This window comes from Haliotis cracherodii, unplaced genomic scaffold, assembly GCF_022045235.1.
Source record: "Haliotis cracherodii isolate W230 unplaced genomic scaffold, xgHalCrac1.p SCAF_17, whole genome shotgun sequence".
Classification (NCBI taxonomy): domain Eukaryota; kingdom Metazoa; phylum Mollusca; class Gastropoda; order Lepetellida; family Haliotidae; genus Haliotis; species Haliotis cracherodii.
This window is the reverse complement of record NW_027266272.1, coordinates 11,661,005-11,949,362: the sequence shown is the minus strand read 5'-3', so window position 1 is coordinate 11,949,362 and position 288,358 is coordinate 11,661,005. Positions and strand designations below refer to the sequence as shown.

General features: G+C 41.2%; 5 protein-coding genes across 5 annotated transcripts; 3 read left to right on the top strand and 2 right to left on the bottom strand.

Annotated features, from left to right (window-relative positions):
* Nucleotides 1–29,176: 29,176 nt before the first annotated feature.
* LOC139464382 (sodium- and chloride-dependent glycine transporter 1-like) lies at nt 29,177–40,337 on the top strand. The gene is made up of 13 exons (XM_071245910.1): nt 29,177–29,291; nt 29,811–29,942; nt 30,880–31,165; nt 33,296–33,428; nt 33,994–34,128; nt 35,683–35,786; nt 36,450–36,574; nt 37,032–37,144; nt 37,569–37,697; nt 37,992–38,091; nt 38,438–38,538; nt 39,714–39,884; nt 40,230–40,337. The coding sequence occupies exons 1-13, from the start codon at nt 29,177–29,179 to the stop codon at nt 40,335–40,337; spliced, it is 1,752 nt and encodes a 583-aa protein (XP_071102011.1).
* An 11,491-nt stretch (nt 40,338–51,828) lies between these two features.
* On the bottom strand, nt 51,829–65,036 carry LOC139465176 (sodium- and chloride-dependent glycine transporter 1-like). Its single transcript, XM_071246864.1, has 13 exons — nt 64,922–65,036; nt 64,247–64,378; nt 62,159–62,444; nt 59,501–59,633; nt 58,790–58,924; nt 56,221–56,324; nt 55,453–55,577; nt 54,885–54,997; nt 54,332–54,460; nt 53,926–54,025; nt 53,465–53,565; nt 52,282–52,452; nt 51,829–51,936 (listed from the first exon to the last, which is right to left on the bottom strand). The coding sequence occupies exons 1-13, from the start codon at nt 65,034–65,036 to the stop codon at nt 51,829–51,831; spliced, it is 1,752 nt and encodes a 583-aa protein (XP_071102965.1).
* A 19,189-nt stretch (nt 65,037–84,225) lies between these two features.
* LOC139465175 (homeobox-like protein HDP1) lies at nt 84,226–119,245 on the top strand. Its single transcript, XM_071246863.1, has 3 exons — nt 84,226–84,322; nt 86,582–86,644; nt 115,593–119,245. The coding sequence occupies exons 1-3, from the start codon at nt 84,226–84,228 to the stop codon at nt 119,243–119,245; spliced, it is 3,813 nt and encodes a 1,270-aa protein (XP_071102964.1).
* A 684-nt stretch (nt 119,246–119,929) lies between these two features.
* Nucleotides 119,930–252,758, bottom strand: LOC139464894 (5-hydroxytryptamine receptor-like). The gene is made up of 3 exons (XM_071246473.1): nt 252,553–252,758; nt 159,764–159,810; nt 119,930–123,210 (listed from the first exon to the last, which is right to left on the bottom strand). Exon 3 carries the CDS (start codon nt 122,887–122,889, stop codon nt 121,651–121,653), a length of 1,239 nt encoding a protein of 412 aa, XP_071102574.1. The 5' UTR covers nt 122,890–123,210; nt 159,764–159,810; nt 252,553–252,758; the 3' UTR covers nt 119,930–121,650.
* On the top strand, nt 180,812–182,150 carry LOC139465174 (uncharacterized). Its single transcript, XM_071246862.1, has 3 exons — nt 180,812–181,026; nt 181,213–181,698; nt 181,838–182,150. The coding sequence occupies exons 1-3, from the start codon at nt 180,812–180,814 to the stop codon at nt 182,148–182,150; spliced, it is 1,014 nt and encodes a 337-aa protein (XP_071102963.1).
* Nucleotides 252,759–288,358: the final 35,600 nt, after the last annotated feature.

Below are 288,358 nucleotides of genomic sequence, written 5' to 3'. Positions count from 1 at the left end.
GGCAAATAACTAAGGCACAGCGACATTGTCCTGAAGTTGGAGGAATCAAACGTAATATCAACTGTCAACTATAATATTCAGAGTTAAACGCATGGCAAATTTAAACGATCGTGTCATTGATGCAAAGTATCATTTATTTGACTGGAGGTGATTAATTCATGCTGCAGTGTAATATGATCTGGACAACAAAGCAGTAGAATAATGTGCATTTATCATTTCATGATATTTTCTAAATCAATAAATCAATACTATGACAATTGTATACGGTTGAAATGTGAAGACATGAAGTAAGGAGTCTTGACACTATCTTTGTCAAAACAAACATTTCCCTTTACGGTTACTTATTGAAACTTTATTGTTTGGCCACTGCACATCAACGCACACATTTACGATATTATTTATTCATTTATTCAATATATACTCAACAACAAAAGTTCCTGTGACACCACTATTTTGGTGTATTTTTCAAACAAGTATAGTTTGGTTTTCAATATTGTAGTACATGTATGGAATCAAGTCACAAAAACGCAACTGCTACAGGAAAGCATGCATTCCATGCAAACGTTGACTTTTATGCAAGCAACATGCATTTCACTACCCAAGAATGGGTGTAAAAACATGTGCGTTAACGGGATTCCATATGCATGCTGACAACCACTCAGAAAAACAACAAAATTACGCAATTATTCAACATTACGAAATGCCATGCCTGTCCGCAAATGAGCATCTGCGAGCCATCGTTATGATAGCAGGATCGAGTCAACGTGATGGTAAAATTCCATTTACCTAAGACCGAACATCAATATGGTAATCTTCCATTTACCTTAGACCGAACATCAATATGGTAATCTTCCATTTACCTTAGACCGAATATCAATATGGTAATCTTCCATTTACCTTAGACCGAACATCAATACGGTAATCTTCCATTTACCTGAGACTGAACATCAATATGGTAATCTTCCATTTACCTGAGACCGAACATCAATATGGTAATCTTCCATTTACCTTAGACCGAACATCAATATGGTAATCTTCCATTTACCTGAGACTGAACATCAATATGGTAATCTTCCATTTACCTTAGACCGAACATCAATATGGTAATCTTCCATTTACCTGAGACCGAACATCAATATGGTAATCTCCCATTTACCTAAGACCGAAAATCTAGGAGCGTATGGAACATAGGATTAATCTAAACCTTGTCATACATTATCTCAAGGGTAATGACATCTGTGTCTCATATGAACATCATCTACGCTTATTGCATACGTTAGAAAATACCTGAAATCGATGATCATATCTAGCCACCTCGGTCACATGTGTTCATACTGACCTGATTGTTCTTTTAGTTTCATGAGCTGCGTAGTATATGCAAATTTGGCGGACAAATGACGTACATTTCAAACGTTGATCCATGGATCTCGTAAGACACGTTCATTTCCTAGCATGCATACCTTTTGGGAATACCGTCCCTTCGGGTCGTGATAGATATTATGTGTACGTGTGAACCGGTGTGTTTTAACTGGTTGCGAAAATGAAGTTTCCCAAAAGGTAGTTATATGATAATAATTGCCATTTCTTATATGTAATGAAGTTTTTCTTGACTCCACAAGATGGACGATGAATGTGTCAGTTACCGCCACTGGACATGAGATCAATCATCAACGTCACGGAGGCTAAATAAACACGAACGCCGTCACATATGTATTGAAGTAAACAATCGATCAGAAATGGTGAACATGCAAAAACACTTTTCGGTGAAAAGAAACAATGAATTATCCTTGGGCACGCTGAGAGCAATACTATTTAGATTGCATATTAATTTCTTGTAGATATTCCCCTGAGAATGTTGTGACGTTGGATATGTTTGAGGTATTGACAAGAAATGGATATATGTGACTTCGTGTATGAATATTACAAGCTTAATCGTAGAATCAATCGTGCACCTCATTTTATATGAGTTGTGGAGGTCGTTGAAAGTGTGTGTATGTAGATTTATATGAGTACAATATAGTAACCATGAGGTTGCCATGGGTAAAGAGCTCGGGACATTCCAGGGCTATGGAGTTTAACCTAATTTGATTTAGTTTCAACACATTTTTATACCAATTAAAATGTTATCATGATTAAATCGCCTGCACTCATTTATTTACATTTATATCTATTTACAAGTAATATATTGAATGACAGAAATGAAATGAAATTATAGATAAACGTAATAAAACCCTATGTACATTAACGTTGCTCATTTTTGTTAAAAATGTATGCACATTCCCAGCTGTTTTTGTTGACAGAATTGGCAAAGCTGCAGTGACAACTAGCATCACATCAATATGATTATCCCAAGTCGCCTTCACAATTAACAATAGTTAGTGTATCGATTCATTTCTAGCTAATTATAAAAAATATCATTTTTCACAGGGGCTGCCATATAGGCCGTTTCGATCTACCCTTTCCAAATATATAACATGTTTGACCCTATCAACATGTCTTAATTTAGTTTGTATAATGTTAATTGTATAATAATATGAGAACTATGGTGGAACCGTAGATCTATATTATACTGGAATTAAACCTAAATTGGTCAGTGAGTGAGTGAATATTGTTGTCCTCCACTGTAAGCAATATTCCAACTTTTTCACGTCGGCCTGGAAATAATCGAGTCTGGTTTAGGCAGAGCAGGTGTCAGATGGATTGATAACCATCCATAACGGTGGATAGGAGGGCATACATTGTAAAGGCCCCTTCACACTGGGCTGCAACCTTTGTGCCACCTTTGAGCGATCAAAAACTGGCCTGGACGCTCAATGGTCGCCTAAATCCAGATAATCATGTTTCTGCAGTTGTTCAGCAGTAACTGCTCGAGTTGTTCAGCGTCTGCAACCACAATGAAACACTGCAGGTGCACGCCCTCTATTTACAGACAGGCTGGGGAGGAACAACAGGTAGCTCAAAGGAGGCAGAAACGAGGCAGAAGCATTGCCATAGTGGCTCAAGAGTCGCCGAATGGAGGCAAGGTGGTCGCTACGGTTATCGATCAATACGTGCTCGTGGTCGCCCAAAGGTGGCAAAAGGAAGGCAGAAGCATCGCCCAGATTAACGGAAAAGTATTTCAGCAGAACGCATCTATTACCTGGCGACCATTGGGCGACCACTATACCTTCATTCTGCAACAACCGCATTGTTTGTGCCCCCCATTCTGCCTCCTTTGAGCAACCAACCTCCTCGGCAACCTTTGTGCGACTGCTTTGAACATGTTCAAAATTTCACGGCGACCATGGCGTCCATGGCGATGTCTGAACCTCCTGTGTACCACCTTGGAACCACCTAGGCCTCCTTTGAGCCTCCAACGACGACCTGGCAAATGTTATAGTCGTACACGGGAGGCACAAAGGTCGCCATCCTGTGTCAAGGCCCCATTACTACCCTGTCTTTATCAGTCGTTTCCTACAAGCATTGAATACATTGAGCCCGTTCTGTCCCTGAATTCCCACGTGTTATGGGACCTACTCTTGTGGGCATGTATGTTGTCTTAGTAAGTCCAAAATCGTTTATCTTCTGAATCACATTGAAATATCACGGTCGTATCCAAAGATGTCCTTGTATCATATATTCCCGTTTTTCAGGTGAACCATTGACTTGCCTTGGCATGTTGTTTGGTAGGTTGGTTTGTTGTTTAACGCCGCACTCAGCAATATTCCAGCTACATGACGGCGGTCTGTAAATAATCGAGTCAGGACCAGAAAATCCAGTAATTAATATCATGAGCATCGATCCACGCAATTGGGACCGATGACATGCATCAACCAAGTCAGCGAGCCTGACCACCCGATCCCGATAGTCGCCTTTTACGACAAGCATAATCACCTTTTACAGCAAGCATGGGTTGCTGAAGACCTATTCTACCCCGGATCTTCAGGGGTCGCAGGCAATTGGGATTGAAGACATGCATCAGCCAAGTCAGCGAGCCTGACCACCCGATCCCGAAAGTCGCCTTTTACGACAAGCATAGTCACCTTTTACAGCAAGCATGGGTTGCTGAAGACCTATTCTACCCCGGATCTTCAGGGGTCGCCTTGGCATGTGTTTGTGGAGGGTGGCACAAGTGGGTCAAGATATGCTCACCTCTTGGCGAACATCTGACGTTGAGACTATTTGATAGTGATTCATAAACACATGATCATGATAAAGTCGGAAGGGTACAATGGAGAATCGTTGTTTAAGACAAAGGTCGCCATCCTGTGTCAAGGCCCCATTACTACCCTGTCTTTATCAGTCGTTTCCTACAAGCATTGAATACATTGAGCCCGTTCTGTCCCTGAATTCCCACGTGTTATGGGACCTACTCTTGTGGGCATGTATGTTGTCTTAGTAAGTCCAAAATCGTTTATCTTCTGAATCACATTGAAATATCACGGTCGTATCCAAAGATGTCCTTGTATCATATATTCCCGTTTTTCAGGTGAACAATTGACTTGCCTTGGCATGTTGGTTGGTTGGTTGGTTTGTTGTTTAACGCCGCACTCAGCAATATTCCAGCTATACGACGGCGGTCTGTAAATAATCGAGTCTGGACCAGAAAATCCAGTAATTAATATCATGAGCATCGATCCACGCGATTGGGACCGATGACATGCATCAACCAAGTCAGCGAGCCTGACCACCCGATCCCGATAGTCGCCTTTTACGACAAGCATAGTCACCTTTTACAGCAAGCATGGGTTGCTGAAGACCTATTCTACCCCGGATCTTCAGGGGTCGCCTTGGCATGTGTTCGAGGAGGGTGGCACAAGTGGGTCAAGATCTGCTCACCTCTTGGCGAACATCTGACGTTGAGACTATTTGATAGTGATTCATAAACACATGATCATGATAAAGTCGGAAGGGTACAATGGAGAATCGTTGTTTAAGAATTCCCCCACAAAATGCCTATATAGGAAACAACAGTTTCTTCTCTCGGCGTAATTGTAACACATGTTAAACAAGGTTCCTTGACACTGACAAGAATTAAAGTATCCAACTGGATAATTTGGAACCCCAGAAGGGAATTTTTCGCATTGTCACCTTCACGCGAAGAAGCAGAAGTGTCAAAATTACCAAAGCACATTTTGAGCATTGGTTGCGTTGTCGCACTTGACAATTATCTTAACATCATTATATTGATATGAATATAAATCAATAGCAGGCGGCCATAGTTGATTAACAATATAACATGAAAAGTAGGTTCACACGATTGTATGAAAAAACACATCTTCAACGAAAATGCTTCTTGTGCATCCTCCAAGGAAACGTCAACGTCACTTTGATCTAAAACAAAGAGGGATGCTGAAAGTACAATCAGTCCACATCATTATTTAACCATGAGGATCCCTCGGGTGTTTACATACACAACCAATCAATACATTTCTCGGTACGTTAGGCATATTCGTTTAAACATAAATGGTTAGAAGACCTGTATAGTACACGGTAACAGTGAGTGAGTGAGTGAGTTGGGTTTAACGCCGCTTTCAACAGTATTTCAGTTATATCGCGGCGTGTCAGCTTAATGTGGGAGGAAAGCCCGAAGTGATGCAGGTCTCAGACGTTTACCACTTCGGTGAAACCCACGAGCACGGGTATGGTGCTGACAAACCTAGAAACATAATCGGGGCGAACCGGGATTCGAACCCACAATCATAGGTACCCAAGGGACGCAACTCTGCACAGCGAATCGCGGCGCCTTAGACGATTGGGCCACCCGTGCCCCTGTACACGGTAACGGATCTCGAGGCTGACACACTGTGCAAGAACGGACCAAACCTGTACACACATACACTTACATTAAAATGCAAGTGTTTCAACGGCACAAACACACGCAAGGGCAAGTTAATTGTCCACCTTGGTAACACGGGAATATATGGTACAATAATAGGGAATTTCATCGGACATCATTTTATCTCAGATGCGCCCATTTTGTTAATGCCCTATTCATGTCTACCGCAAAAGTTTTTGAAAGCTTTGCCACAAAAGGAGCTGAGGGGTAGCCCTGTGGTAAAAACTTGGCACAATTCCACACATGGCTACAATCTGTGAAGCCCATTCCTGGTATACGCCTCCGTAATATTGCTGAAGTATTGCTAAAAGCGAAGTATGACCATATTCACTCCCTATATCAATATAGCCACAAACAAAATATGAAGTCCATATTGTCTCTGGAGACACAATTTGCCAATGAAAGGTTTACGACAGATTTGCATTTCAGACCAGGTCCCAAAGCTATATACATAAAACATAAAGAAAATATGCAATAGTATTGTACAGAGGTTGGGCTTTATCTCAATGTTAATAGGGTAGAGTCGTACAATGTATTCACGATCGAACAAATTTATTGACCAACTATTGAATTTCTGCAGCCAAACTTTTTCTCCCAAAAATCAAAGAGCCAGCATACTGCATCAGTCACGGTGATAAAGAAGAGTCGTTAAATGCTTTTACGTCTAGACCTTTGGAGCCAAGTTGAAAAACTGTTCGTGTGTGTTGTCTTCTTAGGCAAGCAAAGGAAATGCCTTTCATGAATCCTATTGATTTTAGAGTTCGTCGGTTGTATTTAATAATAATAAAATTATTGATGGCGATGAAAGGATTGACGGAACTGTGTTCCGTGAACTGGTGAGTCCTTAGAAGGCCAAGGTATACATCGAAGAATATTTTGAAATCTGTATAATTGATCCAGATGCAATTTGAATCCTATGTCCACCATCATATTGGTAATGGTTTGGGTTAATATAATAATAATAATAATAATAATAATAATAATAATAATGATAATAATAATGATAATAATAATAATAATAATAATAATAATATTCTTATGACAGATAATTCATGAATTACAACTTTATTCTTTCATAATGACGCATACCGCATTTGTGGTCATGTTGATAAAGCGTCTGCCCAGAGACGCGAACGTCGCCGGTTCTATCGTTTGGCCGTGCCCTACAAACAGACGTTAATGGTACGTGAACTTTTTCTCTGATTTCGGCTCTGCATTAAGGAAATAAAACATGTATTGTTTTTTTCGGCGTTTAATGTGTGTTTGTTTGATTGTTGTTTATATTATGCACTTATACTGTTTTGAGTGGATCCATTTAATCAAGTGGGTCAAGATACGTATGCTCACCTCTTGGCGAACAACTGACGTTGTCACTGTTTGAGAGTGATTCATAAACACATGACCATGATAAAGTCGGAACTTATTTATGAATTTGTATTATTTATAATATTTGTAGTGTTTAATTTGTTACTTTGATGGTTGGTGTCTGTATCCTCAAAAACGGTTGAAGTGGAGTAAAAGTAGAGGATATGTAAGACCACATCATTCAAAATACGTTTATTCATACCAGAGTTCCTGCCTGGGAACCGTGCAGGAATCGTAAGTCACTACGGTCCCTGGTATGGTGACATGTTTATTACATGTTTACCGTCAGTTGTCAGTTGCTGTTTTGCTTGTTCCAAATGTGCTGTAACCATTGACGTCGGAGCGGGAGTGGACCAAGGTTTCCTCAGATCGCAAAGACTGAACATTCCAGCTCTGGCTGAACCCTGTCAATCTATGACAACTGTGACAGCTGTGACAGCTGTTTTACGGTCATTAAGTACTCAATGCCAGGTCAGTATTGATTTACCTATGAATAAATGTAGGTGAAGAATAAATTGGCAACCTAAATCTTGTAATCGAATCCATATCGTATGGAAATTACTGCGAAATTATACCATAAGGGTGTGTCTGTCAAATAAATAGTGATGATACAGGTGTTCGCCAAACCGTTAATTTGCCCAACCGGTGGCACTCGCCACGAACAAATGCAAAGGCAAGAAAACTGTGTACTTGAAAATATACGCCAACATATGGTACAAGTCAAAAATAGGGAATTGCATCGGACATCATATTGTCACAGATTCGTCAAATATGGAAGTGTCCTCCACATCTCGACCAAAAAACGTTTCGAAAGTTTTACTGAAATCTTGATTACTTTTGAGAAAGAATCGTATGACAAAACTTCAAGTCCTTGACAACATCGTTTGCACAGCTGCATGCATTATTTTTTGTAAAAAAAATTTAAAAGGTATAAATTGTGAACGCCTCTGGGCAAAACGTCGTGTATATATATATATGTACAGCTATCACGTGCGATCTTAAACATGTTACGCTACGTACATTAAACACAATGTCAATCATATCATATATGTCTTCACAGGACGCAGCTGAACGCAACAACATCGGTGTAGCACTACATTCACGGTTCGCAGTAAGTTTTCAATACAAGAATGAAAGTTTTTGTGTGAAAATAACTACTATACATGTCAACTGCTTATGACATATCTGTTCATTACGAAGCCGTGTGAGGTACACAAATCTTAAAATAGACTGCGCTAGAAATTTCAAAGCAACATCAATTTCTAGGCAATTATGGCTGCTGTTTCCGATTGTGCATGATGACATGCTGACCTTTTCCGCGAACACCTGTTGTCATCAATGATTTAAAGTGATCCATTCATTTATTGACACCTCTATTTTGCCTTTTACGACATACGGAATCTTTTTCGGGGGATAATTCAAGATCGTTTGACATTGACATCTTATAATTGTAGAATGTGTAGACTGAGCCGGGCACATGGAGTTTGATAGCAACAGCAGGCTAACAGTCAGAACATGGTGACTCACAGTCAGTCATTAGTCGGTTCTTACGACAATCGTGCCTCTTGTGTTCTGATAAGCCATTTGTCAGAGATAATGTCCAACAGAAAACTAGTAACCTCAGGTGACAGACAAGTGATAGTGACATTGGATTAGTTGGTATTCGCACTGGATAGTTTGCAAACTATAATTGTTACTATGACAGGTATGCCAAGTGAAAAATGGCGTCATCACCTGGATTATGTTGTCACCCTTCTTGGGTTTGGAATCGGCTCGGGGTCATTTGTGAAATGCCCCTACCTGTGCATAACGAATGGAGGAGGTAATATTCTTACGTACATTCTGTAACTGATCATGAGATCAAATGAAAATTCGCATCATGAAAGATACCACTATTAGGATAATAGTAATTAAGTAATATCAATATTTTTGAGTATTTCACATTTGTATGTTAACGTCATTTCCCGGTGAAAATGTCGTTTAATAACTGAATCTAAAGTCCGTATATTACCGTTTAACCAAAATTTCAGTTTGTGGTCAGTGTAAATGAGTCATAAATACCACGATTTAAATAGTAATCACCATGCGGTAGCGCCTGGTGAGTAATATTTTCATGGTTATAGGGTCATTCTTAATACCCATCGTCCTATTTGTCAACTGTGCATGTTGTGTTTCTGGAGATGGTGATTGGACAATTTTCTGAAAGGGGGCCAGTCGAAGTTTGGAATTTGTGCCCAGCATTTAAAGGTAGGAAGACAACCTGCGACACAAGCAACTTCTCAAGGTAAGTCATCTGAGGTATGTTGCATAGTTGCTTCAGGAAAATTGCACTAACATTATATTTTCACGCTTTTTATTTAAATGATAAGAAACAATATTGAATACATATTTGATAAAATTGCCTTTCGTTTGTTTTCTGAGATCAAATCTAAGAATTCTTTTTATTATGTTTGGTTGATAACTGTATATCTTATTTGGTTTCACTAATATGTGCTCATTACAATATCATACAGTCCAAAAATGACAGATTTAATTTGATCAACAAGTTCTTCTGATAACTATATTATTCGTGCTTTTCACATGTTCCTTATATTAGTATTATTTGTATATTAAACAAAAAAGGTAGGAACCATGAATCTTTGGTGTCACTATATGAAACTGTGTGCTCAGTCTTCACTACTAACGATCCCTAACTTTTTGTGAAGTATATATTTCCATTCAGTGTGATATGTTGTCAAAAAGTTTCCCCAGCAATATGACGTCTTGTATTTGAGAAATCAGCTTTGGCAATGAATATTTAGTGCGAATCACTAATTATTACACTCGATAATGTCGTTAATGTTCATTGCAGTGCATTTGAATATTGGAGTGGAACGGATATCGTCGTATGCTGATGCTTGCTTGTGCTCTATATTAAAGTACTTCAGGTCTTCTGCAAAATTCAATATGCCTGTGTTTTTTTCCTTTCAAAATATTACCATAATTCAAAATATATTGTGATGGCGTCTCTCACTTGAGCCCATGCTAGTCTAGATACACACGAATCATTAACAATGTACTTGGTGCTTGCGAGCAGCTGTGTTCCGTACTTCCGGTTTGGATTATTAAGGATTCGGAAAACAGATGCTGACTAAATTTGAACCTCAAAGGAGAAAGTGTAAGACTGTAGCTTTCCTTGCAACTTTACTTGTTACTTGCACTTTGAATCATGTCGCTTCCTCTGTTGACCAAAAAAACTTCTTGACACTTGAAAGTCGAAAACTATAACATCAGCTCAATTTATAGTAATCCTTATGATTCTGGATTCAAGTATATCACTTTTTGGTTGGTTGTTTAACGCCGCACTCAGCAATATTCAAGCTATATGACAGCGGTCTGTAAATAAACGAGTCTTGACCAGACAATCCAGTGATTAATATCATGAGCATCAATCCACGAATTTGGGATTGATGACTTGCATCAACCAAGTCAGCGAGCCTGACCACTCGATCCCGTTAGTCGCCTTTTACGACAAGCACAGTCGCCTTTTACAGCAAGCATGGGTTGCTGAAGACCTATTCTACCCCGGAATCTTCACGGGTGAACCTCAAATCGAAAGAACTCATCCCTCATACACAGTCACCACGATAGTAAATGCTGTGGCTCTAGGTGAATAAGGCACAAGGTACATTGTAAATCCCGTTATGTGGATGAAATTGGCACTCCCTCTTTAACAACGAAAACGTCAACAAAAATGGACTGATATATGGAAACATTTTGCACTAGATCCTCCATTGATTTAAAGGCAGTTAAAGGAAGCATTTCCTGCATTATATTGACGTTTCATCTTTGCGTCAATAAAATGTGCTAAAAGACACCGTTCACTGCCTTTAGATCGACGGTGGAAATTGTGTCAAGTAAAAAAAAAAAACTCCATTGCGTTTTATTTAAAAATTAATGACCGTAGCATTACAGATGAAATTGATCAGCGTCTAATAACGATGTCACATCTTGAAGCTGTTGGGTCAATAGCCTTTGAGACACATGATGTTTTCATGCCGTTTTATTATAAATTCAAACATTAAGGCACACGTTCAGCGTCTATTCATGATGCGTCGTTCCTGTTTGCAATGCTCTCTATAGAGAACCGACCCGTGAAGATCCGGGGGAGAATAGGTCTTCAGCAACCCATGCTTGCCGTAAAAGGCGACTATGCTTGTCGTAAAAGGCGACTAACGGGATCGGGTGGTCAGGCTCGCTGACTTGGTTGATGCATGTCATCGATCCCATTTGTGTGGATCGATGCACATGATATTAATGAATGGATTGTCTGGTCCAGACATGATTATTTACAGACCGCCGTCATATAGCTGGAATATAGCTGAGTGCGGCGTAAAACCACAAACCAACCAACTATAGAGAACCAGGGCAGGTACGTCTTTCGCAAAATATTCTGATTTGAAACTACTGTAATCCAATGTGGCGCATTTTGACATGAACTTAAGAACGAAAGATGTCTATCATAAAATGTTTCTACATACTGCCAATATGCAATAGGTTCTCTGCATGACTAATAAAGACACAATTTGTCAAAGCACACTTTGTGAGAATCCTTCGATCAGAAGTAAAATCCAAGATGGCGGCTACCAATCGATATATCTATACGCGTTTAGAGACTTTTCATGCAGGAAGTACATGCATGGATACAATCTCTGAAAAGGTCCAGAGGTCTGAATATGTCGAATCATCACGTTACATTATATATACGATCAAGAACAGCAGCCAAAATACATATAAAAAGCAACTTCACCATCTACTTTACGTGGTATCTTTCCATGCCAGAAAAATCATAAAAAAATCCAAAGTGTTTTATGACAACTTTGGCCCAGAAGTAGGACTCAATATGCCGGCCATTGAAGAAATATGATCGGGGCAGACATGTACTGAGTAAAATGGTAAAAGGCATGGCCAAAATCTCCAATCCAATACGACTGCCAAATGGATGGGCATCTGATGCCGCTGCCGCATGCCAAACTTGGGAACCATCAGACTATTGGTTTCTGAGAAAGTTGCTGGAATAGTTCCTTTCGGAAAAGGAATTTAGAATGACCCGCTCTTGGTCATTGAGCCTAGAACCTTAGGATTTTTGTTTCACATTGTTCCAGATGCTGATAGTTTCTTTTGGAGGGATTCTGGTCACAGGTTGACGAGTTATCGCTGGTGCAAAAAAACGGCGTAATAATATATAATAATATATAACAAACAGAGCGTCATTTGATGTGTTAATGAATCACAATCAAACGTGTATCAAATGTTTTCTTTTTAATATGGTGAAATGTTGAATTAATGATATTCAAAACACTGGTTTCCAACGTGTGATCTGGAGAAAGAACTTATGGCTTGAAATATTGCCGATGTGACGTTAAACACTCACTCACTCGCACAGGTGTAGGTGTGGGCACCGTCGTAGGGACGTGGATTAAAAAAACCAACTACCAGGTCATCTTTACATGGTTCGTGTACTACTTCTACGTGTCTTTCTCCAATTCCCTACCTTTGGCTCACTGCGAAAATGACTGGAACACTCCCACCTGTATCTCCCAGTATGTTGATGTCAACACAACGACAGGGCTCGAACGTGACGGACAACGATACCAGCTACACTGTGGGCAACCACTCTGCAGACATCAATGGCACAGTGGCTGGAATAACAGCGGAGGAAGAGTTCTGCAGATATGCGTTCTCCCTTAGTCGGCTGTAACTTCACTGTCTACAACTGAGTCAAACTGACCCATGTTGAGTATGTGTATGTCTAGCTTACAGGTAACACAGAGGGGGAAAAGCGATCAACGATTGCTCTCAATTTTTCAGTCAAATGTCTATATATTTACTATCATTTATTACCTTTACCATGCAATACTCTTAAATATTCTGGAAACCCAAGACACACCTCGGGCTTCTGCAAATAATAACGCCTTGAAAGATAGCTGTACCGTTATTATTGCTAAAATTGATAGAATTTGTAACTACTCCCAAAATGAACAACATAATAAACGGCAGCATCAGTTTAGTGGTTGTATTAAAATCTCACAACTGAGGTACTTCATTTACAAATAGCAATGACATGGAACAATAATGGATGACGTCAAAAACAAATGTCACCCTATTCGACCTTGATCCTTGTACTCGGGGCGCAGCGGTCATTTATTCTTTAATGTCAGTTGTAAGGAGCAGATTATTTTATTACAATGTAGGTGATATAACAGTTATTTATAGTGGCGCCTGCAAGGTCAGGCCTGGGCGGGAAAACGGTGTTGACTGCTGGACGCGTGGGGCCTCAAAAACATCACCGAAACCAATATGGCATACCAACATGTTGCTCAAGTTCCAAATGACATTAGACTAGAGAAGCGTTTCATGGAACCGCTATTACAATCACTAGTTGGACGAGGTTTCTTCTGTGCAATGACATCATGCAGAGCTTCGTTCAAGACTATTTTGTATGCACTCCTGGATCCAGAAATGGAATGCTTCAAGGATTCTTCAGATTTGTGTTTTGTGATATTGCGGATCTGCTTGCTGTCGACTCTGGCGGGTGTGTGATAGTTGAAGCTTCGAGCGGCAGGTGTACATATGGGGTATACCTGCTTTTCTGGATATTCTCTGCATGGTAGTGACGTGAGTGTTCATAACCATTAGTGTGTTGTTTCACAAAATACTGGTCTTCTCAAGAATTTGGGTGGTAATTGTAAGACGAAATCGAAATCCGGGTGAAGCATGGACAGGTAAAATTGATCAGACGCTACGGGAACACTGCTGGATTCATTTTCTTATATTCTGAAATCCGAATAATACCGGTCAGACCCACTCCTGCCGCCTTGCTAATTCTTTGTTGTTGTCAGCAGCCGCAAAGGTAAGATATCTCTTGTTGTCATATCACCTTTATTCAAACGTTGATTTTGTGAAGCTCCTTGCGATCTCGCTTCCAAGAACAATAACATTGAATAAACCAAATCATTTCAGGCATACATGTTGGGTCTATATTTTCCCAGTCACCACAATAGTTCGACAGTTTATCAATGTCTGCCTTCTCGATACATGGTTTGTATTTCAGAGATTTCCTATCTGGAAATCGCAGACATTACACTGAGATGTAGTCATAATATTGCTGCTGGTACATTCTTTGTCAGACATGTTTCTGATGTGAGAATGAGAGGGGTCTTTCAGTTCTCGATGAAGAGCAGTTTTTAGGGATCTCATTGTATGGTTGTTATGATTTTCTTTTCCTATATACAGGATAAAACTTGTGAAGCCAGGTCACTCTCTGCGATTTTGTCAAAATCAACATCAATTGATTGTCGATGACATCAATCCAAAACAAGTTAAACGTGGTGAACTTTCTTAAGTGTCCTCAGTTTCAAGTCATCGATGAATGCCCTAATTGTATATGGCAATGTATTGACTGGTTGTTCTTTATCAACAGCCTGTAAAGTACTTTTTTATATCTATATCTATGTATGAAGATTCAGAGGGAAATAAAACCTTACCATAACAATCTGTGACAAGGACAATTACTGCAACGTTTCTATAGTCACCTTTCCCTTTATGTCGCGCAATATTCCAGCAGTTCTAGTCCTTGGTATCTACATTAGGAACATTTCAAAGAGCTTTATACAAATTTTGCTCAGACGTTGTTTGATCACGGTTACAACAATAAAGGCCTCAGTAAAGCTTTCAAAACGTTTTAAGGAAGACATGTAGAGAACATTTCCAATTATATCGCTTCTGTGATAAACATAATGCACGATGCAAATCCCTATTTTGGCTAATTCCCGTGTTTTGTCAAGAGAACAATTGCCTTTGCTTTACATGTGTTTGTGACTGGTGCCTCTGACAGGGCAGACTGCACTCACCTTTAAACTTGGTATCATCACTAAGTGATAGTGTTTCATAAACAAAGGCACGTGATATAAAAGGAATCGTACGATTGAATTCTTTTGAATCTGGAAAGGGTTTTGTCGATTTTATAGTTCCAATTCGTTAAATAAAATTGACTTTCTCAACCCACAAAATGCCAGTAGGTTCGTGAAGCGCTCGGTGAATCACTCGAACCGTCTCGTCAACACCGATAAGACGCCATCTTTGTGTCAACGTGCAAATTAACAAATAGCACGCGCTTATTATGATGGAATTTAATGCGGAAATGTGGGCTGCCATCAAGTAACAGTAGTCCACAGATTTCCTATGAAAACGGCATTTTCATGACAATTCTATCAATTTTAGTTATAAAAACTATAACAGCATCATACATTCTATCAATTGGAGGGAAAGGTCGACATTGCAGTAGAAAGAGATGAGAAGGGTGTGAAAATAGTATTGAATGTTGGGTAGATACAATTTTTTTTCCTAAGATATAATTCCTCAAAAATGTTTTATTATACAGTTGTTGTAAACACGAAACAAAGTTAATTATAATAATTATGATAAGGATCTTTGTCACTGCTTATTACCTAGCTGGCTTCCATTTGCCCATTGCCATTTCCATTCTTTCACCTGTCGGTGCTAATTACCCCCGGCCTCCCGTTTGCCAATTGCCTATTACTTATCTATGATAACTGAAGTACTAGCTTCCATGCTGTCAGCGCTAATTACTTCAAACTGATACCTTCCATTGTCTATTGCTAATTCCAAACCCTGTCATAGCCAGTCATCCGTTGACTGCCCTTGTTAGTGTTGTGAAAACGAAGTCTCGGTTTCACAAACCTTGTTTTATACTCACGTACAAGGGCTGTTAGTTTGCCAAGTCAGTACATGAGTCAATACTCAATTGAGCTGGGTACTCGACCTGGTTTACTTACAACGATGGCTGACAACACACTTCGATTCTGGGGGTCTCCCGCGGTCATCCACGGGACTACCAACATGAACCGAAGGCCGATCACTACATCCCTCCCTGTTTACTAAGACCGCCCCACCCCCCCTAAGCCTGAAGGGGTTTCCTCTCACCTTAGACATATCTCGACAGATCCATTGCCGGGAATACGCCATTTTCCAATGGGTCTTCCGGGGTCTCCCCCATCTGGGAGGGCAACCAACTGCACGTCAGTTACGCCCGGGAGCTGAACTGCTGGGAGCCACGATGGTCAAGGGTTTTGGAGCTGTTCTCCGGCCTGCCTCAACACCCATACAGCTTTTGGGCATTGTCCAGACTGCTGCAACAGCTTGTGGTACCTGACTCCAACCAGGTCTGCGACATGGGCTGCTACTCCCGCAATCATTGCAGGAGAGTTGACTGGTCCGCGCTCCGGATGCATGTACGGGGAGTCTGTGTCCAACAATAATCGCTCCCTGGGGACTGCTAGGAGCCCTTGCACCTGCCGTTGGTCGAATTCTCCAGCTTTGGCTGTAAACCCGAAGAATGCGTTGGGTTAGTGTTGGAGCCCTGTGTTGGAACTCCCGAGTTCCGGTAAAACAGTGGACATGTAGGGATGGCACGTGTTCCTTTGATATGGCGATTATTCGGGAATGAACGTCAACCGCATACTTGGCCCCGGTCACCCCTCGCATGTGGAGCACTATTACCTTGTCTCTGGGTGTAATGGCAACAACCTCCCTCAAGACCTCCTCTTGTTTACTCCATCTGGCCGGACTTGTTGATCTATCCAGCCCAGTTTCCGCAACTGCTACTCCAGTCTGGCTGCACAAGTGGGCTAATTGCCGGAATCTCGCATCAGTCAACTGGTTCAGCTTCTTGAGGTAGACCCCCACTGCCACCTTCCACTTCCCAAGCCTGCCCACTTCCGGATACGTCTCAGGGTCAAAATACACTTCCACTGCCCCAACAACCCTGACTCTGTGCTGAGGAACCGGCTGTGGACCCTCCGCTAACAACTGTTCGGTGCTGGCCCTGGACAGACTACCCAACAGTTGGCTCCTGGTGCGATCGTGGTGAAAGTGGCTGTCCACCGCGGCTGGCAGTGATAGTTCTGTCGATATTTCCGCAAGACTTGCTGGGGTCATATGGCTGGTTTGAATGATAAAGGGCGACACCGCGGTCTCTGCCATGCCTGCTCCCCTGCTGGTGTGCCAAGGAGACACAGCACACCGTACGGTGCCCTCCTCTTCAAATGATGTCCAGGAGTTCCACGTGGATATCTGACCAGAAGACACGACTTGCCGCGCCATGCCCTCTTCTGTGGGTGGCGTGCTGGACTCACATCCTGAAGTATTGTCGGAAGGCACGATTGGCTGTACCGTACCCTCACCTGTCCCTTTCCATTCTGGGGCCTCCAGATCCATGGTAATCCACACCTCTTCACCTGTACTGAAACGCTCGTGGTCCCAATTTTGCGAGGACTCGGCCGTTTCGGGGGTTTTTGGAATTGCTCTGGATGCCACTGTCTGTAGGAAGGTCCTGAACTCGCTAACCTGGGAAGTGGTGAGTATATTCATGAGCAATGCCAGCACCCTCCAATACATCAGACAGGCCGATGAATTTATGGGGTGAAGGCAGAAGCGATGAGGATGTGACCACCCTTCCCTTCTGATTAACCCCTCCCTTCCCAAGTTATTCTTCTCTTCCCTGCCGGGATGAATGGGACTTCCATGCCTTCCCACTCTATTTCCTCTCCCCAGGATATTTTCCTTCTTGGCGGTCTGTCTGGGATTTCCATGCCTTCCCACTGGTTTTTACTCTTTGTGCTCTTCGAGGCTTCTTCTCTGCCTGCTGGATGGTCTCTGAAGAAGTCCCGAGCCCTGCTTTTGAGAAGGTCCTGAGCCCTGCCCCCGAGACTGGTCTTGGCTGGGACAACCACGGTGAATTGAGTCTTCCTACTGGGGAGGGCTTCAGTCACCCTTTCTTGCTGATCATCAGCTGTGGGCGCCTCGTACGTAAAAGGGGCTTGTTCACCTGCCTGCCTGACGAGTGACCCCAGCAGATATCCTCTCCACATCTTCTCTTGTTCCGGAGGGCCTACCTCTCGTATGATGTCAGGGAGCATATGACCATCCACTGGCTGGGTCCAGGACGGTACAGTGAGGGGTCTAATGCCTATCTCGGGTGAGCGGTATAGTCCTGTGGCTTGGCCACTCACTGAGGAAGGTCCACTGCCTTTCTTTAGTGCATCCCCAATCCGCCTGCACGACGGAATGTGATGCTTCCGGCTGGCTTTCAGGGTGTATCTGTGTCCATGTCCCGGTGTTGACCTGGACTGTTACCCATTGCGGTTCCTTCTGTCTTCACTCAAACTCGACCACGATGGTCCGTGCTGGCTCCTCCAAGGACTGGGGCTGCTATGACCGGCTGTACTGCGACTTGGGGAGCTCCTATGGCTCTTACGGCTGCTGAGTCGATCCAGGTCTATGCTGGGACTCCTGTGTCTTGAGTGTCTCACCCCACGACGATTGGGGGTGCACGGGGCTGGGGCCCATATAACAGTGAGATGGCCCTTCTATGCTCCATCTTCGATAAGGCCTTTTCTCTTCCCAGCTTTGCCCCTGTGTGACCATGTCGTACTGTCCAAGTTCCTCCAGCCACCAGGCAATCTGTCCTGGAGATCTGAAGTTGAGGTGCCAACAAAGACTGTTGTGGTCCAAAGCTTATCTCCTGATCTGGTCCCCAGTTGAAGGGCTTCTTCCCGGTGATTGAATACAGTTGGGCCGCTACCTTGGCATAATCATTGATAAAGTTTCTGTGGTAGTTCGCGAATCCCAGGAAGCTCTCTGTTTCCTTTGTCGCCTTAGGGGCTGGCCATTCCACGACCACTCCCAGACTAGCGCTGTTCACCTCTACTCAATCACGACTTACGGTTCTCCCTAGAAACTCTATTTTGTACTGGAAGAGTTCACACTTCTTTGGCTTCAGTTTCAGGCGGTATTCTCGGAATCGTCTCAAAACAGTTTGTAGATTTTCGAAGTGCTGAGGGATGGTGATGCCATTTACCACTGTGTCATCTAAGAATGCTAGAAATATGTCCCAACTCAACCATCCAAGTATAAGTGACATCACCCGGGCATAAGTGGCTGGAGCGTTGCACAATCCTAAACCCATCCTTACATGCTCATAGAGGCCGTATTTCGTGACAAAAGTCTTTGTCTTTAATCCTCACTTGCCAGTAGGCAGAATTGGCATCTAATTTCGAAAACCAAATGCTGTTTGCTAATGTGTCGAGGCACTCGTCGATCAAGGACAGAGGGAAGACATCTTTCCGAGTACGGGCATTAAGCGCACGAAAATCAATGCACCAGCGCACTCCGCCACATTTCTTGCGGATTAACACTGGCGGCGAGGCCCACTCTGAACTTGAAGGTTGGATGATGCCTCCCTTCAGCATCTTCTTGAGATGTCCCTCCTCCTCTTCTGCGAAACCGAGAGGTGTGCATCTCAACAACTGTTTCAACGATTTTGCATCCCCAGTGTCTTATGGAATGTTTGATGGATGAGAAGTCACCCAGGTCAAGTTCATCCCGGGCGAACACGTCATGGAATTCAATCAGAAGTACGGCCAACTGGCGCTTGTCGTCATCCTCCAAATGAATCTCGGAACGTTCAAATAAGTCAAATGAGGTGGGACCACAGGCATCCCCTCCTCTTCCACTGGATCCGCTATCCCTGTGACTAATACGGACTCTTAGCCATTCCACACTCTGTGATTGCAGTCTCATATTCCGGCACAATAACCTCAGCTTCAGTCGCTACACCTCCTTGTTTGACCCTGAAAGAATTAAACGTGTCTATCAGAGGTGTTGATGAGGCACACGACTGGCTCTGCTCCCCCTGGTGTATGTTCCGTGGCATCAGGGCGTGTCCCAGTACTCCCATGTATTGTTCTATTTTTTTATCCAATTGTCCTGTCACGCGTGTGACAGTCTGGAGCTTCAGTGAAACAGCTGAGGTAAGAAAGACATGGCACATATTGCCCTCTCGCGGTGTGATGATCATTGGGACATGATCCGATTGGGGCTACCAAGACTTCTTGCCTATACGTCCTGCCGTGACTTCACAGCCTGGCAGGCTCTGTTACCAATCCTCTCATCCTCAGGTCTCTCCCTGCATTGTTTACCATTACCTACTGCACTAGGACTGGTTTGTCCGATAGCCCATCGTAGAAAGTATCTGAAATAAGGGTTACATCAGCCGCACTGTCCACTATTCCCACTGTGTTCACCCCTTGAAAATCCACCTTGATCATGTAGGAGGCACCTTAGTTAAGGGCATGGATTGTAATCATTGGAAGCCCTGTCTCTATGTCAATCTCTCTGCCTTCAATTGTACCGTCTCACTGTTTGAGCCTTGAATAGTTCTTGCCGGCTTGTTCTCTTGTTTGGTGCACCAGAGACACCGGCTTGTTTGCTGTTGGTGGCGACCATGGAAGTGGTCTTTCTCTGTCAAATGTCCTATGAGGCAGTGTTGAGACTGTGTTGTTTCCCATCAGTATGTCATGAACCAGCGGCACCGACTCTATTGCTATGGAGGTGGTCCTTACCTGTCTGCTAAACTGTGAGGCAGTGTAGAGAAGCTGCTGGTTCCCACCGGCATAAGTTCCCCATCCAGTAAGTCATGAACCAGCAGTGCCAGCTCTATTGTTGTGTCTGGTGGCCATGGAGGTGGTCCTTTCCTGTCTGCTTAACTGTGAGGCATTGTAGAGAAGCTGCTGGTTCCCACCGCGTTAAGGTCACCATCCGGTCTGCATGAACCAGCAGCGCCGGCTCTATTGTTGTGTCTGGTGGCCATGGAGGTGGTCCCTTTGTGTCTGGTCGCCCGGCGTGAGATGTAGGGAGGGATTCTGGCCTGTCCGCCCTCCCCCTACATGTTTAAAGTCTACAAAGGACACATTTCCCTCCTCGCTGGGGCTCTTGCGGGGACAATGTGCCTTGAAATGACCCTTAACTTCACATCCCTTAGTGCGTCGACTAGGGCTCAGAGACCTTTGCCGCCCTCTACTATTCACATATGGTCTTGATGTCCTCCATTGAGGTCCTGGTCTCTTTTATAGAGGTCCTGGTCTCTTTTATAGAGGTCCTGGTCTCTTTTAAAGAGGTCCTGGTCTCCTTCATAAAGGTCCTGGTTTCCTTCATAAAGGTCCTGGTTTCCTCTGCAAACGTGGTGAGGATACTGACTTTCTGTTCCAAAGCTTCCGGTCTCCCTGTTCTCTCCGTGCCAGAATCACCAGAACTACCCGATGACCTCGGACTCGAGGCTTCAACCACCTTCACCCGTGTTTCTGCTGGTGGTGATGTGTCCGTGGACACCTGTCGTATCTCCCGACGGGCCCTTCCATACACTGCCTGTGAGTTATGCTGGTATTGGCGAAAGGATGCAATGGCGACCTCCAGGGTCTCTGGTTTTATATTAGCGACAAACTGTCCAGCCTCCTTGTTTTTGCATCCTTGGCAGACACGCGATGAACTGGTCTGGACAATCCCTGAAAGCTACCACAGCCGATGCCATTTTCTACAACAGTGTGTGTTCTACTACGCCCTGTATTCCTACCGACCTCCCAATTATGGAGACTATGACTACCCCCCATGGACCACAGGAATCGTATGGATGGTGTCTCTGGCTTCAATTCTGCCCTTTCCAGCTGTCTTTGTCTGGAGAGTATGGCGAGCACATGGAAATACCGTCAAAGAGGTTGATCCTTATCTGTATCTGTTCATTTTTACGTTTAAGAAAATACACCTTCTTGTGTGATCATTTCAAGATTCATTTAATTTTACTGATACATGAACCAGTGAGAACACGGTAATGCATATACACTGAAAGATAATAAATACTGTTTTTTTCTCTCTCTCTTTATTTCAAAAACAGCAGGAACAGTTAAGAAATGTTGATACAGCTGTGTTCTAATCACATGTTTCAGAAATGCCTGACATCGTTTGAACCAAACAAGAGCTGGCGTCAAGCATCTCATGGGGGACAGACTTCAGGACATGATTCAGAATAATGTGGATGAGCATGCACAAGCACTCTCAGATAACTTTGGGATAGTGTTCTGCGACATGCAAAATTATATGGCGTGTACTACCACCAACGGGACAAAATAATGATGCATTTGTTTTCTGTCTACGTATTCTACTATTGCGTTTATCTTTCGACCAAGATATTAAGGAAGGTCATGCAACTCTTTCTCATGAGTTGTTTGATCAAGGTTACAACGTAAAGGCATCAGGCAAACATTCCGTAAGTTTTATGGCAGACATGTGGAGAGAATTTCCAGGTGAACAATTTCATGTGTTTGTGACAGGTACAACCGATGGGGCAGGATTCACTTACTTCTTCGCGGCCACTATTTGATAGTGATTCATAAACACATGCTCATGATATCGTCGGAATCGTGCAATAGATATTGTATGAATATGGAAAGTGTTTTATCGTATTATAATTTTTATTATTATACAGATTAAATAAATACATGCGGTAGAGCAGGTTCGGTTGATCTTAGGACAGCCAAGCTGATTGTCAAAAGGGTTGTGTTCCTGGCAGCAAACCTGGATACTCTCCCAAAGTAAGTCAACATATTGGGAGGTACCAAACCTGAGTGGTCTGACAACATGGCAGTTTTCGTAAGCGAGGCTCGCATATTTGCCATGTTTTCCCCGAATCTTGTCAATCACATTAGTGTCAAAAGGGACGTTTTATTGTTGATATTATTATGTACAGATTAAAATAAAAAATGCAGCAAAGAGGGTTTGGGTGATCCTGGCACAGTCAGGCTGGTTAGGCTCATCATCAGCTCAGGGCCCTTGCCATCTCTACACGCAGCCCAGACAGCGAATGGGACTTCTCCCAGGAAGCTCTGCCTAGTCAAACCCACCCAGAACTTTTCGGAGAATGTGAAGACTCCCCAACACCGCAGCCTTCTGCATTACCCAGATTGTCAGAAGGGCTGCATTCCTAGTAGCAAGTAGCAAACCCGGGTACTCGCCCAATGTCTGTCAACAGACTGGGAGGTACCAAACGTAAGGCACCAACAACAATGGGGAGTCGGACAACTTGGTACTTGTCTTGTACAGTCTAGTGTACTGAAAGACATATCAATATACAAGATGCAGACGTTATTTATCATCAGTTAATCAAGTAAGACATTTGAGCAATTAAGAGGTATTATTCCCGACGGATTAATAGATTAAAAACAAAGCAACGCAAATGGTAACTAGTGCGCTAATACTGAACAAATGATAACAGAAAATAAACAGGAAATCACAGAGGAAAACATACATATTAGAGCTTAATTGTCAAGTATCTAGTGACAAAACTGACAACGCACATGGCATATTTTAAATATGTGGATTACGACCCTTCCTTTAATCTGATTGCACAGATGATGATGCCTTGGGTAATCTTATAATTGCCTGTATAGAGTCATTAATTTAACAAATCCATTGTCATGCGTAATATTCCCTATTTCTCCTACACCATGTCTCTTTTTTATAGGGGCGGTCGGGTAGCCTAGTGTTTAAAGTGTTCGCTCGTCACGCCAAAGACCCGGGTTCGATTCCCAATGCGTGAAGCCCATTTCTGGTGTCCCCCGCCGTGATATTGCTGGAATATTGCTAAAAGCGATGTAAAACCATACTCACTCACTCACTTTTTTATATTTATATAAGTCATTTGATTGATATACGTCCAATTTCAGAAAAGTCCATATATTGTTCGCATTTCGAAGATATACATGTACATAAAGGTAAGACACACCTATCACTGTGTTCATATAATTGTATTGGTGACTGAACCCGTCGTACTGATGAATACATGGAATATAATTGATCTGTGTACATAAGAAAACTACTTGTCTTCTTTGTCTTGGAGGGAAATGCATTTGAAGATCATCAAGAAAACATTTGCTTTAATAATGTAATAAGAAATCTGATAGTGAAAGTACCACTCATTGTTTTATGTAATTGGCTAAAAGTCGGGCCAGCGAGTAATACTATAACTGGATTGCAGAATGAAACGAAACGTACATTTCTGGACAGATCTCAAATGTACACAAACGTATAATTTTGCTCAAGTAATTGAGTTTGAATCAAAATGTGTATTCAGTAACTTAATAAAGTGATAATTACGACTCCCCGTAAGTCCTCGTAGAAAAGCCAATGTCTTGACTGTGTGTTTCTTTGATGAGATTTCTCACCGACCTTTGCATGTAGGGGGGTGATGTCGTGGGTAGGACATGACAGTGTTTTGACTACTTTTCTATCAATAATCAACGTGTCGGGCCTCCCATTCATGTTTATCCCACACAGGATGTTTTTTTTCTGGGAGTGGATATTAGCGAGTGTCTAAGGGCTGACACGACACATGTTAAGAACTGTTAAAGCACTTCTAAAGTTACTAAAAATACTTTACATCTATAGATTAGTATTATATCTACCTACATACCACGTTGTAGTGCCTTTGAGCCGCCTCCACAGAATGTAATGCAAAGCCTAAATTCGGGCCACAGGTGCAGCCACAGGCACTTCACTAGAAGCACTACATGTAGAAATAGGAGAACCCCCACTGAAACTAAGAAGTTATCAGTCAAAATTATCAGTAAAAAAAGCAGACACACTTGGCGAAGCTATCTCTAGACAAAGCGGGGATACAGCCTATTCCCTTTAGGAAACTAGTGATAAAAATCAAAATCAAAGCTTCCATAGCCCAAAGATGGCAAGCCCGGTGGGACGCAAGTAAGATCGGCGAAGGCTATACAAATACATCTTTTATACATCTCGTAAAGCCAAGAGATGCAATAGCGAAGGCCAAACATATTTCTATTTCTGAGAGATGGACACCTACTCGAATGTATATAAACAGAGCAGCCAAAGATAAAAATGAAACAATATACGAAAATAGAAATCATAGCAATACAAAAACAGAAATTATGTGAATATCAAACTCACAAGAGATGTGTGTACTCTACTCACATACATGAGTCCAAAAGAAGCACAGGTCAGCCGAAACTGCTGAAGTAGAAGGTGACCTCTCAAGCACTTAAAGCAAAGACAACAACACACAATAATAGTGTCTCATATCGCGGTAGCTGAAGAAAACACGGTGATCAAAATGAAATCATTTTCCCTTCACATTCTCAACATAGTCTCTATCAGAAGGGTTGGGCTTGTGTTCAGTCCGACTTGGCCTGGGACTCTTAGCTTGTCGAGACTCACAAATAAACATGTCAGACTGTCCTCGTCCATTAGGCTGGCACACTGTGATATAACTGGAAGGGTTGCTCAAGGATAACCCAAAGATTAACGCGTTCGTACTTCATGCTGAAAACCCGAATTCGATTCCCAACATGAGTACAATGTTTGAAGTCCTATTTCTGGTGTTTCCAACCTTCATATTGCTGAAATATTGTTAAAAGCTGCGTAAAACCTATTCACTCATACACTATAACTGGAATCCTGTTAAAGGCGGCGTTGAACGAAAATCACACAGCCACACACTTATAACCAAATTATCCATGATGACCCTTAATAGCTGGCAATGACCTTTTCGACAAATGCGCATATCCAATATCATTGCCAAGCTCTTTGTTGCCCATCATCAAGTTATTGGTTTTAAAATTTTACATATCCAGTTCCCCATCCTAAGTTTTAGACATGAGTTAAAAATTTCCAGCCAACATTATTTGTAGGCGAGCGAGTACAATATTCACAACGTCACCCTCAAATAAATTCATCACAGCGACTGTAATACAGGCTATTTGCATGTATGCGGCGCGGCAAACACATGTTGTCAAGCTGTAATGTTATAGTGAGTGTCTCACTCCCTTTTCAAACAGGTTTGGACGAGCGTCCGGTAATGTGTTGCTGTTGCCTTATATTGTGACACCAGGAACATTTTCATTCGACGTACAGGTTTCTGTAAGGTAAATATTCATCTTCAGCACATCTTCAGCACTGTTCAGCACTGTTTCAGTAGCAAAGAACAAGGCGTATACCATGCTCATTATGTGATTTGCAACGTCTTGCATGATGTCTCTTCTATGATATTTAACATCTAGTCCACAGCAGGGTGGTGACAATGAGGCATTTGGGGACATCTTGCGAAGAACTACAATTCTACAAACGACTTTTCCCTATTGTTTCCTTTTTAACTCTTCCGTGAAAATTTGATGTAGTGATAGAAGAGTCAAAACAGCCTTGCTTCACATAATCCAGAATTAAACGCGATGTTCAAACAACATTTCGAGAAACTTGCTTGCCAATTGCCCTCTGCAAACATGTTAGCTGTTACTGATCAGCTCTCAGGGTAACCAAATGAGGTCACGTTAGGTCATCTTCCTTGGAAGGGCGAAATTGTGCGCCTAATTCATGTTTCTTCAGACAAAAGTTGATCTATAAAACCACTAGCATTTTTTTGGTTGATTATACTGCATTTGTACTCACACCGATTTTAGAGGTCAGATTAATCAAATGAATATGATGCACAGCACCTGCAACCTTTCAAAAAAATCCATGTCAAATGGCTTTTGTTAAGGTAGAAGTCATTTTAAGTTTCACTTGTACAATAACAGAAAATGTGATTGATTTCTTGTATATCATCCTCGAGTGTTTGGCTATTGAATGGTAAAAAATAACAGTTCTGTGTTTCGTTCTTTTGCGATTGAAATATTTGGAGGATGAATAATCAATCGGCCTCGTTGACGTATTACACGCGGATGGACACTTGTGATATCTGAAGGGTCGTCTCCCTCCAAGTTGACGAAAACTGACATGATTTGTAAGAGATGAGACAGTAAGTTAAATTTTAAGTCACATCAGCAACAAGGGTTATACATAATAAATACGACCCGTGAAGATTCCAGGGTAGAATAGGGCTTCAGCAGCCCATGCTTGCCGTAACTATGCTTGTCGTAAAAGATCGATGGTCATGATGTCAATCACTGAATTGTCTGGTCCAGACTCGATAATTGTACAGAGTATATAGCTGGTATATTGCTGAGTGCGGCGTAAAGCAGCAGACGAACGAGTCATATTTTTACTACGACAAGATATATTAAAATCATCTCCAAAAAGTGATCCATCTACCGAATCAGTTAACACTTTTAACAAACTGTTAATTTTTATACTGAATATAGTGACAAACAAAATACTACCTTGTGGGACACCCTGATACTGATTGTAATGATCAGACAGGATAGGACCCACTCGGACTTGATGGGCACGCCAGGAACCTATGATTGTGGGTTCGGATCCCGGTTCGCCCCAGTTATGTTTCTAGGTTTGTCAGAACCATACCCGTGCTCGTGGGTTTCACTGAAGTGGTAAACGTCTGAGACCTGCATCACGTCGGGCTTTCCTCCCACATTAAGCTGTTACGCCGTGATATTACTGGAATACTGTTAAAAGCTCACACACTTGGCGGTGCCAAGTCAGACTATGCTTGTCGTAAGAGGCGATTAACGGGATCGGCTGGTCAGGCTCGGTTGATGCTGAGTGCGTCGTTAAACAACAAACAAACAAACAAACAAATCATAACTGTAATGGTATATAAAATATTCGAAAACATACATGTACGTCAAAAAAAATTTATCTACTGTTTCAAACTACTGAGATTATTATCAAACAACAAACAAACGAACAAACAAAACATATATACCGCTTGTAAATAATCGAGTCTGGGGCAAACAATCTAGTGACTTGTAGCATCAGAGAATCTCTTCAGGTGAACAAACATGGCCAATGAAAATGTGAACAAAATTATTTACAAAGAAACAAACAAGCAAATCATTCACTTGTATCGAATACGTACTGCGAACCGTGAGTTCAGTGCTGCGTTGATGATGTTAGAGCTATATCCTGTGAAGACAAATATGATTGACTGAACAATATTGTGTATAATGTACGCCGCTTAATGAGTGAGTGCGTGTCAGCTTCAAATGACAGGGATTCGAACTCAATCAATATCAATCAAAGATCAATAATGACAAACAAACGCAATAATGTCTTTTTATTAACAGGGCCTTTAACCCTTCATAATGAAAATCCTGTATATATATATTGTATCTTACAGTGAGTCATCATGTTCTATATATATATATATATATATATATATATATATATATATATATATATATATATATATATATATCTTCCAGCGCATGATGTTAAAATATTAAACGATCTAATCTAAAAGCTGTACTGTCACTAACCTTCCCTGTGAAACACGTGGACATATAACATACATGTATGCTACAATTCAATACAGCGAATTGCATCGGACATATTTTCTTTAATGATGTATCAAATTGGATGTGTCTACCATAAAACGTTTTGATATTTTTACTAAGATGTCTTATGCTGATCAAAAACGCTTTTGAGCTTATGAGTCACAAGACACAAGGGAATTTGAATATTGGTAAATTAATTTTATCCCTCTTGTCAAACAGTCGTGGGGATAGGTTTTGTGACTCTAATCTAAATATAAAGCAAAGGAGTCGATTTCACTCAGTAGCTGTACACATTAACTGGTCTACACATATCATCCATACTAACTGTCTGTTACATTTCAACAACCATATTGTTTTTTCATAAAGGGATTGACGTGCATTAAGTGGTTGGTTGTTTGTTGTTTAACGCAGCACTCAGCAATATTCCAGCTATATGACGGCGGTCTGTAACTAATAGAGTCTGGACAAGACAATCCATTGATTGACATCATGAGCATCGATCCGCGCTATTGGGATACGATGGCATGTATGAACCAAGTCAGCGAGCCTGACCACCCGATCCCGTTAGTCACCTCTTACGACAACCATAGTCACCACAGTTTTGACAGGGTTGCTTGTAAATAACCCAGACTGGACTTGGCAGATTTGGAAACACTAGCAGTCGAACAGTCAGAACATGATGACTGTCATATACAATTAGTCTGTTCTTACAACAAGCATGGGGCCTCCCAAAATCACGCCTCTTGTCTTCTTTATCCATGTGTTAGAAACAATGTCAACCAGTTGACATTAAGTTAATTTGTATTGAAATTTGAACAGTTTGCAAACCATAATTGTTACTATGACAGATATGTTACGTGAAAAATGGCGCCATCACCTGGATTATGTCGTCACGCTTCTTGGATTTGGAATCGGCTCCGGGTCATTCGTGAAATTCCCCTACCTGTGCATGAGAAATGGAGGAGGTACTATTCTTACGTACATTCTTTTACTAAGATGAAGTTAACATTCGCATCATAGCAGTTTGGGTTGTGTACTCCCCAGGGAGCTGAGAATGATTCTTGAGTGGACACTGATCCAGTGACCGGGGTAATTATGGTGCTTTGAACCCCTATATGGTGTGGAAATATGCGCAATATAAATGACGTAGTAAGTAGTGTTTGTAATTACTATTTTGTACTTTTCGTCAATACTCACAGTTAAGCCACACTAACAGTTTGTTATTTGCCTAAATGAGTCACGAATTACATAGAAATCACCATGAATTGTTTGATAGGGATTACTTAGAAGTTGACGGATGACAAAGTAGAGACAATTGATGGAAAACTATTATGGATAACACAATTTATGGATAACAGCTTGACAGCGGTGTGGGGAACTATACCGAAACGTCGCCGTTACAGTATTAAAGAAGTTGTTATCCATTAATTATGTCTACTTTAGAATCACCATGATTTATCATCTGATTATTTTCTTGATTCAAGGGTCATTCTTGATACCGTTTGTCCTCTTTACCTTTATGGGTACTGTGCCTGTTGTGTTTCTGGAGATGGTGATTGGACAATTTTCTGAAAGGGGGCCAGTTGAAGTTTGGAATTTGTGCCCAGCATTTAAAGGTAGGAAGCCACTCTGGGGCAAAAGGAACATTCCAAGGTCAGTAAGCTAATGCTTATTGGATAGTTGCGTCAGGAAGGTTGCATCAAAATTATGTTTTCACACTTCTTTTGTTAAGTTATATGAGCCATTATTGTAAATATATATAATAAATGAAAGTGCATTTCGTTTGTTTTCAGAGTTCAAATCTAAGAAGTTGTGTTATTTAAAATTCTCAGATTGATACTTATGAATATACATGGCCAATACGTGTTATATAATATATATATATATATACATTCAAAATTATATAATCTTCTCCTTGGTACTTAAGGTAATTGGTTTCATATCTTAAATATGTGTTATGACAACATTTAACACTCCGAGAATAATAGATGTGATCTGCAGTATGTTCGACATGTAAGAATGATTTGTATATCCCCAAACGACGTTTTGTTTGAAATGTGAGATAAGACAGGCACGTGCCCACTCCACTTATGTAGTCTATCTAGGTTCCAACATCTTCTACACAGTGCTTGACCAGTCCAGTGTCACTAGAACATCACAAAATATTCCACAGGGTTTCTATAACGCTGGTCATCCTTCCACGCCTTTCCAGAGGTTTACAGACAATTCGAGCTTCTAAATATAATGACCTCTTCACCACTGCTTACATTAAATAGTACCACATTCCTGACATCTAATCATCGCCCAAATATATTGCGACGAACTTCTACTAAATCTCAACAGGAACAATGTAACACAGTTACAATCCTTGTTTAACAATACAATACACTGTCATATAGCAGTAAACACTAGCATATACGTCGTAAAACATTTTCTCTCATGACAAAAGACACCTAAGGGCGCTGTCATGATTCAAGTCATGTATAATTTATTCTCATCGCATATGCTTGAAATGTTACCGAGTTGGCGTTTTACAATAATTCACTTACACAGGCGTAGGCATGGGCACAGTCATTGGGACGTGGATTCACACAACATACTTCACTGTCATCTTTAGTTGGTTCGTGTACTACTTCTACGCGTCATTCTCCAACCCCCTACCTTGGGCCCACTGTGGCAATGAATGGAACACTCCCTCCTGTATCTCCCAGCATGCTGATGTCAACACAACGACAGGACTCAACATGACGGAAGAGGTTACCATCTTCACCGTGGCCAACAACACTGCAGACTTCAATGGTACAGTGGCTGGAATGACAGCGGCAGAGGAGTTCTGGAGGTATGCGTTAGTTGCAACTGTAGCGTCAACGAGTACGACTGTGTCAAATTGTGTGAGAGTGAGAGTGTGTGATAGAGAATCCGTATCCAAGACAGATGCCATATTAGGTATAAAATTAATATTAGTATGCTATTTCTACAGTATTCATAAATCTTAATGCATCTCTACATCGACGTATCTAAACAATATGTATTTGTTTAAATATCCACAAATCCAATATGTATACCTTGCTAATTATGGTTAAGGGCGTAACTTGTTTGCCTTTTGACAGCTTGTTGCAATAAGTTCTATATTGTTTTCTTTGTCCTGCTGAAAGAGAGGTTCTGGATTTCAGGAAAGGGGTAAACATCAGACATACATCGCTTCGGGCATTTCTCAAACATCACACACAAAAACATCCGATATAAATGAAAAACTGTTTTCCAAAGGAGTGTTGAACCAAAACGTATTCATAATATTTACGTGAAGTTTGATGGTGGATAAAAAACATCAGCCTCAAAGATTTTGTGAATTTAGAGAAAATGTTGAAAGTGCAATAGCACCTAGTCTAGATAAAGTGAAGCGCGTATGAGTCAGAGTGACGTTTAAAAAAGGTGTGGTTAATTTTGTAGCTATGACTAAAAAATATTTGATATCTTATAATTTATTAAGCTAACAATTTCTTCATCACAACGTTTCTTTTATAGAGTATAGAAATAGTGTGTCCAAAAAACAGAAATGAACTAATATAAATGGAATAATTAGTGGAAATAAAAGCTCACAAATAAAAAAACCACATTCATACGAAATCTCAACTTGAACGTAGAGACCATTGTATGATTCCGACTATGCCATAAGCTTGCATGTCTTAATCAATATTGATGATGCCACGTGTCCGCGAAAGGTGGGCGTGACCGGCCCAACAGATGGGATCCGTCACAAAGACGGACACAACGCACGTCAATTGTTCACCTGAACATTTGTAAATGTCTCCACATCTCTCCCATAGAACGTAAATGTCTCCACATCTCTCCCATAGAACGTTCCTCGACCGAGGACTTGAATTTTATAACCCTGATCAAACGACTTTTGAGCCAGAGTCCTATGACGCTCTTTGAAATCTTTGTAGAAAGAGCCACATTGTAACAAGACACCGACTGTCCTTGTCCTGAAATGATGAAAAGGACTGTAGTTGCTAAAAGTTTCAAAGTAGTCAAATCAGTCTGAGTATCATGAAATTAAAGACAGGAACAAAGCGTTGTTCATGTCTGACACAAACAGATAAATAGATGACGATTGCCCGCCATCTTGACATTTGGACACCATCTTGGATTGTCAAGTTGTTAAAGCTTTGTCTGAGTTTACACACCCTAAGTATCACTGATGCACAATTTTGAACGACGCATTTGAACAGTTAGAGGTGGTATATATGTAAGGATCGAATGGTTTCTTCAAGAGTTGCCTCACTGTGTGGCCAGCAGTTCGAAATTGACCATACAGAAGGGATCGACCTACATAACCAAACTTCACATCATTTGAAAGCTCTGTACGAGATAAATTGATCTGATTATGACCATTTACGAACAAATGGGCTTCAAATATTTCTTGAGAAACATCTGGTGGATTAAATTTGTTTCACAAATATCACTTTGTTTGTATTATTTACATGCTTGTGCATGTGTTTGTGATGGTGAGGCAGAGTATGCTCACCATTTGCATTTACGACCGTGACATAGATTAGTTGTTTGACTTCCCACCGTCTGTTATCCGTACAAGGAAAATGCTGGTTGTAACGTCAGTGAACAAAAAAGAAAATTCCTCCCCAGAAATGATATCATTTGACTTTAATGTCATTACCAAGAAAAATTCCTCAGCGGAAGGCTATGTACATTAATCTGGACTAGAATGAGAGAAGTGGAACCCTTTCCCTAAAACCTTCTTGAGCAGACTTCATTGCACGAATATGACTGTATCATAGGGCATGCATTTCACCAAACTGAAAGTATTGGAAATATGTGGAGTAATGAAATGGTTTCTAGGAATTTCTACAAATAGCGGAAGCGGCTGCTTCTGAATTTGCATGTGTTTGCATTCACGTTTGTAGTTTATTATCAACCTCTTTCCACATTCAGTAATAAATTTTATTTTTAGATTTCAGGTTCTGCAAATAACAGATGGCTTAGAAACCATTGGGACTATAAGACTGCCTCTACTTATTTGTTTGGCTTTCACCTGCTCATTGATATTCCTTTGTGTATTTCGAGGAATTAAAGTAACTGAGAAGGTAGGGCTGGGGGTTTCTTATTGATGTGGAGTACTGTGGGTGGCAATGTAGCCATGTACCATAAAGCGCGGGCTTTTAGTTATTGCACAGAAATTTTGAGTACGATTTCCATCATAACCAAAACGAGTGAAGCCCATTTCCTGTGTTTCCAGGCTAGACATTACTGGGATGTTGCTAATGTGGCGTAAACGTTTACAAATACACGCACACGCACACGCACACGCACACGCACACACACTCTGCTCTGGAGCACTGAACTTCACTCGTCATTGTGTAAACCTAGAAAAAATGTTAAGTCCCACCTGCTCAGGACGCAAATATATGACATGGAAACCAGAGTAATTTTGTCTCGATAAGCATGAACAACAATCATGACAGATGAGAAAGTGATTTTCATAATATTGGTGGACATTTCATTTCATGTGTATTAATGAGACATAAATATGTTGCTAAAATGACCGTTATAGCTCCATGTCTTCCTTTGAGGAGATTCACAATAGTGTATACGCCACATGTCCAGGTGACTGACTAAACCCTACCCCTCATGTCTGTGTTTGTTTCACAGCTAGTTTACGTGACGGTGGCAATACCTTGCATTCTTGTGACCATCTTCCTCATCCGGGGATGTCTGCTGCCGGGATCAGCAGATGGAATATATTTCTTTATCGTTCCAAACTTTGAAATCCTGTCAAGACCTCAGGTAAGAAACAACATCAAATACATGCACTTGCCGATGCCACTGGACCTAACGGAGTGTCAGGAGTATTCATGAGTCTGTAAGGAGTATTAATACTTTTGTCTCTGTCAGGGGTATTCTAGTTCAGTAAGTGACATGTTATCATGTTGCATATAAGTCGGAAATTATGAATCGAAGGCAAGGAAAGAAAGAGTCGGTTTCTGAGGAGAAAACACTTCAGTTGAGGAACCTAGTCCTACCCAGAAATAACCTTTGAACTTGCATGCTGTAAATTTGATCCGCCATCTATAGTAGTAACCTGCTTTAAGACCAAACATCATGAGGTGTGGAGAACAATTGGTGATCTTATGGTCACTGGTTCTGTATTCCATGAGAATGTATTAATGATAATCACCCCAATCAAAAGGCTCTTGGTAGATGAAGATGGATATTATTTGTATCAGGGCATCAAAAAAGGGTGATTGAATCGTTCCACCTAGTCAATGAATTGATGACGATGTAGCTATAGGTTTCTTCTGCTCTTATCTGTATCTAACAAACTATCCATGTCCTTAAAAAAATTGGATTCAAACTCTCGTCCATGACTGTATGGACATACCGTGGACAGCCAATGTGACAAAACAAGAAGCGACTAAGGGGATCGGGTGGTCAGCCTCGGTGGTTTGGTTGATACATGCCATCATATTCCAATTGCGTGGATTGATGCTCATGATGTCAATCATTGATTGTCTGGTTCAGACTTGATAATTTACAGACCGCTGTCATATTGCTAGAATATTGCTGTGAGTGAGTGAGGTGTTAAACAACAAACAATGTGACAAAATCCCCTGGAAAGCAATGTGTCTACCACGGTAAGGGCAACATGGTCTGGTAGAGCAAAATATAAGACACGTATGCCTGTGATATCGGGTCAGTGGAATGCGAAGAAACGTTGTCACTGTCTGAGAAGAAAAGTTTACGCTACTGGTGTTCCGCGGGTCCTTTCTAACTGTGGTAACATCAGTGAAAAAATGTCTTCCAGCTGCGTGGTGGAACGTTTTCGACCACCTGCATCTCGCTCGGTACCTGAATCAAACGTCTTGTTTCGATCATATTTTGGCTGACATCAAAGATGTTTGAACGTAACGTTGTAGGCCCAGTTTCACGCACGCCCATGCATCTTCGGTCGTCAAACGACGTCACTGACGTTGAGGGGTTATACGTGCATTCAGTTATTGCAATCCTTTGTAGCAAATGTTGTGCTCTCTGATAAATTGTCTTGCGTTTCTGTAGGATATTCATACTTCCAGCTGTGTCAGGAATGGTCCTACATGGATCTCTATCAGGGCTTTCCCATACTTGCATTTGTCAGGCATATTCATACTCGTATCACTTTCATGTGAAGACGACACCGTACGCCTTTTAACTATCAAATGTCCCTCTCCTTTTGTGTAGTAATCCCGAGGAGTGCAGAGTCATTTTAGAATATTTCATCTACCTCCCAACTATCATTTTGTATTTCAATTGAAAAAAGATGTGATATTATTATAATGAATACACACGTTCTGTTACCCGTAGGTGTGGATTGAAGGATGTAATTTCGCTCTTTATTCTCTTGGTCTCGGCATGGGGTCCATCGTGACTTTGTCCAGCCACAGTAAATTTCGAAACAACTGTTTCAGGTAAGGCGAGAGGAATGACCATTAATATGTATGTCATGTGTGACTATCTGGTTTAAGACTGAAAACATCTAACTAATGTTTAATTTCAACTGAAAACTTACTGTCAACTATATTTGATTTATTAACACGTCTGTATCATCTTTAAATCGTCTCTACCATCAACTGCAGATTGCAAAAAGAATATGTGAAAATCAGCGCTAAAGAGACAACGGTTTTAGAAGTATTAATGTTAGATTAGAGAGCTAATATTGTTAGACATTTGCATGTGTACATTTTTGTGATGGTAATAAGTGATAATATGTTAAGAGCTGTAGATGTATTGTTGAAAGAAAATACTATTATTAGACGGCTGTGTTTGTGGTGGTGGCATTTAATACACGTTTCTCGATTTAGATTACTCCAGATAATTAATAGGTAAAGAAAAGTCTCTTATAACTTGAGGGGCGATTGGGTGGCCTTGTGGTTAAAGCGTTCGCATCATACTGAAGACCAAGGTTCGATTCCCGATATGGAACCATTTCTGGTATCACCCGCTGTGATATTGATGGAATATTGCTAAAACGGCATAAAACCATTTTCACGCACTTACTGTAATAACATTGTTGCTAGCAACAACGATTGTCTGTTGATAATATTTGTTACTTCATTTTTCTTCGACTCTAGAGATTCCATAATTGTCTGCATTGGAGACATGCTAGTTACACTTCTCATTGGATTTGCCTTCTTTGCCATCATCGGTCATGTTGCCTACCAGAGAGGGGTAACCGTTGAAGCATTTGAATCTTCAGGTAGATATCCAGTCAGTGCTTTCGGGTGTTCCTATGATGAGTGAGTTGGGTTTAACGCCGCTTTCAACAGTATTCCAGTTCTATCAAGGTGGGTCAGCTTAATGTGGGAGGAAAGCCCGAAGTGATGCAGGTTTCGGACGTTTACCACTTCGGTGAAACCCACGAGCACAGGTATGGTATGGTGCTGACAAACCTAGAAAAATAATCGGGTCGAACCGGGATTCGAACCCTTTATCATAGGTTTCTGGCGTGCCCAAGGGACGCGACTCTGCATAGCGAATCGTGGCGCCTTAGACGACTGGGCCCCACGTGCCCCTCTATGTTATGATGCCATCTGAAAGGTAGTGGTATATTAAGGGGATCTACAATATAGCTTTTAAACATAATCGGGTGTTAATGTTCCTGTTAAAAAATGTAATTCACAATAAGGACCAGAATCAAGTGTTCTTCATTTCAGGATTCAATCTTGCCTTTATCGTCTTTCCGCAAGTTTTGAACTACCTCCCCTTGCCGCAGTTGTGGTCTGCCTTGACGTTTCTGACGCTGATCACCCTTGAACTTGATACTCTGGTAAATGCAGATTTAATAGTTTGTGTGACTGACGTCATTGGATAATTAACATATAGCCAGAGCAGAGTTAACCCTGCTCCAAACAATCAGAGGAGATTTAAGAGGTCTTTCTAAACCACATGCTTCTCATAACATGACCGATTACACTTGCGGAGATATTGATGTTTTCCGTACAGTGAGTGACCATGCTGAAAGTATTTTGCCACACTTTGTATGTATCAATGTTTCTACATACATTTAAAACAATTATAGTTAATTTTGCATGTTTTCGTATTGCTGGAATTTTGTTAGATCTGCACATGATTTTTCATTGCGCTGTACAAAAATATTGTTTGAAGAAAGAAATACATACCTGAAAGTTGACCTGAAAAGTATCAGTCAGTTTCATAAGTCTTCTAGGACTTAATGTATAAATGTGTTCCAGGTTCCGCCGATTGAGAACGTAGTAGCAGCTTTAAGAGACCGGTTTCCACAGTTATCACGACGGCGCTGGCTTGTCATCGCTGTATTACTTTCAACCAACTTCATCTTTGGTCTCAACTACATTACACAGGTGACCGTCGTTTTGCAACATAGACTCAGCTTGTATTTCTTAATCGTGGCTTATATAATTAGGCTGGCGAACTAGCATGTCCACGTTTCTTGTCAACTTCATGAAAACGTGAATGCCATTAGAATGCATCAAGGCAGGGGCGCATTGGTTGACATTAAAGATGACAACATTCTATCACTGTCCTCAGTGTCTAAAGGCGACAACTTTCGTGTGATAAAAGTACAACAAATATTAAAAAACACGCCCATTGAGAGTGTTTTCAGTTTGCCAACCATCTCATATTATGACTTCTAGGGCGGGATGTACGTGTTGACCCTCGTGGACTGGTTCGCCTTCTTCCCGTCGAATGTCCTCTTCTCTACACTTGAATGCATCGTGGTTGGATGGTGCTATGGTAAACATTTGATACTACAGATGCATCACTTATACAATGCACTGTCAGCCATTTGCTTCGTTTGCCAGTGAAACACACAGCATGTCCAAATATGTGCTATGCAATTGTTTCACCCAGAACATATAGCATCATTGTTTAGAGCCATTAATGCACGAATGAAAAATGAAGATATATCACTTACATTGTCAAATTGTTTCTTTTTTCTGTGAAGATTCAGTAACGATATTTCGCAGAAAGTACTTCTGGCATGGATGTGTTTCAGTCAGTATGTTTGTACATTGCTGTAACTTGACTTCATTGTGATATTCTGCATATCAATAAATCACTGCAAACCATTCCATTTGAGGTACGGACAGACTACAACGCGACATCAAGGCGATGTGGGGGAAGGCTATCCCGCGGATTATGATGATAGCCATCAAATGTGTGTGTCCGATGTTGTTGTTGGTACGTGATTAACCATATTTGTATAAGTATAGAACCTACGTTCTTATGATTTACCTGTTCCACACATAAACCAGAGTAGCTGACATGTTTCATTCATCTTTAGGATATATTATCATGACCGACAAGGCGCAGGAAACTTAGCACAGTGTGTATGAATTAGTGGCAGGCACAAATATGGCTAAACACTCAAACATGAAAGGTATTTCAGTTGGAAGTCGTATTATGGCATGGCTGTGTAGTGTGGGACTAAAAGCCTAATTTGTGTAGACGTTCACCATGAGACAGGGCATCGCATGGTGCTGATAAATCTGGAATCATATTCCAATAAGATGCAGCGGAACTACAGCAAGACAAATATAAACACTACGAAATGGAGGACATGTTTCTTCAAACATCGACTTGAGTTGGGAACCCACTGAGCCAAACCTGAAAAATATGTTTGTCTCAACTTTAGCTGATGTATTTGGCCAAGTAAAAATGTTTGGCTTTTTGAGAATGTAAGCTACATTGGAAATGACATATGGCCGAAAGATGGACTAGCAACTGTTTATTTTTATCTAACTTACATGTACTATATAATGCCCAGCGTCTATAAGGAAAAGCTATCACAGAGGCCCTCTTCCATGAAAACACGTCAACATTCTGGCAATTGTTTGAGTTTGTGGTATTTACTTCAAAACGTGACTCGTGGCGAAGACAGAAGTAACTCTGTTCAATGTTTTGGAAAATACGGTTTAAATTTTAAGTACTGTTTTACGGCGTGTACGCATGTGAGCGAGTGTTGTTTTACGCCGCTTTTAGCAATATTCCAGCAATATCACGGCGGGTGATACCAGAAGTGGGCTTCGCTCATTGTACCCACGTCGGGAATCGAACCCAGGTCTTCGGCGTGACGAGCGAACGCTTTAACCACTAGGCTACCCCACCGCCCTGTGTGTCAAATAGTTGTTATAACTTTCAGCATAAAAACGTAATTCATAAATAAACGAAACAGCTACAAGGTCACAGTCTTACTTAATATTTATGATTTCTATTGTTTCATCTTCATCACAACCATTGGGACTCAGAGAATATAGCTGGAATATTGCTGAGTGCGGCGTTAAACCACAAACAAACAAAAAATCTCATAGATTCAGTTCTTCATTTTTATCCTACCATGCTATTCTCTACAACAGTGTGTGTTCTGCTACTCCATGTATTCCTACCGACCTCCCAAGTATGGAGACTATGACTACCCTCCATGGGCCACAGGAATCGGATGGATGGTGTCTCTGGCTTCAATCCTGCCCTTTCCGGCTGTCTTTGTGTGGAGAGTATGGCGGTCACATGGAAATACCGTTAAAGAGGTTGCTGCTCATCTAAATCTCTTTATCATTTAAGAACGTCTTTTAGTTTCGCATCAGCGTTCTCTTTATGTCGAGCAATATTTCAGAGTTCCAGCTTTTGGTGTCTGAATTTCACAATTTTTGAGGTACAATTGGACCTGCTCTTTCTAAGAAGATTACAAAGAAGGTCATACGACTCTTCCTCAAACCTTGCTTGCTCAGAGTTAATTCAAGGCCTCAGTAAATGATTTTAAAATGTTTTATAGTGGACATTCATGTAAATGACATTTCCAGGTATGACGCATCAGATCCAAATGTATAAGTGTTCAAAGTGTTACTCAATGGCGCCCTGAATATATGTTTCAGAAATTCCTGACATCGATGGAACCAAACAAGAAATGGCGTGAAGCATCTGGTCGTGGCACACAGGAGGACATTGCTTATCCCATGACTAATGTGGAGGAGCTAGCCTAAGAGGATTCAGTGTTAGATAACTTGGGTCAGAGCACGCGTTTTTTTATTGAAAGGTATTTAATCACAAACAAAAGGATTAGGCACAAGTTTTCACAACACAGGTCGCCCTCTCCTAAAATATACTGAACAACTAAAGTTCCTGTGACATTGAATAAGATTGAATGCAAAGTTATGTTTTTTACCAAATCTGAAACAATTTCGGTTTGCAACAGATAAAAGACTTCTGTAAGTGTTCAAATCGTTTAATTTGCCATACTGACTTAAGAAAATGCGTGATTTCATAAAAAAACAAACCCATGAACATGCCAAAATGTCAATTTACAAATCAATAGCGTGCTTGTCCACCTCTGGTTGCGATGCAAGCAACCCATCTTCGTCTCATGGAATGGAAAAGGCGTCGCACAAAGTCCTGTGGGATATCTGCCGATATCTGCTGGAGCATGTTTCGAAGTTCCTGGAGTATCTGTGGAACACGTGGTTGACGTCGAAGGCGCCGATCAATCTCATCCCACATGTGCTCGATTGGTGAGAGATCAGGGTGAGCGAGCCAGCTAGGGGATGGCATTCACGTTGTTTTCACGTCGAGCAATATGAGGTCGGGCGTTGTCATGTTGAAAGGTAATGCCTGGGCCATGACGACGCAAAAACGGTAGAAGAACAGGGCCGATGATCTCGTCGATGTCCAATGAGATTTACCTCTACCACTATTAAACGGGTCCTCTGTCTTGCTGTAATCCCACCCCTTACCATAATGCTGCCGCCCCCGAACCGACCTTCTTCCATGACACAATGATTGTCGTAACGTTCACCTCGACGTCGGTACACTAGAATTCGTCCATCGCTGTGGCTGAGGTGAAAACGAGACTCGTCAGTGAATAGAACTTGTCCCCACTGCATGGCCTTCCAGCGTATTCGCTGTCTGCACCACTGTAGACGTGCTTGACGCTGGTTCCCTGTCAAAATGGGACATCTGGCGGGTCTTCTGGTGACAATCGATATCCCTGCACATCGTACGTACGGTTTGTGAAGATATTCGTCGAAGGACAGGGATTCTTCTTGCAGTCACAGTTGCTGGCTGGATTTCGTAGGTGTGTTGTTTGAATCCAGTTGTCTTGTCGATTATTGGTTACGCGTGGCCTGCCACTCCGAAGATGGTCTCTGACTGCATTCATATGTTGCCAACGTTACCATAAACACCAAATGGTGTTTCTGTGGACGTTAAATTGTCTTGCAACATCAAGTTTACTCGATCCTGCTTCAAGCGTACCAATGGCTTGCAGACGCTCATTTTTGGACAGGCGTGGCATTTCGTAATGTTGAATAATTGCGTAATTTTGTTGTTTTTCTGAGTGGTTGTCAGCACGATGCTAAACAATGCATATGGAATCCCATTAACGCACATGTTTTTATACCCATTCTTGGGTAGTGAAATGCATGGGGCTTGCATAAAAGTCAACTTTTGCATGGAATGCATGCTTTTCTGTAGCAGTTGCGTTTTTGTGACTTGATTCCATACATGTACTACAATATTGAAAACCAAACTTGTTTCCAAAATACACTAAAATAGTGGTGTCACAGGAACTTTTGTTTTTGAGTATATTTACATGATTCACGGGTCACGTATTCTCATAAAAAAAATGGTGTACAGCTTACGCCACGTGCGTTGTTTCAAAGTACTCCAATTAATGCATGGCATTTAAATATAAGTATTAGTTCTGTTGAAAACGATATTGACGCCATACTTACATGTAGGCAGACAAGAAGTTGACGGAAAAATAAAGATTTGATGGTAATTATAGGAATAGGTATTTTTTACCTGTCATGTTATTTTCGTTTTACCATACTGTGCGAGCTATTGAGATGTTAAATTCTCAATAAATATATTGCAATGAACCAATCGCTATTTCACAAATAAGACAATAGTAGTGTTGTTGTAAAATATAGTTTGTAAATTGTTTTAATATTAAAACATAAAGTTACAAAGATATTGTAAATAGTGTTGTCACGACTGATGAAGACAGCTGTCTTTAAGAATACAATTTTCAGTAATCTATGTTAGGATGATTACAGATGTTTGATATTTGGAGTTAACACACCTGTGAATAGGCGGAAAATGATTGTTTGGTGAAATTCTCAGTGTTTACAATTATTTTGTTTTTCATTTTAATCTCTGTATGAATCAACATTATTATTAATCTAATATTCAGGCTAGGTCTTGTAACATTTTGTCTGATTTTTAAATAACGAAATACTTTGGTTCCAGTGTTTTGTTTTGTCATTTGCAAGATGAAAAAAAATAATTGCCCTCAAGGTGATCTTGATATGGAATAGTCATCTATCATAACGAGCAGGTGAAGAGAATGAAATCTGCACAGGTGAACTTCGAAATTATATTTACAATTATATAATTTCCTCAAAATATTTGATCAACACAGGCACATTTAGAATAATATGAACAATATTTGTTTCAAGTTAATTCTTGATTTACATCTTCAACCATGTTTTTGACTACAGTGCGATTACCTCCCTTACTTAATGAGTTTGATGAACAATGTCTTTCCACAGTAAAGGTAAACAGTAGGTCAAGCCGCATTTCACTTGTGCTGATCCGACATGTGGGCACTCTTTCCCTCTCATTATTGCTGGGTGGTGGGGTAACCTAGTGGTTAAAGCATTCGCTCTTTACGCCGAAGACCTGGGTTCGATTCCCCACGAGAGTACAATGTGTGAAGCCCATTTCTGGTGTCCCCCGCCGTGATATTGTTCGAATAATGTTGAAAGCAGCGTAAAACCATACTCACTATCTTAATTGCGGAAAACATTTTCAGGAATGTCACGCGTTTCTGGATTAAAGTGAAACTATAACAGAACATCTAACAAATTTTAAGAACTGCTAGACCAATAAGGGATATGTTACAAACAATTGTTTTAATAAATTAGAAATGCGTGTATGACCCACCAGTGGCTAAAGTGATGACGTAAATCCAGCTGGGGTATAATGCAGGAAGCAGAGGTACTGTAAGACCCCATGATCCCCAGCGAGGTAGCCTAGCTTTGGTTACTGGTGGCCTGTAGCCCGTGTTTTAAAACTGTATATATACTGAACCGCGAAAGAAACATCACCCCAAGTAACATTGCATGAAAAGTTGTCATTTAAATATCTGGGTAATTGTTGTCAAAGTTTCTAAATTTAACATTACCCTGTCCGGAAAAAAAGAAATTTGATGATTAAAAACAAAGCATATGACAATAAAACCGATCGCCCAAACATATCACGGCAACGGCCATGGTAACCCGATGCACGTGAGTTCCGTGCAAATTGAAATGCACATGCGTTCTCCCATTTCTTGCTCTATAAACTTCCACCCAGATCGAATAATATTCATTCGTTATTGAAATGCTTCCACATGCCAAGATTGACAAGAAATCAGCGACACCAAGCCCTTGTATGATTGCAAGCTGGACAAACCGCCCGGCATGTAGCCAATGCATTTCAAGTCCACGTAAGGACCATATACAGGCTCCAGCACCGGCACCAGACCACCAACGCTACAAATGACCGACCATGCTTTTAAAAGCCACATCACTTGTTGCTGCAGACGTAAAGGGTACTGACGCAAGAAATGCCAAGATTAACAGCAGAGGAACGTGAACGTGCCTTGGGGGGTGAGGTTGGGGGAGGTGGGGTGGGTGGGGGGTGGGGGGGGTGGGGTGGAGGGGGTCATAACCATCGAACAGAGCTCCAAGTTTGTCGTGGAAGAGTTAATGCCCTTTACTACAGGAACAACATATTGGCAAATCACGTCATCCCATTCTTTCATCAGCACCAGGATATGCACACCTTCCAGCAAAACAATGCAAGAGCGCACACAGCACGTGTTTCAAAACAGTACCTAGCAAACAATAATGTGCCTCTGCTTTCATGGCCAGCCCTGTCACCCGATCTATCGCTAATTGAACATCTATGGGTTTACCTAGGTCAACGCCTCTCACGTCGTCCACAAGTACAGAACCTGAGCGAACTGGCAGATACACTACGTCAAGAGTGGAATGCCCCAGAACATTATTCGCAGACTTATTCGACCAATGGGAAGACGTTGCATGGCCTGTGTTGCTGTCAATGGCGGACACACCAGATATTGACTTTTCATTTTAACCCTATGTGTCTTCCTTACACTGATGACGTAAATGTAATTGCTGTGTGGTATTTCTGTTTCCTTTGTCGTCTTTCTTAGTGAGAGAGTGAGTTCAAATTTAACGTCACATTGGCAGTATCTCAGCCATATCCCTCATTCTTAATAATCCGTCTGTGTCTGTTCTAATTAAAATCGGTCATTGCTCAAGTTGTTTTTGTAATATTTCAAAAATATTGGTGGTGCGTTTTCAATGCTGTTCAGTATATATAGTGGTAAGTTAGTCACATTTGTTGCATAATTAATCCTTTCAAAGAAATAGCTACAATGTTGTAATGTTATTTGACAAAGAGGTAGATCTGCACATGAAGACATTTAGATTGTTAAAATTGAAACCCATAACGTTGTTAGTGCCTTTGTTATTTTTAACCACGAACCATACTTCTTTATGAGATTTATCTCCCTGAAGTGCAAAAATCTCGCAACGTGGATACTGGATCAACGTTTCCCATATAGCAATATGCTGTAGGCCTGTCTCCGTCTCTCTCGACAGACAGCACCGCCTCACCGCAGGGAAATGCTGTTGGGAAAATAGGCCGAATAGAGCTAGACTAGTATCCTGCCCTTCGCCTCCTAACGGCTTCAGGCGAAGAGCACTCTAGTGCTGGTAAACCAGTCGAGGACAGGATGTGGCTCCCTGTTATGATTATTGCTGAATAATATCAACAGGTTTAGAGTAATAATTTAGTTAGAAATGTTCTAAAAATATTTTCGTAATTATTTATGCATTTCGTATGTGCGCATATAATTAAACACATGTAAGACAAAGATAAAACAAATTTAAAAGTGTGGTTACAACTTTCCAACGATTACTCATCCCCATGGTCTATGGCCAGATATAATTTTCTCAAACCCATAAAAAATAATCAATAAACTGTATGATAGTGGCGTCTTTGTGAATTCACTGAGAGTGAACATGTACATACGTCTTGGATGTTCAGCAGCTCGACCGAGAAAAGCAGTACATATATTCTCATTCAACAAGTACCAGGAACACTTTGTACATGCAAGTCATCATAATCTTCATAACAATTTTGGACGCTATGATCACACCTTTTCTGGAAGAGGTGGGTAACCACTTACTGAAATATCATGGAGCGTGTGCAAACTAGGCTTTGAAAATCATTGTGGACATCTACGATTTTACCACACCATTAATTTCTCTTTAAAGGCATCCTTGGCACTCCATAAACATCTTCTCTCGTATTTTGTTTTATAAATTGGATTTTATCAACAACTGCTTTTCAGAAAGCATACATCAACGAAACAATAATTACATTAATGATAAGAACAATAAATTACATCATGTGATATGTTATAAGTCACATCGGCAATATTTCAGCCATATAGTGACTATAACAAATAACACAATACATTCATTTAGAATGCAAACCCATCGACAAAGGACAGTAAAAGAACTATATTATCACAGATGTAGGTTTAAATCTAGTAAATGGCCATAAAACTTGACAATTCATACAATACAATACAATGTAAAATTGTGCTATATAGCACCAGCAACTTAAATGTAGGCCACCATACTGGGTACCATGGGGACTTACAGTACCTTTGCTACCTGCACGGACCCTGGCAGAATTTACACCATCCCTTAAGTTACAGGTGATTATGAAGAAGTTAAGCCAAAATTAAAACAAACAAATATTCTACGATTAAAAACCTGGTATAAATAAAATACTTTGAATGAAGTGGGTTTACGCACCCTCTCTGGGGGACAATAATTTTACGCTACTTCAACCCCCATCAAGGGTACAACAACTAACAATCTAAGTTCTTAAATATATACTACCAATTTATAAAATATAACTTTCCACACCAACATTTATCAATCAATTCACTTTCTTATAAAAATCCAAGAATTAAATGAGAGTTTATGTTTAAAAGATCCTTGAGTGATGAAACGTTGAAATATTGATCCCTTGTGATGGCAAAATCAATACAGTCAAGCAGGACATGCTTAACCGTGATTCCCTCATCACAAGGGATACAAAAGGAAGGAGCCTGAAAGAAATGAAAGGACTCAAGCTGATTGAGCTGGATGGGGTCTTCAAACAGTATGAGCCCACAATATGGACTATGGATTACAGTTCTTGATATTACATTGTAATGTTTTGCCAAATCAGAAATCCACTAAATTGGACAAAGACACATTTACATGTGAGAAATGAGACTTTAATATTAAGTAACATTCTCAGGCATTAACCATTTTATTCTCAATGTCCCACAATGTTTCGAATTTCAAGAACCAACAACAGTTTCTTTCTCCCGTACGAACACCTTCAAACCAAGTTGTTTAATACTAATAATGCACAACCTGGGCTTGACAGGTTTTTTGGGTAAATTCCACTACTTTATGGAAGGACCATCATACTGCTACCAACCTAATGGTCATAGAACCACAGGTGACTACCGGTAGAGCAAGACATGATTACCCTCTTTGGCAAACACCTGGTGTCATAACTGATTGTCAGTGATCCATTCACATACATTTCACCACTAATTTTGCCCAATTGAATCTTTTTCGGCATATAATCGAGATTGATGATTCTGTGGCGTTGACGTGTTATATATATATTCACTATTGCTGACAATAACACCTTTGTCAGTCATGACACAAACTATAGTTTGCAGTCTGCTACCAATTAAATTCATCATGGATTCTGTCAAAGCATATGCCAAAAAATGGGCCAACAGAGAATTTTAACCTTTTGAATGTCTTCCAAAGTAAGTATGTCCTGTTGAATGTAATAATTGAAAAAGAAACAAAAACAGAATTGGAGTAAGCCTATATTGTCCCAGCCAGCTGCAATCCAACGTTTGGCTGCCCTCCATGATTGGTTGGTTTATTGTTAACGCCGCACTCAGCAATAATCCAGCTATATGACGGCGGTCTGTAAATAATCGAGTTTGGACCAGACAATCCAGTGATTAATATCATAAGCATCAACCCACGCAAATGGGATCGATGACATGCATCAACCAAGTCAGCGAGCCTGACCACCCGATCCCGATAGTCGCCTTTTACGACAAGCATAGTCACCTTTTACGGCAAGCATGGGTTGCTGAAGACCTATTCTACCCCGGAATTTTAACGGGTCTGCCCTCCATGAACAATGTGTATTGGACAATGCCTAAATAATGAAATTGGATGAAGTCATACATCAAATAATGCCACGTATCTCTGTAAGGCCAGTATGTTAACTGAGGAAGCAATCTGTAGAAAAGAACACGCATCAGTTCTGTAACGTTACAATCTGAAGATTTGTCCATTCCCCTTCCGTACTGGATTCCTAAACTCCACAAATCCGTGTAAAGGGAGATAAGATAAACTGCTGGGCCAAGCAAAGAAATCCATGTATCAATGATTAGCCATTATCCTTAATACAAACAATGAGGGTATTTCTATATATTCACAGAAAATATTTGAGACAAGAGGAATAAATACCATATGGGTTCTCCAAAAAACCTCAGATGACTTGCTTGAATGTGTGCAATCTCAAAAGAACCCAGTCCAAATATGTCAACATATCTTATTGTTCAACTTTGTACATGACTTGCTTGAATGTGTGCAATCTCAAAAGAACCCAGTCCAAATATGTCAACATATCTTATTGTTCAACTTTGTACACCACTGCTACACACTTAATGGAAACGTCACTTCTTGATCTATGGGACAAGTGTTACTGAACATGATGACCACAGACAGTTACATCTCTAACTTCAAAGGTCAAGGACAATTTGTCAAAAAGGAAAGCAAATGTCATCTGAAGTTCACTGAGAAAACAGTTTGTGGAATTCTGGACCCCCTCAATGTTAACACATGAGTGAAATGTAGTGATAGGGATGGGCAAGAAGTAGGCTGATCTGTTACATTATAGATATGAATCAGGATTTCTGTTCGGACTGGCAAAATCAAAACATTAGAATTTGGCCACGTCTCTACTTACATTTCAGGTTTATCGATGACTTAAAACTGGTCTATAAAGGTCAAATAGACAGTTCTCTTCTGGTTTATCCACCTGAACTAGAAATAAAAGCGACCAGTGAAACAACCTCATAAGTTTCATATTTGGAACTATACATAATAATATAGAGGTACAAAAACAACCCACGGTACTGTATGACAAATTGGATGACTTCAACTTTTCTTTCATGTCGAACAATATTCCAGGAGGTCCAGCCTTAAGTGTCTAGATTTATAACTCTGAGGTACAAACGGCTCTTGCTGAAGTTCCGTGAAGATTCGGGTTAGAATTGATATTCGGCAATCCAGATGAAGCTTGTCAGAATAAGGCGACATTTTAGTTCGGGTAAAGACTAGATCGATGCTCATGATGTGATTCGCTGGGTTGGACCATTCTTACGCTGAACACACTTGAACTTGATATTCTGGTAAGTTTAACGAACACATGCCAATGCATGTCAACAAACTACGGTAATTTACCTGACAGCTGAAGGGTTAATCACGATCACAAGAATACGGCAACTATTTTCATCTTAAAGGCGTACGTCAACATTGAAAGCTTCTAATAACATGTCAAGGTACATTTCCGTGGATATGTTTCTACACCATATCTATGAGTGAAATGGCCAATATCTTTCGCCAATCACTGTGTGCTTAAACAGTTCTAGATACATGTAAAAAATAGGTAATTATGTTTTCATGTTTTCTGATTGCACAAATTATTAAGTCAGTAAGTATTAAGTTCTGACAGATCATGTTTGAGGTTTAGTTTTAACAAGATGGCGGACGGGTGAAGGCAGGTGTTTGAAGTCTCTCAAAGCGGTTTGTGTTAATTCAGTATTATACATTATACTGACTGCAGAAATGGGAATATCTGTTGAGCAATTCCGTGAATGTGTTGGAATGTTTGCACCTGTTGTTATACAGATTCTGACGAAATTCGATCAGACGGCGTGCTGCTGCGTCTCGCCGGCCAAGAAGGTTAGTAATGGCGGGCCTAACTACCCGTTTAACTGTACTGAATCTGATAACTAGGCTGCTACTACGAGCCGCGGTAGAACAGAATCCAGGTCCTGGGCCACGTACAGGGATCAGAGATGACCACGGACCCATTACCCATGGTAATCCTCGCCAGTTACGTTTGACAACAGAGGGTGAGTCTGGAAATCTTGATTCAGTCATGGACGCCTTGAGCAAGCTGACAGATAAGGTTGACGATGTCATGAAATCGAGTTTGGGTTCAGTTGTAAACTCGGTAAGATTGGCTCAACTCTTGTGTTTGTTACTACTCATCTCGCCGAGGTGAAATCAAAATGAGAGAAATTGGAATCGGAAAATGAGAAACTAAGAACACATGTGAAACTAAGAAAGATAAGGTTGATCACCTCGAGAATCAGAGTAGACGATCCAATATTTTCCACGGGGTATCCTGGGTGGCGGAGCGCGAAACGTGGGATGACTGTGAGAATGTGGTGCGTGAGATCATTGAGGATAAAATGGACCTTGATGAATCGCATATTGTTATCTACAGAGCTCACAGAATCATCAATGACAAAGAGATCATAGCAAAGATACCGGACGATCATGGGAGGAAACGGATGTTAGAAGCTGCAAAGAAACTTCAGAGTTTCAATATGTGAATCACTGATGATTTCTGAAATTGGTCAGAGAAAAACTGGAAAAACTTAGACCTATGATGACGAAAGCCAGGGAAGAAAATCGTAGAGTTGTTCTGTGTTTTGATAACTGATTATTGAAGATCAAGGTTTCATATGTGATGTCAACAAAGATAATGTGATCCAGTTAGAACGGCGACGGGGTGACAACAACTGTATCTGTGAATGATGACGCGAGTGACTGTCAATTTATTAGACATTTTGGTTTAAGGAGTAAGTTGGATAATGCTGAACTAATTGATTTTTGTGTTCTCCGGTTACTGTGTTTATGTAAATTACAGTGACTACAATCCGAGACTACAAACAGGCGAGGTGGCTGTATGTGTTCGGTATGAATATTAGCGCTGTGTCAAGTATGTTTGTTTTGATTTCACAGATAGGTATTGGTAGTTTTTGAGAAACGTTTGCTTAGTAAATTGTATGATTACATCATTGTATTTACATATATACATCTTACTGGCTCCTCTCTGGTAACAGATGTTAGACCACTGCAAAGTAAAGAGTTTCTGGAGCGAAGCTGTTTTATATATTACTAATCGTTTTTCAAATGGTAAGTTAATATATATATATTGTTGGGGATCTTAACGCCAGGTGTGGAAATCAGTCCAGTTTTGTTGTGCATGATGGGAATTGGTATATACCAAGCTTTAAGGACATATGGACTATGTGTCTGATTCCTTTGACACTCCCAGACGAAGCCGTGATGATATATGTAATGAATATGGAAAGGAACTCCTTGATTTGTGTTCAACTCATAACATTCACATGTTGAATGGGAGATGTTCGAGTGATGCTGAGGGTAGCTTTATTTGTTTTAAAGGAGACGGAGCAAGTTTGGTTGTTTACTGTTAAGTGACTTATTTACCAGAGCTATCGACTTTACTGTATGTACACGGTCCAAGTCTGATCATCTTCCAATTTGTATGTCATTGCAAGTTCATACTGACCATAGTACAACGGAGAACGGGGCAGAAAACGAGGATAATAAGACATTGTCAGGTATACCAAGATATGTTTGGAAGGACGCTGTTATTGAAACTTTTCGTCAGTCTGTAGCTGATATGTTATCACCTTATGTATTGGACAGTAACAGAGACCAGGTTCCACTGAAAATAGAGTCTGCGATAGAAACTTTAGTTGATGTATTTCACATTTGTGAGTCTAGAGAAGAAGTATATTCATGTTTACCGGACAAAGGATAGTAAGAATTGGTACGATGATGAGTGTATGGAATTAAAAAGACAAATGTTTAATAAACTCGATTTATTCAGAATCTCGGGAAATAAGGAACTTTTAAAGGCATAGTTTGTAATTAAGAATAAATATAGAGAACTGTAATATTGCTAAAAAGCGGCGTAAAACTATACTCACTCACTCTTGTCTGCGTAAGTATGGCGTCAATATCGTTTTCATTTATATTTAAATGTCATGCATTAACTGAAGTGCTTTGACACAACGCACGTGGCGTAAGCTGTACAACATATTTTATCTGGGAATACGTGACCCGGAAATCATGTAAATAATTTAGGAGAGGGCGACCTGTGTTGTGAAAACTTGTGCCCAATCCTTTTCCTTATGAATAAAACACGTTTCAATAAAACACAAGTGCGCTGACCCAACTTATCTAACACTGAATCCTCTTACAATTGTTCCTCCAAATTAGTCATGGGATGATCAATGTCCTCATGTGTGTCACGACTAGATGCTTCACGCCAGTTCTTGTTTGGTTCCAACGATGTCAGGAATTTCTGAAACATAAGTTCAGGGCGCCATTGAGTAACACTTTGTACACTTTGGCATTTGGAACTGATGCGACTAACTTGGAAATGTCATTTACATGAATGTCAAACATAAAACAATTTGAAAACCTTTACTGAGGCCTTGAATTAACTCTGAGCAAGCAAGGTTTGAGGAAGAGTCGTATGACCTTCTTTGTAATCTTCGTAGAAAGAGCAGGTCCAATTGTACCTCAAAAATTGTGAAATTCAGACACAAAAAGCTGGAACTCTGAAATATTGCTCGACATAAAGAGAACGCTGATGCGAAACTAAAAGACGTTCTTAAAGGATAAAGAGATTTAGATGGGCAGCAACCTCTTTAACGGTATGTCCATGTGACCGCCATACTCTCCACACAAAGACAGCCGGGAAGGGCAGAATAGAAGCCAAAGACACCATCCATCCGATTCCTGTGGCCCATGGAGGGTAGTCATAGTCTCCATACTTGGGAGGTTGGTAGGAATAGAGGGAGTAGCAGAACACACACTATTGAAGAGAATATCAGGGTAAGATAAAAATGAAGAACTGAATTCGAATCTATGAGATCTTTTGTTTGTTTGTTTGTTGTTTAACGCCGCACTCAGCAATATTTCAACTATAATCTCCGAGTCCTAATGGTTATCTTGTACATGAAACGATTATTAGTCATAAACAATAAGTGATACTGTGACCTTAGAGCTGTTTTGGTTATTTATAAATTACGTTTTTATGCTGAATGTCATTACATCTATTTAAAACACATGCATATGCGCCGTAAAACAGTACTTATAATTTGAACCGTATTTTCTAAAACATTGAAAAGAGTTACTTCTTTCTTGGTCACGAGTCACGTTTTGAAGAAAATACCACATATTTATACTTAACCCAAACAATTGCCAGAATGTTGACATCTTTTGATAGTAGAGGACATCGGTGGTAGCTTTTGCTTACAGACGCTGGGCATTATATAGTACATGTAAGTTAGATAAAATAAGCAGTTGCTAGTCAATCTTTCGGCCATATGTCATTTCCAATGTAGTTTACATTCTCAAAAAGCCAAACATTTTTACTTGGCCAAATACATTAGCTAAAGTAGAGACACACATATTTTTCAGGTTTGGCTAAGTGGATTCCCAACTCAAGTCGATGTTTGAAGAAACATGTCCTCTTCGTAGTGTTTATATTTGTCTTGCAGTAGTTCCGCAGCATCTTATTGGAATATGATTCCAGATTTATCAGCACCATGCCCTGTCTCATGGTGAACGTCTACACAAATTAGGCTTTTACTACCACACTACACAGCCATGCCATAATGCGACTTCCAACTGAAATAACTTTCATGTTTGAGTGTTTAGCCATATTTGTGCCTGGGCCTGTGCTAAGTTTCCTGCGTCTTGCCGGTCATGATAATATATCCTAAAGATGAATGAAACATGTCAGCTACTCTGGTTTATGTGTGGAACAGGTAAATCATAAGACCGTAGGTTCTATACTTTTACAAATATGGTTTATCACCTACCACCAACAACATCGGACACACACATTTGATGGCTATCATCATAATCCGCGGTATAGCCTTCCCCCACATCGCCTTGATGTCGCGTTGTAGTCTGTCCGTACCTTAAATGGAATGGGTTGAAGTGATTTATTGATATGCAGATGATCAGTGTGAAGTCTCGTTACAGCAATGTACAAACATACTGACTGAAACACATCCATGCCACACGTAATTTCTGCAAGATATCGTTACTGAACCAGCAGGGAAAAAGGAAACAATTTGACTGAACATATTACTTTTATTTCTTCATCTTTTATACATGCATTAATCGCTCCAAACTATGATGCTTTATATTCTGGGTGAAACAATTGCATAGCAAATGTTTGGATATGCTGTGTGTTACACTTGTGAACACAAGCAAACGAAGCAAATGGCTGACAGTCCATTGTATAAGTGATGAGTCTGTTGTATGAAATGTTTACCATAGCACCATCCAACCACGATGCATTCAAGTGTAGAGAAGAGGACATTCGACGGGAAGTAGGCGAACCAGTCCACGAGCGTCAGCACGTACATCCCGCCCTGGAAGTCAGGATATGAGATATTTGGTAAAGTGAAAACACTCTTAATGGACGTGTTTATGGAAATGTTTGTTATACGTTTTGCACATGAGGGTAGTCGCCTTTAATTTAGACCTCGAGGACAGTGGTAGAAATTTTTCATCTTTAATGTCAACCAATGCGCTCCCTTCTTGATGCATTCCAACGGCAAGTGCATCACATTTTCATGAAGTTGACAAGAAACGTGGAAATGCTAGTTCGCCAGCCTAATTATGTACGCCACGATTAAGAAGTACAAGCTGCGTCAATGTTGCAAAACGACTGTCACCTGTGTTATGTAGTTGAGACCAAAGGTGAAGTTGGTTGATAGTAATACAGCGATGACAAGCCAGCGCCGTCGTGATAACTGTGGAAACCGGTCTCTTAAAGCTGCCACTACGTTCTCAATCGGCGGAACCTGGAACACATTTATACATTAAGTCCTAGTAAACTTATGAAACTGACCGATTCTTTTCCGGTCAACTCTCAGGTATGTATTTCTTTCTTCAAACAATATTTTTGTACAGCGCAATGAAAAATCATGTGCAGATCTAAAAAAATTCCAGCAATACGAAAACATGCAAAATTAACTAAAATTGTTTTAAATGTATGTAGAGACATTAATACATACAAAGTGTGGCAAAATACTTTCAGCATGGTCACTCACGGTATGGAAAACATCAATATCTCCGCAAGTGTAATCGGTCATGTTCTGAGAAGCATATGGTTTAGAAAGACGTCTTAAATCTCCTCTGATTGTTTGGAGCAGGGTTAACTCTGCTCTGGCTGTATGTTAATTACCCAATGACGTCAGTCACACAAACTATTAAATCTGTATTTACCAGAGTATCAAGTTCAAGGGTGATCAGCGTCAGAAACGTCAAGGCAGACCACAACTGCGGCAAGGGGAGGTAATTCAAAACTTGCGGAAAGACGATAAAGGCAAGATTGAATCCTGAAATGAAGAACACTAAAGTCTTGATTCTAGTCCTTATTGTGAATTACATTTTTTAACAGGAACATTAACATCAGATTATGTCTAAAAGAAATATTGTAGATCCCCTTAATATACCACTACCTTTCAGATGTCATCATAACATAGAGGGGCACGGGGGGCCCAGTCGTCTAAGGCGCCGCGATTCTCTGTGCAGAGTTGCGTCCCTTTGGCACCTTTGATTGAGGGTACGAATCCCGGTTCGCCCCCATTATTTTTCTAGGTTTGTCAGCACCATACCATACCTGTGCTCGTGGGTTTCACCGAAGTGGTAAACGTCCGAAACCTGCATCACTTCGGGCTTTCCTCCCACATTCAGCTGACCCGCCTTGATATAACTGTAATACTGTTGAGAGCGGCGTTAAACCCAACTCACTCATCATAGGAACACCCGAAAGCGCTGACTGGATATCTACCTGAAGATTCAAATGCTTCCACGGTTACCCCTCTCTGGTAGGCAACATGACCGATGATGGCAAAGAAGGCAAATCCAATGAGAAGTGTAACTAGCATGTCTCCAATGCAGACAATTATTGAATCTCTGGAGTCGAAGAAAAATGAAGTAACAATTATTATCAACAGACAATTGTTGTTGCTAGCGACAATGTTATTAGAGTGAGAGCATGAATATGTTTTTTTGCCGTTTTTAGCAATGTCGGGAATCGAACCTGGGTCTTCGGGATGATGTGTGAACGCTTTAACCACAAGGCAACCCCATCGCCCCTCAAATTATTAGAGTCTTACCTATACCTATTATGTGGTATAGAGTAATCTAAATCAAGAAACGTGTATTAAATGGCACCACCACAAACACAGCTGTTTGATTATGGTATTTTCTTTCAACACTACATCTACAGCTCTTAACTGACTTATCATTATTATCACTTATTACCATCACAAAAGTGTACATATGCAAATGTCTAACAATATTAGTACTCTATTCTAACATTAATACTTCTAAACCAGTTGTCTCATAAGCTAAGATTTTGAAATTGTCTTTATGGAAATATTACTCTCTGCAGTTGATGGTAGAGACGATTCATAGACAATACAGACGTGTTAAGAAATCAAATATAGTTGACAGAAATTATTCAGTTGAAATTAAACATTAGTTAGATGTTTTCAGTCTTAAACCAGATAGTCACACATGACATACATATTAATGGTCATTCCTCTCGCCTTACCTGAAACAGTTGTTTCGAAATTTACTGTGGCTGGACAAAGTCACGATGGACCCCATGCCGAGACCAAGAGAATAAAGAGCGAAATTACACCCTTCAATCCACACCTGCTGGTCAAAGAACGTGTGTATTCCTTATAATAATATCACATTGTTTTTCCATTAAAATACAACATGATAGGTGGCAGTCAGATGAAATATTCTAAAATGACATTGCACTCCTCGTGATTCCACAAAAGGAGAGGGACATTTGATAGTTAAAAGGCGTACGGTGTCGCCTTCACATGGAAGAGATACAGGTATGAATATGTCTGACAAATGTAAGGATGAGTACCCCTGACTCACATGCATGTAGGACCATGCCTGACAGAGCTGGAAGTAAGAATATCCTACAGAGACGCAAGTATGGACTCCCCTGACAGATAAACGAGTGTAAAAGGCGCGCCTTGTGTGATGAAATATTACAGTATGTTCAGCTGCCCAGCTCCTATGAAGCTCGGTTGTAGTGAGTAAGTTGGGTGTAACGCCGCTTTTCACAGTATTCCAGTATATCACGACGTGTGAGCTTAATGTGAGAGAAAAGTCCGAAGTGATGCAGGCCTCAGACGTTTACCACTTCGGTTAAACCCACGAGCATAATATTAGAAACATAATAAGGGCGAACAGGGATTCGAACCAACAATCATAGGTTTCTGGCGTGCCCAAGGGACGCAACTCTGCACAGCGAATCGCAGCGCCTTAGGCGACTAGGTCACCCGTGTCCCAGGCTCCGTTGTAATAATAAGAAGAGACCATAACAAAATAAAATATTTAACAAAATATATACTTGACAAAATTAGTGAAACAATCACAATGAAGGAAGCATTTAACTAAACATGGAAAACACTAAATTTTACTTCAAAGTAAATAAAAGTGACAAAATCCTTTCCATATTCATAACAACCATTTCTTATAGTACGACATATGAAACTGCTTACATTTCAAAGTACCTACTTTCTCCTGAAGTAGACTGTAAACAAACTACTAATATATAACTTGCATATTTACAATTCTACTATTACCTTGAATGCCCCTCCACCCAACCACATAAGAAACAATTCCATAACCACAAATATAGGAACGTCTTGTTCAAGATACTGCAGATGCACCCACACTGATGAACCTATCTGCGAGGAAGCCCCAACTGATAAGACCCTGAGCGTTGTAGAATCACATACTACACTAATCAAAGTTTGCTAAGGATCAAGTTTTCGAAAAATATCGTCCAACAAATAAAGATTGAAATATCCCGGTACATAATGCTTGGGTTACCTCTATAGACAGAATTGTGAGACAATATATCAGAGAGCACAACATTTGCTACATAGGATTACAATAACTGAATGCCCGTATGACCCCTCAACGTTATTGACGTCGGTTGACGACCGAAGATGCATATGCATGCGTGAAACTGGGTCTACAACGTCAGGTTCAAACATCTTTGCTGTCAGCCATCAAATATGAACGATACCAGACGTTTGATTCAGGTACCGAGTTAGATGCACGTGGTCGAAAACGTTCCACCACGCAGCTGGAAGACATTGTTTTCCTGATGTTGTCACTTCGTGACTGCAACCACACTCAGAAAGGACCCGCGGAATGCCAGTGACGTAAACGTTTCTTCTCAGGCAGTGACAACGTTTCTTCACAACCCACTGACATGACATCACGGGCATACAAGTCTTATAATTTGCTATACCAGACCATGTTGCCCTTACCGTGGTAGACACATTGCTTTCCAGGGGATTTTGTCACATTGTTTGTTGTTTAACGCCTCACTCACTCACAGCAATATGACAGCAACATGACAGGGGTCTGTAAATAATCGAGTCTGAACCAGACAATCCAATGATTGACATCATGAGCATCAATCCACGCAACTGGACCGCCGAGGCTGTCCACCCGATCCCGTTAGTCGCTTCTTGTTTTGTCAAACTGGCTGTCCACGGCATCTCCATACAATCATGGACGAGAGTTTGAATCCATTTTTTTTAAGGACATGGAAAGTTTGCTATATACAGCTTAGAGCAGAGGAAACCTGCATCGTGATTAATTCATTGACTAGGTGGAACGATTTAATCACTCTGTTTTGATACCCTGATACAAATACTATCCACCTACAGCCTCTTGATTGGGGTAATTAACTTCAATACATTCTCATGGAAAACAGAGCCAGTGACCATAAGATCACCAATTGTTCTCCAAACCTCATGATGTTTGGTTTTAAAGCAGGTTAGTACTATAGATGTCGGGTCAAAGCTACAGTATGCAAGTTCGAAGGTTACTTCTTGGGTAGGACTACGCTCCTCAACTGAAGTGCTTTCTCCCCAGAAACCGAGTCTTCCTTTCCTTGCCATCGATTCATAATTTCCGACTTATATGCAACATGATAACATGTCACTCACTGAACTAGAATGCTCCTGACAGAGACGAAAGTATAAATACCCCTTACAGACATACACTCATGAATACTCCTGACACTCCGTTAGGTCCAGTGGCATCGGCAAGAGTATGTATTTGATGTTGTTTCTTACCTGAGGTCTTGACAGGATTTCAAAGTTTGGAACGATATAGAAATATATTCCATTTGCTGATCCCGGCAGCAGACATCCCCGGATGAGGAAGATGGTCACAAGAATGCAAGGTATTGCCACAGTCACGTACACTAGCTGTGAAACAAACACAGACATGAGGGGTAGGGTTTAGTCAGTCACCTGGACATGTGGCGTATACACTATTGTGAATCTCCTCAAAGGAAGACATGGAGCTATAACGGTCATTTAAGCAACATATTTATGTCTCGTGCAAATTGTGCCATTAATACACATGAAATGAAATGTCCACCAATATTATGAAAATCACTTTCTAAACTGTCAGGATTGTTGTTCTTGTTTATCGACACAAAATTCCTCTGGTTTCCGTGTCATATATTTGCGTCCTGAGCAAGTGGGACTTAACATTTGTCTAGGTTTACAGAATGACGAGTGACGTTCAGTGCTCCAGAACAGAGTGCGTGCGTGTACGTGTGCGTGTGCGAGTGCGTGTGTTTGTTCTTGTTTACGCCACACTAGGAACATTCCAGCAATGTCTAGCCTGGAAATACTGGAAATTGGCTTCACTCGTTTTGGTCATGATGGGAATCGAACTCGAAGTTTCTATGTAATGATTAATAGCCCGCGCTTTATGGTACAGGGCTACATTGTCGCACACGGAACTCCACATCACTAAGAAAAATCTAGGCCTACCTTCCCAGTTACTTTAATTCCTCGAAATACACAAAGGAATATCAATGAGCAGGTGAAAGCCAAGCACACAAGTAGAGGCAGTCTTATAGTCCCACTGGTTTCTAAGCCATCTGTTATTTGCAGAACCTGAAATCTAAAAATAAAATTTATTACTGAATGTGGAAAGGGGTTGAGGTTGATTATAACTACAAACGTGAATGCGAACACATGCAAATTGAGAAGCAGCCGCTTCCACCATCTGTAGAAATTCCCAGAAACCTTCACAATCCTCTACGTATTTCCAGATATAGTGCTATTCGTACAATGAAGTCTGCTTAAGAAGATTTTATGGAATGGGTCTCACTTCTCATATTCTACAAGCCCAGATTAATGTACATTGCCTTCCGCTGAGGAATCTATTTGGCATTTTCTTGGTAATGACATTAAAGTCAAATGATATCATTTGGGAAAAACATGTAGTCGAACCGCATATTGGAAGGGTTGTTGTCAAAGTTACCGAATATCACAATAAGAATTAGATTTGTTTACCCTCACAGAGTGGAGAGGAATTTTGTTTTCTGTTCAATGACGTTACGATCTGCATTTTACTTGTACGAGATAATAGACGGTGGGAAGTCAAACAGCTAATCTATGTCGTGGTCGTAAAACGTACCCCTGGTTAAGTTTCCAGACAAGTAATCGGAATATCTATGACCAAATTGGGTTGATTGTTTGTTATTTAATGCCGCACTCGGAAATATTCCAAAAACGACTGTCTGTACTTAATCGAGTCTGAGCCAGACAATCCAGTGATGAACATCTTAAACATCTACCTATTCTAACCCGATTTTCACGGGTCGAAAATAGAAAAATAATGATGTGGTCAGCAATCAGCTGATTTGGTGAAGTATAACATTTTCATGATACAGGTTTCTGGTGGTAAAGTTTTGGGATACTCACAATGAGTATGTGAACACAGTAATATATCTAATGACGTTTCATATGACAATTATTGCATCTAATAATTGCAGATTAATTCTGACCATCCTCAATTATTCAGGGTATAATATCTAGTCAGACTGTCAATCTTATGTTGGCCAAATGTCACTATTATTTCTACAACTTGTCACAACTTGTTTGTAAGTGATTTCTTGTAAAATTGTGTTTCCTTTTCATTCAGTATGAATCGTCATTTGATCCACCAAGACAACTATTCGATCACTGTGATGGACAATACTTGGATTGGGTACCGCCTGGAAAATACCTCAGTGATAGTATACCATCCTCAAAAGCACTCGTTTGTGATGCCAAACAAATTCCAGGATGCGACCACTGTTTATGCTGTGAGATCACAATATATTTGTAAGGGGGCTTTTCATGAACTATAGTATTCTGGCGTTAAACTGTATAATACAAGTTTGAAAAAAATCAACTATTGTTTTCCTTTATAGCTCATCCGGCCTTTGAAGCCAAGTGAGTGTACGAAATGATTTGTTGCCAATCTTCGTCTTATACCCTCATCCGTCAGTCAATACACATTTCTGCCACTGCTGAATGGGTTCATTTACAACATAGCCTTCAAGGACAACACAAACGCATATGTTTTTAAAGAAAATGACGCATTAGTGATATTTCTGAATAATAAAAGCAACAAACCCTTCCCATAGCCACAAGAATTCGTTTGCACTATTCCTACTGTATCAAGAGCATATGCTTAACAATTGACGTACGTTTTGTCCGTCTTTGTGACGGGTGCCATCTGTTGGGCAGGCTACGATCACCTGGTATCATCAATATTAGATGGGGATTGATTAAGACATGCAAGCTTATGACTTAGTCGGAATCATACAATGGTCTCTGCGTTCAAGTAGAGATTTCTTATGATTATATATTTTAGATTTGTGAGCTCTTATTTCCACTAATTATTCCATTTATATTAGTTCATTTCTGTGTTTTTTGGGACACACTATTTGTATACTCTATAATAGAAGCGTTGTGATATGAAGAATTTTTTAGCATAATAAATTATAAGATATTAAATATTTTTTAGTCATGGCTACAATACAAACCACACCTTTTTTTTAAACGTCACTCTGACTCATACGCGCTTCACTTTATCTAGACTAAATGCTATTGCATTTTCGACATTTCCTCTAAATTCACAAAATCTTTGAGGCTGATGTTATTGTTTTTTAATACACCATCAAACTTCACATAAATATCATGAAAACGTTTTGGTTCAACGATGTTTTGAAAAACAGTTTTTCATATATATGTTTATTTTTGTGTGATGTTTGAGGAAAGCCCGAAGCGATGCATATCTGATGTTTACCCCTTTCCTGAAATCCAGGACCACTCTTACAGCAGGACAAAGAAAACAATAAAGCTACAGAACTTATTGCAACAAGCTGTCAAAAGGCAATAAAGTTACTCCCTTAACCATAATTAGCAACGTATTCATATTGGATTTGTGGATATTTAAACAAATACATATTGTTTAGATACATCGATGTAGAGATGCATTTACATTTATGAATACTGTAGAAATAGTATACTCATATTAATTGTATACCCAATATGGCAGAGCTCTGTCTTGGATACTGATTCTCTCTCACACACACTCTCACTCTCACACAATTTGACACAGACGTTGACGCTACAGCCGTAACTAACGCATACCTCCAGAACTCCTCTGCCGCTGTCATTCCAGCCACTGTACCATTGATGCCTGCTGTGTGGTTGGCCATGGTGTAGATGGTAACCTCTTCCGTCATGTTGAGCCCTGTCGTTGTGTTGACATCAGCATGCTGGGAGATACAGGAGGGAGTGTTCCATTCATTGCCACAGTGAGCCCAAGGTAGGGGTTTGGAGAACGAAACGTAGAAGTAGTACACGAACCAACTAAAGATGACAGTGAAGTATGTTGTGTGAATCCACGTCCCAATGACTGTGCCCACGCCTACGCCTGTGTAAGGGAACTATTGTGAAACGCCAACTCGGTAACATTTCAAGCATATTGCGATGAAAACAAATTAGACATGACATGAATCATGACAGTGCCCTTAGGTGTATAACAAATTGTAGACGCCGAATTCCCAATCTGGTCAGAGTGAGTGAGTGAGTGAGTGAGTTGGGTTTAACGCCGCTTTTAACAGTATTCCAGTTATATCGCGGCGTGTCAGCTTAATGTGGGAGGAAAGCCCGAAGTGATGCAGGTCTCAGACGTTTACCACTTCGGTGAAACCCACGAGCACGGGTATGGTGCTGACAAGCCTCGAAACATAATAGGGGCGAACCGGGATTCGAACCCACAATCATAGGTTTCTTAGACGCCTTAGGCGACTGGGCCACCCGTGCCCCCCAATCTGGCCAGAGAAAGCATAGGTGTTACTGAGGATAATGAACATCAACAATAGTTATGGATCAGGGCCATTGACGACCGTTCATCACTTAAAGGTCAAAATTAAGAATGAATCCTCTCCCACGTGCACGGAAAAATTGCATGGTCCACGTTTCGGGTGTGTTGGGGTGTAAGGATTTGGTTCCGAAACCGGTCAATCGTTGGCAGTGATATTCCAAGCTGATCTTTCTTCTTACAACCGATCATAACAGGTACATTTCATTATCCCCTTCTTTTTTCAAAATATAGTTTGAATTATGACACAAGTGTCAATGGATAGAGAGACTAATTCGTTTTTGGCCATGAGTAAATTCGTATTGAAACGTCCTCCGGGTTTATACGCGAGCACTTGATATAATCATTATAACTGTTTCGTCACGATATGGCTGAAATAATGACGATGTGACGTTAAATTTTACTCACTCACTCATACGCGACCATCAGCTTTGACGACATCCGTGCCAGACCCAAAGTCAATGTACTCAATAAATATTTATTGTCGAAACTGGTCTCTCAAATAAAGCTATGTTATGTCATATTTCTGCACTGTTGACACAAAGCTGTATGGCGACACTTATTTGTCACGCGGGAAAATGTTTTACGACGTATATACTAGTATGTACTGCTATATGGGAGTGTAATTCATTGTTAAACAAGGATTATAACTGTGTTACGTTGTTTCTGTTGAGATTCAGTTGAAGTTCGTCGCAATGTATTTGGACGATGATTAGTTGTCAGGAATGTAGTAACTATTTAATGTAAGCAGTGGTGAAGTAGTCATTATATTCAGGAGCTCGAATTATCTGTAAACTTCCGGAAAGGCATGGAAGGATGACCATCGTTTGGAAACCTGTAGAGTATTTTGTGATGTACCAGTGACACTGGACTGGTTAAGCACTGTGTGGAAGGTGTTGGAACCCAGACAGACTACATAAGTGAATCAAGCACGTGTCTGTCTTATCTCATATCGTCGTGTGGGGATATTCAAATAATTCTTACATACCGAACATACTGCAGATCACATCTATCATTCTCGGAGTGTTAAATGTTGTCATAAACACATATTTAAGATATGAAACCAATGAGTACCAAGTACCAAGGAGAAGATTATATAATTTTGAATTCATATATAACACGTATTGCCCATGTATATTCATTAGTATCAATCTTAGAATATTATTTAATACAATTTCACAGATTTGAATTCTGAAAATAAACGAAATGCACTTTCATTAAACATATATATTTACAATAATGTCTCATATCACTTAAAAGAAGAAGTGATGCAACCTGCCTGACGCAACTTTCCAATAACCATCAGCTTACATACCTTGGAATGTTCCTTTGACCCCAGAGTGTCTTCCTACCTTTAAATGCTGGGCACAAATTCCAAACTTCAACAGGCCCCCTTTCAGAAAATTGTCCAATCACCATCTCCAGAAACACAACAGGCACAGTACCCATAAAGGTAAACAGGACAAACGGTATCAAGAATGACCCTTGAATCAAGAAAATAATTAGATGATTACAAATTAGACACAATTTATTAACAACTTTTTTAATACTGCAATGGCCTCGGTTCGGTATAGATCCTTATACCGCTGTCAAGCTGTTATCCATAAATTGTGCTATTCATAATAGTTGTTGTCCATCAATTGTGTCTACTTTGTCATCTGTCAGCTTCTAATTAATGCCTATCAAACAACTCATGGTGATTACTATTGAATTCGTGATTCATTTAGGCAAATAACAAACTTTTAGTGTGGTTTAACTGTGAGTATACAGAAATTGACGAAAGGTAATAAATAGTAATTACTACTACTACTACTACTACTACTACTACTACTAGTACTACTACTGCTGTCCTAAATATTGCGCATATTTCCACACCACACAGGGGTTCAAAGCACCATAATTATCCAGGTCACTTGATCAATGTCCACTCAAGAATCATTCTAAGCTCCCTGGGGAGTATACAACCCAAACTGCTATGATGCGAATGTTAGTTCATCTTAGTAAAAGAATGTACGTAAGAATAGTACCTCCTCCATTTCTCATGCACAGGTAGGGGAATTTCACGAATGACCCGGAGCCGATTCCAAATCCAAGAAGCGTGACGACATAATCCAGGTGATGACGCCATTTTTCACGTAACATATCTGTCATAGTAACAATTACGGTTTGCAAACTGTTCAAATTTCAATACAGATTAACTTAATGTCAACTGTTCGATAATGTTTATGACACCAAGTAGTATAGGTAATAGGGGTTCTGGACCACTTCCACTGGAGCTGGATTCATATACCTATACTGCTACTACAGGGGGAATTTTTTATGCCAAAATGATTATGCGATTCAACGATAGTCATAACTCCAGCTCACCAATACCTGGGTCCAATCATTGCTTTAGATGAGTCTAAATGGTAATAAAAATATTCTTCATTATTTTTATCTATAAAGCGATATTCAACATTTTTATTAAGTTCTTCCTTCATTTTACTAGGAGACCAGACTATATAACTACACTCTTTTTGTAAATTGATAAGAAACAATTGATTACCGTATTTGGTTGGTTTGACATCACTGATATAATAAAAACCTTGCGGTAATTCTCTCCATTTAATAGGCGAGTATCCGAATACTATCGTGTTTTAATGCTTTCTTTTGCAACCTACGAGAAATGAATTTTATCGCTATTCCTGCCAGTCCCGAGACTCCAGCGGCTATTTCCATGCCGAGCACGATAGGCGCGGTGATTATAGTTGATAATAAACCGACACCGGCTACACCAAGTCCCATGCCAGCTACTACAAGAGCGGTGTCAACTCCGTCCAGAGCATTCACGGCTCTGCGATACTTTTTATACAATCCAAGTCTCAACTCCCTATCCTTTTCTATTCGATGTTTTATGTCACTTATTTGATGTAATCGAAATCCATCAACAGTTTCCATCATTTCATCGAGCGCTGGATATAAACTCATAGTGTATATTACGAATATATAATAGTCTTTAATTGGTCTTGCTTAAATGTTTTGAGAGTATACATCAACCTTATCAAATGTATATTATACGGCAAGAATATCTTAGAAAGGGAAATACTACCACTTTTAATAATTTGAACCCCCTCGAGGGATGTAACGGGTGATGCACCGACATGAATAATACTGCAACGTTGACGCTCGTGTTTCTTGAGCCATTTAATCGATAAACCTGGTAATATTTCGAAGGCATCTACCGGTGCATCTCCGAACAAGACTTCAATAATAAGCGTAGAAATATTAGGTATTGCACTCAAGTTCTGTTTAATATCATCGAATTCGGTAACCAAATTTAAACTAACATTTTGGATTGCCGGACGACTATATAACATATGACCTGGTTTTTCTGGCAGGGGAGTGACTAACACACTTTTTCGTTTTGACGGGATATAGGCCGCGAGTACGATGCCACTATTTATTATCTTAGTTAAATTATGTCCCTTACCCATCATCGCATAAGGTGGGGTAATGACGATATTCAGTAGCCACTTGATGTTTGCTTCGACCATAGTCCATTTATTCTCACTGTTGTAAATAATATTGTACGGAGTGGTTTTAAGGAGTCTACTAACGTCGACATCGCTTAAATCTTCCAGATTACCCGTGAATGTGACTTCTTTCCGCTTGTATACATTATCGTGTAAGTGTAAAGCGTATAACTTACCATTGGTACCGGGTTTACCGAATCCTTCCGTGTCTCCGAGATCGGAAAGCGCAATTGTATTACATTGTCTGAGCGTTCCAGGGCCTGATGCATCAACCATTATTTATAATATGGAGTGTTACACTTAAGTATCCTATATGTACAGGTTGGTGTTTTACATCTAATACAGAAATTTTGAGGTCTGAAATAATACCACGCTTTAATTTTTTATATTGTAATGACGAGAAAGATTCCGTTCTACCGCTATTGTATTTTTCATTTTTCACTGGAACACTTCTGAGCAAAGTTGAAGGACTTTCTTGTTGAATATTATCCGTTGTACTGATTTGATCAAGATGGATGCACAGCTCTTTATAGGGAACTAAATCGGGTAATGTATTTCCCTCATTTGATGAATCGACTATTATAGTATAATTGGTTGCAAATCCAATTGTAATTCTTAAGTTCCTGTAAGGAATTACACCCATTCCTCCAGGGGATAATTTCAGTCTCCCAGTCGCCTCATTTTGTGTTAGACTAGCTCCATAAGGCTTAAAAAATTCATCATTGAGTGAGCATACGCTGTAATACCCATCAGGTATAGTAATAATTCTATCTCCTTCATGTGTAAATATTATCTCATTATTTCCTCTCGCAGCACTTATATTGGTCCACCGTGGGTAATACGTTACATCGCATAGAGCGACTTCGAGTTGTCCATCCGAGTTATCGATAGTACGAAGCAGTTCAATAGACTGACTATTTGTTATTCCCAGGAGTGTAACATACATATCAAATATACAATGATACTATATCATAACTTAAATATGGAATCAACCATTATTTATAATATGGAGTGTTACACTTAAGTATCCTACATGTATAGGTTGGTGTTTTACATCTAATACAGAAATTTTAAGGTCTGAAATAATACCACGCTTCAATTTTTTATATTGTAATAACGAGAAAGATTCCGTTCTACAGCTATTGTATTTTACATCTTTGACCGGAACACTTCTGAGTAGAGTTGAAGGACTTTCTAGTTGAATATTATCCGTCGTGCTTATTTGATCAAGATGGATGAACAACTCTTTATAGGGAGCTAAATCAGGTACGTTGATAATACTTGAAATCATTGTTGTGCCGCGTTCTAATGTTATTGTATGATAAAATCCAAGTGTGTGTGCTAAGTTCTCATCAATAATTATATCATCGTTTTCATTGATGATTTTCACTTTCCCATTGGCCTCACTTTGTGTGATACTAATTCCATTATGAAATTCATTCTTAAAAAATTCATTCTTAAAAAATTCATCATTGAGTGAGCTTAGGCTGTAATACCCATCAGGTATATAAATAATTCTATTATTGTCATATGCTACTACTATCTTATTATTACCTCTCGCAGCACTTATATTGGTCCACCGTTGGTAATACGTTACATCGCATAGAGCTACTTCGAGTTGTCCATCCGAGTTATCGATAGTTTGAAGCAGTTCAATAGACTGGCCATTTGTTATTCCCGGGAGTGCAACATTCATATTAAATATACAATGATACTATATCATAACTTAAATATGAAATCGACTTACATTACTAATCAATCGATTATAGTAACTGCCTCTGGTGCTGAATTTTTAGTTAAATTCCCCGATATCTTTAAAAACTACAGGGTCACGGCAACTAGCGATAAAATGGTGCACGATTGGTTTCACAATCCGATGCAATTTTGGCAGAATCAGTTAAACTTTGCCATATGGTGTGCCACAACGGGATGTGGCGTATCTCTTTACGCTCCAGGATTTGAACTGAATAAGTCTGTTATGTCATTTCACGTGTACTATCAGATTAGACGTATACTTAAAGAAATTAGTGCTCCATTACCGCAGGATCGAGCGTGGAATTCCACAAATAATAATTATGATAGGTCCACGTATGAGCGTATTTGTCAGGAATTTAATATTTCTACGAGTAAAGATTGGCGTATTAAAGGAGCAAACCATGGTCTAGGTGTTCCTTACACAGGGGAAATAACCGTCAAAGAAGAAAGCGATTATTTATATAAAGAACTTGATAAATATAAAGTTGATTTTAGTAAGTTGGGGAGTACCAGCAAACTTTATGTAAGTTTACATGATATTTTCTTAAAAACTAATAATTGGGATAACAACTGGAAACTTTCGAGTAACGATTGGAGAGGGGATATTATGAGTTTTAAGAGTGGCTTGCCTTATATTGTTAAAAAATTTATACAAATGAACGATACCGCAAACGCTTGGAATGAATTTCTTAATGATAAAACGGAAAATAATTTTACTAACCCAGGATTTGAAAGAGTTAATGAATCGATAAGAACTTATGTATGGGCAATTCTCGGTGCACAATCGCAAACACGAACGTCCATTATCGGTACTGGGACGGCGTTCGATGCGCAAAAACAGTTTGTCGCAAACGTGGAGGACGCCATTAATTCACCAGTTGACATACCATCGTCTATAAAGCGTTTTCAAGATGCATTACAGTACGCTCAATCCAAAGTGGACTTTTTTTATGCACCGGGACTATACATGTCTCCGAGTAATATGGAACTTAAGATCGGTCAAGTGATAGGCTATAATAATAAAATTGTTATCGCTACCGATCAACAAAAACCAGGTATAAATTCAGATATGAATGTCGAATTAATAACGCAAACGATCACGGGCGAAAATGGAATAGTCAAGCCACAAACATCTAATAATGCACAAACATCTACTAATGCACAAACATCTACTAATGCACAAGTGTCACCGTATATTGCGGCTAAAAATCAACAACATATCGATGAAAAAACAGCGCTTGTAGTGGGTGGAGTCTCGGTTGGCTTACTCATGATTTGGTTAAATAGTTCTTAGCGAATACGTACAACAACCCTGCAATTGCTACGATCAACCCCCACAAGTTTTGACTAAGCCAAGTGGTGGTCTTAGCTAATAAATTCAATAGCCAGGAAACAACACTCCCAATTATACCGGGAAGTGCAGCCGCGGCTTTCTCAGCTAGCTTTCCCAGTGCTGAACCTAATGCTTTTAAATGCTTTTATACCGTTTTTATCGTTAGGCGGTGATCCTCCGCTACCTGTGCCACCTGTTAACGAGAGAGTCAAAGTCGATATGATAAATCCCAACGCGGTTAAAATACTAGCAATTGTTATTCCCTGTTCTCTGAACAATGTTTTAATTTTATCGGCTAGTGTAGTGTCATCGTTGAGGACTTGATCGATAGTTTCTCGAATACGACTGATTTGCGAACGAAGTGCCTTTCTATTACTGGAAGCCGCTTCGAGGCGGGCCAATCTTTCCTCTTCTAAGTTACGCAATCTTTCAGCAACGCGGCGTCTACTGAACTCATCGCCAGCCTGTTCGAGTTTTGTTTTCTCTTGAGCTATATGCTTGTCGATTTCGGATAGCTTGGCTATATTATTGATGAGTTCTCCCCGCATAGTTTGCATTGCCTTGTCAAGACCTCGTAATTCCCTAATACTGAACTCTGAATGTGGTACCTGTAACGTTGAATTATCGTAATAGGTATCTAAGATTTCTCCGAGTCCGTCCGAGGCCACCATCGAGGCTGCTTCCAAATCATCTGTATTAACGAGTTCTTTCCTCATAGTCTGAAGAGCCTTAGTAGTCTTCGCGGGAAGTCGTCGGTAGTCTACAAAACCTAATTCATCACGAACAAAGCCGATGCCTTTTTTAGCGGCTATCGTAGACAAGGCTAGGGGCTTACGAGTACGAGAATGCATAAGATCAATATCCGGAGCGCCACGCAGTCGCAATATTCCTTTACTATCTATCTCAAACTTTGAATATTCACGACCTATTGGGATAACATAATTTTTATCATCTTTTAATGCATCGTAATAATCATCAACGGCTGGTTTTAAAAGTTCATCATTTACGGTTGGGATCATAAAGCTGGTTTCATCAGTACCCTCTTCGATTGTACTAGTATCAGTTATGTTATCTAGATCAAAGTCATTATGTTCAAAATCAGTCATTTTTATATTAAACATAGGGTACATGTTTTCAATATAACAATGTCTTCGCAATACGGACGCAAGTTAAACCCACAACGCAGACTTCGAGATCCATTAGGGGTCAAAGCAATTCGTCAGTCTGTAACTATAACTAATAACCCTAGTACCATCGATCAGAATCAAACGCTTCTGGTTCGCTTTCCTAATCTCGGCGCACACGATGTGTTAGTTCCGGGAACTGTCCGACTATCATTTACGATTGTTTTGAATTCTACCGACGTTAACAGGGAGCCGGTTCAGAACTTAGGTCGTGCTATCGTTAAGAAAATCGCTATTAAAATTAGCGGTAATGAGGTTTTGAGTATCGACGATAGCGATGTATACTATTGTTACATAGATCTCTGGAGAACGGATAAAGAGCGGGAAAACTTACAGTACCAAGGTATTTGTAATAAGAACACATTGAGACTGCGCGTAGATGCTTCTAGTGGTGATGGTACCATCGTAAAAGATCAGGCCGTTGCCGACGCATTAGGTAACCGATTCTATATTCCCCTAGACTTTGAACTACTAGATTCCCACATGCCCTTTTATCAAGCATCCCTAGGCGATAGGTTAGAATATGAACTCACTTTTAACGACTACGGTAGAGTAATCAGATCCGCTAATGTAGATGCTAGCTATTCCATTGACAATATCTCGCTCGAGTACGATATGATAACGGATCCCGAATTAGCCAGACAAATTCGTAACCAGTATTCGGGAAGTTTAGCCATTTTGTACGATCGCGTGCTGCGACACCGAAAGATCACGAAGGACAAAAAAGATACGTTGTGGAATATCAATCTAAACGTCCCCACGAGGTCGTTGAAGGGTATTTTAATGTTGTTCGAGGACCCCTCCGATGCGTTTAAAAGAAATACCGAGAAATTCTACAATCCCAAGATTACGAAAGTAGAATTGACTATCGAGGGCGTTCCTAATCAACTATATAGCCAAGGAATGCTAGCGCATCACCAGTGGGATGAGATTAAAAAACTTCCTTCTATAAAACGCTCTCCGGAAGTTAACGCGGTCGTGAAAGATCTGTCTCTCGGGAGTGTATCGATGGGTGAATACCTCACCTCGAAGTACGCGCTATGGCTCGACATGCGAACAACGGACGATGACCAATTACACGGCAGTGGGAGGAGAATAGAAAATGCTAGCGAGGGTGTCACCATACAGATATCGAAGCTCCTCGAAGCGGCTGGTAAATTAAACATATATTTGTACGTGATTATGGATGCGCAACTTAATATACAAAATGGGAGATTCGTGCAAGCGATCTATTGATAATCTTTTACCTAAAGATCCGCACTGCGCTATCATATGCGGGCAAACGGGCTGCGGAAAAACAGCCTTTATTCTAGATATTTTAGAAAGTCATTATCGGGACGTTTTCGATCATATTATTATTCTGTGCCCGACTATAAGCGTTAATAAAACATACTTATCGAGAGATTGGGTAATGAATGACGGCGGAATACTCAGAGTCGATCCGGGCGATCGTTTACAAGACTGTCTCCGAGTATGTCACGAAAAATACAAAGGAGAATCAACCCTTTTCGTAATAGACGACTGCAGCGCTAGTAAAGAACTAACCAAAAAGAAAGATATGCTTTCGTATTTAGCATTCTCCGGTCGGCATACTCAACATAGCGTTTGGGTACTTACTCAAAAATACAACTCGGTCCTGAAAGATCTCAGAGAGCAGACCAAATGGGTAGCGCTGTTTCATTGCAAAGATCGAGATTCATTCGAGGAATGTTTACGCGAAAATGATGTCATTTATACCAAGAATGAACGTGACAAAGTCAGAAAAGTGTTAGCAGCAACGAAGCACTGTAAACTCGTATTAAAAACCGATCAACCAGCTGCTTACGCAATTGCTTAGCAAAATGTAGCAAAATTGTAGCAAATTATAGCAAAATGTGGCAAAATTATAGGAAAATTATAGCAAAATGTAGCAAAATGTAGCAAAAATGTAGCAAATTGAACATTAGCGGTTAATATTACATAAAATGTGGTTCGAAATCCTCATTCTTTCGCAACAGTTCATTATTACGGGATGTATTGGATACGTCATATTATATTATGTTAGACTTAAATATCTCCTTAGGTATTACATTATGGAATGCGACGAACTCATCGAACAAATTCTCAAAGAATCTGATCCTGATCAACATGCAGATAAACATAGAGAAAGACTCGCGGCTTTGGTAGCCGGTGGAAAATGTTCCCAATATTTGGGAGAAAATTATACCATCGAAAAAATTGATAACATGACCGATGAAGAGATTAAAAAACTGTACGCGCGTTACGAGTCTAGACTGGGAGCTACAATGACTAAAACGATAGGGTCTTCTATATTACAACTATACACAGTCGTAGCTAGTACGTTTCTCCCCATCCCGGAAGAACATCGCATGTATTTATGCGAATCTCTAGAGAAAGACCCATTCATCGAACACGCTATAAGCTCAGTGAGCTGTGAGTTTTATCATAGATTCGGAGTGTTCTTAGCTCCACTCACCACAGCTTTAATAACGGCTAGGTATTGTCAATTTAAACATACGTGCCCACTTAATAATATAAAGAACGAAGTTCAAATAAATAATGGAGACACAACAGATTGCGCAACCACAACAGATTGCGGAAACGCAACAACAGATTGCGGAACAAGTGAATGAGGATGTGAATGAGGAACCACCAGTGAATGAGAAAATACTAAAACCCAGAGTTACTAAGAACCCCAAAAAAATAGCTGCAGGAAGAAAGGGAGGGCTGGCGCGCAAAGCAAAATTAATAAATAATTCAAATCCGATTAAAACATGGGCACTAGTAGGAGTTGCTGGTATAGCGGCTGTATGGTTCTTTTATAAGACCGAAGAAGAGAAAACGTCACCCCCGCCGCAACAACAAGTTCAATTAGAGGTTAGTCCTCATATAATGCTATAAGAAGCATGACTACTCCAGTTACAGATGGTAAAATGTTGGTAAACGCGACGTATCATTCAGCGGTGGTCACCGGCTTGGCCATTGGCTATGCCCGTATGGCTAAAATGATTACTAAAGCCACACCTCCCAAGCTAGATTTTAATGGATTTGATATAGGTATGATGGTTCTGGATATTGGATTAGCAATGGCAACGAAGGATATGCTCATCAAACAAGGACTTATCCCGGAAGACATAATGAAGTAATTAAACATTTGAATATTTATATTCATATGGCATCAATTGCGATGATGGTCGGTGGAGCTGTTGTTAATGCTCTAGCTTTTTCGGGGAGTAATTATTTATTTTCCAGTATGAGGGAATCAAACGCTAAAGAAGTTGAAGAGGAGCGTAAACGACATAATAAAGCATTAGAACAATACCAAGCAGCTCAGTTACAATATACGCAGCAGAGAATGAAGAGATTAGACTTTATTCATGAAAAACTGATTAAGGAAGGACATTCAATTCAAACGTTTAAGGATGTCGAATCAGCCATGCACGAATACTACCTCGTTTATGGGAAAAAACTCGACCCAATACCTAGACCAACAATGAGTCAGTTTTATACACCGTCAGAGGCTCAGAAAGACCGAGAGGTCGCATTTGTTATTATGGGGTTATCCGCTGTATTGATTTTCAGCTATACAATAGTTTAGATGTGATTTGCATTTAGACAAATGATGTGTTAGATGTATATACCATGAATAACTGCAAGTTTACACTCATGGGGAAGACGACTCTATGTAACCGCCGCTGTGTTGATGTTTACTGCGGTACACACAATTATTACATCAAGCGTGGACACATAAACTATAAGTGTTCTGAATGCGGGATAGGGGTCAAAGGTCATTATTGTTTATGTAAGAAACACGGTGCTGATAGGGTCAGGAATCAGATTATTTAAGCTAGGAAGAGAGATTACATCAATGAGAGGAATAGGTTGGGGAGGATACGTATTTAGATATATGAAAACAACCAATTAGACAAATGAATCATTTTGCATATACCATTCAACCACAATGGTTTTTGTCAGAGAGTTGAAGGCTATGGCAAAGCAACGTGGTCTACGTGGATATTCTCGAATGAGAAAAGCTGAATTGATTACCTTACTCGGTTTGGAACCACCCCAGACTGTTAGAGAACTCAGAGTTCGAGCGAGAAACAGTGGGCTGAGAGGTTATTCTCGAATGAGAAGAGCTGAATTGATTGCTTTACTAGATAATAATCAACAAGAACAAGACGAGGATGATATTCAACATAATAATGATGATAATGATAATCAACAACAACAAGAATTAATATTTGTACCCACATCCGCCGGCGTTGGTAAATATCTAAGAGGTTGGAAGATGGATATTAATTCCAACATGGATGTTAACGATATTAAGCCCATCATATCGAGTAAAATTAACGAGGAATTAGATGATTTACAAAGTATAAAATACCAGCTGACGATTAAAATGACATTGAGTAAAAGTAACGCAGACGATAGTACCGAATATACCGAACCATATTTCCGTAGCAATCAAGAAGTTATAACCGAATCCGATACTATAAACGCATCATTAGATACATCAATTCAGAGGATACAGGAAACTTTAGAACGCTGGACTAATAGAGGTTCGGGTTGGGGTGTGGATAAAATTGATAGTTTATATTTAGATATAGCGAATTATATGCCTTTCAAAGGTGGATCTTATATAGATTTACCCCCGTATTATAAGAAGAAAAAAGCCATAATTAATGTAAAAAATAAATCCGATGATTGTTTAAGAATGATGATAAGATCTGCATTGTTCCCCGTAGACAAGCATCCGGATAGACCTTCTAGCTATCCCCAAAACGATGGACTCAACTTCGATGGTATAGATGAACCTACACCAATATCGCAAATTGATAAGGTGGAAAAGCAAAATAATTTAGCTATAAATGTTTTCGGACATTCTAAAGGAATTGTTGTACACAGAATAAGCTCCGCTCCGGAACATATTCCCAGAATCAATTCATTTCTGATCGAAAAAGATGGTAAATATCATTATACGTGGATAAAGAGTTTAAACAGGGTGCTATACGATCAAACTAAATATAAGGGAAAGAAATATTTCTGCGAAAGATGCCTGCATTGGTACAGCAGACAAGATCTATTAGAATCGCATAAAGAAGACTGTAGAGGTGTTGGACAGACAGCTATCAGGATCGATATGCCTAAAGAGGGAAAAAATATATTAAAATTTGAACATTATTGTAATCAAATGCCAGTACCGTACGTAATTTATGCCGACTTCGAAGCGCTTATCAAGCCCATAGAAAATACCAACCATAATAATCAAGAGAGTAGTTTTACGTACAAAACTCAAGAACATATTCCTTGTGGGTTTGGATATATAGTTGTAAGGTATGATGGGAAAACAAACACTCCCGTGATTTACAGAGGTCCCGATGCAGCTGGAAAGTTCCTAGAATATCTACAAAATGAAGAGAGAATAATCAGGGAAGAATTATCGTGTAAGAAACCCATGCGTATGTCGATAGATGATTGGAGGGCCCACAAGAAGTCAACGAGTTGTCACGTTTGTAATAAACCTCTGGATGGGGATTCCGTAAGAGATCATTGTCACGTCACGGGTAATTATCGGGGAGCCGCTCATAACGAGTGTAACTTGAAACTAAAAATGAATGCTCAAACAATACCCATCCCCGTTGTGTTTCATAACCTTAGAGGATATGATTCACATCTCATTATGCAAGCTATCTCAAAGACCGACGGCGGTTTAACGTGCATTCCTAACAATATGGAAAAATACATATCGTTCTCGTTGACTAAACCTATACATTATAGGGACAAGGATGGGAAATCTAGAATAAAGCAAAGTAATGGGCTTAGATTCATAGACTCCGTACAGTTTCTGTTATCTTCCCTGGACAATTTAGCTAAAGCGAACAATCCCGATGACTTCGCTATAACAAATCAATATACAGATAAGATAACTCGTCATTTGCTGCTGAGAAAAGGTGTATATCCTTACGAATATATGGATGATTGGTCTAGATTCGAAGAAACTGAATTACCACCCCTCGAATCATTCTATAGTAACTTAACGGAATCTAGAATAACAGATGCCGATTATGAACACGCTCTTAAGGTCTGGGATAAATTAGGTTGTAAGAATTTAGGTGATTATCACGATCTGTACTTAAAAACCGATGTACTGTTACTCGCTGATATATTCGAGATATTTAGAAAGACGTGTTTAAAACAATACGGCTTGGACCCGGCATGGTACTACTCCAGTCCCGGACTATCGTGGGATGCATTGTTGAAGAAGACCGGCGTAGAACTAAAACTACTCACAGATTACGATATGCACTTGTTTATTGAGAAAGGATTAAGAGGGGGTATATCGATGGCGGCCAAAAGGTATTCCAAGGCTAATAATAAATTAGTGGAAGGATATGATCCGAGTAAACCCGACACGCACATATTATATCTCGACGCTAACAATTTGTACGGATGGGCTATGAGTCAACCTTTACCCACGGGTGGTTTTGAGTGGGTCAATGTGAATGATATCAATAATAATGATGAGAATAAAGGGTACATACTAGAAGTTGACTTGGAATATCCAAGTTCGTTACATAAAGACCATAACAGTTATCCTCTAGCTCCCGAAAGATTAATGGTTAATAAAGACTGGATGTCGGAATATCAACGTTCATTGATGGGTAATAATAGGTTAGCTAACGTAGAAAAACTCGTACCAAATTTGATGGATAAGACAAAATATATAGTTCACTACAGAAATCTCCAGTTGTATCTATCGTTAGGTTTGAAACTTAAGAAAATACACAGAGTTCTTAAGTTTGATCAAAGCCCTTGGATGGAGCCCTATATAAGGTTGAACACAGATTTAAGAAAGATAGCCACCAGCGATTTCGAAAAGAATCTATATAAGCTCATGAATAACTCGGTATTCGGTAAAACTATGGAGAATCTAAGGAAGCGTGTTGATGTTAAATTAGTCAGATCTAATGAGGAAGAAAGACTCAGGAAACTCATAGCCAGTCCAGCTTTTAACAGAAGCAAGATATTCGATAACGACTTAGCCGCGTTGCATATGCAGAAGAGTAATATAAAATTCAACAGACCGGTGTACGTCGGTATGAGTATTCTCGACTTGTCAAAACACTTAATGTATGACTTTTATTACAACGAACTTAAGAAGCAATACGGCGATAGATGCAAGGTGTTATATACCGACACAGATTCTTTGTTGATGGAAATACAAACCGAGGATGTGTATAAAGATATGGCAGAAAAAATAGATATGTACGACACGAGCGATTACCCAAAAGATAATCCACTGCACAGCGTAGTAAATAAAAAGGTGTTAGGTAAGATGAAGGATGAATGTGCTGGGACTCCTATAGCGGAGTATGTAGGATTAAGACCTAAGATGTATTCTATAAAAAAGTCCGATAATGGAGAGATAAGAAAAGCTAAGGGTGTTAAGAAGTATGTGGTAAAAAAGCATATCAAACACGAACAGTATAAAGAATCATTATTCAATGGTAGAACGTTCAAACACGAGATGAACTCTTTAAGAAGTTATGATCATAGGATATATGGATTAAGAATGAACAAGACATCATTATCCCCCTTAGATACAAAGAGATGGATTGATAATGATGGTGTAACTACCTATGCTTATGGTTATGGTGGTAATACCGTACCGTCGGGAACTATGAACAACTCTTCTCGTACAAATGCCCTGCCCGGTCCATCTTGAAGATAATAAAGAATAGGCTCTCCTTCTTTCGTAACCAATCGACTAATGTTATACGTCTTAAGGGACCATATGGGATCGGTTGCGCGACGTAGGCCTCCTTCGAGTTCACCGGGCTGGTATAAATATCTTACCCTTACTCTATCCGGAAGTTTTTGTTCTTTGCCTCTCCTCGGTGCTGAAGATTCGGAAGTCATGGATTTCATTTTAATCGCATCGGATGGTTTCTTCCCTATTAATCTCGTTACTTCATTATTCAGCGCTGATACAACGGCTGATAATCGTGTCACCCATTCGGTTGATCTCAATCGCTCGGATTTCATTTCGATCCCATACTGATAGCCAAACAAACGTTCCGCTAGAGTCCGGTTAAATCTTTCGACGATAGCTTGACTGCGGTGGGCCTCTCTTTCACCACGGACGATTTTGACATCGTGCTTTGTTAAAAGTTTAGTTACCGATCCCATAAACTCGCGACCGGGATCTACTTGAAATAGCTTAGGCCATTTTAGTGGTCCGCGTTTATATATGCGGCTCAGTGCATTAGCTACTTCTGTTGAATCTTTCGAGGTTAATGGCTCAGCCTCTTTGTATCGACTAGCCACATCCACTACTGTTAAAGCGTATTTATACGTTTTGCGTTTTACCTTATCGTGAGGAAGAAACAAGAGGTCAGCCTGATGAACTTCATTCGTCGTAGAAATATCAAACTTCTTCCTCGGTATATAACGCGGTGCCGGTAAATATATTTGCCACAACGCTTGTTTCTTTAACCAATCCTTGGCCACATCTTTAGATACCTTAGCCGCGGTGGCTAATTTTTTTATTGCTCCTACACCTTTCCAATATCCTCGTGGGCTATAGTAAATTTTATTCATTATTAATTAATATTGATGTTTCGTTTAATACAAATCATGACTATCGTTGAATCGCATAATCATTTTGGCATAAAAAATTCCCCCTGTAGTAGCAGTATAGGTATATGAATCCAGCTCCAGTGGAAGTGGTCCAGAACCCCTATTACCTATACTACTCACCATGCTATGGTTGTGGAAGGCTCAATGCTTGTTGTAAGAAGAGACTAATTGTATCTGACAGTGAGTCATCATGTTCTAACTATTCGACTGCTAGTATTTCCACATTATATCTGCCTGTCCCAGTCTGGGTTAATTACAAGCCCACCTGTCATAACTGTAATGGTATATAAATTATTCGGAAACATACGTTTACGTCAATAACAGTTTATCTATTGTTTCAAACTACTGAAATTAGTATTCCCCGTCTAAAAGTACAACCTCTAGCAGCAATAGGTTAGATATTCCAATCACCAAAATATCACTCCTCAAGCTCTAAATCACGCGACTTGTTCGTCTGAGAAGTTGACATTTCTAAAGCAGTGTATTGTTACCATGTGTGTATCTGACACTGCTTAGTAATGAACAGTTATGTCACAAACAATTGATGGTAAACGTAGTTATTTCATACGAATACTTTCATTCTGTAGACCCGAAAAGATCCGGCATAGAACTGGTCTTCAGCAACCCATGCTTGTCGTAAGAGGCGACTAAAAAGATGCTTTTTGTAAGAAGCGACTAACGGGATCGGGTGGGCAGGCTCGCTGACTTGGCTGATGCATGTCAATGTATCCTAATTGCATAGATCGATGGTCATGATTTCAATCTCAGGATTCTCTGGTTCAAACTCGATTATTTATAGACCGCTGTCCTTGAGGTGGAATATTACGTAGTACGGCGTTAAACAACAAACAAACGAAACATATATACGGCTTGCAAACAATCTTGTGGCTGGTAGCATCAGAGCATTGCTTCAGGTGAACAAACATGGCCAATGAAAATGTGAACAAAATTACTAACAAAGAAACAAACAAATCCTTCACTTGTATCGAATAGTTACTGAGTTCAGTGCTGCACCGACGATGTTAGAGCTATGTCCTGTGAAGACAAATATGATTGACGGAACAATATTGTGTATAATTTACGCCACTTAATGAGTGAGTGCGTGTCAGCTTCAAACGACGCCGGTCTGGGATTCGAACTCAATATCAATCAAAGATCAATAATGGCAAACATACGCAGGCATGTATATTTATTAACAAGGCCTTCAGCCCATCATAATGAAAATCCTGTATATATATTTCTTCCAGCGCATGATGTTAAAATATTAAAAGATCTAATCTATGCTGTACTGTCACTAACCTTCCCTGTGAAACACGGGAACATATAACATACATGTATGCTACAATTCAATACAGCGAATTGCATCAGACATATTTTCTTTTATGATGTACTAGTATCAAATTGGCAGTGTCTACCATAAAACTTTTTGATATTTTTAAGAAGACATTTAATGCTGTATCCCTGATCAAAAACGCTTTTAAGTTTATGAATCACAAGACACAAGGGAATTGGATTATAGGAATATTAATATAATCCATCTTGTCATACAGTCGTGGGGATAGGTTTTGTGACTCTAATCTAAATATAAAGCAAAGGAGTCGATTTCACTCAGTAGCTGTACACATTAACTGGTCTACACATATCATCCATACTTACTGTCTGTTACATTTCAACAACCATATTGATTTATACATAAAGGGATTGACGTGCATTAGGTGGTTGGTTGTTTCTTGTTTAAAGCAGCACTTAACAATATTCCTGTTATATGACGGCGGTCTCTAAATAATCTACCCTGGACCAGACAATCCAGTGATTGACATCATGGGCATCGATCCACGAAATTGGGAAACGATGACATGCATCAACCAAGTCAGCGAGCCTGACCTCCCGATCACTTTAGTCGCCTCTTACGACAAGCATAGTCGCCTTTTAAGGCAAGCATGGGTTGCTGAAGACCTATTCCAACCCGGATCTTCACGGGCCTCAAACCACAGGAAGGTAGATCGGTAGTTCCTTGTTATTTCAATGTCTGTGATAATTTTGTAACGGGCAAAAAGCATGTTTCTAGCATTTACCGACAGTACGTTATGACACCAATTTCAATATAAAAATTGTGTCCTAACGGTCATCCAATACTATGATCAGTGATGGAGAATACACTAGTACAGCTATCAGTGAGCGAGTATGGTTTTACGCTGCTTTTAGCAATATTCCAGCAATATCACGGCGGGGGACACAAGAAATGGACTTCACACATAGTACCCATGTGGAGAATCGAACCGGGGTCTTCGGGGTAACGAGCGAGCGCTTTAACTGGTAGGCTATCCGACTGCCTGGAAAATGACTGGAGAATGACTGTGGTTATGTAAGATGGACAAGGGTGAACTTTGCCACAGGCGCCATGCAGTGCGAGGTAGGCTGAGCAGATACAGCTAAATTGCTTGATAGGCATTACGACTTTTGCTCAGAAGTTGTTTGATCAAGGTTACAACATTCAAGGCCTCAGTAAAGCTTTCAAAAAGTTTTATGGTAGACATGTGGAGGACATTTCCAAATTTGACGCATCAGTGAAAAAATGATGTCCGATGCAATTTTATTTTGACTTTTACCATATGTTCCCATGTTTAATTTTCAGGTGAACAATTGACGTGCCTTTGCATGTGTTTGTGATGGTGCCACCGGTGGAGCAGGATACGCTCACCTTTTCGTGAACACCTGGTATTATTACTATTTGATAGTGGTTCATAAACACATGATCATGATATACATGTAGTCGGAATTGTACAATCGACTTTGCTTTATGTTTGAGTTTGGAAAAGGTTTTGTCGCTTTATTTAGATATAGCTAGCCAACCGACAAAAACAATCATTTTTATTAGTTGGTGTATATAATCTATATGCCAAGCCAGTGAATTATGTGAAACACACCAACGCCAAGTTTCTTAACAGTATTCAGTCAATCATAATTAAAACCTAACACGGCATTCAAGATACACTAATTTAAATGAAAATCATGAACACCGCTTCATGACCGTGTATTATCTATCATCGAATTAATTATAGAGTCATTTTTGTTATATTTCTCATCTCATGTTCATGTATATTTATGAATTTCAGATGGAATTGTTCTTATTTTTTTGGTTATTTTTTCATCTCATTTTCATGTATATTTATGAATTTTAGATAGAATTGTTCTTACAAATGACTGAATATACAGGCACAAGTGCAAACGTTTAAATAGACTAACTGTATTACGAATATCAAAGGTAAATCAAAGTCACCACACTATGTCGACGACAAACGAATTTCATCTGTACTGACCCGTGAAGATCCGGGGTAGAATAGGTCTTCAGCAACCCATGCAAAGGCGACTATGCTTGTCGTAAAAGGCGACAAACGGGATCGGGAGATCAGGCTCGCTGACTTGATTGCGTGGATCGATGCTCATGATGTCAATCACTGGATTGTCTGGTCCAGACTCGATTATTTTACAGAGTGCCATCATATAGCTGGAATATTGCTGAGTGTGGCGTTAAACAACAAACAAACAAAAAACAAACTGAAGATTTGTCGCTTCTCTGACCGCTTCCTCTGCGTGGTGTCTCCATGTGCCATATAATCATACTGAAACATACTTTGAATTCGTGACTCGACCACATGACTAATCACCCGCGGCAGACAGAATTCAACTGACTGCACGTCCCCTTACAGTAACCCAATGGTTGGACAGACAGAACACAAATTATTATCTGAAAATATTCGAATAATTAAGCAAATAATTCATATTTTTTTTGGTTCCCTGGTGCATTAACAATGTGCAATGATTTTGTAAAAACGCTTCAAATATTTAGTCATTCATCAATGGTTTTAAAGTATCACTACATTTCAGGTTAACATTTTTTAAATATATGTAATTTGGGCGAAATTATTCATTTGCAGTCAGTCAGATAGTTTATTCAGTATCATTAATTGATTGCCTTTGTGTGTAATATATAAATTAGATAGAAACTTAAACTGAACGTTTAATATTATTCATATATTAATTTTATCCAATATTTAACGACACGCACCTTGCTCTGAACGTATATACCACAGCGACCAGCTTCACTAATTACCTCTGCATAAATATTGCTTGAAATACAAAATGCTAACTTTTTAATGGATTCAAAACATTTCCATATTATATACAATATACAATACAATATCCCATGTTTCCGAGCCGTATAACAAAATGGGTAGAATGTTACCATCAAGTATCGAACTTTCTGTGGAAAATGAGATATATTTGTTTTCCTTGAATAATTCATAAACAGGCAACGTTGCCTTAGATGCCTGAACCGCTAGGGTCTTACAAGCCTTTTAGTCTTGAGGACATTAAGAGTCCTAAATACTTATAATAATCTGCAATTTAAAAATGTTCATTACCAAACATCCAATTTTCATGTTTCGATACAATTCCACCATTTCTAAAAACAATAACATTGTTTTTTTCAATGTTTACTTCTAAACACCACTTAATTCAAAGGAGTGCAATACATTAAGCTGTTTCTGCAAGCCTACCACATAGTAGGACACCAGAGCAACATCATTCGCGAGCAGCAATAGCATAATATCTATAGTGTCTTGTGTCACAAACACTATGTTGACATACTTTGTAAATTTCAGAAACAAGTTCGTTTGTAAAAAAAGATGAATAAGACTTGGTATAAGATGAAACCTTGACGAGTGAGAGAGTGAGTTGGGTTTAACGCCGCTTTTAACATTATTCCATTAAACGGCAAAAAACAATATTCATGCTCTCACTCTAATAACATTGTCGCTAGCAACAACAATTGTCTGTTGATAATAATTGTTACTTCATTTTTCTTCGACTCCAGAGATTCAATAATTGTCTGCACTGGAGACATGCTAGTTACACTTCTCATTGGATTTGCCTTCTTTGCCATCATCGGCCATGTTGCCTACCAGAGAGGGGTAACTGTGGAAGCATTTGAATCTTCAGGTAGATATCCAGTCAGTGCTTTCGGGTGTTCCTATGATGAGTGAGTTGGGTTTAACGCCGCTCTCAACAGTATTACAGTTATATCAAGGCGGGTCAGCTTAATGTGGCAGGAAAGCCCGAAGTGATGCAGGTCTCAGACGTTTACCACTTCGGTGAAACCCACGAGCACGGGTATGGTGCTGACAAACCTAGAAACATAATCGGGATGAACCGGGACTCGAACCCACAATCATAGGTTTCTGGCGTGTCCAGGGGAGGCATCTCTGCACAGCGAATCGCGGCGCCTTAGACGACTGGGCCACCCGTGCCCCCCAACCTTGACGAACACCACTGGTACTTGAAATAGTAAAACAAGGAGTTGCACCCGAGTCAGTTTTAATGCATGCTTTGAATGAGGAATACATATTCTTAAGAACTATTGAGAGTTTTCCACGACATCCTTTAGTGATCAATAGGTACAGCAGCTTTTCTCTCTGTTTTCCCATGACATTCAAAACAGATATACCTTCGTAATTGTTTGGTTGACTGACATTATCATTCTAATATTCCATTCATCGGGGAAAATACATGTATCAAGGATTTTATTGAACAATTGCAACAAATATGGTATTAGAAAATCTCGTGATATTTTGTAAAATTCTATTGGGACTCCATCAACGCCTGACGCGTTACCATTTTTAAGGCTTTTTAATGCTTCCCTCACTTCTTCTTCTGGGATCTCACCAGATAACAATTGTTCCGTGAATGGACGTTCAGTACATTCATCATACAGGAGAGAAACTAAACAATCCCAGCCGGTACCCCCTGGTAGCTCTATACCTGGGTACCTTGCGCCGACTCCTCGACCTCGTGGACAAAAACGTAATTTACTGACTCTCCAGACACTGATATCTATCCCCATACCTGCTATTTGCGACCACCATATACTTAGACAGCATATGCACATGCATCAACCAAGTCAGCGAGTCTGACCCCCCGGTCCCGTTAGTCGCCTTTTACGACATGCATAGTCGCCTTTTACGGCAAGTACGGATTGCTAAAGACCTATTCTAGCCCGGATCTTCACGGGTCTGAGGCATACCGTTTGTTTGTTTGTTTGCTTGTTTGTTGTTTAACGCCGCACTCAGCAAAATTCCAGCTATATGATGGCGGTCTGTAAAATAATCGAGTCTGGACCAGACAATCCAGTGATTGACATCATGAGCATCGATCTACGCAATTGGGATCGATGACATGCATCAACCAAGTCAGCAAACCTGACCACCCGATCCCGTTAATCGCCTTTTACGACATGAATAGTCGCCTTTTACGACAAGTATGGGTTGCTGAAGACCTATTCTATCCCGGAATCTTCACGGGTCCTGAGGCATACCGAACTCATCTGACTACACCTACAGTCAGATATGAAGGAGTCATGATCAGCTGCTTTTCCTAAGGGGCCAAGGATTCTGGTTAGGTGTTGGTTTAAATCGAAACTGTGACATTCTGGTTATTCTATCGATGACAGGTTTCTATAATTAAGTCTAAATACGAGGGGCAGTCCAGACAGTCCAGTGATTGACAGATATCATGAGCATCGATCCACTCAATTTGGATACAGTGACATGCATCAACCATGTCAGCGAGCCTGACCACCCGATCCCGTATGTTGCCTCTTACGACAAGCATATTTTTTTACGGCAAGCATGGGTCCCCGGATGTTCATCAATCAATCCCCGGTTAATTAAAGCCATCAAACTGTGTCCACGACTAATGTATTTCATCTGAACTTGGCTCCCTTCCTTGCTGGTCTTGTTTTTTATGCACATGGATCGGAATTCCTGCTCGGATTAGCAAAATTAGATCACAGGAATTTGGTAATGAAACTTTAGCTTCTGATATCATTAATAATGAGCAAATAGCAAATTCTCGTCAACTGATTCACCCACCTGAATTTGAAATAAGAGAAACCAGCGAAACCGCCCTATCTGGTTTTGTTTTTTATTCTATGGATATAGATTCACAGTGAAGATAACGTAGCCACGAGACTGTAAGAAGAAAGGGATAACTTCAACGTTCAACGATAACTTCAACTTTCTATTTATGTCAAGCTAATTTTCTAGTAGCTCCGGCCTTTTTTGTCTACATTTCAAAACGTTTAAGGTACAAACGCGCATGCACCTTTCTACAGTGATTTCAAAGAGCGTCATACGAATCTTGCTCAAAAGTAGTTTTATCAGGATACAACATTCAAGCTCTCAGTAATGCTTTCTGTTTCAGCTCTCTGTTTTGACTTGTTCCAGCTTGTGACGGTGCAACAGGTGGGGCAGGATATGTTCACTGGTACGAACTGGTATTATTACTATTTATTGATTCATAAACGGCACGTTGTTGATATAGTGGGGATAGTACAATCTGGTGACCCCTGGTGCAGTTGAGTTTCTTATCATTAGGGAAATGTTTATGTCGCTTTTAGGTGCACGAATGTATGGGATATACTATTCCCTCTGGCTCACTGGACCTATTACTTTTCGTTTTTTTCTTTCAGTAAATGATCAGTATCATGACGACGTGGTCTCTGTGAACTTATGCCAGGGGTTTACAGCCTTGGTGTGTCCGTTTGTCCATAAGCTCATCCGTCCAGCTGAACCTTGGAATATCATATTTACAGAACATGTTTGCATGTCCCAAATTACGGCGAGTTCCTCAGAATCAGATAATGAGGATCTTTCTTTGTAGCTATGTTAGTAAAACTTTATTTTGGCTCACTTCGTATTTCAAAGTGTATTTCCATAATCATCCATTTACGATTCCGACTATATCACCTCACGTCACACTGACAGTACGATTATTATAAGCATAGTCCAGACATAGGCTTAGTTATTGGGGTAATTGCACTTACAATTTATAGAATATATTTAAGTTGAAAGAGTTGTGGTTTGAAATGTGAGGTGGTCATTTTTTGATCGTTTTACGAAAGTAAAATTTCCTGCAAATTAAGTATAGCATAAAACACGTCCGAGAGTTGTTTTGATATTTAAAACCCGCATCCCGAGGGGTTTTCCGGGGGAAAGGGTTTTAAATATCATAACAACACGAGGGGAAGTGTTTTATCTTACTTATAAACCGATTTTCAACCTTAAAATTATCCCCAAACTAAATTTCAACCAATTATAAGTGTACAATAAAGCACGTCCAAGGGTTCATCACATTTAAAACACGCATCCCAAGTAGAACGGTTTTAGATATCATAAAAACCCGAGGGGAAGTGTTTTATATAAAATCCCAAAGACATTACAACGTCCCTGTTTATGATATTTAACCCGACTGGAGAACAATAGGATGACGTCACCGGAGGTTTATAATTCATATCAATATTTTTTTGGTGCCTTACTTGGTGATTGGAAAATATACTTAGAGGTTAAAGTTAATATTACTCCAAGCACACTGAAAAGGAGGAACGAAGGCCAACATTTTAAAACTAATTATCTGTATAAAATTCCTAAGGGCGTATGCATATCACCAAAAAAAGTAGCGACCACGTTCTCCTCAGATCATTGTTTAAGGTGTACTTTTCTTTACCGGTAATCATTTTCTTAGAACATGTACATGAACCTTTTCAGTCTGTTTACAGACATTTGTACAGTAGTATTGGTTTTGCCATCGCTTCAAAGAAATAGAGTTGGCATTTTAAAGAGAGATTGTGTGAACGAGTAGAGACAAAATACGTTGCTTTCGTTGCTTGGTTGGCCTACCTTTTAATGTCGGCTGTCGGATGAGGATTTGTTGCTTCTCTGACTACTTCTTCTCCGCGGTGTCTCCATGTGCCATATAATTATACTGAGCACGTGACTCGGTCACATGACTAAGCATCTGTGGCACACCGAACTCATCTGACTGCACATGTACACCTGCAGGTTCCCTATGGTTGGATAGACAGAACATATTCGATTAATTAAGTGAATTTCGATTTACACGGCTTTTAATGCCATAATATTTAACTTTTGTCTGTTTCTATATTATGGTGCATTAATAACATCTAATTGTTTCGTTAAACGCTTCAAATATGTAGTCATGCATAAGTGAGTGAGTGAGTGAGTATGGTTTTACGCCGCTTTTAGCAATATTCCAGCAATATCACGGTGGGGGACACCAGAAATGGGCTTCACACATTGTACACATGTCGGGAATCGAACCTAGGTCTTCGGCGTGACGAGCGAACGCTTTAACCACTAGGCTATCCGACCGCCCCAGACATGCATAAGTGTATATCAATACACTTTAGGTTTACATTTTTTTAAATACATGTTATTCGGGCAGAATTATTCAGATACACACAGACATAAAACTTATATGTCACGCGAGTGTGTTCGCAGATGGTTAATATCCTGCATTAGGAAATAACATTGTGTTTATCATCCCCAAACAAACAAGCGTGTAACCTCTTTACCATATAATGTCATTCTTTTATTCTGTGCTTGAAAATCGATTTCCCTCTGTATGTAATGTTGGTTATCTTCAATCACAGGTAAGTCTTGTAACTTTTAACGATAGACTCACTGACTGGGAGCAATGTTTAATCCTCCATTTTGGACCACATGGCATTTCGTGCACGGAGAAAACCCTACTTAGCATACAGCTTACGAAGCACTCATAAAATCTGGCATGTTTGCCACAAATCACTACACCCTCTCTCACAAACATAACCGAAACACTGCGAATTTTCCTGGAATGCGCGTATTAATATTTATTACGTCAAAGGGTAAGTGATGTGTAAGTCGGACAGTGACAGTAGCCAATATAGTTCCAACTGAAATCTGTTTCGTTTACAGTGGCGAAGCAAAACAATTGTTTCTACTTGCCCTTCATGGCAATCCATCGGTCTGTCCACAAGAGTAACGGCCCTTCAAAGGGAATCTACTCTAACCCTAGTCTATGATTTGTTTGTTTGTTTGTTTGTTGTTTAACGTCGCACTCAGCTATATTTCAATTGCGTGGATCATGATGCTCATGATATTAATCACTGGATTGTCTGGTCCAGACTCGATTACGTTTTACAGACCGCCGTCATATACCTGTAATATTGCTGAATGCGGCGTTAAACAACAAACAAACAAACTTGGTCAAATACACATTGTTCTTATAAAACAGTCTTGTTCAAAATACTTCAAGCATTTAGCTGAAATTAAACACTGCGGGAACAAGTGTTTACGAACATTGTTACCTGTCCATTCATCAGCAACATGGACACTGACAGTATCATTTATCTCAATATCACCCTGATCAGCATTTTCTATATCTTTTCTGTCAATACCAATATTGTGTAGAATGACACAGGCAGTTATTATTTTTACAAGCATGTTGAGGTGTTGTTCTTAATCCACTGTGTAAGCAAGAATATCTTCGTTTTAAAATTCCAAAATTCTGTTCAACTAAAACTCGAGTTCTACAATGACTTCTGTTATATCGTTCTTCAGCGGTTGTGAGGAAAGGTGTCATTTAATACGACTTGCATGGATATCTCGAGTTTCATATAAAATAAAGCAGATCATAATCTGTGTGATTCTTTCTTTTGTTTGTTCGTTTAACGCCGCACTCAGAAATATTCTAGCTATATGACAGCGGTCTGTGTATAATCGAGTCTGGACCAGACAATCTAGTGATTGACATCATATGAGCATCGATCTATGCAGTTGGGATACGATGACATGCACTAACCAGAGTCAGCCAGTCTTACCACCCGATCCCGTTAGTCGCCTCTTACGACAAGCATAATCGCCTTTTACGGAGAGCATGGGTTGCCGAAGTGATGGAAATAATAGGTCAGTACATTACATTTATAAGCAAAAACATACAGCAGGTCAGCATACAGACATAAGTGGTTGGTTGTTGTTGGTTGGTTGGTTGTTTTACGCCGCACTCAGCAATATTCCAGCTATATGACGGCAGTCTGTAAATAATCGAGTCTTGACCAGACAATCCAGTGATTATGTCATGAGCATCGATCCACGCCATTGGAATCGATGACATGCATCAACCAAGTCAGCGAGCCTGACCAACCGATCCCGTTAGTCGCCTTTTACGACAAGCAAAGTCACCTTTTACGGCAAGTATGGGTTGTTGAAGACCTATTCTACCCCGGAATCTTCACGGGTCAGGGAGGGGAATTATAATGGTATGATTCATATTTATGCTGCCACTGTAGGTAATGACTTGTGAATTTCAAAATATTGATTCATTTTTCATACATTTCATAAAACAACTCATGAACATAAGGTGATTTTAGCTTAAAGCAATATAACTCGTTCATTTTTTATTTTTTTTAGAAAGTCTCATAAACATAATATTAATACCTGAACATTGAGTGAGTGAAAGTCTTTCCGATTCAAATAATATAGAGGGTGCTATAAAGCGGATGAATGGTCAATCTATGCAGCCAAGATTGGTTGGTTGGTTTATGTTTTAACGCCGCCCTCAGCAATATTCCAGCTATATGACGGCGGTCTGTAAATAATCGCGTCTGGACCAGACAATCCAGTGATTAATAGAGCTTCATGATCCACGCAATTGGGATCGATGACATGCATCAATCAAGTCAGCGTGCCTGACCACCCGATCCCGTTAGGCACCTCTTACGACAAGCATAGTCGCCTTTTACGGCAAGCATGGGTTGTTGAAGACCTATTCTACTCCGGATCTTCACGGGTCCAATCATTATAAGCCCGCCGTCACATGGCCGCCATATAGCTGTTCCAACTAAGCAGCTAAGAAGTGGATTGTATGGTCCAGACTTAATTATTGACAGACCGATAGATGGAGCAGTGTTGAGTACGCCGTTAATCAAAAACAAACAAAGCAACCGTATCAGAGCACAGCGCCACAAATGTAACGTTTCTGTGTACTGGTCTAAGCTGATAGCACTGTTACAACCTTTAAGATTGGTTGGTTGGTTTCTTGTTTAACACCGCACTCAGCAATATTCCAGCTATATGACGGCGGTCTGTAAATAATCGAGTCTGGACCAGACGATCCAGTGATTGATATCATGAGCATCGATCTACGCAATTGGGATCGATGACATGTATCAACCAAGTCAGCAAGCCTGACCACCCGATCCCGTTAGTCGCCCTTTACGACCTTTAATGTAAAAATTACTCTTAATGTAAAAAAAGTTTACATAAAAAATATTTTTTTTACATTAAGGGTTGTAACATAGCACTCGTATGGAAGAGGAATTGCAAGAGAAAGCTTAGGGACTAATGTTTCCGGGTGCGGGGGTGAACTATACTTTTTGTCCTTTCACCAATTAATGAACATAAAGAATCAGCCAATCACATTCCTGGAAATCACACAGGATATGTTCATGTATACACAAAAGAAGCGCTCGTAAATAAATGCGACAAAAGCCTTTCCATAATCACAAGAAAACTCCTAGAGAGTCCATTGTACGAGTCATGAACATGTGTTTATGAAACACTATTAAATAGTGACCAGGTACCAGGTGGTCGCGAAAAAGTACTGTATGTTGTGTCGAAGCGGTGATTTAGTACACGACTTAAAAGCAGTAGGGAAACATGGCTAAAAACTACCTGATGTAATCTACAACATACGAGACCCTCTTGCTGTTCTCACAAACTGCTTCTATTCGTTTGATACTATATGGTGATAGGATGTATGAATATTTCGATAATAAAAACGCGAAGGGCCTGGTTATAACCAAACATGTAAGATGTTCAATACCCGCGAATTTGGAAAACTCAATATACCCATATCCTTATGATTTTACATTTAATTTAAATCTCCTCTCAATAAGCCAGATTTTTGTTCTTCAAAAAACATTTCACGCTCTTTTCTTCGATTCAATTCTCTTCGACTTAATCTCATCTCACTTTAACTGAATTACGATATTGATTCGGGGTAATTCTTTAAATAAAGTATTCGATTTTCTATTCCCACTATTTTGAAGAAGCTAAAAATAGAATACCCCTTTCTCCATTTCGCGAGGAGTGATTTGGGTTTTATTAAATTCAGGAATTATTTGAACAGCTATAAAAACGAGATGGGATTTCTGTCTAAATAATCGATGCCAGAAGATGAATGACAGGTTCACCGCAGTGGATGAAAATGACATGAACTTGGAAATTGTAGTTGTTGCTTTTTCAACCAATTGTAACAAAAGGACCTATTACTGATTTTTTCCCCAAGTTTTGCTGCCACATTAATCATATAGAATTAAAAGGCTGGACAATATCTGCTCTGTGTGATCTGTGTGGTCTGGGCGGACAGATTTAGACTATTCTTAATCAGAGTGTTCTATAAAGCATCGCTTCCATCTGACCCACGGCTTCATTTCGAAAAGTACATTTCAAACAGGCATGATAATTTTTTTTTTTTTAAAACGATTTCTTCACAGGCACTTTGTGGTATGTTTATATATATATATGTTATATTTTTGGGCCGCTTCTTCAACGATTGCCCACCACTGAAAGTGGTTAAAAAAAGCTTCGCCCATCTATTTTGTCACATAATACATATACGTTTAGGTAACTTGATTTTGTCACATATTAAGGCAGTGAAAACGAAGATTTGTGATGTCATTCAAGTGTTGGTTCATTTTAAGTTTCTCCTTTGACAGAGTTACATCCCTTCGATTACCAGAGCGGATTCACACACATTCGGCACCACTCGCCCCTTTTCGTAACCTGCAAGAAGACTCTATTCGTCAGCACTCGCCCCTTTCCGTAACCTGCAAGAAGACTCTTCCCCCCATCGATGAATGTCATGTGCCAAAATACGACAAACCAATCAAAAGGCGCGTAAGATTTCAAGTTCTTCGTCAAAGAATCCCTCAGAAATAATTTTTGATTTTACATATGTCTTGCATCTAAAAATATACCCAAGACACAGTTAAATGTATTCTATCATACTGTATAATTCCGATGTGCTTTAAATTGCATCGGACATATATAATATATGGAGAAATATATGTGACCAATTATGTAACAAGTTGACAATTGTTTTAGGTATGCCGTTTGCGCTAAGACGGAACGCTGTCGCAAAAATGGCCACGAGAGAGTTGCTATTCGGCTTGTCCCGGAATAACACGAGTGGTCACGAATGGTTTACACACTCACATGATCAATGGACAGGTATTTCTTTCAAGTGAACTTGTCAAAATGCATTGTCGTAAATATAAGGTTAACTCACTAAGTATTCCTAGTGATGGCATTCTCGAGAATCTGGAGTCACAACCGATTTTCACTGATCCATTCCTGCAATATTCACCGCTCTTTCAATCTTTACGCCCAATGGAATCTGTATCGAAGATATTCGATATTGGCAGATAATCGAGACTGATTACTCTCTTGTGTTGATGTTTTATAAACACTCCGTGGAAGTGGATTCTATCAGTTGGTTGGATTGTTGTGTAACGCCGCACTCGGCAATATTCCAGCTATATGACGGCGGTCTGTAAATAATCGAGTCTGGACCACACAATCCAGTGATTAATGTCATGAGCATCGATCCACGCAATTGGGATCGATAACATGCATCAACCAAGTCAGCGAGCCTGACCATAGGATCCCGTTAGTCGCCTTTTACGACAAGCATAGTCGCCTTTTGCGGCAAGCATGGGTTGCTGAAGACCTATTCTACCCCGGATCTTCACGGGTCAGATTCTATCGGGGAGGGGGTTCTGGAACAAGTATTTCTAACCTGGATTGCATAGTTACGGGGTCCATTTGCCAAAACCCTGCGTCGTTACACCCATAGTATGACTCTAACAGACTCACAAACGTCGTGGATCTATAATCGATGTTGTCAAGCTAAGCATTAACTGTCTTCCAAGGATAGTATTTTGGGAGCTGTTTCATACCAAAGGTAGTGTAATCAAGGCAATATTTTCTGTGATGAATTAGGGGGTAGAAGTACAATATATTCAGCAGAGAAACGATCTGGTATTAGAGACAGTGTAGAGCTAGTGTATACTCCCCAGGGAGCTGAGGGTGAAGTTCGAATGCACTCTGGTCTATCAGCCGGCTAATAAAACTGTCGTGCAATTAACATGAATGGAATGGTGTACATGTATTATAAATGGTGTTGCAGAAGCAGCAGCACAAGTAGTAGTAGTAGTAGTAGTAGTAGTAGTAGTAGTAGTTTCAGAACTATGGTTCACAACCTTTCCAACTGGAACATGCAATACTATAGCTTCAACCAGCAATGGTACTTTGGACATTGGTTTCCGCTGCCGAAACGTCACGATGAGTTGTAGATCCCAAACAATATTTTCTTCCAGTAGGTCCAGAATAATGGATTCCATCAGACACATGACACTCTTATTCGGGCTTTTCTCGGATTGGTCCTTAACCATCGTGTCTGCGTAACGGTTGATAAAGAAACCAACTTCAACCAAATCCCACACACAATTAGACGAATACATTTCCAATTGTTTGATAGACATTCTAAAATATTGACGGATAACAATAGTAGACACAGTTTATGGATAACAACTATGTTAAAAAATTTGTCTAATTATTCGAATGCCCGATATCCGAGAAATTCAGGAAATGACATTAAATATATCACCGGCCAATGTCACTCCACACACTGTAACAAAGACAGACGTATTCCTTCAGGTGTAACAATGACCCCAGCACAATAGCCCTCAGTTGGACAATAATTTAAAGTGAATGTGGAATAAACTGAAAGTCCTATCGGTCCTATTTCAACTCTTCAAGCTTCTTCTGGGTACCGTCATTTGAAGATAGTCTCTACCGGAGACAATGGGGACGTGGACAACACCGCTCCATCGAGTAGCCCTTGGACACTTGTTCCTAATCGAAAAGTTGTGGGGCGATCGTCATGGGTTTAAAGGAAATCAAGTTAAAGAGCTTTTCTTCTTAATCGACTCTCTTGTAGTCTTATGTATGGCCGAAGCGGTAACTGTGGTGGAGATGTTTGTGGCCGAATCTGCTTGACGCATTCCTTATGAGGTCTCTCGTTGGCTTTTAATGTCAAACAAGGTCTCAAACCCTTCATGAGTTTGAAAAAGAGTTTTGATTAATCAAATAACAACTTGTTTTCTTTTGGTTTAAGTTTTGTCTTAGGTACGACGGGGAAGAGTAGGGAAGGCGAATTTGCTGTTTCAATAACACCATATATGGGTAGTACTTGTTGAAAGACAGTGCCCATTCTGCAGAGTTCCATGAATGGCTGCTAAGACTCTTGACATCATTAACACGCCAAGCTCTAAAGCCAGTGGATGTCCTGGGGATGTAGACGGAGCTCGGTTTGTTGTGGGCAGATGATCAGAGGACAAAATGTGTCGGCCCCGGGGCTAGCGTTACGTTATTTGTGCAAATTAAAAGAGGGATGCTGTTGCTGTCTGTGTATTACCGCACCGCCTCATCTCCCCTCAGCGACGTCTTCGTGCAGCATTTCCAGACGAGTTTCTAAGACCATCTCTACCCCCAAGCGAGGCAGTTTGTGGTTGCTTTGTTCTGAAATATGTCTGGAGGTCGGAAAGTTGAACAAATCAAATTTGGAACGTCCATTTTGGCGTAAGGGCAACAACGAGCCGTATAAATAAGTGTACTTAAATATGAGAATACGTTGTGCTTCTGATTAACACGATGGTTGAAATGTGACATCTTATTGCTAACGTGCCATTACAGGAAGACATTTTGGCAACAGTCTGAGACGGTGAATATTTATCCGCCGACGGCGTCCACCAGAAGGACAACGAGATACCAGCTGAAGCCAATGGATCTATTTCACATGAATCGTTAATTAGGCGAAAAATATATATTTTCAAATTTGCGGGTGCTTCTGCGTACTCGATGCTGCTAAATTTAAAATGTAAATGAGTGAGGTGGATTTTTAACAAGATTTCTATTATATCACGAAATACCAGAAAGACCACAGTGATGAAGGTTAGATGTGTTACTCTTTGTAAAACTCACGTGCACCGTTATGGTGTATCATAACCATGGCGGATCGTGGGTTCGAACCGAGAATCACAGAATTCTTCCCGCCTAAGGCACTCAACTGAGCACAGCAAATTGCTGCGTCATCGATTAACCACTCACCAATAACATCTTTAAATAGAAGTCCTGCTAAATTGTGTTCAAATTCAAAATACAATGTAGCATAATGTCGCCATGTGCATTCCGATTTTGGGACTTGCAAAAAAATGATTATGTGTTTACGACCAAATATTCATATGCAGTAAACGGAATAGGCGATTTCCGAGCTCGGAATCCCATCAAGCAACGTTTGTCACAAGATTTTGTAGCACACTTTCCACCCATTGTAATCGAGGATTTTACTGCAGTGGTTCCCTCGCAACTAAAGTACTCACGGAAATGAAAAAAAAAATGCTTTTCTCAATTTAAAAATCGACACAAAGTGTTACGTAGATGTAAATACGAAATAACAAAACAACTCGAAAAGTACTAGTCTGGATTTGCTAGTTTGATCTCAGTGAACAATACAAAATGTACTTTACAGGAGGTAATTTGTCGGCACTTTCAACATTCAAAAATAAAACTAAGTCCAAATTGACATAGCAGAAACAGACTATAGGCATTATGCACCTGTTCTCACCTGTCGTCAAGGTGTCATAGGTCACTTTGATCTTCTTACACCTGGTTATGCCCTGTTTCACAATAGTCTGTTTTATTCACATTTTTACACACTTTTACGTATAAAAAGGCATAAAAACATTTGATACGCTGTATTTGTGCCACGGCCCAATTAGTACCAATTTAGTTGTTTGAATATTTACATATTTTGTATATCAACTGCATTTATTTAAGATCTGAGGCCGAAAAAAACTTTTTTTTCATTTCCGTGAGTACTTAAAGACTGACTTTCTCTTAAACGCCGCCTCAACAATATATTTTTTAACAAGACTTCAACGATGACTTCAACTTTCCAGTTTGCAATGTTCCCTTTATATCTAGCATTATTCCAGCAGCTCCAGCCATTGGTGTCTACATTTAAAAAATTCTGAGGTACAATCGAGTATGCTCTTTCTGCGAACATTTCAAAGAGCGATTCTTTTTCAAACGTTATTTTACAACAGACGCGTGGAGATCCGGGTAGAATAGGTCTTCAGCAACCCACGCTTGCTGTGAAAAAGCGACTCTGCTATCGTAAGAGACGACTAACGGGATCGGGTGTTCGGGCTCGCTGACTTGTTGATGCATGTCATTGATCGATGCTCATGATGCCAATCACTGGATTGTCTGGTCCAGACTCGATTATTTACAGACTGCCGTCATATAGCTGGAAATATTGCTGAGTGCGATGTTAAACAACAAACAAACAGTATTTTACATTCATAGCCTCAGTGAAGCTTTCAAAATGTTTAAATGGAAAATATGTGGTCATTTTCCAATTTGACACGTCCGATGCAATTCCCTACTTTGACCATATGTTCCTATTTTTGTTCAGGTGGACAACTATCTTGCCTTTGCATGTGTTTGTGACGGGTTCCATCGGCGTGGCAGGATACGCTCACATTTTTTATGAACGTCAAACGACTCTTGGTCAACAGCTCAAGGCTCCAACATTCAGGGCCTCAGTGAAAGCTTCATTTTTTATTGTAGACATGCGAAGGACATTTCAATTTTTGACGCATAGGTGACAAAAAGGATGTCCGATGCAGTTCCCTATTTTGGAATATTAAGAAATTAATCATTGTAAACTCTGTACAGACATTATGAAACCTTGTGGCTTAGGACAAAGTGACGCTGTCTGATCCATACAGACCACAACAATATTCACTCAGTGACTGTCTTAATATAGACACTTTCTTAGATTAACCGCAGAAAAGCGATTATTCAAAATCAGGAAATCAAGGAGGACGTTATCTCATTGTTGTTGCAATATAATCTGATAAAGATGTAGTTCGTATGCTTTCATATGCCGAAACGACAATAGCGCTTTTTAAAACTTCATCAGAACGTTGGATGGTGCATCCATCATATGGTATAAATCCATGTAGAATTATTCTCAAAGCGTACAGACTAACTCCTGCTGTCAATATTTGACTGATCTGTGGACAAGCGTCAATATCAGTAATACTGTGTGTGTTTCGCCTATTGATTGTCCGGCACTGATGGGGCGGTCAGTGAATAACGTTAACCCCTTTTGCTGACCCCCACAGGTTGCCCTCACACACATCACCATTCTGTCCGATTCCCAGGCCCCCACCTCCCCCCAAACCGCCGCAGCGTCCAGTAAGTGCCCCAGAGGCCATTCAGTATCCGATACATTCAGACTAATCCATATTACTCATAGGAAGAGATTCGCCAAAGTAGCTGATACTGAAATGTGCTCTCGTCCAAGTTCCTGACACTAGGTCTGATGTAGCGAGCTGGACACCGCCAATCAGGGCTGATTGCGAGCATAGAAACCGTGCGGCCAATCAGGCATAATAGATCATATTCGTGTTAAGATAGTTAACAAACAGGTTGTCAGATGTAGAAATGGGCTTCGACTCCATTTCGGAAAGGCAGCGTTAGCCATGAATGTTAAAAGGTTGCCGTACTGAAACATGATTATATTCTGAATTATCAAGTTCAACAGTACTGTTGATCATTGTTTCAACATTTGTCTTGTGTTGTCAGTTCTGGGTATGGTAATTTCTCACACTATTTGCCAACATTACACTTGCCAAAACATAGGAGCCCATCCGCCAATTGCAGGTGTTACGGGTGGCCTCCGCTTGAATTCGCTATGCAGAGTTACATCCCTTGGCACGCCAGGAACCTGTGATCGTAGGTTCACACCGATTTCGTTTCTTGTTTATCAGCTTCATACCCGTGCTCGTGGGACCTGCATCACGTCGGGCTTTGTTTCCGCATTAAGCTGACATGCCGTGATATTACTGAAATAATGTTCAAAGCGGCGTTGAAACGCCAACTCACTCACTCAGTTACTATTTGGTGGTGTAGGGGTGAACCTCCACAAAACGCACATCACTCCATACCACCATCAGCACGCACCTCAACAACACGCCCACCCAACCATACAACAACCATCAGCACGCACCTCCACAACGCGCACATCCATCCATTACACCATCAGCACGCACCTCTACAACACGCACACCCATCCATACAACCATCATCAGCACACACCTGCACAACACGCACATCCATCCATACAGCCACCATCAGCACGCACCTCCACAACACACACACCCCTCTATACAACCATCATCAGCACGTACCTCCACAACACGCACATCCATCCATACAGCCACCATCAGCACTCACCTCCACAACACACACACCCATCGATACAACCATCATCAGCACGTACCTCCACAACACGCACATCCATCCATACAGCCACCATCAGCACGCACATCCACAACACGCACACCCCTCCATACAACCATCATCAGCACTCACCTCCACAACACGCACATCCATCCATACAGCCACCATCAGCACTCACCTCCACAGCACGCACATCCATCCATACAGCCACCATCAGCACTCACCTCCTCAACACGCACATCCATCCATACAACCACCATCAGCACGTACCTCCACAACACGCACATCCATCCATACAGCCACCATCAGCACTCACCTCCTCAACACGCACATCCATCCATACAACCACCATCAGCACGTACCTCCACAACACGCACATCCATCCATACAGCCACCATCAGCACTCACCTCCACAACATACACACCCATCGATACAACCATCATCAGCACGTACCTCCACAACACGCACATCCATGCATACAGCCACCATCAGCACTCACCTCCACAACACGAACATCCATCCATACAACCACCATCAGCACGCACCTCCACAACACGCGCACCCATCCATACAACCACCATCAGCACGCACCTTCACAACACGCACACCAATCCATACAACCATCATCAGCACGCACCTCCGCAACTCGAACACCCATCCATACAACCACCATCAGCATGCACCTCCACAACACGCACTCACATCCATACAACCACTATCAGCATGCACCTCCACAACACGCACACCCATCCATACAACCACTATCAGCATGCACCTCCACAACACGCACTCCCATCCATACAAGAAATACCATCAGCACTCACCTCCACAACACGCACATCCATCCATACAACCACCATCAGCACGCACCTCCACAACACGAACACCCGGGATATTACTGAAATAATGTTCAAAGCGGCGTTGAAACGCCAACTCACTCACTCAGTTACTATTTGGTGGTGTAGGGGTGAACCTCCACAAAACGCACATCACTCCATACCACCATCAGCACGCACCTCAACAACACGCCCACCCAACCATACAACAACCATCAGCACGCACCTCCACAACACGCACATCCATCCATACAGCCACCATCAGCACTCACCTCCTCAACACGCACACCCATCGATACAACCATCATCAGCACGTACCTCCACAACACGCACATCCATGCATACAGCCACCATCAGCACTCACCTCCACAACACGAACATCCATCCATACAACCACCATCAGCACGCACCTCCACAACACGCGCACCCATCCATACAACCACCATCAGCACGCACCTTCACAACACGCACACCAATCCATACAACCATCATCAGCACGCACCTCCGCAACTCGAACACCCATCCATACAACCACCATCAGCATGCACCTCCACAACACGCACTCACATCCATACAACCACTATCAGCATGCACCTCCACAACACGCACACCCATCCATACAACCACTATCAGCATGCACCTCCACAACACGCACTCCCATCCATACAAGAAATACCATCAGCACTCACCTCCACAACACGCACATCCATCCATACAACCACCATCAGCACGCACCTCCACAACACGAACACCCATCCATACAGCCATCATCAGCACGTATCTCCACAACACGCACATCCATCCATACAGCCATCAGCACGCACCTCCACAACACGCACACCCATCCATACAACCACCATCAGCACGCACCTCCACAACACGCACAACCATCAATACAACCACCATCAGCACGCACCTCCACAACACGCACAACCATCCATACAACCACCATCAATATGAAACCTCCGCAACACGCACATCCATCCATACAACCACCATCAGCACGCACCTCCGCAACACGCACACCCATCCATACAACCACCATCAGCACGCACCTCCACAACACGCACACAACGCGCACATCCATCCATACTGCCATCATCAGCACGTACCTCCACAACACGTACACAACGCGCACTCCCATCCATACAACCACCATCAGCACGCACCTCCACAACACGCACACAACTCGCACTCCCATCCATACAACCACCATCAGCACGCACCTCCACAACACGCACTCCCATCCATACAACCACCATAAGCACGCAACTCCACAACACGCACTCCCATCCATACAACCACCATCAGCACGCACCTCCACAACACGCACATCCATCCATACAACCACAACCAGCACGCACCTCCACAACACGCACACCTATCCATACAACCACCATCAGCACTCACCTCCACACGCACAGCCATCCATACAACCACCATCAGCACGCACCTCCACAACACGCACATCCATCCATATAACCACCATGAGCACGCACCTCCACAACACGCACATCCATCGATACAACCATCATCAGCACTCACCTCCACAACACGCACACCCATCCATACAACAAACACCATCAGCACTCACCTCCACACCACGCACATCCATCCATATAACCACCATGAGCACGCACCTCCACAACACGCACATCCATCGATACAACCATCATCAGCACGCACCTCCACACCATGCACATCCATCCATACAACCACCATCAGCACGCACCTCCACAACATGCACATCCATTAATACAACCACCATCAGCACGCCTCTCCTCAACACGCACTCCCTTCCATACAACCACCATCAGCACGCACCTCCACAACACGCACATCCATCCATACAACCACCATCAGCACGCACCTCCACAACACGCACATCCATCCATACAACCACCATCAGCACGCACCTCCGCACTGTGACACTTGTAACACATCTCATACAACCACAAGGGGGTTAGTCGTTTCAGGCGCCGCGATTCGCCGTGCAGAGTAACGTCCTTTGGACGCGCCAGAAACCTATGATTGTGGGTTCGAATCTCGGTTCTCCCCGATCATGTTTCTAGGTTTGTCAGCGCCTTACCCCTGCATCACTTCGAGCTTTCCTCCCACATTAAGTTGACACGCCGCGATATAACCGGAATGCTGTTAAAAGCGGCTTATTCACTCACTCACAAGTATCACTTACCTCCATAATACATCACTGCTAACATACTTTCATACAACCACTGTAGTGGAATACGTCCATCGTCACAAACTGTCGTCCATGAGCATATCTCAATACAACCGCTATTGTACGATACTTACGTACAACCTCAAAATAGAACGCCGTGCAATTCCTATTATCACACACCTCAATACAACACCTATTAATACACATAAGACACTTGCACAACTCCATTACCACACGTGAAGATCCGGGGTAGAATAGGTCTTCAGCAACCCATGCTTGCCGTTAAAGGCGACTATGGTTGCCGTAAAAGGCGACTATGTTTGTCGTAAAAGGAGACTTACGGGATCGGGTGGTCAGACTCGCTGACTTGGTTGATGCATGTCATCGATCCCAATTGCGTGGATCGATGCTCATGACATTAATCACAGGATTGTCTGGTCCAGACTCGATTATTTACAGACCGCCGTCATATAGCTGGATTAATGCTGAGTGCGGCGTTAATCAACCAACCAACCAACCAACCAACCAACCAACCATTGCAACACTCATTAACACTATCATGCATACAACTCTATTATCAAACACCCACGTACGAAGCCAATTATCGAACACCTCAGTACAACGCCTATTATCACACGCCTCGATACAACCTCCATTATCGCACACTCTAGAACTACAAGTGTTATATTATTTCATACCCCAACACAACCACATATCACACACAATCCCTAATAATGTGGATGTGCTGTTGCTGAATAATGTGTCATTACTTCAGCGACTGTCTTGCTGACAAAATAATGTCAATGTGCATCTGTGACATTGGCAACCCCGATGATATTTCATGATCTACTTATTGTGCTATTTAGTGATTATTGCTATTGCTATTGCTGCGATTATGTCGATTATTGCTGGCCTACCCGTCATGGTAACAGCTGATGTATTGCTGAATGAAAAGTTTCGATTACGTCTGTGATCTTGCTGACTGATATGTGGCGGTTACAGCTGTGTTGGTGCTGTCTTCTGTTTCGTGATTACAGAAGTGATCTTGCTAACAACCATATCATGACTAGATTAATGATTCTGCTGGATACTATTTTATGGCTACAGTAGTGATCCTGCTGACTAGCATGTCGTGGCTACAATAGTGATCTTGCTGACTACCATGCCATGACTACAGTAGTGATCTTGCTGACTACTCTGTTATGGCTACAGTAGTGATCTTGCTGACTACCATGCCATGACTACAGTAGTGATCCTGCTGGCTACTTTGTTATGTATACACTAGTGATCCTGCTGACAACCCTGCCATGACTACAGTAGTCTTCTTGCTGACTAGCATGTCGTGGCTACAGTAGTGATCCTGCTGATCCTGCTGACAACCCTGTCATGACTACAATAGTCTTCTTGCTGACTAGCATGTCGTGGCTACAGTAGTGATCCTGCTGATCCTGCTGACAACCCTGCCATGACTACAGTAGTGATCTTGCTGACTACCATGCCATGACTACAGTAGTGATCCTGCTGGCTACTTTGTTATGGATACAGTAGTGATCCTGCTGATCCTGCTGACAACTCTGCCATGACTACAGTAGTCTTCTTGCTGACTAGCATGTCGTGGCTACAGTAGTGATCCTGCTGAATAACATGTCATGATTGCAGCAGTGATCTTGCTGACGACTATGTGGCATGACTATAACTATGAACTTGCTGACTAGTATGTCATGACTATAGCTATGAACTTGCTGACTAGTATGTCATGACTATAGCTATGAACTTGCTGACTAGTATGTCATGACTATAGCTGTGATCCTGCTTACTAGTATGTCATGACTATAGCTGTGATCTTGCTGACTAGTATTTCATGACTATAGCTGTGATCTTGCTGACTAAACACTTTCTAAACACTTCTTGCATACAGCATTTTACGTTTTCTCTTGGCGAGTAGTAGCCTCGTGGTTAAGTGTTCGCACGTCACGCCGAAGGTCTGGGTTCAATGTTCCACATGGGTACTATATGTTAAGCCTATTTTTGGTGTCCCCCGCCTTGATATCACTGGAATATGATAAAATACTCGTTAAAGCAGACTCACTGACTACGTCAAATTCTTTACGACAGTGTCCATACATTATTTACATCGGATGCCAACAGAGACGCGAGAAACGCCAGTATGCTAATTCAGTAAGATGCAATGTAATATGGCGCCAGATACGAGTTCGGGTAGAGTGGACGTCTAGACCACTGATCTATTGCATAAACATGTAACAATCCTTCTCTTCGGCCGCTCGTAAAAAACAACAGAATACATTCTTCTACATTACACGACTGACAGCACATAATATGATGACACTGCCAACATTTCGACCCGACATGTCGCATACATGTGTATATATCCATGACCACGTTTATACCAACGAGTCTGGACATCGTAAAGACGTCGCAGAAAGCCAAATGTAACCTCTTACCATTGATTGGGGGGCTTTTGTCTATTCGACCTCAGGGGCGCCCTCTCTATTACAAGAAATTATTCACCCTCGTCTTCAATAACAATGTTATTGTTATCACATGCCACGCTGGTAATTCGATTTAGGCATCAGCTTCCCTTTCCATCCCGAGGGGTCTACTAACGAAGCGGGATAATTCCTCAAGGGCCTTACAAATTGAATTCTGGGGTGCTGTATAACGGGGACAAGTTTCACCTTCAGCTTACGTCACAGTTTTTTTCCTCTTGATGAATTCTAAATATGAAGGTTTTCGTACAGGAAATCACATGATTTGTGAAACTTTCGCCACTTAAGGCGTAATTAACCCCAATGGATTTTAAATATTTGAATGGGTTTAATTCCTCCGCCCAAAGTTCATGTTAGTTGAGATTGATTTACTTTGTAATTAAACAAAAACGACCCGTTTGCGAAATTCCTTCGAATCGGACTTCTTTTATGTTTGTTTGAGGGATCATATTTTATGCGCTACATTTACTTTAAGTTCTAACGCGCGAATAAATGCAACGTTTCCTTTGTGTGTGCCTATGTGACAAGCGGATGGACAGCGTCCCCTGGGTTAACACGTTCCACTTAAATTCGTTCGTGAAAACGTGATATTTGTAATTGTCATTGAAAAAGCACCATTTCCACGTTGCCCCGTTGCATGTTACTATACAATGAGTGCTTGTAATTATCATAGCTTAAGCGTTAGACGTTTTCCCTTTATTATTGAGTTTGATTATCCAGCAGTACGTACCATAGGATTAAAGGGTAAGGTTGCATTAACCTTGTGAAGACCTACATGACCTTTGCAACTTAAGGGTCTGTCAGGGGAAACAACTCTCTGTAAGTTTAAGTTCTCGTACCACAGTTGGTTGTTCTCAGGCGGTTTCATTCGCCGTAGGAATGGATGCAATCGCATTATAATCAAATATGTTACTCGCATACGATAGCTCAATAGCTATATAGCGTGACGATCTGAGCACCATAGGAAGTCGCGTCACGTCTACTCTCTAACGATCAATCAGGGTCGAGACAATCATATCTGACTTTTGTATATCGAAAATGAATAGATTCGGGCAGTTTTCCAAAGTAAAAAAATAAAAACTGCTTATTGTTGTGTATATTTATACATGAGGTCGTTTCTGAGCGCCATGGCATCGATACCCAAACGAGTGAACTGTCGAGGGTATACTTATGTTGTGTTGCGGGTTTCATTTCCTTAGAGGTAAATTTCCATATGAATGTCACGGAACTAGCCGCTCCAGGATTCTGTTCGCAAATAATATATATATTATCCTGAAATTATTGATACGCATTTGAAATATGACGAGGGTAGCTGGCTTACAAGTGTGTATGTCAAGATTACATACAGGATAATTGCCATGTTAATGACAAGAAGTAACCTGCCCCTGACACTGACAGATGTGGTCTCTTATCGCTCATGCATAGACCTGTTATGAGGCCATTAGGTTTAATACTTAATCAGTGGTACATGATCTAATGAACTCGAGTTTATATCCGGGATCCACCCATGAGTGTACCATGCAAATACGTAGTTTTGTCCACACTTGTTTATGGCGAGAAGGCGTTGCCTGCAGACAAGTGCACTGCCTTAATACAAGCGTATTGTTCGTAAAACTGATGGTAGTGTATTAGAGCTATATTTGTTTCACAGTTCACCTCTCTCCATATGCACATCTGATGTGGACAAAAACTGCCTGTGGATGCATTGTCACATTTCATCCACTACGTTTAACTGATGCAACCATTTCCAATCAGCGTGCTTCGATCCATCATGCTGATAAAACACAAACAGGATCTATCGCCCAGCTAGATATATTCGTCAAGTCTTGTACAAACCTCCCACACTGGTAATGACAGGGTGTCCGTTGAAGTGAGATGAGTGAGTTGGGTTTAACGACGCTTTTTAACAGTATTCCAGTTATATCACGGTGTGTCAGCTTAATGTGGGGGGAAAGCCCGGAGTGATGCAGGTCTCAGACGTTTACCACTTCGGTGAAACCCATGAGCACGGGAATGGTGCTGACAAACCTAGAAACATAATTCGGGCGAACAGGGATTCGAACCCACAATCATAGGTTTCTGGCGTGTCCAAGGGACGCAACTCCGCACAACGAATCGCGGCGCCTTAGACGACCGGGCCATCCGTGCCCCCTTGTCCGTTGAAACTGCATTGAGAACTAAGTAATAAACACTGTAAAGGAAGATGTCATTGATATATTTTCAGAAAAAAAATAATTCTTAGAATTAATGTATCACTTTGGTAGAAAAAGATAATAAACGTTAAAGTGTTATAAAAATATAATCATATATTATAATAGATGAATGTTTGACAAGCATTATACAAGGGCTATTGTCGTGACAAACAAACAATGTGCATTCATCCGTACTGCTAGTGACATTAGTCATTCGAGCCAGTAGTTCCCCCACCTACATGACAGATGTGACTATATATCAAACATGACTTGTTCCAGAAGAGCACACAATACATGCCGCGAGCACTGCAACTGCATCACGTATTGATCACTGACGCGAATTGAATTATAAAGTCCGATCACCATATCCACGTACTTCGATCAAATAGCACCGCATGAAAAACACAGTTACACACATGTATACGTTGAAAAAGGAGCGACGAAAATGCTTATAATATTTTTCTACTGTAGTGTCATGTGGGTACAGTTATTCTCTCATGCAACGCCGTGATATGGCTGGGATAATGTTAAATCTCACTAATCTCTCATGCTAAAATTTGGCCATGTAATCAGTGACGTTCGAGCTAACCAAATATTTAGGTATTTTGACATTTATTCCGTCGCATTGTTAAAATATAAGCTATGGCTAGTTTTAGGAAAACGATATTCTCAACCAGAATCGTTTGTATTATATTTCATATGAACAACTTAGGCCTATGTAAAATGGTCAGTGGTTGAATAGGAAAATACAAGCGACAAAAACCTTTCCGTATTCAAAATTCCGACTATATTATGAACACAAATCACATCAAATAGTGATGATACAAGGTGTTTGCGAAAGGGTGGGGTCCCACACATGTGAAGATCCGGGTCAGAATAGGTCTTCAACAACCAATGCTTGCTGTAAGGCCAGGTTCACACAGGGCCGATTAAGGCTCCCATTTGAAATGAGACAGCGCTACAGCACGAACAGTGAAACAGTCGGATTACTATCCTCAATGATCTAGAATGTCCTATCAATGTCTGAACACAGTCGTATACGTTCGTAACAAAGTCCTACGGATCGGGAAAGGTCCAGAGAGGTCGGCCAAGCACTCCGGGCAGTATGGTGCGTCACGTAACATTCGGGAAACTCGGCCGATTTTGTCTAGTCGGATTACAATCATGACTATGTCGTGACAGATTCTGCTGTATCGGATCAAAATCGGAACAGGGTCCTGTGTTGTCTGGACGGTGTCCTGCGGATCGGGACGCTGTTGTGATAAAAGGGCATGAATTGTTCATTGCCGTTTCTTGTCGATTGAGTCCAGGTTGCATCCAGATCTTGCCGAATGCGAACCGTCTTTGTCGGTTCACTGTCCGGTCACTGTCTGATCGGATCGCATCCGGGAGAAACGGGACGCTGTCGGGGCAGATTCGGTCGTTCGGTCGTTTTGTACCATACGGAAGATTCAAATTGGATCAGATTCGGATTGAGAACGGGAGAATCGGGACGAATTCGGCTGGAAACGGCCGAATCGGGACGCTTCCTGAACAATATCTGATTGTTTGTGAATTTCCCCCTACGAATCACAGGATCTTGATCAGACTTTTGACAAATTTTAATCGTGAAGGGTCCTATCAAGGATCAGTAAAAATCCTGATTGTGTGAAGCCCAAAGGGAGGCGACTATCGGGATTGGGTGGTCAGGCTCGCTGACGTGGTTGATGCATGTCATCGTATCCCAGTTGCCTGGATCGATGTTAATGAAGCCAATCACTGAATTGTCCGAGTCCAGATTGCTCATTATTTATTTACAAACCGCCGTCTTACAGCTGTAATATTGCTGAGTGCGGCGTTAAACAACAAAAACAAACAAACAAAAAGCACCATGTGATATATCTTGTTGGGGCCAGGAAATTAACAATACACTGGTCTGTGTCTTAGCCATTTAACCAACTGTTTGTATTATCATTGACGGCAAAAAGTAACTGTGATCACATATCGTTTTAGATGTAAAAAATGTATGAAGCTCCATGGTCATATGCACTGTTGATGACACAAAGCGACTGTCGTCAAATGCAAATATTCTCCAAGCTATACATATTTTATGGTTTTTCGAGAAGAACATAACAAAAGACTTTTGGAATGCGTTCACAATAGCGTTTCTTCTTTTTGGCAACAAAATATTGTTTCCGGACTTGTATTACACAAGTCCGCTGGTGATCTTAAAATTTAATGTCCCAACAAAGATATGAATGGTTCAAATAGGAACGCCAAGAAGCTATCATAGAAGCCGAATATGGATCAGTGTCTGAGTTAGACAATAATCCAGTATCGCATCCTCAAAACGTGTATCTCGAAACCTATCAGGGTTTCATGATCATGCGAGATCAAAAGCGTTACCATTCATCTAATACATCAATAGATATCTCAGAGCGGTATAATGAATCGCGCTGGCTTCACGGAGGTGAGCGTGCATAATGCTTTCACTATGTAAAATATTTATGGAAACAAAACAAATGAATATAATTACTATGTGCTCCATTTCACCATAATGGAACTGCAGTCCGTTATTTCTTCACTGGGGGCAAAACAATCCCTTTATTTATCTTGGGACAAGCTTCATTTGAGTCACATGAAGAACATGGGGTCCTAGGGACCTATTCGCAACCGGGTATCTCTTTAATGAAATGCACGAGTAGTTCAGGGTGCCGTTGTACTTGAGTGAGTGAGTGAGTGAGTATGGTTTTACGCCGCTTTTAGCAATATTCCAGCAATATCATGGCGGGGGACACCAGAAATGGGCTCCACACATTGCACCCATGTCGGGAATCGAACCCGGGTCTTCGGCGTGACGAGCGAACGCTTTAACCACTGGGCTACCCGACCGCCCCCCGTTGTGCTTGAGGGCTACGTCTATGTTAAGGTATGGGAGTTACGATCACCTTAGCGCTAAGATCGCTTTGTACACCGGCACCCTGGCTGTATTAGTTTGAGGGGCGGTCGGATAATGATATGATCCGTCAAGTCCATGTGGACATTATCGAAGATGCTCGTGATGCAGTTTGAATCGTACAAAGGACTTTGCTTTTAAATAATTTATATATATAATGTGATCTTTTTTTTCAGGTACATCTTTTTACCGATCTGAAAAAATCGACACAACGAAGAAAATTGTTAATCGATTATCTGCCGAAACTGATTTCATTGAGCGTAAATACAAACCAATGGTGAAAAGTATTTGATTTGATCACTGAATAAAGTCAGTGATGACAGCAGGTGATCGCGAAAAGCGTAAACGTATCCTGCCCCATCGGTAGCCCCGCCACCCACATAGTTTGCAGAAAAGTAGTCTGTGTCTGTTGCCTGACTCCGTACAACATCCGACGGTGACCTTTTAACAAAACAGACAATCAGCTGACGGGCAAGAAAATCCAGTTACACATCATCGTACTCTCTAAAATTGCATGACTTACAATACTAAAAACACCATCTACTGCAATTGCATGGCTAATAATGTGAAGTATTAAATATAAGATTACATTGTGTAATCCTTTTGACGAGAGATACATATAAAGTTACGTTCATGTGCCTCTGATCGATCGGCTTGAAATATCTTGACGTAATATTTTTCCCACACATGCAATGCGATGGCAAGGCAGTCGATTGTGTCTGTATGCAAGAGGTTGACTCTTGAGAGTGACTAAGTGAGTATTTGTTTTACGCCTCTTTAGCAATATTCCAGCAATATCACGGCGGGGGACACCAGGAATGGGCTTCACACATTGTACCTTTGTCGGGCGTCGAACCCGGGTCTTCGTCGTGAAGTTTTAAAAGAAGGTAGAACATAGTCACAGCTGATTTGAATATGCATAGAACCGCATCCAAACGTCTTTGGATATCAAATATACCGACCCGAATCTATAAACGTTTCCAAATAAAAGGAACAACACAATTCTATAGTTTTATAAGAAAGTCCATTGTACGATTCCGTGTTTATCATGAGCATGTGTTAATGAATCACTATCAAATTGCGATGATACAATGTTTCGCGAAACGTTGATAAACACATGCAAATGCAAGTCAATTGTGCAACTGAAAAATACGGGAATATATGGTACAAGCCAAAAAAGGGAATTGCATCGGACATCATTTAGGTTACTGACGCGTCAAATGTGGACGTGCACCGGAAAACCTTTGAAAGCTTTGATGTTGTGACCTTGATCAAACAACTTCTTAGCAAAGAGTAGTATGGCTTTCTTTGAAATATTGGCAGAAAGAACATGCTCAATTGTACCTAAGAATTTGTGAAATGTAAACACCAAAGGTTGGGATATTACTCGACGTAAAGGGATGATTGACTATTGGAAAGTTGAAGTCATCCCTCTTGTCAGTTCTGTCTTGTTGAGCTTCTTGCCACTGAATCTTTATCTTCACGGGCATACGTGATGACTATGCTAAACATCTACAACATATACAATCTTTCACATCCCCACCGTTTTAAATATACGAAACTATAAGCCAATAGATGCGACACCAGTGGGCTTATGAAAGGACGTCTACTTGTCATGCCTCGGTCTTTTAGAGATTGTTGTACATCGATGGTGTTGAAGTATCAAGGGCAATATACGCAATTACTTATGATTTGTTTGGGTATGTGGCAAACAAAAACAAGAACAATAAACTAAGGTGACGACATTGTTCAAATGATGACAAATGCCTTAGGCTGCTGCCTTGGGTAGTCTGAGCTCACGACTCACTGATCCTGCAGTTGGTTTACTTAGGTTGACTGAGAAACATGACGGCCAACTTTACTCGGCCAGCATAAACAGGACGTGGGCTATTGATCGAAGACGAGCTTAGGGGATGTTGTTTCCTGTCGACCACACCGTGTTCCTAATGCGGAACGATAGGCTTGTTAAACCCACAGTCAGATTGGTATCCCAATTGTTTAAAAGTAAATCTTGCTTCTAATTACACTGTACAAACTCTGGAAGCCACCGACTATTTTGGTATTGTTATGTTACAAGTTGATCTATATTCATTTTACTGCTATACATACATGTTGTCTCGTAGGCATTCCGGGTGAATATTGTATATTTTCATAAATTAATATGTTATGACATCCTTGAATAAAATATATCAAAGGACAATTTCATTTTATTTCACATTTGTGAAATTTGAATAATACAAAAACAGCCTTATAAGATTAATTCCACGTCTAACGTTAGAGCCTTGCTTTGACTCTGATAATTTGGTGATGTCGGAATCTCATCTAATGAGGTGTCACTTGAATGCACTGTTCAATCATCCGTCGAGGCCGGGTAAGAGGGCATAGCCCTAGCAACATATATGTATGGTTGTCATGAGTTGCGCCTATTGTAATTCATCGTTTCCCAATTGCGTAGATCGATGCTCATGAGATCAATCACTGCACTGTCGAGACCAGACTCGATTATTTACCGACAGCTACGTTAAACACCAAACAAACAAATAAACAAACAAACAGTATCAGTCAAGTGTCGGACATTTCCTGACAAGTGAACGTAATCAAACCATTCAACTGCTGGGTTATCGATACCCCAGTATGGGACACGAAACACGGTCTCGTATTTTCTACGACTAATTCGTTATAAGGATCTTCGTTCTTCGTTTCCCAGACCCTTGGCAAGTGCGCACCAGACATCCATGTTTGAGATTTCACCAAATGATACCAGTTTAAAACTTGCGTCGAGGCTTAGCCTTTGCTCCAACAAAGAGCCCCCTGCCCGCCTGAAATACCCACTAAAACGACTTCAAACCCCAAATCGCTCACTACTTTCCTCCGATTTGAAGCAGATGGTTTTGGGTTCATAGATTATTTTCAAGCTTTACCGGAAATTATCGACTTCAAAATACCAAATGAAATGTAGTCTCAAAACCTCGAAAGGTGACGCTTAAAAATGAGAGAAATGTCACGTGGTATTTTGAGGTCGGCAATTTCCGCCAAGGCTCGAGATTCGTCTGAACATCAATCAGCACCACCGTGCCTGTAGACAGAAACCACTGTTTCTATGATGGCGGATGTCGCGGCATGATCACTGGGGATCATTTCTACTTAACCTCACTTTACAATAAACATGTACATCACATGCAATAATACATTTACAATTAGAAAAGCGCCATAACCTAGCCTAAACAAATAGCACCATCGGCAGTTCAAAGACGTGTCAACGACCCCCGCGAGGTTTCTCTGAGGAACGGTTATTTGTGTTGTAGCAGCTACCAGTCACAGGGGCATAGAAAGGACAATTTCCTAAGAATTCAGCATGGGGCGATCTCCAAACCGATAGTTTACCGTTAGGGACAGTTTACCGTTAGTTTGTTGTCAATGCAGTTGAAAGACAGGTCAACACACCACTGTTGTCAGTGTTGGAAGGTGTTCAGTGCCAAGGGAATGTGTTCCAGAACGACACATTTCTGCGTCAATTCCCATCAATGGGCACCCTGTTCCATGGGTCGATCAAATTATGTCTCTCTGATGAACAGGACCTAACTCTGTATTTGCTACTATTCACAAAAGGAAGATTGCAACATTATCTAACTATACCAACGGCATTACTGAAACGTCCATTGTACTGCCATACACTAGTACTTTGTCACATAGTGACATTTCTTGTCAAATATGAGATTTCCAACCTAAAGTGCTAATGTGTTTTGTTTTTCTCAAATATACTACTCAAAAGAAGTTATGACCACCTGATTCTTCATATTTCTATAGTTAATCTGTCATGTAATATGAAGGAATCTGATGTTCTTTTACATGTATGGCATGCAATAACTATCTCAACGAAAACAATACAATTTAATAACATTGGACAACAAGTATCGGTACATTTATGTCGATTTGCCTTCCTGTCTGGCTGGAACAGTTGTGAAAACATGGCGTCACTCTGTATGCTTTCATTACAACCAGACTGCCAGACTCTGAATGAGAATGTGGAGAAGAATCTTCAAAGTGAACTTCCTGTGGAATAAAGAAGTAATGAATACAGTAACATGAAATAAACACATCATGATATAACATGGTGTGACATCAACGTAAACTGTTATACAGTGCAGCCGCGTTAAACTATCACACAGCGACATGAGTTAACATCAACGTACACTGTTACACAGCAACATGAATTAACATCAACGTAATCTGTTGCACGGCAGCATGAGTTGAGATCAACGTACACTGTTTTACAGTGCATTAGGGTGGGACATCAACGTTAACTGTTACACAGCAAACATGAGTTAACATCATCGTGCACTTTTACACAGCAACATGAGTTAACATCAACGTAAACTATCACACAGCGACGTGAGTTAACATCAACGTAATCTGTTACAAGCAAACATGAGTTAACATCATCGTTCACTGTTACACAGCAAACATGAGTTAACATCAACGTACACTGTTATACAGTGCAACAGGATGTGACATCAACGTACACTGTTACACAGCAACATGAGTTAACATCAAAGTACACTGTTATACAGTGCAACAGGATGTGACATCAACGTACACTGTTACACAAACAACATGAGTTAACATCAACATACACTGTTATACAGTGCAACAGGATGTGACATCAACGTACACTGTTACACAGCAACATGAGTTAACATCAAAGTACACTGTTATACAGTGCAACAGGATGTGACATCAACGTACACTGTTATACAATGCAACAGGATGTGACATCAGCGTACACTGTTTTACAGTGCAACAGGATGTGACATCAACGTACACTGTTACATAAACAACATGAGTTAACATCAAAGTACACTGTTATACAGTGCAACAGGATGGGACATCAACGTACACTGTTCCACAGCATCAAGAGTTAACATCAACTTTCACTGTTATACAGTGCAACAGGGTGTGACATCAAAGTACGCTGTTATACAGCAACATGAGTTAACATCAACGTACACTGTTATACAGTGCAACAGGATGTGACATCAACGTACACTGTTACACAGCAACATGAGTTAACACTGTTATAAAGTGCAACAGGATGTGACATCAACGTACACTGTTACACAAACAACATTAGTTAACATCAAAGTACACTGCTATACAGTGCAATAGGGTGGGACATCAAAGTAAACTGCCATGCGTAGCAACATGATATGACACCAACTTTAGCAGTTATACACAGCAACACTGTGTGACATCACCTTAAACTTTCATACAGCAACATAGTGTGACATCAATGTACACTGTCATGCGTAGCAACAGGATATGACATCAACATAAACTGTTCTCCGCAGCAACATGGTGTAACATTACACCAACATGGTGGGACATCAACGTGAACTACCACACAGCAACAAGGTATGACATCAACGTGAACTATCACACAACAACAAGGTGGGACATCAACGTGAACTACCACACAGCAACAAGGTGTGACATCAACGTGAACTATCACTCAGCAACAAGATGTGACATCATCGTGAACTACCACACAGCAACAAGGTATGATATCAACGTGAACTATCACACAACAACAAGGTGGGACATCAACGTGAACTATCACACAACAACAAGGTGGGACATCAACGTGAACTACCACACAGCAACAAGGTGTGACATCAACGTGAACTATCACTCAGCAACAAGATGTGACATCAACGTGAACTACCACACAGCAACAAGGTGTGACATCAACGTGAACTATCACTCAGGAACAAGATGTGACATCAACGTGAACTACCACACAGCAACAAGGTATGATATCAACGTGAACTACCACACAGCAACAAGATGTGACATCATCGTGAACTACCACACAGCAACAAGGTGGGACATCAACGTGAACTATCACACAACAACAAGGTATGACATCAACGTGAACTACCACACAGCAACAAGGTGGGACATCAACGTGAACTATCACACAGCAACAAGGTGTGACATCAACGTGAACTACCACACAGCAACAAGGTATGATATCAACGTGAACTATCACACAACAAGGTATGACATCAACGTGAACTACCACACAGCAACAAGGTGTGACATCAACGTGAACTACCACACAGCAACAAGATGTGACATCATCGTGAACTACCACACAGCAACAAGGTGGGACATCAACGTGAACTATCACACAGCAACAAGGTGGGACATCAACGTGAACTATCACACAGCAACAAGGTATGATATCAACGTGAACTACCACACAGCAACAAGGTATGATATCAACGTGAACTACCACACAACAACAAGGTGTGACATCAACGTGAACTACCACACAGCAACAAGGTGGGACATCAACGTGAACTATCACACAGCAACAAGGTGGGACATCAACGTGAACTATCACACAGCAACAAGGTGTGACATCAACGTGAACTACCACACAGCAACAAGGTGGGACATCAACGTGAACTATCACACAGCAACAAGGTATGATATCAACGTGAACTATCACACAGCAACAAGATGTGACATCAACGTGAACTATCACACAGCAACAAGGTGTGACATCAACGTGAACTACCACACAGCAACAAGGTGGGACATCAACGTGAACTATCACACAGCAACAAGGTATGATATCAACGTGAACTACCACACAGCAACAAGGTGTGACATCAACGTGAACTACCACACAGCAACAAGGTGTGACATCAACGTGAACTACCACACAGCAACAAGGTGGGACATCAACGTGAACTACCACACAGCAACAAGGTATGATATCAACGTGAACTATCACACAACAAGGTATGACATCAACGTGAACTATCACACAGCAACAAGGTATGATATCAACGTGAACTATCACACAACAAGGTATGACATCAACGTGAACTACCACACAACAACAAGATGTGACATCAACGTGAACTATCACACAGCAACAAGGTGTGACATCAACGTGCACTATCACACAAAAACAAGGTATGACATCAACGTGAACTATCACACAGCAAGGTATGACATCAACCTGATTTATCACTCAGCAACAAGGTGTGACATCAACGTGAACTATCACACAACAACAAGGTATGACATCAACGTGAACTATCACACAGCAACAAGGTGGGACATCAACGTGAACTATCACACAGTAACAAGGTATGACATCAACGTGAACTATCACACAACAACAAGATGTGACATCAACGTGAACTATCACACAGCAACAAGGTGTGACATCAACGTGAACTATCACACAACAAGGTGTGATATCAACGTGAACTATCACACAACAAGGTATGACATCAACGTGAACTACCACACAACAACAAGATGTGACATCAACGTGAACTATCACACAGCAACAAGGTATGACATCAACGTGAACTATCACACAAAAACAAGGTGTGACATCAACGTGAACTATCACACAGCAACAAGATGTGACATCATCGTGAACTACCACACAAAAACAAGGTATGACATCAACGTGAACTATCACACAGCAACAAGGTATGACATCAACGTGAACTATCACACAACAAGGTATGACATCAACGTGAACTACCACACAACAAGGTATGACATCAACGTGAACTACCACACAGTAACAAGGTATGACATCAACGTGAACTATCACACAGCAACAAGGTGTGACATCAACGTGAACTACCACACAGCAACAAGGTGTGACATCAACGTGAACTACCACACAACAACAAGGTATGACATCAACGTGAACTACCACACAGTAACAAGGTATGACATCAACGTGAACTACCACACAGTAACAAGGTATGACATCAACGTGAACTATCACACAAAAACAAGGTGTGACATCAACGTGAACTATCACACAGCAACAAGGTGTGACATCAACGTGAACTACCACACAGCAACAAGGTGTGACATCAACGTGAACTACCACACAACAACAAGGTATGACATCAACGTGAACTACCACACAGTAACAAGGTATGACATCAACGTGAACTATCACTCAGCAACAAGGTGTGACATCAACGTGAACTACCACACAGCAACAAGGTGTGACATCAACGTGAACTATCACACAAAAACAAGGTGTGACATCAACGTGAACTACCACACAGTAACAAGGTATGACATCAACGTGAACTATCACTCAGCAACAAGGTGTGACATCAACGTGAACTACCACACAGTAGCAAGGTGTGACATCAACGTGAACTACCACACAGTAACAAGGTATGACATCAACGTGAACTACCACACAACAAGATGTGACATCAACGTGAACTACCACACAGTAACAAGGTGTGACATCAACGTGAACTACCACACAACAACAAGGTATGACATCAACGTGAACTACCACACAACAAGATGTGACATCAACGTGAACTACCACACAACAACAAGGTATGACATCAACGTGAACTATCACTCAGCAACAAGGTGGAACATCAACGTGAACTACCACACAGTAACAAGGTATGACATCAACGTGAACTACCACACAGCAACAAGGTGGAACATCAACGTGAACTACCACACAGTAACAAGGTATGACATCAACGTGAACTATCACTCAGCAACAAGGTATGACATCAACGTGAACTATCACACAGCAACAAGGTGTGACATCAACGTGAACTATCACACAACAACAAGGTATGACATCAACGTGAACTACCACACAGCAACAAGGTGGAACATCAACGTGAACTACCACACAGTAACAAGGTATGACATCAACGTGAACTACCACACAGCAACAAGGTGGAACATCAACGTGAACTACCACACAGTAACAAGGTATGACATCAACGTGAACTACCACACAGCAACAAGGTGTGACATCAACGTGAACTACCACACAGCAACAAGGTGGGACATCAACGTGAACTATCACACAGCAACAAGGTGTGACATCAACGTGAACTCTCACACAGCAATAAGGTATGACATCAAAGTAAACTGTCAAAGAAAGCAACATGGTGTGACATCCATGTAAACTGCGGTAGGATATGACATCAACATTAACATGCAACATGTTCATATATCAACGTTAGCTGCCATGCATAGCAACAGAGTGTGGCATCAAAGTAAACTGTCACACAGCAACATACCGACGATGATAATTTGGTAATCAAGGGGTAATTAACAGACATCTAGAAGAACACAAAACTGACCTTACTTTGATGTTAGCTAATTAAACCCTCTCTCTAATAGCTAACTCGTGCATTGCGATTCTACTCTTCAACTCGTACCGTATTACCTTTCCAAAAGTAAGGGATAATCTTATTCCAGTATCTAAAAAAAACGTTCACGTCACGTGGTAATCAATTCTGAAACCCGACGCCAATACAATAGATTACTTCAAAAATAACAAACAGCGAATGCTGGAATACATTGAGTTTGAAAATTAATCATGTTGATCTCTTCGTTCGTTAAACTGTATAAAAAATATATATAAAGAAATTAATCAATGATGTCCCTGGTGACCTTTATCGAGAACAGGTGAACATTCCAAGTTAAACAGGAAACCTCACATAATCTCCTATGAATAAAAGAAGATTATAAACATCGACTGTTATACACGACTAACGTCACGATATAGTCAATACTAAAACTGAAACGTGACAAGGACGTAATGGCTGAATGGAAAAATCACGTAACGCAGACTGTTGTTTTAATGTTTTAATGTGCTGATTTAAAACCGTACAGGACATATTATCACATGAGCGATGTCTGTCTTAACGTGAGTATATCGGCTGATAGCGACTGTATTAACAAGCAGTATTGCAGGACAGAAAGGTATCACATATTCAACATGGCTGTATTTCCTTGGGGTCGGAGAGCCACGTTTCCCAGGTTTGCACGTCGGCGAGGACTAGGTATTGTCCGATTGATTGTTGTAGGAACAAGAGGGAAAGGTCAAGGTGGAAAGTAGCATACATAAACAACACTTGAAAAGATAAATAAATAAGAATGAAGGCTGTAAAAAAAAACAAAAAAAACCATCTGTGAATCAAGCGAAACATATATGAATTGCTAAATTGGACACAAGTCGTCAATAATTTCGACCTTTATTCTAATGCTAATTCTCTCAGTGACGATGCTATGTTCATTATGAATAGTCATCATACAATATAAAAGCATTCCTTTGTTGCACTTTTATTTTTTGGGTAGGTGTAAATGGTATTTAATAATGCTTTGAATAATAAGTCAGGACAGATAACGGAGAATCGTCCTTACACCACCACTGTCTGGCTTCAAGTACATCTAACATGACAGAATTACAAATATAATACTGGTTTGTTTGGAGCTATTCTAAAACATAAGCTGAAACAAAATAATTGAAACGAGATATGTCAACATCTATACAATGTGCATCCTAATGGTGATAATGTAGAAGGGTTATCTTTAATTCATGACATTCAAATAAAAACGAAACAAAAAAGACGCTAAAGCTTTAGTTGTTCCCTTTGACATTTAAACAGAGAAATGGGAATGGATACCTTTATGTTCTGTGGATGGAATAGCAGCCAGCTTGAGGGTGTCCAATGTCGGGGGCCATCGACATCAGACAGCTCAAAGCCTTAAAGTCTACAAACAGGCAAGCACATCTTAAGCTACTCACGAGATGGAGCAACAATACATTTACAAAAATACCTTTAAACCAATCTGGAACTAAATGTCTATGTCATATCACTTGTGTTGTGTTCTAGACGGCTGCTCGTCAGCATGCTGGTTATATGGATGTATACAGATAAACATCGATGATATTTTATCAAAGCGAATTAATGATCACTCACTGCTATGGGAATGTCAACGTTATGATGACTTTATGTCATACTAACAATCACCTTAACGCAGTGTCCCGTAGTGCCACTCAATCCTTCCCGTCGAGGTAAGAATTACCCGAGTAAATGTCTCTGTCTTTCATTTATATACACTTGCAAGAGTCATTTACTCTGCCATTGCGGCAATGAATCCGCCTCCGTAGCTACCAATCACGGTAGATCAACGAGTCCCATAATATACATAACCAATACTTGTGATGAAGGAGCGCATTGGGTGATGGCTTTATAAAGTCTGCAGCAAGGGGTAGCGCTGACACCGCTGCTCTTTTGTCCTCAGGAGATCCTCTGAAAACGTACATTTAGAGGCTATTTTACCTCTTGGGCTACTCGCCATGAGCCACAATGTTAAAGGCCAGGTTGAGAACACTCAGAGGTCACAGCATACCTGCAGTTGCAACATTTCAAAAAGTCATAAAAATAGATAGATACATAAATACTACCACTGGAAAAAATACACTGTTGGCACGCCGAAACTCATATTATCGCTGTCCATGGCGGTCCACTGGCCTTTATTTTGGAAAAAACACAGTTACTGGAATTCGGGCGAGGCCTATTACCTTTCCCTGGAATATTTTCCGAACAAAATTTTCCGGAAAGCATTCCGGAATTCCGGACTGAATATTGTATATATGACAGGATTAAGCAGGCTGTTAAGATAACCAAGCCATAGCACGATACTGAAAACAACATTAGGGACCTTGTCTGCTTCAGGGAGGAAGGGGTTGACAAGAGCAACGATAAAAAATGGGAGCCAACACATTATGAAAGCTCCAGTGATGATTGCGAGAGTTCTGGCTGCTTTTCGTTCGCGTTTAAGTTCTAGTTTCTCCTTCCGAGACATGGCCAGCTTTGACTTTTCTGCAGCGGTTTGCAACATGGCGGCATTGGCATCATCTTGAGAATTCTCATTACCATTGGGAACTGTTTCGTTCTCCGAGCTGTTTTTCTCCTTCTTTTTCAGGCTGTTCTCAGGTGAACATCCATTGCAGTTGGACACAACACTATATTCTGTTTTGGGCGATATGGTCGTGGTAGTAGCGTCTTCTTGAATAATTTTCTTCTTATCTTTTTTCTTTTTAGGGAACTTGTTTTTCCTGATCCTTGCTCTCGCAACTTGGTATATTCGAATGTAGATTATTATCATGACTATCATTGGAAGATAAAAGGCACAAACCGTTGAGAAAATAGTGTAGCCATGATCTTGGCTAATAACGCACACGCCGGTTTTATCGGGATCATTATTTGCGTCCTTCCAGCCAAAAAGTGGTGGGATGGATATTGTCATTGCAACTGCCCACACAATAGCAATCATTATGGTGATCCGTTTAGCACTGCGGTTACGAATATACTCTATGCTGGTGACTGCCCAGTATCTATCCATTGCTATGGCAACGAGATGCAGAATGGAAGCAGTACAGCAGAGAACGTCGAAAGATATGTGCATGTCACAGATTTCAGCTGGAAGGAACCACACTTTACTTATTTCAGAAACAACAGAGATAGGCAAGACCAGAACTGCCACCATCAAGTCCGCTACAGCCAGGGACAGGATCAGATAGTTGGCCACGTTGTGGAGATTGCGCTCCAGGATCACGGCAGCGATCACGAACACGTTCCCTATGATCGTAACCAGGATAAAGAGACCGAGGACTGTCGTAGTTATCACTAAGTGTTCAAAGCTGTGCATTTGAATGGAGAATGGAGTGAATACGGTGACGTTGTTCACAGCCTCCGTCGTAGGACCCGGAAGTCCTGTCTGGTTGAATTCCATGGTAACAAGGCTTTCCGTCATGATGCCTATGTTGGTTCCTTGTGTTTCGATAGGCTGTTACACTGATCAGTCATAAAGATAGATTCCCATTGTGGAATCTAGATATATAGGTACACACTCTTCTAGTCTCTGCCCAAACGGTAATACAGTTCACATGTTGTAAAGCACTGGAGTGTTGGAAGATAGTTCACCACGCCGGGTGGCCCAAGCCCAAGGGTTCTAGGGAGGAAACCACTTCACGGTTACGTACGGCATTCACATTTATGTCAGTCTCGTGTTGCTGTTGTGTTGCTATAACTGGTACCGGGATCCTCGTCGTGCCATCATTAGTTGCTTCCCACTCTGAAACACAGGAAGGAACATTATGATTAACCCATATGTTCATCACAACGACCACACAGAGGAAGCTCCTTACAATAGTGGTGTGAGGTAAAATTTCAAGATTATTCCAGTTATAAAGCAAAAATCACGTGTGTGTGTGTGTGTGCGTGTGTGTGTGTGCGTGCGTGCGTGCGTGCTTGCGCGCGCGTGTTTGTGTGTATCTGCTTGTACTAATCGTGACTAATTCCGGTTAAACAGTGGTAGCCGACTGAGATACCTTTTTGCAGTTTAACGTTGATATTCCACTCAGACACAGTATAGCGACTCCGGGCCGAAAAGTCCTTGTTTTATACCCTCAATGCCAAACGCCAGACAGGGTAACAACAAGTACAATTTTTAAATATCTTTTGGTTTGACACAAAGATTGAACCATCGACTTTTGGCTCTCTGGGCAGGCGCTCTATCCACTACACCATGGAGTTGTCTTTACAATAAGGGGGCGCAGGATGCCCCGTCATCTAAGGCGCCGCAATTCTCTATGCAAATTTGGAATATCTTCCTAGAGTTGTCAGCACTCGTGCAAATGGGCTTCACTGAAGTTGTCTGATGATTTTGACCTGCATCACTTTAATGCTTTCCTTCACATTAAGCTGACACTACATATGTACCGACCATCTGCAGAGATAAAGACGTAACGCTGTGCTACCAAAATACTTTTCTAAAACGAAAATGGATCGGTTAACAATATTTTGCAATGTTCAAATCAATTATCCAATTGATATACAGCATGGGGTTAGGGTGGTATTCTCGTAGCTACGGTAATTGGAATCACTTCAGAGTTTCATTTTCAACGGAAAATAGATTATCTTGGAATTACCGAGACACAAATGAACTAAGACGATGGTAGCTGGTTTACCCGTGAGTGAGTGAGTTGGGTTCAACTCCGCTTTTAACAGTTATCCAGTTATATCACGGCGTGTCAACTGAATGTGGGAGGAAAGCCCGAAGTGATGCAGGTGTTTACCCCTTCTGTGAAACCGATGAGCACGGGTATGGTGCTAACAAACCTAGAATCATAATCGGGGCGAACCGGGATTCGAACCCACAATCGTAGGTTTCTGGCGTGCCCAAGGACGCAACACTGCAGCGCGAATCGCGGCACCTTAGACGACTGGGTGCGCCCCCCCCCCCCCCCCACACACACACACACACACCCTCCCCGCATGGTTTATCAGTGTGACCGTAAGGCTAACATGCAGTTTTTTCCCGTGTTAATGACAAAAAGTAACCTGCCAGATGTACGGTTGCCAGATCCCTCATGTATAGAGCTGTTATGAGCTGTTATGTGACCATTAGATTTCATTTTTAATTATTGGTTCATGGGCGCAAGGCTTGGTCTGTTGAACAGTTTATTTCCGGGTTTCCACCCATGAGTGCACTATGCAATAACTTCTTTCTATCTACACATCATTTTGAGTCAATATTGCCTGCAGACAGTTACGCTACTTGATAAAAATGTATTATTTGGAAAACTGATGGTGGTGTATTGAAGCATTATTTGTTTTACAGTTCATCAAACAAAAGCCCTCCATCCATGGCAATTCTCAGAATATACTTGACAGCTGTTGACAAAAACTGCCTGTGGGTACATTGTTTCAAACCATTCACCACGTTTTTCTGATGCAACCGTTTCCAATCAGAGTGCTTCGATCCATCATGCTGATAAAACACAAACCGGATCTATCACTCACCTAAATATATGCGTTAAGCCTTATAACAAACGCCGCGCAGTGGCAATACAACAGTAAGTTAATACAACCAGGGCAATATACTCTGTATAGAACGCTGATATGTTTTTATATGTAATGAAGGCTAAATGTGCATTCTAGGAACATATGCATCACAGTGACGGGAAAGATAGTAAGCTTTGCAGTGTTATACAAACATAATCATAGATAACAATATTGCGTTTGACAAGCATTACATAAGAGTTATTGTCATTGAAAACAACCGTGCATTCATCTGTACTGCTTGTGATATGAGTCAGACGAGCTTATAAAGTCCCAATCTACATGACAGACGTGACTATGTACCAAGGTTGAATTGTTCCAGAAGAATACACTGAGAGCACTGCTTCATGAATAACATATTGACATTCATGCGGTTTTTTTAAAGTCTGATCACTATATCGATAGAAATGCATTATGATCAAATAATATTGTGTGCAAAACATAGTTACATAAACGCTTAAATTAATGCGATAAACCCCTTTCCAGAACCATACGAACTCTCCGCTACAAGCAAATAGTGTACGATTCCGACTAAACAATAAGCATGTGTTTATGAATCAGTCAATCAGTTTTATTTAGTACTTAAAAGGCCACAGGCCTTTAGTACAATGCGTAAATACGCATTGTACTATAGGCCTGTGGCCTTTTAAGTACAGTAAACTACGGTTATAACGAACTCAAAGGGACTTCTAATTTTAGTTCGTTATAACCGTAGTTCGTTAAAGGCTTATATACAGCATAACTACAGCAAATAGTCGGGACCAAAAAAGTAAGTTCGTTATATCCGTTAGTTCGTTATAAGAGTGTTCGTTATAAGCGTAGTTTACTGTACTGAATAAAACTGATTGACTGTTTATGAATCACTATTGTGATGACACCATGTGTCCCAAGTGGAACCATAGTTCTGAAACTACTATTTGGTTGTATGTCTGTTACATGTGGGTGTTTAATGCCGCTCTGAGCATAATTCCTGTTAATAGTCGAGGCCAGACAAATCAGTGATTAACATCATCTGCATTGGTCCACGCAATGAGGATATGATGACAGGACTCAACCAAGCCACCGAGCCTACAACCCGATCCACTTAGACGCCTCCTGCATCAAACATAGTTCGCTGGGGACGTATATTCTCAGTCTAGCATCAGTGACCCTGACAGTAGAACAGTGTTTCTGCCTTCTCACAATGACGTAGGGCGTCGCGTCGAACGCAACCTTTGACCAAACTCTGGCTGGCAGAGTAGCCGAAGGGATGTATAACTAGCGAGTATGTCAAAATGATTGCTTACATAGACAATTGATGAATCCAAATGTAGCGATAGGCACACACATCTATAATCTGGTAGGATATTAGGATGATGTGCCCAAAAACAAATGAGGTAGTTGTAAATATTTATGCAAAGACCGAACGGTCAGCAATATTGATGGATGAGTAAGTCTGCGTCAGAGGACGGAGCTATATTGAATCGTGGAGAATGATGAAGACGAGTTTAATTATCATCGGACGTTGCTGATTACCCCGTGTGATAAATGATAGTTTTATTTACCCCATAAGTGAGGAGGTACAGACTAACGAATGTAATAATAATGCCAGTACATACACATGCATTTGTACACACTGCTGAAACAACACAATGTGTACCGGTTGTAATACGTCATGCGTACGCATGCGTGTTCCGTACCCACAGTCTATATTACTCGGCAGTTTTACTAAGAACTCGGCAGTTCCAGCATGGACTCGGCAGTTTCAGTAAGAACTCGGCAGTTACAGCACGTAATCGGCAGTTACAGCACGGAATCGGCAGTTTCCCTAAGAACTCGGCAGTTACAGCATGGACTCGGCAGTTTCAGTAAGAACTCGGCAGTTACAGCACGTAATCGGCAGTTACAGCACGGAATCGGCAGTTTCAGTAAGAACTCGGCAGTTACAGCATGGACTCGGCAGTTTCAGTAAGAACTCGGCAGTTACAGCACGTAATCGGCAGTTACAGCACGGAATCGGCAGTTTCCCTAAGAACTCGGCAGTTACAGCATGGACTCGGCAGTTTCAGTAAGAACTCGGCAGTTACAGCACGTAATCGGCAGTTACAGCACGGAATCGGCAGTTTCAGTAAGAACTCGGCAGTTACAGCATGGACTCGGCAGTTTCAGTAAGAACTCGGCAGTTACAGCACGTAATCGGCAGTTACAGCACGGAATCGGCAGTTTCCCTAAGAACTCGGCAGTTACAGCACGGACTCGGCAGTTTCAGTAAGAACTCGGCAGTTACAGCACGGAATCGGCAGTTTCCCTAAGAACTCGGCAGTTACAGCACGGACTCGGCAGTTTCAGTAAGAACACGGCAGTTTCAGCACGGATATGGCAGTTACAGCACGGACTCGGCAGTTTCAGCACGGACTCGGCAGTTACAGCACGGACTCGACAGTTACAGCACGGACTCGACAGTTTCAGCACGGACTCGGCAGTTACAGCACGGACTCGGCCCAGTCACAATACGGACTCATCAGTTTCAGCACGGACTCGGCAGTTACAGCACGGACTCGGCCCAGTCACAACACGGACTCATCAGTTTCAGCACGGACTCGGCAGTTACAGCACGGACTCGGCCCAGTCACAACACGGACTCATCAGTTTCAGCACAGGTGTGTCAGTACCATACCCATGTTCTCGGGTTTCTCCACAGTGGTAATTGTCTAAGACCTGCATAACTACGTTCTCTCCGCCAACATTTAGCTGCCACACCGTCACATTACTGACATGTGTTTCCAAGATTTAAACCAAACACGGAACCTAACTCGCTCAATCACCATTTCGTATAACCGGCGAAAGTCTTCACGTCCAGTGAAAGACATAGATGAGGAGGTTGAATGCATTTATCCTATGAATGTTTTAAAATGTCTTCCATTTAAATGAGCGTAACAAAATATCCATTTCAAAGATTTTGCAAATATAATCAAATTCGCCTTTCCATACATATAACTTCCACAATTTGCTTATTTTAACTACCACTCTTTTCACATGTATACTGGAAGATATATATTTCGGAATTTATTAAATAATTCCTTGCATTAAATTTTTTTTTCTTGTGTAATTATTCCTATTATACCGTTTTCGACGGTGAATGTCAGTACCGCTTTGCTGCAGTGTAGTTTTAACCTGCTCCTCTTTCCTTGTAAAGAGGGGCGGTCGGATAGCCTAGTGGTTAAAGCGTTCGCTCGTCACGCCGAAGACCAGGGTTCGATTCCCGACATGGGTACAATGTGTGAAGCCCATTTCTGGTGTCCCCCGCCGTGATATTGCTGGAAAATAGCTAAAAGCGGCGTAAAACCAAAGTCACTCACTCCTTGTAAAGATAACATAAAAACGGCAATACATTCTTATTAATACAGCAATCAATCTGAAAATATCCGTTTTCCATTTTTGAAATCATTAATGAATAAGTTTCGGTACATTTCATCGAGATATAACACATGCACCAGGAAGTGGTCAAGGAGGATCTTCCGAATGAACCTTAATCACTGAACACAGCGAAGGAAATCTATATCATTACCCTGAACACGCCACAAATGGATTTTTTTCCAATTTCAAAACTTAAAATACATCACTATATATACCGCTTCCGGACAGACACGACATTGCTCAGTACATGGTCCTTCCTCATTTCGCTCCACTGCTTCACAACATGCGGCACATGTCTATTACGAGGCAAGAACTGCTGCATCTAAGTGTTAAATCATTTTTTGCTGCCAGATATATTTTTTTCACCTTCTGCGTTTAACCTCCACCGGAAAGTGGAAGTGGGGCTGTCAAATGCTGTTACTGTCATCGCCGAGGGCCATACGCCAGTGTATTGCATCGATAGTCTTTGAAAACAGCAGGGAAAATCTGGTAAATGTGTACTGTATCCCCTTAGCCACATGATGGGCTCGTGGCGAAGACCTCCCTGTGATGCTGCTAGTCGGACGTCTGTTAAATGGAGTGTCGTCAATGCATTTCAAGCTCCCCTGCTGCATGATCCAATACATTAGTTGAGTGTGGAGAGGGAAGGAGGTAGGCGAAGACATAACGCGTCATGGTCATGAGACTGCACACAACAGCGTCCATCTTAAGTTTGTTCATATAGAAATTGATCCAAGGAAATGGGTTTTCATGACATGGTGAAACAGAAACGTATTTAGATACTTTCCAGGTCATCAGAGCGTCTGTTTTTGGTGAAATGGGAAGAATATATTGAACTTTCAACTAATGATCCAGTTGTAGATTCTAAGCACACATTTTACACACACGAATCAAGTCTAACAAGACAATTCGTGGATGTAGTGCATCCTACAGATAGTGTTAAAATTTGAGATGATCAGGTATACAGCAGCTGATAGATAAAATCACAGTTGATGATGGTGTTGCGCTTATGAAGGATAATCAGATAGTGGTTGCCGACTGCATTGACGCTGCAGACAAGCATTACTGCTGATCAGGCAGCAGACATGGGATTCAAAGACGCCTTAGCTGGCGATACTGTACCTGATTAAGGGAATCCGCTAGCTCTATTATGACTTTATCTAGTCTGATTGTTCCTGGTAATGACAACTGCAACTGGCGTTTGTTAGACAGCTATCAAATCCATTAAGCTTACCATATTATTTCGCGGTTTTCATTTCGGATGTTTTATCTGGGTGACTTATGTTTATCGATTCCAGAGAGTTATTAATCTCACTAGAGTTGATGGAAGTTTCAAAAACATATTTTCAGGGAAGTTTTTGAAACTTTAACAAAAGAGTGTTTCGACACATAATCTGTATTATAAAGCAATATATTTTTCTTTGTTTCCCCGCATTTCGCTTGCACAGACTTAAGTCCTGGGCCCACTTGCACAAAGCGATCTTAGCGCTACGACTATTGTAAGCCTATGTTAAAGTATGGGAGTTACGATCATCTTAGCGCTAAGATCGCTTTGTGCAAGTGGGCCCAGGGCGTGCAAGAAACCTTGATCGATGTAATAACGGATCTTCAGAGTTCCTCAGGATTATGTTTCTCGGATTTCCAGCATCCACCCTTATCTCCGTATCTCACCAAGGTGGTACACGCCTAAGGCCTGTACCCTCTGAAATTGAGCTGATACGTAACATAGCCTGGTGATAACCCTTACTCATCCTACACAGACCCGTGAAGATTCCGGGATAGAATAGGTCTTCAGCAACCCATGCCTGCCGTAAAAGGTAACTATGCTTGTTGTAAGAGGCGACTAACGGGATCGGGTGGCCAGGCTCGCTGACTTGGTTGATGCATGTCATCAATCCCAATTGCGTGGATTGATGCTCATGATATTAATCACTGGATTGTCTGGTCCAGACTCGATTATTTACAGACCGCCGTCATATAGCTGGAATATTGTTGAGTGCGGCGTTAAACAACAAACCAACCAACCAAGCAACAACTAAAACTTCCTAATATTGCAACATTACATTAATCAACCTGCCCACTATTTGCAACGTTACAATAATAGAATTTTCTACTATTGCAACGTTACGGATATTATGTTACAATAATCGTTAAGAAATGTACGTACGAGAATAACACCCCAATCCCCCTCCTGCATAATAATAATAATTATAATAATAATAATGATAATAATCTGGATCTGCCCCCGTGTAGGGGTGATAATTCAATGATGTTTGCACTCGTGAGGTCTACTGTATGTCATGATGACCATCATACAATTGGAGTTTAAACAGTTCGACGAGTAGGCAAACATTGTATTTATACACCGATATAGCACAATGGTGATTGAGGAAACCATTCCGTGCAAGCACCAGGTTTTTATACACTAATCGATACAATCATATGATACGAAATAACCATCTCATTGAAACTGTTGATTGCAACCGGACTGTATGAAGGAGGAGCACAATGCGCTTATTACAAGCATTGGCATCACAAGAAGTAGCTCGGAAAAGACCCAAATATACACTTTACAGAGTACGGGGGATCTCAGCCTTAACCTAATTTCACAAGCAGACACTATGGGCGCACTTCAGATGGGTGGAAATGGTCAAGAGTGGGACTGACTACGCCGTGTGTCGATTTCTGATAACTCCGAGAACCTATTCAGCCCAAGGGGGCACTGGCTGTTTGGTTTGGAAGGAACAAGTATTTGCCTTCCCCTTTACAGCTGACAGGGACGGTGAAATGGGACACACAACGGCGCTTTGATAAACCCGTCAGTCGCTGGAACCAGCAACAGTCCAAGGCCCTGGTCAATATGGTCATCTGTGGACACCGTGGAGTGTGTCGCTGCCACGAGGCGACAGCTGCTGCGGCTCCATTGATGAAACACAAAAGCTGCATGAGATTCAGGTCCAGACGTTCACGTTGCTGGAATGTAGCTCAGGGCGCACTTGTCTCCATGTCTGATGTTGTTTCATGCTTATTGGTTTGATGCACTGGGCTCTTCGACGTTCACGACCGGCAACGCCATGAACGTACCGCCGTGCTGTCTGTTTTCAGTATGGATCAACTGTGCACCAGATATCGCGATTTTCAGTGATCCACTGCTATTTTGCCTTTTACGCCCAATGGAATCTGTTTCGTGGGATAATCGAGACTGGTTATTCTCTGGTGTTGACGTTTTATATGTTTTAGTTCATGCCAACCATGCAAACTTGAACCGTTGAGAACGTTCGTGTGCGTACAAGAATTAGTGCGAATGCACGATATATAAATATGTATTATCTAAACTGACAAAAGAAAAAAAGCATATGTTTATGTTAAACATAAACTAACAAGAAACGGTTATACATATTCGGAAGTGATGGATTTGATACGGGTATCATAGACGATGTTACATTCGTCATATCAATGAGTATCACAAAACAGGCGACTGTTTTCAACCTACTAACGTTTGTTATTCTTTGTGTATCCATGTTTACTTTTTTGCCAGGCATCTTCAACGCATATCGATGTACACTCATCAAGCTCAGCCTATGTTGGTATCGGAGACACAGTCATGGCTATTTCAGAGAGGTGATAATACAGGAATGTTGAAACTGAATCACAGATACTCTTAGACCTATGTCAGCAGCTCTTACAAGGTGTCTGCTCGGGTAGATGATCCTATGAATAGCTGATGCCTGTTGAGAGGGAATATTAGTTATGGTGTCGCGGTGAACGTCTACATGAAATTGCCTTCCCCTTTCAATACATGAGGACCGCCTCCGTGGTCTAGTGGAAAGAGCGTCTGTCTGGAGAGTGGGAGGTTGGGTATTCGATCCCCGGCCACGTCAAAAGATTATATTTGTTGTAAACCTGTCTAGCGCTCGGAATTAAGGGGCTGAAACAAGAACTGGTCAGCTCGAAGTCAGTGTACTGTGTCTGAGTAAGGTATTCAAGTTAAACTGCGGCATGGTATCTCAGTGGGCCAGCACTCTAAAATCGACATTGGTCCGGACCTGTACCAGCAGACAAACAGACGCACGCACGCACGCACGCACGCACGCACGCACACACACACACATGCATGTTTCAACCCCACTTCATAATAAATGAACTTGCAAAGTACTCATGAACATCCTTGTTGATTCCAAGTTTCAGATATATATCATGTAATTTAACAGTTCGAACCCATTACAAAAATCAAATCCGTGTTCTGGGCGAGGCGATAAAGCACTTAACCTTATTTCCACCCAAACGTCCAAAATTGTCCAATGGCAACTCAATATTTATTGCTGGGTACCGTTCAAAATATAACAAAATATAATTATTATATTTCGTTTTTTTCCAATTCGATGTTTGAAAATGCAACCTTTTTCATCAGGGTTATACCCTGCAAGTAAAGTCCGTAAAGTGTTATATTATATCAGTTAAGCACTTCATGTTGATCCGACTGTCTCTGTTTTAGGGTGGAGTCGTAACCTGACTGTATGGCCTGAAAGACGCGTTAGCGATAGCTTTAGCAAGCAAGGATGTGTTTGGACACCCTGGACAACATTCATACGCTATGCCTGATTTATGACACGATCACAAACATTCGACAGTTGAACGGAATATTTCACAGTGCTCCTGTCTCAACAATAATTTCATGTTTTTCTTCGTTTCATCAACAATTTCGCTTGAACGGCGTTACAATCATATGTGATATATACATTTTTTCAGGCTCGTCAAAAAACAGCTTTTATCTCATGCTCTGGTATATTTATGCCGTCATTGTAACTACATTTAGAGTGAAGTTTAGATGTAATACACTGAATTAATTTCATATGACATTTATGAATACAAAATGAGCAAATGAACAATTTGTCATTATTCATAACTGTTTCAATTTCAATACGATGTGTTCTTTAAAAGTGTGTTAACGATTCTTGTTTTGAAATGCACTCATGTACCACCGTGTTTTTTAGTGTGCTCTTGTATCATAGTGTTTTGTTGTGTGTTCGTCTACTGTGGTGTTCTCATCCACCAAAGTGTTTTGTTGTGTGTTCGTCTACTGTGGTGTTCTCATCCACCAACGTGTTTTGTTGTGTGTTCGTCTACTGTGGTGTTCTCATCCACCAACGTGTTTTGTTGTGTGTTCGTCTACTGTGGTGTTCTCATCAACCAACGTGTTTTGTTGTGTGTTCGTCTACTGTGGTGTTCTCATCAACCAACGTGTTTTGTTGTGTGTTCGTCTACTGTGGTGTTCTCATCCACCAACGTGTTTTGTTGTGTGTTCATCTACTGTGGTGTTCTCATCAACCAACGTGTTTTGTTGTGTGTTCGTCTACTGTGGTGTTCTCATCCACCAACGTGTTTTGTTGTGTGTTCATCTACTGTGGTGTTCTCATCCACCAACGTGTTTTGTTGTGTGTTCGTCTACTGTGGTGTTCTCATCCACCAACGTGTTTTGTTGTGTGTTCGTCTACTGTGGTGTTCTCACCCACCAACGTGTTTTGTTGTGTGTTCATCTACTGTGGTGTTCTCATCCACCAACGTGTTTTGTTGTGTGTTCGTCTACTGTGGTGTTCTCATCCACCAAAGTGTTTTGTTGTGTGTTCGTCTACTGTGGTGTTCTCATCAACAAACGTGTTTTGTTGTGTGTTCGTCTACTGTGGTGTTCTCACCCACCAACGTGTTTTGTAGTGTGTTCATCTACTGTGGTGTTCTCATCCACCAACGTGTTTTGTTGTGTGTTCGTCTACTGTGGTGTTCTCATCCACCAACGTGTTTTGTTGTGTGTTCGTCTACTGCGGTGTTCTCACCCACCAACGTGTTTTGTTGTGTGTTCGTCTACTGTGGTGTTCTCATCAACCAAAGTGTTTTGTTGTGTGTTCGTCTACTGTGGTGTTCTCATCCACCAAAGTGTTTTGTTGTGTGTTCGTCTACTGTGGTGTTCTCATCAACCAACGTGTTTTGTTGTGTGTTCGTCTACTGTGGTGTTCTCACCCACCAACGTGTTTTGTTGTGTGTTCGTCTACTGTGGTGTTCTCACCCACCAACGTGTTTTGTTGTGTGTTCGTCTACTGTGGTGTTCTCATCCACCAAAGTGTTTTGTTGTGTGTTCGTCTACTGTGGTGTTCTCATCCACCAAAGTGTTTTGTTGTGTGTTCATCTACTGTGGTGTTCTCATCCACCAAAGTGTTTTGTTGTGTGTTCGTCTACTGTGGTGTTCTCATCCCCCAAAGTGTTTTGTTGTGTGTTCGTCTACTGTGGTGTTCTCATCCACCAACGTGTTTTGTTGTGTGTTCGTCTACTGTGGTGTTCTCATCCACCAACGTGTTTTGTTGTGTGTTCATCTACTGTGGTGTTCTCATCAACCAACGTGTTTTGTTGTGTGTTCGTCTACTGTGGTGTTCTCATCCACCAACGTGTTTTGTTGTGTGTTCGTCTACTGTGGTGTTCTCACCCACCAACGTGTTTTGTTGTGTGTTCATCTACTGTGGTGTTCTCATCCACCAACGTGTTTTGTTGTGTGTTCGTCTACTGTGGTGTTCTCATCCACCAACGTGTTTTGTTGTGTGTTCGTCTACTGTGGTGTTCTCATCAACCAACGTGTTTTGTTGTGTGTTCGTCTACTGTGGTGTTCTCATTCACCAACGTGTTTTGTTGTGTGTTCGTCTACTGTGGTGTTCTCATCCACCAACGTGTTTTGTTGTGTGTTCGTCTACTGTGGTGTTCTCACCCACCAACGTGTTTTGTAGTGTGTTCATGTACTGTGGTGTTCTCATCCACCAACGTGTTTTGTTGTGTGTTCGTCTACTGTGGTGTTCTCACCCACCAACGTGTTTTGTAGTGTGTTCATGTACTGTGGTGTTCTCACCCACCAACGTGTTTTGTAGTGTGTTCATGTACTGTGGTGTTCTCATCCACCAACGTGTTTTGTTGTGTGTTCGTCTACTGTGGTGTTCTCACCCACCAACGTGTTTTGTAGTGTGTTCATGTGCTGTGTGTTGTGATGTTCTCACCCACCAGCGTGTTTTGTAGTGTGTTTATGTACTATGTTTTGTGGTGTTAACATCCACCAACGTGTTTTGTAGTGTGTTTATGTACTGTGTTTTGTATTGTTCTCATCCACCAACGTGTTTTGTAGTGTGTTATGTACTGTGTTTTGTGGTGTTAACATCCACCAACGTGTTTTGTAACGTGTTCATGTACTGTGTTTTGTGGTGTTAACATCCACCAACGTGTTTTGTAACGTGTTCATGTACTGTGTTTTGTGGTGTTGTCACCTCGAACGTGTTTTGTAGTGTGTTCATGTACTGTATTTTGTGGTGTTCTCACCTCGAACGTGTTTTGTGGTGTGTTCATGTACTGTGTTTTGTGGTGTTCTCACCTTGAACGTGTTTTGTGGTGTGTTCATGTACTGTGTTTTGTGGTGTTCTCACCTCGAACGTGTTTTGTGGTGTGTTTATGTACTGTGTTGTGTGGTGTTCTCACCTCGAACGTGTTTTGTAGTGTGTTTATATACTGTGTTTTGTGGTGTTTTCATCCACCAACATGTTTTCTAGTTTGGTTGTTCATGTACCACCATGAGCAAGAAGTTGGCATCTTGTTGACCCGTTTCTTGATGTGTGTGAATCGGAATGTCTGCTGAGTTTGCCAAAAACAAAAGACAAGAATTTTACCTTGGTAAACATCAGTTTCAGATTTCTTTCAATTATGTTCATATATCCTAATCAATGAAACTGATTTGCGCACCTGGGCCCAGTTGCACAAAGCGATATTAGCCCCATACTTTAACATAGGCTTACGATAGTTTACGCGCTAAAATCGCTTTGTGCAAATGGGCCCTGAACTGGAAATTATATTTAGATATCTGCATTAAGATTAAGAGTGACAAAATATCATGTACAGTCTGTAGGCGCAATTTCCACTTTTCAATAGTTTCCATTTATTTTTAGCAATAGTTCCTTAGATGTCTTCATTTCTCAATATCTACAATCTAACATGCTCTTTCTACGAATATTCCAGAGAGCGTCCTGCGACTCTTACCTAAGCGTTGTTAAGCCAGGGCTACAACAGCGCTCCTAAAGTTTTATGGTAGACATGTATAGGACATTTTCTGACGCATCAGTTACAAACATACAAAAATAATATACTTAGCAATTCCTTATTCTTACCTGTACCATATATTCCCGTGTTTGTTTAGGTGAATACTTGACGTGCCTTTGCATGTGTTTGTAACGGGTGCCGCCACAGGGGCACGATACGTTCATCTTTTCGAGAACAGCTGGAATGATCACTATTTGATAGTGATTCATAAACACATGATTGTGATACAGTAGGAATCGTCACCGGTCCCACAGCTTTAGAAGGTCGGATCATGACGATACAGCCAGCCAATACAGCATCACATATTGGTTACGCCCTATCTATCACAGTAGTGCAGTTATTGAAGTAAATTTACATCAACTAAATGCTGGCTATTCATCAGCAGAACAATGATCGCTCAATGAGTAGAACGCAAATGAAGCACATGTGTTCAACTAGAATTATATACTGTTGGGAATAAATATTGGAAAGCGTAATAATAAGCCTATTGACTTAAAACATTTTGAGTGAGTGAGTGACTTTGGTTTATCTACGCTTTGAAGCAACCGCTGTGGCGTGGATTGCATTTGATGTAAAGGGGGGAGGGTATATTCCATCCCAACCTCAGAACGACGACACAGAAAGAATGATTGAGCGAATTAATTGGGTTTAACCCCGCTTTAAACAGTATCCACGTTCTTATCACGGCGTGGCAGATAAAATTTGGAGGAAAGCCCAAAGTGAAGCAGGTCTTAGACGTTTACCATTTTTTGTAAACCCATTAGCACAGGGGTTGTACTGACAAACCTAGAAACAATTGGGTCCAGCCGGGTCTCGAAACCAACGATCACAGGTTTTTGGCGTGCTCTAGGGACGAAGCTCTGCATAGCAATTGGCATAGACGAGCATGGGTTGGACCTGACAAACCCAGAAACATAGCCAGGGGGAACCTTGGATTTGAACCCGCGATCATAAGTGTCTGGCACGTCTGGGGGCGCAACTCTGTGCACCCCCCCCCCCCCCCACACACACACACCCAAACACACACGCACAACACCCACATACCTTACACCCCCAACCCCACCCCACCAACCTTGTTAAACAGTATACGTTCCCTTTATCAGACATTCAACTTAGTCAAACATTGCACATTAACCATGTCAAACATTGCATAGCCCTTAGTCAAACATTGTACATCGTTTAGTCTTAAATGCATAGTCACACAGTCTACGCAATCGAGGGTCAAACATCAACGGCCAAATATTAAATACCACCAAATAACAAAATGTGGAAACAGTTCTGTCTGCCGATATGAAACTGTTACGGATCATCCTGTTAGTTCAGGTTCAAGGACGGTTTCCGGCGAGAGAGCTGGCTTGAGTAGCTGTACGTCATATTAACCCCGAATCAAGATGTGGGCTACTTTAAAGAAAACGTCACTGTCGACTGAGTGGTAGTCCTGCTGTCACCGTTGGCATGTGAAGGGGGAGGAGTACAGACTCGTACATAATTGCACCTATCGTGAGATTTGAAGCCCGTGCTTACATCGACAGTGTGTGTCAGAAGGTAATGCATCAAACTGAGGGTGGTAATACCAGGTTCACTATGTCGAACTTCCAGGAGCCAATATTGTATTCATGGATGTATATTTACGTAATGTATTGTGAGGTTACAATTGAAAGCATTCGTTGCTTTCTCATTAGTGGCAATAACGCCATTAGGACTTGCATAAGTACGACTGTTTGTTCCAGTGGACTACACTTTTATTTTAAATATGACCTCGGGCAAAAAATAAAACCCTTTGCCAATAAAAAAATAAAAAAATAAATGATTTTACAAATATATGAAATAGAAGATCAAGGAATTGATAAAATGAGTACATGAATTTAAAGCTGATTTTAAGACTATGTACATGACGAAGTAAAAGACACCGTGTACAATTTATGATGGAATGTAAACCTATATGGAATGTAAACCTATATGTATGTATTATAACATCAGAGTGAGTGAGTGAGTTGGGTTTAACGCCGCTTTGACAAGAATCCGGTTATCAGCGTATCAGCTTAATGTGGGAGCAAAGCCTGAAGTGATGCAGGTATCAGGCGTTTACACTTCGGTGACACCCACGAGCACGGGCATGGTGCTGACAAACCAAGAAACATAGTTAGGGCAAATTGGGATTCGATCATAGGTGTCTGGTGTGTCCAAGGGACGTAACAGAGAGCCCAGAACTGCACAAAAAGTAAGCGTGACTCAGTAAGTATCTTGTGACTTATCAAGTCCACCGCAGGGTGCTCAGCAGGTTAGGAGGCAGCTATGGTAGGAATAGAGTGGTGTGACAAACGAACCATGACGTTTATTGGATAAAAGGAATTGAAATCACGATGTTTAGTGGATTGGGGAAATTGTGCAGCAGAATTTTATTGTTATGGATAGAGCACACCGATTACTTTGCCTATCCTTGTCTTCTAATGCTTGCTCTGCTGGCAACAGTGGATATCATTTCGCGAAATGAATACCGTAATATCATTTTACGACCAACACTGGAACGAGTATCTAGCTTAGATATTAATGTATAGCGTTGTACATAGTATAGGTGGCAGAGTTGGAATTGATATTGGCTGTAGTGCGTTGAAAAAGCCCATTGTAGGTCATTGGGTTGGAACTGATGGGTAACATGTGAGAGTGTAAACAACGGGTTAAAGTGTGGAAGTGTAATTGTTGGCTTCAAATGTGAAAGTTTAACTATTGAGGTAAAGGGTGAAAGTGCAACTGTTGGATTAAACTGTGAAACTGTAACACTTTGGTGGAGCTATGAAAAGTAACCGCGCGGCTGAACTGCTGAAGTGTAACTATTGGGTTGAACTGTGAAAGTGTAACAGTTGGGTTGAACTGTGAAAGTGTAACTGTTGGGTTGAACTGTGAAAGTGTAACAGTTGGGTTGAACTGTGAAAGTGTAACAGTTGGGTTGAACTGCTAAAGTGTAACAGGTGGGTTGAACTGTAAAAGTGTAACTGTTGGGTTGAACTGTGAAAGTGTAACTGTTGGGTTAAACTGTGAAAGTGTAACTGTTGGGTTGAACTGTGAAAGTGTAAGAGTTGGGTTGAACTGTGAAAGTGTAACGGTTGGGCTGAACTGCTAAAGTGTAACTGTTGGGTTTGAACTGTGAAAGTGTAACAGTTGGATTGAACTATAAAAGTGTAACAGTTGGGTTAAACTGTGAAAGTGTAACAGTTGGGTTAAACTGTGAAAGTGTAACTGTTGGGTTGAACTGTGAAAGTGTAACAGTTGGGTTGAACTGTGAAAGTGTAACAGTTGGGTTGAACTGTGAAAGTGTAACTGTTGGGTTGAACTGTGAAAGTGTAACAGTTGGGTTGAACTGTGAAAGTGTAACTGTTGGGTTGAACGGTGAAACTGCAACTGTTGGGTTGAACTGTGAAACTCTAACAGTTGGGCTGAACTGCTAAAGTGTTGGGTTGAACTGAGAGTCATGATTGTCAGAGGTGTAACTGAGTGAACGACCTGGTATTGATGCACGCCACAGTTCCCGCCATTCTGTTGTATCGGTCTGTCGTTCGCATCTGTTGTATTGATGTGCCGAGTTGGACTTTAGTTGAGGTAGGGGTATTGGCATACGTATTTTGAATCCAATCAGAAATCGTGTCTGTAGTCTGTCAAGTAGCAGACGGTTTAATGTCAATTCTACCTGGAAGCAATGGAACTGTAGTTGCGGTAGTACATATATCAGTCATATGTAACAGTGTTATTCATTATCTGTCGGAATTCCGGTTTAGAACTGATCCTCAGTAACCAATGTTGGTCGTAAGAGGCGACCAAATCAATCGCATAGTCAGTCTTGGTACACGCGTTCATTGGCCTGGCTCCTTTCTTTACAGTCCACCGATATATATCTGACATACTGCTGAGTATGGCGGTAAAGAACAAACAAACATTATAAATATCAGAATAATAGGTATTTTATATATCATCCAACATTGCTCAATGCGCATAGGACCACCCTTCAAACGTTTCGGTATGTAAATTGTCAGTTTATACATACAACATATACTACCGGTGATTTCTATTCAGATGGGAACTGTATAAAATCACGCGATTAAGCAGGGCGAACCGCCGATTAATTCTCGCATTCTGGCTCTTTGAAATTCTTTCTCCCCCTCAATGGTGATCATGATAGCCTTTATAGCGTTTCTACATCGGCCCTGCCTCACTTTGAGTGAGTGAGTTTGGTTTTACGCCGCTTTTAGCAATATTCAAGCAATATGACGGCGGGGGAAACCAGAAATGGGCTTCACACATTATGGGAATCGAACCCGGATTTTCGGTGTGACGAACGAACGCTTTAACCACTACGCTACCCGACCATCCCGTCTCACTTTGAATTACAGATCACAGAACAGGAGTGTGTGTGTGTGTGTGGGGGGGGGGGGGGGGGGGGGCTTCCTTAGGTAATGACATTGTTCGAAATATACTTCTGATCAACCAGCACGGATACAAGGTTGGATTAGCTCGGGCTGTTTACTCCCCAGATAGATGATCTGATCTGTCAAACTAAACGCGGATCCACTGAGCGAGGCAACAACATCATCATCATCATCATAGTCATAATAAAAATGATTTTGTATCACAAAGAACATGTATTAGCGAATGGGTACAACGTGGTACAAAAATGCACATATTAATTTATTACACAGACATCTTTTATCCACCGGAAGGCAGAAGCACAAGTACTTCACAAGTGTTTCAAACAAAAAAGGCTACACGAAACATGAATAATATTTTCGACATGTGGGAAATTATCCGACATATCGAAACATAAATAGTTTTACATCACTGTGAAATAGCATGAAACAACTTAAGAATCCTTTCAAATAAGAGCGAGCGCGAGCATTTTATTGAATTTCGTCTTTCTGAGTTTAAAGCAATACAGCACATCACATAACCTCTCTAAATGCACTGTTCAACATCAGAGATTGCAGAGTGGCTACGGGTCGAATATATCAAAGTCTTAAGACAAGCTGTGTCACTGTCAGATCAGCCTGGCAATGCCATAAAGCAGGCGGTTGCAACGTGAACGGCAAACGGGGCATCGTGTACGACACTTTACAACGACTTGCTTAATGGAGCGATGACAATCTATACAAGTGTCGCTGTAAACCACCCATCATCTGTGAGTGAGTGAGTAATTGAAGGGCCAAACTCGATGCTGTTGAAGACAAGTTGATTTTTACAGCCATCTGACTTAAAGAACCTCGAGCAGGGGGTCGATTCCGGCATTTGAAAGACGGGGCACAGGCAGCGAAATTAAAGAAGGGGAATTTAGTTAGAGGTTTAACTTGAGGAAATGCGTAAATTAAATTTTGATTTGCTGTTTGCCGAAATTAAGCGTGTACATCTTCTCCATGCTCCGGGTTGTGATAAAGTGGTTTTAGGTGATGTTATGGAGTCTAAGGGGAGATAATTCACTTTGATCGTTCGCTTAGATACCCAGCCGTATGTAATTAAGTGCATGTATTTTGTAATAGCCTTTAAATCCCCTCCCTGCGTTCTGTAATAGTTTGCTTGGAACTCGCTCGATTGCCTTCGGCCTGTTCAACCTTCTTGGGTGTTAGGTTTATCAAGAACTTAGACTTTCAAACTTTCAAGGGGGTCGAGGAAACGTTCAATATTGTTAAATCATCCACAGATCAGCTTTGCTATCGATCTGAGTATAACTTTTAGTCAGTTTTATCATCAAACAAATTTCCTAATTTAAGAGTTTCAGATGTGTAATGGCTATGAAATGCATTAATTGATCGATATGAAACAGAGAAAACGTTTGAATTTTTCAAGTTTATTTTCAATTTCCAATGGGTCTCAGCTTTGATGGGATGGAGTTAGATAAAGGAGGAAAAAATAGGATATTGTACATGAACTGTCTAATGACTTGATATTGGAAAATAGAAATAGCCTATTAAAACTTGCTAAGATGAGAATAATGAAATTCTGATTTTTACGTATTGTAATTTATTATGAATTCTCCAACCTAATGATACCCATGATAGTTCTTCAGACGAATTAACAATCAGGATGAAACTGAAAGAACGCATTAGTATCGCATAGAGATATGCGTCTCCATAACTCGCGCAACCAATTAAACGTAAATGTCGTGCCTGTTTCAGACTATTTAATCCCGAGAATTAGGTTTAAGTTCTTGACGTACCCAGGAAGGGACGCTATGCTTAACAGTTTATACACTGGACATACGAATTGGAAAAAATCTTAAAATGTTTTTTTAATGTTATTAAAACGCATAAATATCTTCTTTCAAAACGCTGGTTATATATTAAGTCACCCGGCAATGCATGTCACCACCAACTACATAATGCAGCCCAAAGCTATACAATGCATTTTAACGCTTTCATTATCTAGAAATAGCAAGGAGATCATTCGACTCTTGGAATGATGTCGGTCGCGCCATCCATTGAATGAGCGTCTATTCCACGTTCATTTAAAGCTTGTAAATTGAGCAGTGATATGAACGTGAAATAGATCTGTTCATTATCACATATACGCGTTTGTTTAGGCGATCATGGTATATGTATTAGTATGTGAACGTTTATTAAGTATTACGCCAGAAACCTATGATTGTGGGTTCGAATCCCGGTTCGCCCCGATTATGTTTCTAGGTTAGTCAGCACCATTACCGTGCTCGTGGGTTTCACCGAAGTGGTAAACGTCTGAGACCTGCATCACTTCCGGCTTTCCTCGCACATTAAGCTGACACACCGCGATATGACTGGAATACTGTTAAAAGCGGCATTAAACCCAACTCACTCACTCATTTATTAAGTATTATTTACTGAAATACACAGTGGCCACGCAGGAATATATGTTTGTACCATAGTTTGTTTGTTTGTTGTTTAACGCCGCACCCAGCAATAGTCCAGCTATATGACGGCGGTCTGTAAATAATCAAGTCTGGACCAGACAATCCAGTGACATCATGAACATCGATCCACGCAACTGGGATACGATGACAAGCATCAACCAAGTAAAAAAGCCTGACCACCCGATCCCGTAAGTTGCCTTTTACAACAGGCATAGTCGCCTCTTACAGTAAGCATGGATTACTGAAGACTTATTCTCTGTCCGGATCTTTACGTGTATTATTTTCTGAGTTAAAAATAAAACAAATGACCATAATGAAAAAACACCGAGATGTTATCAGAATGTTTTGTATGTTTGTTAACGCCGCACTCAGCAACATTCCAGTTGAAAGACGGCGTTCGTTCTATTTTATATAAATACCAACTTTAATAAGTTTCAATTACTATTCAACCACCTATAAATCGACGAAATATATATCATACATTTCAAAAGAATATTTATGCAATTTATATTGTCTATATTCCTAAAACACCCTCTGTTTTATCAGTAACTACTATAAAGTATAACTTAAAAAGACGTTTACTGTTACACATGTGCACTGCAACACTTGTTTGTTATAGGTATCCATGTACTACAGTGAATGGGCTTGCGGAATAAACGTTTATTGATTGAACACTAACGACAGTCTAGACAATGCGACAACTTTATATTCATTGAGTGAGTTTGGTCTAGAGCCGCTATTTCAGTTTAACGGTATTTCAGTTATATCACGGCTATAGCGGTCAAGTAACGGTTAAGACGAGATTCCGTCATTACATCTTCTAAACATGATCATATAACTCCTAAATAACGGAACGAAATAATTGTCACTTGAGCTAAAATGTCATTTACAGGTTTTTTTTCCGTCCTTAAATACATGCACTTGTTAAACATATCTGGCTGAAGTACATGAGTTTTCCACCTACCTTCTAAAAGCTTCATCTGTGATAGCCATCGAGTAAATATATGTTTATGTAAATGCACAAGATCCTAGTAATCAAGCGTTTTCCTCGCACTCTGACTCATTATAACATCCATTATTCACCGCGGCGGGTAACACACCATATTTTCTAAACAACATCCGTTCCCGGAGCATAACGGTACCACTAGCTATATAATGACAAACCATAGACCCATTAAAAACAATTAATATGCCTCACAGATCTGACATCTGGACGAAAAGGGGGTAGTGAGTAATGCAATTATCAGGCTAATGAACGTACGGTTTCAGAGGCTGCTTGACATTTGTCTCATGCACTTGGCGACCACCTGCAGACACTGCGTGAATAACACATAGTAAATTATTCATGCTTAATTACATGTAATATACACCGATGGTGATAACTAGCAAATAGGATTAATTCTTGTGTGTAAAGGTTCATTCGTGATTAATCAACGCACGTGGATCTCGGCTTTGACGATGTAAGAAAATGTATTGACGGTTACTTTCACGGTGTTACCCCTAAAAATCTGTTACTCACACGAAGGCTTACGTTCATTACTTTCTCACATGAAGACCTAACTGATTCAACGGTGTAACTCACATGTAGACCTTCTTATCTTCCATTACTTACGGGAACACCTAGCTGATTCAAAAATATAACTCAAAGACAAACTGATCTTCCAATACTCACTTGAAGGCCAAGCTGTTTCAATGATGTAACTCAAAGACCAACCTATCTTTCAAAACTGAAGTGAAGGCCAATCTGTTTCAATGATGTAAATCAAAGGCCAACTTATCTTCCAAAACTGAAGTGAAGACCTGGCTGATTCAATGATGTAACTCAAAGAACAACTTATCTTCCAATACTTACTTAAAGACCTAGCTGATTCAATGATGTAACTCAAAGACCAACTTATCTTCCAATACTCATTTGAAGACCTAGCTGATTTAATGATGTTACACGCATGAAGACCAAATATATATTACGTGAAGACCTAAGCGATTCATAGATGTACTCATGAGAAGACCTACATTCCTATTACTCATTATCACGTGAAGGTTCAGCTGCTCTCACGGCGGTACTCACATGAAGACCTACATTCCCTCCATTAATCCATACGTGAACATCTAGCTGCTTCCATGATTTAACATGAAGACCAACCTTCAGATTATTCTGAACCTTTAACTTTTCTGAATACATACGTTCTTGATATTCCCAAGAAGAGCTTTGATGATAGGCTGTCTATGAAGACCTTCTTTCATGATGATGCTTATGTGAAGACTTGCGTTCCTGATAATATTTCTGTTAAGACCCACATTGATCATACTGCATCAGTAAAGACCTGCAACTGTGGTAATTCGGGCATTTCAGACTCCAGAATTGTCAAAGTGAGCCCGATAACAAGTGGCAGACTCATTACTTTGCCTCGAGATCGTGTTCCACGAGAGCATTTATAACGTGATTCCTTTGTTTAAGGGCTGGAAGTTACATAACGAGGTACCCTTGCTTAAAGGATGAAGAAACTTAACGAGACATTCGTGGTTGAATAGTCTATAGATTTACATGCATCGCCTAAAGATAACATACTGCCTCCCACGTGTCTAATGAAGCTGTTCCATACTTTATCTGAAGTAATGTAATTTGTTCGCATTGTTATAAAGTGTATGCTTGTTATGTTTTGTGTTGTAAATGGGACAATTCCTTGTCATTAGTAGATGAACCTTTCATAGGTTTAACACAGCATAAGCAATATTGCTACACCGAAGTACCTCCGCCCGAGGGAAAGTCATGGCAACTGTTTATACCAGTAGGCGAGCAGCATCTTCTCATTATATGAGACGGACAGATATTATACAACGTCACTCTCCTCTTGTTCATCATGAGCACTGTACTTGGTAGGGTATATGAAGAAAAGACTTTGAGCGCGGAGAACGAGTTATGAATGACATCTGAGCATGTTTCAGTGGTGTGATTGTGTAAGTTCCACTAATCCTCCTGGCGCCTTTATTTCAAGGCAAAATAAATGGAACGTTCAACTCACATTCCTTAAACCTTGTGGAAATTTCAACACAAATAGGAACGTAAGTTGTGAATATGCCAACGCTTGATCTGCACCCACACACCCACACGCCGTCACATCCACATGCACACACATACATCGGAGTTTTAGCGCTACGCCTTTGGCCTCATCACCCCCTGGGTGACACCCACTCTGCTCACGTTATCATATTGGCCAACGCCTCACCCCGCCGCGTCCTCCACCCTCAACCAACAAGCTCCTCCCTACCCGACCAAGCGTCCAGATTCAACCACCCCTCCACCCTTCTGCTTTGATGATCAGTCCCGTCACTTAGATCGATGCTGGCCAAATGAAGGACAACAAACGTGCTGGGCTTCCGTGTTAACCGTGTAATGAGTTGAGGCTTACCATCGACAGTTGAGTTTGCTTCTCTGTCGATGATTGATTGTGGAAGCTTAGCGCTACGATAGCTGAACTATACCCATTTATCTTTATAAATCTGCTGACAAGTATTTAAACAAATGTTTCAATTGGCGAGACACCGTGTTGTCAGACAAACAAGAGGATTTGCAACCAAATTAACTCCACAGCAGTGCTTGCACCGAGATGAATCTGGTGAGCATAAAGCGGTTTTCTGATTTTGCGCCCATCGGGTTGTGCGCTTATATAGACAAGAGCGCCTTTGTGCCGAACTCCCCGAAATGTGGTTTAGTGCATTGAACACGATTATTATAAATATGTACTGATTACTATAAAAAATGCAGCAAGGAAGGTTTGGGTGTCCCTGGCAGTCAGGCTGGTTAGGCTCATCATCAGCTCAGGGCCCTTGCCCCCTCTACACGCACCCGACCCGTGAAGATTCCGGGGTAAATAGATCTTCAGCAACCCATGCTTGCCGTAAAAAGTGACTATGCTTGTCGTAAAAGGCGACTAACGGGTTCGGGTGGTCAGACTCGCTGACTTGGTTGATGCATGTCATCGATCCCAATTGCATGGATCGATGCTCATGATATTAATCACTGGATTGTCTGGTCCAGACTCGATTATTTACAGACCGCCGTCATATAGCTGTAATATTGCTGAGTGCGGCGTTAAACAACAAATCAACATCTACACGCACCCGTAGGTTTGGTACCTCCCCAACACTGCAAGATATATATATATATATATATATATTCTGGATCGTACTATGTATTACCATCATCATCATTATTATTATTATTATTATTATTATTATTATAATATACAGATTCAAATAAAACTGCAACAAGACTGAGTCTTCGCTAATTTGATATGGCACTTATATTGGTTGACAATCATTTCTGAATCAGTAACAACATCAACATTAAAATTGAAATTATGTCCTAAATCTTTGGCTCGTCCAAGAAAACTTTGGAATGTCTTACAAAAATATCTGCTTTACCAAAATGTAGGTGTTTTAAAGTAGAGATATAAATAGTTCGATTTCTTTATGGTCTTAAGTCAACCCCCCCCCCCCCCCCCCCCCCCCTCCCCCCCGCTCTTGGTAGACATGTGATGACAAATACACGTTGATACTGTACAAGACTAATGTCTAACAAGTCTTACAAGTGGTGAAGCGTGGGTAATTATATTGGCTAATATTTGGAAATGGTTCAATAGACGTTGTGGGTATTCATGACGATATCAGAATCAGCAATAATGCCGTCTATCTACAACCTAGCTGCTACCCTCATGAAATATACATGTGGAAGATCTACAAGAATAGAAAAATTGAGATTAAGGAACTTCCGCTTCGATGATTTTCGTTCTTGTTATTGAAAGTATTTCGTAGTCAGGAATCCCAAAGGAATCATAAAGAAGTCGACTCTGCCGCACATTTATTCAAGATTTCGTAAAGAATCGGACAACGGTTCTTTATCATGATAGTATTCTCACTGTCGCTTCCCAGCTAATACTTCACCCATATCATGTATTGTGAGGAGCCACCAAACCAGTGAAGTGGATGGATATGCTTCATCACCGATCCAATTGATACTTTGCATTCTCTAGTGTAAAAGTGAAAGGAGTATTTGTCACGCATTGGACAGCCACATGGTATGTGTTTCAAGTCGATGCCGTGTTATTTGCTGACACAAAGCGATCACAGAGGCGTAGGCTTCTGCAACAGCCACAAAAGCCTTATGCCAATTGCCAGGGAAACGCGGAGCCCGCCTCACAGAATTGTGGATGGATAAAAGAGTTGGGGAAGCATTGCTTCCCAGCGTTTTTATTCGAACATGCCGTAATTGGTTTTCTTAGTGTCATTGAGTGTAAATATGGTACTTGGTGAGTGAGTTTAACACGGTTTGGAACAGGATTTTCATTGTGTATGGGTGGTGGTTTTAAGAAGCACGTTGTCGGCTAGTTTGATAATGAACCTCTGTAACGGGAGTGGGTGTCTGAGAGATGGTCATTAGATATTGTTAGACTGGTTTTTAGACATAAAGACACAGACAGATACAGATACATAGTCGTACTCAAGAGCATCATTCTTCCAGCATGGCACAACGTTGAACCCAAGAGTATCCCATTCTTTCAGCAGGGTACAACGTTGTCCTCAAGAGTATGACTCTCTTTGAGCATGGTACAATATCATACTCGAGAGTACAACCAAGAGTGATACTCTCAGGGTACAACGTCGTACAGTGCAAGTTGACGATGGTCACGTACGTTGACATCGTTAGTGAAGTAAACGCGCATAGACACGGTGTGTACACACCGGGGTTCATAATCTCTGTGATTCCGAGGACCCGGCAAGAGGATCCTGGCATCGTGAAGTACTGCAGCCGCACACGGCGAGTTGCTGTACTTAAGACCACCAGCCTACTCGTGCCACGATCTTGTGTGACACAGAAAAAGTAAGGCTACGAATGTAGTTCGTGTGGGCGTGCACTTCACGTTTTAGACTCAATGAGATATTAACCTTGTTTACATAAAATTGCTTGAAAGGAAATATAATTTGTGAGTTATCATATAACCGCGGAGACAAAGTATCATTCCTAGACCAAGCGTAGCCAAGAAGACTTATGGCATCGTTGGTGCATAGTTTTCTTGAAATACGACTGTGGAGCTAATGGCCTTAGTGGACACAGACATTCAAACATCACTTTACTCTGCTAATTCAAGATTTATGATCTAGATCAATCAGTGATCACCCTAATTACATACAGGCCATGCTTCCTTCTCACAAGGCACTAATTAAAACGTCTAGACTGATACTCACAGGGAACAACAGACCATAGAGTCTGTTCCTCTTAGTAGCCGACAATTTCATATGGAAGGGTGGGGAGGGGAATTTGTTCCAGAATATTTGGGACCAGCTGGACATGAAACAGGCACACTATCTATTAGTATGGTACAACGCCGAACGTAAGAATGATGCAGGACGTTTTTACCACTTCAGTGGAAAATGCTGAATCTGGGTCTCCTGTTCATGAAATTCGTATCCAGGCACAGCTAAGGGACGTAACACTATGCAGCGAATTGCATCTCCTTAGAACCATATTCCGCAGTGCCACTCATATGGGAAAAAACATCCAAGTGGAAATTCGTCTAAATAACGAACCGAGTACACTTAAATGCCTAAGACCTTCCGCGGGTAGCTGCTATCTAAGTGTTGGCGGTAAAGAGATCAAACCGTACGTTCACCGCAGTACGTAACCCTGCCCCACGTATATAATTCGTCCTAGTAACCATTCCTTTAATGTGTTATAGACTAACTGACTGCTATTTACATTCCCATTGCCACTCATTTGCTGAAATATAGCACTGCATCATGGGTACGTTTTGAACGTAATAGCTCAATTCCTTCTCCGCAAATCGCTGGTCTATTACCAAACCTTAACCGCGCCATTGAGTGCAAGCCTCGGACCTCTTCTCCCTCCCTAGACTGGCCGTAGAGGAGGGACGTCATAGCGGCAGATAAACACGGGCACTCTCATTACCAAGGAAACCTAACTTCAATAGATGGCTGTTTTTCCCGAAATTGTTAATATCCGCATGTTAGTATTGCCAAGGAGTTGAGTAAACGGTTGCTGGATCCAGCTTACATGGCTATATTGTCTTCTGCACAAACAGAACACAATTATCGTTAGAGAAAATCGATTGATATTCGTTCTCAAACAAGCATGCACAGAGAGATAGAATATATGTGAGCAGTTCATTGAAACTCAATAAACCACAGCGCTGCTTCCTATAGAACTGATGGCGTTTGACATGAAGTTCGCACAATAATGCACTACTACTATGTTACGGAGAACCATGCTTCTTTTGTCAACTGAGCGGTATTCCCCAGACATAATTTAGTTCAGAGGACAATCCTCGTCTTGAAAACCTTGTTGCACAATGACGAAATAATATTGCACGATTCACTGTGAGTTATTTAAATATCACAAAACAAAACATGAACCATTAGGGTTCGAATTCACGACAGAACAGCCAGCCTTTAAAGCAGCTTTAATTTCAACCAGTTATGGAAACGTACAACTTCATGGATAATATATCCTTCATAAATTGTTTTCTATATACATTATATCCTTCATTAACTGTTACCTATATACAATATATCCTTCATAAACTGTTTCCTATATACAATAAATCCTTCATATAAACTGTTACCCACATATAATACATCTACAAGCCAGTCATTCCTCCAGTCAACCAACCCATCTCTCTGTATTGCAATCATGCGATAAACGGCGATAATTAATGCCAACAAATCGATACATCGATGTACGCCATTGCCTTTCTGTGAATTGACATGCTGTGTTTTATATAACAACATTCATGCTCTTCGCGTCCATTCCTTTCAAACAATATACACTGTACTCTTAAAGTTCTAGGAATGTATTATGATCCGTAAAGATGCCTACATCTACAGACCCACAGACAGCCCATGTTTGCAGAATCCATGTGTTTTGTGCAAGCCGAGCCATCGCTCTACCATCAATAAATGCATTGTGACTGGAGTATTATGCGTTCTGTGACAAAGGAACCAGCCGAGACCGATCAACCCGCTTCATTAACATAGTACCTTATAACAAGTGATTCCCACACACTGTCATGAAAAATGAATTAGATGTCTCTGTAGGAATCTTTACTGATGAAATTCGTTTTTCCGTGCATGCATACTGATGACGTATTGCAGCACATTGCATAGTGTGTCAACTGAGCAGGTTACTACATGTATGTGATCAAGAGGATGTGGTCTTGTTATGTCATACTTCCAGTTTTAACTTTTTCCTATATACAATATATGGTTCATAAACTGTTTCCTATATACAATATATGGTTCATAAACTGTTTCCTACATGTATATACAATATATCCTTTATACACTGTTTTAGTATGTGCAATACACCTTCATAAACTGTCTAATATATTCAATGCATCCTTTAAAAAAAGGGGCGGTCGGGTAGCCTAGTGGTTAAAGCGTTCGCTCGTCACGCCGAAAACCCGGGTTCGATTCATGGGTACAATGTGTGAAGCCCATTTCTGGTGTCCCCCGCCGTGATATTGCTGGAATATTGCTCAAAACGGCGTAAAACCATACTCACTCACTCAAGCACTCACTTCTTCATATAATATATGCTTCATACACTGTATCCTATATGCAAGATATATTGAATACAACAAACACTTGATAAACTGCTTCCTATATGCAGCATATCTTGAATACACGGTTTCTGATATACAATACGTGCTTCATAAACCGTGTCCTATATACAATATATTTTTATATACACAATGTATGCTTCATAAACTGATTCCAGTACACAATATATCCTTCATAACCCGTTTCCTACACATGACATATCCTTCATAAACTGTTTCTTATATACAATGGGCGTTTGCTCGTCACGCCGAAGTCCCGGGTTCGATTCCCAACATGGGTACAATGGGTGAAGCCCGTTTCTAGTGTTCCCCGACGTGATATTGCTTGAATATTGCTAAAATCGGCGTAAAATCCAACTCACACACTCACTCATATATATATCCTGAATACGCTGTTTCCTTGGACAATATATGCGTTCATAAATTGTTTACTTTTATATAATATACACTTCATGGTGTTTTTCCTATATACAAGCATTTCCTCAATACGTTGTTTCCTAAAGACAATATATGCTTCCTAAATTGTTTCCACTTATACAATATACACATCATAATCTGTTTCCTACAGACAATATATCCTGCATACACTGTTTCCCACACACAATATATCCTGCATACACTGTTTCCTACACACAATATATCCTACATACAGTGTTTCCTACACACAATATATCCTACATACACTGTTACCTACACACAATATATCCTACATACACTGTTACCTACACACAATATATCCTACATACACTGTTTCCTACAGACAATATGTCCTGCATACACTGTTACCTACACACAATATATCCTGCATACATAGTGTGTCTGCTCTAACCAAATGTGAATGTCGCACATCCACCAGTTATCTGTGTCTATTGCTAGGCCACGACGACCCATGAAATGCCACTAAGTCATTTTATGACACCACGTATGGCTCATTGTGAGTGCCATGTTAGTGCACAGTATTTCCGGTCCTGTTCCTCAGCACCCACGTTGACACGGCTGTCCGTTTTATATCCTTTGATCATTACTTCATCGAGACAATGCAAATTCAAGCGGCAAGACGAATGTGACACGGCCTAGCGCCCTAATGGTGATTAATACCTCAGTTCCTTCAACAGACCTGCAATTTTAATATCAAACGCACCGGGTTTGGCCGTTGATGTGGAGTGGCTTTTGCAAAAAGTACAAGCTATTCCTCGTAAACACCTCACAACAATCAAGCTATGGAATCCGAGCAGGCATGCGCCTCTAATTGCGTATTTTCAACTTCGTGGGCGCAAATAAAAGTGACCATGTCAATTACGCACATTACCCGCTTTGAACAATGATCACCACCCAAACAAGCCTAGCATCGAACAAGTCGCAGCCTCAAGTCAATATTCGACATTCTTTCGGAATAAATTACCATAAAAAGTGCATAAATTTCGTCCAAGTGACACATATGGAAATAGTCCTTTGACAAGCGGCATATGGTACTCGTGATGCAAGCGACATTTCATTGCATGTGTTCACGACAATCACTGGTTTATTGAGCTCCTATTCATAGTTCGACAAAACTGAAATGGTGCATTAAAATTTACTCGATAATACGTATGAAATTTCCTATATGTTAATCGCAAAGCAACAGTCTGTTCACTGTGTTCGACCTAATAAATTTGAACAATAAATTATCCTGCCAACAATTCGTACAAACATGTGATAATGTTGTGACAGTGAAACCTAGCCATAAACATACTGCCACTATAGTTTACCGAATGATCATAAATTCTAAGCAGTTGTGATCACAATACTGACGGATTTACCGTTAGAATTCAAATTCAATTTGCAACATCAGGTCAACTTGAATATGATTGATTTCGTCCTCTGTCGTTATGCGTCATACACAGCACATGGGGAGTTTCATTTTCAATTTCAGTGTGAATTTCCGTTGACCCAAAGACCAAGGACTGTCACAGATAACAGTTTATCCAAACCTAGGTCATACAGTTGAAAGTCACAATGTTTTATTTTGAATATATAACTTTAAGTCAAGATATATATGCAAAGTCTGGCGGGTGAGTGGGTGAGTGAGTGAGTGAGTGAGTGACTAATACCACAGCGAGGGACACCAGGGGTGGGCTTCCCACATTGCCCCCATGTGGGGAATTGAACCCGGCCTTTGCAGTGACGGGCGAACGCTTTGCCCTCTCGGCTACCACACCGCCCGGCGGGACATCATGTCCCTTTCACAAGATGGCGCCACCACAAGGTCATATGACTGCTTAACAATTGGCATTCTTACCATCCCTATTCAAAGCACATCTGTGTAGTATTGATAACGTAAAAAAAATAAACGCCGTTGAAGTGGAATAAGGCCAAATACTTTTGAGTTTATAATATGATTTAACCTTGTTAAATTAAACATCGATTTTAATTACATTTTCTCACCTGGACTATTGTTGGATAAAGGTACAGCTACACAAGTGCACAGCTTCTGCAACCACGTGCACCATGTCTGCCCCACACATACTCCTATTCTGTATACGAATCACTGCAGCATCTGATACACATACTACGAATGATGTAACTGCTACCTCTACATCTGCTGCTGCTACTACTCCTACTGCCATTGTTGTGCCTGTATTTACGACTGTTTGCCGCTCATGTAATTACTTCTACTACTACTACTACTACTACAACTACTGCTACTACTACTACTACTACTACTACAACTACTTGACTACTACTTCAAACACTACCACTAAAACTACCATCCCCACTACTACTAAAACTACTACTACTACTACTACTACTACTACTACTACTACTACTACTAAAACTACCACCCCACAAATAGTACTGTTACCAATATTACCGCTACTACCACCACAACTTCTACTACTACCACTACTACTACCACCAAAGCCACCCCCACAAAACCACCACCATCACCAACACTACACTCCTGTCACCACCATTACTACTAGTAATTCCACTGCTAATACTACTACAGTAAACTACGGTTATAACGAACTCATGGGGGACTACTAATTTTAGTTCGTTATAACCGTAGTTCGTTATAAGCATAAATACAGAATTTCTACAGCAAATAGTCGGGACCAAAGTAGTAAGTTCGTTATATCCGTCAGTTCGCTATAAGCGTGTTCGCTAAACCGTAGTTTACTGTACATCTGCTACAATTACTACCACAACCCCAACAACTTCTCCCCCACAACTATTCCCAAGAATACTACTGCAACTGCAATGTACTAATACTACTAATTCTATAATTGGCAATAATAATAATAATAATAATAATAATAATAATAATAATAATGATGATGATGATGATGATGATGATGATGATGGTGGTGGTGATGATGATGATGATGATGATGATGATGATGATGATGATGATGATGATAATATATTTTTGAATATATAACTTCACGTGAGGCGTCTTCTTGGTAGTTACATAGGTGTCAGTGTTAATACAAGGTTATGCAACCCTGAATCTGTTGACCGCGCACAGATACAATGTGCACCCCCATTAGGCGACATCAAGCGTTCACGTCTAAAATCGAGAGAGCTTTCAACGATTCAATAGCCGTCAATCCCCTTATGAGAATACGCGACTCGCGAGTGCAGCGAAATTAGCGAGTCACTTTTCAATGTAGTTCGAGACAAAAAAATCGCCCAACACCATGATGCTAGCATGTGGACTAATGTCAGACACGTGATAAACACCGTCTGCATCTGGCTGTGCACCGTGGTGTGAGATTAGTTTCACATTATCACACTCAGTGTGTTTCCATTAGATTCACTCGACGCCGGGATTAACATGGAATCCTGACTATAATCTGTCTATAATCTGTCAATTTACGTAGCCAATTAGAACATTGAGAATAACAGCTTACATCCTATATGTAGAAAGTGAAACATCAACGGCGGAGCGGAATCAGTCTCGATTATCTGCCGAAATAGATTCCATTGGTGGCAAAAGATACAAAAGAAGTAAAAAAGTGAGAATGGATCACTGAAAATCAGTAACGACACAGGTGTTAGAGTGAGTGAGTGAGTTTTTGAGTTGGGTTTAACGCCGCTTTCAACATTATTCCAGTTATATCGCGGCGTGTCAGCTTAATGTGGGAGGAAAGCCCGAAGTGATGCAGGTCTCCGACGTTTACCACTTCGGTGAAACCAACGAGCACGGGTATGATGCTGACAAACCTAGGAACATATGATTGGGGCGAACCGGGATTTGAACCCACAATCATAGGTTTCTGGCGTGCCCAACGGACGCAACTCTACACAGCGAATCGCGGCGCCTTCAACGACTGGGCCACCCGTGCACCCCACAGGTGTTCGAGAAATGGGTACGCATGTCCTGCTCTACCTGCAGCACCCGCATATGTTTGTTGGTTTACGCCGCACAGCCGTACTCCTGCCATACGACGGTGGCAAATCAATAATTGGCCAGACAATCCGGTGATGGAACAGACATACTGGGGCACGTTCACTGATTTTGTGAAAGATAAAGATGATATGTTAATTTTGAATTATGTCTGCTGCATACAAGTGCAGAGATTCTGTTGTTTACAAGGTAAAGAGAAGCACTTAAGATTCATATGGTTTGGCAACACGTTGGAGGTATACAGAATGGATTGACTTCTAGTACGTTATCGGGGCGGTCGGGTAGTCTAGTGGTTAAAGTGTTCGCTCGTCACGCCGAAGACCCGGGTTCGATTCCCGACATGGGTACACTGTGTGAAGCCCATTTCTGGTGTACCCCGCCGTGATATTGCTGGAATATTGCTAAAAACGGCGTAAAACCATACTCACTCACTCACTCTAGAACATTATCACATCGTGTGACACGTGAAACCGTTATTCCTACAGATGTATGACAATCAACCTCTCCTGAAAATCACATCCGTGAAACCGGTTGAATAGATAATACAACAACTCTTCTTTGAACTCTCTCTCTCTCTCTCTCTCTCTCTCTCCCTCTCTCTCTCTCTCTCTCTCTCTCTCTCTCTCTTATCAATATACTCTATTCGCATTGTATTACACTTGTATCCGTGCAGTGCTTTCGCGATACTGGATATCACAACATTCACACTCTTCGCTATTCACACACTGCAGCATCAAACGTGGGCATGTACATGCACATCAAAGCACCATCAACAGCAACAGCTGTGTTGTTAACACATTTGCAGCTTCCATTAACACTTCACTCTTTGGCAAATATGATGTGTCATGAAACAAACAATATTGATACAACAACGTCGACGCCAGATAACAATCAGTCTCAATTATCTGCTGAATCAGATTTCAAGGACGTAGAAGGCAAAATAGTCATGGAAATTATATGAATGGATCCCTGAAAATCATTGATGACACCCGCTCTCAGATATAATGTGATCGGTTGGTTTTCACAATGTCATATCTACAGTCACATATATTTTCACGATATAGTTAATTTTGTTTTTTAAACAGAAACATAGTTACAAACTCATTTAATTAAATTAAACAGTCCTCTAGTTACATTATGCCACGATACGTTATTTTCGTCATCATAATTGTTCCATGGTAAAAATGTGATCAAGTGCAGAGCAGACCAATATACATCATATGTCATCCAATTCAAGATTATGTCAGCGGCCATCAACAGCTGTCGGCATATGAAAGAACTATTTATAGTACAAGATAGACACAATTTTATGGATAACAACTCTTTTAATACTGTGAAAAGCGACGTTTCGGTATAGATCCTTATACCGTTGTCAACGGTTGTTGACAACACCTACTAGATATATTCTGTACTATGTCCCTCATTCAGTCTTGCTAGACAACGGTATAAGGATCTATACCGAAACGTCGCTTTTCACAGTATTAAAGGAGTTGTTATCCATAAAATTGTGTCTATCTTGTCATCCGTCAACTTCTAAGTAATGCCTATCAAACAATTTATTTATAGTACAGTCGTATTTATACACATCCAATGCGACATTTCGCTGCTCTTAATGAGCACTGACAAGACACTCATTGCTGTCCTGGAGTACAAAGTCTATGATCCACCACTCATCCCCCTGACCGGGCTAGCTGGATAGGCGTCTCTTCATCATATGACGATGTACCAATGTACTTTAACGCTAGGGATGGTGATAATAGTATCATACGAAAGAGGGGATACTAGAGATGGTGGTGGTAGTATTATTCGACAGAGGGGATGCTTTAACATTTCATTGTCCATAGCATTGTTGTCCTTAAATTGTGTCTACTTTGTCATCCGTCAACTTCTACGTAATGCCTATCAAACAATTCAATTCATTGTCGTGTTAAAATGGCACTGGCCACAGGATGATTAGGCAGAAACATGACATATGGTCAAGCAATTGTCCGTCCAGGTGAAGTTGCATCTCAGGTTAACTTAGTCAAATGCAATATGATGAAATGTTCAAATATTCATTAAGTCAGCAAACATGGCACTTAAGGAAAATATAGTTTATATACATATACATTTGTGAGAGTGGTTTACATATACTAGAATGATTTACATGTATGTATAATCCAGAATGGTTGATCTACATATGCTAGAATTGTGTCTAGCAAACACTAGAATTGTTTATATACAAATGTTAGAATGGTTTATCTATGTACAGCGAAGGGTGGTGGGTTGCTCTAGTGTTTAATGCGGCTTAAACAAACACTCCGCACTAATCTGCCTCGGGGACGATAACCGATGGGAGATGGAGAGAAGCTGCATCACTTCGTAAGCAGAACTGTCAGCTTAGGTTTAATATGTAGTATATTTAGCTAGTCCCCGTATTAATAATCTCACCTTTCTGATAATACTTTCATGTAGTGCACAATATTCAAATTGCAAGTATTTAGGTTAACGGATGAGACACCAGCCTCGGGAATAGTCTCTGCAGGATGACCCATAGGCCGTTTAACCATTAAACATTCCCATGCGTTGCATAAAAATACAGACCGATCATTCATTGATAATTCGTAGCTGGCAAGGGAATGAGTTCCGTCAGGCATACATTAAACACGATGACCAGGTATGCCTAGAGGCAACAATTGTGAATGAGACATCAATGATATGAACAAATTTGAACTAGAATAGACTTAAAACAATGTAACAGATGACTGGATACACAATCATATAGTTTTGAATCATTATCAATTTGGAGATAGTTTCATCGAGGGTGAAATGTGATGATTTTCGACGTTGTCAGAGTGAGTGAGTATCGTTTTACACCGGTGTACCATCGTTACAGCATGACGGAGGAGGCACAGAAATGGCTTCACACGTTGTGCCCGCGTGTGGAATCGAACCCGGATCCTCGGTGTGACGAGCGAGCACTGACCAGTGAAGACCCGTCTTCCACAACCCATGCTTGCCTTAATAGGCGACTTTCGGGATCGTGTGTTCAGGCTCGCTGACTTGGTTGATGCATGTCATCGCATCCCAATTGTGTAGATTGATGCTCATGATATCAATCACTTGATTGTCTGGTCCAGACTCGATTATTTTCAGACCGTCGCATACAGCTGGGATATTGCTGAGTGCGGCGTTAAACAACAAAAAAACAAACAAAGTAAGAGACTGCCCCGCTCCTTACACCGTTTGAACAGAAATAGTGGCTATTCAGTTCATTCATTCCTCGACACGTATCATAATCAACTTACTATTACGTAAACTCTGAACAGTCTAACTATAGCATGATACGTAGTTTTCTGTAGCAGACAGTAGAAAGTGTGTGAATATCGCTTACCTAATCTCCACAGTTGTAGCCTCGGAAGGAAACCCACCGCAAACGTCCTGCAATAAAATCGGAAGAATTAGTGTTGATATTGACATGCATCGCACGTGGTTACGTAATGACATTGACACCACAACGCTAACGTTATGATTACTTGGGGCGGTATGTAAATTCCTGGTTATATGTACATGTAATCGATCGCGGCGTTAATGACCCACAACCCCCATCCAGTTGGGAAGTTGGAAGCGATCACGGGCTGGTCGCGAGATGGTTGGATCAATGCTCAACAGCTCTCCTCTCACGAACACTATAGATTACCATTGTATATTTCAGTTGGTGTGATTGACAGCTTGTGCACAGGTAGAAACAGGCGGAAAAGACCAACTGCAGTTTTCGTCAATATCAACAATGCTTCCAGTTGAAGCGGACATGATGAATGATGAATGCATACGCTTGTTACTTGTACGATAATGTCATGCTTTGCGTATTATGTGAGAAGTGATTTTTGTTACCCAACTGAAGAATGTTGTGTTTATTATGGTCTGACGACGATTAGCTGTCATTAATTATCTACTCTCTGACTCAGATTACAACTTTGATTTGTTTAGTTTATATCAGCTGAAGCTACGTTGTAGCGTAGTGAGCCGATATCTTGGTATTGCGTACTATAATTTGATGACGTTTATAAACGGGATAGTTAAACGTCGATAAAATGTTATTGACGACGTGTGTTTCCACACGGGGAACATATTTCATACAACGTGCTGATGGATTACAAAGTTGCACGGGAATAAAGCGGCAAAAAAAGCTTGAGCTGGAAAACGGCTTTTATGATATGCTCCTCAACCTTTGCAATGAAAATTAGTAAGCACAGTGTGTATAATGTGGTAGCACTTAATTCTACATCATCACATGTGCTTATGATAAAGTGATTCACGTGAGTTCAATTAGTGATCGGTCGTTGCCATGGCGACAAGACGTTAAAAAAATAATGTAACGGTAACTTTCGTCACGTGATGGAAAGGCTGCGATGGGAATCATGTACATGTCGATGGGATTCACACACGTTGTATGCAGAGTTCACTGATTAATGACCTCACAAATCACTAAATCTGTTACTGTCGGAATTATGTTGAAACAATTGTGCCAGAAAAAGCCAGAAAAATATTTTAGCTACATACTACTGAAATAATTGTCTGCCACAAAAAATACACACACACACACACACACACACACACACACACACACACACACACACACACACACACACACATATATATATATATATATATATTCGTGCTTGTCAAAACTCCTTTATCATCCACAAAAAAAATCATCTACTGACAAACAAAATTGTCTGCCACAAAAAATACACACACACACAAACACACACACAAACACACACAAACACACACACACACACACACACATACATACATACATACATACATACATACATACATACATACATACATACATACATACATATATATATATATATATATATATATATATATATATAATATATATATTCGTGCTTGTCAAAAGTCCTTTATCCACACAAGATTTTTTGCCGTTCAACGGCTCTTCAGGAGTAATGAAAACTTTAACTTACATTGTAGTCCTAGGCGACGCATAACAGTAGTATTTGTGGCGCCATAATGCCTATGATGTAATAGTGTAATACTTATACGCCTGATGAAATCACTGAAACACGCACACACGCCCCCTCCCCACCCCACACCTACGCCCAGTCCTTGACATGTGTATTTTGTAACATGTTGTATTTACAACGTCCTTGACTGAGTGATGGTGCTCATACTATTGATCACTAGTTTGCCTGATCCCAACCACATCCTGCCTAGCTGCAGCATCTACGGGGTGTAGCTCATACAGTGCATGCCGGGACGCAATACTTCTTTAACTCACTCACCCAACAGGTCATCGGCCCCTGGCTACAGTCATAAATCAACATAGATATACTGGAATTCCTCTCGGCATAATTTCACTTTCATGACAGATGAAACGTGCATCTCACAAATATGAAACAGTTTAGACATTTGCAATACAATTAAGGGAGGAACACCGTCACAAGCTTTAATCTTTCTGACAGCATACACAGCAATTTAACACACGGATTCACAATATCTATTGAAATCAAGTTATCATTGATCACAAGTTTCCGACAACCAAGCAGCCATTTAAGGAGTAATTTTGCAGAGTATGGGCTATTTAAATAAACATTTGCAGGAGAACGCTACTCCGCGTTACTAAAGCTCCCTCTTCGGTAACCAATTATTCGCAAGATATTTTACCTCGGGTTTGTTTAATTCTGAAAGAGAAAATTATGATAATCGAATGGAGTGATTAATACGATCAATATCGAGGTATTCGCAGGTTATTTACACATGCAAATTTTAGGCATGCTTGAATAGGTGCTTGCCTGACCCGCTGGGATCTGCTTGCGAACTCTTTCGCAATTACGGCCTCAATTTTAACCAGCGACAATCTAACGAGTTTTCTGTGTGAAAATGTAATTATGCGTCGGTTGTGATTTAAATAACAGCAATTGACCCTGCCAAGCAGCCATGCTTTATACATCTACACCACCTGAATCCAGACTTAGACAACGGCTTAGGTGTGAACCCCCGAAATAGACCAGTGATTAATCTTCCAATCTAAACTCCTTAAGTGAGTGAGTGAGTGAGTCTGGTTTAACGCCGCTTTTAACAGTATTCCAGTCATATCACGGCGTGTCAGCTTGATGTGGGAGGAAAGTCCGAAGTGATGCAGGTCTTAGACGTTTACCACTTCGGTGAAACCCACGAGCACGGGTATGGTGCTGACAAACCTAGAAACATAATCGGGGCGAACCGGGATTCGAACACACAATCATAGGTTTCTGGTGTGCCTATGGGACGCAACTCTGCACAGCGAATCGCGGCGCCTTAGACGACTGGGCCACCCGTGCCCCCTCCTGAAGTGGGTGAGTGAGTGAGTTGGTTATAACGAACAGTATTACCGCCATATAAAGGCGTGTCAACGTAATATGGGAGGAAAGCCCAAAATTTATGCAGGTCTGAGACGTTTACCACTTTGGTGAAACCCACGAGTACGGGTATGGAGCTAAAAGACCTAGCTAGAAACATAATCGGGTCGAAACGGGATTTGAACCAATACACTTCTAAACGTTGGTTTCGATGATGATATTGATCCCATTGGCAATTAAGTACATAATATAAATAATCACATGCAATAATACTGAGAAAAGAATTTCCACGTCCACATGAAATATTTGCCAAAAACAGTCGACTGCATAACTCCGACAGTATTATGAGAACTATGAATCACTATCAAATAGTGGCGACACCTGGCTTCCGTGAAAAGGCGAGCGCACACGGTCCATCCGCCTCAAACACGCAAAGGCAGGGCAACCGCCCACCCGAAACAAAAGCAGGAACACAAGTCAAAACAGGGAACCGCATCGGACACCCCCCACCCCCCAGCCCCGTCATCGTTGCACAAAATCCGTAAACGCCGCCACACGTCCACCACTACAAAACCCCGAAAGGCCCATCGAGGCCCGAACGCTGCAACCCCGATCAAACAACGAGTACGAAATGAACAATTGTATCAGAAATCAACGGTGGAACGCAGATCTGAGTTGACACAGATCGTTATGGAGGACGCTGCTCGTGGGCTCGAATCACTGATTACCCATGGTGTGCCAGCACTATACTCAAGAGTCATGCGATTAACAAAAGTGGTCAATGTCAGGACCTGCTTCCCTTCCTGCTGAAATAAACTGAAACGCTGAACATAAGGGGAATAATATTATTCAAAATGGCGTTAAACTCGTTCACATTCAACAGACTGTTGTAGCTTTATGATTTAAACGGTTGTGTGTTCACCTTCTCAGTTCATTTATAATGAATGCCAGGAAAGAGAAACAAATCTTCGACGCTCAAAACACGTTTATTGTCCTGATGCCAATTCCGACGACCAGTGTGAATTAGTTCCCATTGACACACAAAGTCACAAATACTGCAACCACAAGGATTGTATTCGTAGCACGATATAGCAGTTCACTGGCAAACCTGTGATTGACATCATGTACAACGTCCCATTCCGTCGGGGTACGATGAGGTGCTGTGCCAGACCGCACATTCCATTTAGACCCGTGAAGATTCCGGGGTAGAATAGGTCTTCAGCAACCCATACTTGCCGTAAAAGGCGACTATGGTTGTCGTAAAAGGCAACTAACGGGATCGGGTGGTCAGGCTCGCTGACTTGGTTGATGCATGTCATCGATCCCAGTTGCGTGGATCATGATGCGCATGATATTAATCACTGGATTGTCTGGTCCAGACTCGATTATTTACAGACCGCCATCATATAGCTGGAATATTGCTCGGTGCGGCGTTAAACAACAAACAAACAAAAAACAAAAAACATTCCATTTTGTCTTCGCTTACGACAATCATAGCCTGCTGGGGACCTGATCATGTGTTATACGTTCACCGAGTCGTTTAGTTGGGTATCCTTTGTGTGTCAAAACACACCATCAATGTCATTGCCAAGGCTATTTAACCAAAACAGGAGCGTGATAACGTGCGGATCAATCAAACGACGGGATCGCCCCTGACGTTGGTTGACGTTGATACGAAGCACAAGCCATCAAACGCCATATTTACAATAAGGCACGTACATAAGAAAGCTACATATTTTGCGTTAGTATGAATGGTGAAAGAAATAACGGATTCCTGCAATATAATATTGAAAGGCAAATTGAGTTTGATACCATCACGTTTCGTGCTTTTGTTGACGTTATTATCGTCCACAACGTATGGCCCTAAGTGATGCTTTATGTTCGGTTCGTCTATTCTTTTTCTAATGAGAGTTGATGCCGGCAAACTTTATCGTCTTGAGTTGCCATAAAGAACACATTCTCCGCTGTGTACACGTTTTATCATTTACATCACTGGGAAAAGGCATCAGAGTTGCTGAAACTGACAATAAATAATACAGAAAGCTGACACAGTCGCGCGTTGAAAATGTGCACTCGACGCGTCAGACTATACAGCATTCAGATTTTCAAGACGATTCAATGTCCGCTTTCGCTTCTGCTGGAACATTAATTTGCCTTGGTGTGTGATCAGCTAATTATGTCGTTTCTGGGGCATTTGCTTGCGTCTTGATCAAGCAGTGACCCCCTGACGGCTGTGATTAGAGTCCGATCGTGATAAAATGCATACTATTTTGAGATTGAAGATTATGATTGTTGGCATGCTAATCGTCAACCTTTTTTGTAAATTATTATCTAAATTCACTCTTATGACTCTGATAATGACGTTTCTTGTTGCGAATTTGTTGTTCGATAGTCTGTTTGATGCGCACGAGCCCCAGGCTATTGCTTTTAGAAGTGATTGCTGTACGAAGGTTATCAGTCACAAAACTCCTTCACTTTGGTACAGTAAAGTACGGTTATAACGAACTCAAAGGGACTCCTATTTTTAGTTCGTTATAACCGTAGTTCGTTATAAGCATATATACAGCATAACCACAGCAAATAGTCGGGACTAAAAAGGAAGTTGGTTATATCCGTCAGTTCGTTATAAGCGTGTTCGTTATAACCGTAGTTTACTGTATATCATTACGACTTAAAGAGCTACAAACAGTTGCAGAACTTGCCTTGTTACTCCACATATATAACATTGTCTGCGATCGAAAGGCAACGGTAGTAGTTATAGTAGAATAAGTAGTAGAAGAAGCTGTAGTAGTTGGTGAGGTGAAATGGGGTTTAACGTCGCGTTCAAGATTATTGCACTTGAAAAGCGACGTACATGTATGTTACACTTATAGAGCGACGGCTGTTTGTGTGGCTGCTTTTACAAGTCCGGACTAATACTGGATTTATAGTGCTAGCCCACTGAGATACCATGTCACAGTTTGAGGTGAGGTGAGGTGAAATGGGGTTTAACGTCGCGTCCAAGATTATTGCACTTATATAGCGACGTGCATGTACGTGTGTTTGTATGGCTGCTTGTACTAGTCCGGACTGATGCCGATTTATAGTGCCAGCACACTGAGATACCATGCCGCAGCTTAACATGAATACCCCACTCAGAGACAGTATACTGACTCCGAGCCGACCGGTTCTTGGTTTAGCCCCTTAATGCCGAGCGCCAGACAGGGTAACAACAAGTACCATCTTTTAACGTCTTTTGGTATGATGCAGCCGGGGATCGAACTCCGGACCTTCCGCTCTCCGGGCGGACGCTCTACCACTAGACCACGGAGGCGGTCTTTCAAAATACCCCACTCTAACACAGTATACAGACCCAGAGTCCTGGTTTTAATCTACATAATGCCGAGCGCAGGGTAACAACACGCGTATACACGTGACATTGTTCTTTGGTAGTGATGCTAATAGCAACACAACCACGCGTATACACGTGACATTGTCCTTTGGTAGTGATGCTAATAGCAACACAACCACGCGTATATTCGTGACATCGTCCTCTGGTAGTGGCGCAACTGTCAGACAGCCACACGTTCATTTGTGACACTGTCCTCTGGTAGTGGCGCAACTGTCAGACAGCCACACGTTCATTTGTGACACTGTCCTCTGGTAGTAGCGCAACTGTCAGACAGCCACGCGTTCATTTGTGACACTGTCCTCTGGTAGTGGCGCAACTGTCAGACAGCCACACGTATATGTGTGTCAAAAATCCACTGGTAGTTGGCGCAACTGTCAGACAGCCACACGTTCATTTGTGACACTGTCCTCTGGTAGTGGTGCAACTGTCAGACAGACACACGTTCATTTGTGACACTGTCCTCTGGTAGTGGCGCAACTGTCAGACAGCCACACGTTCATTTGTGACACTGTCCTCTGGTAGTGGTGCAACTGTCAGACAGACACACGTTCATTTGTGACACTGTCCTCTGGTAGTGGCGCAACTGTCAGACAGCCACACGTTCATTTGTGACACTGTCCTCTGGTAGTGGCGCAACTGTCAGACAGCCACACGTATTTTTCGTGACAAAAGTCCTCTGGTAGTGATGCAACTGTCAGACAGCCACACGTATATTGATGACACTGTCCTCTGGCAGTGGTGCAACTGTCAGACAGCCACACGTATATTGGTGACATCGTCCTCTGGTAGTGGGGCAACTGTCAAACAGCCACACATATATTGGTGACATCGTCCTCTGGTAGTGGTGCAACTGTCAGACAGCCACACGTATATCTGTGACACTGTCCTCTGGTAGTGGTGCAACTGTCAGACAGCCACACGTATATTGGTGACATCGTCCTTTGGAAAGTGATAATAACAGTAGCTGAGAAGGAATAGCTACCACGTGACCACCGGATCACCGCAATACCATGGCAGATTGACAATGGGAATATTAATATAAAATTGTCTTGTTCCAGAAGGCATAAAAAAACTGCTCCTAATGCTCAAAACCACTCTACAGAAATATGCCAAGCTAACGATTTTCCTTAAGTGCAGATTGATATATCTGAAAAAACTCCAGCTGAAATACATTGAAATTCACACTCTTTCAACGCGTAGGGCACTTTGTCACAACTGTCAAGTCACATTTGACATGTATGGAAATAAAATGAAAGCAATTCAATTACTGAACATTACCGTTTTTGTATTAACCAATATGAATTATCCCCATTCGAAAGACCTCTATGCACACACGACCCATCTGGTCTCCATCACATAGTCACACAGGCGTGAGAGCGATAATCGCAGTAAATGCTGTGTTAACATACGTCAGCTCCATTCACAGAAGTGTCAGTTATCAAGAGCATAAATTCAAAGGTATTAACTTGCCGAGAGATGAGTTGCTACAGACAATATCAAAAACGAAGGGGGATCCCTATCGTCCACAACAGCACAATTTCCGAACACTATCTCTACAATTGTTCATGACTGTGTTCTGTTTTCGTTCACACAGCGTTACTAATCTTTATGATATCGCTCATCCGCCTGCATTATAGGATGCCCTCCAGAGGGCGCTATCTTGTCACTTTTGTCACCCATGGGAAAAACATCGCCATCTCTACCGGAATCAAGTTTGCATCCCATTGGTCGCTAATTGCCGATTACAGTATTCATTGGTAAGATAGTTGTGAAACAGATCCATGTTTGGCTAGGACGTATCCATAGAGGGTTTCAAAACCCGTTTCCTTATCGTAAATAGTCCGCTGGTATGAAAGGAAGAACCCCCAGCGCTGCAGCATTGGCCATCCGACACCACACGTGTTTCAGAGCGAGGAAACATGTCCACTATCCCTATCCAAATTACCGTTAATCGAACAGTTGTTTAGGTGTCGTTGTGTATATGTGCCTTTCAGAATCAGACAACTGTGAGTAAATACGAACACATTTAAGCGATGAGCTGTCATAGTCCTAGGTGCTCTTGTACAAATACTGTCACAGGGCGTCCATGAATTATTACCGATGCACAACGTTGATGAACTGACGTCTCGTCTAGACTGGTTCTCCTCTGGGACTAAAGTCTATAGGCGTACATATCGTTTAAGAAATCATATTCAAAGTAGACAATTTACGGAGTGTCCTTTGAAGTCTTAAGTAAGGCGTCTGTCAGTGAACAAGTGGCTCACAATTTAATCATGCAATACCCTATTGGTTTGGCCTCTTAGCAATGTTTAGCTACGTGGCAAAATGAAGGGTTATTTCGGGCTGTCTGCATGAACTACAACCAATGGTTTTACAATTGATTTTTTAAAGAATTGTTGAGGTGCTGAAATTGGATTTTTTTTACAAAAAACGCCCTGTCAGTGAATAAGAACGAAGTCGCAAGCTCTTACACTGAACATACCATGCAACTTTTCGTAAACTTCTCACTGTTAACACAATATCCCCAAACTGTGCGCCCTTGGGAAGTGATACGATCCATATTGATATATGTAATACAAATACCATTTTGTGTGTTCAAGTGAGAGGTAGAGGACAGTTGGGTGAATGAAACGTGCCTATGTGAAGTTTCCAATCGTAATTATATTTGGTAGTTGTTTTACCATCGGCAACCCTCAACCAGGTTTATCCGCCGACGAGAAGACCATATTTCCTAATTGAGTCCGTCCAGAGAGATATATTTATTCTTTCTTCCGGGCCGCAGTCTGACCAAATCTATCCCGGGGTTAAATCTAAAACCCACAGTCTTCTTTCCCCTATTGCAGTGTGATTACAGCGGGAACATAAATACAATCGACCAGACAGAGGGTCAACGACGACATGGGAGAAGAGTGCCCGCCTCGCCCAGGGGAGGGTTGGTGCAGTGGACGAGCTACTGATAACTTGTTTGGTTACTGTCTTCAGAACCAGCCAGAAACAGATATAGTAGCATCTCTGTAATTGCCCGAGTGTCCAAATAGGACATGACAGCAGGTGGCTTTGGAGATTGGTAGTCGCGGTAGGGAGACTAGGCGAGGAATTGATTCCATTTATGGACTAAAGCAGGGATACAGGAAATAACAGGGTAATTTGATATAATATCTCCTGGTTATATATCCAGTGTAATATATCCTGGACATGAAATTCATAGGGGATGTATCCCTATTTGAGGACAGCCTCCGGAGAACTGTTGGAACAAAGATATTTTAAATTGATAATGTACAGCTATGTGTTTGCCTAGCGCGTTGGTTGACGTCTCATTGACAAGCATCTGTAGGGACCCATTGTTAACAATGATACATGTGTCTCGGGGCTCGACTTGATAGAGTACTGTTGTCTGGCACAATACTAGTTTTATACCCTTAACACAGACAGTCGGATGTGTGGCACGTCAGACACATGGCGTTAGTGGTACATATTGTTTTAGTCTGTCCAACTCACCCCCTTTAAACAATTCAAACTGACCCTAATCATATTACTGAAGAAAGGCGGTGGGGAATGGGATTTAACGTCAACATTATTGCACTGATATAGCGACCTGCATACACGTGTGTGTGTGGCTGCTTGCACTTGTCCGGGCTAATGCCGGTTTGACTACATGATAAATGCCGGTTTATAGTGCTAGTCCACTGAGATACTATTCCGCAGTTTAACATGAATACCACACTCAGACACTGACTCCGAGCCGACCAGTCCCTAGTTTAGCCCCTTAATGTCGAGCGCCAGTCAGGTTGGCACATGTACCATCCTTTAACGTCTATTGGTATGACGAGGTCGGGGATCGAATCCCCGAGCTTCAGCTTTCCGGGCAGATGGTCCATCACTAGATCATGAAGGCGGTCCTACCCAAGAAAGGCGCCATCAATTCGGTAAATCATGTTCAGTGTTAACCCGTGGTATAGCAGATAATACCAATGTTTTACCAATGGCATCAGTTAACCAGAGCTTGAGGACAGCACAAAACAGTATACACACAACTCAATACCTCAACTGTATACCTTACTAATGGCTCGTAAACGCATGCCCTCAGTCAACAGTAACTAGCAAATTAACAAATATTTGAGGTGAACGCGAGGAGAACGCGAAGCGGATGTGAGGAAAACGCGGAGAGAATGATGGTTGAATACGGGACGAATGCGAGGAGAATGCAAGGCGAACGCGACGAGAACATGAGAAAGCGGAAAGAATGCGGAGAAAGTGACCCGTGGTTTACCTGACCCCAAGAAATGAAAAGACCATGATGAGTCTCAGAGGAAAACATATATCCGCCACTGATGTCATTTGTCCCCGTCATAATAACAGTGCAGCTTAATGGTGATATAAAGTCAAAGAGTGAGTGATATGGGTTAAATGCCGCTTTTAACAGTATTCCAGTTATATCGCGGCGGGTCAGCTTAATGTTGGAGGAAAGCCGGAAGTGATTATCTGAAATCTATTAACGCACACTGTAACATCGTGTCAAATTTCACCAAACGTATTGACAGATGGCTCAACACAAGAAGTTATTTTGTCAATATTAGTGACAGGTACCTAGGTACATATTTTTACTGATTAGTTTCCGTGCACATCTGCAGTGTTATTGAACGTAAATAACAGGTGTATGTGCCACTTCACGTGCTCGTTACGACTGACATGGTCGCGGTCCGTGGTCGATGTTTCGTCATTTGAGGAGTACAACATTCCACTGAAATTATTTGTGTACATTTACCTCTCGGATCTACGGAAGAGTAGTAGGGCCACGGTGAATTCTTTTTGTCTAACTATCTCCTATGTAGGCCTTAGTATCTTCTTCGTAGGACTTAGTATCTTCTACGTAGGACTTAGTATCTCCTACGTGGGACTAACTATCTCCTACGTAGGAGACAGTGATTCTATGCCATACTAAGTCCTACGTAGGAGATAGTAAGTCCTACGTAGGAGATACAAAGTCCTACGTTGGAGATACTAAGTCCTACTTAGAAGATACTAAGTCCTACGTAGAAGATAGTCCTACGTAGGATATACTTAGACAAAAATATTCAGCGTGCCCCACTACGCTTCCGTACGGATCAAAGAACTAAAAAAACAATACCATAAGTTAATACCCAAAGCGACGAAAGCCTTTCCGTAGTCTTGGATATGTCTGCCAAAAGCAGAGTCGATTGTACGATTCCGACCGTATCGTGAACATCTATCATTGAATAACTATCAAACGTCACACATTGAAAGTCTGAAAGTATGCCAAAATTGGATTGTTTACAGATTTACAAAAAATAATGCCCAAAGAGGGTTTGGGTGATTCTAGCACAGTCAGGTTTGTTACGATCATCATCAACTCAGGGCCCTTGCCCACTTTACACGCAGCCCAGCAGACAGCGAATAGGACTTATCCCAGTAAGTGCTGTCGAACCCACCCAGAACTTTTCGGAGAATGTGAAGACGCCCCAACACTGCATTTGTATTTATCATTTTCCATGACGCCCTCTACATATTCCGGGTCGTATCATGGATGGACCTCTGTGTCAAAACTACAAGCATGGCGAAGACGGTAATCAAATGATCGAGCTACACCATCATGTTTGTTTGAAATGCTGTGTTTGTGCCAAAGCTGGGCATTCACTAACAATGTGTTGGACAGTCGCATATTATTATTATTATTTAAAATTATTATCATTATTATTATTATTATTATTATTATTATTATTATTATTATTATTAAAAACTAAAAATGCTTTGTCCATCTACAAGCAGCCAAGACTTCCTCCAAGACGCGGTGCCCAGTCGAACCAACCACGACCGTTTGTTCTTATTCTTATTGTATCACGCAGTAGGCCGACGATACCCATATCCTAGGCCATGTATCAACAGTATACACTATAATATAATATTGTCCAGCGAGTAAACTTACGAAGTTGCTGAGAACAAACCAACCTGCTAAGGAAGCTTTGTAAATGTAGCTAGCTACCACAAGAATGGTCGCTGAGACGACACTAGTTGTGTATGTCTGCGTTGCCCAGGACAATTATAGACGAAAGACGTGATGTTGTGGAAATATGCCCTGTAAGAGGATCCCTCAGTGGTTTCTTATTGAGTTTATCGAGTAGAGGGGACTCCTTGTGATGGGTTTAGGTTGGAAAATCGTGCTCCGAGACCTTAGTGCTGAATATCGGTAGACGGGTAAGAAATTCAGGAGATTAGATGAACATCGGAACTGATATATGTTACATGGTATGTGTTATGGTATCATGTATCCCTGGGTTACGAACGCTGTTGGACATGGTAAGCAGCTAAAATGGAAAATGAACTGGGGCAATGCTTGTCTGGCCTGCGAATATTGACGATCCTACACACACACATATATATATATCATCATCATCATCGTCATCATCATTATCATGTCCTCCTCCTCATCCTCATCATCATCATAATCACCATTATCACCATAACCATCATAATCATCATCACCATCATAATCATCTCCTCATCCTCACCATCATCTTCATCACTATCATCCTCCTCATCATCATCATCACTGTCATCATCACCATCATCATCGTCAGCATAATTATCATCTCCTCTTCATCATCATCAAAGACAACACTTTGTTGTCCAGATAATTGTTAAAACATATTATAAAGAAAAAATAATATATACCATGTTGTAAGAGTTTTGCGCTGATGAACTGAAAGGTGAGGTGAAACGGGGTTTAACGTCTCGTTCCAAATTATTGCACTTATGTAGCGACGTGCATGCATGCATGTGTGTGTGGGTGTGAGTATAAATGGACCTGGTCTGTTTCATGCAAGACATTGTTAAATGGGCACTTTTTTGCCAGATGATATTGTATCCACAGATGCATGAAGAGTAAACGTGATACAACATGTTGTATTCAAAACGACAATGCCAGAGTGAGTGAGTGCCTACCGTAGCTGCCTCCTAACCTGCTGCGGTAGTGGAAATATCTCGATACAGTGGACTTGATAAGTCACGAGATATATTCACGCTTACTGTTTGTACAGTTCTGGGCTCTCTGTTGTCACAAGGGGCGCAGCCCAGTTGTCTAAGAAGCCACAATTGGCTGTGCAATTGATTTCAGCTTAATAAGGAGAAAGTGATGAGGTCTCAGACGTTTACCACTTCGGTGAAACCCACGAGCACGGGTGTGTTGCTGACAAACCTAGAAACATAATCAGGGCGAACCGGGATTCGAACCCACGATCATAGGTGTCTGGCATGCCCAAGGGACGCAGATCCGCACAGGGAATCGCGGCGCCTTAGACGATTTCATAGGGCCCAAAAGGGATGGATCACAGCAATTACGAGATGACACAATGTGTTCGCGAATTGGACAATAATGTCCTGCTCTGCTGGTATACAATTATTTGGTGCAAAATGTTTTACACAAGTTTGTTTCTTTGTTGTTGTTAGCAATATTCCAGCCACATGACAGCGGTCATTCAATAATCGAATCTGGACCAGACAATCCAGTGATTGACATCATGAGCATAGATCTACGCAATTGGGATTCGGTCACATGCAGTCAGCGAGCCTGCCCACTTGATCCCTTTAGCCGTCGTTAGTCGCCTCTTACGACAAGCATAGGTTGCTGAAGATCAATTCTAACCTGGATTTTCACGGGTAGTTTTTAAAAGCAGTAACCGTTAATTCAATGCGTTGTGTGCAACAAGATGGTGTACACATTGTGTGGTATATACATTAAGGTGATAATGCAACATGTATACAATATCAGATGGTGCCGCAAGTTGAATACAACAAGAATTACAACAGCCAACTACGGTTATAACGAAATCACAGATTTTAGTTCGTTATAACCGTAGTTCGTTAACAGCATATAAACGACATAACTACAGCAAATAGTCGGGACAAAAAGTAAGTTCGTTATATCCGTCAGTTCGTTATAAGCGTGTTCGTTAAAAACGTTCGTTATAAATTACATAACTGATATATAATTCGATTTACTCATGAATGATTGCGTCAGTTGGTTCAACCAGTGTAAAAAAAAATAATTGTATTATTGTGACACCATCTGTTGGACAGAATTAAACCGATTGTTCACATGAGTGTGCCAATATTGCTGGGTTTATTTTTTTAAATTAATACTCTGTTTCAAATGCGTCACAGATTATACTTTGGTCTTTCTAGATTTCAAAAAGTTTGCTTACGTATATGCTGCAGTGATAATTAGTTTAAGGTCACACACGTGATCGCGCTGTCCGTATTTTTAACAGCAGAGTAACTCCGCTGATTTAATTAGTTTCCGCAACAAAAGTCTAACGTGCGTTGGGTGACGGTCGTACGCAGTTATGCCTTGGTAGGTTTCATCACTAGATCGTGTGGTGTGTAAAACGACATCAAACCTTCCAACTTGGCAATTCTCGGGAGACAGGAGTGTTGCTTTGTCGTCACAAGCTTGAGTTCCGGCACAGGATTTCCCAGCCTTGCTGTCAAGGTATGGCGGCTGTCAGACCGGCGTGTGACCACAGACTGCTCCGCATTCACCTCTGTCATCCAACTCACGAGCTGGCAGCCATTTTTACAATATGCTGGACATTCAGCGCCGGAAGGTTCCCGGTCTCGATTTGAGAAGTCAGCAGCAAATTAGCTTCACACTTGCGCGAGCACAAACCACTGAAGGACGGTCCTCCGAGTTGAGCTTATGGCATTGATTGCTTTAAGGGAAGCTATGTTTACCCAGTGTCTCCCAACAGTGTGACAATGTCTTCGTCAGAAGTAATCATAGCAGTGGATGGACTTCAGTGTGGAGCGGCAGCGGGGGAAAGAAACGTCCCAGAAGATCTCAACAACTCCTCAGAGCTGTCGGTTTGAAATTGTAACATTACTGATCGCTCGGGCCCGCTCCGAAAGAATGAGTAAGATTTAACAGGGATTTCAGAACAGACATTGATCAGCCAAGCAAGCCATATGACCAACCTTTTGAAGCTGTTTCATATTTGCATTCTAATTTCATATTTTGACTCAGTATGTTTTATTATTATGCAAGCTGTAACGTGGGTTTTTGCTTCAACGTACTCATTACGAGAGAAACAATGATCCAGCATGTGATTTCTTTTGTTGAATAAATGTGCCCAAGTAGACAATCGTGACCAGGGTTACGCTGGGTAATGGTAATAAAACAACAAGAGGCAATGCTAATAAAACAACCAGGGTTTCATTATGGCAATCAATAAAACCGATTCCAGACGACCACGTGGTATGGGGTGCGACTTAATGCCACCACAACCGAACCAGGGGTCCGAACGTACTGGCACGAGTTCATCACGCTATGCTGTATACGAGGATGGTTGAAAAGTTCTGAGCCTAACTATGTGTGTGTGTGAGTTGGGTTTAACGCCGCTTTTAACAGTATTCCAGTTATATCGCGGCGTGTCAGCTTAATGTGGGAGGAAAGCCCGAAGTGATGCAGGTCTCAAACGTTTACCTCTTCGCAGAAACCCACGAGCACGGGTATGGTGCTGACAAACCTAGAAACATAATTGGGGCGAACCGGGATTCGAACCAACAATCATAGGTTTCTGGCGTGCCCAAGGGACGCAACTCTGCACAGCGAATCGCGGCGCCATAGACGACTGGGCCACCCGTGCCCCCGAGCCTAACTATGACGGACCTTAATGATGAAAATGGTTGCTTACTCTCACTCCGAGATTCGCACACTTTTGTCAACGATGTTGGTGTGTCTGGATCCACTAGTGTAGAAGATACCCCCCCCCCCCCCCCCCCCCCGCCCCCCCAATCCTAGTTGGTGTAGAAAGTCATCTACAGCAGACATAACGCATCATCATTTGCATAATGCTTGTCTGTCTGTTCTTGCTTCAAGTTTGGGATTCTGATGAGTTTCAAAGCCACAGTCATGTATTGCAGCCATGGACAACAGACTTGTACACATGTGCATGGCCCTTGTGAAACAGGGGCGGTCGGGTAGCCTGGTGGTTAAAGCGTTCGCTCGTCACGACGAAGACCCGGGTTCGAATCCCGACATGGATACAATGTGTGAAGCCCATTTCTGGTATCCCCCGCCGTGATATTGCTGGAATATTGCTAAAAACGGCGTAAAACCATACTCGCTCACTCACTCACCCTTGTGAAACAACACTTAGTCTATTTGTTTACAACGTTTAGCCTTGATATTCTCACGCAGTTGCCTCAGCAGGTGAGCATAATATGACATTAATGGTGTGACCTTTCGAGGGGTAGTACATCAGTAGGATGACTTTGGAATGCCAGCTGATGGAACATACTTTGCCATCTTAGGGGAGTTGAGGGGTTTCCACTGTTATTTAGTCTCTTGCTGCTAGTGTGTGATACCAAGTCTCACCCATGCTTACAAAATTGCTCATCAACCTCAGATGCTTCTGTTTCAAAACGACGTTAATTCTCACGAGAGAGGAGAAACCTGGAGCGTTTCCGATAAGGTGTCAGAGACCTTGGAACAAAGCGTGCTGAAACATGTGTCAAGCCCAGTTCATTCCTCAGAATTCTTCTCTCATGAGAAATAACTATTGTACCGGCTATGTGACGTGTGGTGAGTCGTGACCCATCCATAATTACATATATTATGTATAAGGAAGAGAATCTATGGATGTCAACATCTTTATTATGAGGAACACATCGTTTCCGAGTATATGCCTACTCCTTCATCAGGTGAATGAATGATATGAGGCAGAGAGCATATATATGTACATGTTAGAACAACAAAAGTAATAAGATAACAAGTGGTGGAAACTTAAGGGAATTCATTCACCTGATGAAGGAGTAAGCATACATGTATACTCAGAAACGTTGTGTATGTCATAATGAGGTGAGGTGAGGTAAAATGGGGTTTAACGTCGCGTCCAAGGTTATTGCGCTTATATAGCGACGTGCATGCACGTTAATGTGTGTGAGTGTGGCTGCTTGTACTAGTCCGGACTGATGCCGATTTAAAGTGCTAGCTCACTGAGATGCCATGCCGCAGTTCAACATGATGAATACCCCACTCAGACACAGAACCGACCAGTCCTTGTTTTAGCCCCTCAATGCCGAGCGCCAGACAGGGTAACAACAAGTACCATCTTTTACCGTCTTTTGGAATGATCGAACCCCGGACCTTCCGCTCTCCGGGCGGACGCTCTACCACTAGACCACGGAGGCGGTCTGTCTCATAACGAAGAAGTTGACTTCCATAAATTACCTTCCTATGTGTATCACTTCTAAATGCCTTTCCAAGACTATATTATGTATGTTATCAACATTTTCCTTAACAATGAAAGATGAATGTCTTCCTAATCTTGGTCATGTGCGAGGCTATCTCTTCCCCTCTTGATCTCCTCTGCCTACCCTTTAACAGTGCAAAGTTGACACCATGTCCGCGTGGATGATTGCTGGAGTTTGGCCTTTCAGTTGGAGATACGTGATGACAGCGCGGAAGTCAATTTTGTCCATTGTCATCGACAGATAATACCTAGGCACTTTGATGCCTGCAGGAACATGCTGTCTGGATGTCTTTGTGGTTCAAATACAGCCAGTTAGCATTGAAAGCATTGTACTTAATACACGCAAACTGTTACAGGCGTACCGTAAATCTTCGTACTCTCAGCACTCATTGTATGTGGTCCATTTCCAAAAGGCCAGATGCACACACAAGTGAGTAAGTTAATTAAAAGGTTACAGGTTAAATGGTACGACATTCGCCGAGGGTTCTAAATACTACAGAGCAGGTGCATAAGCCCTGCATTTAGAATGTCCGAGGATATTTATCACAAAAAGCCCTTTGCATGTCGATCAAGGAAACGCTATATTTCAACATAGACATGGGTGTTTGTAGTGTTAAGATAGCGTTGTTGTAAAATGTTATGTTCGTTCTTGTTTACATGATTGTGTGTATGTATCCGTGTGTGTGTGAGAGAGAGAGCCCGCGCGTGTACTTGTCAGGTTTGACTTCTTGTCTAATGCCAGTTTTATAGTGCCAGCCCACTGAGATACAATGTCACAGTTTAACATGGATATCCCACTCAGACACAGTATACTGACTCCGAGACAACAGTATTTGTGTTATCGCTTAATTATGCCGAGCACCAGGCATCAAATTCTTTAACGTCATGTGGTATGAGATTTTTGTTAAACAACTTTTCTTACCCCTCATGACAAATTCTGAAATAATGATGACGAGTTGGTATGGACAAAGAAGAAACTTTCATCACGATGCCATTTGAGACGAATTGTTGCTTTTGGATATATATGTGACATATGATCGGTACGATTTTGCAGCAAGCGGAATATACGAGGCCGTGGCGGTCGTTTACCAGGATGAATGAGTATGGTCTTACGCCGCTTTTAGCAATATTCCAGCAATATCACGGCGGGGGACACCAGAAATGGGCTTCACACATTGTACCCATGTCGGGAATCGAACCCGGGTCTTCAGCGTGACGAGCGAACGCTTTAACCACTAGGCTACTCCACCGCCCCCATTTACCAAGGTAGTCACACAAGCGTATTATGGGGATTGCGAAGATTACCAAAGTTTACCGCATCACGAAACACTGTGGGGGATATATTTATATCACTTGCAGAGATCAATTGCGGGTGTCGATAGGGAGACGCATGATATATATATATATATATATATATATATATATATATATATATATATATATATATAGAGAGAGAGAGAGAGAGAGAGAGAGAGAGAGAGAACGTTTCAATAATTATGAAGACCACCTGGGTGGCGGAGTGGCCAGATTGCATGCAATATATGAGACTGGTGGCGCCACTAGCTGTGGCCACATAGGTTTGAATAATACCTTGATTTGTAGGGTGGACAAACAGTTGGCATTAACTGTATCGACATGAACTCATTAATTGTATTGTCACATTGCAGTGTGTTAATTGCCAAAAGGGATGTATGTTATGTGACTTAGTTGTTGCTTTGTATTTTATTGTTTGTTTGTTGTTTAACGCCGCACTCAACAATATTCCAACTATATGACGGCGGTCTGTTAATAATCGAATCTAGTGAGTGACATCATGAGCATCAACCAAGTCAACGAGTCTGACCACCCGATCCCGAGAGTCGCTCCTAACGACCAGCAAGGGTTGCGCAAGACCAATTCGGATCCGGATCTTCACAGGTTAAGAGTCCATGTTGTCACATTGCAGGGGGCACGGGTGGCCCAGTCGCCTAAGGCGCCGCGTTTCGCTGTGCAGAGTTGCGTCCCTTGGGCACGCCAGAAACCTATGATTGTGGGTTCGAATCCCGGTTCGCCCCGATTATGTTTCTAGGTTTGTCAGCACCATACCCCTGCTCGTGGGTTTCAGCGAAGAGGTAAACGTCTGAGACCTGCATCACTTCGGGCTTTCCTCCCACATTAAGCTGACACGCCGCGATATAACTGGAATACTGTTAAAAGCGGCGTAAAACCTAATTCACTCACTCACTCACTCACTCACTGTGACATTGCAATGTTTCATATGTCTTGATTACTTCATTTCAGCGGTTTCAAGCTAACCCCTATGGGGCAGATAGTAAGACAATGATGGCATACGGGATTAAATTTCATTGATAACAATTGTATTATCTAATATACTGATATTGGTCATATGAGAGAGTCGGTTCCATGAAAGGTAGCACGTGTCATATACAAATGCTGGGTCGCTTCTTAGAAAGGCATGTCAGGTAGTCGATTGGAGCAGCTCGTCAGGTCGGGTTCGACTCTCCGATCTAGCATATCTGAAGCATACATGCCCGCCGTACGCGCCCAGGTGAGTGAGTAAGTGACTTGAGTTTAACGGCGCTGATCAGTATTCCAGTTATATCATGGCGTGTGGGAGGAAAGTGATGCAGGTCTAAGACGTGTACCACTTTAGTTAAACCCAGGGTCAAGGGTACAATGTTGGCAAACTCAGAAGCTTAATCGGGGCAAACCGGGATTGAAACCCACAATCACAGGTTTTTGGCGTGCCCAAGGGACGCAAGTCTGCACAACGATTTACGGCGCCTTAGACCAGCCCAACCTATAAACACCCACTCTCACAGACAAGCACAAAGAACAATTACTCACCCAACCACTTACCCATTTATAAAGCCAAACCCACCCACTCAGCCACTAAATGTATTCCTGAAAATCAGATAATGACATCTATTCTGTCACATCTGTGACAATATGTGTGGGGTGTGAACAGACCAGCTGGTGCCGATGTCATCTCGGCTAATTACCAAGTTTATAACGTTATAGATGTACTGATTAGCAGACACATTGAAGCGACAATGAGCAGAGAAGCGTTTAGTCAGACAGCCTCATGACAACCAAGTGAAATCAATGTAACCTTACTGCACTTCTGCCGCCACCATGGTGAATTGTTGCACAAGGCGGCTATACCTCTAGTCGTTTGTATGTGTGTTTGTTATGCTTTCCATCATCAAATTGCCCATGTAGTGAACAAGAATATCAGCCATCACACACTGATGTTATCAAGACTATGGTGAACAGCAACAAGTACGGGGACGCCCCTGTAGTGCACAGCAACAACTTCGGGATTTCCCTATAGTGAATAGCAACAAATACGAGGAAGTCCCTATAGTGAACAGCAACAAGTACGGGGAAGTCCCTATAGTGGACAGCAACAGATGCGAGGAAGTCCCAGTTGTGAACAGCAACAAGTACTGAGAGGTCCCTATAGAGAACAGCAACAGGTGCGGAGAAGCCCCTATAGTGAACATCAACAACTTCGGAACAAGTACGGGGAAGTCCCTATAGAGAACAGCAACAAGTACGGGGAAGTCCCTACAGAGCACAGCAACAAGTACAGGGAAGTCCCTACAGAGAACAGCAACAAGTACGAGTAAGTACCTATAGAGAACAGCAACAAGTACAGGGAAGTCCCTACAGAGAACAGCAACAAGTACGAGTAAGTACCTATAGAGAACAGCAACAAGTTCAGGGAAGTCCCTACAGAGAACAGCAACAAGTACGAGTAAGTACCTATAGAGAACAGCAACAAGTACGAGTAAGTACCTATAGAGAACAGCAACAAGTGCGGGGAAGTACCTATAGAGAACAGCAACAGATGCGAGGAAGTCCCTACAGAGAACAGCAACAAGTACGGGGAAGTCCCTACAGAGAACAGCAACAAGTACGGGGAAGTCCCTATAGAGAACAGCAACAAGTACGAGGAAGTACCTATAGAGAACAGCAACAAGTACGGGGAAGTACCTATAGAAAACAGCAACAAGTACGGTGAAGTCCCTACAGAGAACAGCAACAAGTACGGAGAAGTCCCTACAGAGAACAGCAACAAGTACGGAGAAGTCCCTATAGAGAACAGCAACAAGTGCGGGGAAGTACCTATAGAGAACAGCAACAAGTACGGGGAAGTCCCTACAGAGAACAGCAACAAGTACGGGGAAGTCCCTATGGAGAACAGCAACAAGTGCGGAGAAGTCCCAATAGAGAACAGCAACAAGTACGGGGAAGCCCCTATAGTGAACATCAACAACATCTGGATGTCTCTATTGTGAACAGCAACAAGTACGGGGAAGTCCCTATAGAGAACAGCAACAAGTACGGGGAAGTCCCAATAGAGAACAGCAACAAGTTCGGCGAATCCCCAATAGTGAACATCAACAACATCTGGATGTCTCTATTGTGAACAGCAACAAGTACGGGGAAGTCCCTACAGAGAACAGCAACAAGTGCGAGGAAGTCCCTATAGAGAACAGCTACAAGTACGGGGAAGTACCTATAGTGAACAGCAGCAAGTACGAGGAAGTACCTGTAGAGAACAACTACAAGTACGAGGAAGTCGCTATTAAGAACAACTACAAGTACGAGGAAGTCCCTATTAAGAACAGCTACAAGTACGAGGAAGTCCCTATGGTGAACAGCAACAAGTACGAGGAAGTCCCTATAGAGAACAGCAACAAGTACGAGGAAGTCCGTATAGAGAACAGCAACAAGTACGGGTAAGTCCCTATGGTGAACAGCAACAAGTACGAGGAAGTCCCTATAGAGAACAGCAACAAGTACGAGGAAGTCCGTATAGAGAACAGCAACAAGTACGGGGAAGTCCCTATAGTGGACAGCAACAGATGCGAGGAAGTCCCTATGGTGAACAGCAACAAGTACGAGGAAGTCCGTATAGAGAACAGCAACAAGTACGAGGAAGTCCCTATAGAGAACAGCTACAAGTACGGGGAAGTACCTGACTGTAGTGAACATCAACAACTACGGAACGTCCCTATAGAGAACAGCTACAAGTACGGGGAAGTACCTGTAGTGAACATCAACAACTACGGAACGTCCCTACAGAGAACAGCAACAAGTACGACTATAGTGAACAGTAACAAGAACAGGGGAATCCCCTATAGTGAACAGTAACAAGAACGGGGAAAGTTCCTACAGTGAATAGCAACAAGTACGGGGGAAGTCCCTACCGTGAATTGACAGAAATACGGGGGAAGTCCCTAAAGCGAATAGCAACAAGAACGGGGAAAGTCCCTTCAGAGAACATCAACAACTACGGGATGTCCCTATAGTTAACAGCAACAAGTATGGGGAACTCCCTATGGTGAAAGCAACAAGTATGAGGAAGCCCCTATAGTTAACAGCGACAAGTACGGGGGCAGTTCCTACAGAGAACATCAACAACTACGAGATGTCCCTACAGTGAACAGCAACAATAATGGGGAAGCCCCTATAGTGAAAAACAACAAGTACGGGGGAAGTTCCTACAGAGAACATCAATAACTACGAGATGTTCCTACAGTGAAGTCCCTGAAGAGAACCACAAAAAGTACTTGAGGGAGTCCCCAAGTTAACAGCAGCAAATACTGAAATACTAAATAAGAAATGTCTTAATAAAACTGCATTCATCATTCACACTGAAAGTAGAACTAACAAAGACCGATATATTCATGGAACAGTAGCTGTAATCAGTTTGGTATTGGATGCCATGTCATCAAAAGCCTTTGCCTTTAAATCTCTGCTTAAAACATAAAACACATCTAACGAAAGATATAAACCCCCAAATTCCTATAGTCAAACTTTGAGCCACTAAGCCACGATTATCTTTCGCTTCACAAAGAACTAATTCCTTTATACGATGACGAAGACTGTCGTACCAATAGTTACTTTAATCCGCGACCAATCATCTGAAAACAGGGCTACGTACAACAGAAGCCCAACAGTCTGCGTGGCGCATAATAACTAGATGATTAAACAAATGTGACTTTCTGAAGTAGAATGGTTGTTATTCCAACGTATTTGCAACCCTCATACCTGCAACTGCCCCTGTCTGTGAATGGTGTTCCTTGAAACATAGTTGATGTGCGCCGAAGCTCCAGTCTATTGATCTCGCTTCATTCAGTCGGATGGCGTTATTTCATCGTAAGTTTCAGCTTGTAACAAGAAGAGGAGTGTGCTGCGCTATAATCCACGTGGACTGATCGCCGGAGATTGCAAATATACCAGCCTAACCGCTCATTGAAGCGGACTAACTCCATCATACCTGACTAATCGATCGGCGCACAGTCGGAGCACTCATCCCATTTGTAACCGCCGTCTCTTCAATGAAACCAATAAGCCACGAAAAGACTGACTTAAAGCTTACTTTTGTGATGCGGTGAGAGGTCTTTAGATACGTACAAGCTTTCATCAACGATGTAACAACAGTACAAATCGCGCATTGAGATGTCATTGTGGTCCACCGTATGTATGTTTGAGTATTGTCCAAGAATACATTGGATTGATTACTGTATTATGTGTGTTAGAAAGACGGATGCTTTACTCGAGGAGGGCAATATCCTTCTGATAGTAGACTAAAGGAAGTGTGTAATGCGGGATATCAGGGTACGGAAGTCATTAGTAGAAGACCAGGCTAAGGACGGTTGCATGTTAGGGATGTTTAAACGCACGACAACTGCCCTGAAAACGTGTAGAACGTGCTTGTTGGAATAGACAATGCCTGTTAGATTTCTTTGATTTGTTATCCATTGAAAAGTTTTAATTTTTAAGATATATGAATTCATTTCGCGTACGAATTTTTCTTTCCACTCAGTCTATCATAATTATGTCTTTTAAAATAATAAACATATATTTTCATAAAAGTTGCATGAATTACAAGGATTTGTTTACGGTCCCTTTTGATTATGTTTACATTGCTGTTTCAATTCTGTGTGGAATGGTTTATAGTCTTGAAACTGTGTTTAAACATTTGAACAACGTACGCTTCGTTATTCGTATTGCCATTAAACTGACAAGGGTTTTAACTTAAAGTAAACAAGGAAACAACACGCCGTGGCTACGCTAGAATTATCTACAATTGTCCCTACATCAATAAAAAACATACTTAAATTAAGATCGATGAATTAGCAATGTTTGTGTTCCGTGAAGTGTATTGTAGCTACAATGTTGGATAAAGACGGCGATTGTATTACCTAAAGAGGTTTTGGGTTATTTTTGAAGAACAAATTGCTTTAAAACCAACGTAACTTCGTTCCCGATTGTTGACGGGAAACTGGTTGACAAATCGAAAGTGAAATGGTTCACGTAAATCTGGTTAATCAGTTCCCTGCGCGGCAATTTACAGTGTTTTGCTCCGGACAGTGAAAGAGCAACAGTGGTGATGGGAGTTTACAACATAGCATGTTTAAGTGTCCAATCTCCCTGAGGCATCAACATCCGGGCACTGAAGCATTTCCCAGCAATGCGTGGACCAAAGTGTCACATAGGGCACACATAACTACACTTGGAATCGGGGCTCGAACCAAGCAAAATTCATTAATGACGAGTAAATGACAGAGTCGTTGTTGAACGAGGGATAAAAACATACCCTCTGAGAGAAGCGGAATTGGTTGGTTATGACAACAGAGAAGATTGTGCAGGAGAGTACGTCCCGGAGACCATTGCTTGAGAGTGAGTGATGCCGATTGATCAGGTCAGGTTGCTTAATGAAAGAAAAGGTTCAAAATGTCTCCCCTGATGCTGCCAAACAGATCATCAGTCCACCAAAGCCTGTCACTGGACGCTGATTGTTGAATGGTACGGCAGGGGCACCATTACCGTTTATTGTCTTGCGGCCCTTAATGTGTGTTTCGTTGCTGATGTACAGCTCGTGTCATTGTGACTTCACAACATGCGATAATTTGCTAATGCAACGCATTGACTCTCATTGGCAATTGTCAGTAACGAGGTGTTATTTCAAAGTCAATCTTTGTCGGCGCACGAAGCATATGTTATTTTCACAGCTAATGACTTATTCTGGAAATAATCTTTTGTATGCATTCCTGGGAGGTTCTATAATTATACCCTCCGTGAAAAAACCCGGAAATGTATCATTGACAATTCCACGTTATTATGGATGTGCTTTACGCCAGTATTGAGCTCTTGAAATATTGAATTGATGCTTATCGACATAAAACATCCATAAGAATATTTTGTCTAGTCTTGAGACGACACCATTAGCCAAAACGATATTGCAGTCAAGAATGCCATTTCGTAGCATCTGTCTTCTGTATTTTTAGCCTTATGCCGTTACACTGTACAATTCTCAGACTTGCATATTCTCTTTGATCGCTGCCCCAGGGATAGTCGGCACGTTATCCTGCGAAGGAAGAAAAAGGGGTCTATAAGAAGACTTTGACCCATCTCTTGCCGTTTTCATTCCATTAAGCAACGAATCCCTACTGGACATCAGGGCACGGTATCAAATCTGTGTGAGGAAGGGAGAATGTTGGAATCATTTAGCTAATGTTCATATCAGATTTGTCGGCTAATTTTGGGCCGATGTTACCAAAGTGCCTAGCGGGGAAGAGGGCATTATAAGATTGCTTTCTTTCTCCACAAATATCAATCTTAAAGGTATGTTTGATTGCGGGTTGCTTTAGTAGCAGATTTCGATGTGGTTGAAGTGAGCGAAGGATCTCAGGCAACAGTGACTGAGTGTATGAGCTGTGCAGAGTTACGTCCCTTGGGCACGCCAGAAACCCATAATCATTGGTTCGAATCCTTGTTCGCCCCGAATAAGTGCCTGGGTTTGCCAGCACCATACCCCTGCTCGTGGGTTTCACCGAAGTGGTAAACGTCTTAAACATGCATCACTTCAGGCTTTCCTCACACATTAAGCTGACACGCCGTGATATAACTGGAACACAGTTCAAAGCGGCGTTAAACCCATCTCACTCACTCTTCATTACATTATTATCAAGCCTTAAAATGTGTCAGTAAAATCAGAGGTGCCTTATTGTATTTTGAACGTTGCTGATAAGAAAATCGAGCCTTCTCAAATGCCATGGTAAATATTTGACAAACTTAAATATATATATGTTTACTCAGCGACTCCGCCATAACGATTCTAAATGGAACTGCCAACACGCACATACAGGCAGCGCAGAGCTGGGTCTGGCGACGTGGTCTTAGTCTGAGGCCGTCACTCTGTCCCGTCCATGGGACAGCCACCCACATCTATCACGGTGCGACTAAATTTACAGCCAAGATACAGCTGGTTGGTGTTTCATGGTTGTTTGTAGGCTTACCTCGTGATGGTGAAGCTCGCGGATTACCTACAATTAACAGACTATTCCATCCTGCTGTACAGCCTTAGCAGAGATGTTTGGATACCATACAGGACCTGTTGTGCCATCATATAGTGAGCGATTACAGCCATCTTCCTCAAACTAGCTGTTGTGTCATCATGTAGTGAGATATTGCGTGTTCCTCAAACTAGCTGTTGTGTCATCATGTAGTGAGAGATTACATGTTCCTTAAACTAGCTGTTGTGTCATCATGTAGTGAAAGATTACATGTTTCTTAAACTAGCTGTTGTGTCATCATGTAGTGAGATATTGCGTGTTCCTCAAACTAGCTGTTGTGTCATCTCAGCAATGTTGAAGTGACAGATTACACGTTCCTTAAACTATCTGTTGTGTCATCTCAGCAATGTTGAAGTAAGTGATTACACGTTCCTTAAACTAGCTGTTGTGTCATCACAGCAATGTGGTAGATTGCATTTCCTTAATTACATGGAGTGAGAGATTACATGTTCCTCAATTACATGGAGTGAGATATTACATGTTCCCCAATTACATGGAGTGAGAGATTACATGTTCCTCAATTACATGGAGTGAGAGATTACATGTTCCTCAATTACATGGAGTGAGAGATAACATGTTCCTCAATTACATGGAGTGAGAGATTACATGTTCCTCAATTACATGGAGTGAGAGATTACATGTTCCTCAAACTAGCTGTTGTGTCATCTCAGCATTGTTGTTATCAAACATGTTTGTACAAAGGTCTCAGGACATATGTATATAAAATACTCAATCGTTCCAGTTGATGAAAATACTAAAATCTGTTTCGTGCAATTTCTGTATATGCCTTCACCGACCCTCAAGACTAATTATGTTTTTGAAGGTTTTCTATAATCCACATGTGACTGATTTGTTATTGTCGACTATCATCTCCTGAAATCAAGTTCGTTGGGCGGCTTATTATGAAGAGTGTTCCAAATAACATTCACACCAGTAATATGTCAGTCGTGTCTTTTTCCAGTCTGTTATCGGTAATTTGATTGATTTACTAGGGGGCTGACATTTCGGGCTATCACAGCACAGACAATGTTGACCACGAGACGCTGACAGTAATCATTATAGGTAATACGGTAAGCCTGGCCGAGGAAGAGTCTCGTCTTTATCACGACGTACAGGAATCGGCAGACTTCGCATTTACATTCACTAAGGAATAAAGCAATCAGTCTTCACCGTGCGCAGTCTTTATCAAGCATTTTAGACATTCACTGTCGTCTAGTGACTGATTTCTCCATATTTTAAGCCTGTACGCTCGAGTGGGATTATTTTCGATCTGACACATTTCATCTGAAATGGATATTGAATAGAACTATATGTCATCTTGATTAAATGAGTTGTATTGTGAAAGCTGGTGCGAGTTGCCTAACGGTGTGAGGGCATCGTTATGGGTAAAGGATTCGTGTTGTAACTGTACCCGATGAATGGTCGGTCACTAATATAGAGGGGCATGGGTGGCCCAGTAGTTGACGGCGGGTCAATTCGCTGAGTAGAGTTGCGTTCCTTGGGCACGCCAGAAACCTATGATTGTGGGTTCGAATCCCGGTTCGCCCCGATTATGTTAATAGTTTTTTTCAGAAACATACCCGTGCTCCCGTGGGTTTCATCAAAGTGGTTACACATCTAATACCTGCATCACTCCGGGCTTTCCTCCCACATTAAACGTATTTTGTTGACACCTTATGTGTCGCCTCACAACTGTTAACTCTGGGTAAAGGAAGCTACACGAACATGATTCTTTTGACAGTTTGTAACCGGATCGTCTCTTTGAGTACAAGTGACAACGCCGAGTAAAACCAGCTAAACGTGTAAGATTCTATTGACACTTTGTAGCTGTGTCGTCCCGTTCATTACAATTGTCCACTCCGAGTAAAACCAGCTCAGCTCAGCCAGTTGGTTCGCATAAAGAAGTAACATTTATTACCAATCCTGGGGGATTAGATAAATTGCCTTTTGACTTGTTAGAAGGCTAACAGTCACATAACAAACTCACCCTACCGGGTACCCATTCACAGCTGGGTAGCACGTTTCGAACAATGCCACTTGTTTACTCCGACATCGTTATAGGCCTTGCTTTACCGTTATATGGAGAAACAGTGTAAATAACAATCACGGTAATTTCTAAAAATGTAAATAGTAAACAAGGAAATAGTAAACAAAATGAAATAAAAATTTGTGTTCTTAACAAAGCAGTTCAATACGCGTGTTGGTGATATTTAACCCAAACGTGTGAAGAACATTCACAATATAAAAGAGTGAAATGAAAATTGACTTATTCTAATATTTTGACGTGATATCGACAATCGATCATGTTGATAACACAGATAACCCGCATATTGGAAAACCCGTTCACAATCTGACATTGACATTGGTTTAATCGAGTCACCATTATATACAAACATGAGTGATTGTCCCGTCAAGATATGCTACGCTACCATATAATGACACAGACACTAAAACCATTCCATTAATAATTTGAATAATAACACGCCAGCATTGTAACTTGATATCAAGCCGTTGCAGATAATGCCACATATAGTCAGTCCCCTTCTGTACAAAGAGTTAAAACACATTAAAACCGCAGAGACCCCCCCAAAAACGGAGACCCCCCAAATCAGCCTTTAACTACATGATCGATCCTAGTAAAGAGTACTGTATATAGCTTACATTATGTGCCTGCACGAGTAACTTGCTCCGCGTTTATCTCTAATCCATTCTTGCTTATAAATCAAAGGAGCTCACAAATATCTTCTTTGTGTATTGAAACCGGTTTTCACAACACATTACTGCTCCAAATCACAGGGATTATACAAGATCGGACAGACGATGCAGCCCATAAACAACGTTGCCAGGCTGTCTTGGTTGAGGTTTTTTGTGTTGGCAATCAATTTAAGAGATCATAGGGTGGCTTTATATGTATGGCTGATGCCAACTTGGAGATATGAAGAAACGAGTGGAAGCAATGCATTATGAGATGGCTTGTAACTTGGTTGGTGCTCTGAAAGCTAATATTTGTCTATATATACCAGAGTACTTGGGAAGGCTACCAGAGAGGGATTGTAATGTATTTATGAAGAAGCGTCTGACAAGATGATCCTGGGTCCTATCTAGATCAATACAAGAGGAAGAAGTTAGCGAACACCGGTATAAATATCTATTCATAATCGTCAGGAAAGCAAATAAGTCGCGGGTATAGTAATGGTAAAAATGGAAATTCATTTTGGGAGTCGCGGTGTATAAATTTCATGAATTCTTGACGTTTCAGCATTAATATGAACATCAGAAGCGAGTAAGGAAAACTCGTTTCAACTGGCCTGAGCCGGTGGCATGATCTCGGTGAAAGAAATGCTCCTAAAAAAACATTAGCTTGGACAGCGGTGGGGACGATGTCTCAAAGCAACGCAACCGTCGATGTTGACGGAGTATGGGAATTGATGAAATGACCACACGTTCAACAGATGGGGATATTGGTATAGATTGGGAAACAGATTCATCGGCACAGACCGCAAGGGAAAAGGGGAAGCTGTGGAAATGCAACATTGAGATTTATGGCGTCCACAAACACCAATCGCTTGAACACAATAGCGCCTTCAGTAATGGCATGTGCTTTTTGTCCACAATGTAAAAAACGGCGCATTTATCATCACCAATGATTTTGTCAGTTTCAAGCTGCTAATACGCTTTATGTCGGACTGATCCAAACCAGGAGTATTAAGAAAATCGGATTTTTTTCTATTGATTTGGTTGTTACAAAGTTCGTGACTAAAACATTCTAAAACCGGACTGCGACTGCGATTGTTTTTATTTCTAAAGTGATAATATTGGATCTGAGTCTCTTCTCTTTTGAAATATCATGGGGTATATCATGATTCTACTGGTTTAACTGAAAAATCTTGAGGTTCCATTAGAAAGTTTTACAATCGTTTCCTTTCAACTCATGACCCATACACTGTATGGATGATATCATAAGTAATCAAATATCGCACAGTTCCTATTAAGAAAGATTCCATTATGGCCATAAATATTTTTTTAGGAAAACCACACGTACATGTATTGATTATCTGCCATGCTGCGCGTTGCAAGCAAACATGTAGAACACGTCAACACGTCGTATCATGAATTTGGTGGTGAAGAAATAAAGTTGATTTAATTTCAAAGCTTCCAATTAACGTATGAACGATGCCTATTCCAGCTACTCTATACCACAAATGATGAAACCAAATTAAGCCACGATCCCACCATTGATCAAAGCATGTTAACTCGCGATACCCATAAGTTAACCCACAATCCCACCAGTTAACCGAGTTAACCCGTGATGCTTGCAAGATAGCTCACAATCAAACCTTTGATCAGGTTAACCAGGTTAACCAACGATCCAAGCAAGTTAACTCACCATCACAGTATTCATCTGCTATGTTAACCAAATGTGTTTCAAACAGTTGTCCATTCACAAGACCGACTCCGTGGATAAAGAGTCTACTCGGTTGTTCGATCCCCGGCCGCGTCATACAAAAAGACGGTATAAGATGGTTCTTGTTATTACCTTGCCCGGTCGCCTCTGAGGCAAGATCGGAGAGGGATATCGTTAAACTGCGGTATGGTCTTACAATATGAAACCGGACTGAACCGTCCGTATCCTGTGTCTGTGTGGGGTATCAATGCTAAACTGCGGCATGGTATCTCAGTGGGCTAGCACTATAAAACAGTCTTACCCAAATCCCCCAATAGCAGAGTCCCTTATACGAATCCGACTTTATCATAAGCACACACACACACACACACACACACACACACACACACACACACACACACACACACACACACACACACACACACACACACACATGCTGTCATTGCTATTTAAGTGCAATAACATTTCACCTGACAATAAACACCATATCACCTCAGCTCCATTTACATTGTAAATGAAGTAATTATCAGCAATTGAAGTGCGAGGACATTACACGACATCAATCAACATGTAGGAGGTGAGCTACAGATCCTATAGGACACGGTATTAAGTGTTAGTAAGGTCAGTAAGAGGGTTTGACGTCATCAGTTTCCGCATGAGTGACCTCCTTCATGGCAGCAGCGTTAGAAGTTAATACCAGCTCAACAACTCATGGTTAACCAAATGTTCAAAGGGTTTGTGAATGGAGGAAAATTAACTGTTAGCAAGTTAGATTTCACAAACTAAATGTTATAACCTTTCTGAACAGGAGTTTTTAACTCGTTTTTCCAACCGATATGTTGGGACGTTTCAGAGCCGCTACCAGTACATGTACTTTATCGTACAAATGTCAAGATCTGTTCAGAGGTTAAAATAACGATCATGTCACATCCAAAATATATAATCAAGGATAACATGTCAACTCCTATACAAGTCTTTATCGCAAAATACTGAAAGGCCAAAAGACCAAAGTACAGAAGTCTCATTTGAAACTATTCTTTTATAAATATATCAAGAATTACATTTTCCAGATTTAGATGCTCATCATATAGACTGAATATTGAGGTAGGGAGATATATCAAAATGTAGAGTGCAATTTACAGTTTATAACCAAGACCCCGTGATGATTAGGGTTAGAATTGGTTTTCAGCAACCAGTGTTTGTCATAGGGGGACACTAACGGAATCGGGTGGACAGGATCGCTGACTAGGTTTATCGATCTCATCGTGTCCCAATTGCGTTGATTGATGCTCATGATGCCAATCACTGGATTGCTAATCCAAACTCCATTATTTACAGACCGCGGTATACAACCATATATAAACTACTGGGCAAATAATGGTGACTAAAAATTAAAGAAACAAGAAAAAAATTTCGATGGTGATGTATGTTATGCTGTCATTATAGTTGTGTTTTGGAACTTAAATTTGGAGATTTCGGCGACTATTCTCAGCCTAGCAACGTTTTGATAAGTATGTAATTTTTTATCAAATCCAATTGTCAAGTGCATACTTTCTTATGCCCCGCAGTTTATGATTAGATGGAATATATCCGGAGTGCGGCGTTAAACAACAAACATAGCCAGGCAAATGCAGATGGATTCAATTACCTAATTACCAGGAGGCTATGCTCCATGACCTTACGTCCACGCCCTGCCTCGGTCTAGACGTAGTAATTAGTGCCCGGGTTGACCTGAACATCGTTAATCAGTGATTGTTGGATTAACAAACCCCTTTAACATTGAGTTAGTAGACAAGTAACGTTGTCTTTGAATGTGTTTGACTGGGACTGACAGTTCGACAACGAGGCCGAAAATCACTATATAGAGTTTTCTCCCTTGCTATGACAAGCTGAGAGTTCGAATCCTAGATTCGTCCCTCGACTATGACCCTTGATACCCATGTGGTTTAACGAAGTGGGAAAGGTTTACAGCGTCACTTTGGGCTTTCTTCTCACAAGGTGACACTTATAATAATAATTATCAGAAATGGTATTATAAGTGTTAACCCAACACTCTCATAGTGACAAACTTGTCCGTTGAAATGTGAAACTTTGGTGACTCAAACTCTATTTACTTGACATGATCCCGACAGAACCCATAACGACACTGTGATGTACTGTCTGCACTCCCTATAACTCGACTTCGAGTTAACCAAGAGTGACTGTACTATGTGAATGTATGGCGTAGCTGGTGTCGTGGACCACCCGCGAGATAGTTATTCGAGTAAATGGGTAAGTGTTCGTAATAGCAGAACAAAAGCGGAATAATAGCAGAACAGGAGCAGAATAATAGCAGAACAATAGCAGAGCAATAGCAGAACTGGAGCAGAACAATAGCAGAACAGGGGCAGAATATTAGCAGGACAATAGCCGAACAACAGCAGAACAGGAGCAGAATAATAGCAGGACGATAGCAGAACAACAGCGGAATAATAGCAGAACAATAGCAGAAACGGAGCAGAACAATAGCAGGACAAACGCAGAACAAGAGCAGGACAACAGCAAAACAATAGCAGAACTGGAGCAGAACACTAGCAGGACAATATTAGAAAAATAGCAGGACAATAGCAGAAAAATAGCTGAACAATAGCAGAAACGAAGCAGCACGAGTACTTACATCAGCGGTATGCGTCACCAGACTTCTACCAAGAAGCCTCTGGGTAGTGTAGTAAACAAAAGATTTCTCCACAAGCTAAAGATCGATTCCCACAACATATGAAGACTGGTTTCGGTGTTCAATGGTGTAAAATGACTAGAATATTGCTAAATGGTGCGAGACCGCCACTCACTCATGATTACATCAAACTAAACAATGACAGTCGAGAGTGAAGCATGTGGAACTTGTATCTCGCAGAAATAATGCTTTAACATCTCTGAGACAGCAGGCCTTGATATCAAGCCATTTATCTCTGTGGCATTGAGCCGGATACTCCTCTCCAGATAGACATATGTTCGTCATCCCCGACAGCAAACACACCACCACTTGCAAATACATCATCCAGCGTATGCATACGCCTTATCCAATGTACACTGAAACAAATACTTTCAAACTACTCATTATACAATCTTCTTCCCTGCACACTCCAGCTTAATGTACATGAACAACGTAACCATAATAGTTTCAGTGTTTTTGGCACTTCAGCGTAAGAATTATTCCATTTTTTATCAATCGTATTACTATAAGTAGATAGCTGCAAACCATGTTGAGTTTCTTAAATGGATCTCGTGCAAGGCCATTACTCAAATAGCTACATTCCTCCATTCACTTATTCTGCTGACCTTGAGTGTCACCAAGGTCATGGGTTCGGCGGTTCGGCAGTTAGTGAAATGGTAGGTCAAATTAGATTGTCCTTTGCTCTTAGATCAATCAACAGGAAAATATTATGTGGGTTTATCCATTGAACGCTGCCTTTTTCTTGCAAGTATCACGCCCGCCCGCATCATGGCTTCATCCCCAAAAGGATCGCAAAAGAAAGGAGAATTATCATGCTTTTACTGTAAACCTTGTGAGATGAAGAACCATTCATGGATCTATTTATCACTCACGTGCAAAGGCCTGGGGAAATACGAGGCAATTTAGCTATAGAGGACTTACGAATGCCATTATTAAAGGAGAAATGGCAGCGGTCCGTGTGGTTTTCACGACTCTGTGATGAAGATTTTCAAGGAAAGCTTCAAAACGGTGCTAAAATCACGGGATCACCACGCACATGAAGTGGCAATATCCCAGATAACATCTCTTGCTCCCGTAATAGTTATAGTGCATTAAAATCCACATACCATGGCATGTTCGTAATATCCATTGTCCTTAGACGTAATTCGGTTTGTTGAACATTGAATGTCGTGATTTTATAACAAAGGAACAGAAGAAATGTGGATAATAAAAGATTTCTTTTAGATCCATTCAAGTCAGGATTTGCAACTAAATTAGTTACCGGACAGCGTATAAAGAGTTTAATCAAGCTAATAATTGTCAAGATTAAATCTTATGATGATTACGGCGTGTGATCGTGTGATTTTTTTTCAGGCTCAATCAATCATTTCACTTAAGGCGATGACGCACATGTGTTTTGTCGACTAATCATCCTACTATATTTTATACAATAGACATTAATTATCACTTTTTCTCAGTCCAACTGTAAGTAAATAAAGGGACCTGGGATTTCTGATTGTTCTATGACTCCAGGACATGATTAAGAGTTTAACTGACCAAAAGAAGCAGTGGACAAAAATGGTAATTGCAAATGAAAATAGTTTATGCCGAAATTGATCGAAATACTCCAGCACGAGCTTTTGCATTGTGTGATCCGGATTTGCCTGAATGGATGACGTTATGATGATCAGTAATTGTGATGAACTTGTATCACGAACTGAACCAGTATTGAACACCAACGTTACCGGTTAATTCATCTTTGCTATCAAGGGACGTTGGGATGGTGTAACCCTCTGGGGACCAGGGCTTCAAACCTCTCCATTGTGCGAATCTGGCGCCAGTTTTGCCACTGTTGATCAACCTATTGGCCTGCACCGGGTCCACTGATGGACGAACAGCAACATCGTGGGTGGTCTGTATTCGTCCACATTATCACCGTGACGCGAAAACATGCACATATTACGCAGCGTTCGTGACACGCAAGGGTGTCGACGTATCTTTCAACTACGTTTATATTAGATGAACCTAGCGACATGTTACACGCCTTAAACCCATGGGGAAATTGTGCCAGAAGTTTTCAATCATGGGTGAAAATATTTTTTCTTTTTTTTTTCCTTTTTTTTCCAAATAGGAATTCGAACACTCATATCTTTACTGCCTCTAACTACATTTTATTTCATCAGTTTTTTTCAAAGCATTGTCCCAAAAGGCCATCGCGATTCTCTTTTAATTTCAAACCAAATTAGTAACATATTTTAGTTGCACGCAAGTAACACTGGGTATTATGTACATACAAATCATTATATTCTTTCCACATATTAACACATACGTGACAGAAAAATGGATATTGAATATCTCGTGGGATATTTTAGGTGGTGATACCACAACTAAAAATAAGAATCATTGATTAGAAACCAGTCGACGTTCCCGTTCACACGAAATGGCATCCGCTGATGCAAGCAGGGTTGAGAAGTTAGCTCAACGCTCGCCAATAATTCATGTATGTTGGTGTATAGGCTTGGTCGTGGGACTCGGTGCGAACAAATAGCCCGAGTGTCCAGAGTTGCTTCCACTGTCCTTACACAATGGGCAGCTTCATGTTGTTTGTAAAAGCTCCTCCTGCACTAGGAACACGACGTTAATCAGGGCTCCCGAGGATTAGTTGAGAACAAGTTTCAAATCACGCTATGATCATCTGGTGCTGTGGTGGGCGATTAACTCGTTACAGGCTGGTATAAGATGGTCAATAAACACTAAACAATCAACAGCCCTTGTGCAATATTCTCCCGGGAAGCAGAAGCCTTAATCAAAAGGCAGGATTATTTTTAAAAGTTCTAAATTACATGGCTAGTAGAGTACTGATATTCTTTTATGTTTTTTTCACAAGTGCCAATGAGGGAATTCGTCTTCATTTAATTAAGCTTAGCGCTGATGGGAAGAATAGAATATCTTTGCATGTTCTCTGTCGTTGCTTTCCTTTTCATTATGGTTTTATTCAATTTACACTGAAGATAAACACCTACCATTTCCCTCTATTCGTATAATATACATGGTATATTCCGGGAAAATTGATAATCCCGCCCGATTTCTCAACATTACCCTATGCCATGGTGTTATTTTCCAGTCGATGAATAAATTATGCGATAACATGCAGTAACCTAAATCATAATGGCATAATAGTGATACATTGTACCGTATGGCATCATCACCAGTACAAGGAGAATTTTTCATTTTATTTTCATTAACAGAATCCCTGCAAAACGAAAGTTCATTTAATCAATCAATTCGGTGTTTTGAATTCCAGATTTAAGAGTACAAGTCTTCGATTTCCCTATGACGCCCTGGGTTCCGATGTGCAAAGAACCATAGCGCTACGACTGTCGTAGGTATAGGGTTACGGTCACCTCAGGGCTAAATTCGCTTTGTACAACCGCATCCTGATTCTCTTCTCCTTTACGAGGGCGTTATGACAGAATGTAACAGCATTTCAGTTATTTCTCAGAGTGTTAGTTTGATTTATGTGGGGGTGGGGGTGGGGTGCCCAAAGTGGCGCATGTCTGAGATGTTTAGCACTTCCACGAGCAAGGTACATTGCTGACAAACCTACAAACATAATAAGGGAGAATCTGGAATTCGAACCCAAGATCATAGGTCTCTGGCACGCCTAAGGGAAGCAACTCTGTATAGTGAATGCCGGTGCCTGAGACGATTTCGCCATCTGTGTTCTCAGTTTAAATAATACACATTGATGTGGGAGACAAGGCGGAAGTGATGGGTCTCCGCATCAATAGGATGCTGTCAAACCAAACTCATTATCAAGGTGAGGTGAGGTGAAATGGGGTTTAACGTCGCGTCCAAGATTATTGCACTTATATAGCGACGTGCATGTACGTGTGTGTGTTCGTGTGGCTGCTTGTACTAGTGCCGGACTGATGCCGATTTATAGTGCTAGCTCACTGAGATACCATGCCGCAGTTTAACATGAATACCCCACTCAGACACTGTATACTGACTCCGACCCGACCAGTCCTTGTTTTAGCCCTTTAATGCCGTGCGCCAGACAGGGTAACAACAAGTACCATGTTTTAACGTCCTTTGGTATGACGCGGCCGGGAATTGAACCCCGGACCTTCCGCTCTCCGGGCGGACGCTCTACCACTAGACCACGGAGGCAGTCTCATCATCAAGAGAAATTTGAATTTGAAACCTCGATCATAGGTTTTGTCACGTTGGAGACAGCCACTCTGAACAGAGAAATAGGGCTCTTTAGAGAACGGAGTAGTCATTGCACCTTGAGGCAATATTAACCTCCACAGTATGGATGACTGAGTGACAACACGATATTTCACAGCTACACAACGTAACGACATCATTGTGTCGAGATATGTCAGTTAAAGTATCGCGATTCGCATCACACTCAAGTTACACAATCATTAATTCTGAATACGTCGTTGCACAGAGTTCATAAAAAAATGCTTTACACAATCATCCTGAAAAATTCTAATTAATGTGGTCTTTATGAAACCATGTATGAAACATCAAAGGTAGCATTTCGGTCATTGCTGACTAAAATAGTGCCAAATCAAAGCAAATGTCTTCAGTATTAAGAATAATATTTGCATGAATCAGTTATAAAAATGGCCCATGTGTAACAATATGATCATAACCCGTATTAACGACACAGGAAAGCGCTTGATATAACAGAAATCTGGATAAGCCCTAAACTTCAATCGTATTGAGTCTTTTTGTCGCTCCACGGTAGCCATAAGTGCTGCAAGAAAGTAACATGATGCCTTTGATAAAGTTGCGGTTAATGCTAGTTATATTCAAATGGTTCTTTGAAGGTTTATATGACATTCGGAATATTAATAAAAACGACATCTTTCCCGTTGTGACTTAAAAAGACAGTGGAACTCGGTTAATTCGAACGGTAACGTTTCCAGGGAACATGTCTGGATTAACATATTTCCGAATTAACAAGGTTTTGTTGCTTGTTGTGTTCTTCACAACAGTATTTGTACGGGAAACGGAGTGTCCGTACTTACGGTGTTTGTTTGTTTGTTGTTTGCTCTCAGCAATATTCCGGCGGTCTATATGACGGCGGTCTGTAAATAATCCAAGGACCGGACAATCCAGTGATTGGCATCATGAGGATCGTTCTACGCAATTGGGATACGAAGACATGCATCAACAAGGTCAGCGAGCCTGACCACCCGACCCCGCCAGTCGCCTCTTACATGATTTGTTTGTTTGTTTGTTGTTTAACGCCACACTCTGCAATAATCCATCTATATGACGGCGGTCTGTAAATAATCGAGTCTGGACCAGACAATCCAGTGATTGATATCATGAGCATCGATCCCACACAATTGGGATACGATGACATGCATCAACCAAGTCAGTGAGCCTGACCACCTAATCCCGTTAGTCGCCTTTTACGGCAGTCGGGTGATGATGAAGGCCTATTCTGACCCAGATCTTCACGGGTTGATGGTGTGAAATGATGGGTTGGTGGCTCTAATCTTTTTCTTTTATAATGAGTGAGTGAGATGGGGTTAGCGCCTCTTCATTCATCAATATCACGTCGGGGACGTAACATGACCTAACATGTTCAACCAAGACGTTGATATGCATCGGAAAAAAATATTAGCATATCATATTTGAAATAAAAAGTGTTATTCAAGTGACCAATTGATGTCTTGATTTAGATAGTATTGAGTGAGACATCAGATAAAACCTACATTTAAGAATATACAAGTCCCAATCTGGTCTAAATCTGTTGTCAAGGTATCTAACAGTTTCCGTTGTTATGCTTTTAAAACTCATTACACAAGTTCAGGAATGAACGATAGCGAGCCTCAACATTACTCCCGGGAAATAAATATAAGCGCCCCGAAACTAAATTGCTTGCAGGTTCGTGCAAATGAATATGGGTAAATGTGATGCATCGCTTAGACGTACACAGAATGCCATTAACTGTAAAATACATCATCTCAAGTGCATCTCTAATAAGATTGGCAATCTGAAACTAGCGAATCAAACATCGGTCAATGATAGAGACGTGACACGTTTCTATGGCAACGAAAACAAAATTATTAGAAATTATTGCTAAATTGCCAGTTGTCTCTGTCAAGTGCTATCGTGGTGAAAGTCTTGAGACGAAGTCGTATCTGATGATGAAATAGTTCTTGGCTCGGTAAAAGGCAAATGTTATCTTCATATCCGCTGTTCAAAATAGAAGTCAATGAACTTGATTAACTACTGGTATTGATTTATGATTTATAAATATTGATTTACATTTACATCATCACATCATCTTCGTCATCGTCATCATAATCATCTCCTCATCCTCACCATTATCTTCATCACTATCATCATCTTCACCATCATAATCATCATCATAATCATCATTTCTATAATCATCGTCATCATCATCGTCATCATCATTATCATCTCCTCCTCCTACTCCTCATCATCATAATCACCATCACAATCATCATCATCATAATCATCTCATCCTCACCATCATCTTCATCACTATCCTCCTCCTCCTCCTCATCATCATCATTGTCATCATCACCATCAGCATCGTCACCATTATCCCTATCATGTCCTCTTCATCATCATCAAAGGCAACATTTTGTTGTTCAGATAATTGTTAATACATATTTTATAAAAAAAAAATAAAGTATACAATGTTGTAAGAGTTATGCGCAGATGAACTGAAAGGTGAGGTGAAATGGTGTTTAAGATTATTGCACTTATATAGCGATGTGCATGCACGTGTGTGTGTGTGTGTGTGTGTGTGTGTGTGTGTGTGTGTGTGTGTCTGCTTGTACTAGTTCGTACTGATTCCGATTTATAGTGCTACCCCACGGAGATACCCTGCCGCAGATTATCATGAATACCCCACTCAGACACAGTTTACGGACTCCGAGCCGACCAGTGCTTGTTTTAACCCCTTAATGTCGATCGCCAGACAGGGTAACAACAAGTACCATCTTTTAACGCTTGTGGTATGACCTTCCGCTCTCCGGGCGGACGCATTACTTTCCACTGAAAGGAGGAAAGTTATTCGCATAAAAGGAATAGTATTTTGACATCATAGTTTCTTTGTTTCCTTATTATTTATTACGTACACACAAATAACATGTAAAAATATCTGACCGATTTGAAACATAATCTTAGTGTGAATATAAACACGGGTAAATAGCTTGGAAATATACTGTTGCGGTCATACATGTATGTAAAAATACCGCAATTGTGCGGTGTAAATGTATGTGAGTGCCCCTCGGTACCATGTGTATGTAAAATACTGTTATGATACGTATATGAAACATTGTCATCTTGCGATGGTAATCTGTACGTACAGCTGCCACATGTTTACTACCCACATATAAATTACTTCATATTGCGATGATAAATACGCCATAAAAATGCTAGTCATATGCGGCAGCATATGTATGTAAAAGACTTGCGGTGATAAATGAATGTATACGACTGTCACCCTACAGTAATAAATGTATATATGCATAGAGAGCTACACAGTAAAATTGGGTTGCTCGGATATTGCTGTTTTAGTAGGTTTTTGATAATAAAATCTCCATCTAATAACGTAAAGATATTGCTACAATTTCTGAAAACTACACGGGTTGGGTAGGCAATTTATACAAATAGAATGTTAGACGCATAATACATAGCATGCAAGAGAAAATACCTAAACGAATGATCCCCATTACAATGCAAGGTGAATACTATATGACACATTTATGGAAATCAAGAACCCTGGCATGGCACGGAGACCAGATATCAGGGTTGACGTATTGAGCCAAGCAAGTTGTTATTCCTGTTTCGATCTCAGCTGAGATTGCATAATTGACTTGCAACAAGGCGTCGATGGTCGACTGTAGCGTCTCCAGCTTGTAACATGCTTTCCTTTGTTAATTATTCCAGCATTGATTCCAAGAAAGGAAAAGAGACACGCCGTCTGCAACTTGGTTTTCGAGGCACACGTGCTTCATTCTTAAACATGAGACTTCCGGAAACAACACCAGCTTCCGCAGCCGGTGGGATTGGCCGGATACAGCGAGTACTTGAACCAGTCGCTCTACAATGATGTCACAGTAACAGCCTGACCCAATACCTTTATCCATTTAAAAAAAAATGAAACAAAACAGATTTTTTTCGAAAATCGTCAGACCAAATACTTTTTTTCCATTTAAAAAATATATAAAACAAACCAGATTTCTCCGAAAATCTATCCTTCGTCTGGTGGAATCGACCCATCTAAAGTTCTTACCACTAAGATTCTCCGGTTTTAAAGAAATGGGGCACGTGTTTGCGGTTTAAAATTCCAACTGCCAAATAGAAGGGGTTTTGTCAGCGTATATTTTTATCTCATGAGAAATGTATTTGTGTGTTGTCCTGACTACGCGAAGCCTCCTGTACAAATATATCGCCCCATGAAGGAGACTCCTGATATATTCTATTGGAAAAAACGATTTATTACAATCAGATATCAAATATCATACGTTACTCACACGTTTAAGTTAGTGGGTGGATGCGTTTGGTTTAACGCCCCTTTGAATTTATGTTGGAGTGGGAAGTGATGCAGGTCTCAGATGTTTAGCACGGAAATGGTACTGTCAAACCAAGAAATATAATCTGGGCGAATCCAGTGATTGATATCATGAGCATCGATCCCACACAATTGGGATACGATGACATGCATCAACCAAGTCAGTGAGCATGACCACCTAATCCCGTTAGTCGCCTTTTACGGCAGTCGAGTGATGCTGAAGGCCTATTCTGACCCAGATCTTCACGGGTTGTTGGTGTGAAATGATGGGTTGGTGGCTCTAATCTTTTTCTTTTATAATGGGTGAGTGAGATGGGGTTAGCGCCTCTTCATTCATCAATATCACGTCGGGGACGTAACATGACCTAACATGTTCAACGAAGACGTTGATATGGATCGTAAAAAATATTAGCATATCATCGGGATATGGGAATCGGGATTCGAATCCACAATCACAGGCTCCTGGCGTGTCCAAGAGACGCAACTCTGCACAATGACTGGGCCAACCTCATAAGTTAAAGGGTGAAGGTGATCGAAATGACCATCTGTCAATACAGATCTAGACATGTTGCTCCAACATAGTATCAACTTCCGGGTTTTGACGAAGTTACTTCCGGTTTCCAAACTATGCGCCCGTCCCGGCAGCAGCTAATGATGGTCTATCTATTAACTCCGCAGAGTAGTCTCAGTGACAGGATTAACTGCATTGCTTCACAATTATCTGCCTGTGTGGGGTGATATTTACACCGCGTTTCTGCAAGGGATTTTAATTTAACAAACCCATCGATTGCAATTTAAAGCCGATCCAGTGTAACTCACAGTAAATTGTGTAAGATACCGTCTTGACAGGGGCACCGAGAAAACATGTAAACTTAATTGAATGCTTCGAAGACGACTTTGTGGCGGTGATGTCATTCATTCGTTAGGCACATGGCGTTACTGTGGTAAATCAGGCTGCTTCAGATTCTGCTTAATACTTGGATATTTTCGATCAGGGGTGAAAGAGGTTGAAGACATATCAAAGCTACATATATAGTCGGCCCAACAATAAATCACATGTCTTAACTGTTCTAATTATAATAATGGTAATAATAATAATAATAATAATAATAATAATAATAATAATAATAAAAATAATACAGAAATGAGTGTCAACCAAGCGAAGTGCAATGTCAAATCGGCCCAGACTCAGTTCTTCAAGGAGAGGCTATCTGAACGACCACTGCATCGAGTTTATGTGCAGTGTGTTGAGAGGGTCAACAACCCTGCAGAGTCTTTATATTGGATGAAGTTGGCCTGAAAAGTGAAACAGAATGCTTTTTGTTGGCTGCTCAGGACCAGTCACTTCCCATTTGAAACCGACAATGTGTGATTTTGCATCAAAATGTATGTATGAAATGTAGATTATGTAATGAATTTAATGAGACTGTCCAACTCATTGTCAGTGGATGCCTAGCTTTGGCACAAACACAATATCTCAAGCGACACAATGGAGTAGTTCGATCATTTTATTACCGTCTTTCCAATGCTTGTTGGTTTGACACAGAGGTCCATCCATGGTACAAACCACAATATGTGCAGGGAGTTATGGAAAATGATAAATACAACATTCTTTGGAATAGGCCCGTATACAGCCCCAGACCTATCCAGGCCAAAAATCCAATGAAATCATTTATATTATTGAATTTTCTGTCCCTTTTGATGCTAATGTGATTGACATGATCCAGGACAAACATGGAAAATATGCGGACTTCGCTTTAGAAATGTCACGCTTCCATCATAAGTACCAAGTTGTCCGACTCCCCATTGTTCTCGCTGCCTTAGGTTTGGTAAATCCCAATCTGTTGACTGACAATGGGAGAGTGCCCGGATTTGCTTTTAGGACAACAGCCTTTCTGAAAATCTGGGTAATGCAGAAGGCTGCTGTGTTGGGGAGTCTTCACATTCTCCGAAAAGTTCTGGGTGGGTTTGACTAGACAGCGCTTCCTGGAAGAAGTCCCATTCACTGTCTGGGCTGCGTGTAGAGGGGGCAAGGGCCCTGAGCTGATGATGAGCCTAACCAGCCTGAGTGTGCCAGAATCATCAAAACCAAGAATCATCTCAACCCATTTTGCGGTATTTATTTATTGTAATATAATAATTCTAAAAATTATCCCCATCATAATGTGCGCCTGTTCAAACAGGACAGGTATCCAGATTGTATCCAGAGGATTGTAAAGTGAATAGGTATTACTTATCGTTGTCAGCCAAATTCCTCGGGATTAACAGTAATGTTTTAACCTGGTGATCTGTAACATATTTTATAAACAGCAGGGAAAAAGAACGTATGCACCCATGTTTGATGAGTGGGTTCAACAAAAACAAACAAGAAATGGTCATGCGGTGTGGCGGTGGGGTAACTTATTGGTTTAAGCGTTTGCTCGTCACGCCGAGGACCCAGGTTCGATTCCCCATAAGGGTACAATGTGTGTTCCTCGTCATAATATTGCTGGAATTTTGCTCAAACGGCGAACAACCATACCAATTCACTTACTCACACCATGCTTGCTCAAAAAGGCGACTAGGCTTGTCGTAAGAGGCGACTAACGGGATCGGGTGGTCAGGCTCGCTGACTTGGTTGATTCATGTCATCGTATCCCAATTGCGTGGATCGATGCTCATGATGTCAACCACTGAATTGTCTGGTCCGGACTCGACTATTTACAGACCGCCGTCATACAGCTGGATTATTACTGAGTACGTCGTTAAACAACAAGCAAACAAACACTCACTCATTCACTCGCCCAATGGAGACATATTTGATACGGGAATCCTAGTTGTGTTTTGGATTCAGGTTTGAAGTGTTTCTTGACTTTGTGCAATCTAGTAACATTTTGATAACGTTTGTAATATGCTGGTGAAACACAATTTACAAGTGCATACTTTCATTTCCTCGGTGGTTTATATTGCTCTGGTGATGTCTGCCAAAGGGTACGGACATCATATAAAAGGGAGTGGCAAAGACATTTGAGATATGTTGTTGAAGACATTAAAAGTATATACCCACTATACACGACGCTTGTCAAAATGATGAGCGATGCTGTCCAACACTCCTTACTATGTGAGACCGCCTCCGTGGTCTAGTGCTAGAGCGTCCGCCCGGAGAGCGGAGGGTCCGGGGTTCGATTCCCGGCCGCGTCATACCAAAAGACGTTAAAAGATGGTACTTGTTGTGACCCTGTCTGGCGCTCGGCATTAAAGGGCTAAAACAAGGACTGGTCGTCTCTGAGTCAGTATACTGAGTGGGGTATTCATGTTAAACTGCGGCATGGTATCTCAGTGTGCTAGCTCTATAAATTGGCATCAGTCCGGACTAGTACAAGCAGCCACACACACACACACACACGTGCATGCACGTCGCTATATAAGTGCAATAATCTTGGACGCGACGTTAACCCAATTTCACCTCACCTCACCTTACCATGTGACACTTGCTACAATGGGTGATACTCTTTTCACGAACACCTGGTCTCATAACCGATTTCCACCGATCCATTCATATAATTGTTTTCACTATTATCCCTTTTACGCCTCATGGGATCTATATCGGCATATACCCAATAGACTGGCTATTCTCTAGCGGTGGCGTTTTGAACGTTGTAAATTGAAATTAAAAAAAGTTGCATGTTTTCATTTCAATCATTTGCTGGGAGCAAGTAATGATTTTCTAACACCGGTATCCGTATACAATTTAACTGAGTGTAAAATTAACATGCTTATTTCATTAGTTGTACAGCAAGTATCATCACGATGCAATTGCCGAAGCGAGGCTACATCAAGCGATCTCACGCGCCACGTGATGGCATCCATATTGGATATATTCGAACGTTACACTGATGAGGTCCGACTGTCGTTTTAATTATCGCTAATACACTGCAGAGTCGAAGTGTGTTTTGAATTAGCTATATTTCTACTTTCTCAGGTGTGCAAGCCGGAATAAAACTGTTTCCCTCTTCGTATTGATTGTTATCTGCAGTGACTTATAGACGCTGCCAGCTCTTCATTGGAAAGTCTGTTTGCTTCTGTGGCAAACACCGGTCTAATAATTGGCGATAAAACACACGTGAACATTTTTATGATTAATTCCAGATACATGTCTGGCAACAGTGGGATGATGGGCAAGGCAATAATTTAATTGAACATCGTCGATTTCTATCAGGACTGATGGCCTATTGTGAAAAGAGATCTGGAATGACGGCGCTATAATGGACTCCTGTTCGTTTTAAGACTACAGCAAATGTAATTACATAAAATAGAGTTCAGGTCAGGTACACGTTGTTTTGTATGTGGGTCTGACATTTGTAGAACGGTTCACAGTCGAAATAGATTTTGTGATGCATATACTTTAGAGAATAATATCATTTGAAGATATTTGTTTTGTTCATATCTCTTAATAGCTCGCGTGGATTCTGTACGTAATACCCTCGTATTACAGTTGAGGATGTATCTGGTTTATGTAAATACATACGACAATAGCCGGAGAGCTAGGGAAAATCAGCACACTATCGAACTGTTAGTTCGTACCGAAGACAAAACGCCCATGCTTTGCGCTTGGATTTTCCAGATATGTTTGTCAATATTATTCATTCAAAATAATGATATAATATTTGTCATTGTCGAATATATTCAGTTGTTTCTGGAATGTCATATTTGTTTTTTATTATTTATAATTACACTGCCCGTTTTATGATCACGAGCAAATAGATAAGTTTGCAGTTATTTCTTTCTGTTTGTTTAAAGAAAATAGCCTCCTATAAATGTCAACAGTAATTAATGTCAATGGGGTTTAAGCAAAAAACCACGCACCAAGACTTCGCGTCAGATTTTCAGAGTCTATTTTTTTTACTTTGGATTTTCTGAAAGAAACTCGGTGACATAGCGATGTGAAACAGTGCCGATTACTTATAAATTGAATTAAGGTACCCGTGTTCTCGTTGCAGCATCTCTTCAAACTAGCCCTGATCGTGTATTCCCTAACACGGTCTTACATTTAGGTATAGGAAATGATGTCAGTAGTCTTAACAAGGCTCTCAGTCATTGCATGACCAAATAGCTTAGATCAGATTAGATCTTGGTCAGGAGGAAATCGATGCAATGATACCATTGTGAACATTCAGTGCCGTAATGACTGCTACTTTCACTTTTCAGGTCCTACCCACAAACAATATCGGTCAATACTCCTGCTTATTCTATAACATAGACTCTCCGTTACATAGATTGACAAGAGGAGGATAAAATCGATGCAATGATACCATTGTGAACATTCAGTGCCGTAATGACTGCTACTTTCACTTTTCAGGTCCTACCCACAAACAATGTCGGTCAGTACTCCTGCTTATTCTATAACATAGACTCTCCGTTACATAGATTGACAAGAGGAGGATAAAATCGATGCAATGATACCATTGTGAACATTCAGTGCCGTAATGACTGCTACTTTCACTTTTCAGGTCCTACCCACAAACAGTATCGGTCAATACTCCTGCTTATTCTATAACATAGACTCTCCGTTACATAGATTGACAAGAGGAGGATAAAATCGATGCAATGATACCATTGTGAACATTCAGTGCCGTAATGACTGCTACTTTCACTTTTCAGGTCCTACCCACAACAATGTCGGTCAATACTCCTGCTTATTCTATAACATAGACTCTCCGTTACATAGATTGACAAGAGGAGGATAAAATCGATGCAATGATACCATTGTGAACATTCAGTGCCGTAATGACTGCTACTTTCACTTTTCAGGTCCTACCCACAAACAATGTCGGTCAATACTCCTGCTTATTCTATAACATAGACTCTCCGTTACATAGATTGACAAGAGGAGGATAAAATCGATGCCATGATACCATTGTGAACATTCAGTGCCGTAATGACTGCTACTTTCACTTTTCAGGTCCTACCCACAAACAATGTCGGTCAATACTCCTGCTTATTCTATAACATAGACTCTCCGTTACATAGATTGACAAGAGGAGGATAAAATCGATGCAAACTAATCGCACAAGAAAGGACAAATTAATTTATGAAGTAAACACCGGGTTACGTAAACTAGGCTAGCGGCGGTGACGTGAACGATTCGTTCTCGTTGTTTAAGTAATGGAAGCGGTGGTAATAACATTGTTACTGGAAAACTGGAAGGGCACTCGAAGCGCTGGTCTAAAAAATCTGAAAGGAAGTTTCGAAAGTAACCGTTTAGCCATTTGTAACGACAATGCATTTCATGATGTCAAACTTGAGGACTCGAGAAAAGAATCAATTGAGAGTTATGTCTCTCCGCACACGTCTGTCGACAGAGGAGGGCGTTGTTAGTTGCCTAACGTCGGCTGGATTTTCTTGCGGGTTTATGATAGAGTCGGATTCGTGTAATAGACTCTGCTATTAGGGGCTGCTTGTACTAGTCCGGACGTAAGACTTTTTAATAGTGCTAGCCCACTGAGATACCATGCCGCAGTTTAACGTGAATACACCACTCTTACACAGTTTACTGGCTCCGAGACGACCAGTCCTTGTTTTATCCCCTTTAAGCCGAGCGCCAGGCCGGGTAACAACAAGTACCAGCTTTAACGAATGGATCGAACCATCAAATTTCAACTCTCCGGGAAGAAGGTCTATCCACTAGACCACCACAACGTCGGTCCTAGTTCATACCGTTGCAGTGAGTTTACTTTAACCTTGCTCTTAGCAACATTCCAACCATATCACGGCGGGTCGCAAATACAAATAGACCGCTATTATTATTATTATTATTATTATCATTATTGTTTATGTTGTGCAAAATGTTATTATCATTATCAGTTTTGTATTTGCATTATCATAGTCACGTTTCGCCAATTATCATTATCATCGCGTATGTTGTAAACATTTTATTATTATCATTATTTGCACTGTTCGTATCAGACATATGTTCAATAGTTATGGCGTTGCCATGGTTAATATCACTAGGGTATAGTGGGGGCGTTGGGGCAGCCTTGTGGTTTAAGCGTTTGATCGTCACGCCGAAGATCCGTGTTCGATTCCCACATGGGTACAATATGTGCAGCCCATTACTGGTGTTCAACGCTGTGATATTTGCTGTAATGTTCCTAAAATCGGCGTAAAACCTTATTCACTCCATGTCCAAAACTCGAAATACCGAAACATCAACTACAATAATGTGTGTCCCTGCATTACATATCTTCCTGGAGTGTCTGGCCCGTGTGGTGCTTTGTCCATCCATATCCATGGAAAACTACATCATATATATATTACCAGATCCCTTTGTTACTAAGCCGGTAGTTCAGTGTCTGCATGAAGATCCCAGTTCTGCCTGAAACAGCCCAGCTTGTTATACAAAAAAACCCATCCAAGTATTCAGTCTCTATTCAAATGACGTTAACACCAGCTTAGTATGGTCCATTGCTTCCCCCGCCATCCCGTCCATGCACCGCCCGCTGAAGCCATGTTGACATCATAATACCCACCACGCTACACCGAGTCTTAGGCAAGCCTTGACCTTACATCCTCAGTTCTAGTAATGAAGTAGAAGACTTTTTCCCTAGACAGTCGTCAATAAAGTGGGATTACTGGCATATCGTACGCTGATACATTATTCATAACTTAAATGATATCTCCATCTAACTAGCAGCATGGCATGGCGTAGATGAGGATGAGGATCAGACATACAAGTGGGCGCAACTTCACAAGAAGTGTGAACATGATCAACCAGAGTTTCTTTTAGATGTTGTGAATATATAACTTTTGAAGGAACTGTGCATCAAACGTCACGCACTCACCGACAGTTTCAGTCAAGGTGGAAGAAAATCCTGTGAGGTCTATGTTAACCGGAAGTGCAGGTCTTGATGGGAGAGACGCCTGTTTCGTATCTGGTCATTTCCTATCCTGGGCCCTGACCCACAACGCGATCGTAGCGCTTTGACGATCGTTACCCTAACACTTTAACATACACTTAGGACAGTCGTAGCGCCGCGATCACTTTGTTGGACAGGCCGGGATAGTAAATAACTAGATACGAAACAGGCATCTCTCCCATCAAGAACTGGCACTTCTGGTTTGACATAGATCACGCGGGAATTTCTTCCACTTTGACAGAAACTGTAACGGGGAACAGGGTTTATTAACTTATAGGTTTTTCAATACATGACACTTTTCAGAGCTACTTTACTCCCACATAAGACGGATGCTGATGAAGGAACAGAAAGCTCTGAAACATCGTGACACAGAATAAAAGAAGTTGTTATCCATAAGAAGTGTCTATATTCATGTTCTTCAAACTTCTAAATACCTATCAAAGACTTTAAAGGTTTAAGGAAAATGACTTCGCTCTGTCAGCTTACCTATGTCCTGAACTACATGTTGTGGTTTTACAGATGTGTCCCTATTATGACCCTTGGACTTCCATAAATATGCACTTCCCGAAATTGTAAACGTTGATGAACTGCTCATTTTCTGCCTAGAGTCTCCAACACTAACTTGATGTACCGAGATATAACTTTTCATGAAAAAATAAAATTATTTACTCGAATCCCAGTATGTATATTTACATCTACAATACTACGTAAAGACCAACAAGGTATCATCTTAACTAGGGCATGACCTTAAACATTGCATGCCAATCCCTAAGAACACTTTCCTTAATCTTTTAAATCCACCCTCCCCCACACCAACCCTCCCCACCTCCCCGACCAGTACCAACACCAGCACGACTAACGCTCTCATCAGGTCATCAACAGACAGAATTACTTTTGTTTTCCCCGCAGCACGCAAACAGTCACAGAGCAAGGGCTTACACTACAATCTGGCCAATCGAACTGTCTCCATCCACACATCAAGGCAGCAATTATTCATCAAAGACCAAGCAAGCGCGGACTTTGGGGCGAGGGCTAATGAGGGTCAGTCAGCATAACTACCCCATCGATCTGACCTGACAGTGCGGACATTCCTAGGCGAAATTACTCCTAATATCACTACACATAACTCATGGTTCACAATAAGTGTATGCATTAAACTGTTTATTCAAGGCCCCTATTCGCCGTGTCTGTTTCCCAGGCCACCCTCATGTCTAACACAGTCACATTTCTGTACCGAACAAATAGCCCTCGAGGTGAAGTGAAATTGGTTTTAACGTCGCGTCCAAGATTATTGCACTTTTATAGCGACGTGCATGCACGTGTGTGTGTGTGTGGCTGCTTGTACTAGTCCGGACTGATGCCGATTTATAGTGCTAGCTCACTGAGATACCATGCCGCAGTTTAACATGAATACACCACTCAGACACAGTATACTGACTCCGAGCCGACCAGTCCTTGTTTTAGCCCCTTAATGCCGAGCGCCAGACAGGGTAACAACAAGTACCATCTTTTAACGTCTTTTGGTATGACGCGACCGGGGATCGAACCCCGGACCTTCCGCTCTCCGGGCGGACGCTCTACCACTGGACCACGGAGGTGGTCAAATAGCCCTCGAATGGCTTAAGACACCGTCATTTTCATTTCTGGAATAGCGACATCGACAACATTCTATTCTGTACATCTTTGTGTTAAGTCCTGGATCACATGAACGCAAACAGCTTGAAAGTCACAAGTCACAGTGACAACATATGATTGAAACAGATCAGCATACGGTCGCATGAGCTATATTACACATATTGAGAAGGCAATCGCGGCGATAAATGTAACATTTGAAACCTTATATTTGTTGTTTAACTACGCATTTAGCTGTACCCCAGCTATATGACGGTGGTATGTAAATAATCAAGTCTGGACCAGACAATCCAGTGATTGACATAATGAGCATCTATCTACGCATTCGGGATACGATATCGATGACATGCATCAACCAAGTCAGCGAGTCTGACCACCCGTTAGTCGCCTGTTACAAGTATAGTCGCCTTTTATAGCATGGGTTGCTATACTCTAGTCTAAGCGTAACATTATAAGGTAACAAAGCACCTTAAAGAATGAAAATACTGTATGTTCAGCTTAAATTATGTCACACTAGGATGTCAAACAGAAACTTATACACTAAACAGTGTTGCCTTCATCTGCTTCTACTCTTTTACTTCAATACAGATTTAGAATAGTCGGATCTGAGCTTATTCTACTCTAAGCGGGACGATAGCACTATGTTCGCTTGCCGAAACAGGGCCATGATTTGCAGAAAGTTAAGAAAAGTCAAACTGAAATATATCTCAACGTCCTTTTCCACAAACAATGCGAACATCAAACGCATTGTTTGTGCATATAATATCATGAAAAATATAAGAAACCACACTTTATCCACATTTTGACGCAATTTTCCTCCACTCAATATTTTCCGTATATCCACTCTTAAATTAAAAAATCGGCAAAAATTATTTCCATAATCATAAGAAATCTCTGCTAAAAGCCATGTCCATTGTACGAATCAGACCATATTTGACCATGTGTTTATGAATCACCACCATATTTTGATGAGACGAGATGAACCACGCGTTCAACAGAATCATTAAGAAATTACCGTGAGCTTGGCTGTCATTAATGCTTCTACCAGAAAATGACTTTGAACTTACTGACTTAATAACTGATATGCAGAAGATAAGTAATTTTGGAGAGAAAAAGAATATTGAATCAATGATATTAAAAATGGCGAGCAAACTCAGGCTCTATCGATGTATAATGACTGATGATGGTGATGATGATGAAGCGACCCAGCTGCGTGTTAAACAGTGATAGCACTTCTGACAAAACCACACAGACATTGATGAAATGGGAAATCATATGACGAAAAGAAGACGTGTTATGAAAGAAGAGAATGCAGTAGTCATTAATGAAACGCCTTAAGTGTTACTGTGTGGCCAGGCTGCCCTTGTCCAACGTTCTCCGTGCAAACGATCTCGCATGTAACTTCCTCATCACTTTCCTGTTGTCCACTCGCGTGTCCGAGGTCATTTCAGAGTAACAGTAGGGTTTGAGTAAAGCTTCTACGCCACTTGCAACAATCACGACAACTGCTCACTTTGGTAAGGAATGCGGACGTGATGAAGGTGGTCACCTCTTTCATTCAACCCATGAACGGACATGGTGCTGGCAAACCACTGATTACCATCGGAACTAGAATTCTCTTAAGGTCTACACAGTGGAGGTTTCGGGAAACGGGCACCAGTATAGTGCCGACATACCATGAGTCATTAACTCACGGATTCTTGACTTTAGCCAACAGATACTGATCCTGGCACATATAAGGTAGACAACTCTTTAAAGGAAGCATACGTTCATTAAGACTACTTGTTTGTTTGGGAGTAGACAGATGCGTCTAATAGATCTCTGCCAGAAGCCGAGTCCATTGTACGAATCAGACCATATCACTGGCATGTGATTATGAATCATACCATATTTTGATGACACGAGATTTCGCTAAAAGGTGAACGTATCCTCAATTTGTCTTCTTGACCGTCTCACCTCGCGTTAAATCATTCAGAAATTACCGTGAGCTTGACTGTCATTTATGCGTCTACCAGAAAATTACTTTCAACTTACCCCCTCTCTCTCTCTCACTTTGTCTCTGTACTTCTCTCGCTCTCACTCCCTCTTTCTCCCTCCCTCTCTCACTTACTCATTCACTCTCATTCACTCATTCTCTCTCTCTCACACTCCCTCTCACTTTCTCACTCTCTCATTCACTCTCTCTCTCTCTCTCTCTCTCACTCAACTGGTCTACTGACATTGACGCCCCGCAAGTCCTATTATTACTCCGTGGTATCAATTGATAGTCAGGGGAAACGAGATAAGCTCTACATCTGTTTAACAATAGTGCTCAAAAGAATAACGCTTCGTGAAGGATAACCAATTATTGGTAATCGATATGCTGTTGATCCGACTGATTGATCCTCGATGGAATATGAATCTACATGTTTGACTGTATGTGGTTTTGGTTTTCTCTGAAGGTGCCACCTACATCGTCCTCTGCTCGGAGACCAGGTCCCGCTTGCACAAAACAATCTTTGCGCTAAAATGATCGTAACTCCCATACTTTAACATGGGCTTACGATAATCTTAGCGCTAAGATCGCTTTGTGAAAGTGGGCCCAGGTCAGTGGCTTATCCTGTCATACAAAAAAAGTTACAAGTTCCAAATTGTTGGTAACCTGACGCTCGACATCAAAAGATAAAACAAAGTCTGGTCCGTAGACTGTGCCTGAGTAGGGTATCAACGTTAAACTGCGGCAGGGTAGCTCAGTGTGCTAGTCAAGACAAGTATAAGCAACCACACACACACACACACACACATAAACACACACACACACACACACACACACACACACACTTGTGCATGCACATCGCTATATAAGTGCAATAATCTTGAACGAGACGTTAAACCCCATTTCACCTCACCTTTCAGTTCATCAGCGCATAACTCTTACAACAATGTATACTTTATTTTTTCTATTTAATGTGTATTAACAATCATCTGAACAACGAAGTTTTGTCTTTGATGATGATGAAGTGGAGATGATGGTGATGATGGTGACGATGCTGATGGTGATGATGACAATGATGATGATGAGGATGATAGCGATGAAGATGATAGCGATGAAGATGATGGTGAGGATGAGGAGATGATTATGATGATGGTGGAGATGATGATGATTATGATGGTGAGGATGATAATGGTGATTATGATGATGATGATGAGGAGGAGGATAACGATAACGAAACGTCGCGATAAAAGTGCAAACATCTTTTGAATTGATAAACCCAATTTCACCCCACCGTCATCTATATCTAACAGTTCCTGGTCTTGCCAGCCATCTGTCGAACCACTACACATACACTATAGCATCAGACAAGTCCTCAGATGTACATGCCAGCCACTTGAGAACCATACCATAACAACTAATAACTATATCGTCCCACTAATAACCTTCTAATAATACGTACGTGAGATGAAGGACGGTCCAACAATGTACCCTGTTTAGTCGTAAAGTGCCAGATGCAATTTGCCCTGTTTTCTACCAACCATTACCCTCAACCCTTTGCCCTTAGAAGCTTTTAAGACCGGTGGTGATAACAATGAGCGCACGGATCTCGACTGGGGTCATTTACAGGCTGTGTGTCTGACCCGATATTGTGAAAGCCAGAGACTATCTGTGATAGAATTATGGGTCTCTTGTGACGGGTGGTTGTATATACTCTTGTGATAAGTGAACCCTCCCCAGAGAAACCTTAAGTTATAAAGCTAATCGCGACCGCCGGAGCTCAATATCGTCGTATACACATTCAGATATATGTTTGTACGCTGTGTCTATACCGGTAGACAAGGGCAGCGCTCAGATGAAGGTTCAGAAGCTGAGTAATCCAATAGTTGCAATCTACAAAAGTGGTTGTTAGCGTCAAAAGACGGCAATTATTGTCACGTCGTCGAGTACGTGACAAGGATTTATGTGAATGAGAATAAATTCATTCAACGCGAGGACGATGGGTTGAGTTTTGGCATCATCAGTAACTGATGGGGTCAGGGCTCTATCAAAGTGGGCCGGTTTTATCACGCCCTTGACGATTTCACGTATACCCTGCGGACACCATTACTCGACTTTGAGATTGTATGTTTAGAAAGATTTTCCTGACTTCAATTGGTCAAATGATACAACTAGGATTTGTTTGTTTGTTTGTTTGTTATTTTACGCCGCACTCAGCAATATTCCAGCTGCAAGACGGCGGTCTGCATATGATCAAGTCTGGACCAGATATTTCAGTGATTGACATCATGAGCATCGATCCATGCAATTTGGTTACGATGACATGCATCAACCAAGTCAGCGAGTCTGGCCACCCGATTCCGTTAGTCGCCTCTGACGACAAGCATAGTCGCCTTTTACGGCAAGCATGGGTTACTGAAGACCTATTCTACCCCGGATCTTCACGGGTCCCACATGCCATGCATAAAGTCATCATCGTCATTATCCTCAGCAATATGTTCCATGCATTGATTCATCAATATCATCATCCATAGCAATATACATCATGCATAGAGTCATCATCGTCATCATCAACAACGATATGCATCATGCATAGAGTCATCAACGTCATCATCAACAGCGATATGCATCATGCATAGAGTCATCATCGTCATCATCAACAGCAATATGCATCATGCAAAGAGTCATCATCGTCATCATACACAGCAATATGCATCATGCATAGAGTCATCATCGTCATCATACACAGCAATATGCATCATGTATAGATTCATCATCGTCATCATCAACAGCGATATGCATCATGCATAGAGTCATCATCGTCATCATACACAGCAATATGCATCATGCATAGAGTCATCATCGTCATCATCAACAGCAATATGCATCATGCATACAGTCATCAGCGTCATCATCAACAGCAATATGCATCATGCATAGAGTCATCATCGTCATCATACACAGCAATATGCATCATGCATAGAGTCATCATCGTCATCATCAACAGCAATATGCATCATGCATAGAGTCATCATCGTCATCATCAACAGCGATATGCATCATGCATAGAGTCATCATCGTCATCATCAACAGCAATATGCATCATGCATAGAGTCATCATCGTCATCATCAACAGCAATATGCATCACGCATAGATTCATCAGCGTCATCATACACAGCGACATGTATAATACTTAGAATCAGGACGTGAAGGAGCAGTATAATAACTAGAACATCACAGACACTCGTAAAACTAGTTGGATAACAAGTAAAAATAGATAACTAACTAATCATTTAACAACACATTATAAAAACAGGCTATAGATCGCCACCAGCTGCAACTGAGGGCTGCAAAAAATACAAGTCGTTTACAGTTGCTTAGATAGTCACATCAAGTCCCTTCTTTAAACGGCATTGCTAAATTAGACATACCTGCGTTTTGTTTCTCAAGCATATTTTGTGTTAAGGAACATGCTTTGAATAATTGGGATAGAGAAATGAACAATCCGGCGTGTGTTTCACATTCGAGGATGAATTGGCCCAATATTCTAATTATACGCACTCCATAAGTGAATTACATTTTAAGACGCTTCAAATAATGTTATTCAACAATAAGCATGTACATAAGCATGCCATCTAAATGTGTATCAAAGTCGACAGTACGTATATTTTAATTCGTTCATCCTGTAAACACACAGAGTTACAAAGTGAATGTTGTTTAACGCCGCAGTCAGCAATACGCCAATTATATCACAGCGGTTAATACATATTCCAATCTTGACCTGACAAACCTGTGACTGATACCCCGAGAAACAAGTCGACTGTTCAAACATGGGCTACTGTGGACACATAATGTTCCGGATCCGTGTGTATTCGAGTTGGTTTAAGAATTGGAATCAACCCAAAACCATGAGTCCCAACTATGACCACAATGCACCTTGACGTAAGCGTCGTTAAAAGGAACGGACCTTTACAAAGACGAAAAGACGGTATCACCCGATAACATCCAATCGCAAATATAAGACCATCTGCATCCCTTTTTAATATCGGTTATCGCAGGGCCTTGATTAATTTCTCACTTCGAATTTGACCAGAATAAATGCTATTTTCGATAAGACCAGCCTTAACTCTTTGGTAGCTAGCAATATATCTGGTTATATTTGAGACTGGAATTGGCAATTTAGTAAGAAGATGGGTTCCGCGTGGCGGTATCGTGCCTTCCCTTTCGGTAGTGTGGATTCATATATCTATACCGGGTACCGGTCCTCCCAAAGGCTATTGCGAGTGGGATGTGATTGTCGCTATCTAGTCCATCTAACAGTGTTGTACGAACCACCTTTATTACACCCTCACGAAACACACGCATACTTCACCGACAAAGTGCCAGGTCCTATGATTAATGCATTTGTAGCGAGTTGGGTCTAAATTGACCACTTATACGACCTAAATATGATGGAAGCCCCAATGTTGCCGCGGGATAGACGCGTGGCGAAAATCACAAGCGAAAGTGTTAATTTAACCATAGTTTGAGTAAGGTTTCAATGTCCAATGAAATGCAAACACGTTTTTACATCTTCCCATTTACAGAAACGAAATTAGACTCTTGAAATGATTCCTGTGGGTCGTGGATGTCCAGTGTTGCTAAGCTCGGCACAAATTGCAAGGTTGCATGCGAGATGCCGTATTGTTAGGCTGTAACGTAGGCCCATAGCCCGGGGAATGCCACTCTCATCGCGTCTGGTGCACTCCCTGGGATAGGCTGAATCAAGGCTTAGGTTTATGGCGCTAACACACGCTAAAACCGTCAAATTATTCTCGATGTCGGAGTAACATTTAAAGAGTATTACAAGTAGGTCAATGTGCCATTAGCATTTATTACTTGAACGTCAACTAATTGAAACTCTCCTGGGTAGTTTATGTAAACGTATTTGGTTTCACTGGGACAATGTGTGGTAAGTTTATACATAATCGTGTTATCTTAATGATTAAATTGGGAGCTCACTCCATTGTAAGAACAGTTGAAGCGTTACGGATGACCAAGGGGACGGAAAGGGGGATAACCATGCCGAAGCAAAGGGAGATAACTGTGGATAACACGTTATCTCAGCTTTATGTTAGTGTGTCGTGGAGCTTGTTAGCTACAAAGTGAGTTTGTTTGCATGTTGATTAACGCCGCACTCATCTATATTACCCCCACATGACGTGTCTGGATAATCAAGTGATTGACATGAACTTCGCTCTTCGCAATTGGGATAAAATGGCATGCATAAACCAAGTCACCGAGCCTGACTACCCGATCCCGTTAGTCGCCACTTACGACCAGCATGGGTTGTTGAAGACCAAATTATACCGGTTCTGCACGGGGAGGCAATGAGTAGCATACTTGGTGTCACGCAGCGTTGCGGTAATTCTGTTAAAAAACGCTTTGAATTAAACCAAAAAACAACACAGAAAAATACTGGTCAACCTCGCACCTTGAGCGCATCGATGAAACACACATCATATACTTACCTGTATCCAAAATAGCCTTAACATAGCAACGATCCTTGTCCTGTCGAACTCTTGTCCGCTTTCCGTCAGCATTTCTTCGTCATTGACGAATTTGAACCTCTCACTCGGTTAATTGAGCCACAGGACAAATAAGCTTTAGTATGTGTAATATTGACCACCTGAGGCCTGACGCGGATAAACTTCAATCGGGAACTTCTTTAAATGTAATAATGGCTGCAGCGTTGGTGTCATATAAGCCTCGCGCCACTGAGAGAATAACCACGGTGTAACGGAAGCCGTAGGAACGCCCACTCGGTGGGCCACGTTCACAAGAACGTTGTTGACAGACCCCTAATGACCCCATATATGAGCGTGACCATGAGGTTGATAAGGCATATTAATGGAACTCTTTGCTTAATCATAAATAAAAGTGACACTTTCCATTATCATGCTTTAAGCAGAGTAAATTGTACGAGTTCAGCTGTATTATGTTCGCGAAAAGGAGAGTGTCAACTAAACCTATCAAAATCACATGCGAAGGAAAATCAAGTATTCACCTGACAAACACGAGAACATATGTTAGAAGGCAAAGTTGTGAACAGCATCAGGCGTTTCCAAATTCTTCAAAGCAAAAATGATTGCATTCTTATGATATTCCCGAATGATGTGCAAAGTTGTAAGTGTTCTTTGGTGGTTACTGGAGAAACCTCTTCGTGTTTACTTCATGACGAGTGACCTTGGTATAAGTTCCAATTTTACAATGTCCGTGAAGCCGGTTTAGAACATATATTCAGTAAAGTATGTTTGCCATAAAAGGCGACTATGCTTGTCGTAAGAGGCGACAAACGAGATCATGTGGTCAGGTTCCCTGATTTGGTTGATGCATGTCATCGTGTCCTAATTGCGTAGATCCATGCGCATGACGTCAAACACTGGATTTTCTTGTCCAGAGTCGATTATTTACAGACCGCTGTCATATAGCTGGACTATTGCTGAGTATGACGTTTAACAACACACAAACAACCAAACAAATACATTTTACAATGGACACGTGAATCACCTATTATGACATCATATTACTATCTCCAAATGTCAATCAATTTGTTAAGTTAACACATCCTTTTATGCGTTAAGATTTGTGACATTGACTTTGAATGTTGATATACCATAACTTCCTTGATAGGCATTTACCTTAAATTACTTACTTGATATACCACTTGAATAAGATTGAAACCAATACATGTCATTTATTATCACTTAGTAAACGTAAATAATTTTCCTGGTGAATTTGTTTGAGTAATATTTTCGGGCTTGACTTCAGTTGTCTTTGGCTCAGATCTAAACAATATACGATATATATGACAATATATGAAAAATATATTGTTATTTGACTACCTTAGTTACCAATTCTAATTAGGATAATTTCGATTCACATTGTTTTTGCTTTGTTTTACATGATAAACTCAGCACCCTAGCGTAAATAAGATAGGAATCTAACCAATTCTACCGTGGCCTTGAACTTTGATCAGCAGCGTTATCTGATATGGTCACTCTCGGGAATGGTGATGCCGTTACTCGGCAGAGATAGGGGATGTTTCTCATCAAATAGGATATATCACTGCTAATTATATACAAAATGCTATCGCAAACGCTTTAATGGCCTCGTGATCATTTCACTAATTCTATAGTGTGCGTCCCAGCTCATCTTCCTCATCCTATCAGACGCTCCATCAAAACACCTAGACTAACATTTAGTCTCTGAAATCTTTTATTACACAATATCCTTCTTGACTCTAAAAATATAAAAAATTCCCTATGCTGATTTCAGAATAGAGCTAGCTTGAGCTGGCTAGACTTGCTTTTGTATGCATTTCTAGATTATTATTTTTTCATAAAATAAAAATATATTCCACGGTCATGGTGTAGGACTACAAAACACCCCGCGTGTGCTTTCGGGAGGCTTTAGCAGCAGATCTCTAAACACGTGAAATGATTTGGTCATTAAGAAAAGAAAACGCAGCGGTTAAAATTACACTCATTTTGTAGTTTTACGGGGTTCAGGGGGGCGCTCACTTATATCAACATTTTCTAACACAATACTCTCTATTTGATGCCAATACAGTGTAGCCTACGACGGATGCTCATATATTCCACTATCACCTGATGCTTTGTTGATCAAAACACCTCGTCTAGACTGAAGCTAATCACGAATGGAGGATCATTAATCCAAGCAAACATGACATTCAACAACGTTAATTGAACTTTTAACATTTCACGCCGGTTTTAATCACGCCACTGTCTACCAAGGCGTTCAGTGATGATTCAGAGAGTTTAAAGGTGTGAGGGCCGGCGGTAACAGTACAACTTAAGTGGATATCGTATGGACACAATGGCTATTTTGTATGGTTAGTAGATCAGTAAATAGGTAGAGGAGATAACTTCTAAAGTGTCATACCCACTCCCTTCCTTAGAATCGCACACTGATTCTTATAATGACGTCGTGAAACCTTCGAATTACTTAGTATAGCTTACAGTCCATCATTGGTTGTACTTCCATTTAAAAAATTACCATGGTAATAATGCGAGTGTGATCCATGTATTAAAAATAAATGATTAGTTTCAACTATTTTCCCATGCAATTGCATTCGATATTAGGGGCCCTGTTGCTTGAAATCGTCTATGACTCTCAAACCCATCCACTCAAGTTACTGAGTGAATGCATGACAGATTACGCCGCAAAAATCCATCTATATCACTACTGCCAGTGAATAATCCAAACCAGTGCATACTCATACAAAAGGCGTCAATAGCCTTCCTTTCATTGGAAGTATCTGCTAAACACAAAGTCCTTTGTGCGATTACTATATAGCATATGTATGTGTGACAGTGTTAATGAATCACTGTGAAATAAGGATGATACAAGGTATTCGCGAAACATGCGCAACAATCCAGGCCATCGCGGTTTTGTGATAACAGCCCCGTACTATCTGTGAATGAGTGAGTGAGTGAGTTGGGATTAACACCGCTTTTACCAGATTACAGTTATATCGCGGTGTGTCGCGGTGTGAGGAAAGCCCGAAGTGATGCAGGTCTTAGACGTTTACCACTTCGGTGAAACCCACGAGCACGGGTATTGTGCTGACAAACCTAGAAACATAATCGCGGCGAACCGGGATTCGAACCCACAATCATAGGTTTCTGGTGTGCCCATGGGACACAACTCTGCACAGCGAATCGCGGCGCCTCAGACGACTGGGCCACCCGTGCCCCCATCACTGAAAGATGTGATGCTAGGGACCAACAAGAAAACCAACATGGTGTATAATTCTCCAGTCCCTAAATAAAAAATGAGAATAAGTGATAGTGAAAACACTCCTTGGTGTTGCTTGAACATGTAAAACCTCGAGCTCGGGTAAAAAGAAATAAAACTGTAGGCTACAATACAAAACTTGATTTGAGACGCTGCAGGTTGGATTCACGTCACGCAATTTGCATGTGAAAAATGCATGTGGCTTTTACTCGTCGAAAATCAACATTACATACATATTAAAAGGTTGTTTATACAATTCAAATGTGAAACCTCGGTCATACATTTCAAATGTAAACCCTCCCAGTGAGTCTCACTTCAAAGTAGTACCTTTCACATATTTACTAATGAGACAGCAAGGAACGTAGAATACCATAGGCAAAATTAACAGGTTTATAGATTCGACCTAAGCTTTTTATTTTGTTGACCACGTATGATAAGGGTGTACAGCCAATCAATGTCCAACTCCTATCTGACTCATTGACAACCATGGCTATTAAAACGACCAGCTTCCGGTTCCATCCTTATTTCCTATCCAATTGGTTGCTTCTCCTCCCAGTTTCCACACCGGATTAAATTAATAGTCGCAACTTCATCATATTTATCAAACTCGCCAAATATTGTTTCCCTCTTTTCTTTGACATAAATATACAGATAGCTATATTTTTAGCGATAATGACCGCATATTTTCACCAAAAAAATCCCCACCCCAAGCAAGTTATTTCTGTCAAGATCAATATACTTCACACTCAAAGGGTCAAATTAGTCTGAGTTCAAATTTCAATTAGGTTCCTCAGGGTAATCATCTTGGAGGCTGACCACAGCGACATCGACCGGCGTGACTGTCATTGCTCCTTAATCCTCAAGATTTTGGCCTCGCATATATGGATCGTGGTTTTTATTTCATCCGCTATCGCAACATATCTCAGGGCAGATAAAGCCGACTCGAATTTCCTCAACAAGAAATTGCCTCCCTTTTTGTGGCACGCAAATTAATTATTTTCGTCCTTTTTGCGGCTTGAAGTGTACGGCATTTTGGCTGTGGCCAATTAGTGGCTCCCCATAGGGCGAGATCGTGATTGGCTGTTTTTCCAAAGTATTGATAGTGTGGAAGCAGAAGATCAGAGTTTTTGAAAATATTTCCATGGCAGTGAGGTTGGGAGGTGCTTTTGAAAGATGCCACACAAAAGATTTTGGGTCGATTTGTGAGAGCTTTACCAAAGACATCTGACGTAGTAATAATGCTATTTCCACGTGCTTTTGGAGGACCTTTGCCCGGATAATCCTTGTTGAAATACACACCCGCCTTGACGAATACCGCTTTTGGAAAGTCGTCAACGTGCCAGAAGCTGCTATTAAGGCGGTTTGCTACCTTCATTATTAAACTGAAGGACACATTCAGTGCGACCCCGAAAGATGACAACAAACATGAAGATACGATGGCCAGTGCTCAGTGTGACTTTGAGCAATTAAATGCTCGCACAAAGTCAGTCGTACCCGTAAAGATCCAGGTTAGAATAGGTCTTCAGCAACCCGTGATTGTCTTTAGAGGCGACTATGCTCGTCGTAAGAGGCGACAAACGGGATCAGGTGGCAAGGCTCGACTTGGTTAATTAATGCATGTCATCGTATTCCAAATGCGTAGATCAGTCGATTGTCTGGTCCAGACTCGATTATTTACAGACCGTCGTCATATGGCTGGAACTTTGCACAACAAACAAACAAACAAATGGTCATGGTGTCCCTGTGGCGGTCGGGTAGCCAAGTGGTTAAAGCGTTCGCTCGTCACGCCGAAGACCCGGGTTCCATTCCCGACATTGGTACAATGTGTGAAGCCCATTTCTGGTGTCCCCCGCCGTGATATTGCTGGAATATTGCTAAAAGTGGCGTAAAACCATACTCACTCACTCACTCACCCATGGTGTCCCTGCTCCAGATTCGACCACGATCAATCGTATTGTAAATTAAAGGATGCTGTCTGCTAAGTAGCACCCAGACAGCATCTTTTTTTAAGTCGTAATGCAGATTTTTTTATGCCATTATGTGTGGCTATACAATGAAATCACAGTTCATTTCAGATGATGCGTGAGTAATTGAGCATTTGTTTCTGCTACTTTGTCGGTATTCTAGAATACAGATTGTGTATAATCCATTTATAATGTATCAGAACGCAGGAGAAAGGTTTTTGTGATTAATGAGAAACTAAACATCTGTTTGTTTGATGTGGTGTAGATATTATCGATCCCCAAACAGAACATAATGCATTATTACTTAACGAAACAACATTGTTGACAGTCTTTTCTGTTTGATTTAACGGATACGCAAACATCATTTGCGATATAAATAAATATCCATCAGGCTAATTCAATGATTTTCGAATGATCATGAAGTATTGCATAATCCATGTCCCTAAAATCTATGATCGTTTGACATGCCCCTAATAATATTATAATACTAAATACACATGCATTCTCTACTCCGATGTAGAATCTTTCAAATTAGTGATCGAATATCGGACATTTCTGGTTAAGTGGTAACGGAAACGAAGCATTTTGATTGGACGAAAAAATATTCTTATATTCACACTTTGAATTATTACCATATTGCGAAAGTGTATGGATTAAATGTTTACTCGCGTCGAGGTCGGAGTTCTAACATGCGTGTTGTCATTAAGTCTGATATAGAGAATGCCCTTTAAAAGAACTGCTAGGCCGTCTTTGGGCAATGTTTACAATGTTAGCTTTGACAGGCCAACCATTAACATCAAACGCGAATCAAATCGATAATGGTGATACAGATTGAATGAGGAGGGCCTCACTGGCTGAGACAACAGCAGGGATAATATTTCACGTGGAAATGTGCAAATACCCTTACTCTCCAAGCTTGGGGCTATCATCTTGGGCTCTAGTCGCCCACAGACCTCAGTACTAGCTAGATTTAATGGAAATGTATGTTCTTTGAGCGATCAATGTGCTGATGTTCTTCGCTATATATCAGGGTATAAGAATTAAAGCGCCGTAGAGGAATTGTTAATAGTACACTTGGATTATAGGTTCTTGTGATAGATCGCCATTGTAGGGAGTTCTCGGGATCTCTCCACGCCGAATCTTCATCATCTGTCACAGAAGACCATGGCTATGGGTTGTTATCCATCAAGCCAGCTCAGCGGTCGAGTATTTCCACTCATTATCCATTAAATTGAATGAAACACTTGCCAACTTTCCGGCATGTTCCTTCGCAATTAGATGCCCATCCGAATTGGGATTTGCAGTAAACAATCTGGAAATTGATTATGTTGGAAAACTTCACACTAAATACCACAACATTGAGACGAATGGTCATAGAGGATGGGAAATGCGAGTTATTGGATATCAATTGGAATACTTAACATTCCTTTCATTTTTGGACGATTGCAGTCTTGCTACAGCTCTGTCGACACGATGAAGCGGATGTTGAGGCGTGATGAGGGCTTGGTAGACCCCTTCGCGAGGTGGGTCGTGCAACACGATTCATTACATTAGAGATTCATTCAGAGCTCTTTCATACATGGGTTGCTTTAGGTGTGGTGGTAGGGGTCCATTGCACGGACAGAGTCTAATCAGCTTACTGCAAGGAGGGATTATGTTTGAGATAAGAGGCCATGTTTACGCTACTGAGCGTCAGATTGAATCCATGACATGATTCCGGGGAGGGGTAAGCCCTCAATAGTACATTCTGGAGAATTCGACTACAGAAATTCTGGTGGTCAGGTTTGGTGACTTGTGGTCATAGATTTTGGTAGCTTTGATCGGTTCTCGTTTTATCAGTCACTGGTTTTGTCTAGTCCTGACTCGATAACTACAGACCACCGCGTAGTGCTGACATATTGCTTCAATGTTAGACAATATTAGCTAACTCATATTAGAACTAACATCTAGTCTCAGAAATGAAAGAATGTTATTTGTTTTTGAGTATATATTAGAAAAGGGTCAAGAGAATATATCTGGCACTAACACAACTTAGACTTGCCACCATTCTGTAGACTTCCTTGACAGTTTTGGGATATTTCTTTGCATGGTACCGTACTTTGTCAAACAGTTGTGATGAAACGCGCGCAGTATAGTCCTTGAAGAGACTCTGGTATCAGGTTTTGAAAAGGTAGGGTCCTGTGTGAAATGAACTGCTGGAATTAACATTTCATCAGAGCTGTGTAAAACTATACCTATAAACAAAACATATTCATATATAATGATAAAATATACTGGAACAGAATAATTGTGCTAATCCCCCCCCCAAAAAAAAAAAAAAAAAATTTAAAAAATAAATAAAAAATAAAAAAATAAACAAATTTCTTGTGCCCTTCAAATAAAATAAAATAAAATAAAATAAGATAAAATAAAATAAAATAAAATGAAAGTGTAACTCCTCATTTCAGGAGAAAAAATTAAGTGGCGTGTTCCTTATACCTGACAACTCGCTATAACTGACTCGTATAATTACGAATATAATTAATTTATAAATTTTTGAATTCAGCTCCAGATCCTGATTGTCCCTTACACAACACTTGTCTAGTTGTGTACATAAATATGCCCTAAATTAGCAAGCTCGTACAAAGGCCTCAAGATAAACATGCAAACCTCAAGATAAACATTGCTGTGAGATACCTTGTTGAAGCTAAATGGCTCTACATCACGTTTTCTATTCGTGTATACACCTACAGCTCGATTCGACAGCATAAAATATGACTGAAACATCAAAGGAGGGTTTTTAGAGCTCTGAAATTGATGCCAAAATCGGATCCGGTTTGCAATTATATGTTTTTCTTCCAGATTCCGAGGTTTGAAGAGTTAAATTGGTTTTGTAATATGGTTTTTGTATCGGATCCAATCGCAAGTGTGAATCAAAACACACAGGACAGTTGCGATGTTCAATTTGTAGATGGCAGTAACTCTCCCAATCAAAGCATCGCGTTCCTACAATTTCAACGTGTATTAAGGCTGGTGGAATATGAATTATGCTTTACACACCCACAAGGGCAAGAACAGAATCGGTGTTATTAGATGGTCAGACCTGATCAAAGGAATATGGGCATAACACGCACACAGGCGAAGTCCACTGTCCTCCTACCTTTGTGATATCAGTCAACACCGCCCTGTCGGTTGATTACTATGTAATATTGCAAAAACCACCTGGGAATTGCGACAATGATTATTGAGCTTATTATATTTGCTTATCAATTTTTCATGATTCTACACCAATGCATCAAAGAGAAATGAGACGTTTTCGGGATTCACATTATATAATTATCACGTTATTTCAAATGTTCATGTCTATAGTAGATCACGTATATTACATTGTTGCTTATTTAATTTGTTTTCTCAAAAGAAGAACGCTGTAATCACCGTTAACGGTGGCCGGTGGGAATTGCGAGGAAGATGGCGATCGTGGTATCGACTTCAGGGTTTTGAAGATGACTTAAATAAGGATTGGATGAGTATCATGTCCGCTGAATAAAGACAAAGTTCGCAGATATAGGCGATGGCAAAGAGTGAGTGAGTGTGGTTTAAAACCGTTTTGAACAGAATATCGGTTTTTCACGACATGGGGAAAAATCCGACGTGATGTAGGTCTTAGACGTTTACCGCTTTCGTGAATACCAAGAGCACGGGTAAGGTGCTTGTAAACCTAGGAACATACAGCGCGAACCGGGATTCGAACCCATGATCATAGGTTTCTGTGATGCCTAGGTAATGCACTGTATAACTCTGTACAGCGAATTATGGGCTTTAGTCAACGGAGCCACCAATCAATGTTTATTCAGGAAGTAGGCCATCCAGCCCACAGTTCACATACTGCAATGTGTTATTACACAACAGGGGCTGTCGGGTAGCCTAGTGGTTAAAGCGTTCGCTCGTCACGCCGAAGACCCGGGTCCGATTCCCAACATGGGTACAATGGATGAAACCCATTTCTGGTGTCCCCCGCCGTGATATTGCTGGAATATTGCTTAAAACGGCGTAAAACCATACTCACTCACTCACTATTACACAACAATTCAAGTTGCAACAATGGCCCTCTCTATGTCCCTGTGAGAAACTTACATATCAATACAGACAGTCCATAACACTTCAGTCATGTACCCATACGAATACAACAATGATAATATATTAAATTAAAACAGTACAACATCCACATTTAGTATGTATATACGATAAGGATACAAAGAATTAGTGCTCAAGAACTACAAATGTCCTTCTATCGAATCCTTCAATAACATTAAGCTAAAATATAGATACGCCCCCAATTACTACCTAGTTCCCCGATATTAAATAGAGCATGGTGTATCCGGAGCTTGGGGAATGAATGAATAATATATATACCCCCTCACAAACACACACGTATTGATCTAAGACGTGTAGGGAACCACATTTAAAGGTGTCACTCGGAATTTTAAACCAGAATGCCTTGCCCTAGATTCTCAAAGTTGGCTCTATATCCCTTAACAGACCGTGTGATATATTCAGGTTATATGGCTTGTTTGTTTGTTGTTTAATGCCGTACACGGCAATATTCCAGCTGAGACGGCGGTCTGTAAATAATCGAGTCTGGGCAGACAATTCAGTGATTGGCATCACGAGCACCGATCCACATAATTAGGATACGATGTCATGCATCAACCAAGTCATCGAGCCTGACCGCCTCTTACGACGAGCATAGTCGCTCTTTGGACAATCATGGGTTGCTGCAGACCTATTCTACCCCGGATCTTCACGGGTCAGGTTATATGGTAGCCATATTTGGTTTCACATCTGCGAGTGTTATTGAGTGTAAGGTGCACAAGACATTCATTCGGATGTTCGGCCATTAGATGACTACCGACAGATTAAATTGCAAAACGTATTGATTTATTATTGGAAGGATTGTCTGTCTACGTGTAGTATAACGGTTGTAAAAGACTGGAGTCAGTCGACTCTGACAACCGAACAGCAAAATATGTAGTTTACCATGAAACAAGCAAGCCAGAGGGAGCGAGCGCCAGAGAGACAGCCGGGGAGAGAGAGAGAGAGAGAGAGAGAGAGAGAGAGAGAGGGGGGGGGGTGTGGGTGGGGTGGTGGGGGGGGGGGGGGGGGGGGGTGGTGGTGGAGGGAGACCTGTTGAATAACTTTCGAAAAAAAAAAAAAATTCATAATTACGCGACTAACAATACTTAATAAGATTTGTTCATACAATGGGTGAGTGAGTCGGTGGGGTTTCTTACCAGCCCAAGAGACGCCCTTCTGTACAGCGTATTGCTGCGACATAGACGACAGCGCCACCCGTGCCCCCATACACTGGATGGTTAGTTTGGAATATTGCCTTGATTTGAATCAATGTTTGTCCCTTTTATCATCAATCACGCGTTTGTTTTACGATTTGATAAATCAAGGCTATATGGGGCGTTCGGGCAGCCTAGCGGTTATAGCCCGGGTTCGATTCCTCATATGGGTTCAATGTGAGAAGCCCATTTCTGATGTCCCCCGCCGTGATATAGGTGGAGTATTGATAGACACGGCGCAAAACCCATCTCACTCACTCACCCTGTGCTATAGCCTTCACTCCCTTGAACCATATAGAGTACAGTACGCCAAACGAACTTAAAGGAACCACTAATTTTAGTTCGTTATAACCGTAGTCCGTTATATGCATATATACAGCATATAAACAGCAAATGAACGGGACCCCAAACAGTTCGTTATATCCGTCAGTTCGGTATAAACGTAGGTCTCTATATACAACATAGCCAACAATCTGGGTCTGCGGCGGACGCTGATCAACACAGGCTTAACCCTAAATCTGAACACGTTGAATAGTAACAGAAACAATTCCCTGACGTTGCATTCTGTTCTTGTGCCAACGCTTATGATCTTAAGATGGTGACAGGCAAAAGTAGTAATATCATGAAATGAATAAGCCACATTCTCAAGAGAGGAGGCTCAGATTTAATGCTACGATTTCAGCATTCACGAGTGGATGTTAATTTTACGTAGTGTATACCTCTGAATGTGGAATGTCTCCCGAGGAGCATAATTCCTCAGTAATGTCTCTCAACAATGCATTGCTTCGTTGTATGCTTTGTAATAGGTTTGTTCAAATTAATTCCACGTTACATTTGAGTGATCACAATCCTCACGGACACATATCTGGAATTACAGCTGTTACTTCAAAAGCAATATTGAAATCCTACCAGGACGAATTTCATCCGATTTACGAAATATTATTACTGCCGCTTTTTAAGAAGTTATCGGGATACCGGAGGAATTATGACGATGTCAATTGGTATGAGAGTGAATATTGCTTAGTCAGCGCAATTCCCTTTATCATGGTGGTCGGATACACGTTACAGTCGTAACCCCAATGGTTTTCAGACATCTCATTTGTCAACCTGTGTTTTTGTTCACTTTATGACTAAGGTGGTGTGTGCTTCATTTTCAAATCTGGGATCCGTCAGTGGATTTGTCCTTGTTAATGTTTTAATTTTCAATTATGCTGGTATGCCGTGCTATCAAGACAATACTGTTCAAAGCAGCGTTTAACACTCACTCATACATCCACACTCACTCACTCATACTCACTAATACCCACCCACCCATCCACACTCACTCAATCACTCAAACCCACACACCCAAACACACCCACACACTAGAACTCACTCACTCACTAATACCCACCCATACTCCCTCAATCACTCAAACCCACACACTCACTCACTCACTCACTCACTCACCAATACCCACACACCCATCCACACTCACTCAATGACTGAAACCCACACACTCACTCACTCACTAATACCCACCCATACTCCCTCAATCACTCAAAGCCACACACTCACTCACTCACTCACTCACTAATACCCACACACCCATCCACACTCACTCAATCACTGAAACCCACACACGCACTCTCATACCCACACACCCTCACTCACTCACTCATCCACACCCTCCCACTCACCCACCCACACTAACTCAACCACACCCACACACAGTCACTCACTCACTCACTTACTCATTCACACCCACACATCCACACACTGACACCCCCCGTCCCCCCTCCACACACACACACACACACACATACACACTCACTCACTCAAACCCAAACACCCACCCACACTCACTCAATCACTCACTGTTATAAATCTGAATGAAACGAGCCTTCTTAACGTTGTTCCACTAGGGACATCTTGTGGGGCAATCTTGTTCCTGACAGCTGGAATGGGGGAATGTATGCGTTGTCTCTGCATGTTGCTGGAGATGCAGTGGTGGGGAGTGATGCGTGGAGCATCGTCCATGTTGATGATGGATGTGGAGCATTCGCTGTGTGAATGATGGCTTCCTGTTGTTTTCACTGAACAACCACAGCAGTAGCAGCACCAATGGAACACAGTGAAATGATCGTGTGCTCACATTGTACTGTGTGTGAGTTAACTAACCAGACCAGTGATTTATCACAAGTCGTGAAATAGACGACCTTGTGACTTGTGTTGTGTGTTTACAAAGTCAACAAAAACATCAGAAGTTTTAACATAAACCAAAACGGAAACGGAGTAAGTATATTTTGAAATATAATTGTTTTTGTCTTTATATCATTATAAATTTATAACGAGTGCGTTGAGTACAAACAAATTGGTCCAAAGGGAATCTCTTACAAAAATATAATATACATTTGTATAAAAAAACACACGTAAAGTACATTTTACCGACATTTCATTGAGAAGATTCTGTACCGCTACTGTAGCTTGATGGAATTTATCACAGGAGGTATCGATTTGCTAAAGGTAGCGAAGTATTTTTAAAAGTTTAAATTTCAAAACGTTTGGCCGAGGAAATTGGAAATATTTTTATCTGGTCTTTTACGGTTTTCAATTCCGAGTTCCTTCCGGATGGCAAAACGTATACCCTGGTGTGTCCGTATTTTAACGTTGACGCGTTCATACCTCACGTTGGCAATGTCCCCAGGGAGAAAGTCGCCGCCTGCAACGTTGGAGCAAATTCACGTCATTCGCAGAGTATCAAGATTCTCTAAGAGACGCGACAAGTAATGAGATTTCGCACAAAAACATACGAAATTTTCTTTCCAGTGCAAACCGACAAACAAGAAACGAACTTTATTTTCAAACGCGCTGCCAATTCTCCTCTGCTTATCTTAAGCCGCTGTATAAATAGTTTGAGAATATCAATAAGTGTATTTTTACAGTGACCGATTTGCTGTGAAAATGTAATTGATTTTAAAAACACAGAAGCCGTCTGTTTAAATTATTATGTTGCAGTTATACGTCGAGCAGACATACGCAATTAAATTAAGACCAAGTTTTCACCTCGGACATTTATTTATTAGTATTTTATTATGTGTACAAACAAGGTTACTTTAACAACGTACCGTATCTCCTAAAACAGTACAGGTGAAAAATAGGCAAATTGCAAAGGATTGCATTTCTCTTTTCTTCTTTTTTCTTTAGGGACTTCGAGGAGTATATTATGAGGCAGAACTACGGATACGGTAAGGACAAAAAAATTTAATCATTTTTTGGCCATCTCATTTTTGTGACATTACCGCCTCCGTCATGAAGTAGATAACACAGCATCTGTCCTGAGAGCGGAAGGTCGGTGGCGTGATCCCTAGCTGCGTCATTCCAAGAGACGTTATAAGATGGCGTCCCCCTGCCTGGGATAAAACAAGGCCTGGTCGGCCCGAAGGCAGAGATATGAGACTGAGATATCCATGTAAACCTGTGGCATGTTATCTCAGTGGGATAGCACTAAAAATCGGTATTAGTCCGGGATAGTACAAGCTGCCACTACACACACACTAACACAGACACAATAACACACACGCCGACACGCCCGCGCGCACTTACACACACGCTCTAACACACCCGCATCCACTTACATACTCACTCACACTAACAGTAACACACACAAATACACACTAACACACATACACCTTGAACGCAACGTAAGTCAAAATGCTGTCTGACTGATGACGTATCCATGTTAAACTGCGGCATGCTACATCTGTGGGATAGCACTATAAAATCGGCATTCGTACGGGATAGTACAAGCAGCCACACACAAACATTAACACACTAACACATACACACACACAGACATTAAGACAAACTAAAACACAAACACACACACGCCGACACAAACACACACGCCGACACACACACAGAGGTACTAACACACAAGCGACACACACACACTAACACAAACACGCGCATATACACACACGCATACACATACATACCCACTCACAATAACACTAGAACACACACGTGCGCGCACACACACACACACACACACACACACACACACACACACACACACACACACACACACACACACACACACACACACACACACACACACACCTTGGACCCAACTTAAAACCCTTCTCCACCTCACCCATTTCTACACGTACCTCCATGTTAACCACGCAATCCTTAAATCGAATATCAAAATCTAGAACTAACAAATTGCGTAACGAGGGGAATCCAACTTCTGGATATCACCTACAAGAGCAGCTGCCACTGGCCAGGGAAAGTTATTCGCAAGACGTCGATCTGATTCCTTCTATTTTATTTGTGTTAGCCACAGTGACTGCATCTCAAGCTACCTCGACCACCAGACAATTTGTGCAGGCCAGAGAGAGCCTGCTTAACTACATAGCATCAAATATGGCGCTGTTTACAAAGGCCGCCATAACTAGCCTAACCAACCAGGGGATCCAGTTGGTTACAGCCTATATGTTCGCACAGAGGAAAACAAATCGGTTCCGTTTGAGATAAAAATAAGATCAGTTGTGGCTGTTCAGTCGCTTTCCACTTTGATCAATGAAAGCAACCCTCAGTTCGTTTCACCTGGTTTCTTCCAAAAACAGACTGGTTACTCGGAACGAAATAGCGTTGGTGCAAATCATGATCGGTTCAGCTGAAATCTTGTTTTTTTACTGCATCAAGCTTATATTAAGCGAAATGTTGATCTTTTTAACATGCCTTCGTTTTGAGGGAAATCAATTTTATGCTGCGTTTCTCGAATCATTAAATACAATACCGGCCATTTGCAGTTTCAAATATTTCAATTCATCCGCGTTACCGATCGACCCATATACAAACGATACTACATCGCTTTACCTCGCCCCTGTCAATCAAAACCCCAAAGTGGAACCCTACCGCTTAAAGTTGTCCACGCATGCGCGGTGTTTTAACGCCTGCCAGTACACGTTTATCCATTTTTCACTTCAGCCTAAAGAAACCGTCGGTGAAATCCCTAACGTCACATTCAAATTGAGGCTGAACAGGGGATGACCTTTTGTGACCTGCAGCGTTTTCGGGGTAAATGCGGATACTGCCTCGATGACGACTATTATTGATTGTTGGCCGCTTGAAGACGTCTGTCAATATTTGTTGCCTCCCAAACACGTAGTTAGTGGAAGGAGAATAGTACAAAAAATTGTAAGGTCAAACATCCCGAAGGTTAGAGTTAGGGATGAATCAATGCCCACGATGCCACCGGTTGCAAACTAATAAGACAGACGATCACAATATGTATTATGGAAGTCTGCGATTGGTCGCAATAGGTTGCCCAGCACTGGGGATAAAGGTCCTTTGTGTGACCGATGTTTGCTTGGGTCGAAAAAAGTTGGAATGTCCCGATGGGTATTATGTAGTCACAGCTAGGGTCTGGAGATTTCTATCAAATAACAAATTTTCCTCGAAATATGATGGTTACATTATCACTTCTGTGGTTGCCAGACTGGAAAGATTTGGTTTCAGCCTCGTTCTGGTTTGATTGATGGAACCTTTATTCTTGAGGACCAAAAAGCCAACTTTGTTTGACCATGAATTCATATGAGAACAATACGCAGGGCATTGGTACAAGAAGAATGATTGTATCCTCCCAAATGGCAAACGTCAAATATATATATATATATATATATATATATATATATATATATATATATATATTTACTGCCATGATTAAAATGAAACAGGAAACTACTGCAACTGTCTGATATATAACCAGATGAACATTATTTACTAAAACCACAACATAGACACATTTGTTTCCGGAAACCTTCGGAAAGCCCTCGAAATCCTTCAGCAACTTCAATGTATTGGTATTTTATGAATGTTTTTATGTGTGTCACACTTTATTGCACTAACTAATCGTTTCCGGCTCGGAAAAATTCTAGGAAAGTACCCAGATGGTTTCGAAAATTCCAGATGTTTTCGAGAAACAAAAACCTGACTTTTCATGCTATGTGTCTTGTATCGCGCATGATCTTTCAACCAGAGATTTCAAAGAGCGTCATACAACTCTTGTTCAGAAGTTCTTTGATCAAGGTAATAATATCAAAGGCCTAAGTGAATCTTTCAAACAGTGTTATGGTAGACATGTGGAGAACAATTCCAAATTTGACGCATCGGTGACAACAATGATGTCCGATGCAATTCCCTATTTTGACTTGTACCATATACCCGTGTTTTTTTAGGAACACAATTGACTTTGCATGTGTTTGTGACGGGTCCCATCGGTGGGGCAGGAAACGATCACCTTTTCGCGAACACCTGGTACCTTCACTATTTGATAGAGATTCATTAACACATGCTCATGATCTAGTCGGAATCGTACAATCGACTCTGCTTTTGGCAGAGGTTTTTTTATAATTAAGGAAAGAGTTTTGTCGCTTTTATTTCTTTACCAATGTTGGTGGATCTAATTTGTATCATGAAAGCATTTTTTGTTTGATCAAGACCCTTGGAATTGTGATCACTGTCTCTCGTTCTGTCTTTCGTCATTTCTGGTCAGAAGCGCAAGTTCACTTCCTTGTTGGCCATGTTGGTGGATCTACCCTGATTGGACAACTGGCACAGTGAAAAGCTGGCAAATCTATTTGATTTGTAGCTTTAATGTCAAAGCCAGTCCCAAAGAAACTCCTCGCTACAAGTGAAGGCCACTCATCTCAACTGCTCAGTATGATCGAAACTCGAACACCGCGCAATTTGAGAGCTCCGTAAGGAGCTAATTTGTTTCTTACGCTAAATTACGATAAAAATATTTACTGTATTTTTCAGGGGTCGCAAGAAAAAGTTTTTAATTTGAAATGATTAACGTTCCGTCCAACTCTTCTCTTAACTAAACCCGTTGTACTTAATGCGTTAGTTTGAATTAGGAATCGAATCAAATTCGCACCATTGACAGCTAGATCATTCCTTATGATTAGTTGTGAAGGGATAGGATTGAAATCTATTCCAGATTCACGGATACAAACTGGTATTTTCATCACGTGTCGTCTTCCTTTAACTTCATCACGGCCTCAGATGCGGGCTCAGATACAATTTGACCTAGCTTGCCATCCAACTACATCTGCTTTTCCCTACCGTGACCAATATTTGCTGAATTGAAATAGTCCATTACAATAAAAAGTGAGAGGTCTGTTGGTTAAAAAGTTAATCTCGAAATCATCCTTTTCCTCCAACACAGAATTAAAAGCTAAATGTATTGCCTAGTTTCATTAGGAATGAGACCGCCTCCGTGGTCTAGTGGTAGAGCGTCCGCCCGGAGAGCGCAAAGTCCGGGGTTCGATCCCCGGCCGCGTCATACCAAAAGACGTTAAAAGATGGTACTTGTTGTTACGCTGCCTGTCGCTCGGCATTAAGGGGCTAAAACAAGGACTGGTGGGCTAGCACTATAAATCGGCGTCAGTTCGGACTTGTACAAGCAGCCACACACACGTGCATGCACGTCGCTATATAAGTGCAATAATCTTGGACGCGACGTTAAACCCCATTTCTCCTCACCTCACCTCATCTGGAATGAAGTATATTCCCTGGAGAGGAGATCACAAGTCAAAACCTGAAATTAGAACTGGCTGTAATTCACCCCTTTCTATCTGGAGGCAACTTCATCAGCATGTATTCAACACTGTAGTGTTTTCTTTTTTTCTTTTTTTCTCTTGACTATCTGTGATAAGTAGTAAAAGTCATAAAAAACTTTAATCTGAGGATGTTGTGGTATTTGAAATCGTGTTAATTGACAGTAGCCTTCTTGTATCATTCATAGTTAATTATGTAATATACAATTATCATCAATGGCAATAAAGTGCACGGGTTGTGTTGCCACACAACGTCCTGCTTGGACGTCAGCGAACCAGGATAATGCCAATGCTCATAAACCGACATGGCACGAGTTGGTGATGCGGAGTGATGTGCGGGAGAGGGAGGAGGGTAGTTGATGAAGGATAAGTTGATTAGAAAGCTAGCTCTCACACTGCTACTGCTCGACACAGCCAGAGCGGCTTGAGTTCATTAGCCATCGCTAGTACATGACAATATACCGTTTCTCACGATACGCTTACAAGCATTTCTTTCGTATGTCAAGTCATATCATCGACAAGACGATTATTGCGGCATCAGCATTAGACACGCAACTTGCATGTCGATTCAATGGGAAATAGTTTTATTGGCCAGTTTGTTTTGTACTAGACTAACATATAGTCTCTGAAATGAACATATCATACAGAAAAAAACAGTTGTTCAGTTATCTTAATAGAAATCTAATAAAAAGGGAGCCCAGTGATTCTCTTCATTTTCAGATACTGCAGTAATCAAGACTTGCCAAATATTATAGACTTGCATGGGCTGTAGTTGATATAAATGTATCAGGGTCTGTAAGACAGACTAGTTTTGTTCATGTCTTGTCATATCGACACCGGAACGACCAGGTATTACTGTGCACAAAAGAAATTGTAAATATATGAACATTTATTTAAATGTTGGTTGTTTCAAGGTCTCGTTGTTTTGAGGGCCAGTTCTTGCTGGTCTTCTGTTGGGAAATCAGAAGGCCTTGTTTTGCAATTACATTGACTACCAGGTGGATCTTTTGTTTGAACATCTCCAGAACAATAATCAACAATGTCCACAATGACGAATGAGTGTGGTGAATGATATCTCAAGGACAACATCTATCCATGTCCGTCTTTTCGATTGTCTCTAGTATATGTATATCTCTAGGACCACATCGATCAATGTTCTTATTGAAGAATGGGTCTGGTGATTGTGCATCTCTAGGACAACAATCAACAATGTCCGCGTTGACAACTGGGTCTGGTATATGTACATCTCTAGGACAATATCCAACAATGTCCTTATTGACGACTAGGTCTAATATATGTCTGGTCTAGGTACATGCACTGGACAAAATGTAACAATGTCCTCATTTACTGTATCTGGTGTTGGGTCCATCTTTACGGGGTACATCTGCTGTGTAATAAATGATTTTTAAAAAAATTCTCAGATGCAGCTCTTTCAGGCATAAAAACTGATAAAGCCCTTTTATGGTATGAATTCAGCTACGATATCTATGCATGTTTGGGACAGGAACATAACGAGCCTTGAGCCCGGAACATGATTTTGTTTCAGTGGTTTCAAGAGCATCTGTGGAGCTTCATCCCCTTGAATGGCGGAATTAAACTCATTCGAGAGACAGCTCAGCCGTTGCCTGGTGTCTTTGATAGTTGGCTATTGTCAGCGATGAATGTCAAGGACATTTGAGTGACCCCATAATCATATGGTAGACTAGTGGTCGATAGCAGCTACATGTGAACGTATAATTCCGGTCACGTAAACTCATGCCATGTATTATCATCGGAAAACTGACGCTGTGTTAAACAACCGAATTACTCCCTGATGGATTTATATTCCCCATTGACAGATGGAAAGAAATATACGCTATCCAAACAGAACATGCAAGTGACGTTTTCAAAAGCTTTGTCTTATGATTCATAAATGTCGAGGTAATGGATCAATTCTCTACAATTAGATAGTAAATCCCTTTTGTAAAACTAGTTACGTCATTTGCTTAAACGCAATCTCGAAATTCTATTCAAACAAACTTAAGAAATCAAAAGAGGAACGTCTAAAACGGAATTATATGTACACGAATTAAGAAAAGCGTTCAAAATCATAAATCTCTACCTTTGACGCAGTACGCGTTGCAATCGAATTACGTTTTACACCTGCCCGTTCACCGAGGTACGTTTTTTGGCTTGTTGTTGCCGTGCACAAATAACTGCGTCATGAAACTATTGCGAATATGTGTCTCTCGCAGTTTTCGCAGTACTTTTTCTGCTCGCAAAACTTTCAAGATTTTCAGCAATAATTGGAAGGTCTGAGAAACAGGAATCCTGTACCGGCAGTGACATTTAAGCCTGCTATGTACTGATTTACTCACGGCAAGGTTAATGTACGGGGTTATGTGATGGAGATGAATGGTAGTCATCCACATTCTTCATCTCAACTCAAAGTAAACCATTGCTTTGGTTGTACATGTCAGTACCGCAAGCCGTTAAAAGCAAAATTATTTTGGCGATTATATATTTCGGTACTTTACATTACGTCGCTTTGGGAATAAGATTTGTATAAGTCAGCTTTCAAGTCATTTATCTTTCAAACAGTTCAAACACTTTCAAAGTGCTTTCGACATCGGCTGAAATCCTAACGCCAGTGGTTTGAGAGGTGTTGAACCAATAAGTATAGTTAAGGAAGTGAGCTATAATTCAATGAGCTCTTACGGTCTAAGAGAGTGGGTCTATTTTTTTCAATATTGAATCTTGAAAGTGGGATCTGTTTAATTACTTACATGGTCCGACGTCGGTATTTTTAAAAGCTTTCTATGATATCATGCGTGTTCGTATTTTAAAGGGACATATTTTATGTATGAATATAATCAGTGTTCATGTAAGTGGCATCACATCCGCATCACTAGTGCCCATTGTTTCGATACATATCGCACGTCTTTTAATGTATCTATGTCCAAGAAAGCAATGAAAATGAATGCATGACTTGTTTTGAGCTTCGTTGATGATTCTGTTCTCTCGACAAGCAATATTACCGTAACCAATAAATTCATGAAACTAATTTCCCTCGGTATAAATAGATGACTGATGTGATGTGTTGGTTCCGATTGTGGCGATTCCGTGGAGTACAGCTACATACCTTCTGACATAAGGTCATGGTTCGTGTGGTATGTCCAGAGTATTGTGTTAGTTCAGGTTGGGGGGAATGCGTGGAGAATAGATTCATACATTCTGACTTTAGGTTAAGGTTCGGGTTATATGTCCAAAGTGTTGTGTCAACTTCAGGTTGTGGGGATTCCGTAGAGTACAGATCCATACTTCCTGACTTCATGTTATATGTCCAGAGTGTTGTGTCGACTTCTGGTTGTGGGAACTCCGTGGAGTACAACTCAATACCTCCTGACTTCAGGTTATATGTCCAAAGTGTTGTGTCGACTTCTGGTTGTGCGAACTCCGGGGAGTACAGATCCATACCTCCTGACTTCGGGTTATATGTCCAATGTGTCGTGTCGGCTTCTGGTTGTGGGGACTCTGTGGAGTACAGCTCAATACCTCCTGACTTCAGGTAATATGTCCAAAGTGTTGTGTCGACTTCTGGTTGTGGGAGCTCCGTGGAGTACAGCTCAATACCTCCTGACTTCAGGTAATATGTCCAAAGTGTTGTGTCGACTTCTGGTTGTGGGAGCTCCGTGGAGTACAACTCAATACCTCCTGACTTCAGGTAATATGTCCAAAGTGTTGTGTCGACTTCTGGTTGTGGGAGCTCCGTGGAGTACAGATCCATACCTCCTAACCTCAGGTTATATGTCCAAAGTGTTGTGTCGACTTCTGGTTGTGGGAGCTCCGTGGAGTACAGCTCAATACCTCCTAACTTCAGGTTATATGTCCAAAGTGTTGTGTCGACTTCTGGTTGTGGGAGCTCCGTGGAGTACAACTCAATATCTCCCGACGGAAGGTTAAGGTTCGGGTTATATACCTAATTTGTTGTGTTGGCTTCTGGTTGTGTGGAATTCCGTGTAATTCAACGCGACACCTCCTGGGAAACAGTCCGTTCTAATGACCGCCAGCAAATGTTATTGTGTTACGGGATGGGATCTACCAAACCGTAATGAGATATAGAAGTTCAATGAGGCCATCCGTAGCTCATTGGTCGAATTATTCTGACCTGCAAAGTCCAAAGCTTTCCGTACACCTAACTATCAAAACTAACGTTGATAAATTGCTTTGGACACAAATAACCTTACGTAAAACTTGTGAACCGGTTTGTGAATTACCCTGGGACTCCGTGTAAGTATCGTATTACTAAACTTGTCAGCTATGATCATGGCATATTGCTTTTGAATTGAATAAAAAGCATCACGGCGTGGCGGCAGTAAAGACGCTATGTGTATTACTACAAATTGATAAAGGAAACGAGGTTCGTTATTGATGAGGATGGAGAGCGAGCTAAAGACAAGTGCAGATAATGTTCAGTGAGGGAGGGAGTGCATCGCTTTGAACAATGTGTTGTTTTACGGTATATCCAAATGGTACATGATTGTGAAGTGCATAAGTACAAATCAGAAACGTGACGGCGTAATGGATGTGGCTTCAGCTGAGGCACAAGCTCTGCTATGTGTGGTGGATAACGGGAATATTCAGTCAACAGTTCAGTAACCGACTGAAATTTAAATCATCCAAAAACCCTTAGTAATGTAAAAATATCTCTGAGAAGTTCTTCTGCAAATTTACTGTCACAAATCTAAAACACAATAGCAATAAATGGATACGTGAGAGAGAGAGTGTGTGTGTTCGTGTGTGTTCGTGTGTGTGTGTGTGTGTGTGTGTGTGTGTGTGTGTGTGTGTGTGTGTGTGTGTGTGTGTGTGTGTGTGTGTGTGTGTGTGTGTGCCGGGGCACCTGCGAAAGCCGTTCCTCATATCCAAAATTCAAATGATCCGGCCAGTAGGAGGGGAGGTAGAAAAACACAACACAAACACACACACACACACGCAAACACACACACACACACACACACACACACACACACACACACACACACACACTCTCCTCTCTCTCTCCCTCATCACATACGTTCAGTAATCCTGACTGCGACGTTAAACCCCATGTCATTACACCTCAAAAATATTTGATTGATAACACGACATAACCATGTGGGTATTAACACAGACAGGACCAGTTTAAACATGATTTCGTCAGATCCGTAACTGAACATTTACGTGTCCAGTGACAACATCTCGTAATAAGATTGTGTTTGCCAAAGCCGACTTTCAGCAATATCGAATTTCGTTATTTTCCGAGTTCACTGTTTGTTTGATACCATCAGCCTTGGGGTCCCTATTCCTGATGTGTCGGAGTATAATAACTATGGCAGCGTTTGGTTTAACGCCGCTTTAAACAATATTTCAGTTATAGCAGACGTGTCAGCTAGAAGCTAGACTGACATTTAGTCCCCGAAATAAAGTTGTCTTATTTAAAGATAGATATCTACAAAATATAAAAATTCAAAATCCAAAAAAGAGCCCCGAACAATCCTTAAGCTCCTACAGCTGAGGTAATCTATACTTGCCAAATCAGTCTAGAGTTGAACTTTAAAAATATATTCTTCAGGGTATGGGAGACACACTATGTGTCAGCTTGATGTTGGTGGAAAGCCCAAAGTGTCTTAGACGTTTATCACTCTGATTGCACATACATTCATGATGATTATACAAAATGTGGTGTTATGATGACTCGACAGACGTATTAATATATATAGTATTTTATTTTATTATATGACTATATGTATGTACACGCTCGGTAAATCCAAAGTTACATTTATATAGAATGATAAGTATGTTTCACTCAGTTCTGTGTAGTTAAGGCTAATCTGCAACATGAGTGAGTGAGTGAGTGAGTGAGTGAGTTTGGTTTAACGCCGCTTTTAACAGTATTCCAGTTATATCACGGCGTGTCAGCTTAATGTGGGAGGAAAGCCCGAGGTGATGCAGGTCACAGACGTTTACCACTTCGGTGAAACCCACGAGCACGGGTATGGTGCTGACAAACCTAGAAACATAATCGGGGCGAACCGGGATTCGAACCCACAATCATAGGTTTCTGGCGTGCCCAAAGGGACGCAACTCTGCACAGCGAATCGCGGCGCCTTAGACGACTGGGCCACCCGTGCCCCCTCTGCAACATGAGACACCATAATATTGACAATATTCTCCGGTGTGATGTAAGGAATTTGCACCCCGAGTCTAATGGAATTACGAGGTATAAAATTCAAGCCGCACATTCTTTGTAAGCGTCTATTTTGATACAAAGATAACAAGCTTAATCACCAACGCCTAATACACTTATGCATATACATATCACGTTTCTAATTCGAAATTGTTAGGGGAATTTTAATGTAAAACATCTGTTATACGCTGTTGAAAATATCCCACACGTGTACTTAACATGCTGTGCCTTTTTAGGTCAGCTTCTATAGCGGTTGGCGACGTGAACAGTTTGATATGCGCATTTTCGAATGTGTGTGGTTATACAACGCGGATGTTTTCTATTTATGATACACGGATGTGTCACAGTTCTAACCATGTTGAGGCAGCAGGTGTTGAGTGTACTGTTATACAACGGTTCCTACATCCACTCAGCACACTATCAGGCCAACACGTGCCAGGCCTCCTATTTATACCTGTGTAGCTCTTTATAAATTTATTGTGTTCCATTTATCATGAGTTTATGGTGGATCATGTCATTTAATACATTCCAATGTTGTTAAAATTTCTGTTTTGGTAAAATTGGAATGTAAGACGTTTTCATTACATAACTAAGAATTTGGAGCTCCTGGTTCCATGTAAGGAGAGAAGAATTGCTCGATCGGGAGTCTTATAACGTGACTTGTAATAATAATAATTCGTCTAACGTAGTATTGATGTGTCTGTCCGTATCATTTACACAGTGTGATATAACACGTAGGCGGCTAGGTGGACGTAGGCGGCTAGGTGTAGGCGGCTAGGTGGACTCAGAGACCTCAACGCCGTACCGTCAACATCCATACAGAACCATGATATCGACCAGGCCCAGACCCTGACCCTGACCCTGACCCTGACCCCGATCCCGATCCCGACCCTGGCCTTGACCTCGACCTCGACCTCTACCCTGACTCTGACCCACACCCAGATCCTCCCCACCGCGACATACTGTTCGTTATATCCAGCTCCGCTTTATCCAAACATAACAGTCACCAATCACACTGACGCCCTTTCCCTGACTACGTGGTTGTGTTAAATGTGGGTGTGTTTGTTTGATTGTTTTTGCTGAACGCCGCACTCAGCAATATTGAGTATCTGAACCAGACAAACCAGTGACTGATATTATGAACAACGTCCCACGCTGTTGGACAAAGAAAATGTGCAATAGATAAAGTCACCGAGCCAAACTAATCGACCAATTTAGTCGCCTCATATTGAAAGCATCGGTTGCTGGGGTCATATCAGGTCCAAACTCGGACTCCCCACGTGGGTGGCAGAATTGCAACTATAGTATCATGACTTAGTACAAAAACAGTGATGGCACCAGGTGTCCGTGAAAAGGGTACACGTGTCCTGCTCCTTCGGTAACACCCGCCCTCGTACATTTTCATGTAAATATAAGCGCGTATTTGTTGCCAAAAGCCACATACAGCAATACCCCTGCTAAACAATGGCGACCTGTAAACAGTCATGTCTGAACCAAACTATCCGGACAACGCAAGCCACATACAGCAATACCCCTGCTAAACAACGGCGACCTGTAAACAATCATGTCTGAACCAGACAATCCGGGCAACGCAAGCCACATACAGCAATACCCCTGCTAAACAGCGGTGACCTGTAAACAATCATGTCGGAACCAGACAATCCGGACAATGCAAGCCACATACAGCAATACCCCTGCTAAACAACGTCGACCTGTAAACAATCATGTCTGAACCAGACAATCAGGACAACGCAAGCCACATACAACAATACTCCTGGTAAACAATGGCGGCCTGTAAACAGTCATGTCTGAACCAGACAATCCGAACAACGCAAGCCACATACAGCAATACCCCTGCTAAACAACGGCGACTAGTCCTGCACCATGACCGTGGAATATATTTATTTTATGAAAAAATAATAATCTAGAAATGCATACAAAAGCAAGTCTAGCCAGCTCAAGCTAGCTCTAATCAGCATAGGGAATCTTTTTTATATTTAGAGTCAAGAAGGATATTGTGTCATATAAGATTTCAGAGACTAAATGTTAGTCTAAACTGACCTGTAAACAGTCATGTCTGAACCAGACAATCCGGACAACGCAAGCCACATACGGCAATACCCCTGCTAAACAACGTCGACCTGTAAATAATAATGTCTGAACCAGACAATCCGAACAACGCAAGCCACATACAGCAATAGCCCTGCTAAACAACGGCGACCTGTAAACAGTCATTTCTGAACCAGACAATCCGGACAACGCAAGCCACATACAGCAATATCCCTGCTAAACAACGGTGACCTGTAAACAGTCATGTCTGAACCAGACAATCCGGACAACGCAAGCCACATACAGCAATAGCCCTGCTAAACAACGGTGACCTGTAAACAATCATGTCTGAACCAGACAATCCGAACAACGCAAGCCACATACAGCAAAACCCCTGCTAAACAACGGCGACCTGTAAACAATCATGTCTGAACCAGACAATCCGGACGACGCCAGCCACATACAGCAATACCCCTGCTAAACAACGGCGACCTTAAACAGTCATGTCTGAACCAGACAATCCGAACAACGAATTGTCCCCTCATTATCATTAACAATGATCCACACTGTTGCTGTACAAATAAGAACTTTTCTAAGGACTTCTCCAAGCCGTTGGGTAGGACAGTCGAAATAAAACCGCTCTTAGGTGAGGTGAAATGGGGTTTAACGTCGCGTCCAAGATTATTGCACTTATATAGCGACGTGCATGCACCTGTGTGTGTGTGTGTGTGGCTGCTTGTACTAGTCCGGACTGATGCCGATTTATAGTGCTAGCCCACTGAGATACCATGCTGCAGTGTAACATGAATACCCCACTCAGACACAGTATACTGACTCTGAGCCGACCAGTCCTTGTTTTAGCCCCTTTATGCCGAGCGCCAGACAGGGTAGCAACAAGTACCATCTTTTAACGTCTTTTGATATGACGCGACCGGGGATCAAACCCCGGACGCTCTTCCACTAGACCACGGAGGCGGTCTAAAACCGCTCTTAACACATGCAAGTCTTGTTCGAGCGTGTATTCTGTTTCAAGAACTTGGATTTGGATAAAACAGAGACCCGAGAGCCTATCTAATCTGCTAAATGGTTTTCTACCCTTTAGGGGTTGTAAGGGACGATGAGTCCCATTTAGTGGTATTCATGAACCATAACACGGCTCCCATTGAGCAGATATTGTTAATGAGAAATTCATAACGATGCTCGGATGGCAGAAATATTTTCATACAAGATACACATCAGTCCCTTTCATGTACACATAATGGTTTCATGAATATTCGTTTGGTGTACTATCAACCAACGTCAATTATATATTTTATGTGTTTTGCTCCTCGTTTACCCTTTACCAATAATTATAACAGTAATTATTCCAGCTGCAAAAGAATTGCCTGTCTCCCTACTTTGATTTCTTTGAAGTAGGTTCGGACAGCACGCTGTTTTGATAACGAATGTATCGCTGTTAATGTAGATAGCCTTGATAACGCAGGTAACCCTGATAGCGCTCTCAAAGCGGGGTCGGCCTCAGACGGAATGGAAATGAGGCGTTTACTTTGATTCAGTCGACGGAAAGTCACCATTTGGGGAAGGTGGTGCTGGGAGAGGTTGCCATGTGGATGGGGGTAACGACGTGACAGTGAGGGTAACGACATGAGAGTGAGGGTAATGACATGGGGGTGAGGGTAACGAAATGGGGATGAGGGTAACGACATGGGGGTGAGGGTAATGACATGGGAGTGAGGGTAACGACATGGGAGTGAGGGTAACGACATGGGGGTGAGGGTAATGACATGGGGATGAGGGTAACGACATGGGGGTGAGGGTAATGGCATGGGAGTGAGGGTAACGACATGGGGGTGAGGGTAACGACATGGGGGTGAGGGTAATGGCATGGGGTGAGGGTAATGGCATGGGAGTGAGGGTAACGACATGGGAGTGAGGGTAACGACATGGGGGTGAGGGTAACGACATGGGGTGAGGGTAATGGCATGGGATGAGGGTAACGACATGGGGGTGAGGGTAACGACATGGGGGTGAGGGTAATGGCATGGGATGAGGGTAACGACAAGGGGTGAAGGTAACGATCGCGACAAGGGGTGAGGGTAACGACATGTGGGTGCGGGTAACGACAATGGAAGTGAAGGAAACGACATGGGTGAGGGTAACGACTTGGGAGTGAAGGAAACGACATGGGTGAGGATAACGACACACGAGTCAGGGTAACGACATGAATCTGAGGAATGGGGGAACGACATGAGTCAAGGGAGTGGGGGAACGACATGCAGTTTGGGGTACCGCATGGCGCGAAACGTCTTCCTAACCTCAGATGGGTAGATACAAATATTGGACCTAACGTGTTGGAATATGCAAGACTAATATCAGCTATACGTCTAACTGTAAATCACACAATTTTAGAACGCGGGAATACCTCTGATTACTAGTTAATTTGATGTTCTGTTTTTTATTGTTTTGCATTCTTTTTCTTCTTCTATAAACTGTGCTGACGTCAGAACAATTATAACATAGTTCTCTTCGAAGAATAATACGAATGTTCCATTTGTATTAAATGGCTTATTGCGACATTCAGTTGAGCCGAGCGGGGTTACAATAGAAAACGTGACGAGGAAACAGGCAGAAAACATATTCAACACCGGATACGACAAGATATAAATCCGTCTTCACCAATATCCAAGATAGTTCCCTACCACTCACTCTGAGACATAACGATCTTAATGGCCAGATGAAGAAAGAAAGGTTAATCGTTTACGGCAGTAGAACTAAAATTGGAAGACACCACAAAAGCAAATGTTGTGAAATCTGTTAAAATCCAAAATAAATTTCCGTTGAAGGCCTTAAGTGTTAGCTGTATCTGGTGGTGTCACATTTCTCGTTTTTGTTGTTGCTTTAATGGGGATGAAACAGCTTTAATACACTGGCTTGGGTGACTTAGCGGAGGTTAAGATGGGTCTAACGTCGCGTTCAAGATTATAATGAAGACGTGCGTATGTGTGTAAGAGAGAGAGTGTGTGTGTGTGTGTGTGTGAGAGAGAGAGAGAGAGTATGTGTGTGAGTCTGTGTGTGAGAGAGAGTGTGTGTATGTGTGTGTGTGGGTGAGAGAGAGGAAGAGAGAGAGAGAGGGTGTGTGTGTGTGTGTTTGTGAGAGAGAGAGAGAAAGTGTGTGTGTGTGTGTGTGTGTGAGAGAGAGAGAGAGAGAGAGTATGTGTGTGTGTGTGGTTGCTTGTACTGGTCTAATGCCGGTTTTATATCACCACTGAGATACCATGCCGCAGTTAGCCATGCATGCTCCACTCAGTCACTGTACACTGCCTCCAAGCGGACCTGCTGAGCACAAGTAACCAGATTATGTCAGTTGTAAATGCAAATGATGTCGATTAAAGACAAAGTCTATCATCATCAACCCGTTCAACCGAAAAGGAGACAGCTGCTTGTGTTTAACGGCGCTTCGAACAACACATCGCACAACGTGGCAATCGTAGACAATTATTCTTTGAGAGCAGCGAGCAAAGCAAGGATCATAATCAGGGTGAATATGGGGTCCGTGGATCCTGGCATGACAAAGGGACGCAACTCTGATACCTCAGCGTCACACTTAGCTACTACACTTCTTATGTACGAGGGAATCGATTGTAAAAGCTCTCTGCAACAGACAGAAGAAAGGTCTCTATAGCTGGTCTTCGTTACTGATGCAAACAAAGCAATGTTACAAGAACGGCTCTTTTCATCCGCATGTATTACAGCACACAGCCGGGCGAACGCAATGGACATGGGAATACCATGCCATAACCACCGAGAGGTAATTAACCCCTGAAATAGACATGATATTGACATGGATATGTAATGTATATTTACAATCAATATATAATGATCACTTTTCCGCAATGAGTGTGAACATGTGTACACCATAGATTTGTGTTACGAAAGGGACATATGCACAGCATAGATTTGTGTTTTGTGACGACTGTGGATGGTTTTGTACAATATGTGCGGTATTGTATAGCGTGTACAGTATGTGCGGTATTGTACAGCGTGTACAGTATGAGCGGTATTGTACAGCATGTACAGTATGTGCTGTATTGTACAGTGTGTACAGTATGTGCGGTATTGTACAGCGTGTACAGTATGTGCGGTATTGTACAGCGTGTACAGTATGTGCGGTATTGTACAGCGTGTACAGTATGTGCGGTATTGTACAGCGAGTACATTATGTGCGGTATTGTATAGCGTGTACAGTATGTGCGGTATTGTACAGCGTGTACAGTATGTGCGGTATTGTACAGCGTGTACAGTATGTGCGGTATTGTACAGCGTGTACAGTATGTGCGGTATTGTATAGCGTGGACAGTATGTGCGGTATTGTACAGCGTGTACAGTATGTGCGGTATTGTACAGCGTGTACAGTATGTGCGGTATTGTACAGCGTGTACAGTATGTGCGGTATTGTACAGCGTGTACAGTATTAGCGGTATTGTACAGCGTGTACAGTATGTGCGGTATTGAACAGCGTGTACAGTAGGTGCGGTATTGTACAGCGTGTACAGTATGTGCGGTATTGTACAGCGAGTACAGTATGTGCGGTATTGTACAGCGTGTACAGTATTTGCGGTATTGTTCAGCGTGTACAGTATGAGCGGTATTGTACAGCGTGTACAGTATGTGCGGTATTGTACAGCGTGTACAGTATGTGCGGTATTGTACAGCGTGTACAGTATGAGCGGTATTGTACAGCGTGTACAGTATGAGCGGTATTGTACAGCGTGTACAGTTTGAGCGGTATTGTACAGCGTGTACAGTATGTGCGGTATTGTACACTACGTCCTGTTATGCAGATAACTTAGAAATGTCATCGCTTCGGATCAACGTCCGGTAATGATAACCTTAGTAGCGTTAATGGCATAATGTTACGAAACTACGTCCATAATATATGTGTAACAAGTTATAATACCGCATCTCTGATTTTAATATCAATAGTTTTCCCAATAGCTGTCAGGAGTTGTATGCCAAAGTATTTGCTCGAGGTAATTATCCATTACTTTATATGACAATCAGTCGTTATTGCTTGAGGAATGTCTGGACGGCTTAGTACATGAGTTACAGGACGACTGGTGTAAAGTCTGAAGTTCAATGGCATTCTGTGTTAAGGAATCCTCTGCACATGAACAGCCGTGACAATAGGTCGACATTTCACAACATTCAGATGCTCGAAGTATGTTGACGGTTTCTGTGACATATAGCGCTGGACGGGGAAACCTATCCTTGCCGTCGTGTTGTCTAACGTACGCTCGCGGTTCATATCCATAACTTCGCTGAAAAAGCATCTGTTTTTTTATAACAACGGCTAAATCAAATAACTTATAGTTGATACGGAAACTAGGTAACGAAGTTTCACCCTCTTCTGAAGAAATCAGAAGGGTTTGTACAAAACAAAGCGTCTCCGGAACAATGTGACACTCAGGTCAAGATAAGCTAAGTACTGATTGTGTTAATAATCAAGAAAGAACAGAAAGACATTGAACTTAAGATAATAAAGGTATAATTACTATTTTTGGTATTTTACAGACGTCAACGCTAGATTATAAGCAGCCTCGACACAGAGTCCGTTTAGGGTAAAAGTCAAAATGGTTATGAGACTTATATGAATGGATCACTGAAAATCAGTGATGACACGACTTTCTATATGATTATATAGCTACTTTAACAATATAGTCAACGCCAGAGCATAAACAATCTCGAGTATCTACAAAAACAGATCCTCACGGGCGTAAAAGGCAAAATGGTGATGGGAATTATATACATGGATCACTAAAAATCAGTGATGACAACAGGTGTTGATTTCAAAACAATATTTTGAGGTTGTTGGTTTTTTGGGGTCCTTTTTTTATGTGTTTGTCTTGAGACAAAATGCATCGATATAAGTAAACAACTGCGTTTCGTGATATGTCTGGTTATATACGCACTACAATATAGCCCTGCTCGCCAAAACATGTATATTGGTTAGTTCGTAATACAATTATAACAATCTGTTTATTTCCAGTTATGTTTATTATAAACAATTTTCAAACATGAATCAACGAAAGGTAATATACAAACGTATATATAAAATATAATGTGTGCAGCTTGTTCATTTCATGTTATTATCCATTCACAAAAGAAATAAAAATAATCATAATAATAATTTACAAATGGACAAGTTTTGTTTTTGTCAGTTTCTATTGTGTTGCTTTTGCTTTTATCATTCTTTGGAATCTATATCTCATTTACGTGACGAACTATTCTGCTTGATAACTGTTAAGACCGTTGTATTCACGTACATAAATACAGATTTGAGACTATGAACTCTTATTAACCGACAACGAACGGAGTGTGTTTAAATGAAAAGGTTTGTTCTCACGTGTACATATACAAAATAAAAACTCAAACTGTAGGTTTTAACATCCAAACGAAACAATTTTTCGAATTAAACAAAACAGCAAAATCCAAAATGCCATCGCCGAAAAGAAAAAGATGCTGCATGTATTTTTAAATCAAGATGTTGCACCAGGAGCTGGAATATAAATATCGACTATTGATCAAGAGAACGTTCCATGGACGTCAAAATAGCAACACGTCAACATTATCAATACATTTAGACAAGTTTCTTACCTTGGACAACGAATTCCAACATGTTCCTAGTTCGTTTTAATTCCAATTCCCTCTCTTTGGTGTATCCTCATTCGTCATTCCTCCCATACAGCGGAGTGATACAGTGATACCTTGACTTCTCACTCATAGCTTGATTGATCACTTCTCACAAACAGTTAGTACCTTATCCGAAATACACCAACAGACTAATAGACAAGTATGTGAACCAGGATTTTGTGGGCATGCATGTTATCACGTGATTTCTAGCAGCCAATCAAAGACCAGCACCAGTCCGCAGCTGAGCACAAGGGCCAACCGACAGTAACGGTATATATGTAGAGCTGCTTCCTCATGGTATCGATCAGGCTCTGCAGCAATCGGTGTTATCTCTCCTCTATGACAGCATGATAATCTCAACCAACGCCACTTACTGCAGAGCCAGGTGAGCTTGGATTAACTGTTTTTTATTGGGACTTAAATCACGAGCTTGCTGCCAGGAATATTTGCCGGAAAATCGAGAATCATAGTCAACCGACGAGGCAGCTTGAGGGCGAGACTGGCGACTTCTGGATTCACCAGAGTCCACGTGCTGCAGGCTTCCGTTCACAACCTGTAGCAATCTGGCTTGAAACATCACCTCTCTCTTCCAATCAATCATAAATCACATCCCCCGATACACGAGCAGACGACAGTCCATTGATAGACGAGCAGACGACTATACCGCGATCTATGAGCAGACGACAATTATTTCAATCAGATAAACACACCTCGTAGCGTGATCACAAAGTTTCATACATGCAGTTACAATTTCCTTTGCGATAATATAAACAGATTGAAATTTATATCACAATAGACAGTGATGTCATTACGCGTGACTGCACATACACAATACGCCTGATTGTCCGAGTTGGTAACATGTCAAGGAAATCAACCACAATGTCACTCCCTATAATGTTGTTGCAGATTTTATCGGGGAAGAAGTTTCTGGTCCGCCCTGTGTATGTTCATCTATGAATTACAAGATCGATTCAGTCACATTATATCTATATCACAGGGTAACTCTATCATTAACTCATTAGACGAAGAATGCTGAAGTTTTCAGAACACTACTTTTTATCTTTTTCTTGATGACCGCACCTTTGATCACGTAGATTAGTGAACCATACAATTCAAATGACAGTTCACACATTACAAAAATCAAATGAATGTTTCCCAAAGCGGATTTCTTACGCAAGTTTTACATATCGGCCGTTTCCAGCCCATGTGAATGAATCTCCGTCTTCCCATCCGTGTGTCAGATCTTCACCAATGACATGGAATATGTCCGTATCTGTAATTGTTCACATCCCTGATGTCAGTTTTCACGACCAATGCGAGTAAGAGTGAAAACAAATCATGTGTGTTCAACATACAAATATATCCACCAGCTAAACAATATGAAACCAACACGGTGAGACGTTTGGTGGTTCTGGGCAAATACTAGTTCCGACTGTTTGTGAAGAGAGAAGCCGTATTTACTTTCACTGCAAAGTATTAGCTCTGATGGGCCGGTAGAAGTCAAGATGGTGGATCCGTAACCAAATTCCTTGGTCAACTTGCCGTAATACGAACGTTCTTTATCAAATTTAAACCATCACGGAGCACTGACCTCTCAACCACTTTAAGCCAGATGCTTGCTGACTCCGATCCCAAAAAGGTGCAGCACGGTTGCTACGTTATAGAATGTTCACCATTCTTCACAGCGCATATTGAGACTGACATGTGCTCCCGAAGAAGGCTCTGTTGTAAGTTCTGTTTCTTGGTTCTGGGGGTCTGTCAATGTCTAAAACAGAACCTAATTACACCAACAAGTCAATAACGACAGCAGAACACTTCGGACCAATAAAAAAGGTTTAGTTAGATTCTGGAAAAGCGATTGAAGCCCAAAAAGTATTTATGAATCCTTATAAAACAGACTTTGGAACTTAAACAGAAAATGAACTGCAATACCTTACCATGGTTTTAAAAAAGACATTTCCACACAGTCTTTTCCACTCGGACTGTAACAATGACCATTTAGTAATGATAGATGTTTCTTGTTTACCTGTTTACTTGTTTACCTATAACAATTGCTTTAAAATTCGTAAACATATTTGACGCACAGTGTAACCTTTAAAATTAATGTGCACAGCATTTCACAATTACTGTTTCAATTTATTTCCTGAGGCATTTGTCAAGAGTTCGAATCAACGACAACCTGTTGCAGTGAACATCGGGAATATAAAATTATATTTGTCAATTAACCCTTTATGATTTGTGGAACATAGACACATTTCGTTACTGCGATATTGACTTGGATAAGACTTCTGTTACATATAGAGTTGTATTCTGCTTCATATCAATTTTGTTGCGATGCACATGGTGTAAATCACAGGATTGTCTGGTCCATACTCAATTGTTTACAAACTGCCGTCATATAGCTGGTATATTGCTGGGTGCGGCTTTAAACAGCAAATAAACAAATTGCAATTTTTACAATTCCAGGTCTAGTCAGACAAGGTTCTCAGAACCTTGCAGATAATTCAAAGGCAAAACCATATTATGTCTGACATCATTCATAAATTAGTAATGCGTTTCTTCAAGTGAAAAACATCCGCCTTTTCTAATATTGGAACTGACGTTAATGAGGCGCGCTGTTCATAATTTTGTGGTAAGTACGTTAAAACAGTCATTTTCTACATCAAGTAAGTTGTACACGAACTTAATAAGTCTTTACATGTAAAAAACGAATGTGTTAAATTTAAAATCTACTCAGAAATATATATGAACTTTCAGGTGATATGAATGTAACGCATTCAGCTCAAGTGGAAAGATTGATACCTTATTTCGAGTAAAGTCCAGAACGTCGTGACATCAAGGCCGTTGTCAACGTTCACGACAACGCTTGCAGCGATGTACACGCTTTACGGAAACCACTGCAGAACCCAGAGAGCAATCGTGCCCGTTAGCTGGAACCGAAGCGCTAACCTTCCGACAACAAGACGAATCTCTCCCAGCTAGTGGACGTAGCCATCGATTGTTGGCAATCTCGCGTCCGCTTCAGTCAACGGAGTAGTAGGGGGATTACCATTTCTGCAACAACCTCCCAAAATGCGACGGAACGGCCGTCATTAGAGTATTTTCCATACAATTTATCATTAACAATAGGTAGGATTAATTCTGAGGTGGAAGCCAAGCGAATCAATCGTGGTTATGTAACACTTTGTCAACACTGTTGAAGAACCGTGTACCACTAGCGTCTCCATAAACTCTTGTGACGTTCAGCTTACGCTTCATCTAACCTTATACGATTTTCTGTCACTTGGAAAATTTTGGCAAAATATTTCGGCAGCAGATAAAATCTGATGGAGCAGCATCGAGGACGTGAATGTGATTGGGGATCTCGCCGATGACGACTCTGACGTCTCCGCGAGGCGAACACGGGATGCAAGCGCCGCGACTGTAATTACCCCGATTTCCAATAGCCAGAAACGTTGGTCGTTGCGGCAATTCAGTTTTATTGACACCAGTGCTATATGTATTCCTGCAGCGAACTTCGATTGTAATATAAGTCTGTGGTAGAGCTGATTATTATAAAAATGGACGTTCAATATGTTTTGTGGGACATGTTTTCCTCTCGTTGAATAAAATATTTGTTGCACTTGAATACGCGCAGGATACATGAACATGCTTGACGCGTACTTTTCGATTATCGTCAAGTTGAAATGTGGTCTGACATTTGAATGCTCGATGCACATTGACCGCTGGTGAGCCTGCGCGGATACAGCCTTTTGGAAAATGAGTGAGTGTGTGAGTAACTCCGCTTTGAACAGTATATCAATTATATCGCGGCGTGTCTGTGTCTGTGCCTGTATCTGTGTCTGTGTCTGTGCCTGGGTCTGTGTCTGTGTCTGTGTCTGTAGCAGGAAAGCCTGAAGTGATGCCGGTCTCAGCCGTTTACCACTTTGGTGAGTGAGTGAATTTGGATTAACGCCGCTTTTCACAGCATTTCAGTTGTATTACGGCGTGTCAGCTTAATGTGGGAGGAAAGCCCGAAGTGATGCATGTCTTAGACTTTTATCACTTTGGTGAAACCCACGAGCACGGGTATGATGCTGACAAACCTGGAAATATAATCAGGGCGAACCGGGATTCGAACCCACAGTCATAGGTTTCTGGCGGGCCAAGGGACGCAACTGTGGCCCTCTACTTGCGGTGCCCCCACACGTGACTCCTTTTATAATGAGGGCACATTTCGTGATCAAAAATAACATACAAGAGAATGCAAATAAAACGTAATAAAAGTTTGCGTTTGGTAGACCTGTTGATTTCGTTTACAGTATGAGTTAATGATATTGTTACTTTGTTGGGTAATGTAAATAAATGTCTGGGGAAGCAGATTATTTCACAGCGTGAACTAACATCCAAACCGTGGAAATGATACGTCACAAAATTAGCGTTCAAACAGTCATATATTCATATTGAACAAATGCTTGTCGTACCAGGCGACTAAATGGATGAGGTTGTCAGGTTCGATGACTTGCGGATAGCGTGGCGTCGTACCCTGACGAGCGAGTATCGTTGGATTGTGTGGTGGCGTTGTACCCTGACACGCGAGTATCGCTGGATTGTGTGTTGGCATCGTATCCTGACGCGCGAGTATCACTGGATTGCGTGGAGGCATCGTACCCTGACGCGCGAGTATCACTGGATTGTGTGGTGGCGTTGTACCCTGACGAGCGAGTATCACTGGATTGCGTGGAGGCATCGTATCCTGACGCGCGAGTATCACTGGATTGCGTGGAGGCATCGTACCCTGACGCGCGAGTATCACTGGATTGTGTGATGTCGTCCTACCCTGACGAACGAGTATCGCTGGATTGTGTGGTGGCATCGTACCCTGACGATCGAATATCACTGGATTGTGTGGTGGCGTTGTACCCTGACGCGCGAGTATCACTGGATTGTGTGGTGGCGTTGTACCCTGACGAGCGGGTATCAGACGATTGTGTGGTAGCATCGTACCCTGACGAGCGGGTATCACTAGTGGTGGCCTTAAACAACAAACAAACAAACGTTTCGCAACGACAAACAACCATTAAACCCACCCCTATATCTAAAACGTTGTTAAATGTTACTAGTTTATAGGGGATAGCGGTAAGGTAGCCCAGTAGATAAAGTGTTAACGTGCTATACAAGCTGTGCACGCTGGACCGCATCGAGGCGGATATACCTTTAAGCAGTTTAACACAACGGTGATGTCATTCTACTGTTAAATCGTTCCATTATTGTTCAGAAATGGACACTTGGTTGTCAATCGATTATATCTCGAACAAGAATTTCAAATGATGTACACATGGAATTTGACGGAACATATTTGTTTTGGCTCTCAAATTTCAGATTTTAGACGAAAACTTAATATCATGTCGAAACAGGGGCTTATACCCGTAAAGCATCGCTCAAGGACGTGCGACAATCAACGGCGGCTGCGGCGACACGTGATAAATTGGTGCGAATGTAAATACTGAATATTTACAATGGTTTAACCTTTAAGACTATGTTCGAGTGAGAATGGTTTTATGCCGCTTTTAGCAATATTCCAAATATATCACGGCGCAGGAAACCAGAGTGGGCTTCACACATTGTACCCATGTCGGGAATTGAACCCCACGAACACTTTAACCATTAGGCCACCCTAACACCCTTTCAGGCTAAGAGTATAACATGCAAAATGTTGTGTTGTATTGTTTACCCATATTAAACGCTACTTATGTTAATATATACTTACATAATCGTTTGATATGAAATATAAATACATATCAGTGAGTGAGTATGGTTTTACGCCGCTTTAAGCAATATTCCAGAAATATCACGGTGGTAGGGGGCGGGGGACACCAGAAATGGGCTTCACACATTGTACCCATGTTGGGAATCGAACCCGGGTAAACTGATTCCTGTGCTACTCCTTCATCTACGGTGTAACAGTAAACTGATTCCTGTGCTACTCCCACATCTACACTGTAACAGTAAACTGATCCCTGTGCTACTCCTTCATCTACGGTGTAACAGTAAACTGATTCCTGTGCTACTCCCACATCTACACTGTAACAGTAAACTGATCCCTGTGCTACTCCTTCATCTACACTGTAACAGTAAACTGATTCCTGTCCTACTCCCACATCTACACTGTAACAGTAAACTGATTCTCGTGCTACTCCCACATCTACACTACTGCCTAAAAGTTCATTCCCCTAACACGCGTTGAGAACGCGTGTAACACGCATGTGACACGGGTGCTCAACGGGTTGCACACGGGGTGAGCACCCGTTGGACACGGGTGTGCAACGGGTGTGCGTCGCGTGTGCAACCCGTTGCACACGCGTGTGCCACGCGTGTAACACGGGACCGGGTTCCAGTTGAAGTTGACAAATTTATCAAATGAATAGTGAGATAAAACAAAACAGTGAGATGTGAAATTTGAGTTAATGAGCGGCCATTGAGCTGTGCTCACCAGACCGTAAATACAAGGTCGGCCCATCTTAATTAGTGTTCGGTTGCTAGACTTTTATGGCATGAACCATTCCACTAGGGTCCAGTCTAGCCATTGTGGCTAGCCGACAGTAGAACAGTAGTGAATTTAGATGCGAGTTTATTGCTAGGGGAACCCCCGTGTTGACACGATTGTCGCGGGTTGGTAAATGTTCGCCATTAATAAAATGATTGTTTGTGGATTGCGAACATATTCATTTGCCCACACGAGTCATTCCATTTGATTGCAAATATAACGTTTTTAGTTCGCCAAATTTATGCTTTAGACAGTACAATTATGATATAGCCGTCACCACTACTAATGTCTCATTATTTCACGTAGGAATATGTCCCATTTCCCCACACCCCACTTTCTGTGTTGTATTTTGAAAGAATAAATAAAAGAAGTTTTTGTGTGGGACACTTTTATACTAATTATAAGAGGATGTTGTAAATGAATATGAACAGCCATGCTGTCTGACAGTTGATAGAATTTGAGATCTTCACAATCACCGGGTGTGACCATGTTGACAGAATCTCGTTAGGGTTTGTGATTTTTACATTTGCCCAATGACCATGGTGAGTATTGCTAGGGATACCAAACGTAACAGTTTATTATTAGAGGTTGTGAGTACCTATACCACGTAGATAGGATATCTTTAGGATTTTAATCCTTCTTTGAGAGGCATTTAGAAGTTGGAGTACTACGTTAGGAGAAGATTTATGGGTGACTTTAATCCTTTCTTTCTCTGTGGGTAATCCTTTCATGTTGATTGGAGGAAGTCACTCAACCAGGTCATGACAGGTCGTGAGTTTACTCACTAACTACTGTGAGCGTTTTTGGCATGACATCTTTTCTTGTATAAACATAAAAACGATGCTCACTCACTCACTGTTAATCTTCTGCAGTTTGCTGGCAAAGTGGGGATAAACCACAGTGTCAAAGACGATCAAATTTAGTTCGAATCCTTGTTTATATGTGACATCTCCCAAATGGGGACATTTTCATAAACTTGGCAAGTGATGATGAATTTTAATATTAATATTATTATAGTTTATGACATTGTTAATAAAACTTTAATAAATTTGTGCTTCACTCTCACGAAAAATATATTGTCTGTGAGTTAATTTATATGTCACGTTACATCGGCATTTTTCAGTGATATTGGGACTACATGAAACATGGCTGGTTTTACATTTCTGATACAGGTGCTTGACTGACTGAGAAGTTCATGATCAATAAGATATGTTTAAATCAGTCAAGTTTGCAACAATAGATGAATAAGTTGATACATTTGGACCGCAGTTACCGATTAACAACTTAAGACACAGAGACAGGGAGGAGATATATAACCAAACCTATGATCCTGTTGAGACAGTTGACAGTTAGAACGTTGGATTAAATGACAGTAACTAATTTGAACATTCCCCAGTTATATCATAAAATACATCATAACTCATAACAGTCCGAGAGACAGCTTCCAGACTTATACTAGTATTGAAGGGACAATAGCTTTTGACAGTTTAAAAGTAAACTCACCTTAAGGTGCTTGGCAAGTCAAAACTTACCTCCCTGTATATGTTTTTTAGGTTTGACAGCAACTATGCTTGTAGATTTCATAGATAGACATGATTGGTTAGCTAGATGTTATTACAATAAGCGAAAATGTCTTAAAAGTCCACAGTTTGTTTAAAAGTACAAAAAGTGTGTTATAGATCTATCAACGTTTTCTTTTATTGAACATAATATTTGCACTATATTGCTGAAAGCTGTAAATAATCTAGCCTCCCCATGTACGTAACTTACATATATTTATGTATGACCAGAACAGCAAATAAAGTTCTGGTAGATAGGTACCTCGGAGATTTAACGTGCGCTTTCCGACTTTAGCCTATCTCGCACACGGGGAAGCACTTATACTATTAGGGTAAAAAAGCGTAATGATTAAATAAAGAAGTGCAAACACACACCCCCCCCCCCCCCCCCCCCACACACACACACACAAAAAAAAAATTAAAAAAAATTAAGTTTAGTCCTTGTAGTAGTCTCTTGGTCAGCTTCTCATCCCGGGGGTCGTGATTCTGGTAGAGACTCTTGGCAAGGAGGGCGGCGGTATTGGCGACGAAGTGGTTTGAGGTCGGTACGCCACTACTCTGGAAGAAGTGGTACAAGTCTGTGTAGTTTGTGATGTCTTACTCGATGTCCTGTCCCCCCTTCTTGTGCACCATGACGAAAGGGACTCCTTGTTTGGCGTAGAGATATTCCTTTGGGGTGTTGATCTGGTCAACCTTGAGATCCGGCCGGGGCTTGTAGTGGTTGATCGGAATGTCTGATTTTTCCACTAGTAAATAAAGTTCTTTGGTATGACCTCTTTTATCCCTGCTGACGTTATCCTAATGTTCAATTACAGTCTGCCTCACCAAGCGTAAGAAAGCATTGTACATGATAAACCACACTGATGCAATTTTCTATAAATATGTTTGTAGATATGAAGCATTCTAGTTAATTGTGGATACACTGGGCAGACAGAATTGTGTTTATTTCCAGGCCATCCTGATCGTCGTTTACTACTATAAGGTGTATGGTTGGAGGCAAGATCAAAGGCGCCGCACAGCATTTATTAGATAACAGACGGGGTCGTCCGTTTCGCTTTGAACAACCACCCCACCTGTCTGTAGGAGTTATATAATCAGTGCGCAAATAACTGTGTCAAGTCCACTGCCGGGCTGATGCGGTGTCAGTGTCAGCGATGAACACGAATGCCCAAATCATAGACCTGTAGCACTCACAAGTTGCTTAGCCAAAATATTTGAAAAGTGTATATTCAATTCTCTGATAACAGCAAATATAACCTTAGAAAAAGATTCAACATACAAACATTCAAATGTAGAACACAGACCTATGCTTATTATCATTTCTTCTGGATATGATCAACCTGCGGAACCCTCTATCCGATGAAGTAACTAATGCTCGCTCATTAAAAGAAATCAAATCCTTAATTAATCGTTCTGATGCAATTATTAATAATTTTGACTTCAAATATTTTCATAGATCATGCCAAATTGTCCACTGTCGCCTTAGGCTCGGCTGCAGTGACTTAAACGCTGATAAGTTTAGACGACATGTATCAGACATACAAGACTGCACTTGTGGATATCACCTTGAAGATGCAATTCACTTTTTCTATAACTGTTACAAAAATACGATAATATCAGAAACACTGTGTATTTCTACACACATGGGTATGGTCTAAACATGATATTACATGGCAGTAGTTAAGCAGTTCTACAAACATGACTCTTCTTAAATCAGTTCATGACATCATTGTCAAAAGCAAAAGGTTTGAGTAGCTTAATTTTATGCATGTAGTAAAGGAAAACTGCATTACCTTATTTCACAGACACCACTTGCTTATGTTCATCACTCTCTTATATATATATATCCAGCTGTTGTTAAGTTGTTACCTGGAGAGGTATTACATAAGCAAGTTTTGCTTGTTTACCGATCCAGATTTCTTTTGAAATAAAAATACGTTTAAGCCAACACAGCTAACCCTAAAACACATGATTGTAAACTATTCAAAAAGGAGCACTAATCTCTGGCTTCTTCTCGGGTGTCGAACTCAAACTCAAACTCATTTATTCTTAGAATAACATGACATACAATTATCTACAATTTTTATTATGTACAATTTAACAAAAATAATAAAAATAGGATACGTGGATACTAATACAATTTACCAATTGTATTGTACACATTGTTAAGGAATTTAGATAGGCCTTTTAGATTTCTTACACTGTTAGTGGTCATAATTTTCTTAAATGTTTGGAAACTTAAGATATTGCTTATTTAAGAGTTCATATCGCCGTTGGTGTAAAGCTTCACATCGGAATGAATAATGCAATTCATCTCCCACAGCGATAGAATCACAGAGTGGACACTGGCTGTCTTCCCTGGGAATGTTCAGCCATCGACCAGTTTCAACTGGTAATCCTTGGTTAGAAAGTTCTGAATTTTAGTATTGGGAGAAATATTGATTTTAAGAGCAGTAGATATTTCGCAAAAGAAGGTTGATTCTTCAGGTAATACGACCTTTGGATTTCCGCTTGGGCTTACTAGCTGCCGTGAGTCAATTTGCTCGTTAACGCAACCGAGCGTGACAAGAGACTGGGCTACCATTCTGCAAGGACAGCTAAATAAACTTACGCATTTTTGAAAAATGATTGGTTACCCGTGATCTATGAAGACTTCAACAAAGGGCGCATGGTAGTTAATTTCTTCAGCCTAAACAAACAGACAAATAACGGCGAAAGCTCATCGGATGTCGTTATTTGGAAATACCCCTGATTGTTACAGTTTGATAATAAAAAAAGTATCCCTGAGTGAAAGCATTTGCGAATTTCGGATTGCGTGGATGATACAATTACTACTCCCTTGTTGTCATCCACATTTTCTGGTATAACCCTACACTTCTGTATTTGTCGTAATTCACATGCTGCTCAGTTAATGAATTTATATTATGTATACTCAGTTGTAGCACCACTCAGATTACCGGATAAAGGTTCAAATTTGGTCTTTCTTGTACCTGGGGTAATTATTTAATCTAAATCCAGGTTTGAAGTGAGGTGGAATGTGAATTATGCACGTGGCAGCCCAGCAAGAGATGTATGATCAGTTGATTTACTTTTTTTGTAAATCAACTGATCATTCCCAGACATCAAAGGATCAACAGGAAATACGTTGATTGATTAATTACTGTTATCTTGCACAGTGGATATGTCAAAAGTAAGTGTTTACATGTGAAGGTAGGGTTACTAAACCTAGGGAATACACTCATATCATGGCGTGAAGTACAGATGTAAAAACAACATACTTTGTTCAAAGGGTAACCGATAATACACTGACTGGTTGTTCATTGTTATCTAACTCAATGTATGTTTTTAAGAACCGTGGACATTATAAAAATAGTTGTCACGTGGGCTTTCTCAGCTAACTTGGCACCTATGTGAAACAATTGAAACAAACTAAGTGATCAGTTAAGAAACAGACACGGGTTATAATATTCGATACATTTAAATAACGTTTAAAAACGATATATTTAAATATTTTAATATATTTCATATATATTCCAAATATTGTTTCCAAATAATTATTATTAAAGTATTTGATTCTCACATAGACATTTGACATCGAATAAGTATTTTTGTACAGCTGCAGACGCAATGGATATTGTTCCTTTATGTTGATATTCCCGGAAACATTATAACTTTGGTAGGTTGTAATAATGATATTTGCATTTTGTTTTCATTCATTCGCTGCAGCTTTGAACAGAATCATTCTTGTTCCTTTCCGTTTGGTTGGGAAGTTTTTCGATGCGCGATAGACGTTGTTTTCACAAGTATTTTCTTTTGTAAGCGTGTATATGTTACAGTCAATGTGTAAAATATGATTCACTCAGGCAATTTATTAAATATCTAAATATTTCAGTCATTTTACAAATTGACTGAATAATCCATTCATTTATTTAACCGACTGACTAAAAATGATAAAGACGACCAAAAGAGCTAAAAACACATCACAATATATTAATTATGCTAAGAAAAGAAGCCAAACAATACAGAACTGTACTTGGTGATGATATTAAACATAAACAAATATTTGGAATTCGTTATCATATTAATAAAGATGGACATATTTTTCAGTTAATTTGTAAAATAAACTGAATATTTAGGCGTTTAATACATTTCCTTAGTGAAATCTGTTTACATTTTGAATGTAAACATATACACACGGTAAAATAAGCAATGTGCAGATGAAATATTTACTTTGTGTTGCAAGTCAAAATAGTGTACACGAAGATCGCACAATTACCAAGCAAGTGACTTATCAAAACTGCATCACCATTACCGATGCTCCCCACAAATATACCTACATTTCAAAAACTGTATTTAATTTTTGTTGATCAGTGTGACCATATGTCCTTCTACTTTCAATAAAAATGCGCTTACGAATGGCGAGCACAAGGTCGCGAACAAGTCTAGATTTCTGCTATATCATCCGGGTACTCACTGAGAAAATACAGTAATGCACAGGTAACAACTACTCCCGCGGAATTGCTTTAGATCAGTGCTCTTTTGTACGTTGAAATACTATATATTGTGAATGCCAAAATGATGTATCAAGGATCAAGTAGAAGATACATTGACCGTTGCACTGGGAGTTTATTCAACAGACCGTGAAAATAACACTGCTGTATCTTATTATTTATTTTAGATGACGCAGTCAAAGCTCACTTCTCCTGGCGGCCATTATCGGACGGCCAGCTAAAACACAACCCCGCGCTTACGTCTACAGGTCTCTTCCTGTAGTACGGTAATTACTATTCTCTCCCTCAAGTGTATCCTCAATGATATAACCCACCCTCATTAATTACATGCTGCTCTTTTCCAGCCTCACGGCTATGGAGCTGTGATAAAGAGTCCAAGTCATCATAAAGTAATTAGGGTCCAATAAAAACAATGCGCCGCCAAACCTCATACATATTATCACTGAAAGTCGTACTACAGACGGTTAATGTCAAATCACAATAAAAGCATTTCAATTGCAATAACATGTTCCAGGACCATGTATTCTCTTAACACCATCGGATTTAGAAGCAATGGTCGTATAAAACAAAACACATCTATTTGATCACAACAGTATTCATGTTATTCCCACAAAATCACATAAAGAAAGGAGACATTAGGAAATACATGTGCATTATCATTTTCGTCAGGATAACAAAATTTTCTCTCCTTGTTACCACCTCCAGGTTCAGCTTAAGACGGGTCCTCCTTTGGTCAAAAGTTTGTTCCCCCTCTAATGAGTGTGTCACGCGTTGCACACGAGTGGCGGACGGGGTGCACACCCGTGTGCAACGCGTTGCACACGGGTATCACACGCGTGACCAACCCGATGCACACTGGTTGCGTAACGCGTTGCCCATGCGTGTAAGGGGAATGAACTTCTAGGCAGTAGTGTACACTGTAACAGTAAACTGATGCCTGTCCTACTCCTACATCTACTCTGTAACAGGAAACAGATTCCTGTCCTACTTCTACATCTACATTGTAACAGTAAACTGATGCCTGTCCTACTCCAACAACTACACTGTAACAGTAAAATGATTCCTGTGCTCCTCCTACAAGTACACTGTAACAGTAAACACATTCCTGTGCTACTCCCACATCTACGCTGTGATGGTAAGCTGATACCTATGCAACTCCCACATCCACAATGTAACAGTAAACTGATTCCTGTGCTACTAGCCCATCTACGCTGTGACAGTAAATTAATATATGTGATGTCTCCACACCTTCAGTGTGACAGTGAGCTGACGCCCGTGAACCGTCCACACCCACATTGTCACGACAGTAAACTGACGACGATATGTGGAATTCTGTGACACGACCGAGCAAAAGAACTGAGTAAACACCTGAAAAGTAAACTTGACCAAAAAACTACAAACGTTTTCAAGGGAGGCAAAGGCCCAGCCTGGTTCACGTCAATATCATTTACCTGCGCATGTTTTCAGATACCGCAAGGAACGATAATCATGACAAAGATATAGACCTGTGTACCTATACACTAGTGGTCTATGAGTAATTTGTAAACTGCCGGGCCAAAAAAGTTGGATTTGACCAAAACATTACAAGAGTTATAAAAACGATACTACGCTGAACACAGTCGCCGAAACAGTGTATCACAAGGTCCCACAACACAATGACACCCGTATTAAATACATCATCATCGAAGAAAACATTTCTTGTTTTTTTTGTTTAGCCACCATTAAACATGAGTATATACTTGTTTCTACCCGGCAGTATATACTAGTATCCTTGTCGAGGTTGGGCCAGACCATCCAAGGTATCATAATTATGAACCAGTTAAGTTAAAGCGAGATGCGCATATCTATACTGTATTGTGATACTAATATGGCAAATTGAACAACAACGCATAATAATCCTGTTTCTTCTCATTTTTCCTGTTTATCTAACTCGATTGTGGGCATGTGTTGTTGATGGTATTTACAGCCGACGTGTCAAGTTGCGTGAAAAAACGTCCTTTATAGTGAAAACATATACTGGCGGCACCTTTGATGTCGCCATCTGTCGTATTGGAACGGAGGATAATGCAATTGCGTCGTTAATCGTTCGACAGCTAACTCACATCTCAAAATAACGATGAGATTCAACATTTATAATTGAAACCCTCTTTTTACTTTATCTGGCAAGTTTTCAAAAATGTATATCTGTGTTAATCGTACTGACAATAAACAAACTGTCGGGATTTTGTCGGGATATATTACTGTCATCTGTCATTTGATTGAAAATGATTTAAAATACGACTTGAGGAACTGGGACAGAGACTACCAGGAACTAGTACAGAGGCTACCAGGAACTGGGACACAGACTACTAGGAACTAGTACAGGGGCTACCAGGAACTGGGACACAGACTGCTAGGAACTGGTACAGGGGCTACAAGGAACTGGTACAGAGACTAACAGGAACTGGGAAAGACACTTCTAGGAACTTGTAAAGAGACTTCTAGGAACTCTAACAGAGGCTGCCAGGAAATGGTACAGAGACTACCGGGAACTAGTACAGAGGCTACCAGGATCTACTACAGAGGATACCAGAACTGGGACAGAGACTTCAAGGAACTAGCACAGAGGCTACCAGAAACTGGGACAGCAACTTCTAGGAACTATTAAAGAGACTTCCAGGAACTGGTACAGTGACTACCAGGAACTGGGACAGAGAGTACCAGGAACTTGGACAGAGACTTCTAGGGACTGGTAAAGAGACGTCTTGGAACTGGTACAAAGACTACCAGGAAATGGTACAGAGACTAACAGGAACTAGTACACAGGCTACGAGGAACTGGGTCAGAGACTGCCAGGAACTAGTACAGAGGCTAACAGGAACTGGGACAGAGACTTCAAGGAACTAGTACAGAGGCTACCAGAAACTGGGACAGAAACTTCTAGGAACTAGTAAAGAGACTTCTAGGAACTGGTACAGAGACTACCAGGAAATAGAACAGAGACTACCAGGAACTGGGACAGAGCCTAACCGGAACTGGGACAGAGACTACCCGGAACTGGTACAGAGCCTACCAGGAACTGGGACAGAGAGTACCAGTTACTGGTACAGAGACTACCAGGAACTCATACAGAGGCTACCAGGAACTTGTACAGAGACTACCGGGAACTAGTACAGAGACTACCAGGAACTAATACAGAGACTACCAGGAACTAATACAGAGGCTACCAGGAACTTGTACAGAGACTACCGGGAACTAGTACAGAGACTACCAGGAACTAATACAGAGACTACCAGGAACTAATACAGAGGCTACCAGGAACTGGTACAGAGACTACCAGGAACTAATACAGAGGCTACCAGGAACTGGTACAGAGACTACCGGGAACTAGTACAGAGGCTACCAGGAACTGGGACAGAGATTTACTGGAACTAATACAGAGGCTACCAGGAACTGGTACAGAGACTACCGGGAACTAGTACAGAGGCTACCAGGAACTAATACAGAGGCTACCAGGAACTGGTACAGAGACTTCAAGGAACTGGTGTCTGACCCGATGATGAGAGAATGTCTCAAAGGCATGGAAATGAATAAAGATGAGTTTGGAAATGAAAAATGATTTAAACTATTAGAGTCGATTAGAATTGTCAATTTGAAACACCTTCCGGGGAGATGAAAGTCAGGATGTGACATCAGATTCGCTGTCGTCGGATAATCCGTTTTAAATGTCTGTATCATCGTACTATTTAAATAGAAAACGACAGGTGGTTTGCCATCTCTCAACATATTCTTGTCAGCTGTCTAGCTTTTCGTTCTATTTGGGATTTGAGATGGCCCCTTTATATAATTTGGTACGTCATCTGCAGGTTTTACATGATTATCAGGGGAGTTAATTCGGCATAAAAACCTTCGAGACATGTCACTTGCATGAAATATTCTCTTTGTGAAACCAGGAAGCGATAGCAAGAGTATCACTCTCTTTTTTTCACGTTTGAAAAAAACAACAATATATGTCACTAATAATATCACATTTTCCCTTGACATCATCACCACGTTACACAAGATTTCTTTCTCACACCGTGGTGCAGTGTGACCTTGATAACAATGAAGAAAATATTTTTATTCGGACATGAAATATTACAAAACTGGTATTTTTAGTCATCAGTTATATTCGATAATAACCACATGTCTTCGCGTGAATTTGTGTTTCACGGAAAATAAATGTGAAAAACCTCGGTGTAAAAATCATGGATGACGGACTGAAATGGAAGTACGAAGATGTTCAAGAAGAAATTAGTACTCACACTACCAGAAATTAGTATTAACACTACTGCAGCCTAGTACCAGACTGGCAGAAGGAGTGTCAAGACTTCATGGAACTAGTTCCAAAACTACGAGGAATTAGTGCCAAGACTTCCAGGAACTCGTACCGAGTCTACCAGTAAGCTTTTACCAAGTCTACCAGACAATAGTACAATGACTTCATGGAAATGGTACCAAAAACTACCAGGAACTAGCATCAAGACTACCAGGAACTAATACAAAGACTTCCAGAAACTAGGACCGAGACTACCAGTGACCTTATAATGAGACTTTCAGGAACAGAATTTATTATCAAACCTATGAGGAGCAAGTACAAATACAACTCCAGACTATTATAAAGACCATCAGGAACTAGTAGTGAAATTACCGGTAACTAGCGCCAAAACGTTCAGGAATTAGAACTAATATAACCCTAGAGATGCATGGCGGTTGGACAGGGGATGTATATTTTGTGTACAAGTGCGGATGGGGCTGGTGGCTGAGTAAGTATATTACATATATAATATGAACTTAAATGCTATCAATTTCTGTAGATATATACCATGAAACATCATTCAGAATAAATCATAATCATAATAATTTCAATTCAGGAATGGAAACAAACCGTCCAAGCGACAATAGCTGTCGCTCTATGCGATTCTCAGATCACATTTCCGTGAAAGAAAACTAGCGTTAATTATTAATTGTTCATTAACCCTAGTGCAGTACACTGTAGCCTGCTGATGACCAGGGTGAACACTTGACCTGTGGCCAGCCACTTCAGCTGGATGCTTTATACCTGTCTGTGCTTACAGTGCGCGCCGACAAGCTCAGGTTGCAAATGAAATCATGGAGATTATTCCGACGGCCTTTAGACACATGATCCGGTATAGTTAATATAGAGTCTATCCGGAGGACTAACGGGATTACTCGGGCGAATCTAGTCTTCATTCTAACACTAGTAACGTGGACGTCAAACTACTAATTATAAATTGCTCTTTGGCTTTTGGTCTAGTTTGGTATGTGCCGACCACCTACTTAAGCAACTCTCTAAGGTTATATTAACATCGTGTTTATTTCTCTTGTTGTTATTGTGGTTATAACGTTGTTTTGTTTATGTTGTGATGTTGTTATTGTCCATTATATTTGCATACAAACAGGCAGACATACAGTATGTAGGTATTCTATGGGGACAACAATAATGTAAATAGTTGTTTAGAGGGTACCCGATAGTATATGCAAAGTTAAGGGATACCCGGTAGAATACGTTAAATAGTTCGATGTGTGGTGAGTACAGTATAACAGAGAACTGTTTCTTATATCTAAAATACTTTTGGGTGTGTGAGTGAGTGGCGCTTAATGTCTTTTTGAAAAATACTTCAGTTATATCACGGCGTGTGAGACTAATGTTGGAGGAAAGCCCGAAGTGATGCAGGTCTCAGACGTTTACCACTTCGGGGAAACCCACGAGCACGGGTATGGTGCTGACATACCTAGATACATAATCGGGGAGAACCGGGATTCGAACCCACAATCATAGGTTTCTGACGTGCCTTAGGGACGTAACACAGCGAATTGCGAAACCATGGAACACTCCGACAAAATACTTTTGTACTAGATACATGTTTAGAATGACTCAATATTATCGCGGGCTCTATATAATCGCGGTGTCGGTAAATATCGTATTCCACACACCCTGTCGACTATTTACTTACGCAAATCACGATATTACATCGCTTGATCAAATACAGGACTCGTTGGGGTATGTCACGGCTATTGGTAAGTATACACGCTAATTTTGTTGTTTCTGGAATGTTTTTGAAGTGGAATTACCCCCTACTACCTCCATTGATTAGAAAAGAACCCATTTGTTTGGACGAAGTCCCTTGATCCAACCTAAGTCGTACGCATACTGATAATGCATAATCCAAACGAGGAAGTGATGTAAAGTACATATTCCACACGTATTACACCACAAAATAGCCATACGGCGATAATATTAAGTAATTCGCCCTTGAATCGCCAATGACAGGTTCTTTGTTTACAAAACTCGGTAAAGCAAATCAGGCTCGATCAACCTTAATTGATGTGTCATAAAAAATGAACAAAGAACAAGAAACATTTTGCGTATGACATACATATATTTGATAGGTTAGTCAGCATGCGCCAGTACGATCCGTTATAAATTAACTACCGCGATACCATAGCTACCACCCTTTACATGCTTGTAGGCCACACGGAATATTTTATCTTCAGTTATTACCGCGACGAATAAATTAAACTGACAGTCATCTGTGAAATGGATTATTCAAATATGAACATAAATTGAAGTTATATCAAATGACATTTAATATCCCAAACATAATCCACCGTTAAATGCGATTCTTTTATTTCTCTTTTAGGAGCATTTTGACTTTAGGTTCAGATAGTACACATAACATGTGGGGGGCACGCGTGGCCCAGTCGTCTAAGGCAGCGGAATTCGCTGTACAGCGTTGCGTCCCTTTGATTGTGGGTTCGAATCCTGATTATGTTTCTAGGTTTGTCAGCACCATATCCGTGCATGTGGGTTTCACCGAAGTGGTAAACGTCTGAGACCTGCATCGCCTCGGGCTTTCCTCCCACATTAAGCTGACACGCCGTGATATAACTGGAATAATGTTAAAAGCGGCGTTAAACCCAAATCACTCACTCACTCACATATCCTCTGGGGTCCGTTGTCACGACCCTATTTTAAAGTCATAAAGTTCAGCTACATGACGGCGGTCTGTAAATGTTCGAGTCTGCACCAGACAATCCAGCGATTGACATCATTAGCATTGATCTACGCAATTAGGATACGATGAAAAAAAAAATAAATAAATAAAAATGTTATAATATGATGCTTCTCTACGACAGCCATGGGAAACAAAATTGGGCATCAAAAGTTAAAAACATGTTATACGAATGTGGATATGGTTATATTTGGTTACAGCAACATGTCGATATGCCACAACATTTCTTTTCCCGTTTGACACAGACTTTAAAAGATATGTACATTCAAAAATGGCATTGTTCTTTGTCCAGTTCTAGAAAAGCAAACTACTACACTACATTTAAGACTACTATTATACTAGAACCTTATCTATTAAGTGTAAATTTACATAAGTTTAGAACAGCTCTTTCTCGATTCCTTTGTGGCTCACATGATCTATTTATTGAAACAGGCAGATATGAAGGTATTGCAAGAGAACACAGACTTTGTAGGATTTGTAAAACTGATTGTACTGAAGATGAATATCACTTTTTATGTGTATGTATGAAGATTTAAGAACAAAATATCTAAATAACTATTTCTACCGCAACCCAAACGGTAACAAATTTTGTAAATTAATGACTGGTGATTGTACAGAAACTATTAGAAATCTATCAATGTTCATTTATCATGCCATGAAACTAAGAAAATGTATGAATTTGTAACACGCCCCACACATTGTACTATAGGCCTTTGGCCTCATAAGTACCATGAATAAAGATTGATTGATTGACATGCATTAACCAAGTCCATTTTTCCCGTATCTTCACGGGTATCTTATATATAGTCCCGGTCTATCAGCATAACTCAAGAAACTATTTTGCCACTCTTCTGCTGCAGCAGGTGTGATAAAAGAATCAAACGCATGACAAAATCACGTTACCGTTCTGTGACATACAGCTTCACTGCTGTAGACATACAAATGAGGACATCGTGCAGGAACTACGTGTCCACGTGAATGACGGAGGTGGGCGATGTGGAACTGACCTACATCGTTTATTGCGACAGATGTAGAAATCCGTTGAAGCGTGGCATTAGTTCGTTTTGACAATATTATCTTTCACATCATCTAAGCCATCTATTTTTGAAATATTTTAATGTTTAAAGCTAAGCAATGCCACCAATCATATCATATTGATGTAATAAAGTACGAAGTATTCAGTAATTAATATCCAAATGCCTATCGAAAATTATTTTATGTTGCTATATGAAAGTCATATACACGTGACATATTCGAACAGATGACGTCCCTTTGATGCCGTCACGGTCAATCGTTTAGCTTTTAGCTCTTAGCACCAATGTCATGTGATCATTAACATAGAGTATAACGGTGGCAAATTAACACCTGATAGTTCAGTATGAATGGTTGTTTTGTTATGTTTATGCTGCGGTTAGCAATATTTCAGCTAACACATGCCAGCGTGTTACGAAACGAGCGTGGGACAGGCGAAAGACCAAACTAGGCACGATTCGATCGACTGAAATATACAACGCCAGCGCAAGAGAATAGCCAGCCTAGATTACCCGGCGAAACAGGTACCTTTTGCTGTGAAAAGCAAAATAGCGCGGATAATTTTAAGCATATGAATAGATCATTGAAATCAATTAGGACACTGTTGGCGATACCGACTGGTCACGTGGTCCGTGACACCCACTGGGCGTGGCTTCGAAGCCCCTATCCCCCCCCCCCCCCTACATACACACACACACAAAACCTCCCCCCAACCACCCACCCACCCCGTTATGATTTTTGGTTTGTCAGCACCGTGTTCGTAGGTTTCACTATTCTGCTCTATATCGGCCACCTGAGGTGCTTTTGGTTTTCTTCCAATACTTTCACACACTATGAAACATTTAAAAATGTTAAATATAGATTCAAACCCAAATCAATCGCTCTTTTAAGTGGGTTAGGCAGACAATAAATATATTTTGTTTGTTTTTTTAAAATCGTCATTAAACGCGTCATGCTGATTTAGTACTGAGCGCTGTTGGCGACTTTCATAGACACTGGGGGATAACTAATTTCGCAACCCTATTTTATGGTAGTAAATACCCTTACAACATTTCCCAAGTTGTCAGCAATTATATTTCTAAAATGTCTGAAATGAAATAAACTAAACAATTAATGTCAATCTATATGTACATACATTACGTACATGAGTGCTGGTGCAATATAGAAACAAAATATCAACAATATTAATTCATCGTTGCATATTGTCGGTTTATTGTTGATATACAAATTCAATATCTATGCAATAATAAAAATATAAGGGGCGTAGTGAAATGTTTTGTCTATGCCTTTCGTGATTGGGAGTGAGTGAGTTGGGTTTAGAACAGTATTCCAGTTATATCACGGCGAGGCAGCATCAGGTGGGAAGAAAGCCCGAAATAATGCAAGTCTTCCACATTTTAAGTTTTTTGCGTTATCAGAACCAGAAACGTTTTATTGTGGTGCTAATCCCTGTTTCCCCCGATTATGTTTCTTGGTTAGTTAGTTAGTTAGTTAGTTAGTTAGTTAGACATAGTGTAAAACGTCAAAGATCTGCATCACTGCGGACTTTAAACCCACATTAAGTCGACACGCCGTGATATAACTAAGTCTTGAATTAGGATAAACCTAGTGTGTTTTGAAATTTGATGAAGTCTAACTGTAGAGTAGATACCTCTTTATTTCAATTTTGCACCGAGCGCTGTAGCCAGCGAGCATTAGAGGAAATATAGATACGTTTTACTGAGTTCATATAGGCGTGATCGATCGGCAGCCATTTTCTATGAATCGATATGTTAGCTATCCATGAATTCATACGCACGTTTTTTATGAAAAGTCTTAATATATTTGAAAGGGGTTCCGTAGCAAAAGGGAAACCTCTTTTTAACCAATCAGAATCAAGCATTCATCAACGTCATGGTAGAATAATGTTACAGGCGGCGCTTAACTCAGTTCACTCAGTCACTGTTTTAGAGGGCGGTCAGGTAGCCTAGTGGTTAAAGCATTAGTTCGTCACGCCGAACACCCGGGTTCGATTCCCGACAAGTGTAGAATGTGTGCAGCCAATCTCTCGTGTCCCCCGCCGTGATATTGCTGGAATATTGCTAAAAGCTGTGTAAAACCAAACTCACTCACTGTTCTAGCAAGAGGCGATCATTCATGATACTGACGTGTAACTCCGTGGTACTTTTACTGTTGAACCCCAATGAACTTGACGTGATCTTAACAGTTATTCTGTAATCAGTCAATCATTGCTGCCGATATTCTATGATTAGAACTCACCAGACGCGATACCATCTTGAACTTATTAATATGTCTTCTGTGTAGTTAAAATTGGGATATTAATTTGTTTCATCATAAAACACGTGTTTTGGGTAGTAGACTTCGCTATGTGTCTCCCAAGACGTCTCTAATAATAATAAAAATAATAATAATGAGGATAATAATAGGTGCATTTATAATGCGCCAGTTTCCATTCACCAAGTGGATGCCCCATGACGCTGCACTCTTTACCCCGGTCAATGGATCAGTGTGCACTCGATTTTCATTCTCAGCTCCCTGGGGTGTATACAACCCAAGCTGCCTGTGAAGCGCTAGAAGGTTAACAGCCACATTACCATCTCATCCTACCGGGTACCCACTCACTGCTTGGTGAACAGAGGAACATTTCGAACAAAGTCACTTGCCTAAGGAGGCACAACATGTGGTCCATGTGCTTTAATGTGGGGCAGGACCGAACCCCTAGAATCTCTCAGGAGCCAAGCTGCTGAACGTGGTCACCCATCCAACTACTCTCCGAGACCGACGTTGCTTAACTTCCCCTGATTTGTGATTTGTGCGCTGTGCACAGGACCACGTGCCACCTGTGACGTGCCACTACAGGTGGGGCTCCTGAACTTGAACACCCTCACGCTGTCATTGACATCCTCCTCACAACGTCATCCTCCCTAGTAGTTGCACGGGTGGACCAATCGTATACGGCGTCACAAGTGACTGTCCCTTATCCGTGCCAGAAACCTAGAGGTTTGAACCCCACTTCCCCATGACTATGTTTTAGGTTAGTGTGTTCTTGGGTTTCATCAAAGTGGTAAACGTCAAAGACCTGCATCACTTCAGATCTGCCTACAACATTAAACTGACACGGATTGATATAACAGAAATACTTCCCAAAGCTCCGTTAAACTAAGTCCTGTCAGCTCCTAGTCGTTTCTTTTTAATAGAAAAGTAGGTTTGTCAATAAATTTAGCTGCTGAATTTTATGAAACGCTTTTACTAAATGAACCACGATTGAATAGCTGAGGATGGATGTTATCATAAAAGAAGGGAAGAAAAAGAAAGTTGTTTCCTTTTGGAAATTAAATTGGCGTCTGTTTATTCAGATTTGTTCATATGAGTGAAATTCAATTTGATCGATCTGAATCTTTCGTTTTGTTGAGAACAGTTATCACGTGAATCGGAACAAACGTACTGGGTTTCACTTAAAAATATCTCGTTTGAGAAGACGGAAGCATTTAGTCTTCTCCACGTGACTGTGCATGAAAAACGGAATTCTGGGAATTTGTCCATGTCGCTTCGTTTCCGGTTGTAATTCTGATTTTTCAGCTGACATTCCCATTCAAGCCTGACATGATCTTGAGTGCAGGTGTGGGGGTGTTTAGCGATAGGCAGCGTGGGTAGGGAACGAGTAGGAGGAATGGAGGGGGTTGGTGTCGACTGGCCGATGTTTATTTGATGGAGCGGATGTTGAATCATTTAAAAGCGTAAACAATTTGAGAATGACTGGGCACCTTTTAGCACTGCTTTCACCAACAAAGGGCCACAAGAGGCAAACACTATGAGCTTCATGTAATGTTCTCATATAGGAGATCAAACACAGGTCGACCCGTGAAGATTCGGGAGAGAATACGTCTTCAGCAACTCATTCTTGCCGTTAAAGGCCACTATGCTTGTCGTAAGAGGCGACTAACGGGATCTGATTGTCAGGCTCGCTCCATGACTTGGTTGATGCATGTCATCGTATCCCAATTGCGTGGATGGATACTCATGATGTTAATAGATGTATTGGTCCAAACTCGATTATTTACAGACCGCCGTCAAATAGCTCGAATATTGCTGAGTGCGACGTTAAACAACAAACAAACAAAATGTTTTTGTCAGGTACTTTATCTATGCACGTAGAACACGTGCGGAATGTACCCACATGTACTGTTATTGGTGAAAGCGCCCCAAACGCGAGGAGTGTACGATGTAAACGTTCCAGGCTACTGTCAATGCTTCATATTCATTTATATTTCTGAGTGAGGCGTTAAACAACAAACAAACAAACAAACAAACTCGGGTCAGCATATGTCACCACCAGCTGCTCCACCGCTACCTTGTTTTCACGACACGGTGATGGAATAAATGAGTATTTCATTCCTCTGCTGAATCCAAGAACACACAAGCTGAGAACGTATCTCGACAGCCGTGCGTACCAGACAAACAACTCAAACGCCAATATAAACAAAAAACATAAAAAAAAACACTATAGACAAGGTTATGCAAAATGTCACAGTGGACATTGAAAGTCACTGATGCGACTATCTTGATGCAAACTGTGGTGAATCGATTGTATCTTGTTCAATTCCATGCATACCTCACATGGTGACATTGTATCTGCGTTCCAACAAATTATAAATGCATTAAATATCGATAATTATCTCATGCATAAGTGAATTATGACTGATGTTTCATACCCGAGCTACCACATTATTAACGCAGCCAGCCCTCAAGCTGTTAAATATTTGCTTATGATAATCATTTTGATTTTTAACGGAGTTTTAAGTTTCAAAGCAAATATGCAACATTAACCCTCTTTTCAAAAGCTAGCGACTAACATGCAGTGTCTGAAAACCCTCTACTGAAATATTTTATAGGGGTCAATTATTCACGAAGAAGTATTTCATTAAATCTGATAGGTGTTGGTGTTTGATGGAGGAGGGATGTGCTGAGTTTAAACCATCGTAAGGTTGGTTGTTGGTTGGTTTGTTGTTTAACGCCGCACTCAGCAATATTCCAGCTATATGACGTCGGTCTGTAAATAATCGAGTCTGGACCAGACAATCCAGTGATTGACATCATGAGCATCGATCCACGCAATTGGGATCGATGACATGTATCAACCAAGTCAGCGAGCCTGACCACCCGATCCCGTTAGTCGCCTTTTACGACAAGCATAGTCACCTTTTACGGCAAGCATGAGTTGCTGAAGACCTATTCTATCCCGGAATCTTCACGGGTCTCCATCGTAAGGATGCACGTTGGGTGAGTTTAGCCGTTCCTGTTCGCTTCCTGTGAGTTCGAACCCGATATTCTTTCTGAATATTCGTTTGTCTGTTACAGCACTGTGTCCTGTTGCATGCCTCACACAGCCCACGACCTGCGTCATTTGGGGGATTTTGGGTTCGAATTCCGGTTGACCCTCAAAATGTTTCTTGGGTTATCAACACTATGCTTGCTTGCTTTCCTTCTGCATCAATCTGACACGCAGCAATAATGTTGACAAACATCCTATGCAAGAAAAACGTCTGTAAAAACACCAAAACACATCCTATAGTTTTCCACGTGTCGCACGCAGTAGTGTGAGTGAGTGAGTTAAAATTTTAAGTCACATCGGCAATATTTCAGCCATATTGTGACTATCAATAGTTAAACACAATACATATATTGAAACTTATATAAAAACCTGTCAACGAAGGACAGTAAAGTAACTAGATTTATCACAGAAAAAGAGATAAAACTAGTACGGAAACATAAAAGAGAATAGCACTCTACATAACGATACAAGATAAAAAACGGGCTATAGATCGTCAGCAATGAAGGTAGACCACCATACTGGGAACTATGGAGACTTACAGTACCTGCATGGACCCTAGCAGGATCTACATCATCCCTTCAGCAAATGGCGATTGTATGCAAAGTTAGCCACAAGTAAAAATACAAATATTCTACGTTTAAATGAGTAGTAGGCAGAAATATTCTTTGATTGACATGGACTTACGAGCACGCGGTAGTGCCACACACGTACGTAGTGTGTTATTCCTGATTATGACATTTTCAAAGAAAGACTGTTTTATCTCTGTTGACCATTATTTCTGTCAGTCGTACTGATTCTGCGTATCATACAGTTGTGATATACTTAATTTCATTCATTGTTTGTGTATGAACTGGCAATGCAGAATCCACGGGCTACTGACATTCTGGAAACTTGCAGAAGTCAGCGTGCAGTGACCAATAGTTCAGTGTTTCAGTCTGTGAACGACTGCGGAACAGGTACCAACAAACCCAAAATGTTGACGGTCGACCTCGTTCAGGGCGTCCCAGGTCAACGAGTACAATATCAATTGATTCGAAAACGGGCTCCACGAAATCGACCGGAAACATCGAATCAGATAGCTGCAAAGTTTCAGCGGCTTCTGAAGTACGAGTAACGGGTCAGACAAGTAGAATTCGTCTGAATGCAGCGTGTTGTGCCGCCACTTTTAAATCGCCATTTATGCCAACAGACGCCGATGGCGTAATCGTGTCCTCTTTTCAGATGAGTCCCGCTTCACTCTGTACTTTCGTGAAAGGCGTCGACGTGTCTGGCGACGTCGAAATGAACGTCAAGCCAATGTCAACCTCAGAGATCATGGCAGATTTGGTGGCAGATAGATTATGGGGTTGGGTGCCTCACAATAACTGAAGGAACCCCGCTTCTTATTGTGCAAGGAAGGGTCACTGGACAGTAGTTTCGGGAAAACATACTGACACGCAAGGTGTGTGGGTCGACGGTTTGTCTTTTAGGATGACAACTCCCTTGCTCACCGTTTACCACTTGTCAACATACATAGAATGACATGGCCAGCAATGAGCTCAGGCCTTTCCCCCTTTGAACACGGCTGGGACATGACAGAGAGACGTGTACGTCCACATCATGGGCGGCTGACCACGTTGACTGAACTTGGCCAGGCGCTGCAAGAGTGGGACAGAATCCCCCAAATCGCCTTTGGCAGACGCATACTCAACATGCACGCCCACTGAATGGCAGTATTATGCACTACTGATCCTAACACGTCAACTTTATAATTCTCACTCCTATCGCCCATCAAGATCGTCATAACATCTACTGACATAAACAAGAAATGTATTTGATACGGTTTGATAATAGTTATGTTTTGGATCTCACGTTTGTCGTGTTTCGGCGACTGTTTCAGCCTAGTAACGTAGGTAACGTTTGGGTCGAATCCTGTTTTCAGGTTATGCTTTCTTCTTGCCAAAATTACTCATTAACAAATAAGTCTAAAATAAATAATCTATATTTTTGTTTTGAGTATCGTTCCTGTAGGCTGAGTGCCGCGTTAAACAACAAAGAAACAAACAAACAAACGTTCCTATTTCGTTGGTGTCCGAAAACATGTGCAGGTACATTATATAAATTATGTTTCGACAATCAGATTAGCGTGAATGTACAATCAGCAACCATGCTAGATCCTTGTCCTCTTTTGACTGAAGCTTAACACATTTTAAAAGGTTTCTTGCTCACTAAGAAATGAAGAACGCCGTCCAAGCCAAACAAGTCTTCATTTCTTCTCATTCTAATTAAACCATGACTTGTTTCACAACACTGTCCTATGTCTATATTAACCCACAGCAGCAAACTTCAGCGGCAAGGAGTATGGAATTCCAAAAAGGATATTGCCACGTTTTCCAATTGTCGCCCTTTGGTGAAAACCAAAGCTATTATTCTAAGCGCGACAATTCCGTTATGGTAAAACGACTACGCCATAACTTGACAAAGTTTGTAAAATGTCACAGACGAGACAGAAACAGCACAGACGCCCCCATGTGTATACCAGAAACTGTCTTGGGTGTAGTCAATGCTTTGATGCACATGTAATACGTAGACATTTGGGCGATATACGTTAAGATCTGGGCTAGATTGGTCTACAGCAACCAATGCTTCTCGAAAGAGGCGACTAACAGCATTGGATGGCCAGGCCCTCTGTCTTGGTTGATGCAAGTATCGTAAATGCGTAGATCGATGCCCATGATGTCAATCTCTGGATTGTCTGGTCCAGCCTCGACTATTTACAGATTGCAGTATTGAGTACGACGTTGAACAACAAACAAACAAACAAACAAACTCATTGGTGTCGAGGTGATGGAAATGTGTTGGGTCAGCAGTATATGATATCGACGTGGCCCCCTGGTGTCGACGTAATACCATGATTGAGAGATTGTAATGAGTGAGTATGGTGTTTATGCCGCTTTTAGCATTATTCCAGATATACAACGACGAGGCACACAAGATATAGGCTTCACAGTTTGAATATCGGGAATCGAACCCGGGCATTGAGCGTAACGAGCATAAGCGTTAGTTAACCACTAGGCTACCTCATCGCTCCGATATGATAATGCTCCGATGTGGATGCTTGTCGTAGAAGGCGACTATGCTTGTCGTTAGAGGCGACTAACAGGATCGGGTTGTCAGGCTCGCTGACTTGGTTGATGCATGTCATCGATCCCAATTGCAGGGATCGATGTTCATGATATTAATCACTGGATTGTCTGGTCAAGACTCGATTATTGAAATAAATTATTTTACTTGATACGATACCTCTTTGCGTGATGATCTGAGAACACCGCCATAGAAAGTAGCGTCAGGTGAACAGGGACCAAACTTTGACCGAATCAGACGTCAGCTTTCTTAAACAATTTTGTTTAATTTCTTTACATCTTCCTCCTCGATTCGGAAATTTCGATTTTAGCAAAAGAAAACCACACAGAACACGAATATTCTTTCGATAGTATCCCACTTGGGGGTTTAGATTCCATGGCGCTTATATTTAACAGAATGAATGAATGGACCTATAACAATATAATGGTGCGGCCTTTATCGTTTTCATTCGGAACATCCCGAATGATTTCGTTTTCGAGATATAGCAATCATACTTGCAGGTCCGAATGCTTTGCTCACTCGTACCAACAAGTCTTAATGCCGATTGGCTGATAAGACGTTAACCTGATGCAACCACCTTTGGGGATGTCCTCAGAGATGGATGTTATCGGAGTAATAGATCTTATTTTAATGAGATTATTTTGAGACATGCGTTGTGACCAAATATGTGTGAATGATTGCCATGGTCCAAATATTTGCACAGTTTATGGATATGCCATGGTACAGCATGTGGACGTGTTGACTATATCGTAATGTTTGGTGATTTAATGAGTAGAACCAGTATGAATATGTTTACAAGCAGTGACAGTAGCCTGGAACGTTGTACATCGTACACTTCTTGCGTTGGTGGCGCTTTCACCAATAACGGTATCGTGCACGTGGCTGTCATGTGTGTACAGTCTGCACGTGTTCTACGTGCAAAGATAAAGTACCTGACATAAATATTGTGTTTGTTTGTTGTTTAACGCCGTCAATATGCAAGCTATATGACAGTGGTCTGTAAATAATCAAGTCAGAACAACACAATCACATCATGAGCATCGATCGACGCAATTGGGATACGATGACATGCATCAACCACGTCAGCGAGCCTGTCAGTGAGCACCCGATCCCGTTAGTTGCCTCTTATGAAAAGCATAGTCGCTTTTTAAGGCAAGCATGGGTTGCTGAAGACCTATTGCAAGCCGGATCGTCACGGGTCTTTAGAGTTACTGTGTTGAGTGAAGCTGAGTGTTTTGGTTTAAGAGAGCGAAGCAGGGTTGTTTGATTTTGGAATGTTTCTGCGTTGAATGAGGCTAGGTGTTTTGTTTCTTTTAGACTGTGTTGAGTGATGCTTGTGACGCGGTGTTAGAGAGTGACTGTTTTGCGTGAATTGTCAACGCGCATGTTGGCGGCGAATTAGCTCTTGGGGGAATCAAGGACAAAATCGACATCACTGTTAGTTAGTCGCCTCTTACGAAAAGAATGGGTTGCTGAACACCAAATCTACCCCGGATCTTCTCGGGTCGACAGCAGGATTAGCGTCACTTTCACAAATATTTCTCTATATCATTAACAAACCTGTATCTACCAATCTTGTCTGTGTAACATCGCCGAGCTGCGGCAGTGTGGAATCTATCTTTCCCATACAAATCTTAACAACCACTATACTCACCTGGTAATCAAGCACCTAGAGTAACCCGATCGTCAGGCCGAGGTTTTTTTTAAAAAAGACACGTCACTGTGCAGTTCATACAATGATGGATGCTAGTTTCATTACAGCTTTCAAGTGCGCAAATAAATCTATAGAGTATCATTTTCTTCTGGAAGCCTTTAGAACACAAGCATATGCTCCGTCACCGTCATGTATATTGAACATTAGAAAAAAGAAACCAAGATTACGCCTCGAAGACAAAGGATCAATTGAAACCAGATACAGCATTCCGTGTTGTGTAATTCAGTTCATCTTTATTTCCAAGCTACCGCAGTGTGCCACTGTTTGGTATGTTGCGGGTCAGGTGGAAATAGCGTGACGAGATTTACCTATTTACATTATTCTCTATGTTGCTGCTCTCTCAAGGCATGCATTGAGCTCAACACAAAAAAATTGTTTGCTTTTTCTGCGATGTGCGTGTGATTTTGGAATAAGTTATAACTCAAGTGTACTTCATAACCCGTAGCATGAGAAACGATATTGTACTAGTACTTTGATGCAGTTACCGGCTCTGGCGCTGTGTGTGTTTGAGTAGATTTGATAGGGGACATGGTATTCAATCGTACATTGCTTAAGCATCAGGAATGGCTTGACTATTTGAATAGACGAGATGGAACAGTAGGTGTGGTGTAAACGCGGGCTGGTGTGAGTGTACTGTGGAACTGGTTTGCTGCTGGTCACTGAAACACCGCTCAGTGCGAGGTGGTTGGGGGATACAACGTATTTAGTAAATAAGATGTCTGGACCAGACAATCCAGTGATGGTATCACGTCGACAGGGTACGATGACACTCAAACAACAAACTCATCGAACCTGACCACCCGATCTCTTGTGCTCGCCTCTTTCGATCAGCGAAGGTTGCTGGGGGCCAATTCTAACCCGCATTCCCACCGGGTTGGGTGATTTAGGCTTACATTTAGAGGCTGGGTTTTCGGTCTCAGTGATTTGGTGAATGTTTCTGTGGATATTTTGTTGACGACAGGCAATGATTCAAAAGGACTGCTCGGGCATAAACATGAGTACCCAGAATTGTGTTTCCGCACCAGTTAAATAAAACTCTGGATAATTCTTGACAGAATATTAGTAATATATCAGTTATTCATGTTAGCGGGAAGCCTTTTAAGAAAGAACAGTAGCTCTTTGTTGGTAATCGCTTGACAATGTATGTTGTAACTTGGAAAACGGGTATATTGTTAAATATATATTTATAGTTTATTTACTGTTGATGTCATGCAGTGCTGGCATTGTTGATGTAGTATAATGTTGTTACTGTTGATGCCATGTAGTGGTGGTGTAGCTGATGTAGTATAGTGTTGTTACTGTTGATGCCATGTAGTGGTGGTGTTGCTGATGTAGTATAGTGTTGTTACTGTTGATGCCATGTAGTGCTGGTGTTGCTGATGTAGTAAAGTGTTGTTACTGTTGATGCCATGTAGTGGTGGCGTTGCTGATGTAGTATAGTGTTGTTACTGTTGATGCCATGTAGTGGTGGTGTTGCTGATGTAGTATAGTGTTGTTACTGTTGATGCCATGTAGTGGCGGCGTTGGTGATGTAGTATAGTGTTGTTACTGTTGATGCCATGTAGTGCTGGTGTTGCTGATGTAGTATAGTGTTGTTACTGTTGATGCCATGTAGTGTTGGTGTTGGTGATGTAGTATAGTGTTGTTACTGTTGATGCCATGTAGTGGCGGTGTTGGTGATGTAGTATAGTGTTGTTACTGTTGATGCCATGTAGTGGTGGTGTTGCTGATGTAGTATAGTGTTGTTACTGTTGATGCCATGTAGTGGCGGTGTTGGTGATGTAGTATAGTGTTGTTACTGTTGATGCCATGTAGTGCTGGTGTTGGTGATGTAGTATAGTGTTGTTACTGTTGATGCCATGTAGTGTTGGTGTTGGTGATGTAGTATAGTGTTGTTACTGTTGATGCCATGTAGTGTTGGTGTTGGTGATGTAGTATAGTGTTGTTACTGTTGATGCCATGTAGTGCTGGTGTTGCTGATGTAGTATAGTGTTGTTACTGTTGATGCCATGTAGTGGTGGTGTTGCTGATGTAGTATAGTGTTGTTACTGTTGATGCCATGTAGTGCTGGTGTTGCTGATGTAGTATAGTGTTGTTACTGTTGATGCCATGTAGTGTTGGTGTTGGTGATGTAGTAAAGTGTTGTTACTGTTGATGCCATGTAGTGTTGGTGTTGGTGATGTAGTATAGTGTTGTTACTGTTGATGCCATGTAATGGTGGTGTTGGTGATGTAGTATAGTGTTGTTACTGTTGATGCCATGTAGTGGTGGTGTTGCTGATGTAGTATAGAGTTTTTACTGTTGATGCCATGTAGTGCTGGTGTTGGTGATGTAGTATAGTGTTGTTACTGTTGACGCCGCGTAGTGATGGTGTTGCTGAAGTAGTAAAGTGTTGTTACTGTTGATGCCATGTAGTGGTGGTGTTGCTGATGTAGTATAGTGTTGTTACTGTTGATGCCATGAAGTGGTGGTGTTGCTGATGTAGTATAGTGTTGTTACTGTTCATGTCATGTGGTGGTGGTGGTGTTGTTAATACTGTACAAGGCAGTCACTCTGCTGTCATGCAGTGTTGTTGCTGACGCTGTATATTGTTAGTAATGTTGAATAGTGTTGTCAGTGTTGATGTCATGTTGTGTTATTGTTGCTGTTGTTGCATGGTGTTGTCATTGCTTATGCCATGTAGCGTTGTTAGTGATGTTGTATAGTGTTGTCGCTGTTGATGTCATGTTGTGTTGTTGTTGTTGTTGTTGCTAGTGTTACATGGTGTTGTCATTGTTGATACCATATGGTGATGTTTGGTTTGTCAGCATTCTGCCAGCGGTAACATCTGTATCACGCACAGAGTATAATATTGTTCCACATCAAGCTGCCACGCCGTGCTGTATCCTACACACTGTTGAAAACGTCATTAAATTCAACTTACTCACTCTCAAAATATATATATTTCTGACTGTCAATCGGTCTGTCAGACTGTACGCGTTTACAAAACTACATTTGTACCTCCTCGACAACCGCTCCATCTGCCCGCCCGCCTGTCTGTCTGTCTGTAAATATCTATTTAACAATCTTCTCATCTGTATTTGTGTCGACACCTCTGGCTGTCGGTTAATACCTATCAATCTTCCAGTTTTTCTTTCAATCAGCCCAAAGGTCTGTATGTCAATATTTATGAAACCACCTTCTCATTTGTCTATGTGTCAACTCATCTGCCTATCCATAAATACATATCAAATAATTGCATTGTCTGCCTTTCCATCAAGCCGTATGGCGAGCTGTCTTTTCTGTCTGACGATATATCATCTCACCTTGTCTGTTGTCTGTGGTAAAATATCAAGCAATCTATTGTCATTGTTTTCGTCTATCCGTCCGTCCGTTCCTTCGTTTGTTCGTTCGTTAGCTCGTTCTTTCGTTCGCCACACTCAGCGTTGTTCTAGCTATATGACGGTGCCTGTAAATACAGTAGATTACGGTTATAACGAACAGAAAAGGACCACGAATGTTAGTTCGTAATAACCGTAGTTCGTTATAAGCGTACATACAGCATACATACAACAAATCGCTAGGACTAAAAAATAAGTTCGTTATATCGGCCAGTTCGTTGTAAGAGTGTTCGCTATAAACGTAGTTTACTATAATCGAGTCTGGACCAGACGATGAAGTGATCGCTCCACGCCATCGGGGTACGATGACACTCAATTAACCAAGTCACCGATTCTGACCACCCGATCCATGTGGACGCCTCTTTCAACAAGCAAAGCTGGCTGATGACCATGTTCAACACTGAGTCCCCCCGGAAGGCCCATCCCCTGTTTGTAACCTATTCAGTCAGATCGTCGATCTGTGAAACAGCCTTCTAATTATGTGTATGTTTGTCTGTTTGTCAGTCTCTCTGTCTTTCTGTCCGTCCACGCGCTCACCTATGACGGACACAGTTATGTCTGTCTGTCTGTCTGTCGGGGGCACGGGTGGTCCAGTCGTCTAAGGCGCCGCGATTCGCTGTGCTCAGTTGCGTCCCTTGGACACGTCAGAAACCTATGATTGTGGGTTCGAATCCCGGTTCGCCCCGATTATGTTTCTAGGTTTGTTAGCACCATATCCGTGCTCATGGGTTTCACCGAAGTGGTAAACGTCTGAGGCCTGCATCACTTCGGGCTTTCCTCCCACATTAAGCTGACACGCCGCGATATAACTGGGCTACTGTTAAAAGCGGCGTTAAACCCAACTCATCCCATCCCCCTGTTCGTCGATCTGTGAACATCCCAATCATGTGTACGTTTGTCTGTTTGTCAGGCTCGCTGTCTTTCTGTCCATCCACGTCCATCCACAGTTATGTCTGTCTGTCTGGCGGTCTGTCTCTCGATCCACGTATCTCTCAGTCATAGTTTCAATCATTATTCAATTCAGACTGTAGGTGTCTTAATATCTGTTCAGATATCTGTCCCCTTGTCTGTATGTCAGCCGGTCTGTCTGTCCACTAATCACTAACAGTTTCCTGTATGTATGTCTGTACAGTATTCGTTCAGACCAAATGTTTCTCCAATACAAACCTTCCAGAAATCTCCGACCAGATGACCAATTGCAACTTCAATTGTCTGTACCAAACTACAAACTAAAGTCCTTCCGTGCTCGATCTTTCTCTCGTGCAGCTGCCTCACTATGTAACTACAGTAAACTACGGTTATAACGAACTCGAGGTGACCAATAAACAATAACCGTAGTTCGTTATAAGCATACATACAACATATATACAACAAAATGGTAGGGACTAAAAATTAAGTTCGACATATCGGCCAGTTCGTTATAAGCGTGTTCGTTTAAAAAATAAGTTCGTCATATCGGCCAGTTCGTTATAAACGTAGTTTACTGTATCTGAAAATGGACTTTGCAGAAAATAAGTCACAATGTTTGATGCCATGTA

Bases quoted from the DNA above. Each gene is read 5' to 3' on its own strand.
- LOC139465175 (XM_071246863.1), top strand. From the start codon at position 84,226: ATGCTAGTTACACTTCTCATTGGATTTGCCTTCTTTGCCATCATCGGC. The intron at 84,323-86,581 runs GTAGATATCCAG...TTTCTGTTTCAG, and splicing joins GGAAGCATTTGAATCTTCAG to CTCTCTGTTTTGACTTGTTC. The intron at 86,645-115,592 runs GTACGAACTGGT...TGTTCTCCGCAG, and splicing joins GGGGCAGGATATGTTCACTG to CAACATGGTGTAACATTACA.
- LOC139465176 (XM_071246864.1), bottom strand. From the start codon at position 65,036: ATGTTACGTGAAAAATGGCGTCATCACCTGGATTATGTCGTCACGCTT. The intron at 62,445-64,246 runs GTAGGAAGACAC...TCCCTTACACAG, and splicing joins TTTGTGCCCAGCATTTAAAG to GCGTAGGCGTGGGCACAGTC. The intron at 51,937-52,281 runs GTTGCTGCCCAT...CTTATGTTTCAG, and splicing joins ATGGACATACCGTTAAAGAG to AAATTCCTGACATCGTTGGA.
- LOC139465174 (XM_071246862.1), top strand. From the start codon at position 180,812: ATGCGAGGAAGTCCCAGTTGTGAACAGCAACAAGTACTGAGAGGTCCC. The intron at 181,027-181,212 runs GTAAGTACCTAT...TATAGAGAACAG, and splicing joins GAGAACAGCAACAAGTACGA to CAACAAGTGCGGGGAAGTAC. The intron at 181,699-181,837 runs GTGAACAGCAAC...TATTGTGAACAG, and splicing joins AACATCTGGATGTCTCTATT to CAACAAGTACGGGGAAGTCC.
- LOC139464894 (XM_071246473.1), bottom strand. From the start codon at position 122,889: ATGACGGAAAGCCTTGTTACCATGGAATTCAACCAGACAGGACTTCCG.
- LOC139464382 (XM_071245910.1), top strand. From the start codon at position 29,177: ATGTTACGTGAAAAATGGCGCCATCACCTGGATTATGTCGTCACGCTT. The intron at 37,145-37,568 runs GTAAATGCAGAT...AATGTGTTCCAG, and splicing joins CCCTTGAACTTGATACTCTG to GTTCCGCCGATTGAGAACGT. The intron at 39,885-40,229 runs GTTGCTGCTCAT...TATATGTTTCAG, and splicing joins ATGGAAATACCGTTAAAGAG to AAATTCCTGACATCGATGGA.